The sequence below is a fragment of the Bombina bombina genome, chromosome 7 (genome assembly GCF_027579735.1).
Source record: "Bombina bombina isolate aBomBom1 chromosome 7, aBomBom1.pri, whole genome shotgun sequence".
In the NCBI taxonomy this organism is placed as follows: Eukaryota; Metazoa; Chordata; class Amphibia; order Anura; family Bombinatoridae; genus Bombina; species Bombina bombina.
This window is the reverse complement of record NC_069505.1, coordinates 517,126,720-517,329,331: the sequence shown is the minus strand read 5'-3', so window position 1 is coordinate 517,329,331 and position 202,612 is coordinate 517,126,720. Positions and strand designations below refer to the sequence as shown.

The 202,612-nt window shown below is 42.1% G+C and overlaps 1 protein-coding gene across 1 annotated transcript; it reads left to right on the top strand.

Annotated features, from left to right (window-relative positions):
- The first annotated feature begins 10,337 nt into the window (after positions 1–10,337).
- Positions 10,338–176,348, top strand: PLD3 (phospholipase D family member 3). The gene is made up of 12 exons (XM_053721761.1): positions 10,338–10,462; positions 18,139–18,228; positions 37,088–37,156; positions 38,332–38,486; positions 39,353–39,536; positions 81,600–81,714; positions 114,475–114,602; positions 125,462–125,662; positions 125,793–125,932; positions 156,724–156,889; positions 157,596–157,695; positions 175,439–176,348. The coding sequence occupies exons 2-12, from the start codon at positions 18,202–18,204 to the stop codon at positions 175,627–175,629; spliced, it is 1,476 nt and encodes a 491-aa protein (XP_053577736.1). The 5' UTR covers positions 10,338–10,462; positions 18,139–18,201; the 3' UTR covers positions 175,630–176,348.
- Positions 176,349–202,612: the final 26,264 nt, after the last annotated feature.

Genomic DNA, 202,612 nt, shown 5'->3' with positions numbered 1-202,612 from the left:
TTGATAATAGGAGCAAATTAGAAAGTTGCTTAAAATTCCATGCTTTATCTGAATCATGAAAGGAAAAAAATTGGGTTCATTGTCCCTTTAAAGGAACACTGTAGTCATAAATGAAATGCCAATTACACAGGAGTATACATATAAATCTATTTTTTTTTCTAATGTGTATTCTGTATTAAATATGTAGCGTTTTGAAAATATTTATGTTTTAAATAATTAATTTTTCCAAACCCACTTGTATATCAGCCGTTACGGATTCCCAATCCGTACTGACAACTGCAGTTGGAAAATGGAGTTATTTGGACGTATTGCGCATGCGCAAGTTAGCGCAACGTCACATGATACATCATCATCTTCAGTTCAATAAGACAAGGACAATCTATACATCGGCCTTTAGTGAATCGGTGATCCAAGAGGACCGCTAGCAGCATTGAAGTATGTTGTATGCGGTTGGCTGGAATACAGATAGAATCGATTAAAATTTCAAATGCGCATGCGTTTGTTTCTTCTGTTCCGCTATGATCTCGGCTTGATTGCCGCAATTTGCGCATGCAATAGGAGGTATATGCTATTGCGCATGCGTTTAATAGAGATCATTTATTTTAATAATATGCAAAAATCAGGGATACAATTGGCGGTTTGGTTATCCCATAGACGGCCCACATTTGTGGGCTGGATGACGTGATGTCATTGTAAAATAAAATATAATTTTATGTAACAAGGGGGCTTAGTTTAAAACATTAAAAAGGTAAATTAAATTGATATTATAGTTTATATTCCAAACGTTTATTGCATTTAACCTTATAAAATAAAAAGTTAGTAATCCTTTAAGCATCAAACCCAGACATAGCAAGAAGTAGTATAAGGTGCAAGAATTAGTGCAATTAGTAGTTACAAAAAGAAAAATGTCTAGAGTATATACATATATTGTAAAATGTGTAATATCGATGATTAAAGAACAAATGTATTGTAAATATTAATAAGTGAATAAAGTTTAAAGTGAAGGTAAAGTTTGGTCAATTATAATTATCAATGCATTCTTTATTCATACTATAAGCTAATTGCTAACTTTATTTTTTAACCCCTTAACGACCAAGGACGTACGCCACACGTCCTCAAAAAAAAATACAGTTAATGACCGAGGACGTGTGGCGTACGTCCTTGGTCTGGAAAGCAGCTGGAAGCGATCCTGCTCGCTTCCAGCTGCTTTCCGGTTATTGCAGTGATGCCTCGATATCGAGGCATCCTGCAATAACCCCCCTTGGCTATCCGATGCAGAGAGAGCCACTCTGTGGCCCTCTCTGCACCGGACATCGGTGGCCGGTATCGTTGGTGGGTGGGAGCAAGTCTGGGTGGCGGGTGGGCGGCCATCGATGTGCCGAGTGGAGTGGAGGGGGGCGGGATCGGGGGCGGGACAGACGGGGGCGCGCACGGGAGCGCGCACGTGCACGGGGGGGGGGGCGGGCGGGCGCGTGCACGGGGCAGGAGCGGGAGGGAACCGCTACACTGCAGAAAAAAAAGTTAATAAACGTTAAAAAAAAATATATATTTAAAATAAATAAATGATCATCTAAGGGTTCTGGAAGGGGTGGGGGGTTGGTCTTGGGGGGGGAAGGTACACTACAGAAAAGGGCAATAAAAAAAATAAAAAACATACTTTTTGTTACTAAACTGGGTACTGGCAGACAGCTGCCAGTACCCAAGATGGCGCCCATTAAGGCAGAGGGGGAGGGTTAGAAAGCTGTTTGGTGGGGGATCAGTGAGGTTGAGGGCTAAGGGGGGATCCTACACAGCAACATATGTAAATATGCTATATAAAAAAAAAGCCCAAATATAGCTTTTATTTTAGTACTGGCAGAGTTTCTGCCAGTACTTAAGATGGCGGGGACAATTGTGGGTTGGGGGAGGGAAGAGAGCTGTTTGGGAGGGATCAGGAGGTCTGATGTTTTAAGTGGGAGGCTGAGCTCTACACTAAAGCTAAAATTTACCCTGCAAGCTCCCTACAAGCTACATAATTAACCCCATCACTGCTAGCCATAATACACGTGTGATGCGCAGCGGCATTTGGCGGCCTTCTAATTACCACAAAGCAACGCCAAAGCCATATATGTCTGCTATTTCTGAACAAAGGGGATCCCAGAGAAGCATTTACAACCATTTGTGCCATAATTGCACAAGCTGTTTGTAAATGATTTCAGTGAGAAACCTAAAATTGTGAAAAATTGAACGTTTTTTTTAATTCGATCGCATTTGGCGGTGAAATGGTGGCATGAAATATACCAAAATTGGCCTAGATCAATACTTGGGGTTGTCTACTACACTACACTAAAGCTAAAATTACGCCTAAAAGCTCCCTACATGCTCCCTAATTAACCCCTTCACTGCTGGGCATAATACACGTGTAGTGCGCAGTGGCATTTAGCAGCCTTCTAATTACCAAAAAGCAACGCCAAAGCCATATATGTCTGCTATTTCTGAACAAAGGGGATCCCAGAGAAGCTGTTTGGAAATTATTTCAGTGAGAAACCTAAAATTGTGAAAAATTGAACGTTTTTTTAAATTTGATCGCATTTGGCGGTGAAATGGTGGCATGAAATATACCAAAATTGGCCTAGATCAATACTTACAACAATTTAAGCCATAATTGCACAAGCTGTTTGTAAATAATTTCAGTGAGAAACCAAAAGTTTGTGAAAAAATTAGTGAAAAAGTGAACAATTTTTTGTATTTAATCGCATTTGGCGGTGAAATGGTGGCATGAAATATACCAAAATGGGCCTAGATCAATACTTTGGGATGTCTACTAAAAAAAATATTCAGAAATTCCCGAAAGATATTAGTGTTCTAATGTAACTAGCGCTAATTTTGAAAAATAATGGTTTGGAAATAGCAAAGTGCTACTTGTATTTATGGCCCTATAACTTACAACTTACAAAAAAAGCAAAGAAGATGTAAACATTGGGTATTTCTAAACTCAGGACAAAATTTAGAAACTATTTAGCATGGGTGTTTTTTGGTGGTTGTAGATGTATAACAGATTTTGGGGGTCAAAGTTAGAAAAAGTGTGTTTTTTTCCATTTTTTCCTCATATTTTATAATTTTTTTATAGTAAATTATAAGATATGATGAACATAATGGTATTTTTAGAAAGTCCATTTAATGGCGAGAAAAACGGTATATAATATGTGTGGGTACAGTAAATGAGTAAGAGGAAAATTACAGCTAAACACAAACACAGCAGAAATGTAAAAATAGCCTTGGTCCCAAACGGACAGAAAATGGAAAAGTGTTGTGGTCATTAAGGGGTTAAATTTTATTTTTCTTGTTTTTATAGCTTTATATTTCCTTACCGTTTCAACGATAACTCCTACTAACCTCTATTTCCTGATGTTATGTCCTGTGACGTATAGAGCAGTCCCACCCGCTCTATACATAATCTCAGAAGCGTGTTCACGACAAACAGTGTAAATGCGCATGCACGAATCTGAGATTTCAATCACAACTGCACATGTGATAGTCAGCGAAAAACATTCTCCAATGTGCGAACGGGAATGTGCGTGTACTCAGAGAAAAATAATTAGATTGTCACGTATGCGCACGTCTGCCTAATGGCCAGATTTTCAACTGGCTGATCTAAAAACGTGACCAAGACATAAAAAACTCAAAACAAACGGGTTGAATTTGCCGAGCGGCAAAAAGGGAAATAAAACAGCGATTACTGGATTTAGAATAAAAATGTAAAAAAAATCATGAATGAAACTCCTACTGATGTCTAACAAAGAATTCGATTTGGGATCAGCGTCAAGGTAACTTTACCTTTACTTTAAAATGTGTTAGATATGTGCAATATAAGTGAGATGTGTGCAAAAGCAGTAGTCAACACAGTAGAAGTAGATTGTCATCATAGTGCAAAAGTGCAAATCGGTAGTGAGCAACAAGTCAATTTTATATAAGGAAATAGTATAAAGTGCAAAAATTAGTGCAATTAGAAGTTACAAAAATGAAGGGAAACTAGATGTATGTTCATACATTGTAAAATGTAATATCAATGATTGGAGAGCAGTGTATTGTAAATATGTATAGGGAACAGTGGCTTAAAAAAACATTAAATATATACAATATAAGTGTAGGTGTACAAGAGCAATAGTCCAGACAGTGTAAGTCCTTATGTGCTAACAGTAAATTGACAGCATAGTGCAAGTGTGCAAAGTGCAGATCAGATAGTGAGCAGCAAGTAGGATAAATAGTGCAAATTAAATAAGTGTAAATAATAAGCAAGCAATTATAATCCAAGGTAGTTTTAGGTATGAGATTAAATAGTGTATTGGGAGGGTTGAAGGTTAGCACTAAGAGTTTGTGTTCAGCAAGGTAACAGCTCTGGGAAAGAAGCTATTCCGTAGCCTGTTTTTCTTGCCATACAGACTCCTATACTGTAGGAGAGTAAACAATCTATGGCTGGAATGGGAAGTATCCCTGATGATACAGCGCGCCTTCCGAAGACATCGTTTGCGCTGGAGATCTTCAATGGGAGGTAGCTAAACACCAATGATGTACTGGGCGGTTTTCACTACCCGTTGCAAGGCCTTCTGGTCAAAGTTGGTACAGTTATCGTACCACACTGTGATACAGTTGGTGAGAATACTCTCAATGGTATAACTGTATAAATAGACCAGAATCTGAGGGGAAAGATGAATTTTCTTCAGCCTCTTCAGAAAGTAGAGTCGCTGTTGCGCCTTCTTCACTAGGGTAGAGGTGTTCAGTGTCCAGGACAGGTCTTCAGAGATGTGGATTCCCAGAAATTTAAAGCTGGTAACATGTTTTACCTCAGACCCATTTATATAAATGGGCATGTGTATGCAACATTTGGTCTTTCTGTAATCCACAATGATCTCTTTAGTCTTCTTGGTGTTGAGGGTCAAGTTGTTTTCGGCGCACCATGTCACCAGGTGCTTTACATCCTCTCTGTAGGCTGACTCATCATTATTACTGATCCGACCTACCACGGTGGTATCTGCAAACTTAATAATGGTGTTGGACACATGCACAGGCAGACAGTCATAAATAAATAAAGAGTGTAATAGTGGGCTCAATACGCAGTCTTGTGGGACACCAGTGTTCAGGGTCAGGGTCAGGGTGTGGCTGCCTAACCTCACTGATTGAGGTCTGTTGGTCAGAAAGTCCAGAATCCAATTGCAAAGCAAGTTGTTAATGCCCAGATCGTGGAGTTTGGTGACAAGCTTTGCAGGAATGACAGTATTGAATGCTGTACTGAAATCAATGAACAGCATCCTTACATAGGTGTTATTATTGTCCAAGTTGTTCAAGGCAGAGTGTAGTGCCATGGAAATGGCATCTTCCGTTGACCTATTCTGGTGGTTGGCATATTGGTGGGGATCCAGTGTGTATGATAAACAGTCTTTGAAGTGAACCATGACCTACCTCTCAAAACACTTCATAATTATCGGGGTAAGTGCAATACGGCGGTAGTCGTTCAGACTCACTGCAGCAGATTGTTTTGGCACCGGCACAATGGTTGGTATCTTAAAGCACACAGGGACAACTGCATGGGTTAGTGACAGATAGAAGATGTCAGTAAAGACCTCAGCCAGTTCTCCAGCACATGCCCTGAGCACATGGCCAGGGATGCCATCTGGGCCAGAAGTCTTGCTTGCATCCACCCTAGAGAGTGCATGGTACACCTCAGTGGTAGAAAGTATTAGGAGCTGTTCATCTGAATGGAGCACAGCTTCGATGGTTGGTTCCTTGTTGTCCCGGTTAAAACGAGCATAGAAATAGTTTAGTTCATCTGGGAAGGAGGCATCGTTAATTAGGGGGTTAATTAGGATAAATACTTGATGTGTAAAAACTAGAAATTTGTGATTTATTAGTAGGGTTGCCAGCTTTCTTGGAAAAAGACCCCAAAACATCAGCTATGCTAATTAGCACATGTTTTAATAAATAATTATATAGCGTAACGGAACTATAGCTGCTATGACTGTTTTAAAATGCTCATTTGTTTATAATTAGAATACAACAAAAATAAGTTTTGGATTTTAATCTAATCCAGGATTCACACACAGTTTTCAAAAGCTAATTTTGCTAAACTAAAAGAGTGCTTCACTCACGTTTCAAATTACACTTTTGGTTCTGTGTTGTTAACCTTTTAGCGCCATTATGACGTTCTATTTCTTCCTAACCATGCTGGGCTTTAGCGCCGTTAGGACAAAATAGAACGTTCTAACCATTTGGCTATCCTGAAGCCAACGGCCCTTCCAGGATGCGATCGAGGTCAGGAGGGTGTGCCTAGCGTAATAGGGACGCCCCCCTGACCCGATCCAATCATTGAAATCTCGCGATCGCGTGCATGATTGCATGATTTCAATTTGTTTACATCGGTACACAACTTAACTCTGTCATCAAAGGGTTAAACACAAGTTGCTGATCAAGACAACAAATGCAATGTAGTCCCTGAGCGATTTTGACCTCAGAGCCTTTCTTACACCTACATCCAACCCTTTGCCTTATTCCACCACGACATGACAAGTGTCAATGTCGGCTCTTAAAGGGACATTAAACCCCAAAAAAATTATTTCATGATTTAGATAGAGAATACAATTTGAAACAACATTCCAATTTACTTCTATTATCTAACTTGCTTTATTCTTTAGATATCCTTTGTTGAAGAAATAGCAAAGCACATGGGCGAGCCAATCACACGAGGCATCAATGTGCAGCCACCAATCAGCAGCTACTGAGCCTATCTAGATATGCTTTTCAGCAAAGTATATCAAGAGAAAAAAAAGCAAATTATATCATAGAAGTTAATCAGAAAGCTGTTTAAAATTACATGCTTTTTCTAAATCACGAAAGAAACAAATTGTGATTCATGTCCCTTTAAAGGAATACTGAACCAATTTTTTTTTTATGATTCAAATAAAGCATGCACATTTAAGCAACTTTCTAATTTACTCCTATTATCAAATTATCTTTGTTCTTTTGGAATCTTTATTTGAAAAAGCAGTAATGTAAACTAAAGAGCCGGCCCATCTGGTTCAGAACCTGGGTAGCATATGAACGATTGTCATATAAGTCCTAAATCACTAAAGCTGTGTGTTCAATTGATCAGGCACCATGTCTCAAATGTAAAGATTTGTAAAGATTTGCTGGATATACACAATTCTCCCATACGGTATCCTTGTTATCAATGCTTATGACACCCCAGTGTGACTTTTAAAAATGGTTTAATATGTTATGCTGGATGGAATAAAATACAATGTATGTCTTAAAGCTATAGTAGTTCTGTATTATGTCAGTAAGGGCTTGACACATAGAAGTTTTTTACTGGTCTACCATTTTTTATTACACTAAGAACCTTTTTTATTCCCTTTGAGGTACAAACAAGTGACTGAACCTTGACAGAAAATAGCTTCTGCTAATATTAAATGTGGATTTTTTTTGCAAATTCTGAAATTTCTAAAGAAAAGTTCCTTAGTGCACAATAATTTCACAACACATTGGTTTGATTGTAAAGTAAAATCTATAAAAAAGAGTGGACATTTGAAATGTCATTAAACCTCTTAAGGACATATGACGGAATTTTTCTGTCATAAAACAATTGAGCAAACTGAAAGCTGCGTCCTTAAAGGGTTAATTTAAAAGTCTGCTGAGTGGCAGCTGAAGTTTGAAGGCATCCTATGCTTCTGTTATTAAAGGGACATTACGGTGGAAAAATAACAGATCATGTAATTTTAACACTAGTGACCATGTAACTCTATGTGTTTAACCCCAGAAAATGGGTCAAACACATTGTTAAAGTATCATTCAGGAGACACAGAGAATTTATATGTGACTGATTGGGCCAACTGTAGCTTCTGCTTGGACAAAACAGTTCTCTGCTTCTGAGTGGTACTTTAATGGAACAGTAAAGTCAAAATAAAAATGTTATACATCAGATAGAGTATGCAGTGTTAAACAACTTACATTTTACTTCAATTATTTAAATTTGCTTCATTCGCTTGGTATCCTTTGCATACCTAGGTAGGCTCAGGAGCAGTAATACACTACTGGGAGCTAGCTGCTGATTTGTGGCTGTACATACACCGCCCAGCATTTTTGGCTATGTATTAGGGACTCAGGAGGTTGAGGCAGGCCATCACCGTTTTGCGGGTGGGTCTGTATCAAGAGGTGCGAGGTTGCAGGCGGATAGTGGGCGGGATTGTGAGGTGTCTGGATGGACATTGGGCTTGCCTGGTTGATCTGTGGGTGGGGCTAAGGAAAATTCAGCAAATAGGAACACTGGTTGTATCAGAGGAACTGAGCTCATAATTAAGCACTGTTCCTCTCAAATAGAGACAGTTGAAAGGTCTGCATATATGTCTCTTGTCTGCAAGGTGACTGATAAGGCCCACAGAATGCCAAAACAATTGTCTGGGGTTGCCATACTCCTCATTCAGAGGAAGATTGCTTGGTATTACAGAGCTGTACCAGCCTTTTTAAGCGAACGTTCTCCTCTGTGAAAGGTGCAATTGGGCAAAAGAGGCTGCTCCGATGTGGTGAACCCCCCACAGAACATTCTCAACCATTCCTGGTTGAGAGCTTTATATATATATATATATATATATATATATATATTTTAAATTTAGTTATATATGTGTCTTCTCCCCAGGACCTTTGCAGCCGGTGCACCACCCGGTTGATTTTACTGAGCATCCGGCTAAAATTTTAGCCAATATTAAGCTAAAATTAGCTAAAAGAAAAAATTGTCAATTTCTATTGCACACATTTTCATTAAATGTATTAAAGTTAAAAAAAATATACAATTAATTTGTACTTTGGATAGCAGAAAACGATATTAGAAAATATTGCACCACCCCCACTCGGCTACTTCATGATGCCACTGTGTGTGTATGTGTGTATATATATATATATATAATATATATATAGTCAATGCATCAAGTGTGACAGCAGCACAATACAGCAGCCTTGTTCAAAGGGGAAAAATGATTTCTTTTATTAGGATATAACAACCTTAAAAGCGACGTTTCGGACCTACATGGTCCTTAATCATGCATGTAGGTCCGAAACGTCGCTTTTAAGGTTGTTATATCCTAATAAAAGAGAGAATTTTTTACCTTTGAACAAGGCTGCTCTATTGTGGTGCTTTCACACTTGATGCATTGACTGTACTAATTTGGAGGTTTGCCGATACTCTACGGTGACGGGCACGCATTCCATAAAAATACCTCTGGGTATAGTGCTGGACTCTACTTTTCTATTTGTTTATATGTGTATATATATATATATGTGTATGTATATATATATATATATATATATACACACACATACATATATACCCACACTTATATATATATATATATATATATACACACACACATACATTTATTCCGTGCAGAATAAAGCACATTTGAACATTTCCAGCGAGTGCACGCCTGTCGTGGATTTTGTATACTTAATGGACTCTCTCTCAAATATATGTTCCAATTTCCTGTAATTTAACTCTGAAAATAGTTGTTTTTCTTAGTTCCTGTGGGTTTCTGTAATGAGTGCCTCAATGATGAAACCTAGGTTTTATGTGATCAATAAACATAGTCAATAAAAGAGAGGGTGTTAACAATGGCTGCATGGAAACACTGTTAGCCTGGTTTACACATTCAATTTTATTGACTGTTTTATATGTCACTAAATCTTATCTGCAGAAAAGATAGATAAGGGGAACTCTAGTTTTCAACAGGGTAGCTACATACATATGTGTCTTATTGGCTCATGAGGTGTACAGCTAGCTGCCATTAGTGCATTGCTGCTCTGGAGCTGACTTTAACTAGGTGTTTAACCTCTCCATTTATGAACTATTCTAACACATTACAGCATTTTTCTTTTACACTTCAATGTCCCTTTAATTCCTGACAAGATACAGGCCTCTATTTGCAATGAGTTGACACAGTGTTTAGATAAAAGGGAATGGGGCATGCCCAGCATATGTGCAAAGATTTTACAAGAAGCATTTTTCACAATACAAGTATTTTGCAAACACACCTGTTCAAAACTGAAATGCACAGTTCAATTTTGATAATGTCCTTTCAAATTAAACAAAAGAAAAAAGTTGACATGTTCCTTTAAATAATATACTTTTGCAATAGTTTTTCAGTAAAAAACAAACAAATCTATTCTCTACCATCTCTACTGAAAGATTACACCAGGTATATAGTTTATTTATAAACGCACACATTGTGCATCACGAGACAGCCTGTTAGGAGGCGTGCATATGTGTCAGCCTTTATGTGCAGGAAGCTGCTTACTGGACGGGTCTAGGCAAGACTGGCTGGGGAAAAACCCTCCCCCGTACAGACATTTAAATCCCTCCTCCTTTTTGTTTTGCTGTACGTTGTCTCCAGCGTTAGACGAGACTGACTGAGTGCTTTTGTTCTGCTGCAGGGCTTGGGGGGTATGTAGATGTCAGTTTTTGTTTAATTGATTTATTTTATATATTTTGTATTATATAAACTTATCTATTACTTGCAATTTGTAGTTTTAAAAACCACTTTACAACTTCATACTGGTCCTTTTCATGTGTCGGAGAGACTCCAAGTATGTAAATGACTATAATACAATATTAAATGAAATTTAAAATACCATTAGAGTGTATTATCAGTATGAATCTCCCCCACCAACATTCAATTCAGTGTGTGTTTTTTTCTTCTTCTTTTTATGAAAGTTTTGTTTTTATGCTGTTTATGCTTAAGAATGTGCACTTTGTTTCAGTTCCTGAGAGATTATATCGTAGCTCTCAAGATGCTTTAATTTAAAGGGACAGTGTACTGTAAATTGGTTTGTTTTAAAATCTATTTACAATTACTTGTTATACAAGCTTCAGAGTTAAAGGAACATGAAACCCCCAAAAAATCTTTCATGATTCAGATAGAGAATACAATTTTAAACAACTTTCCAATTGACTTATATTATTTAATTTGCTTCCTTCTCTTGTTACCCTTTGCTGAAAGGTTTATCTAGGCAAGCTCAGGAGCAGCAGAGAACCTAGGTTGTAGCTGTTGATTGGTGGCTGCGTATATATATATATATATATATATATATATATATTGATTGTGATTGGCTCACCCATGTGTTCAGTTAGAAACCATAAGTGCGTTGCTGCTCCGAATAGAAGTAAATGAGAACGTTGTTTAAAATTGTATTCTCTATCTGAATCATGAAAGAAAAATGGGTTTCATGTCCCTTTAAAGAAAAGATAATCTAAAGCTCTCTGCTCAGGTTAGATCACTTCTTTTCAAACCTGTCCTCCAGACCTCCGCAACAGTTCAGGTTTTCTGTATTACCTAGGATGCGAGCAGTTTAAAATAAGTGTTTACTAATTATTTCACCTGTACTCTAGTTTAGATATTTTCAAAATGTGGCCTGTTAGGGAGGCCTGAGAACAGGTTTGAAAACCGGTGGTGTAGATGATCCAAAACTCATCAGTACGACAAAGTCTCTATTTTAGAAACTCAGATTTTACCTTGAGAGATGCTTGTCTCAGTATGCAGGGTTTCTGTATGTGAAGAAGAGACGTCTACATTACATAACAAGGTCTAAAAGAAAAAATCCCAAAGGCTCTCTCGCTTTCTCTCTCGCTTTCTCTCTCGCTTTCTCTCTCGCTTTCTCTCTCGCTTTCTCTCTCGCTTTCTTTCTCTCTTTCTCTCTTTCTCTTTTTCTCTTTTTCTCTTTTTCTCTTTTTCTCTTTTTCTCTTTTTCTCTTTTTCTCTTTTTCTCTCTTTCTCTCGCTCGTTCGCGCTCTCTCTTGTTTTTGCCCTGTTGTTTTCGTTCTTGTTTTTGACTTCATTCGCTCGTACGTTTTCTCATTTTTACTTTCTTGCTCCCCCTTACTGTTTCTTTCTTGCCCCTGTATTTTGTCCGCTTCTCTAACCTCTTCGCCACCTCTAAGGTGGCGGAATTCAGTCTCCGCGGTCGACTCTGACCGAGGAGACTGATAGCTCCTGCCCGCGCCTAATTGGCTGTGCGCGGGCAGGGGGCGGGATTGCACGCGAGCGCAAAATTGCGCTCGTGTGCAATGGTGAATACCTGCGGGTAATTTCGCCCCGCCACAGGCTAGCTGAGGCGTACCCTGTACACCTCAGCTTTGATAAATCTAGCCCTTAGTCTGAAGTATTCACTTCCACTTTAGGCATTAATTGGAAAGCCCACAATTTTGGGGAATGAAAAAATACTGCAGTTATTTTGCTACATATAATTACTTTATATTGTTTATTGAATAATTTATTCTTGTCTTTAAAATAAATATTAAAACTACAATTCTTAACTCCTCCTTTTGTTCTTCATATCAGATTTTATCTTTCGTGAGTGGAGAAACTAGTTCTTCGCCATTACAACAGAGATATACAATTAGAACAGTCTGCCCAACCACCCATTGTAGGAATGCAAGTTGATTAGATAACTCCTTTTTTTCTTTGTTCCTATGAAAAATTATCCACTATGTAATAGATAATTATATGTGGATTAAAACCGTTTTAAAGGGACACTGAACCCATTTTTTTTCTTTCATGATTCAGATAGAGCATGACATTTTAAGCAACTAATTTACTCCTGTTATCAAATTTTTTTTCATTCTCTTGGTATCTTTATTTGAAATGCAAGAACGTAAGTTTAGATGCTGGCCCATTTTTGGTGAACAACCTAGGTTGTTCTTGCTGATTGGTGGATAAATTCATCCACCAATAAAAAAGTGCTTTCCAGAGTGCAGAACCAAAAAAAAGCTTAGATGCCTTCTTTATCAAATAAAGATAGCGAGAGAACGAAGAAAAATTTATAATAGGGATAAATTAGAAAGTTGCTTAAAATTGCATGCTCTATCTGAATCACAAAATAAAAAAAAATGGGTTCATTGTCCCTTTTTAATGTGCCACCATATTGTGTAGTGCTTAAAGGGACATCAAGCCCAAAACTCTTTAGTGATGCTGATGGCACAAACCATTTTAAACATCTTTCCAATTTACATCTATTATCTAATTTGCTTCATTCTTTTGGTATCCTTTGTTGAAGGAACAACAATTCATAGGCATATTAGTTGTCCCTATCAGTCAATAAAAAAAGGTTTAAAGGGACAGTCAACTCAAATTTGTTTGTTTAAAAAGATAGATAATCCCTTTATTACCCATTCCCCAGTTTTGCACAGAAAACTTTATATTAATACACTTTTTACCTCTGTGATTACCTTGTATCTAAGCCTCTTCTGACGGCCCCCTGATCACATGACTTTAAGCTTTTAATGCCGTTATGCAGTTCTATTCCGTCATAATTACACTGGGCTTTAGTGCCGTTATGACGAAATAGAACGTCATAACCGTTGGCTGTCCTAAAGTCAACAGCGCTTCAGATGATGTGATTGCGGTCTGGAGGGCGTGCCTAGCGTCACAGGGTTGCCTCTCTGACCCGATCCCATCATTAAAATCTTGCGATTGCGTGCACGATCACAGGATTTCAATATGTTTACATCGGAACGTTGTTCCGATGTAGACAAATTTACCCTGTCATCAAAGGGTTAAATTTATTATCTATTGCCTTGCAATTTAAGCCAATTAGTGCTGTGTTGTTAGAATCCACGAGCATCAGCACAATGTTATCTATATGACTCACATGAACTAGCGTCCCCTGTTTAGAAAAGCAAATACAAAAGCATGTGATCATGGGGCTGTCTTTAAGGACATAGAAACAGACAGAAATTTAGAGGTTTAAAGGTTCTAAAGTAGGTTAATATAACCATGTTGGTTGTGCAAAGCTGGAATGGATAGTAAAGGCATTATCTATCTTTCTAACTCCTTCACCCAAAGAGACGAGTGTGTATATACGTCTTGCAGTACTTTACCCATCATACTTCAGGAGGCTCCAGCACTCTCAGCTGTTAAGTTACAGCCGAGAGCTGGAGTTCCTGAAGCTCCAGGCATCTGCCGCATATGAAGCCAGAGCGTGATCGGTGCTCCTCCTTCATATGAGGGCAAGATGCCTCATGGTTACAGACAGTGACACTGTGTGTGTCACCGTCTGTAACAATCTTCTGCTGGTGCCGGCGGGAGGTGTGGGTCAGAAGCGGGAGGGCGGCTCAGCAGTGGAGGGGAGGGTGTGGGGGGGCCCTACGCTACATAAAAATGAAGGGATGGGGCATCTACTCTACAGAAAAGGGGACGTGGGGGGCCATTAACTAAGTATTGTGGAAGGTGGGGGGAGCACTACGCTACAGAAAATGAAATAAAAAAATTGTAATAAAAACCCCCCAAACGGTTTTACAGGTACTGGCAGACAGCTGCCAGTACGTAAGATGGTGGCTTATGGTTAGAGGGGGAAGGTTTAGACAGCTGGTTGGGGGTAAGCGGGGATACTACACTGCAAAAAAATAAATAAAAAATATATCTATATCTCTCAAACAAATAATAAAAAAAAAATCCTTAATTTTCATATTGCAGACTGTCTGCTAGTACGTAAGATGGGGGTGACGGGGGAGGGAAGAGAGCTGGTTGGGAAGTGTCAGGTGGGAGGGCAATCTCTACACTAAAGCTAAAATGAACCTTTTAAGCTACCTAATTAACCCCTTCACTGTCGTGGATAATAGAAGTGTGGTGCGCAGCTGCAATTAGCGGCCTTCTAATTAATAAAAAGCAATGGCAAAACCATGTATGTCTGCCATTTCTGAACAAAGGGGATCCCAGAGAAACATTTACAACCATTTGCGCCATAATTGCACAAGCAGTATGTAGATAATTTCAGTAAAAAAAAAACAGTTTTTTTTTTAATTGGATTGCATTTTGCTGTGAAATGGTGGCATGAAATATACCAAAATGGGCCTAGATCACTACCTTGGGTTGTCTTCTTAAAATTAATATATATAGTTTTGACAGGTAAATTAAAAAAAAAAAAAAAAGGCTCTATTTCTGTTTAAATGGAGCGATAACAAAAATGCTAAAAATTCTCCGCTCTGAGAGTCCCAGTAGTGAAGAGGTTAAACAATAACAATTTTTGCGTTGACTGTCCCTTTAAATAAAAAAAAATCTTCTCCATCTTCACCAGCATCTATGACATGTTAGCTATTTTATTAAACTATCATTAAATAAATACAGTAGAATTGTGTAATTGACAAATGCACAATAAAAAGACAATGCAATAGTACTTTCAATTTCAAAAGAGTAGTAGATTTTTTTTTTTCTTCTAGCCCCTTGTATCATGTGAAAGCCATCATCCAATCACAAAATGTATATACTGTGTGCCCTTGCTTTCTATATATTGTGTTTGAAATACTCTGGTAATATACAAAAACAAACCTTTAAAAATTGTCTGAGGGTGTCTCTGCCTGCTGCCCCGAGCTCTGTACAGTTTTATTTAAGCATTGGGCACTGTAGCCAACTGCATGGGCTACTGATAACGCTGCTGCAAATACTACAGCTGCTCTCCTTTCACTGTGTTTGTAGGGCCGAGAATTTAAACCACTTGCGAGTAACAAGCAGGCAGTAAAACTCATGAACAGGGTTTCCAGGTGTCAGTATTTAAAGTGAATGTAAATTTTGATGCTAAAGTGCCCGGTTTTTAAAACTTTGATTAAAAACAGGGGCACTTTAATTCATCAATATTTTCATTTCACTCCTGTTGTGAAAATAAACTTACTTTTTAATCTTCACAGCAGCTCCAGCTTCCTCCACCTGTTTCAAAGCCTCTTCCTGGGTCTAAAATGAGGTATCTGGCTTCCTCCAATCACAGCAGTGAATCAGACACTGAATCCCCCGGGGGGGGGAATCTGTGATTGGAGGATGACCTATCAATCATTTCTGACATCAGAAATGGCTTGTGAGACCGGAGGAAGCAGCAGCTGCTGTGAAGTTTAAAAGGTAAGTTTTTTTGTCACAACAGGAGTGAAATGTAAATTTTGATGAATTAAAGTGCCCCTGTTTTTAATCAAAGTTTTAAAAACCGGGCACTTAAGCATCAAAATTTACATTCACTTTAACTGGGCAGTTCACTATTTTAGCAGGCTGTCCTGCAAAATATTCCAAAAAATACTAGACACTTAAAGGGACAGTCTACTCCAGATCTTTAATTGTTTAAAAAGATAAATCCCTTTATTACCCATTCCCCAATTACGCATAACCAACACAGTTATATTAATGTACTTTTTACCTCTGTGATTATCTTGTATCTAAGCCTCTGCAGACTGCTCCTTATCTTAGGTCTTTTGACAGACTTGCATTTTAGCCAATCAGTGCTGACTCCTAGGTATCTCCATGGACAGGACCACACTGTTATCTATATGACACACATGAACTAGTGCAGTCTAGCTGTGAAAAACTGCTCATTAGCAAATGAGTCTACCTAGGTTTAGCTTTCAACAAAGAACTAGACTGTCCTTAAATGTCCAGTTTTTAAAAAAAAAAAATTTTTTTTAGTCCCTGTGTGTTGGCAAAATGTAAAAGACTTCCTATGCCTAAACACATTACAAATATGGAGCAGAAAGAAGCGAGAGGCAGTTAAGTTGGTCAAATCGCTTTTGTTTACATGAGTTACTGGCAGCCAAAGAAGTAAAATTATTAATTTGTATGTTACTGGCAGCCAAGTGGTAAAATGACTGTTCCGTTGTGAAAAATATACATGGTGGGGGTAGAGCTCTTTTTTTTTTTTTTTTTTTTTTTTTTTTTTTTTTTTTGGGGGGGGGGGGGATTGTGTGATCCCACCTACCTTTGTGCCCAGTCACAGAAAGATTATTCAGTATTTTTGTGGGGGACAGCTGCCAACCCTACTCAGGAACAAGCTTAGGAGTAGGTAAAGGAGGCAGGCGGCAGCCTTTTCGTGTGATGGACCTCTCGCTCATAACACTTTTTTATGTTCCTTTTTAAAATACATAAAATGCTCTAATATGCAAGCAATATTGCAGGAATAAAGTGATTTTTGTGTTTAATCTACACAAATGGGTTAAACAGATAGTTAAAGGGACAGTCTACTTGAAAATTGTTATTATTTAAAAAGAGATAATCCCTTTATTACCCATTCCCCAGTTTTGCATAAGCAACACAGTTATATTAATACACTTTTTACCTCTGTGATTACCTTGTACCTAAGCCTATGCAGACTTCCCCCTTATCTCAGTTCTTTTGACAGACTTGCATTTTAGCCAATCACTGCTGACTCAAAAATAACTCTACGTGAGTGAGCTCAATTTTATCTATATAGCACACAGGAACTTACAGTGCATAACTGTGAAAAACAGTCAAAATGCACTGAGACAAGTGGAGGCCTTCAACGTCTTAGAAATCAGTTTGAGCCTACCCAGGTTTGTCTTTCACAACAAAGAATACCAAGAAAACAAAACAAATTTGATGATAAAAGTAAATTGGAAAGTTGTTTTTAAAATTGCATGCTCTATCTGAATCGTGAAAGTTTAATTTTGACTAGACTGTCCCTTTTTTAAAGTCAGCTGCAGAGCAGCAATGGGTGCTAGCTGAACACATATGGTGAGCCAATGACAAGCCAGCAATCACCAGCTAGCTTTGAGTAGTGCACTGCTGCTATTGGGCATACATATACTGTATAGTCTTTTCCACAACAAAGTACATTAAATAAATTAATTTAAGTGTGTTAAAATGACATACTCTTACCTGTAACATGAAAGTATAATGTGACTGTCATATTCCTTTAATGTCCCAATATTTAGTATTTTTTTTCTAGTTTAGTGGTGAAACATATTTGTGATACTTTGTGGATATTATTATACTGATACATCACAAGTATATAAAGATTTCTTTTTTTTTTTTTTTATCTTGGTTTTTCTATAACAAATAAATTTCGCCCATTTCGCAATCTACTTGAATTTATTTGTATTGGCTAATCACAGAGTGGTTACGTAAGTTTGTCTAGATATACTTTTTTTTTTTTTTTTTTCTTCTTACACATGTACTTGTGAAAATGACACATCTTTTAGAAATGATGACACCAAACAATTTGCTGGTCATCTGAGTGTGTATTTGATAACATAAGCAGTTTCTCCTCATATGATCAACTACTGGAATGAATTGAGTAACTGACAACAATTTGCATTTCTGATTTGACTATTTTTTTTATTATTATTTTAAGGTACTTAATCATTTACCCTAAAACCAAGGAGATTTTGTTGAACTTGTTGAATTTACGGATCCAATGAAGCCGAAAGTTATTTACAAACAGGTGAATTTCTTATTATTGATCATACATTTGTAATAATAGTGTATTTTTATACAAATACACTTTCACATAAAGGGACTGTGAGAACTGTTCTGTTTATGCTATTTAACATGGTTTCCAATGATCCATTATACCTACTGGTTTGTAATCAAATTGTTTTTTTTTTTTTTATATAAATTGCTCCTTTACCTTTATTTTGACATTTCAAATAGCTGGAGCTGCTTGCTAAAACCCTCACTCATACTGAAAATATGAACATTGCTGTATTGTCTATAGAAAAACTATTTTAATCGGAGGCACCAGCTGTAATCATCCTCCCAGTGGGGTGTGGGAGGGATAAGTACTGTAATAAAGTGTTAACTTTTAATTGCTGTCTCTACGTATTGGTCTTTGTTTTTACAGAAAGAGAGAAGGTAAAGAGGACTTTCTTTTCATGCCTCTTAAATGCTATCCTTTAACCCCTACTGCTCATACTAATGGTTAAAATTTACATTGTTACAATACCAAATACTATTGTAAAATAACTGTATACAGAATAAATGTTTCTTTGTAAAATGGTGATGGTCCATAGGGTTTCATAACATGTGGGATATAATAGGAGTCCGAGAACCTACACAAGAGCATAAATTCCCTCCCTTCTCTCCTAAGTTTTGTTCTTGGTCTCCCGGAGAAGATTGAAAATAGAAGTGTTAAAGCTACTTGTTTGAGAGCTCAAGAGAAAAGAGAACACAGAGGCGCCAATATGGCCTAGTAACATCTGTACATAGAATAATCAATGTGGAAATAAGATGGGTACTCACAAAGGTGAAACACCCAATGGTGCTAATGGAGCAGACTGGAACTATAGCAGTGGTCCAGCTCACTTTTTGCCGGCAATTCTAGCACCTGGTGAGAAGGTGGATAAGCCATACCTTCATTCCTGTGAGTGAGAGAACAAAGCTACCATAGCCTAGCACAGAATGAACATACAAAATTGATACTTAATGGTTACACTTACAATGTGTAGCGCACCTCCAGGTGCAGTAGTAGCAATCTGGGACCTCTCAGCCGCCCAGTAGACTGTACTTGTACGGCATCAGGGTCCAAGCTCAACCATAGGATAAAAAGTTCCAAGCAGCAGCAAGTGTATCATAAAAACAAATTTTATTAAAAACAAAGCAACGCGTTTCTCAGCCTCTCAAGGGCTGTTTACACAGTGCTAATGAAGGTATCGCTTATCCACCTTCTGACCGGGTGCTAGATTTGCCAACACAAAGTGAGCTGGACCACTGCTCTAGTTCCTGTCTGCTCCATTAGAACCATTGGGTGCTTCACTTTTGTGAGTATCCATCTTATTTCCACATTGATTATTCTATGTACAGACGTTACTAGGCCATATTGGCGCCTCTGTGTTCTCTTTTCTCCAGATTATCTACCACCAGGGATTGACCATCCGTTTGACAGAGTGCTGCCTACTTTTTGGATACCAAGGACCTTTTTATAATAAATATATATATATATATATATATATATATATATATAGTATCTTTCCCATGTTTTCATCTTGTTTGAGAGCTCAGACCAACATGAGACCTTTATCCCAGGGACATATTCACATGAAGATAGAAGAGGTTTCCAGCAAGCTGAGTGATAGAGGGACATAGGAATACCCAGTTATGTGCGCAGTAGCTCCCTATGGGATTTCAGCCATAACTACCCTCAGGCACAGCAGGGACTTGTCCCTCAGCCTCACACTGTGGGAATAACGTTATTTCATTAGCTTTTCTCTGTTGTAAATGTACAAGCACTGGATGGGATCTCTACTGGATACTGCTGTAGTTTAGGCAACACTCGGGGGGGGGGCACTCTTAGACCTCTAACACCCCTTTTGGAACATTTGGCAGCCCTGGAACCTTCTTTTTAACATTCTTGAAAAATAGGTGTATGGCCCTTTAAGAAAACCGCTGATTGCTCTGTGTGATAAGCTGTTCCCTCCCTAAGCATCCTATTAGCTGATGCAGCATGTTAACAGGGTTTTGTGGCATATTTTTATGTATTTTGTACTAAAACTTTTTATTTTTCACACAGGAGCTTCCTGGGGGGGTCACTTGGGGCATGGGACATTACATTTATTATAGTGCAAATCTGTTCTAGTGTGCATGGGGTTAATCAAGTTTGCAATAGTTGTGCACCTCAATTTATGCATCAAAATCGGCCACATCCCTCTACTTCCTCTAAGGAATTATGTCCTCTTCCTAGATATATTTATCAGGGAGACTCTACTGACTTTACTGAGTTTAAAGTTACACAGTGCTATGGTAGAATATTTGGTGGCTATCCTCAAACCAAGTAAGAGTAAACGCAAATCTGTGGATTTTTCTCGCTCTCTTGATGTAAATAAATATGAAATCTCCTTCCCCTCACCTGCAAATTCCTGTCCTGCTTCAGAGCTCTGAATCTGAGGACTCCAAATCATCCAGTTCAGATAAGGGAAGTGCCTTCTGGTGAACAGGACCCTGTTCTTCATCCTGAATTTGACAATGCTTTCAGATTTAAAGGGACATTCCAGTAAAAATATAAATACACATAGTTGAATTACATCTCTGAATAGAAACATATTTACAATATACATGTACTGGCAAAAATGCTTCTAGAAAAAGTTATCACTGTTTTACTGTTCGCATTTTTCTCTGCACGTGCATGTGAAGATATTCTTAGTGCACCGTTATTTTAAATAGTGCAGTTGCTCAGAGCATTAGTGGGGCTTGTATCATGTCAGCAACTAACAAAGTCTTTTCCAGATGGTACAAGCGCCTTAGGCTCTCTTAGCAAGTGCTGTATTCAAAATGCTGGTGCACGGTGCATACTTAAATACACTGTTGAAACAGCTATAACTTTTGCTAGAAGCGTTTTTGCTAATACGTGTATATTACAAAAATGCTTCTATTCAAAACTGAAATGCATCAATTTTGGCTGGAATGCCCCTTTAAAGTAGAATACATTCGCACCTTGTTGCTGGAGGTACTGATTTACAGGCTTGTTTTCAGCAGGTTTTTCTTCAGAAGAAGTTGTACACACAAAGGGAGTGAACAGTGGCACTATTCGGGCTTTTCCCGTGATATACTAGATGAATTATCACTTGTGTATATATAATAATTGGTTATATATCGAGGGAAATGGTGCTTAAGCATAAAACTAAATGCAAAACTATAAGTGGGATGGCTGAAGGTAGCCTAGAAAACCCACCAAAAGTATGCTGAAATAGCACTCTGTGCCCTGACTATTGAGGGCAAAGAATTCCTCTTTTGGAGAGAATAATTAAAATATAGCTTTTATTAGATATAATAAAATTCACGTTAGACACACAAATTATAAAAAAATCCAGAGATACCTCTGTAGAAGACTTGATATCAGTACAGAGAGGAAATACTCAAATCAGGCCTCTTAATAATGCCGTTAATTCCTCTACTGTAACCTGGTATTTAAATAAATGTACCACTAATCTGGGTTATAAAAATTTATTTTTGTCTTATCCCCAATTGTGTACTAGTTAAGGTCCTTGCAGAACCTGCAGGCAGTGCTCTGAGTCAATCAAATATTTAGTGTATAACTCAGCAACAAGAATCTTCTGCTAAGTTGCATTACTACGGGTTACTTAACAACAGTTACGGTTGCGAGATTGAGGCATCAAGTACCCTGATCAACACAAACATATTATTTGAATAAGATTGATATGTGTTCTAGCTATACAAACATACTAATAATTTTTGAGCTACTAGCATAAACCCTTTATTTCAATGAAATTCAGCATTTCAATAGTTACAATACTCTAAACTATTATATGAGAATATTATCTCACTGTGAGAGTGATAGAGACGATCCATACTTTCAGAGATCAGTTCACATGTTGAATCATTACACACACTCACCGTGATTTTAGGTTTTAGATGAATAACTAAACTGCATTCATAAGCAGTTAATATCTCACGTAATCCAGCAGTAATGCAACTTAGCAGAAGATTCTTGTTGCTGAGTTATACACTAAATATTTGATTGACTCAGAGCACTGCCTGCAGGTTCTGCAAGGACCTTAACTAGTACACAATTGGGGATAAGACAAAAATTAATTTTTATAACCCAGATTAGTGGTGCATTTATTTAAATACCAGGTTACAGTAGAGGAATTAACGGCATTATTAAGAGGCCTGATTTGAGTATTTCCTCTCTGTACTGATATCAAGTTTTCTACAGAGGTATCTCTGGATTTTTTTATAATTTGTGTGTCTAACGTGAATTTTATTATATCTAATAAAAGCTATATTTTAATTATTCTCTCCAAAAGAGGAATTCTTTGCCCTCAATAGTCAGGGCACAGAGTGCTATTTCAGCATACTTTTGGTGGGTTTTCTAGGCTACCTTCAGCCATCCCACTTATAGTTTCGCATTTTCTTCAGAAGAAACCTGCTGAAAACAAGCATGTAAATAAATAAAATGTTTTCAGAGCTCCTCCCAAGATTTTAGAGTTATTTCAGGTTCCAGATTTTGTTTCTGACTATAAAGCCAAAGAAAAAAAAAAACTGGTATTCAATTTGCTGCTCCTTCCAGGTTTAAGAGAATGTAACTGGTTCCAGAGTAGATTGTGGAATTATGGGAAACCATACCCAAGGTTGATGGAGCTATTTCCACTCTTGTCAAACGCACACCTCTTTCAGGGATACAACAGACTGCAAAATATGTAGTCTTTCCTGAAAAAGCATTTACTTCAGAAAGGTCTTCTGCATACACCAGCAGTATCTCTCATCTGTGTGGCCACGGCTGGGGCCCTTTGGTGTGATTCTCTATCTAGAATGATTTCTAACATATCCTCGGCTGAGGATCTCTAGAATTGCATTAAAGCCCATAAAATAGCTCATGCCTTTTATATGTGACGCAGTAATTGACATCATTAAGAATTATGTCACAAACATGTCTATGGCAGTTATTGCAAGAATGGCCTAATGGTTAAAAACATGGTCAGCAGAAATGGTTTCAAAGACTAAGCTGATATCGCTTTTCTTCCAAGGGAAGATTCTATTAGGTTCTAACTCAATTATTAAGACTGTTACTAGGGGTAAAGTAGCTTTTTCTCCCTCAGGACAAGAAATCCACGGGAATGAACAGACCAAATAGGTTCTGTTCCTTTTGTTTCCCTGGAGATCAAAAGTCCTCCTCTTCTCAAAAGCCAGAAGCCTGGTTCTTTATGGGCTAAGAACAAGAAGTACAACACCTATACAAAATTTGCATGAAGGTGAGGCCCCCAGACCAGATTCTGTTCTTGTAGGAGGCAGACCCCTGTATCCCAGGGGTACAGGATAGGCTTTTGCTCCAGGCCCCAACAATTCTGCAAAGGCAACTGCCTTTATGCAATGTCTTCAGGATATGGGAGTGATTATCCCAGTACCTGTGTCTCAACATGGTCAAGGGTTTCGCTCCAGTCTGTTCAAATGTAAAATGAGTCTGAAAGGCCCTTCCTTCTTTGAGACAATGAACAACAAGTTTGTCAGGGTTCCCACTTTCAAGATTGAAACCATTTGTACAATGTTACTCTTAATCCAACAGGGTCAATTCATGTCTACTATAGACCTAAAGGATGCATACCTGCACATGCCTATCCACAAAGTTCACCATCAATCCCTAAGGTTTGCATCCCTAGACAAACATTACTAATTTATCACCCTTCCGTTTGGTCTGGCTACAGCTCCTCGCATCTTCACAAAGGTGCTAGGAACATTAATAAGAAGTGAGGTAGAATAAGGTCCGTTACACCAGTGTAAAATTTCTGTGTTCAGTCTTCAAATCTTCTTGAAAAAGCCCGGCCACAGACCGGGGGATACGCGCTGAAGGAAGTAAAGTATTAACAGCTGATTAGAGTACGAGCTGACTCCTGACCTGATCCACAATGGCTGTTCCAGTAGGGGATCCAGAATCCTTACAGTGACAGCTGTCAGTAAAGAGGGCTGTTGCCAACTACGCCCAATCATGGTCTTAAGGGAAATCGCCAATCCTTGTACTTTCTACATGCTCATGCTACATTTTAATCTAGTAAATGCAACATTGTACGTTGCATGCTTTATTGTATAATAAATCTTCACTTGAATTGCCTTCTCTTTTTTTCTTTTGAATATAACAATTTCTGTGTGTAGTACTCTGAGGGAAGCTTAAACCTGAACAGTATCCCCACATCTAGTCCAATACACATATAGTTACGTCCGTATCACCCATGTACAGTCTCCAGACGTTACCATGTTAATCCAGATAAGCCAAAACCAGCCACAAAACACAGTATATAGATCACTCACTGTGAGCAGTCCATAGAGATTCAATAGCGTTTGAGGTTCCTATGCTGCCAGTCACCACAGCCCTTGAGTGGTAGTCTTAACCTCCTATTCTCCATCTGGGGGGGTAAAGCCTCTTGCGCTCATTGGGGTCTATTTATTATTGTGCGGACGGACATGATACGATGTAGCGTATCATGTCCACCACACATCGATACATGCCGACAGCATACGCTGTCGGTATTTATCATTGCACCAGCAGTTCTCGTGAACTGCTGGTGTAATGCCGGCCCTGCAGATTCGCGGCCAATCAACCCCAATCAGGTTGAGAGCAGCGGTCTTTCGGCTCGCCGGAAACACAGGGCATCAATATCCATACAGAGCTTGATTGTCAGGGTTTTCTTTTGCAAGATGTACCGAGTCCACGTATTCATCCTTACTTGTGGGATATTATCCTTCCTAACAGGAAGTGGCAAAGAGAGCACCACAGCAGATCTGTCTTTATAGCTCCCCTCTTAACTCCACCCCCTAGTCATTCTCTTTGCCGGCTCTAAGCAGGAAGGGTAAAGTGAAAGAGGTGATAAACTGTTAGTTTTTATTTTATCTTCAAGCAAGAGTTTATTTTTAAATGGTACCGGTGTTGTACTATTTACTCTCAGGCAGGAGATAGATGAAGATTTCTGCCTGGAGGATGATCTTAGCATTTGTAACTAAGGTCCACTGCTGTTCCCACAGAAGCTGAGGAGTACAGGAAAACTTCAGTGTGAGGAACGGTTTCTTGCTATACAGCAATGAGGTATATTCAGTCATTTTTTCTGCAGAGACTGTGATAACTCAGAAAGGCTGACAGTATCTCCATAAGGGGAAGGGTAAGCAGTAATCCTAGTCTTAGAAGGGGCTTTACTAGCTTGCATAAAGGGCTTAACTTATGGGCACTCAGTTCGAATGATTTATAACAAACGTTTGTGTGTTCTGGGAGTAACGTTTTTATTATCTGAAGGGACAACTGTATGAGGGTATACTTGGCTTTTTTGGGGTTTTGATAACCCACATGGATGAAAAAACGTTTGGTAGATTTTTCTAAAGGCCTTAGTAACATCGAGTGCGGTGGGCGGGGCCTAATTTCACGCCTCAGTTGCGCAGTTGTTTTCCATAGACAAGCAGCAAACTTCAACAAGAGGGTCCTGGAGAACTTCTTGGGCCTAATTGAAGCTTTATCCCAACATTATCAATCCCTAAGGGCAGGTAGGCGCCACAGCAGAGCTGTGGCAAGGTGCTGACGGGTTTTTACCGGTTTTTGGCACTTTGTAAATCCGGTATTCTTATTTGGGGGTTAAATGTTAAATTGCTTGTGGTGCAATCTTACCATAGCTTAGCGTGTCTACTGCAAAAATTTCGGAAAATTTGAAGTAATTTTAAGCAGTTTTGCAGTTTGTGTATGTCTTTTTTTTTTTCTCTTAAAGGCACAGTACCGTTTTTGAAAATTGTTGTTTTTTCATTAAATAAGGTGTTTTCCAAGCTTGCTTGTCTCATTACTAGCCTGTTCAACATGTCTGACACTGAGGAAACTCATTGTTCAATTTGTTTAGAAGCCATTGTGGAACCCCCTCTTAGAATGTGTCCCACTTGTACTGATATGTCTATAAATTGCAAACAGCATATTTTGACTTATAAGAGTTTGGCACTGGATAATTCTCAGACAGAAGGAAATCAGGTTTTGCCATCTAGTTCTCCCCAAGTGTTACAACCATTAACGCCCGCACAAGTGACGCCAAGTACCTTTAGTGCGTCTAATTCTTTTACCTTGCAAGATATGGCCTCAGTTATGAATACTACCCTCATAGAGGTTTTATCTAAACTGCCTGGGTTGCAAGGGAAGAGCAGTAGCTCTGGGTTAAGAATGAATGCTGAGCCTTCTGACGCTTTAGTAGCCGTATCCGATATTCCCTCCCAATGTTCAGAGGTAGGGATGAGAGATTTACTCTCTGAGGGAGAGATTTCTGATTCAGGAAAAATGTTCCCTCAGACAGATTCAGATATGACGGCATTTCAATTTAAGCTAGAACACCTCCGTTTATTGCTCAGGGAGGTTTTAGCGACTCTGGATGATTGTGACCCTATTGTAGTTCCAGAGAAATTGTGTCAAATGGACAAATATTTAGAGGTTCCTGTTTACACTGATGTTCTTCCGGTCCCTAAGAGGATTTTGGACATTGTTACTAAGGAGTGGGATAGACCAGGTATTCCGTTCGCTCCCCCTCCTGTTTTTAAGAAGATGTTTCCCATATCTGACACCATGCGGGACTCCATGGCAGACGGTCCCTAAGGTGGAGGGAGCTATTTCTACTCTGGCTAAGCGTACAACTATACCTATTGAAGACAGTTGTGCTTTCATAGACCCTATGGATAAAAAAAATTAGGTCTCCTAAAGAAAATTTTTGTTCATCAGGGTTTTCTTCTTCAGCCTATAGCGTGCATTGTTCCTGTAACCACTGCAGCTGCCTTTTGGTTTGAGGCTCTTCAGGTGGAGACCCCACTAGATGATATTCTGGACAGAATTAGGGCTCTTAAGCTAGCTAATTCTTTTATTACAGACGCCGCTTTTCATCTCACTAAGTTAGCGGCAAAGAATTCAGGTTTTGCCATTTTAGCGCGTAGAACGTTATGGCTTAAGTCCTGGTCGGCTGATGTGTCTTCAAAATCTAAGCTTTTGACCAGCTTTTGCACTGAGAGAGATCATTTAAGACATCACTGGGGGGAAGGGTCATGCCCTCCCTCAAGATAAGTCAAATAAGTCAAGGACCAAACAAAATAATTTTCGTTCCTTTCGAAACTTCAAGGGTGGTCCCGCTTCCTCTTCCCCTGCTGCAAAGCAAGAGGGGAACTTTGCTCAATCCAAGCTGTCCTGGAGACCTAACCGGGCTTGGAACAAGGGTAAACAGGCCAAATAGCCTGCTGCTGCCACTAAGACAGAATGAAGGGGTAGCCCCCGATCCGGGACCGGATCTAGTAGGGGGCAGACTCTCTCTCTTTGCTCAGGCCTGGGCAAGACACGTTCAGGACTCCTGGGCCGTAGAAATTATAACCCAGGGGTATCTTCTAGATTTCAAAGATTCTCCTCCAAGGGGGAGATTCCATCTTTCTCAATTGTCTGTAAACCAGACAAAAAGAGAGGCGTTCTTATGCTGTGTAGAAGACCTTTTTACCATGGGAGTGATCTGCCCAGTTCCGAAAGCAGAACAGGGGCAAGGTTTCTACTCCAATCTGTTTGTGGTTCCCAAAAAAGAGGGAACCTTCAGACCAATTCTAGATCTCAAGATCCTAAACCAATTCCTAAGAGTTCCATCCTTCAAGATGGAGACCATTCGGACTATTTTACCAATGATCCAGGAGGGTCAATATATGACTACCGTGGATCTAAAGGATGCGTATCTACACATTCCTACCCACAAAGATCATCACGAGTTCCTCAGGTTTGCCTTTCTGGACAGGCATTACCAGTTTGTGGCTCTTCCCTTCGGGTTGGCCACGGCGCCAAGAATCTTCACAAAGGTGCTAGGGTCCCTTCTGGCGTAGCAGTGGCGCCTTATCTAGACGACATCTTAATTCAAGCGTCGACTTTCCAACTAGCCAAGTCTCACACGGACTTAGTGTTGGCCTTTCTAAGATCTCATGGGTGGAAGGTGAACAAGAAAAAGAGTTCTCTTATTCCTCTCACAAGAGTTCCATTCCTGGGAACTCTGATAGATTCGGTGGACATGAAAATTTTTCTGACGGAGATCAGGAAATCAAAGATTTTAACTACCTGCCGAGCTCTTCATTCCATTCCTCGGCCGTCAGTGGCTCAGTGTATGGAGGTAATCGGACTTATGGTAGCGGCAATGGACATAGTTCCGTTTTGCTCGCTTGCATCTCAGACCACTGCAACTATGCATGCTCAAACAGTGGAATGGGATTATGCAGATTTATCTCCTCAGATAAATTTGGATCAAGAGACCAGAGACTCTCTTCTTTGGTGGTTGTCACAGGATCACCTGTCCCGGGGAATGTGTTTCCGCAGGCCAGCGTGGGTTATAGTGACGACGGACGCCAGCCTACTGGGCTGGGGTGCAGTCTGGAATTCCCTGAAAGCACAGGGTTTGTGGACTCAGGAGGAGGCCCTCCTACCGATAAATATTCTGGAATTAAGAGTGATATTCAATGCTCTTCAGGCGTTGCCTCAGCTGGCTTCGGCCGGATTCATCAGATTTCAGTCGGACAACATCACGACTGTGGCTTATATCAATCATCAGGGGGGAACAAGGAGTTCCTTGGCGATTAATAGAAGTTTCCAGGATAATCCGATGGGCAGAGACTCACTCTTGCCATCTATCAGCGATCTATATCCCAGGGGTAGAGAACTGGGAGGCAGATTTTCTAATTCGTCAGACTTTTCATCCGGGGGAGTGGGAGCTCCATCCGGAGGTGTTTGCTCAACTGGTTCAGCTATGGGGCACACCAGAATTGGATCTGATGGCGTCTCGTCGGAATGCCAAACTTCCTTGTTACGGATCCAGGTCCAGGGATCCTGAGGCAGTACTGATAGATGCTCTAGCAGTACCCTGGTCGTTCAACCTGGCTTATGTGTTTCCACCTTTCCCTCTCCTTCCGCGTCTGATTGCCAGAATCAAACAGGAGAGAGCTTCAGTGATTTTGATAGCACCTGCGTGGCCACGCAGGACTTGGTATGCAGACCTGGTGGACATGTCATCTCTGCCACCATGGACTCTGCCAATGCGACAGGACCTTCTGATTCAAGGTCCGTTCAAGCATCCAAATCTAATTTCTCTGCAACTGACTGCTTGGAGATTGAACGCTTGATTTTATCAAAGCGGGGTTTCTCTGAGTCGGTCATAGATACCTTGATTCAGGCTCGAAAGCCTGTCACCAGGAAAGTCTATCATAAGATATGGCGTAAATATCTTTTTTGGTGCGAATCCAAAGGCTACTCATGGAGTAAGATCAGGATTCCTAGGATTTTGTCCTTTCTTCAAGAAGGATTGGAGAAAGGATTGTCAGCTATTTCCTTAAAAGGACAGATATCTGCATTGTCTATTCTATTGCACAAGCGTCTGACAGATGTCCCAGACGTTCGGGCTTTTTGTCAGGCTTTAGTTAGAATCAAGCCTGTGTTTAAACCTGTTGCTCCGCCATGGCGTTTGAATTTAGTTCTTAATCTTCTTCAGGGGGTTCCGTTTGAACCCATGCATTCCATAGATATTAAAATTCTATCTTGGAAAGTTCTGTTTCTAGTTGCTATCTCTTCAGCTCAAAGGGTTTATGAATTATCTGCATTACAATGTGACTCGCCTTATCTTGCTTTCCATGCTGATAAGGTGGTTTTGCATACCAAACCTGGGTTCCTCCCTAAGGTTGTTACTAACAGGAATATCAATCAGGAGATTGTTGTTCCTTCTCTGTGTCCTAATCCTTCTTCTAAGAAGGAATGTTTATTGCACAACTTGGACGGGGTTCGTGCTTTGAAGTTCTATTTGCAGGCAACCAAAGATTTTCGTCAATCATCTTCTTTGTTGTCTATTCTGGAAAACGTAGGGGTCAAAAGGCTACGGCTACCTCTCTTTCCTTTTGGCTGAAAAGCATCATCCGTTTGGCTTATGAGACTGCTGGACAGCAGGCTCCTGAGAGAATTACTGCTCACTCTACTAGAGCGGTGGCTTCCACATGGGCTTTTAAAAATGATGCTTCTGTTGAACAGATTTGTAAGGCTGCGACTTGGTCTTCGCTTCATACCTTTTCCAAATTTTATAAATTTGATACTTTTGCTTCTTCGGAGGCTATTTTTGGGAGAAAGGTTTTGCAAGCAGTGGTGCCTTCTGTTTAGGTATCTGTCTTGTCCCTCCCTTCAGCCGTGTCCTAAAGCTTTGGTATTGGTATCCCACAAGTAAGGATGAATCCGTGGACTCGGTACATCTTGCAAAAGAAAACAAAATTTATGCTTACCTGATAAATTTCTTTCTTTTCCGATGTACCGAGTCCACGGCCCGCCCTGTCTATTCAAGACAGATAGTATTTTTTTTTTTTTATTGAAAACTTCAGTCACCTCTGCACCTTTATAGTTTCTCCTTTTTCTTCCTTGGCCTTTGGTCGAATGACTGGGGGGTGGAGTTAAGGGGGAGCTATATAGACAGCTCTGCTGTGATGCTCTATTTGCCACTTCCTGTTAGGAAGGATAATATCCCACAAGTAAGGATGAATCCGTGGACTCGGTACATCGCAAAAGAGAGAAATTTATCAGGTAAGCATAAATTTTGTTTTTTCCCTGCTTTGTTTGGAATGTGCTGCTGGCAGCCATTTTACTCACCTCTCTTGCTGACTGGTGCATAGTGTGTGATGCTTCTCATTCCCTGCATGCCCTTTTATGGCCAGACTGGTGTACATCATCCATGTGAGACAGGTTGCAGTCTCAGAATTGTGATGTCATCACTTATTATTTAAAGGGCCTCTGTTCAGTATGCTTTGCCCTTGCGTTGTCTCAGACCTGTTTGTGAGAGTTCCTGTGTATTACCTGGCTGTCTGACGTCCCTCCTGGTTACTGATCCCTGGCTTGTTCCTGACTCTGCTGTTCTCCTCGTTCCGGATTCTGGCTCGTCTGACTACTCGCTTTGGCTCCTGACTCGGCTCGTCTGACTACCAGCTCTGGTTTTGACTCCTGGCTTGTTATTTGACTTGTGGACTTTTTTATTATTTTTTGCTATTAATAATGGTGTGATTATTTTTGCACTTCTCGTGTCAGTCTAATTCCTGGCACCCTGACATTGATAAATTGAACCCAGAGAGTCCTGGTATCCTCCACTACTGAGTTTCACTTCCGTAATCGTCAGACCAGTGCTAGGACCAATCCCCTGCAGGTAACTCCAATCAAACATGCTCACTTGCGGCCAGCAAAAGCAATCAACAAATTTTAAGGAGCACCGGAATAGGAGTTAAAATCAGCATTTTATTAGCAACACTTAGATACAAACTGGGTATAACACAGACCCTAGGGTTAAAAACAGGGAAGTATTGAGCAGGTACATAACAGGCTGACGCATTTTGGTTTACGCCATACTCCTAGCCCTCTATTAAAACCACTGATATTGCTAACTTTGAAAAGCACTACCTGCTCTCCCGTAGGTTAATTTCTAACACCATCTGTGAAATTAACTCTCCATATGTCACTTCTATTTATGCTACTAATATCCTTCTTTCCCTACTACGGACCTCCCATAAATCTAAATGTGCAATGTTACCTGTAATCACTCATGCTGAATATCATTATAATCCAATTCCCAGTGTCTAAGATCCCAATCAGAACATGTAGTTTAGTCTTTCTGATCTTAACATGCATGAAGAAAGTGATTACATTTTCTGAATGCATAGATTATATACATTTTATACACATAAATATATGCATGAATAGGACCTGTTCACAATAGTAACATTTATATTTCTATTAGTTTTCCTTTAAAGTAAAAAATGGACATTTGAATAGAGTTAAAACCTAATTTTTATTTTTGACTATAAATATAATTGTTACTATAGTGAACAGGTCCTATTCATGCTTATTTGCATGTCCCTTTCTGTTCATATATTTATGTGTAAAATGTATATAACCTATGCATTCACAAATTTTAATCACTTTCTTCATGCATGTTAAAGGGACATTAAACCCAACATTTTTTCTTTCATGATTCAGATAGAGAATACAATTTTGAAAAAGTTTCCAATTTACTAATATTTTCAAATGTATTTCATTCTCATGTTATTCTTTGTTCAAGAGATACGTAGGTAGCGTGCACATTCCTGAAGTCCTACATGTCAGGAAATAGTGCTGCCATCTTGTGCTCCAGCTAATGTATAACATTGTTGCAAAACTGCTGCTATATAGTGCTGCAGACACGTGCACTCTCCTGAGCTTACATTTCTGCTTTTCAATCAAGGATAACAATAAAATGAAGAAAATAATATTTTAAACAACTTTCTAATTTAATGTTCTATCTAAATCATGAAAGAAAAAAATTGGATTTTATGTCCCTTTAAGATCATAGAGACTAAACTACATGTTCTAAGTGGGATCTTAGATGCTGGGAATTGGGATTATAATGATATCTAGCATGAGTGATTACAGGTAACATTGCATATTTAGATTTATGGGAGGACGGTAGTAGGGAAAGAAGGAGATTGGTAGCATAACTAAGTGACACAGAGTTAATTTCACAGATGGTGTTAGAAATTAATTAACCTATGGGAGAGCAGGTAGTGCTTTTAAAAGTTAGCAATATCAGTGGTTTTGTCAGGATGCCAGGAATCAGACTGAAACGAGAAGTGCAAAAATAATCACACCTTTATTAATAAATCAACTTAACTTTGGACTGGTACAACCAACATCAATAATCACACCTTTATTAAAAGCAAAAAGTAATAAAAAGTCCACAAGTCAAATAACAAGCCAGGAAGCAAAACCAGAGCTGGTAGTCAGACGAGCCGAGTCAGGAGCCAAAGCGAGTAGTCAGACAAGCCGGAATCAAGAACAAGGAGAACAGCAGAGTCAGGAACAAGCCAGGGATCAGGAGGGACGTCAGACAGCCAGGTAATACACAGGAGCTCTCACAAACCGGTCTGAGACAACGCAAGGGCAAAGCATACTGAACAGAGGCCCTTTAAATAATAAGTGATGACATCACAATTCTGAGATTGCATCTTGTCTCACACGGATGATGTACACCAGTCTGGCCATAAAAGGGCATGCAGGAAATGAGCAGCATCACACAGTATGCACCAGAGTCAGCAAGAGAGGTGAGTAAAATGGCTGCCAGCAGCACATGGCAAACAAAACAGGGAAAAAACCCTGACAGGTTTTAATAGAGGGCTAGGAGTATGGCATTAACTGAAACGCAATAGCCTGTTATGTACCTGCTCAATACTTCATTGTTTTTAACCCTGGTGTCTGTGTTATACCCAGTTTGTAACTGTTACTAATAAAATGCTTATTTTTAACTCCTATTCTGGTGCTCCTTAAATTCTTTGATTGATTGCTAGGAACATTGTTGGTGCTGATCAGAGCTCAGGGAATCTCAATTGCCCCTTATCTGGACGATATCTTAGTGCAGTCTCCCTTCCCTGCCTCTAGCTATTGCTCATACTCAAAAGCTATTATCTTTTCTCCAAGACCACAGTTGGAGAATCAATGTTCAAAAGAGTTTTTTTTTAACTCCAGCTACAAGGGGGGGTTTCTTTCTTTCTTGGAGTTGTTATAGATTCCGTCCTAATGCATCTGTTCCTGACTAAATCACACAGAGTCAAACCTCTGAAGGTGTTTCTGTTCCTGCAGCATGCTTTGTTTTTATCAGTAGCTCAATACATGTAGATCTTATGGTTGCAGCTTCAAATGTAATTCTTTTTGCCAGCCTCCACTTGCGACAACTTCAACTATCTATGCTCAATCAATGGTCAAAGGATTATCTGCAATTGGAGCAACAAATTACTCTGCCTTTATCTGTCAGACACACACTCTCTCTTGGTGGATACAAGGTGCATCTTTGTCCATTGGAGTGTCCTTCCTTTGCCCAACATGGGCTATTGTGATAACAGACACCAGTTTTTCAAGATTTTGGTCTACTCTGGAGGTGAGGTTACCTATCAACATTCTGGAACTCGAGCTAAACTTTGCGCTGTTCAATCCTGGTCCCCTTTTTAAAAGAGGAAAAGTATATATCCTGTTTGTCGGACGATAATATGGCGAAGGCCTATATAAATCATCAAGGGGGTACCCGCAGTCCACTGGCTAGGCAGAAAATGACTCAGATTCTGTCTTGGTCAGATAGGTATCATTGCTCCCTATCAGCACTTCACATACCAGGAGTGAACAACTGGGAAGCGGATTATCTCATCTGTCAATCGGTCCATCCAGGAGAGTGGTCTATCCATCAGGATATCTTTGATCAAATGGGGTCTACTATACATCCCGCTTTAATCGCAAAATTCCAATGTATTGTGCAAGATCAAGAGATCCAAAGGCTCAAATGATAGATGCCTTGTTGTGTCCATAGAATTTTCATCTAGCATGCCTGTTTCCACCGTTTTGATTTGACCAATTACTCATGAAAGAAGAGCAAACAGGAGTCAGCTTCGGTAATCTTGATTGCTTCAGCATGGCCCCACAGAACATGCTGTTGTCTCAAGGACCTCTTTTTTCCATCAGTAAGTTTCTCTTGTTCAGATAGTAACACCCTGATTCAAGCCAGAAAACTTGTTACCCAAAAAATGTTTAACAACATTTTTGAGGGCATACTCTGAATGGTGCTCTTCTAGAGGTTTTTCTTGCTATTACTTTTAGGATTCCTAGAATTATTCAGTTTTTACAAGATGGCCTTGACAAGGGTTTGTCTACTAGCCCCTTAAAAGGTCAAATTTCTGATTTTTATCTGTTCTGTTTCATAGAAAGTTAGCTAAACTTCCTGATGTTCAGAATTAGACCTATTTCTCCACCCTAGAATTTGAATCTAGTTCTTTCTGTTCTGCAGTGTCCTACATTTGAACCAATTGCATTCTATTTGATATTAAAATTATCTTGGAAAGCCTTCTTTGGGGCCAATTTATCAAACGCTGTATGGAGCTTGATGTCCCTGTTTTCCACGCAAGCCTTCAGGCTTGCCGGAAACAGCAGTTATGAAATGCTCCATAACTGGTCCGTCTGCTCTGAGGCCACGTACAGAAATCAACGCGAACTGCTAGTGCAATGATAAATGCCGACAGCGTATGCTACATTGTATCATGTCCGCTCGCACTATGATAAATCTATTCCAAAGTGTCCAGATCCTGTTAATTCCAAGGGACAACTTTTACATAATCTTGATGTAGTTAGAGTATAGAAGTTTTATCTTCAAGCTACTGAGGAATTCAGCTACGGTAACTTTGGCCTCTTGGCTCAAACAGGTCATTCACAAGGCTTACTTGGTGGTGAGAAAGTTGCCTCTTAAGTGCATCACAGCTCATTCTACTAGATCAGTTGCAACTTTTTGCGGCTTTCATAAATGATGCGTCTTTGAAACAGAGCTGCAACACGGTCTCTGGATACTTTTTCAAAATTTTACAGATTTTGATGTTTTTGCTTCTTTGCAAGCATCTTTTTGCTGGAAAGTCCTTTATGCTGCAGTGTCTGATAAATAGGAACTCCCAGAATATTGTCCCACCTATTTCGTAACATGGACTATCTGCGTGGGTATTAATCCCACATGTTATGGAGCCCTATGAACCATTATTTTACAAGAAATTGCCAAGGAGCGCCTAAGTTAGTGTCTAGGCAAAGGTCGAAATTTAATATTACATTATACAATTATACAGAATGATAGTATTTCAATTAAAACATGGATCCATGTAACAAATTTTATTTAAAAAATACAATATTATAAAGGAATACGATAAAATCGTTAAGTCAGATACTTATGGTAATGTACATAGGGCGTAGCAATAAAAGATAACCATATGGTGTGATAGTTATTAGATCACATAAGAGTTCAAAATTATATGAGAAAGTTCATCATGTGAATAATCCTGTGAGAAAAAAAAAAGGGAAGTGGAAAAAATATTTGAGTGTGTGATCAAAAATTGGAGTGAAAAATGTTATTAAAAATAGAGTGATGTAAAATGTCCAAAAATATGTGTTAATCCAAAATAGTGTTAATCCAAACAAAGTTCAGTGAAAAAGAAAAAGTGTAACATTGATTGATTGCAGAAAAAAAATTCTTCAATTAGTTCCTCAGTGATAAAAAATATATAACAGAATGAATAAAAAGTTCATCAAATGCTGTATGGTATATTGGTATCAGGACTTACAAATAAAAAAAAAAAAAAAAAAAAAAAAAAAAAAAGCAAGAGAATTAAGAAAAATTGTTAATGGGAGTAAATTAGAAAGTTGCTTAAAATTGCATGCTCTATCTAAATCACAAAAGATTTTTAATTTTTTTGCTTCAGCGTCCCTTTAACACCGTCTGCAAACTGCAACTGCATCTAACAAGTGAACAGCTACATAATTTATAAAACAAAAAACTAGTGTTGGATATAAAACACTGAGCACTATATAGAAGCACTTTTGCAAAAAAGATTTAAGCAAAGTTATACATTGTGCATATATGGTGCTCAAAAGCATTCTTACAAAACAGCTTCTATATAAAGTGCTCCAGATACGTGCATGCTACCTAAGTATTCTCTTCAACAAATACAATGAGAGCAAAGTAAATTTGATAAAAGGAGTAAAAATTTGAACTTATGGCAGGCTCTATTGGAATTATGCAAAAAAATTATGTTGGGTTTCACGTCTTTCAATTTTGGAAGGCTGTATTGCTTAGGTGTCAGAGGATTAAGTCACTTCTGTGCATCTGGTACTTTTTCTGATGCATTTAGTGTTTACCATATCCTTTATTAAGACTCTTGCCAGTGTGCACCGCATCCATATTTTTATTTTAGTAATAAGTTATTAAAAACCTTTCTCATCTGATTACTCTGCAATTTTGACACATTTCTCTTTATAGTTAAAGCCCCCGGCAACAGAGAGAGAGGCTTATTTGGAGCATGTGAGTCAACAGGAGAATGCAAGAAAGGTAAAATCTTTTACTAAACATACACTCTATTTAACCAATAAGAAGCCCATTTTTAATTATTTATTGCATTTATTTGTGAAAATTTGATATTGCTGTGTTGAAAATTATTATATACATTGTTTTGTTATGTATTTTTGGTGTATGACCCAATAGAACTATTGGAGTTTTCTTTATCAGCCATTCTGTACCATATATCTTGTATTTACATATTTGCTTTTCTTGTTTATTTTTAAATCAAGTTAAACTGTTTTAACCCTTTGAGTGCTAAGCACTTTCCCACCTGGGTGCTAAGCTAAAATTGAGGGTTCTTTAATTTAAATTTTTTTTTTTCATATCCTCCTTATAAGGTTGGAAAGGTTAGGCGATTACCTTTTTCAACGGTGGGTCTTGGGGGTGTGTAGCTGCTTAGATGCCTGAGATACAGACTTCTAAGCAGCATGCCCCCTTTCCCTATACTGTCCTTTTTTTTTTTTTTTTTTTATTTAATATAAAGTTGAGCGGTGACATCAACACGTCATTGCGCGTGACGTCACCATGCAAAACATGAAGCCCCGGCAATGCAGGGCCCGATTGCCGGGGTAGGAGCGGGTGGGAGCCTCCAGATCTCCCTCAAGGTGGGAGAGTGCTAGCGACGGCTCTGAGCCGTCGTTAGCACCTGAGTGGGAAACTCTGCGACGGCTCACAGCTGTAGTTGGCACTCAAGGGGTTAAATGAACGTTTTTCATAACAAAAATATTAACAACATCAGTGCTTTTTCATGTTCTTGATGTACAGTTTTGAGTTTAATGGGACATTGTACTATACATGTCTGAGACTTTCTCAGTAATACATTTTTCTTGATAAAGTGTGTTAAATTGTTACAAATATCTCCTTTGCCTTTATTTTGCCATCTGAAATAGTTGCTTTTGCAAAAAAAATAATAATCAACACTGCAATAATGGTTATTTTAAAGTTAGGTGGGAGAGATAGAGACTAGCCCATTTGATAAAGTGTTCCTGCAGCAGTTTTGAATATAATAACCTCTTATCAGCTGCTTGCCCAATTACACTGTTATTTAATGTTGATTTAAATAAGAAACTAGACCTATAATAAAGAGTATGGGCAATCTTACAAATTGCTGAGCATTGTGTTGTATTGTACTGTGTTAGACATAACCTACACTTCTTCTCTTTTAGTACTACCGATGTGCGCTTATCTTTGCTGTGTTGATCACGCTCCTATGCTCCCTTTTGGCTTCTCAGTTGCTATTCTTCCCATTTTTCTTCAGCACCTCTCAACTGGAGACGGTGACATTTCTAAGCCAGGACAATAGATGTGATGATCAGTGCACGTGCGTATGGTTCTCTATAAAGATATCGCTGTCATTAGTGCACTTTGGCCCTAGCATGGACTAAAGCCTATAAACATGTCACTGTAATTAGTACTCTTTAGTCCTAGGAGGGACTGAGCCTATAAACATGTCACTGTCATTAGTACACTTTAGTCCTAGCAGGGACTGAGCCTATAAACATGTCACTGTCATTAGTACACTTTAGTCCTAGCAGGGACTGAGCCTATAAACATGTCACTGTCATTAGTACACTTTAGTCCTAGCAGGGACTGAGCACATAAACATGTCACTGTAATTAGTACTCTTTAGTCCTAGGAGGGACTGAGCCTATAAACATGCCACTGTCATTAGTGCACTTTAGTCCTAGCAGAGACTGAGCACATAAACCTGTCACTGTAATTAGTACTCTTTAGTCCTAGGAGGGACTGAGCCTATAAACATGTCACTGTCATTAGTACACTTTAGTCCTAGCAGGGACTGAGCCTATAAACATGTCACTGTCATTAGTACACTTTAGTCCTAGCAGGGACTGAGCACATAAACATGTCACTGTAATTAGTACTCTTTAGTCCTAGGAGGGACTGAGCCTATAAACATGCCACTGTCATTAGTGCACTTTAGTCCTAGCAGAGACTAAGCACATAAACCTGTCACTGTCATTAGTACACTCAGCACTAGCATGGACTGAGTACATAAACATGTCACTGTCATAAGTACACTTTGGACCTAGAAGATACTGAGCACATAAACATGTCACTGTCATTAGTGCACTTTAGTCCTAGCAGGGACTGAGTACATAAACATGTCACTGTCATTAGTGCACTTTGGACCTAGAAGATACTGAGCTGTTGATGATTCCTTTGCAGGTTTGTACTTGTGGAGAGCATACCAGAAGGTCTAGTTTACGATGACAATGTGACCATCAACCCCTCTGTCTTCCAGAGCTGGTCAGACCTTATTCATCAAGCTAAAAGCAGTGTGGATATTGCATCATTCTACTGGACTCTGACTAATAATGACACACACACTTATGCAGCCTCAGCCAATCAGGTAAGTCAACAGGACTATAGTAATTCATTGGCTGGGGAAAATTAAAACATTATGACATAGGAATTATATTGGGCGATGTAAAGGAAGATAACCGAACAACAAAATCCAACATGATGCTTGGTTGCACAAGAAGAGGTATTATTGGTAGAAAAAAATTGGGTACTTTTCTTTCCCATTGGCCCTAATAACTAGTGGGAATTCAACTCCTGGCCAGCAGAGCTGTTAAGTGTCACTCCCATTACCCATAATCCCCAGTCATTCTTTGCCTTCATCACGGGAGGATGTGCAAAGATTGATGTCTGAAGATATTTAATCCCTTGATGGGTACTTTTCCCTGCAAGCAAGGATTGGGGTCAAGCTGTGTCCATGCGAATCACTTTAGTAAGAGTATTGGTCTTTTAGCAGTTAGAAGGCGGCGAGGTGGTCTTTGCTTAAATTCTAACATCAGTGCTACCCCTCCATAGAAAACCAGAGTTGGTTACTCTGTTTTTTCTTTGTCTACAGGTCCCTGTCAGAAGTTGGTGAATCTGTCAAACCTAAGAAGCTGTTCCTGCCCTTCAGCTGGATCCACAGGTAAGTGCTCTTGCCTTCTAGGTTTGAAGGAAAGCACTTCAGGGGTAAAGACAAGAAGTGGATTGGTATTGGGACATTATAATCCCTTTATTCAGGCATAATATATGAGGGCAGCACGGCAGGCACTTTATCTGTGTGGAGGAGTTAAGGTTAAATTTATTTCCTTTTTATTTTGAGGCTGGCTTGATGGGACACATCTACAAATGGCTCATTATGATAATTCTGGTTTAACTGTCAGTTTATTCATAGGGCTGAAATGTCCTGCAACAGATTCAGAGGGCCGTGAGCAGTCTGGAGTTGTCTCTCCATAGCAGGGTGGCCAGGGTGTTTATATCAATCTATATGCCCGTATCTGCCTTGAGGGACTGAGAGTACCTTCCATCTAAAGCGGAGGAGAGTCCACGGCTTCATTCATTACTGTTTGGAATTAAGAACCTGGCCACCAGGATGAGGCAAAGACACCCCAGCCAAAGGCTTAAATACCTCCCTCATCCCCTAGTCGTTCTTTGCCTTTCGTCACAGGAGGACGACTGAGAAGTTCCGAAGATTGGAGTAGTCTCTTATGGAGGGTAGTACTCTTCGGAATGGGACTGGAGCTTTAAGTAGTCCTGTCAGCCTCTCAGTGAGAGCATGGGTGAAAGAATTTCGCTGCCTGCTTTTTACACTCAAGTCCATGTCAGGAGTGAGGCTACTAACCTGTCACACTTGAAGGGCCGTATCCCTGTTACATGGCGTAGTTTCTGGTAAGATCGTTTCATGTTTTATTGCACAATAACACGGAAGACAGGGTCACAGTGTGACGCCTTTTATCTTAATAAAGAATCAAGGGTTAATATTCCTGGAAAGGGGATTATTGAACAGGGGGGTTTATACATTATATTGTTTCATTGCTGCGTTATGTGCGAGATGAGGCTCTGGCAATGTGTGGACCTTTCAGGTGATTTAGGGAGTATGGCGTGGCCCTTTTTGGCGTGTTTTCTTCTTAGGCAGGGGCGGTTCCTGCCGGGCATTCCATGTGACCGGATTGGCTATCGATCTTCCTCTGTTGATCAGCGGCGCAGGAGACTAAACGGTTTCTGTAGTCCGGGTCATAGGAGGTGGTGAGTGCCCCGGGCATTGGAGGTTATGAAGGTGCCTATTTTATTGAGTTAATCTAGTCCTTAATAACAGCGCAAGCTATGGAGGACTCAGACGCGTTAGAGGGCTTGCCCTCTTTAACAAGGTCTCATTCCTGTGTTTATTGTGAGGAGGTTCTGGTAGATCAGCCTGCTCAACTATGTTCCACATGCCTTAATAAAGTTACGACCTCTAAGAGCAAACGAATGTCTAGTACTACTGAGCCGTCCACCTCTGAGGGGTCCCTGTCCGTGAGGTGCGTTCCCTGCATCCATCTCCTATTGCACATGCAGCACCCCAGGATCCAACCATTACTCAAGCGGGAGAGATTAGTTAGCCGTCAGATTTTGCGGATCAACTGCAAACGGCGGTATCGAAAGTGATCCATGCCTTACCACGTTCTGCTAAGCGCAAGCGTAGGGCATATCATGGCGGCCCGGCCCAGGGGTTGTCTACGCCTGTGGACATTTCTGAGGCGTTATACGATGACGAGGCCCACTCCGACTCTTCGAAGGAGGCCCCTTCTGGGTTGGAGTCCGTGTCATCTAAACCTCTGGCTGCGGAGGAGCCTGACTTTAGGTTTAGGATGGAAAATTTGCGCTTTTTACTGAGACAAGTGCTTGCTACTCTAGAAGTTCCGGAGCCGAAACTTCCAGAAGAACCTGCGATTCCTAAGCTTGATAAGGTATATGAAGACAGGGTGGTGCCTCAGGCCTTCCGGGTTCCTGTTAAGATGGCAAATATCATTAAGAATGAATGGGAGCGATTAGGTTCTTCCTTTTTCCCTCCTTCTACCTTTAAGAAACTGTTCCCCATTTCGGACTCTCAGCTGGAGCTGTGGGGTACTGTCACCTAAGGTGGATGGTGCTATCTCCACGCTCACAAAGCAGACAACTTTTCCCTTTGAGGATAGTTCTTCGTTTAAAGAGCCCATGGATAAAAACTTGAAAACATGTTAAGGAAAATGTTTCAACATACAGGGTTTTTCAACCAGCAGCGGCTGTAGCTGCGGTCGCTGGAACTGCAACATATTGGTGTGAATCCCTGTGTGAAATGGTCGAGGGGGAGACTTCCATTGGCGAGATACAGCACAAGATTAAGGCGCTGAAGATCGCCAATTCTTTCATATGTGATGCCAATATGCAAATTTATTCGCCTGAACGCTAAGGTGTCAGGTTTTTCCGTTTTTAACTCGCAGGGCTCTGTGGCTAAAGTCTTGGTCTGCGGACATGACCTCTAAGTTGAGGCTGTTGTCCCTGCCGTTTCAAAGAAAGATTCTGTTCGGTCCAGCATTGGATTCAATCATATCCACGGTTACGGGAGGCAAGGGGCCCTTCAGTCCTCCTCAAGCCCCTCGGTGGCTCAGTGTATGGAGGTGATCGGACTCATGGTTTCCAGCATAGACGTCATTCCATTCGCCTGGTTTCATCAGACCTCTTTAATTGTGCATGTTGAGACAGTGGAACGGCGATCATTCAGATCTATCACAGCAGATATCCATGGATGCTCGGACTCGGATCTCCCTCTTGTGGTGGATCCGTCTGGAGCAACTGTCAATGGGGACATCCTTCTTGAGACCGTCCTGGGAGATTGTGACCACGGACGCGAGTCTGGCAGGATTGGGAGCTGTTTGGGGTGCCAGGATGGCACAAGGAAAATGGTCCCGGGAGGAGTCTCTCCTTCCGATAAATATTCTGGAACTCCGAGCAATCTACAATGCTCTGAAGGCATGGCCTCCTCTGGGGTCGTTCAGATTCCAGACCGACAACATTACCTCAGTGGCTTACATCAACCACCATGGAGGTATGAGGAGCTATGAGGGAGGTGTCTCGGATCTTGGAGTGGACGGAGTCCCACAGCTGCTCGCTCTCATCGATTCACATTCCAGGTGTGGACAACTGGGAAGCAGACTTTTTCAGCAGGCAATCCTTCCATCCAGGGGAATGGTCTCTTAACCCCAAAGTGTTTGCAGACATTTGTCTCAGGTGGGGAACGCTGGAGATCAATATCATGGCGTCCAGACTCAATTGCAAGCTACCCCGATACGGATCGAGGTCCAGGGATCCTCAGGCAGAACTAATAGATGCCTTAGCTGTGCCTTGGGGGTTCAGCCTAGCTTCCATTTTTCCACCGTTACCACTTCTACCACTTGTTGTGGCACGAATCAAACAGGAGCAAGCTTCGGCCATTCTGATTGCTCCATCATGGCCGCAAAGAACGTGGTTTGCGGATCTGGTGGGGATGTCATCCTCTCCGCCATGGAAGTTACCCTGTCGCAGGGATCTGCTGGAACAGGGCCCCTTTCAACATCAAAATCTCGATTTTTCTGAGGCTGATTGCGTGGAGATTGAATGCCTAGTCTTGGCCAAGAGAGGCTTTTCGGAAAGTGTGATTGATACTCTCATTCAGGCAAGGAAGCCAGTCACTCGTCGCATCTACCATAAGGTGTGGGGAACTTACTTGTCCTGGCATAAGATGAAGGTATCCAGGATTCTATCCTTTCTCCAAGAAGGTTTGGAGAAGGGTCTTGCCGCTAGTTCCTTTTTAAAAGGACAGATTTCGGCATTGTCAGTCTTGTTGCATAGGAGACTCGCTGAGCTCCCTGACATCCAATCCTTTGTTCAGGCTCTGTCTAGAATCCGGCCTGTCTTTATAGTCTGCTCCCCCATGGAGCTTAAACTTGGTCCTTAGGGTTTTGCAGAGGGTTCTGTTTGAGCCTATGCATTCCATTGACATTAAAGGGACACTCAAGTCAAAATTAAACTATGATTCAGATACAGCATGCAATTTTTTTTTTTTTTTTTTTTTTTTTTTTTACTTTTTATTTGAGGTTTAATATAAGGTATACAGATACTCGTCGACTTACGACCGCGTTACGTTCTGACCTTCCGGTCGTAAGACGATTTGGACGTAAGTCGGACAAAATATATGGCATGTAAATAATATGGTCTATTGTGTGATGTGTTGGGCTGACATTTCATGATTAATAATAACAATAACACCAGAGTTGTTTTAAATTAAATTCCTTTACTAATACAGTATCATCACAGTATGAATAATAAAATAACCTTTACTGTACTGTACCTGTACTGTGCAAATAATAACATAACATTTACTGTGCAAATACTATTACTGTACTGACATTTACTGTACTGTACCTATACTGTACTGTAATAAAATAACATTTTTTTGTACTCTACCTGTAGTACTATGCAAATAATAACATAACATTTACTGTACCTGTACAGTAGTTTGCAGGAACTTTAACACTTATTTTACTTTAAACTTTTAAGAAAAGTAACTGAACTTAAATTTTTCTTTTACTGTACTTTTACAGTTATGTCATCAGAGTTACAGTATTATCATCTTGGTGAGTTGAGGCTGGAGGGGTTTCAGATGCAGTGTTCTTTTCAAAAAACATGCTGAGCTTTGTTTGATGCGTTTGTTTCTTTTTCTCCTCATAGATTTCACGATAGCCACGCACAGCATCCTGAATTTGACGGTCAACCTTGTTAAATCTTTCAACATTCTGGTCCATGTTTTCAAAACAGGAGACAGCTTTATTTAGCAATGTAAAGCCTTCAGCCAACCCCTTTGCAGTGAATTTCTTCTCTGGCTCTTCTTCTTCTTTGTCTTCTTCCTCTCTCCTATTTTCCTCTGCAACTCTCTCTGCTTCCAGTTCTATTAGATCTTCATTTGAAAGTTCTTTTGACTCATAATCTAACAGCTCTTCTACATCTTCCACTTCACATTCCAATTCAAGATTGTTTGCAAGTCTTACAATGTTTTCTCGAATTTCATCGAGCTCTTCCTCTGTTTCAAATCTCTCAAATCTGGTCACATATCGTTTTAGGCACTTCTTCCAAATTCCATTCATGCACTTTTCTGTTACATCCTCCCATGCTGCTGCAATATTTTTTATGCACTGAAGAATGTTATAACTTTTCCAAAAATCACGCAATGTTATGTCATCATCAGCATCTGTAGCAGCTATGGCTTGGGCGAATGTAGATCTGAGGTAGTATGCTTTAAACGTGGCAATTGCCCCTTGGTCCATAGGTTGAATGAGTGGTGTTGTGTTAGGTGGCATATAAACCACTTTTACATCAGGATTAAGGTCACCCAGGTGTGGTGGATGTCCAGGTGCGTTGTCTAAAATCATTAAAATTTTGAACTGGATTACTTTCCCTAAGCAATATTCACGAACTTGGGGAATGAAACAGTTAACAAACCAGTCTGTGAACAATGCCTGAGTCATCCACGATTTAGCATTTGACCGGTAATACACAGGCAGCGTGTGCTTATTAATGTTTTTAAATGCACGTGGGTTTTCTGAGCGATAGATAAGAAATGGCTTAAGCTTAAAACCAACAACGTTTCCTCCAAGTAACAAGCTTACCCGATCCTTGAATGCTTTAAATCCTGGCATGGTTTTTGATTCTTGGTGAATGTATGTGCGCTCAGGCATCCGTTTCCAGAACAGACCCGTTTCATCAACGTTGAATATTTGTTCAGGTAAATACCCTCCCTCTTGGATTAATTCATCCAAAGTGTCAATGAACTTTGCAGCGGCTTCTGAATCTGCACTTGCTGCTTCTCCTGAAACCCGCACATTATGCAGACTGAATCTTCTTCTAAAACGTTTAAACCATCCAGTGCTTGCCTGGAAATTCTCTTTGTAATCCTCACCAGCTTTCTCCTTTAAAGTCTCAAACAAACTTTTAGCCTTCATCTGAATTGTTAGAAGGCTTATGGGTGTACGTTTTTGTATTTGATCTTCTATCCACAACATTAATAATTTCTCCATTTCATGAATGGGCCCTTGACGTTGTTTTGTTATTATTGTTGATTTCATTGGTGCGGAACCTTTTACAGCTTCACGTATGCGTTCCTTGTCCTTAATGATTGTGGAAACTGTGGAATGCGACAGTTTCATATCACGGGCAATCGCATTCACTTTTTTACCTTCGTCATACTGCTTTATTACTTTCATTTTTAACTCCAAATCAAGAGCTTTCCTCTTCTTTGTTGCCTCTTTGCCACTACACGGTACCGGCCTTTTGGACTGCGACATGGTCAGACCCATACAAAGGCTGCTGCTTACAGTCACTTCTCATCACACACAAGCACCGCCTTTGCGCACACAAGCACTGTCTTGCCGATGGTCGTAAGTACCGCCTTTGCGACCGATGGTCGTAAGTACCGCCTTTGCGCACACAAGCACTGCCTTGCCCCTTTACGCACATACGCAAATAAGCATCACCCTCAGTGCGACCGATGGACGTAAGTACCGCCTTTGCGCACACAAGCACTGCCTTGCCCCTTTACGCACATACGCAAATAAGCATCACCCTCAGCGCGACCGATGGTCGTAAGTACCGCCTTTGCGACCGATGGTTGCAAGTACCGCCTTTGCGCACGTATCGCCTCTTCAGTGCGACCGATAGTCGTAAGTACGGATGGCCGTAAGTCGCATAGGTCGTAAGTCGACGAGTATCTGTACAAGAAATATACAGTACAAAGCCACCATGAAAACTGTTTGGAATGAAGACAACATAAGATATAACATTGTGATTGATTAGCTGCATTACATAAAAAGGCTTAGAGAAATAGACACAATACTCAGGCAGTATACCAAATCATTTGTAAACCTCCAAAATGTAAGATGAGGCCACTTTTGGACCTCCACTTTATGTGAAATAAGCATTGGAGGTAAAAAAAAAACAACTAGGGAGATCACTCTTGGATCTCAACTGAACCTCAATTTTCTATTTTTACAGCAGTGTGGATATAGTGAAATCGATTCTAGAATGCTGGTAAATAAACAAATTGGGATTGTTTTTTATGTAGACTAGATTGTGTAAACAGGGTAACATAGTATATACAAGGTATATTTTACATTGCAAATAAGACCACTTATGGGTCTGATTATAACCTCAAGTTTTGAAATTTAATGCTGTGATATAGTAGTTGGAGGTGTAAATATTGATAAAAGGTGTAAAATTTATAACTGATGTAGTAGTTGAAAGTGTATATATTGATTATGTCAGAACTGTGAGTATGAAATGCTAAGACATACAAATATTAGGCTCGAACATCTGCCCTTAAAACGAGGTGTAACTGCAATAAAAAAAAATTGTGAAAAAAGAAAACACCAACCAAACTAGGAGATCTCTCTAATCAAAAGAAAGAAGGGAGAAAGGTAGTCTAGCGTCCACTCAGAATACTGCACTTGCTCAGAGGACACCTAAAGGCCAGTTTAAGTATATAGTAGTGCATGGGATAGGGCTCATTTGGAATATTTGAGGTTAGAATACGGTATGCTCATTATATTTTATTTGAGGAGCCAGAAGTTTATTATACAATGCAGTGCCCTATGGAATAACATAGGCCATTCTAATAATGGGAGGTTAACTATATTCACTTAATAGTGCATATAAAGTCCCACTATGTGCTAATCGATCAAGCTAGGTGTACTGCTAGTAGGTAGGTTAAACTAAGCATGCTATTGATGTAGCCCATAAGTGTAAAACCCTCTGTAAGGTTGTTTAGCCCTGTTGGAATAGGTAACATACACCAGTAGTTTAGCAAGTAAAGCTAGTCAGTTTCTGTGATCTACCTCCATACTAACCTACTCAGGAGCAGGACCAGCCTGCATGAAAAATGGGGCATCCTAAATAGAGGTTCATTGTCACAGCACAGGTACATAAATAACCACAATACACAGTAAATTACATCAATACATTACAAGGTAAAAGTGGCTGTTCTTAGGCTTGAGGCATGCAACCTAATACTATCGGCATAGCTGTAACGCTTAGAGGAGAAGCATAATAAGCAGTGCACATTGTAAGGTAAATGTCCGTTTGCTTGCGCTCAGCTGCTGATGTCCATAGAGCGGAACAGTGCTTCCATAAAGGGAAGTGGCCGAGCATGCAGTCCGCTAACAAGAAAGTTACACAGCCCAGTCCCTGTTGTACCCCAACAGCTGACCTCTCTATATCTCTGGGGATCAGTGAAAAAAAAAAGGCCGATGCCATAATACTTGCCGTCAGGCAACCTCTCCGGCTCAAATGCCGGTTGTCACTGTTGATGTGTCCAAGGGTGGGGGACCGCCCGGGTCCCACTTAAGGAACTGCCAGGCTGGATGTATGGCCTCCAAGAGCCCCGATACCGCTTTCAGGGAGCTCACGGCTTCTATGTATCTATCTCTGCGGTTAGCTTTTCCTTCTGGGGGAGCTCGCATAGAATAAATTATAGACATCGGTTTCCCAAATGAGCCCTGCTTGCTTGTTGTAGGGGCCCAGTCAGTAGAGTGGAGAAAAGCTGTGTGGCTCTCCTCCTCCAATTGTGTATTCTGTCTCGGTTCCTCATCTCTGTGGAGCACAGCCTCCATAGCTCGGTGGGTCAGATTTTTTTCAGTGGTGCCAGTGCCGGGTAGTGAACGTCGGGGCCCCAAGACGTCACCACTCTCCGGTATTGCTCCGTGTAGTTTGATTAAGCTGGGCTGCTGGAAGGAACCGGCACCACCGCTTTGAAATGCCGTGACCAGTGTGTTCTCCAAAGCTTCATGGTGCGTGACAAGCAAGCGGCATATATCTTCAAAAAAATGCACTGGGAACTTCATCATTCGAGTTAGATGATAAACGTTAGGCAGATGTAGAGAGCATGTTTATGGTAGATAGAAGTGCTGTCTGCTCAAAGTATACTTGGCACTCCGTGCCACTTAACGACAAGGCCCTGGTGTGCCTCGCCGGGGGTATAATAAAAAAGGCCTAAACCTTCCAAGCTGCTCCGGGCGCTCAAAACTGCAGTTATCTTAACGATGTTAGGCTCATCAGAAGCAGGTTCTCAAGCTGTTTAAAGATCTGTATAGTTAGCTATTATTCGAGCTGTATAGAGGGTAATGTCGAGTAGAGAAAGATAGGATGCAGGAGCAGTGTGGAAAAAGCAGCCTATCATGACCGCCACCCGGAAGTTCCCCCCAGCATGCAATTTTAAACAGCTTTCCAATAAACTTCCATTAACAAAATGTGCACAGTCTTTTTATATTTATACTTTTTGAGTCACCAACTCTTACTGAGCATGTGCAAGAATTCAAAGCATATACGTATATATGCATTTGTGATTGGCTGACTGTCACATGATACAGGGGGAGTGGAAATAGACATAACTTTGCAATTTATTTAACAAAAATCTACTACTCATTTGAAGTTCAGACTAAGTGCTATTGCATTGTCTTCTTATCATGCATTTGTTGATTATGCAAATCTACAGTGTTGACTGGTCCTTTAAGATTCTGTCCTGGAAGGTTCTCTTCCTGTTGGCCATTGCATCGGCACGCAGAGTATCTGAACTGGCTGCCTTGCAATGTGAGCCACCTTATCTGGTTTTTCATGTAGATAAGGCTGTGCTTCGCTCTGGTTTGGGGTTTCTTCCCAAGGTGGTGTCTTACCGTAACATCAATCAGAAAATAGTGGTTCCTTCTTTGTGTCCTAACCCTTCCTCTTCTAAGGAGAGGTTACTTCATAATCTGGATGTAGTTCGTGCCCTGAAGTTCTATCTTCAGGCGACGAAGGATTTCAGGCAGTCTACATCTCTCTTTGTGGTGTATTCAGGGAAGCGCAAGGGGCGGGCAGAAAGCCTCTTCTACTTCTTTGTCCTTTTGGTTGAGGAGCTTTATTCCCTTGGCATATGAGACAGCTGGACATAAGCCTCCTCAGAGGATCACGGCTCATTCAACTAGAGCTGTGGCTTCTTCTTGGGTCTTCAAGAATGAGGCCTCTATGGAGCAGATTTGTAAGGCGGCTACCTGGTCCTCCTTACACACTTTTTTACTAAGTTTTACAAATTTGACGTTTTTGCTTCTGCGGAAGCTGTTTTTTTGAGAGAGGTTTCGCAGGCTGTGGTGCCCTCAGATTAGGGTCCACCTTTTCCCTCCCGGTTTCATTCAGTGTCCTCTAGAGCTTGGGTATATGTTCCCAACAGTAATGAATGAAGCCGTGGACTCTCCTCCCCTTTACATGGAAAACATAAATTATGCTTACCTGATAATTTCATTTCCATCAAGGGGAGGAGAGTCCACAGCTCCTGCCTGTATCTCCGATGGGCGGACCTAAATTTAATTTATCTTTTGGCACCATTTATACCCTGATATTTCTCCTACTGTTCCTTATTCCCTCCAGAATGACTGGGGGATGAGGGGGTGGGGGAGGTATTTAATTCTTTGGCTGGGGTGTCTTTGCCTCCTCCTGGTGGCCAGGTTCTTAATTCCCAACAGTAATGAATGAAGCCGTGGACTCCCCTTGATGGAAATTAAATTATCAAGTAAGCATAATTTATGTTGTTTTTTTAGTATGGTTTAGATGACCATATAGTATATTGGAGGCATCTATGTGTTGTGGGCTGTAAGGTGTAAATGTTTATTTAGTGATGCAGCGCCTGTCATGACCCAGCCTGGAATTGAACCTGGGACCTGTTTCTATGTCTGCTGCTGTTCTTTCCCAGACTGTTGTCTTGCCTCTCTGCCACCAGATGGCTTGATCACAGGCTAAGAATATTGGGTTTTTCTGTTTGCTGCAACTTTGGCTCTCTGGCTTCACCTGCTTACCAGCTGAAACAAATCAGATAGCAGCCTGCTATATCTGCGAGGTTTGCTGGCAGTTCTGGGCCTTGACATTGAGTTTTATACTCTGAAAGACCCTCTGGTCCTGTTTCCTGAATGAAATACAGATTTGTTGGATTTCCTGGTTCCTGATTTCTGCTTCATTTCCGGACTACTCTTCTGGATATTCCCTTGGCACTGTGTTTCGTTTTTGGACTGATTTCCTGGCAATTGATCTTGCCTAATTCTCTATTTCCTAAAGACTGACTCAGGTACTTTTGCTTGCTTGTTACCTGATGCTATAGAGTTCCAGTTTGCAGTCTATGCAAGTTTCCTGTTTGTTTTTACACAGTTCCAGTCTACAGCATATGCAAGTATCCTGTCTCTTATTACAAAGCCCTTCATTCCTGCCTGTTATAACAGTTCCAGTCTACAGCATATGCAAGTATCCTGCCTGTTATACAAAGCCCTGCATTCCCGCCTGTTACACAGTTCCAGTCTACAGCATATGCAAGTATCCTGTCTGTTATTACAAAGCTCTGCATTCCAGCCTAATACTAAAGCCTATAGACATTGTCTTATCTAATTGCATATCTCTGCATTGCTAATTATCCTATAAATAAAACCATCACCTTTTATTTCCTAAAACCTTGTACCTGTTTAATTATGCCAAAAATGAAAGACACATGCAGACAAAACTTTAACCCCAGAACCTGACACCTCTGCACAACAGCTCCCAACTCCTGAACCTGCTCCCTTGCAGAGTATGACAGCGCCATAGTTCCCTCTGGCTGAAAAAGTGCGTGAAACAAGCTGTGTAACCCGATGTATTCGGGAGTATTGTAGCCGGCGTTGGAAGGCGCACCTAAAGATAATTATCTGTTCTCATGTTTATTATTTTAAATTAAATATATATTTTATTGAACTATTATTAGGCTTCCTATGTCCATCTTGGGATATTGTGACCACGGACACCAGCCTTTTCGGGCTGGGGAGCAGTTTGGGTTCCTTAAGAGCTAAGGGTTTTGGATCAGGAGGAGTCTGCCCTCCTAATCAATATTGTAGAGTTGTGAACAATTCCTCAATGCTCTGTTAACTTGACCTCAACTGCGTTTTTGGTCAGGTTTATCAGATTCAATCGGACAACATTTCTTCGGTGGCGTATATCAACCACCAGGGAGGATCCTAGCTATGAAGGAGATGACTTGCATCTTCAATGCTGCAGAGTCTCACAATTGTCTCTTTCCATTTAAAGGGGAGGAGAGTCCACGGCTTCATTCATTACTTGTGGGAGTTAAGAGCCTGGCCACCAGGAGAAGGCAAAGACACCCCAGCCAAAGGCTTAAATACCTCCCCCACTCCACTCATCCCCCAGTCATTCTTTGCCTTTCGTCACAGGAGGTTGGCAGCGAAGTGTCAGAAGATTTGGAGTAGTCTCTTATGGAGGGTAGTACTCTTCGAGATGGGACTGAAGTTTTAAGAAGTCCTGTCAGCCTCTCAGTGAGAGCATGGGTGAGAGAGTCCGGAGATGCAGGGAGAGTCTTTCTGTGAAACTATCCCGACTCATATTAACAGCTCCAGAAGCATTCAGTGTTGACGAGTTTCGCTGCCCACTTTTCTGCACTCAAGTCCATGTCAGGAGCAATGCTACTACACTGTCACACAGGCCGTGTTCCTGTTCCATGTCATAGATTCTGGTAAGATTGTTTCATTTTTTTTTATGCATATAATAACGCAAGAAGACAGGGTTACAGTGTGACGCCTTTTTATCTTTATAGAATCAAGGGTTAATATCCCTGGAAGGGGGATATTGAACAGGGGGGGGGGGGTTGTACATAATGTTTATTGTGTCAGTGCTGCAACATGTGAGATGAGGCTCTGGCAATAGGTGGACTTACAGATTTTATTCTGGGAGTTATCTTACGTGGCCGATTTGGCGCGTTTTTCTCCCTAGTGCAGGGGTGGTCCTGCGAGGCACTCCATGTGACCGGGTGTGGCCTATTCAACTTCCTCTTGACCGGCGGTTGCAGGAGACAAAGCGGTTTTTTTTTGTGTAGTCCGGGTCATAGGAGGTGGTGAGTGCCCCAGCCATTGGAGGTATAAAGGTGCCATTTATATATTCTATCTAGTCCATAATAAAGGCGCAAGCTATGGAGGACTCTGAAGCGTTGGAGGGTACTCCCTCTTTAACCAAGTCTATTACCTGTGTTTATTGTGAGGAGGTTCTGGTAGATCCGCCTGCTCAACTATGTTTCACGTGCCTTGACAAAATTACTACATCTAGAAAGAATAAGATGTTTAGTACTACTGAGCCGTCCACCTCTGAGGGTTCTCCATCCCGTGAGGTGCGTTCCCTACATTCATCTCCGATTACATATGCGGCTCCCCAGGGCACGACTAATCCTCTTGAGGGAGAAGTCCGCTGGCCGTCAGATTTTGTGGATCAACTGCAAACGGTGGTGTCTGCGTTTAGTGCCTTACCACGTTCTACTAAGCGCAAGCACAGGGTAAAACATTGCAATTCGATATCCAATGGATATCTCGGAAAGATTATCTCCGATTCGTCAGAGGACGTTCCTTCTGGGTCGCAATCTGTCATTTAAACCTCCGGCTGCGGAGGATCCAGACTTTAGGTTTAGGATGGAAATATTTGTGCTTTTTACTGAAGCAAGTGCTTGCTACGCTGGAGGTTCCGGAACCGAAACTACCGGAGGAACCTTCGATTCCTAAACTTGATAAGGTGTATGAGGACAGGGTGGTGCCTCAGACCTTCCTGGTCCCTGTTAAGATGGCTAACATTATTAAGAATGAATGGGAGAGACTGGGTTCATCCTTTTCCCCTTCCTCTTCATTTAAGAAACTGTTCCCAGTTCCGGACTCTCATCTCGAGCTATGAGGGACTGTCCCTAAGGTGGATGGTGCTATCTCCACGCTCGCGAAACGTACAACGAATCCTTCTTTGCGTCTATTTCGTCGTTTAAGGAGGCCATGGAGAAAAAGTTAGAAAACATGTTGAGAAAGATGTTTCATCACACAGGGCTTTTTTATTTTTAGTCAGCAATGGCAGTAGCTGCAGCTGCAACATATTGGTGCGAATCCCTGTCTGAGATGGTCGAGAAGGAGACTTCCCTTGACGAGATTCAGGATAGAATTAAGGCCTTGAAGGTAGCTAATTTTTTTTTATTTTGTGACGCCAATATGCAGATTATTTGCCTGAATGCAAATATATCAGGTTTTTCCATCCTAGCCCGTAGGGCTCTGTGGCTGAAGTCGTGGTCTGCGGTCATGACTTCTAAATCTAGGCTTCAATCCCTTGTCAGGGTAAGATTCTCTTTGGTCCAGGACTGGACACGATCATATCAACGGTCATGGGAGGCAAGGGCGCCTTCCTGCCGCAGGATAAGAAGGCTAAACCTAAGGGATCTACTTGTCGTCCCATATGTTCGGACAAGGCCCAACGCCAGCAGCCTGCTGCGAAAGCGGAGCAGTCCAAGGGAACTTGGAAGCCAGCTCAGTCTTGGAATAAGTCCAAGCAGAACAAAGATGCCCGCCGAGACAAAATCGGCATGAAGGGGCGGGCTCCGACCGGTCAACGGACCGAGTAGGGGGCATATTATCTCTCTTTTCAGAGGCCTGGTTGCAGGATGTCCAGGATCCTTGGGTTCTGGAGGTCATTGCCCAGGGCTACAAAATAGGGTTCAGATCTCATCAGCCCAGGGGCAGATTTCTCCTGTCAAACCTGTCTTCAAGACCAGAGAAGAGAGACACCTTTCTAAAATGTGTGATGGATCTCTCTTCTCTGAGTAATTGTACCAGTACCTCCAGCAGAAAAAGGTCTAGGGTACTATTCAAATTTTTTCGTGGTCCCAAAGAAGGAGGGCACGTTCCGCCCGATTCTAGACCTAAAGTGTTTAAACAAGTTTCTGGCTGTTCCATCATTCAAAATGGAAACTATCAGATCTATTCTGCCCCTAGTTCAGGAGGGACAGTTCATGACGACAATAGACTTGAAGGATGCCTACCATCATATGCCGATTCACAGGGATCACTTCAGGTTCCTGAGATTTGTATTTCTGGACCAAGACTTCCAGTTTGTGGCCCTTCCCTTTGTTCTGGCGACGGGTTCAAGAGTCTTCACGAAGGTTCTGGGGGCGCTGCTTGCAGTGGCAAGATCCAGAGGGATTGTTGTGGCGCCATGTCTGGACGACATCCTAGTCCAGGCGCCGTCGTTCAGTCTCGCAGTGGAACTCTTGAGGGCCCTTCTCCAATCTCACAGATGGAAGATAAACTCAGGAAAGAGTGGAATTCCTGGGCACGATAATAAAATCTATATCCATCAAGATATTTCTCACAGATCAGCGATGCAGAAAGACTACGTCCACCTGTCTTGCCCTTCAGTCCTCCTCAAGACCCTCGGTGGCTCAGTGTATGGAGGTCATTGGGCTCATGGTATCCAGCATCAATGCTATTCCATTCACCAGGTTCAATCTCAGACCTCTTCAGCTGTGCATGTTGAGACAGTGGAACGGCGATCACTCAGACCTATCCAACAGATTTCTCTGGACAATCGGACGAGGAAATACCTTTCTTGGTGGATCCGTCCAGACCAAATGTCCCAAGGGACATCCTTCCTGAGACTGTCCTGGTAGATTGTGACCACGGGTGCGAGTCTGGCAGGATGGGGAGCTGTTTGTGGTGCTAGAATGGCACAAGGAAAGTGAACTCGAGAGGAGTCTCTCCTTCCGATCAATATTCTGGAACTTCGAGCGATCCACAATGCTCTGAAGGCTTGGCCTCTCCTGGGGTCGTTCAGCTTCATCAGATTCCAGACAGACAACATTACCTTTGTGGCCTACATCAACCGTCAGGGGGGAACGAGAAGCTCCCTAGCCATGATGGAGGTATCTCGGATATTGGAATGGGCAGAGACCCACAACTGCTTGCTGTCAGCAATCCACATCCTGGGTGTGGACAACTGGGAAGCGGATTTTCTCAGCAGACCTGCTGACCATCCGGGGGAATGGTCTCTCCACCCCGAGGTGTTTGCAGAGATCTGTTACAGATGGGGGACGTCGGAGATAGACCTCATGGTGTCCAGACTCAATTGCAAGCTATTCAATACGGGTCGCGATCCAGGGATCCACAGGCGGAGCTGATGGATGCCTTAGCGGTACATTGGGGTTCAACCAAGTTTACATTTTTCCACCGTTGGCACTTCTACCTCGTGTAGTGGCCTGTATCAAACAAGAGCAAGCTTTGGCTATACTGATAGTTCTGTTGTGGCCGCGGAGGACGTGGTTTGCGGATCTGGTGGGGATGTTATTGTCTCCTCCATGGAGGTTACCCTGTCACAGGTATCTGCTTGCACTGGGTCCCTTCCAACATCAAAATCTAGATTCTCTGAGTCTGACTGCGTGGAGATTGCACGCTTAGTCTTAGCCAAGAGAGGATTCTCTGAGAGAGTGATTGATACTCTCGTTCAGGCCAGGAAGCCGGTCACTCATCGCATGTATCATAAGGTGTGGAGGACTTATTTGTCCTGGTGTGAGAAACATGGATATCCTTGGCACAAGGTTAAGGTATCCAGGATTCTGTCCTTTCTCCAGGATGGATTGGAGAGGGGGCTTGCCGCCAGTTCCCTAAAGGGACAGATTTCGGCATTATCAGTTTTGTTGCCCAAGAAGCTTGCAGAGCTTCCTGATATTCAGTTCTTTCTTCAGGCTCTGTCTAGAATCAGGCCTGTCTTTAGATATTCCGCTCCTCCCTGGAGTTTGAACTTGGTTCTTAAGGTGTTGCAGAAGGTTTTGTTTGAGCCTATGCACTCTGTGCACCGATGCAATAGCCAACAGGAAGAGAACCTTCCAAGAAAGAATCTTAATGTCAACAGAGTCTCTGAGCTGGCGGCCTTGCAATGTGAGCCTCCTTATTTGGTGTTTCATGTTTATAAGGTTGTGTCTAACCGTAACATCAATCAGGAAATAGTTGTTCCTTCTTTGTATCCTAACTATTCTTCTTCTAAGGAGAGATTACTTCAAATTTGGATATGGTTCGAGCATTGAAGTTTTATCTATAGGCCACGAAGGATTTCAGACCTTCATCTCTTTTTGTGGTGTATTCAGGGAAGCGCAAGGGGCAGAGAGCCTCTTTAACTTCTTTGTCTTTTTGGTTGAGGAGCAGGATTCGCCTGGCCTACAAGACAGCGGGACATAAGCCTCCTCAGAGGATCACGGCTCATTCGACTAGAGCTGTGGCTTCTTCGTGGGCCTTCAAGAATGAGGCCTCTATGGAGCAGATTTGTAAGGCGGCTACCTGGTCCTCCTTACATACTTTTATAAAGTTTTACAAATTTGACGTTTTTGCTTCGGCGGAAGCAGTTTTTGGGAGAAAGGTTTTTGCAGACTGTGGTGCCATCCGAATAGGGTCCGCCTCCTTTGCCCTCCTGTTTTTCATTCCTCTAGAGCTTGGGTATTTCCCACAAGTAATGAATGAAGCCATGGACTCTCCTCCCCTTTAGATGGAAAACCTAAATTATGCTTCCCTGATTTCATTTCCATCGTGGGGAGTCCACGGCTCCTGTCCGTTTCTTTGGTGGGCTGACCTAAATTTTGTTTTGTTTTTTGTTCTTCTGGCACCATTTATACCCTGATATTTCTCCTACTGTTCCTTGTTCCCTCGGCAGAATGACTGGGGGATGAGGGGAGTGGGGAAGGTATTTAAGCCTTTGGCTGGGGTGTCTTTGCCTCCTCCTAGTGGCCAGGTTCTTAATTCCCACAAGTAATGAATGAAGTCGTGGACTCTCCTCCCCATAATGGAAATGAAATTATCAGGTAAGCATAATTTATGTTTTTCTGTCATCCTCATCCTTGGAGTGGGAGGCAGACTTTTCATCCAGGGCTTTTAATCTGGAAGTATCTCCATGATAACCTTCAGCTGGGTTGTTCCGGAGTTGGATCTGATGGCGTCTCTTCTAAACGCCCATCTTCCTAAGTACGGTTCCAGATCTAGGGATCTCCAAGCAGTTCTAAGTAGACGCTCTGGTGGTTCCATGGGACTTCAATCTAGTCTACCTGTTTTCCTCGTTTTGCCCTCCTTTCTTGGGTGATAGCCAGTATCAAACAGGAGCAGGCCTCTGTGATTCTAATTGTTTAAAATGTTTCTTTTAACAATTCAGAGAGAGCATACCATTTTAAGCAACTTTCTAATTTACTTTAATTACTATTACTTACTTATTACTATTAATTTTTCTTCTTTCTCTTGCTATCTTTATTTGTAAAAGAAGGCATCTAAGCTAAGGAGCCAGCTAATTTTTGGTTCAGAACGTTGGACAGCGCTTGTTTATTGGTGCTGTCCAATCAGCAAGGACAACCCAGGTTGTGAACCAAAAATGGGCTGGCTTCTAAACTTACATTCTTGCTTTTCAAATAAAGATAGCAAGAGAATGAAGAAAAAATGATAATAGGAGTAAATTAGAAAGTTGCTTAAAATTGCATGCTCTATCTGAATAATTAAAGAAAAAAAAATTGGGTTTAGTGTCCCTTTTTTAAGCTTGGCTTTGCAGAATTTTATTTGCGGACTTGGAAAAGATGTTGTCCCTTTCTTTGTGGAAGTTGCCCCTGAGGAAAGACCTTCTACTTCAGGGTCCTTTCCTTCTTCCAAACCTAGATTCTCTGAAGCTGACTGCTTTGGAGATCGAGCACCTCTATACCCTTGTGTCATCTTCTTTTTCCATTTTCCTTCAGCCGAATGACTGGGGATTATGGGTAATGGGAGTGACACTTAACAGCTCTGCTGGGGTGTTATTTGCCTCCTCCTGCTGACCAGGAGTTGAATTCCCACTAGTAATTAGAATGAAATGGTGGACTCTATGGCAAGGAAAGTAAATAATTTATCAGGTAAGCATACATTTTTGTTTTTTCACATCACTATTACATTTATGCACTTTTTGGGAGTGTGCACCTTTTTAAGAGTGTGTGCCTAAATTGGCGATTATCTTGTAAAAAGTTAAATTGAGCAATTTGGTCATTCTTTTGGTTGCTGAATATAAAAAGTTAGCTCTCTATTTAATTTGTTGCATTTATTTAATGTCCCTTTTAATATAAATACATTAAATAGAAAAAGTACAATAGGCACCAATTGTGTTTTTTGGTTTCTTTTATTAGACTTTTTAATTTTTGAGTGCAGCAACTTAGTCATACTTTGTGATGCAAAACTGCTGCCATGATCTGAAATAGGTCCTATAAGAAAGGACATGTTGAAATGTTTTTCTACTATATATTTATTTACACAGGGGAAAAAAAAAAAATATTGGCTAGATTAAGAGTTGTGCTTTAGGGTAAAAAAGTAGCGTTAAGAGGTCCTAACACTGCTTTCTTCTATAAAGGTAAGACGAGTCCACGGATTCATCCTTGTGGGATATTATCTTTCCTACAGGAAGTGGCAAAGAGCACCATAGCAGAGCTGTCTATATAGCTCCTCCCTTAGCTCCACCCCCCAGTCCTTCTCTTTGCCTACTCTAAGTACTAGGAAGGGTAAAGTGAAAGAGGTGATAAAATATTAGTTTTTAATTCTTCAAAAAAGAGTTTATTTTTAAATGGTACCGGTTTGTACTATTTACTCTCAGGCAGCAGATGGATGAAGACTGCTGCCTGGAGGATGATGATCTTAGCATTTGTAACTAAGGTCCATTACTGTTCCCACAGAGGCTGAGGAGTACAGGAAACTTCAGTGTGAGGAACGGTTTCATGCTATGCAGCAATGAGGTATGTTCAGTCATATTTTTTCTGGAGAGACTGTGTATTTCAGAAAGGCTGACATTATACCCAGGAGGGTAAGGGTAAGCAGTAATCCTAGAGCTATAAGAAGGGCATTACTTGGCTTGCTTATGGGGCCAATTACATATATGGTTGACACTGAATGTGAAATGTTTGTGAGCAAACGTTTTTTGGATGGGAGTGCTTTAACGTTTTTGATGGGCAACTTTATTAGGGCACACATGGCTTATCTTTAGGGTCTTGGAACCCACATGGCTAGATATAACCGCTCTGGTGCGGTTCTTTAGGCTCAGGAAACATCGAGTGAGATGGGCGGGGCCTATTTTCGCGCCTCAGATGTGCAGCTAGTTTGTCAGCAAGGTCTAACTCCTGAGGGCCCTGGTGTATGTTTTGGGTCAAATCGAAGCTTTTACCCCACACTTTCGATCCCTGAGGGCAGGTAGGGCCACAGCAGGGCTGTGGCAAGGTACTGAGGGGTCTTTTTCTGGATCTGGGCCTATTTTCGATCCGGTTTGGACATTAAGGGGTTAATTGTTAAAAAATGTTGTGGTGCAATCTTAACTACCTATAGTGGGTCTACATACAAAATTTTGAAAAATTTAGTGCATGTTTAGACTGTTTTGCAGAACGTGTATGCTTTTTTTCTCTTAAAGGCGCAGTACCGTTTTTTAAGATTGTTATTTTTTTCACTAAATAAAGTGTTTTCATGCTTGTTTGTAGTCATTACTAGCCTGTTCAACATGTCTGACATTGAGGAAAGTCAATGTTCAATATGTTTAGAAGCCATTGTGGAACCTCCACTTGAATGTGTCCCTCATGCACTGAAAGGTCAATAAATTGTAAAGAACATATTTTAGCTACTAAAAGTATGTCGCAGGATGATTCTCAGTCAGAAGAGAATCAGGTTTTACCATCTAATTCTCCCCAAGTGTCTCAACCATTAACGCCCGCACAAGCGACGCCAAGTACTTCTAGTGCGTCTAATTCTTTCACCCTGCAAGATATGGCTGCAGTTATGAATACTACCCTCACAGAGGTTTTATCTAAGCTGCCTGGGTTGCAGGGGAAGCGCAGTAGGTCTGGTGTGAGAACTAATGCTGAGCCCTCTGACGCTTTATTAGCCATATCCGATGTACCCTCACAATGTTCTGAAGTGAGGGATTTGCTGGCGGAGGGAGAGATTTCTGATTCAGGAAATATGTTTCCTCAGACAGATTCAGATATGACGGCTTTTAAGTTTAAACTAGAACACCTCCGCTTATTGCTCAGGGAGGTTTTAGCGACTCTGGATGATTGTGACCCTATTGTAGTTCCAGAGAAATTGTGTAAAATGGACAGATTCCTAGAGGTTCCTGCCTACACTGATGTTTTTCCGGTCCCTAAGAGGATTTTGTAAATTGTTATTAAGGAGTGGGATAGACCAGGTATTCCGTTCGCTCCCCCTCCTACTTTTAAGAAAATGTTTCCCATATCTGTTTCCCTAAGGTGGAGGGAGCTATTTTTACCCTGGCTAAGCGTACAACTATACCTATCGAGGACAGTTGTGCTTTCAAAGATCCTATGGATAAAAAATTAGAGGGTCTTCTGAAGAAAATATTTGTTCACCAAGGTTTTCTTCTCCAACCTATAGCGTGCATTGTTCCTGTAACTACTGCAGCGTCCTTTTGGTTCGAGGCTCTGGAAGAGGCTCTTCAGGTTGAGACCCCATTAGATGATATTCTGGATAGAATTAGGACTCTCAAGCTAGCTAATTCTTTCATTACCGATGCCGCTTTTCAATTGGCTTAATTAGCGGCGAAGAATTCAGGTTTGCCATTTTAGCGCGTAGAGAGTTATGGCTCAAGTCCTGGTCTGCTGATGTGTCATCAAAAGCTAAGCTTTTACCCATCCCTTTCAAGGGTAAGACCCTATTTGGGCCTGAACTGAAAGAGATAATTTCAGACATCACTGGAGGGAAAGGCCATGCCCTTCCTCAGGATAAGACCAATAAGATGAGGACCAAACAAAATAATTTTCATTCCTTTCGGAACTTCAAAGGTGGTCCCTCTACCTCTCGCAAAGCAAGAGGGGAATTTTGCTCAATCCAAGTCAGTCTGGAGACCTAACCAGACTTGGAGCAAGGGTAAACAAGCCAAGAAGCCAGCTGCTGCCACCAAGACAGCATGAAGGGGTAGCCCCCGATCCGGGACCGGATCTAGTAGGCGGCAGACTTTCTCTCTTCGCTCAGGCTTGGGCAAGAGACGTTCAGGACCTGGGCTTTAGAAATAGTAACCCAGGGGTATCTTCTAGAGTTAAAGGATTCTCCCCCAAGGGGGAGATTCCATCTTTCTTAATTGTCTGTAAACCAGACAAAAAGAGAGGCGTTCTTACGTTGTGTAGAAGACCTATATTCCATGGGAGTGATCTGCCCAGTTCCGGAAACAGAACAGGGGCAAGGGTTCTACTCCAATCTGTTTGTGGTTCCCAAAAAAGAGGGAACCTTCAGACGAATTTTGGATCTCAAGATCCTAAACAAATTCCTCAGTCCCATCCTTCAAGATGGAGACCATTCTGACTATTTTGCCAATGATCCAGGAGGGTCAATATATGACCACCGTGGACTTAAAGGATGCGTATCTACACATTCCTATCCACAAAGATCATCACCAGTTCCTCAGGTTTGCCTTTCTGGACAAGCATTACCAGTTTGTGGCTCTTCCCTTCGGGTTGGCCACAGCTCCCAGAATTTTCACAAAGGTGAACTCTGATAGAACTGGGAACTCTGATAGATTCGGTGGACATGAAGTTTTTTCTGACGGAGGTCAGGAAATAAAAGATTTTAACCACCTGCCAAGCTCTTCATTCCATTCCTCGGCCGTCAGTGGCTCAGTGTATGGAGGTAATCGGACTAATGGTAGCGGCAATGGACATAGTTCCGTTTGCTCGCTTGCATCTCAGACCACTGCAACTATGCATGCTCAATCAGTGGAATGGGGATTATGCAAATTTATCTCCTCAGATAAATCTGGATTAAGAGACCAGAGACTCTCTTCTTTGGTGGTTGTCACAGGATCATCTGTCCCAAGGAATGTGTTTCTGCAGGCCAGCGTGGGTCCTAGTGACGACGGACGCCAGCCTATTGGGCTGGAGTGCAGTCTGGAATTCCCTGAAAGCACAGGGTTTGTGGACTCAGGAGGAGGCTCTCCTCCCGATAAATATTCTAGAATTGAGAGCGATATTCAACGCGCTTCAGGCGTGGCCTCAGCTGGCTTCGGCCAGATTCATAAGATTCCATTCGGAAAATATCACAACTGTAGCATATATCAATCATCAAGGGGGAACAAAGAGTTCTCTAGCAATGAGAGAGGTTACCAAAATAATTCGATGGGCAGAGACTCACTCTTGCCATCTATCAGCAATTTATATCCCAGGAGTGGAGAACTGGGAAGCGGATTTTCTAAGTCGTCAGACTTTTCATTCGGGGGAGTAGGAACTACATCCGGAGGTGTTTGCACAATTGATTCAGCAATGGGGCACACCAGAATTGGATCTGATGGCGTCTCGTCAGAACGCCAAACTTCCTTGTTATGGGTCCAGGTCAAGGGATCCTCAGGCAGTACTGATAGATGCTCTAACAGTACCCTGGTCGTTCAACCTGGCTTATGTGTTTCCACCATTTCCTCTCCTTCCTCGTTTGATTGCCAGAATCAAACAGGAGAGAGCTTCAGTGATTTTGATAGCACCTGCGTGGCCACGCAGGACTTGGTATGCAGACCTGGTGGACATGTCATCTCTTCCACCATGGCCACTGAGACAGGACCTTCTGATTCAAGGTCCGTTCCAGCATCCAAATCTAGTTTCTCTACGACTGACTGACTGCTTGGAGATTGAACGCTTGATTTTATCCAAGCGGGGTTTCTCTGAGTCGGTCATAGATACCTTGATTCAGGCTCGAAAGCCTGTCACCAGGAAAATTTATCATAAGATATGGCGTAAATATCTTTATTGGTGCGAATCCAAAGGCTACTCATGGAGTAAGATCAGGATTCCTAGGATTTTGTCCTTTCTCCAAGAAGGATTGGAGAAGGGGCTATCAGCTAGTTCCTTAAAGGGACAGATATCTGCTTTATCAATTCTACTGCACAAGCGTCTGGCAGATGTTCCAGACGTTCAGTTGTTCTGTCAGGCTTTAGTTAGAATCAAGCCTGTGTTTAAACCTGTTGCTCCACCATGGAGTTTGAATTTAGTTCTTAAAGTTCTTCAAGGGGTTCCGTTTGAACCTATGCATTCCATAGATATTAAGCTTCTATCTTGGAAAGTTCTGTTTTTAGTTGCTATCTCTTCGAGCTCGAAGAGTTTCTGAATTATCTGCATTGCAATGCGACTCGCCTTATCTTGTTTTCCATGCTGATAAGGTGGTTTTGCGTACCAAACCTGGATTCCTTCCTAAGGTTGTTACTAATAGGAATATCAATCAGGAAATTGTTGTTCCTTCTGTGTCCTAATCCTTCCTCTAAGAAGGAGTGTCTGTTGCACAACTTGGACGTGGTTTGTGCTTTGAAGTTTTACTTGCAAGCGACCAAAGATTTCCGTCAAACATCTTCTTTGTTTGTTGTCTATTCTGGAAAACGTAGAGGTCAAAAAGCTATGGCTACCTCTCTTGCCTTTTGGCTGAAAAGCATCATCCATTTGGCATACGAGACTGCTGGACAGCAGCCTCCTGAAAGGATTACAGCGCACTCTACTAGAGCGGTGGCTTCCACATGGGTTTTTAAAAATGATGCTTCTGTTGAACAGATTTGTAAGGCTGCGACTTGGTCTTCGCTTCATACCTTTTCCAAATTTTACAAATTTGATACTTTTGCTTCTTCGGAGGCTATTTTTGGGAGAGAGGTTCTTCGAGCAGTGGTGCCTTCTGTTTAACCATCTGTCTTGTCCCTCCCGTTCATCCGTGTCCTGTAGCTTTGGTATTGTTTCCCACAAGTAAAGGATGAATCCGTGGACTCGTCTTACCTTTTATAGAAGAAAACCAAATTTATGCTTACCTGATAAATTGATTTCTTCTATGGTAAGACGAGTCCACGGCCCGCCCTGTCATTTTAAGACAGATTATATTTTTTTGAGTTAAACTCAGTCACCTCTGCACCTTGTAGTTTCTCCTTTTTCTTCTTGTACCTTAGGTCGAATGACTGGGGGGTGGAGCTAAGGAAGGAGCTATATAGACAGCTCTGCTGTGGTGCTCTGCCACTTCCTGTAGGGAAGGATAATATCCCACAAGTAAAGGATGAATCCATGGACTCGTCTTACCATAGAAGAAATCAATTAATCAGGTAAGCATAAATTTAGTTTTTTTACGCCCGCTGGTATTACGAGTCTTGCAGGTTTAGGTTGACCGTACACTTCTTTGGCCTTACCGCAAAACGACTTACGTAAACTTCGTAAAGTCTTTTTTCTATGGGACTTCCATAGCGCTGATATTACGAGTCTGTCCTGGGAGGCCACAAAGTGAGCGGTACACCCTACCCCGTCAAGATCCCTAACGCATTTAAAAGTCAGTAGTTATGAGTTTTACACTACAACGCTGTGGCATAAAACTCATAACTAAAGTGCTAAAAAGTACACTAACACCCATAAACTACCTATTAACCCCTAAACCGAGGCCCTCCCGCATTGCAAATACTAAAATAACATTTTTAACCCCTAATCTGCCGCCCCAACATCGCTGACACCTACATTATATTTATTAACCCCTAATCTGCGGCCCCAATGTCGCCGCCACCTACCTACACTTATTAACCCCTAATCTGCCGTCCCTAACATCGCCGCCACTATATTAAAGTTATTAACCCCTAAACCTAAGTCTAACCCGAAACCTAACACCCACTAACTTTAAATATAATTTTAATAAATCTAAATAAATATTCCTATCATTAACTAAATTATTCCTATTTAAAACTAAATACTTACCTGTAAAATAAACCCTAAGCTAGCTACAATATAACTAATAGTTACATTGTAGCTAGCTTAGGATTTATTTTTCTTTACAGGCAAGTTTGTATGTATTTTAACTAGGTAGAATAGTTACTAAATAGTTATTAACTATTTACTAACTACCTAGCTAAAATAAATACAAATTTACCTGTGAAATAAAACCTAACCTAAGTTACATTAACACCTAACACTACACTTTAATTAAATAAATTAACTAAATTAAATACAATTACCTAACTTAATTAGCTAAAGTACAAATAAACCCCCACTAAATTATAGAAAATAATAAACAAATTACAGAAATTTAAAATAATTACACCTAATATAATAGCTCTATTAAAATAAAAAAAGCCCCCCAAAATAAAAAAGAAACCCTAGCTTAAACTACCAATAGCAAGAGAAAACAAAAGAAGGCGCCACAATAGTGCAAAATCAATGATGTCAAAAAAGCCCCCACTCCAATCTGTTGTATTTACAGGATGTAAGGCACTTGATAAGTGCTACAAAGGCCTTCTAGGCTCTTAAACTACCAATAGCCCTCAAAAGGGCCTTTTAAGGGGCATTGCCCCAAAGTAATCAGCTCTTTTACCTGTAAAACAAAATACAAACAACCCCCCCAACAGTCAAACCCACCACCCACACAACCAACCCCCCAAATAAAATACTATCTAAAAAAAACTAAGCTCCCATTGCCCTGAAAAGGGCATTTGGATGGGCCTTAAAAGGGCAGTTAGCTATTTTGCTGCCCAAACCCTAATCTAAAAAATAAAACCCACCCAATACACCCTTAAAAAAAAAACTAACACTAACCCCCTGAACAGCGACTTACCGGGAGACGTCTTCATCCAAGCCGGGCGAAGTGGTCCTCCAGACGGGCAGAAGTCTTCATCCAAGCCGGGCAGAAGTGGTCCTCCAGACGGGCAGAAGTCTTCATCCAAGCCGGGCAGAAGTGGTCATCCAGACGACCTCTTCGATCTTCATCCATCCGGCAAGGAGCGGGTCCATCTTCAAGACATCCGACGCGGAGCATCCTCTTCTGGCGTTCTATCAGCCAATCAGAATCTAAGGGACACCATCTTGGATGACGTCACTTAAAGGTACCTTCATTCTGTGTTAGTCGTCGCCAAAAGAGGATGCTCCGCGTCGGATGTCTTGAAGATGGACCCGCTCCGCGCCGGATGGATGAAGATAGAAGATGCCTTCTGGATGAAGACTTCTGCCCGATTGGAGGGCCACTTCTCCCCGGCTTGGATGAAGACTACTTCCAGGCTTGGATTAGGACTTCTGCCCGTCTGGAGGACCACTTCGCCCGGCTTGGATAAAGACGTCTCCCGGTAAGTCGATCTTCAGGGGGTTAGTGTTAGCTAACTGCCCTTTTAAGGCCCATCCAAATGCCCTTTTCAGGGCAATGGGGAGCTTAGTTTTTTTTTAGATAGTATTTTATTTGTGGGGTTGGTTGTGTGGGTGGTGGGTTTTACTGTTGGCGGTTGTTTTTTGTTTTACAGGTAAAAGAGCTGATTTCTTTGGGGCAATGTCCCGCAAAAGGCCCTTTTAAGGGCTATTGGTAGTTTAGTTTAGGCTAGGGTTTTTTTTTATTTTGGGGGGGGGGCTTTTTTTATTTTAATAGGGCTATTAGATTAGGTGTAATTAGTTTAAATTTCTGTAATTTGTTTATTATTTTCTGTAATTTAGTGTTTTTGGTTTTTTTTTTGTATTTTAGCTCATTTTAATTTAATTTCGGTAATTGTATTTAATTTAGTTTAATTTATTTAATTATAGTGTGGTGTTAGTGTAACTTAGGTTAGGTTTTATTTTACAGGTACATTTGTATTTATTTTAGCTAGGTAGTTATTAAATAGTTAATAACTATTTAATAATTTTTCTTTCTAGTTAAAATAAATACAAACTTGCCTGTAAAATAAAAATAAACCCTAAAATAGCTACAATGTAACTATTAGTTATATTGTAGCTAGCTTAGGGTTTATTTTATAGGTATTTAGTTTTAAATAGGAATAATTTAGTTAATGATAGGAATATTTATTTAGATTTATTTAAATTATATTTAAGTAAGTGGGTGTTAGGTTTAGGGTTAGACTTAGGTTTAGGGGTTAATAACTTTAATATAGTGGCGCAACGTTGGAGCGGCAGATTAGGGGTTAATAAATGTAGGTAGGTGGCTGCGATGTTAGGGACGGCAGATTAAGGGTTAATAATATTTAATGTTTGCAAGGCGGGAGTGCGGCGGTTTAGGGGTTAATATGTTTATTATAGTGGTGGCGACATTGGGGACGGCAGATTAGGGGTTAATAAATATAATTTAGGTGTTGGCGATGTTGGGGGCAGCAGATTAGGGGTTCATAAGTATAATGTAGGTGGCGGCGGTTTCCGGAGCGGCAGATTAGTGGTTAATAAGTATAATATAGGTGTTGGCGATGTCGGGGGCGGAAGATTGGGGGTTAATAAGTGTAAGATTATGGGTGTTTAGACTCGGGGTTCATGTTAGGGTGTTAGGTGTAAACATAACTTTCTCTTGTTAAGTGTATCCAGTCCACGGATCATCCATTACTTATGGGATATTCTCCTTCCCAACAGGAAGTTGCAAGAGGATCACCCACAGCAGAGCTGCTATATAGCTCCTCCCCTAACTGTCATACCCAGTCATTCTCTTGCAAGCCTCAACCAAGATGGAGGTCGTAAGAGGAGTGTGGTGTTTTATACTTAGTTTATTCTTCAATCAAAAGTTTGTTATTTTTAAATGGTGCCGGAGTGTACTGTTTATCTCAGTCAGTATTTAGAAGAAGAATCTGCCTGCGTTTTCTATGATCTTAGCAGAAGTAACTAAGATCCATGGCTGTTCTCACATATTCTGAGGAGTGAGGTAACTTCAGAGAGGGAATGGCGTGCAGGTTTTCCTGCAATAAGGTATGTGCAGTTAATATTTTTCTAGGGATGGAATTTGCTAGAAAATGCTGCTGATACCGAACTAATGTAAGTAAAGCCTTAAATGCAGTTATAGCGACTGGTATCAGGCTTATTAATAGAGATGCATACTCTTATAAAAATGTAATATAAAACGTTTGCTGGCATGTTTAATCGTTTTTATATGTATTTGGTGATAAAACTTATTGGGGCCTAGTTTTTTTCCACATGGCTGGCTTGAATTTGGCCTAGAAACAGTTTCCTTAGGCTTTCCACTGTTGTAATATGAGTGGGAGGGGCCTATTTTGCTGTTTTTTTGCACAGCAAAAATTACAGACACAGACATCCAGCTTCTTACTGCATGATCCAGGACATCTCTGGAGGGCTCAAAAGGCTTCAAAGTCGTTTTTGAGGGAGGTAAAAAGCCACAGTAGAGCTGTGGCAGTTGTTGTGACTGTTTGAAAAGAAAAAAAAACGAAAAAAAAAAAGTTTTTGTCTTTTATTATTTTTTGGGTATTAAGGGGTTAATCATCCATTTGCAAGTGGGTGCAATGCTCTGCTAACTTGTTACATACACTGTAAAAATTTCGTTAGTGTAACTGCCTTTTTTCACTGTTATTTCAAATTTTGACAAAATGTGTGTTTCTTAAAGGTGCAGTAACGCTTTTTATATTGCTTGTAAACTTGTTTAAAGTGTTTTCCAAGCTTGCTAGTCTCATTGCTAGTCTGTTTAAACATGTCTGACACAGAGGAAACTACTTGTTCATTATGTTTGAAAGCCATGGTGGAGCCCCATAGGAGAATGTGTACTAAATGTATTGATTTCACCTTAAACAGTAAAGATCAGTCTTTAAATATAAAAGAAATATCACCAGAAGATTCTGACGAGGGGGAAGTTATGCCGACTAACTCTCCCCACGTGTCAGACCCTTCGCCTCCTGCTCAGGGGATGCACGCTAATATGGCGCCAATTACATCAGGGACGCCCATAGCGATTACCTTGCAGGACATGGCTGCAATCATGAATAATACCCTGTCAGAGGTATTATCCAGGTTGCCTGAATTAAGAGGCAAGCGCGATTGCTCTGGGGTTAGGAGAAATACAGAGCGCGCAGATGCTGTAAGGGCCATGTCTGATACTGCGTCACAATATGCAGATTATGAGGACGGAGAGCTTCAGTCTGTGGGTGACATCTCTGATTCGGGGAATCCTGATTCAGAGATTTCTAATTTTAAATTTAAGCTTGAGAACCTCCGTGTGTTGCTTGGGGCGGTATTAGCTGCTCTGAATGACTGTAACACAGTTGCAGTACCAGAGAAATTGTGTAGGCTGGATAAATACTATGCGGTACCGGTGTGTACTGATGTTTTTCCTATACCTAAAAGGCTTACAGAAATTATTAGCAAGGAGTGGGATAGACCGGGTGTGCCTTTTTCCCCACCTCCTATATTTAGAATTTTTTTTCCAATAGACGCCACTACACGGGACTTATGGCAGACGGTCCCTAAGGTGGAGGGAGCAGTTTCTACTTTAGCAAAGCGTACTACTATCCCGGTTGAGGACAGTTGTGCTTTTTCAGATCCAATGGATAAAAAATTGGAGGGTTACCTTAAGAAAATGTTTATTCAACAAGGTTTTATTTTACAGCCCCTTGCATGCATTGCGCCTGTCACGGCCGCAGCGGCATTCTGGTTTGAGGCCCTGGAAGAGGCCATCCATACAGCTCCATTGACTGAAATTATTGACAAGCTTAGAACACTTAAGCTAGCTAACTCATTTGTTTCTGATGCCATTGTTCATTTGACTAAACTAACGGCTAAGAATTCCGGATTCGCCATCCAAGCGCGTAGGGCGCTATGGCTTAAATCCTGGTCAGCTGATGTGACTTCGAAGTCTAAATTACTCAACATTCCTTTCAAGGGGCAGACCTTATTCGGGCCTGGTTTGAAGGAAATTATTGCTGACATTACTGGAGGTAAGGGTCACACCCTTCCTCAGGACAGGGCCAAAGCAAAGGCCAAACAGTCTAATTTTCGTGCCTTTCGAAATTTCAAGGCAGGTGCAGCATCAACTTCCTCCGCTTCAAAACAAGAGGGAACTTTTGCTCAATCTAAGCAGGCCTGGAAACCTAACCAGTCCTGGAACAAAGGCAAGCAGGCCAGAAAGCCTGCTGCTGCCTCTAAGACAGCATGAAGGAACGGCCCCCTATCCAGCGATGGATCTAATAGGGGGCAGACTTTCTCTCTTCGCCCAGGCGTGGGCAAGAGATGTTCAGGATCCCTGGGCGTTGGAGATCATATCTCAGGGATATCTTCTGGACTTCAAAGCTTCCCCTCCACAAGGGAGATTTCATCTTTCAAGGCTATCTGCAAATCAGATAAAGAAAGAGGCATTCCTACGCTGTGTGCAAAACCTCCTAGTTATGGGAGTGATCCATCCAGTTCCGCGGACGGAACAAGGACAGGGTTTTTATTCGAATCTGTTTGTGGTTCCCAAAAAAGAGGGAACCTTCAGACCAATTTTGGATCTAAAGATCTTAAACAAATTCCTCAGAGTTCCATCTTTCAAAATGGAAACTATTCGGACCATCCTACCCATGATCCAAGAAGGTCAGTACATGACCACAGTGGACTTAAAGGATGCCTACCTTCACATACCGATTCACAAAGATCATCATCGGTTTCTAAGGTTTGCCTTTCTAGACAGGCATTACCAATTTGTAGCTCTTCCCTTCGGGTTGGCTACAGCCCCGAGAATCTTTACAAAGGTTCTGGGCTCACTTCTGGCGGTTCTAAAACCGCGAGGCATAGCGGTGGCTCCGTGTCTAGACGACATCCTGATACAGGCGTCAAGCTATCAAGTTGCCAAGTCTCATACAGAGATAGTTCTGGAATTTCTGAGGTCGCACGGGTGGAAAGTGAACGAGGAAAAGAGTACTCTATCCCCACTCACAAGAGTCTCCTTCTTAGGGACTCTTATAGATTCTGTAGAAATGAAAATTTACCTGACGGAGTCCAGGTTATCAAAACTTCTAAATGCTTGCCGTGTTCTTCACTCCATTCCGCGCCCTTCGGTAGCTCAGTGTATGGAGGTAATCGGCTTAATGGTAGCGGCAATGGACATAGTGCCATTTGCGCGCCTTCATCTCAGACCGCTGCAATTATGCATGCTGAGTCAGTGGAATGGGGATTACACAGATTTGTCCCCTCTGCTAAATCTGGATCAAGAGACCAGAGATTCTCTTCTCTGGTGGTTGTCTCGGGTACACCTGTCCAAGGGTATGACCTTTCGCAGGCCAGATTGGACAATTGTAACAACAGATGCCAGCCTTCTAGGTTGGGGTGCAGTCTGGAATTCCCTGAAGGCACAGGGATCGTGGACTCAGGAGGAGAAACTCCTTCCAATAAATATTCTGGAGTTAAGAGAAATATTCAATGCTCTTCTGGCTTGGCCTCAGTTAGCAACACTGAGGTTCATCAGATTTCAGTCGGACAACATCACGACTATGGCTTACATCAACCATCAAGGGGGAACCAGGAGTTCCCTAGCGATGTTAGAAGTCTCAAATATAATTCGCTGGGCAGAGTACCACTCTTGCCACCTGTCAGCAATCCATATCCCAGGCGTGGAGAACTGGGAGGCGGATTTTCTAAGTCGTCAGACTTTCCATCCGGGGGAGTGGGAACTCCATCCGGAGGTGTTTGCTTAGTTGATTCATCGTTGGGGCAAACCAGAGTTGGATCTCATGACGTCTCGCCAGAACGCTAAGCTTCCTTGATACGGATCCAGGTCCAGGGACCCAGAAGCGACGCTGAAAGATGCTCTAGCAGCGCCTTGGTTCTTCAACCTGGCTTATGTGTTTCCACCGTTTCCTCTGCTCCCTCGACTGATTGCCAAAATCAAACAGGAGAGAGCATCTGTGATTCTGATAGCACCTGCGTGGCCACGCAGGACTTGGTATGCAGACCTAGTGGACATGTCATCCTTTCCACCATGGACTCTGCCTCTAAGACAGGACCTTCTGATACAAGGTCCTTTCAATCATCCAAATCTAATTTCTCTGAGACTGACTGCATGGAGATTGAACGCTTGATTCTATCAAAGCGTGGCTTCTCCGAGTCAGTCATTGATACCTTAATACAGGCACGAAAGCCTGTTACCAGGAAAATCTACCACAAGATATGGAGTAAATATCTTTATTGGTGTGAATCCAAGAATTACTCATGGAGTAAGGTTAGGATTCCTAGAATATTGTCTTTTCTCCAAGAGGGCTTGGACAAAGGATTATCAGCTAGTTCCTTAAAGGGACAGATTTCTGCTCTGTCTATTCTTTTGCACAAGCGTCTGGCAGAGGTTCCAGACGTCAAGGCATTTTGCCAGGCTTTGGTTAGAATTAAGCCTGTGTTTAAACCTGTTGCTCCCCCGTGGAGCTTAAACCTGGTTCTTAAAGTTCTTCAAGGAGTTCCGTTGGAACTCCTTCATTCCATTGATATTAAACTTTTATCTTGGAAAGTTCTGTTTTTGATGGCTATTTCCTCGGCTTGGAGAGTCTCTGAGCTATCTGCCTTACAATGTGATTCTCCTTATCTGATTTTTCATGCAGATAAGGTAGTCCTGCGTACCAAACCTGGGTTTTTACCTAAGGTGGTTTCTAACAAGAATATCAATCAAGAGATTGTTGTTCCATCATTGTGTCCTAATCCTTCTTCAAAGAAGGAATGTCTTTTACATAATCTGGACGTAGTCCGTGCCTTGAAGTTTTACTTACAAGCTACTAAAGATTTTCGTCAAACATCTACCCTTTTTGTCGTTTACTCTGGACAGAGGAGAGGTCAAAAAGCTTCGGCAACCTCTCTTTCCTTTTGGCTTCAGAGCATAATACGCCTAGCCTATGAGACTGCTGGACAGCAGCCCCCTGAAAGGATTACAGCTCATTCTACTAGAGCTCTGGCTTCCACCTGGGCCTTTAAAAATGAGGCCTCTGTTGAACAGATTTGCAAGGCTGCGACTTGGTCTTCGCTTCACACTTTTTCCAAATTTTACAAATTTGATACTTTTGCTTCTTCGGAGGCTGTTTTTGGGAGAAAGGTTCTTCAGGCAGTGGTTCCTTCCGCTTAATCCTGCCTTGTCCCTCCCATCATCCGTGTACTTTAGCTTTGGTATTGGTATCCCATAAGTAATGGATGATCCGTGGACTGGATACACTTAACAAGAGAAAACATAATTTATGCTTACCTGATAAATTTATTTCTCTTGTAGTGTATCCTGTCCACGGCCTGCCCTGTCCTTTTAAGGCAGGTCTAAATTTTAATTAAACTACAGTCACCACTGCACCCTATGGTTTCTCCTTTCTCTGTTTGTTTTCGGTCGAATGACTGGATATGACAGTTAGGGGAGGAGCTATATAGCAGCTCTGCTGTGGGTGATCCTCTTGCAACTTCCTGTTGGGAAGGAGAATATCCCATAAGTAATGGATGATCCGTGGACTGGATACACTACAAGAGAAATATCAGGTAAGCATAAATTATGTTTTTATTTATCCATAGGAATCAATGGGGCTGCGTTAGTGAGTTTTACACTGCTTTTTTGCAGGTGTTAGACTTTTTTTCAGCCGTCTCTCCCCATTGATTCCTATGGGGAAATCGTGCACAAGCAAGCATGTTACCCCAGCTCACCGCTGACTTAAAGGGACACTGAACCCAAATTTGTTCAGTTGTAATTCAGAAAGAGCATGCAATTTTAAGCAACTTTCTAATTTACTCCTATTATCAATTTTTCTTCTTTCTCTTGCTATCATTATTTGAAAAAGAAGGTATCTAAGCTTTTTTTGGTTTCAGTACTCTGGACAGCACTTTTTTATTGGTGGATGAATGTATCCACCGATCAGCAAGGACAACCCAGGTTGTTCACCAAAAATGGGCCGGCATCTAAACTTACATTCTTGCATTTCAAATAAAGATACCAAGAGAATGAAGAAAATTTGATAATAGGAGTAAATTCGAAATTTTATTAAAATTTCATGCTCAATCTGAATCACGAAATTACATTTTTGGGTACAGTGTCCCTTTAAGCAGCGCTGGTATTGGAGTGCGGTAATGAGCAAAATGTTGCTCAACGCTCACTTGTCTTTTAACGGTGGGTTTCTGAAAACTCGTAATACCAGTGCTGCATGTAAGTGAGCGGTGAGGGGAAAACTGCTCGTTAGCACCGCACAGCCTCTAAGGCAAAACTCGTAATCTAGGTGTATGTTTGTGAGAAAGAAAATGTTGAATTTTTTTTCGTATGCATGATAAGAATTTTTTTAAATAATGTCTGTCCCTTTTATAAAATGTATAGCTCAGGGTTTTAGACCAGAAAGGTTAAATAAAGTTCAGTAGAACAGATTATTTAAAACAAAAGGACATAAAATGTTCAATCCATTGATTACATCACAGTTGTAGTTTTTACAACATTTAGGGCCAGATTACAAGTGGAGCAGTATTTAACGCTCCTGCTCGAGCGCTAACTCGAAATAAGCTTTTTGCGCTCATCGAGTAGCGCTCGTATTACAAGTTAAAAGTAAACTGTTTTCAGTTGTGCACTAATCCAATGCGCGTAAAAAGCAGAAGTTAGAATCTCTCTTTCTCCTGTTAAGTGTGGTCAGTCCACGGGTCATCATTACTTCTGGGATATTAACTCCTCCCCAACAGGAAGTGCAAGAGGATTCACCCAGCAGAGCTGCTATATAGCTCCTCCCCTCTACGTCACACCCAGTCATTCTCTTGCACCCAACTAATAGATAGGATGTGTGAGAGGACTGTGGTGATTATACTTAGTTTTATACCTTCAATCAAAAGTTTGTTATTTTATAACAGCACCGGAGTGTGTTGTTCCTTCTCTGGTAGAGTTTGAAGAAGAATCTACCTGAGTTTTTTGTATGATTTTAGCCGGCGTAGTTAAGATCATATTGCTGTTCTCGGCCATCTGAGGAGAGGTAAACTTCAGATCAGGGGACAGCGGGCAGGTTAATCTGCAAAGAGGTATGTAGCAGCATATTATTTTCTGACAATGGAATTTGACTGAGAAAATTCTGCCATACCGATTTAATGTAATCTAACAGCCTTAAATGCAGTAGTAGCAACTGGTATCAGGCTGTCATGTATGTATATTTTACACTTCAGTATTCTGGGGAATGGCACTTCACTGGGATAATACTGTATGCATAAGACTTTAGCCTAATTTGCAGTGACTAGCAACAGGCTTTCTAATGTCATTTCATTTATTTGATGTTAAACGTTTTTGCTGGCATGTTAAATCGTTTAATTTTCTGAGGTACTGGGTGAAAAAAAAAAAAAAAAAATGTTTTGGGCACTGTTTTTTTCCACTTTGCAGTCGTTTTATTTTATTTAAGACAGTTTACTGATCTCCCTCACTGTTGTGTGTGAGGGGGAGGGGCTTATTTTGGCGCTTTTGCTACGCATCAAAAAATTCAGTCAGAAGTCTCTTGTCTTCCCTGCATGATCCGGTTCGTCTCTACAGAGCTCAGGGGTCTTCAAAACTTATTTTGAGGGAGGTAATCACTCACAGCAGAGCTGTGAGGTTGTAGCTGACTGTGATAAAAAACGTTTATTTCTGTACTTTTTTTCTGCTATCAGGGTTAGTTATCCATTGCTAATGGGGGCAATCCTTTGCTAAAATTGTGTATTTACCGTAAAAGATTGATGTTATAGTTTGTTCTCAACTGTCATAACCTTTTTTCTGTGCTTCTTAAAGGCACAGTACGTTTTCATATTATTGTAAATTACTTTGAAAAGTATTTCCAAGTTGCTAGTTTAATTGCTAGTGTGTTAAACATGTCTGACTCAGAGGAATATCTCTGTGCTATATGTGCTAAAGCCAAAGTGGAGCCCAATAGAAATTTATGTACTAATTGCATTGATGCTACTTTAAATAAAAGTCAATCTGTACAAATTGAACATATTTCACCAAACAACGAGGGGAGAGTTATGCCGACTAACTCGCCTCACGTGTCAGTACCTACATCTCCCGCTCGGGAGGTGCGTGATATTGTAGCGCCGAGTACATCAGGGCGGCCATTACAAATCACATTACAGGATATGGCTAATGTTATGACTTAAGTTTTGGCTAAATTACCAGAACTAAGAGGTAAGCGTGATCACTCTGGGGTGAGAACAGAGTGCGCTGTTGATAATAGGGCCATGTCTGATACTGCGTCACAGTATGCTGAACATGAGGACGGAGAGCTTCAATCAGCAGGTGACGGTTCTGATCCCAATAGAATGGATTCAGACATTTCTAATTTTAAGTTTAAACTCGAAAACCTCTGTGTACTGTTAGGGGAGGTTTTAGCAGCTCTAAATGATTGTAACACCGTTGCAATCCCAGAGAAGTTATGTAGGCTGGATAGATACTATGCGGTACCGGCGAGTACTGACGTATTTCCTATACCTAAGAGGCTTACAGAGATAATTGCTAAGGAGTGGGATAGGCCCGGTGTACCCTTTCCCCCCCCCCCCCTCCTGTGTTTAGAAAAATGTTTCCAATAGACGCCACCACACGGGACTTATGGCAGACGGTCCCTAAGGTGGAGGGAGCGGTTTCTACTCTGGCTAAGCGTACCACTATCCCGGTGGAGGATAGCTGTGCCTTTTCAGATCCAATGGATAAAAAATTAGAGGGTTACCTTAAGAAAATGTTTGTTCAACAAGGTTTTATATTGCAACCCCTTGCATGTATTGCGTCTGTCACGGCCGCGGCCGCTTTTTGGTCCGAGTCCCTGGAAGAGACTCTTGACTCAATAACTATAGATGAGATTTCAAACAAGCTTAAGACACTTAAGCTAGCTAATTCATTTATTTCGGATGCCGTAGTACATTTAACTAAACTTACGGCCAAGAATTCCGGATTCGCCATTCAGGCACGCAGAGCACTGTGGCTAAAATCCTGGTCAGCTGACGTTACTTCTAAATCTAAATTACTTAACATACCTTTCAAAGGGCAGACCTTATTCGGGCCCGGGTTGAAAGAAATTATCGCTGACATTACAGGAGGTAAGGGCCATGCCCTGCCTCAAGACAAAGCCAAACCTAAGGCTAGACAGTCTAATTTTCGTTCCTTTCGGAATTTCAAAGCAGGAGCAGCATCAACTTCCTCTGCACCAAAACAGGAAGGAGCTGTTGCTCGCTACAGGCAAGGCTGGAGACCTAACCAGTCCTGGAACAAGGGCAAGCAGGCCAGGAAACCTGCTGCTGCCCCTAAGACGGCATGAATTGAGGGCCCCCGATCCGGGAACGGATCTAGTGGGGGGCAGACTTTCTCTCTTCGCCCAGGCTTGGGCAAGAGATGTCCAGGATCCCTGGGCGTTAGAGATCATATCTCAGGGATACCTTCTGGACTTCAAATCCTCTCCCCCAAAAGGGAGATTTCATCTGTCAAGGTTGTCAACAAACCAAATAAAGAAAGAGGCGTTTCTACGCTGTGTACAAGATCTTTTACTTATGGGAGTGATCCATCCGGTTCCGCGGTCGGAACAAGGACAAGGGTTTTACTCAAATCTGTTTGTGGTTCCCAAAAAAGAGGGAACTTTCAGGCCAATCCTGGATTTAAAAATCCTAAACAAATTCCTAAGAGTTCCATCGTTCAAAATGGAAACTATTCGGACAATCTTACCCATGATCCAAAAGGGTCAGTACATGACCACAGTGGATTTAAGGATGCTTACCTTCACATACCGATTCACAAAGATCATTACCGGTATCTAAGGTTTGCCTTCCTAGACAGGCATTACCAGTTTGTAGCTCTTCCATTCGGATTGGCTACGGCTCCAAGAATCTTCACGAAGGTTCTGGGTGCTCTTCTGGCGGTACTAAGACCGCGAGGAATTTCGGTAGCTCCGTACCTAGACGACATTCTGATACAAGCTTCAAGCTTTCAAACTGCCAAGTCTCATACAGAGTTAGTACTGGCATTTCTAAGGTCGCATGGATGGAAGGTGAACGAAAAGAAGAGTTCTCTCTTTCCACTCACAAGAGTTCCCTTCTTGGGGACTCTTATAGATTCTGTAGAAATGAAGATTTACCTGACAGAAGACAGGTTAACAAAGCTTCAAAATGCATGCCGTGTCCTTCATTCCATTCAACACCCGTCAGTAGCTCAATGCATGGAGGTGATCGGCTTAATGGTAGCGGCAATGGACATAGTCCCATTTGCACGCCTACATCTCAGACCGCTGCAATTGTGCATGCTAAGTCAGTGGAATGGGGATTACTCAGACTTGTCCCCTACTCTGAATCTGGATCAAGAGACCAGAAATTCTCTTCTATTGTGGCTTTCTCGGCCACATCTGTCCAAGGGGATGCCATTCAGCAGGCCGGACTGGACAATTGTAACAACAGACGCCAGCCTACTAGGTTGGGGCGCTGTCTGGAATTCTCTGAAGGCTCAGGGACAATGGAATCAGGAGGAGAGTCTCCTACCAATAAAAATTCTGGAATTGAGAGCAGTTCTCAATGCCCTTCTGGCTTGGCCCCAGTTAACAACTCGGGGGTTCATCAGGTTTCAGTCGGACAACATCACGACTGTAGCTTACATCAACCATCAGGGAGGGACAAGAAGCTCCCTAGCAATGATGGAAGTATCAAAGATAATTCGCTGGGCAGAGTCTCACTCTTGCCACCTGTCAGCAATCCACATCCCGGGAGTGGAGAACTGGGAGGCGGATTTCCTAAGTCGTCAGACTTTTCATCCGGGGGAGTGGGAACTTCATCCGGAGGTCTTTGCCCAAATACTTCGACGTTGGGGCAAACCAGAGATAGATCTCATGGCGTCTCGACAGAACGCCAAGCTTCCTCGTTACGGGTCCAGATCCAGGGATCCGGGAGCGGTTCTGATAGATGCTTTGACAGCACCTTGGACCTTCGGGATGGCTTATGTGTTTCCACCCTTCCCGATGCTTCCTCGATTGATTGCCAGAATCAAACAGGAGAGAGCATCAGTGATTCTAATAGCGCCTGCATGGCCACGCAGGACTTGGTATGCAGATCTAGTGGACATGTCATCCTTTCCACCTTGGTCTCTACCTCTGAAACAGGACCTTCTGATCCAGGGTCCCTTCAAACATCAAAATCTAATTTCTCTGAAGCTGACTGCTTGGAAATTGAACGCTTGATTTTATCAAAACGTGGTTTTTCTGAGTCAGTTATTGATACCTTAATACAGGCTAGGAAGCCTGTCACCAGAAAGATTTACCATAAGATATGGCGCAAATACTTATATTGGTGCGAATCCAAGAGTTACTCATGGAGTAAGGTTAGGATTCCGAGGATATTGTCTTTTCTACAAGAAGGTTTAGAAAAGGGTTTATCCGCTAGTTCCTTAAAGGGACAGATTTCAGCTCTGTCCATTCTTTTACACAAACGTCTGTCAGAAGTTCCGGACGTTCAAGCTTTTTGTCAGGCTTTAGCTAGGATCAAGCCTGTGTTTAAAACTGTTGCTCCACCATGGAGTTTGAATTTAGTTCTTAATGTTTTACAGGGTGTTCCGTTTGAACCCCTTCATTCCATTGATATCAAGCTGTTATCTTGGAAAGTTCTGTTTTTAATGGCGATTTCCTCGGCTCGAAGAGTCTCTGAGTTATCTGCCTTACATTGTGATTCTCCTTATCTGATTTTTCATTCAGACAAGGTAGTTCTGCGTACTAAACCTGGGTTCCTACCTAAGGTGGTCACTAACAGGAATATAAATCAAGAGATTGTGGTTCCATCTTTGTGTCCTAATCCTTCTTCGAAGAAGGAACGTCTGCTACACAATCTAGATGTAGTCCGTGCCCTGAAATTTTATCTACAGGCAACTAAGGATTTTCGACAAACGTCTTCCCTGTTTGTCGTTTATTCTGGTCAGAGGAGAGGTCAAAAAGCTTCGACTACCTCTCTCTCTTTTTGGCTTCATAGCATAATACGTTTAGCCTATGAGACTGCTGGACAGCAGCCTCCTGAAAGAATTACAGCTCATTCTGCTTGAGCTGTGGCTTCCGCTTGGGCCTTTGGGGATGGGGCTTCTGTTGAACAGGTTTGCAGGGCTGCAACTTGGTCTTCTCTTCATACTTTTTCCAAATTTTACAAATTTGACACTTTTGCTTCTTCGGAGGCTGTTTTTGGGAGAAAGGTTCTTCAGGCAGTGGTTCCTTCCGTATAAAGAGCCTGCCTGTCCCTCCCGTCATCCGTGTACTTTAGCTTTGGTATTGGTATCCCAGAAGTAATGATGACCCGTGGACTGACCACACTTAACAGGAGAAAACAAAATTTATGCTTACCTGATAAATTCCTTTCTCCTGTAGTGTGGTCAGTCCACGGCCCGCCCTGTTTTTTATGGCAGGTCTATAAAAATTTTTAAATTATATTCCAGTCACCACTGCACCCTTTGGCTTCTCCTTTCTCGTTGGTTCTTGGTCGAATGACTGGGTGTGACGTAGAGGGGAGGAGCTATATAGCAGCTCTGCTGGGTGAATCCTCTTGCACTTCCTGTTGGGGAGGAGTTAATATCCCAGAAGTAATGATGACCCGTGGACTGACCACACTACAGGAGAAAGGAATTTATCAGGTAAGCATAAATTTTGTTTTTTTTTTTTCTCTCCTCTCTCTTTCTCTCCTCTCTCTTTTTTTCTCTCTTTTTTTCTCTCTTTTTCTCTCTCTTTTTCTCTCTCTCTTTTTTTTCTCTCTTTTTTTTTCTCTCTTTTTCTCTCTCTCTTTTTTTCTCTCTTTTTTTTTCTCTTTTTTTTTTCTCTTTTTTTTTCTCTCTTTTTTTCTCTTTTTTTTTTCTTTCTCTATTTTTTTTTTTTATCTTCTCTTTTTCTCTTTCTTTTTGTCCCCCTCCCCCATTGGAATGTGAAATATTTACGCCGTATAATACTTTATTAAATATGAATTTTGCATACATGTGTTTCTACGCGTTTTCATCTACATAACTGCAAAGGGGTAGCTCAATGTTTAAAGCCCTTTTGCACCATGATAAATAAAAATCCCCTTGCGCGTAACTGTCAATGTGCCACTCGTAATCTGGCCCTAAGTTTCCAGTTTGATTTATTTAAAGTACTAAATCTTCCTCTTTCTTCTAAGGGGGAAGAGATCCTCCAAGAACTTATGAAACTGAAACAAAAAGGTGTGTCACTAAGGATTGCCGTAGACCCATCGGGTTCTAAAAAAGAGGACATCACATTGCTACAGAATAGTGGTGAGTGCACAGTAGTGTGTGTGTGTATATATTATATTATATTATATTTTCCAATTACTAGTGGGATATTCAACTCCTGGCCAACAGGAGGAGGCAAAGAGCACCCCAGCAGAGCTGTTAACTGTCACTTCCCTTACCTATAATCCCCAGTCATTCTCTTTGTCTCTGTCAATGGAGGATGTTTGGCAGGCACTGGTATGTGAAACGTTAAGGGGTTAATTTTTTTTTTAACCCTTAATAATTATGAGTTGCTGGCTGAAGGGTTAATTAGGCTCTAGAAGGATATGCATTATTTATTCTGCAAGAACCGGCTTATAATACAGTGAGATGCAGAGTGCTTAACTTATCTCAGGTCGGTCAGAAACGCTGGCTTTTTTACTAGTGAACTTCAGTCCCGGTGTTAGACATGCTTTGGTTTGTAAAGCACTTTTATTGCTCTTGAGAAAGACGGCTGGGACCGTTGAAACGCTTTTGCGTTGAGCCAAATAAAGACAAACGTTTTTACTGAATCTGTGATATTGTCTTTTCATATTGGGAAGGAGCCGGTAACCTGCAATATACACTGTGAGTAGATATTCACCTTTGTATGGTGTATTGTCTGATATTTCAGCACCACTATTTTGCACCTAGACTTATACAACTGAGGAAGGAAAGGAAAGGAAGATACCAACGACTGATACAAGCTGAACCAGCGCCTCCAGCTAGCACACCTGATATATTCACACAGACCTTGGGAGAGACTGTGGGACGGCTGCGGTTCACCAGAAGGGGAAAGTATTAATACATATTATACACCTGTTTGCAGGTATAGAGGTGTCAGGATTTTTTTTTTTTTTAAGAGACTTTTTTCCTTCTTGCTGCAAAATGTGTTTGTGGCTGCTCTATATACCGTACTGGTAATATTAATAATACATTTTATATATTTGAAATTTTGGGAATCAGTTCTGTTATTATCGACTCAGACCAAAATACATCTATTTCCTTTGACAAATGTTTGCTTTGTCTGGAGGCTCAGGTTGTACCCCCTGTGCAATTTTGCGCCACATGCTTATCTAAGACCTTGAAATTTAAAGACAAATGACTCCCTTCTGAGCCATATGTCTCTCATTACAATGATGTTCATGATATCCCTCAGCTTTCTCCTCAGACGTCCCAAGCCCTGATGGTTTCACATGTGGTGCCTTGCGGTTCCTCTCAACCTCCTTGGGGTGTTTATTTGCCAGGAGATTTTGCTGCGCAGATAACTTCTGCGGTGTCTGCAGCTTTATCTGCTTTCCCTACTTGGGTAAGCATAAGAGGAAATCTAGACATACTTCTGCTAGTAATGTTTCTGACCCCTCTAAATCTGCGCTGGTCAACCTTTCCCAAATGTCTGATGAGGAGGATACTTCAGTAGCTTCTGATGGTGAGATCTCCGATTCTAACATGATGGGAGAAAATTCTACAGAATCTGAAGAAGTTAATTTCAGATTTAAGCTTTAACACCTCCAGTTACTTCTGAAGGAGGTTCTAGCTACTTTGACAGACTCCGAACCTTCTGTTGTCAACCCAAAAAAGTCAACTAAACTTAAAGGGATAGTAAACCCAATTTTTTTTTCTTTCATGATTCAGATAGAGCATGCAATTTTAAGCAACTTTCTAATTTACTCCTATTATCAAATTGTCTTTGTTCTCTTGCTTTCTTTATTTGAAGGTCCAGTCAGCCTTGGAATAAGGAGAAGCAAAACAAGAAGCCTTCCACTGATTCTAAATCAGCATGAAGGGTCCGCCCCAGATCCATTTTTGGATCAAGTGGGGGGCAGGCTTTCTCTTTTTCAGCAAGCTTGGATACGCGTTGTCCCAGATCCTTGGGCTGTGGGCATAGTATCCCAGGGTTACAGAATAGGATTCAAGTCTTGCCCTCTAAGGAGCAGATATCTCCTATCAAGACTATCCACAAATCCGGTAAAGAGGGAGGCCTTCTTAAAGGGACACAGTATACACTAATTTTCATATAACTGCATGTAATAGACACTACTATAAAGAACAAGATGCCCAGATACTGATATGAAAATCCAGTATAGAACTGTTTAAAGACTTACTTAGAAGCTTTCAATTTAGCTCTGTTGAAAAGGTAGTTGGAAAGCCCATTGCAAGTGGGAAATAAGACACTCCCCCCTTCTTTTGCATATGAAAAGACCCTTTACACAAACAGAAGCAAGCTGGAGAAGGTAGCTGACGGTATTCACATAAAACTTTGGGGCTTGGTTAGGAGTCTGAAAATCAGAGCAATGTTATTTAAAAATAAGCAAAACTATACATTGTTTTAAAAATAAAACTTTATGGGCTATATAAATAGATCATCTACAAAACATATATGCAAAGAAAAAAAATGAGTGTATAATGTCCCTTTAAACTGCATAGAGGACCTCTCCTCCCTGGGAGTAATTGTTCCTGTAGAGGAACAGGGTCAAGGATTCTATTTAAATCTCTTTGTGGTTCACAAAAAGGAGGGAACTTTTCGTTCCATCCTAGACCTAAAGTGCCTCAACAAATTCCTCAGGGTTCTGTCCTTCAAGATAGAAACTATTCGTTCCATTGGTTCAGGAAGGTCAGTTTATGACGGCCATAGATCTGAAGGACGCATATCTTCATGTTCCCATTCACAGGGATCATCATCAGTTTCTAAGGTTTGCCTGCCCGAACAGGCAATTCCAGTTTGTTGCCCTTTCTTTTGGTCTTGCTGCGGCCCCAGAATATTCATAAAGGTTCTGGGGGCTCTCCTGGCTGTGGTCAGATCTCGGCGGTGGCGCCTTACCTGGACGACATCTTAGTTCAGGCCGCAGGCGTCATCTTTTCAACTAGCAAGCTCTCATACAGACATGTTGTCTATTCTACGTTCCCACTGGTGGAAAGCGAATATGGAAAAGAGTTCCCTAGTACCAGACACAAAGGTTTTTTGTTTTTTTTTGGAAACGATTATAGATTCTATATCCATGAAAATTTTGCCTTCCTCTCTTCTGTTCGCCCATCAGAGGCTAAATGCATGGAAGTGAATTCCTTTTTTCTCGGTTCCATCTGAGACCTCTGCAGTTATGCATGCTCAGTCAATGGAACGGAGACCATCGGATCTCACAGTGGATAGATCTGAATCTTCTGACAAGAGACTTTCTTTCGTGGTGGATTTCACAGGACCATCTGTCTGGGGGCACATGCTTCCTGAGACCTTCCTGGGTGATTGTGATCACGGATGCCAGCCTGTTAGGCTGGGGAGCAGTTTGGGGCTCTTTAAAAGCGCAGGGCCTGTGGACTTGGGAGGAGTCTTCTCTTCCCATAAACATCTTAGAGTTGAGAGCAATCTTTAATGCCTTGACAACGTGGCCTCAATTATCTTTCGTCCAGTTTATCAGACAACATCACCTCAGTGGCTTCCATCAACCACCAGGGAGGAAGTTCCTTGGCTATGAAGGAGGTGACTCTCATTCAGCAGTGGGCGGCAGCTCACGATTGTCTCCTATCTGCTACAGCTATCCACATTCCAGGGGTGGACAACTGGGAGGCGGATTTTCTGAGCAGACAGACCTTTCATCCTGGGGAGCTGGCTCTCAATCCGGAGATGTTCTCAATGATAACCCTCAGGTAGGGGGGTTCTGGAGTTGTATCTGATGGTGTCTCGTCAAAACGCCAAACTTCCAAATTGCGGTTCAAGGTCAAGAGATCCTCACGTCGCTCTGATAGACGCTCTAGTGGTTCCTTTGATCTTCTCTCTCGCATACCCGTTTCCTCCGTTTGCTCTCCTTCCACAAGTCATTGCTGGTATCAAACAGGAGATGCATGGCCTTACCTTGGAGGTTACCTCTGAGGAAGGACCTTCTACTTCAGACAACGCAACCAGAGGAGGAATATCACTCAGATGTCGGACAACCGAATCCAGAGGTGCCGATACCTAAGGAACATCAATGGCAGGCTGTTCAGACTAATGAATCGGCATGGGTGGATTATACCTCGCAGAGTGAGCTACAGGACACCACAGTAACTCCACCTAACAAGATGAATCCGGCAGTGATGGGCCCTAGCTATCTGTCCTCACAAGCCGGACAGATAGCTCAGCATGCTACGGCACTGTGGCTGAGCTGTGTAGCAACCCAAGGGTTGCAGGTTTGATCCCCGACGAGGTCCACTCAGCCTTTCATCCTTCTGAGGTCGATAAAATGAGCAGCGCCTTGAGACCCTTACCGGTGATTAGCTGTGCTTTACAAGTACTACATACATACATACATACATACATACATCCGCAACTGCTAGTCTGGACGGCTCCTAATGTGGAGATATCTAAGCCCTTACTGATAACAGCGAGACCAGACGCCTTGACCCTTCTAAACCAAGAGTACTCCCAACTCATAATACACGGTGGGAAGCTTAAGGCTACATCAGAACGGACCAAGATTGGGATTAGATAGCCACCTTTAATAAACTGAGCAGCAAGATCAAGTACCTAAGTGGCGCTGCTCAATAAAATTACTTCTTCCAGATAACACCCTATCATTTGGTACAGTATATGTTAGAAATATCCTTTCTCAAACATCACATTTTTTTAATTATTATTTCTTTTACAAGATATGACGAGTCCACGGATTTCATCCCTATGGGATATCGCCTCCTGGTCAGCAGGAGGAGGCAAAGAGCACCACAGCAGAGCTGTATATATAGCTCCTCCCTTCCCTCCCACCCCAGTCATTCTCTTTGCCTGTGTTAGTGATAGGAAGAGGTAAAGTGAGGTGTGTGTTTAGATTCTTCAATCAAGAGTTTTTTATTTTAAAATGGTACCCAAGTGTCTTTTTTTACTACCGGGCAGCCTCTGGAAGTAAAACCAATTTTGCTACGGTAACTTGTGAGGTTTTAGTCTCACTACGCCTCCCATATTGGTGCTGACTGGATATGGACTTAGTGAATTTTCCTAAGACCTTTCTGTCTTCACAGGACCTCAGGAGGAAGAGTGGACCTCTTGACACGGAGTATTTTCATGCTGTTCCTCAGCATGGAGGTAAGTGCAGTATCTTTAATTCTGGGGCTCTGAAGCATATACTCAGAAATGACTGTACTATGCTCTTGGGGTTATGGGCTCTGATAAGGGTCTCCCTGTGCAAATATGTTGGTTGTCATTAGAGAAAGTATAAACGGATGACAACCAACACATTGTTAATTTTTCCAGACAGTCCAGCATTTCATTAACATTAGCCAGAAGTGCTGGGAGGTTTACTATAGTACTCAGAGGGGGTGCGGTAACGGGCATGACTTTGTTTAATTTTATTTTCTCATAGTGTTTGGCTGACGCTGGGGGTAGTGTTAGATGTAGAACTGTGGATGATTCCGGTACATGGTGATAAAATGCCTTTATTGTTTTACCGGGTACTGTGTTTGTTTCCGCCCACAAAGGGCAGGACTTGATTTTGCGCGCTTTCCTGCGCAGTAGCGTCTCAGTTGAGTTCCGGTGATAATTGGAGCAGTGTTCTCTTGCAGCCCCTAAGTCCGCTTGTCATGATAGTGCTACAAGCGGTCTTAGGCACGCTGTCCGGAAGGTAGCGGTGGTCACGTGGAGGCAGGTAGGAGCCTCAGCGGAGCTGTGGCGGGGTGACTGTGAGTTTTTTTTCTGGGACCAGTGTGGTTTTATAACAGGGCCCACGTGAGGAGTGTGGGTATAAATTAGACCGCACCTTACTGCTAGCTATTTATTTATTTATTTTAAATACTTTTGGGCCTTAATTACTGTTACTATGGAGGACATTGAACACAGTACATGTCCTATGTGTTTAGATGCCATTGTGGAACCCCCTGTTACGTTGTGCCCCCCATGTATTGAGAGGGCTTTACAATATAAGGAGCAGATTTTCTTTAATAAAGATATATCTAATGACTTTTCTCAGACTGATAAGATTCAGGGTATGCCGCAACTTTCTCCCCAAGCGTCACAGCCTTTAACGCCCGCACAAACGACGCCATGTTATTCAACGGCTTCTGCTTCTTTTACTTTGCAGGATATGGCTGCAGTTATGTCATCCACTCTTACAGAAGATTTATCTAAGTTGCCAGTGTTACAAGGCAAACACAGCAGGACAGAAACCCATGTGGTCCCTGCGACTTCTGATACTTTGATGGCTATCTCCGATGTACCCTCCCAGGGATCTGAATTGGGGGTAGGGAGACCCTGTCTGACTCAGGAAGTGCGTTGCCTCAGACAGATTCGGACGTCATGTCCTTCAGATTTAAACTTGAACACCTCCGTCTGTTACTGCAAGAGGTTTTGATGACTCTGGACGACTGTGACTCTATTGTGGTCCTACCAGAGAAATTGTGTAAGATGGATAAATACTTAGAGATCCCATCTTATTCTGATGTTTTTCCAGTTCCTACGAGAATTTCGGAAATTGTTGCAAGGGAATGGGGAAGACCAGGTATTCCGTTCTCTCCTTCCCCTATTTTTAAGAAGATGTACCCGATAGCTGACACCGTCCGGGACTCTTGGCAGACGGTCCCTAAGGTAGAGGGAGCAATCTCTACCCTGGCGAAGCGTACGAATATTCCTATCGAGGACAGTTGTGCTTTCAAAGACCCCATGCATAAGAAGTTGGAGGGTCTTCTCAAAAAACTCTATGTTCATCAGGGGTTTTTATTGCAACCAGCGTCTTGCATTGTAACAGTCACGACTGCGGCTGCCTTTTGGTTTGAAGCTCTAGAAGAGTCTCTTTAGGACTGAGACTTCTTTGGAGGAAATACTAGATAGAATTAAAGCCCTTAAGCTGGCTAATTCTTTTACTATGGATGCCGCCTTTCAGGTCACCAAATTGGCGGCTAAAATTGGCTCCATCCTAGCAAAAAGAGCCCTATGGTTAAAATCTTGGTCTGCGGATGTGTCCTCTAAATCCAAGCTTTTGGCTATTCCTTTCAAGTGAAAGACTCTATTCGGACCTGACTTGAAAGAAATAATTTCTGACATTACAGGAGGTAAGGGTCACCTCCTCCCTCAAGATAAGGCATGTAAGCTAAGGGGACGACAAAGTAATTTTCGTTCCTTTCGTAATTTCAAAGGAGTCCCCCTTTCCTCTTCAGCTAAACAGGTAGGGAATTATCCTCAAGCCAAGCTCACTTGGAGACCCAACCAGGCTTGGAACAAGGGTAAACAACCCAAGAAGCCCGTTGCTGCTCCCAAGACAGCATGAAGGGGCGGCCCCCGATCCGGGACCGGATCTAGTAGGGGGCAGACTTTCTCTCTTTGTCCAGGCTTGGATAAGAGACGTTCAGGATCCCTGGACACTAGAAATCGTGTCTCAAGGGTATCAGTTGGAGTTCAAAATTCCTTCCCAAGGGGAAGGTTTCTTCTTTCACGATTGTCTGTAGACCAGATAAAAAAAGAGGCGTTCTTACGTTGTATAGAAGACCTCTCCACCATGGGAGTAATTTGTCCCGTTCCAATACAGGAACAGGGGCAGGGGTTTTACTCAAATCTTTTTGTGGTTCCCAAAAAAGAGGGAACGTTCCGACCCATTTTAGATCTCAAGAGTCTAAACAAGTTTCTCAGAGTTCCATCCTTCAAGATGGAGACAATTCAGACAATTCTTCCATTGATCTAGGAGGGTCAATATATGACTACCGTGGCCTTAAAGGATGCATATCTTCATATCCCTATCCACAAAGATCATCACCAGTTCCTAAGGTTTGCCTTTCTTATCAACTGACAAAGTCACATACCGACATGGTTCTGTCCTTTTCTAAGGACTCACGGGTGGAAGGTGAATCTAGAAAAGAGTTCACTAATTCCACAGACAAGGTTTCCTTTCCTGGGAACTCTAATAGACTCTATATCCATGAAAATCTTCTTGACGGAAGTCAGAAAGTTAAAGATTCTGAATACATGCCGAGCCCTTCAGTCCAATCCTCGGCCATCAGTGGCTCAGTGCATGGAGGTAATTGGATTGATGGTGGCGGCGGCAATGGACATCATTCCATTTGCTCGTTTTCATCTCAGACCTCTACAACTGAGCATGCTCAGACAGTGGAATGGAGATTATGCAAATTTGTCTCCTCAGATCTGGATCAGGAGACAAGAGACTCTCTTCTTTGGTGGTTGTCGCAGGATCATCTGTCCCAAGGGACGTGCTTCCGCAGCCCCTCATGGGTGATAGTGACAACGGATGCAGTCTACTAGGATGGGGTGCAGTCTGGAATTCCCTGAGGGCTCAGGGTGTGTGGACTCGGTCAGAGTCTCTACTTCCAATCAATATTCTGGAATTGAGGGCAATATTCAATGCGCTTCAGGCTTGGCCTCAGTTGGCTTCGGCCAAAATTCATCCGATTTCAGTCAGACAACATCACGACTGTGGCTTACATCAATCATCAGGGAGGAACAAGGAGTTCCTTAGCGATGACAGAAGTATCCAAGATAATTTGGTGGGTAGAGACTCACTCTTGTTATCTGTCAGAGATCTACATCCCAGGAGTGGACAACTGGGAAGCAGATTTTCTGAGCAGACAGACGTTTCATCCGGAGGAATGGGAACTCCATCCGGAGGTCTTTGCCACCCTGATTCTCAGGTGGGGCAGGCCGGAGCTGGATCTTATGGCATCTCGTCAGAATGCCAAGCTCCCAAGATACGGATCCAGGTCCAGGGATACTCAGGTCAAACTAATAGATGCCTTGGTCGTTCAACCTAGCTTATGTGTTTCCACCGCTTGCTCTCCTTCCCCGGGTGATTGCTCGGATCAAACAGGAGAGGGCTTCAGTGATTCTCATCGCTCCTGCGTGGGCCTTGCAGTACCTGGTATGCCGATCTGGTGGACATGTCCTCTCTGCCACCGTGGAAGCTTCCATTGAGGCAGGACCTTCTCATTCAGGCACCCTTCCATCATCTGAATAATCATGGGACAGACGGGCAGGAAATCCGAGAAGGGTCCAATATGCTGGCGGAAGCGTGTGAAATCAGAGTACATGCGCTTGAGGCAACTTAAAAGATTCCGTAGAGCGGATGAAGTTAAGAGTATCTTTAATTCTAATCGCTTGGAGATCTAACTGCTTGGAGATTGAACTCTTGATTTTATCTAAGCGAGGGTTCTCTGATTCGGTCATTGATACTTTGATTAAGGCACGTAAGCCTGTTACTAGAAAGATTTACCATAAGATATGGTGTAAATATCTTTATTGGTGCAAATCCAGGGGCTACTCATGGAGTAGGGTTAGGATTCCCAGGATTTTATCTTTTTCTCCAAGAAGGATTGGAGAAAGGGTTGTCAGCAAGTTCCTTAAAGGGACAGGTTTCTGCTTTGTCTAGTTTGCTACACAAACATCTGGCAGATGTTCCAGATGTTCAATCTTTTTGTCAGGTTCTGACTAGGATCAGGCCCGTGTTTAGACCTATTACTCCTCCTTGGAGTTTGAATTTAGTTCTTAGGGTTCTTCAAGGGGTTCCGTTTGAACCTATGCATTCCATAGATATTAAGTTGTTTTCTTGGAAAGTTTTATTTTTGGTTGCTATTTCTTCTGCTCAGAGAGTTTCTTAGCTTTCGGCTCTACAATGTGAATCTCCTTACCTTATTTTTCATTCTGATAAGGTAGTGTTACGCACCAAACCTGGTTTTCTTCCTAAGGTGGTTTCCAACAAAAATATTAATCAGGAAATTATTGTTCCTTCCTTATGTCCTAATCCTTCTTCTAAGAAGGAGCGTCTGTTACATAACTTGGAAGTGGTCCGTGCCTTGAAGTTCTACTTGCAGGCGACTAAAGAATTTTGTCAATCATCTTCATTATTTGTTGTCTTTTCAGGGAAATGTAGGGGACAGAAAGCTAGGGCTGCCTCTTTCTTTTTGGCTGAAGAGTATCATCTGGTTTGCATATGAGACTGCTGGACAGCAGCCTCCTGAAGGAATTACGGCTCATTCTACTAGGGCTGTGGCTTCCTCATGGGCATTTAAAAATGATGCTTCTGTTGAACAGATTTGCAAGGCTGCAACTTGGTCGTCTCTTCACACTTTTTCCAAATTTGATACTTTTGCCTCATCCGAGGCTGTTTTTGGGAGAAAGGTTCTTCAAGCAGTGGTGCCTTCCGTTTAGGTTCCTGTCTTGTCCCTCCCTTTCATCCGTGTCCTATAGCTTTGGTATTGTATCCCATAAGTAAGGATGAAATCCGTGGACTCGTCATATCTTGTAAAAGAAAAGGAGATTTATGCTTACCTGATAAATGTATTTCTTTTACGATATGACGAGTCCACGGCCCACCCTGTCATTTTCTAAGACAGGTTTTTATTTTGTTAAACTTCAGTCACCTCTGCACCTTGGCTTTTCCTTTCTCTTCCTAACTTCGGTCGAATGACTGGAGGGGGAGGGAAGGGAGGAGCTATATATACAGCTCTGCTGTGGTGCTCCTTGCCTCCTCCTGCTGACCAGGAGGCTATATCCCATAAGTAAGGATGAAATCCGTGGACTCGTCATATCGTAAAAGAAATAAATTTATCAGGTAAGCATAAATTTCCTTTTTATAACACCATCTGTACAGGAGATCTGTATACGTGAATATGATATCTACATAAACTGTTTTCACACTACTAAAGATGAGCACTAATCGACTGGGGACTTTACTTATGAGTGAAACTGGATATGTCATTATGCCTTCCTGCACTTACATATGCTCATAGATATAATCTATTTTTGTTAACAATGTCACCACTGTTACCGACTGCATAGTAAATAGAGGAAATGTAAATTAATACTAAAACTACCCCTTGTGTCCCCACTTAAAATTTTGGGCATGTATATTAAAGCCGGAATAGGTTAAACATTGACTGAGTTTGACTTGATTCCTTGTTTGGCTGATGGACTCTGGGGTAATATGAAGCAACACCATTTAATTCTGTTAATTTATCTAGTTACTTTTTCTTACGTAAAGTAAACTGTATTTGCTTGTGTTGTTAAGCGGTATAGGTAATCTGCCTTCAGTTCGTATGTCAGATATTACCATGATCTCCCAGCTTAAATATTTTTATTATTATAAGCACACTCATTGCCACTTTAATTTAACTGACAGATAACTTACCAACTACAGTTTAGTTGCTAGTTATATTTTAGATTATCCTGTTAAGCCAGATATGTTAGGAAGTCACTGGTACCTTAGAATGTATATTACAGATAATAGTAGTGGAGTTACTACACTCAAAGGCCAGGTTTACATGAAATACCCTCTGTACTATTAAGCAGATGTAAATAGCATTATAAAGGTAGCTCTTAGCTCTGTTTAACATCTAATATATCTAGTATTACTACACCTTAGAGCAGCAACTACATCTCCCTAGATACAGAATCCTCCAGTTTTGTGACCCAACTCTAGTCAAAGCTCATTTTCATGTGACTGATTTCCATTATGGGACTCTTGGGACCACAGGTTGATCTTTCTAATCCTTATTTGTATACTTCAACCATAATTGTTCTCAAATATGTGAGCTTTGCAATTAGGCTTTAAGGCCAATTTCATGGTTAATTTTACACCTTTGGAAGCTGTTTTATATGTACTTACGCTAAAGAATCTTATGTATACTACTACAGAACTCAAGTCACTTCAAATGTTTACTGTATATGTTGGTCCTGTTTATAGGTGCTTAGGATAGCAGCACAAGGTTTGATCTGAAATTTATGTAGTTGGTGATCTTGTTTGACTGGGAGTCATGTTTTCCTTATGTAGGCTTTTAACTCCAGATATAGCACACATATCCTACAGAGCATAATAGCCCTTTGATATATTATTACCTGATGTTGGTATCAAACTATAAATGAATTTTATGCTTTCTAAAGAGGATATCTAAAGATACAGGAGTTTTTGCGCTATGAGCTGCATAAATAGGGCAATACAATATTAGGTGGTAACCTAATATTGTTTTGCCCTATTTATGCAGCTCATAGCTGGTCCTACTGTTAGCGGCCGAGACAGTGGGATGAGCCTTAGGATGTGAGGTTAATTACTTACTTCTGCATGGTGGTTAACTCATATGATTAAATAACTTGAGACCCCAATATTGGATCATTAAATAGATATCTCCATATTGATACTAGGGCAGGACATATAATTTTCTTCTTAAATGGAAAGAGTCAACAGCTGCATTCATTACTTTTGGGAAATAAGAACCTGGCCATCAGGAGGCAAAGACGCCCCAGCCAAAGGCTTAAATACTCCTCCCACTCCCCTCATCCCCCAGTCATTCTTTGTCTTTTGTCCCTGGAGGTTGGCAGAGACGTGTCAGAATTTTAAAATTTTAGTTTTTTTGTCTCTTATGGAGGGTAGTACTCTTCGGCATGGGACAGGAGTTTTAAGTAGTCATGTCAGTCTCTCAGTGAGGGCTTGGATGAAAGTTAGAGTCCGGAGATGCAGGGAGAGTCTTTCTGCGAAACCATCCCGACTCAGATTAACAGCTCCTCAAGCAATCAGCGTTGTCAAACTTCGCTCCGCTGCCTGCTTTCTTCTCTCAAGTCCATGACGGAGGTGATTCCACTATTCATCACACTTGAAAGGCTGTGTTCCTGTTCCACGGCGTAGATTCCGGTAAGATCCGTTCATTTTACTTTGTCAATGTACTGTAATGTGAATGTTTTCCCGAGAGGTTACCACATTTTTGTGGGTTTAACTATATGACATAAGGGTCTCGGTGAGTCTCTGTTAGTATCTTGGAATCAAGGGTTAATATCTCCTGAGGGGGGTTATTGAACAGGGGGGTTTATAATCCTGTTTGTTATGTAATTCAACCTGCTTATGTGTGATGTTTATGGTCTCGTGGTTGGAACTTTGAGGCCTTTGGAAGTGGCGCAGCCTTTTGGTTGGGCGCGCTTTTTTGGACTGTTCGGTTCACCTTGTGTTCGGGCACGGTTCCGTTCCCCATTTTCGCATTCCTGACCGTGTGGCGAAGGAGATATTCTAGTCCGCAGGGGTCTGGTCATAGGAGGTGGTGAGTGCCCCAGCCATTGTGGGTGTCAGGTGCCGTTTTTGTTTAAATACTTTAGTCCATATTGATATTTCTTCTATCCAGTTATGGAGGATTCTGATGCGGAGACTGTGCTAGTTTCAGATTCAGGATGATGCTGTTCAGGCAATGCCGCAGCTTTCTCCTCAAACGTTCCAAGCCTCTATGGAGTCGCATACAGTGCCTTGCAGTTCCTCTCAGCCTCCTGGAGGAGTTTATTTGCCTGCAGATTTTGCTGTACAGGTATCTTCTGCGGTATCTGCGGCATTATCTGCTTTTCCTATGCTGGGAAAACGCAAGAGGAAAATTAGATATTCAGATAGTAAGGTTTCTGTTCCACATACTGCTACACAGGTTGCCCTCCCTCATAAGTCTGAGGATACGCCAGTAGCCTCTGAGGGTGAAATCTCTGATTCGGACAGTATTATTCCTTCATCTGATACTGAAGAAGTAAATTAAAGATTTAAGCTTGAACACCTTTGTGTACTGTTAAAGGAGGTATTGGCTACTTTGGACGACTCCGATACTTCTGTCGTTGTCAACCCTAAGAAGTCTAGTAAACTTAATAAATACTATGATGTTCCTTCCTCTTGGGAAGTTTTTCCTGTCCCAGACCGTGTGAGAGAGATTATTTCACAGGAATGGGAGAAGCCAGGGATTCCTTTCTTCCCGTCTCCCGTATTTAAAAAGATTGTTGCGGACTCCATTAAAGATTCTTGGCACACAGTGCCTAAAGTAGAAGGGGGCTATTTATACTCTGGCTAAGAGAACTACAATCCCTGTGCAGTATAGGTGCTCCTTTAAGGATCCCTTGGACAAAAAGTTGGAAGTTTATTTGAAGAAGATGTATGTTCATCAAGGTCTTCAATGGCAACCTGCGGTTTGTATTGGCACAGTAGCAAGTGCGGCATCTTATTGGTGCGACGCCTTGTCTAAATCAATTTTAGTAGAGACTCCGTTGGAGGAGATCCAAAATAGGATTAAGGCTCTCAAACTAGCCAATTCCTTTATTTCTGATGCTAACATGCAAGTTATTAGACTTGGATCCAAGATGTCTGACTTCACTGTCCTAGGCCGCAAGGCATTGTGGCTAAAATCTTGGTCAGCTGATGTTACCTCTAAGTCCAAGCTTCTGGCGCTTTCTTACAAGGGGAAGACCTTGTTTGGACCTGGTCTGGCAGAAATAATTTCTGATATTACGGGTGGAAAAGGGTATTTTCTACCGCAAGACAAGAACAGACTCAAAGGACATCAAAGTAATTTTCGTTCCTTTCGTAAGGTCAAAAGTCTTCCTCTCCCTCTTCCAAGCAGGAGCAGTCCAAGTTTTCTTGGAAGCCCAATCAGTCTTGGAATAAGGGGAAGCAGTCAAAGAAACCCTCAGCTGAGTCTAAGTCAGCATGAAGGGCCGGTCCGGGTTTGGATCAAGTGGGGGGCAGACTTTCCCTGTTTTGTCAAGCGTGGAGACGAGATGTCCCAGATCCTTGGGCTGTGAACATTGTATCTAAAGGTTACAAAATAAAATTCAAAACTTTCCCTCCCAGGGGCAGATTCCACCTCTCAAGATTATCTGCAGAGCAGGTAAAAATAGAGTCATTCTTGAACTGCATTCAGGGCCTTTCCTCCTTGGGAGTGATTGTTCCAGTAAGGGAACAGGGTCTAGGATTCTATTAAAAAAAAATAGGGAACTTTTCGACCCATTTTAGACCTAAATTGCCTCTACAAGTTTCTCAGGGTACCGTCCTTCAAAATGGAAAGCATTCGTTCCATTCTTCCTTTGGTCCAAGAAGGTCAGTTCATGACGACTACAGACCTTAAGGACGCGTAATCTTAATGTTCCCATCCACAGGGATCATCACAAATTCCTTAGATTCGCCTTTCTAGACAAACACTTTTAGTTTGTGGCTCTTCCGTTTGGCCTTGCCACAGCTCCCAGAATTTTCTCAAAGGTTCTGGGGGCTCTCTTGGCAGTGATCAGGTCTTGGGGCATTGCAGTGGCACCATACCTGGACGATCTATTGGTTGAGGTGCCATCTTCAACAAGCAAACTCTCATACAGAGATCTTGTTGTCTTTTCTACGTTCCCATGGTTAGAAAGTGAATCTGGAAAAGAGTTCCCTTGTTCCATCTACAAGGGTGGTTTTCTTAAGGACCATAATACATTCCCGATTTATGAAAATTTTTCCGGCGGTGGTCAAAAAATCCAAAATTCTCTCTCTCCTCTTGCCTCTCTCTTCAGTCTACTGTTCGGCCATCAGTGGCTCAATGTATGGAGGTAATTTGTCTGATGGTCGCTTCCATGAACATCATTCCCTTTGCTCAATTCCATTTGAGAGCTCTGCAATTATTCATGCTCAGACAATGGAACGGAGACCCTTCGGATCTGTCTCAGAGGATAGACGTAGACCAGTCGACAAGAGACTCTCCTGTGGTGGCTTTCTCAGGACCATCTGTCTCAGGGCACATGCTTCCGGAGACCTTCCTGGGTGATTGTAACCACGGACGCCAGCCTGCTAGGCTTGGGAGCAGTGTGGGACTCGTTAAAGGCGCAGGGATTATGGACTTGGGAGGAGTCTGCTCTCCCCATAAACATCTTGGAGTTGAGAGCGATTTACAATGCTCTGATGGCTTGGCCTCAATTGTCCTTAGCCCGGTTTATCAGGTTTGTTGGACAACATCACCTCAGTGGCTTACATCAACCACCAGGGAGGAACTCTGAGTTCCTTAGCCATGAAGGAGGTGGCGCAGATTATTCAGTGGGCGGAAGCTCACAGTTGTTGTCTATCTGCCATCCACATTCCTGGAGTGGACAACTGGGAAGCAGATTTCCTAAGCAGACAGACATTTCATCCCGGGGAGTGGGCTCTCCATCCGGAGGTGTTCTCCAGGTTAACCCTCAAATTGGGGGTGCCGGAGTTGGATCTGATGGGGTCTCGGCAGAACGCCAAGCTTCCAAGGTACTGTTTTAAGGTCAAGAGATCTTCAGGTTGCTCTGATAGCTGCTCTGGCGGTTCCTTTGGCTTTCGGTCTAGAATTCTTGTTTCCTCCATTTGCGCTCCTTCCACAAGTTATTGCTCGTAACAAACAAGAGAGAGCATTGGTAATTCAAATAGCTCCTGCATGGTCTTGCAGGATCTGATATGCAGACCTAGTGAAGATGTCTTCTCTGCCACCTTGGAGGCTTCCTCTGAGGATGGACCTTCTAACTCAGGGTCCATTCCTCCATCCAAATCTCATTTCTCTGAAGCTGACTGCTTGGAGATTGAACGCTTAGTTCTGTCTAAGCGTGGATTTTCTGAGTTGGTCATTCAGACCATGATCCAGGCTCACAAGCCTGTTACTCGAAAAATTTACCATAAGGTATGGTGTAAATACCTTTTTATTGGTGTGAATCGAAGGGCTACTCTTGGAGTAGGGTCAAGATTCCTAGAATTTTGTCTTTTCTCCAGGAAGGTCTGAAGAAAGAATTGTCAGTCAGATCTCTGAAAGGTCAGATTTCTGCATTATCTATTTTGTTACACAAGCGTCTGGTGGATGTGCCAGATGTTCAATCTTTTTGTCAGGGCCTAGTCAGAATCAGGTCTGTGTTTAAACCTGTTGCTCCTCCTTGGAGCCTTAAGGCTGTGACACACTGCAAGCGGAGCGGTGCGCAGCGTGTAGATGCGGCTGTGCGCGCTCAGTGTGTCTTGCCTTTTCATCTCTGAGCACTCTGCTGCGTCAGGTCGCGTAGCTGAGCACTCAGAGATGAAATAATTGAACTTCAGAAGCGATGCGACGCGGTGCGAAGCAGCTGCATCGCCTCGCGCCGCATCGCTTGCAGTGTGTCACAGCCTTAAATCTTGTTCTTAAAGTTTTGCAGCAGGCTCCGTTTGAGCCAATGCATTCCATAGATATTAAGTTGCTATCTTGCAAGGTTTTGTTTCTTATTGCTATCTCTTCTTCGGAACTCTCGGCTTTGCAGTGTGATTCGCCTTGCCTTATCTTTCATGCGGATAAGGCCGTTCTTCGTACTAAATTGGGATTTCTTCCTAAAGTGGTTTCGGAAAGAAATATTAATCAGGAAAATGTTGTTCCTTCTCTCTGTCCCAATCCTTCTTCTCATAAAGAACGTCTGTTGCACAACTTGGATGTTGTGCATGCTCTAAAATTCTACATAAAGGCGACTAAGGATTTTTGCCAGTCTTCTGCCCTGTTTATTTGTTTCTCGGGAAAGCGTAAGGGTCTGAAGGCTACTTCTCTTTCCCTCTGGTTAAGAAGTATGATACATTTTGCTTATGAGACTGCTGGACAGCAGCCTCCTGAGAAAATTACAGCTCATTCCACTAGGGCTGTCTACTCTTCTTGGGCTTTCAAAGATGAAGCTTCTGTGGAACAGCTTTGCAAGGCTGCATCTTGGTCCTCTCTGTATACTTTTTCCAAATTTGATACTTTTGCTGAGGCCTCTTTTGGGAGAAAGGTTCTTCAAGCTGTGGTGCCTTCTGTTTAGGTCTGCCTGTCTTGTTCTCCCTCCCTGTTCATTCTGTGTCCTCTAGCTTGGGTATTGGTTCCCACTAGTAATTGAATGACGTTGTGGACTCTCCATATCTTAGGAAAGAAAACAAAATTTATGCTTTCCTGATAAATTTCTTTCTTTCTGGATATGGAAAATCCACGACCCTACCCTTTATGAAGACAGTTATTTTTTACTAAACTCCAGGCACCTCTACACCTTTGTGTTGTTCTTTTTCCATTTCCCTTTGGTCAAATTATGGGTAGGGGAGCAACACTTAACAGCTTTGCTGTGGTGCTCTTTGCCTCCTCCTGCTGGCCAGGAGTGATATTCTCACTAGTAATTGAATGACGTTGTGAACTCTCCATATCCGTAATGAAAGAAATTCATCAGTTGAGCATAAATTTAGTTTTTTTGTATCCTAGCTTGATTGTCTTCTGAGGTAGCCAAGAGGTTAAATGCAAAACAAAGCAGAGGGAGGAATATAAGGCCTGACCTCCTCGAGCTAAAAAAAGATAAATTGCTTATTCCCAGTTTTACTAGCAGGAGGAGAGAGACCCTGCACAGACAGAACATGTGCTTTAACAGACCAATGTAGGGACAGCTGGATCCCCCTCCCTTTCTGACCTACCAGATAGCCTGCAGGTCAAGAGGGCACACATCAGAAGTAGGATTTTCATGTTTTACTGCCACGCAATGCATACGAGTGGTATCCAGCGTTCCATCAGCCCTAGTGACCACATAGGCTGTGGAGGGGTTGGGTCCATCTGCTGTCATCTCACCACAGTGTTTTGCAGAGAGCCCAGGGGCTGTGCAGGAAAACAATTTAGTGTGATGCTTCCTGCAGCTCTGGCTGCCCTGCGTTCTCTGCCTGTCAGTTAACGCTGTCAGTTTTAAACAGATTCTTGTGGAGATGCTGTCTGTCATGTGACAGCAATGATTTTTTTAAAACCGTGCCTGCTGCTTGTAGAAAGATGTGCACGCCGGCGACCCAGTAATGGGTTGCAACCCGTGGTCTGAAGAACCCTGCTATAGAGGATAGTACTTCCTTCAGGGAGTCATTGGATAGAAAACTGGAAGGTTTTCTGAGAGTCCTTTTTTTACAAGGGGACTTTTGTTACAGCCTGCAGTGAGTATTGCTGCAGTTGCTGGAGCGGCAGCTGATTTAGTGTTGGCGGAAATCTTTGGCTGAAATCTTGGTTTGCAGATATGGTTTCTAAATCCAGACTACTATCATTAGCCTTTAACATAGTAACATAGTAGATGAGGTTGAAAAAAAGACTGAAGTCCATTGAGTTGTACCTATAAAAATCTTATGTACTTGCAAAAAAGCTCCAGTTGAGCTTAAATTAATACCATTAAAAGGTTACTCATTTAACACAAACAATCATATCCATGAATTCTGTTTCTAGCCAGAAATGTATCCAAACTCTTTCTTTCCAATGTCATGGAGAGTCCATGATTCCATTCATTACCTTTGGGAAATTTAACGCCTGGCCACCAGGAGGAGGCAAAGAGACACCAGCCAAACATTAAGATCTCCCACACTTCCCATACTCCTTCAGTCATTCTTTGCCTCTGTAATGTGGAGGAAGGAGAAGATGGTGCTCTGAAGAAAATCTGGAATTAAGTCATTTTAATGGGTAGCTTCCCTGCAAGACAGGACTAGGCTTAATGCTGTGTCTATGTAAACCTCTTAGAGTATTTGTAAGCTGTTAGCTGCTGGATGTCACAGGGATCTTCTCTGTCCTCTTCCAGTAATCTGTCCTAACACCCTCACTTGGCAACCAGTATTACCTTTCATTGCTTTCCTTTTTCTACTTTAGGTCCCTGTCAGAAGTCTGGCTGAAGCTGTCAGACCTGGTAGTGCTGTGGCTGACCCACAGCAGAGGATTCTAAAGTTAAGTGTCCTTTACTTCACAGAGTGAATGAGATATGGCACTATGAGGGGTTAATACACCTATTGCTTTTATTGGAGCCTGGGGACATTTTATATATTCCTTTTCTAAGGGTATATTATATTTGGGCAGTTGAAAAGAGCAGGGTTGCTGTGCAAAATTTTACTGATATCTAAATTAGAGATAGTATCGGTACTGAGACATGAGGCTGTCTGGGCTTGCATTAGAGAGCTCTGATTCTGAACTTTATTCAATAGCGGTGCCGGTTTTGTGTTTTAAGGGTTAACAAATGCCTGTACATTTTATTGGGACACTTTGTACTGTCTTAGAGAATTACAGTACATAAATGTAATTTTCTTCCAGCCTAAGAAGGCACCACAGGTTTTCGAGCCTCTCATCAGTTCTACGGACCTTCTGTAGTGTGGCGCACCACGTGACTGCCGCTCGCATCGCTGTTCCTTTGTTTCCTGTATAACACAGACTACGGAGGTGGCAAGCGGTGCGGTAGTCATATTCGGATGTTACTGATAATCTGACTAGCTCAGCGCCTGTATAGGAAGTAAAGTTATCCTGTAAGAGGGGAGGTGGTAGGTCACCCCAGACATCGTTGGGGTTCTAGTGGTGCCGCATCTCATTAGAGGAAGAAAGCTTTTGTTTTTTGTTTTAACCTGCCAAGTATTTGCATTTAAGAAAAGAAAAGGACAAAACTAAATAATAAAGAAATCTTTATTTTCTGACATTTTTATAGCAATTTTTTTCCTCTTACTGTGGGGTCAGTCTTTTTACCTTTTTAGAGAGACAGAATGGATCTGGGCAATGATAATATTCAATTACCTGTTGGCAACAAATGCCTGTATTCTGAAGAGGCCCATGTGATTCCCCCCTGTCAGTTGTGTTCCACGTGTTTAGCTGCTATGTTACAGTCTAAATCTCACAAATCTTCTGTTTCTCAGAAAATTCAATCCACAGAGCCCTCTATCTCTCAGGACTCTGCTGCCCTTGACATGCCTCCCTTCACATGCCTCAACTATCTTCTTAGTCCCTGTCCCAAGTTGTTGCACCGGCAATACCCTGTGACTCAGCTCAATCTCTTTCTGGGGGAGTCGTTCTTCCTGGAGACTTTGCAGCACAGCTTCAGTCAGCTGTCTCTGCTGTGCTGAGTGCCTTACCCGCTTCAGGCAAGAGGAAGAGAAAGATTAAGCATATTTCACCTGATGCTGGAATCTCTTTTCCTATTGAGACTGCTGTGGCCAGTCTATCCCAAGACTCTGAGGATGAACAGTCCTCTAGCCTCTGAAGGAGAGATTCAAATTAGAACACCCCCGTTTGTTGCTCAAGAAGGTTCTATCTACTCTGCATGTTCCTGAACCAAAACCATCTGAGGAACCTAAGATACCTAAACTTGACAGGATTTATGATGTTAAGCCCAGAGCTCCGGAGGTTTTTCCGGTTCCAGCCTGTATGATGGACATTATCTCTAAGGAGTGTGAAAAACCTGGAATCCCCTGTTCCCAACTCTATAACTTGGAGTTATGGAGCTCCACTCCCAGAGTGGATGGAGCAATTTCCACTTTGGTCAAGAGAACTACTATCCCTCTCAAGGATATTACCTCCTTTAAGGACCCTATGGACCGAAAGCTGGAGGACTACTTAAGGAAGATTTTTTTATCATCTTGGACTCCTCTGGCAACCAGCTGCGGGCATTGTTGCTGTGGCAGGTGCCGCCTCTTACTGGTGTGACTCCTTATCAATGATCTTGGAGGAGACTCCTTTAGAGGAGATTCAAGATAGGATCAAGGCTCTAAAAATAGCTAATTCCTTTATTTGCAATGCTAACATGCAGGTCATTTTGTTGAGAAGAGCTTTATGGTTGAAATCATGGTCTAGGGACATGGTTTCTAAATCTAGACTTCTCTCCTTGCCCTTTAAGGGGAAATCCTTATTTGGACCAGGCCTGGATTCTATCATCTCTACAGTTACAGGTGGGAAGGGTGCATTCCTTCCTCAAGACAAGAAGGCTAGATCCAAGGGTCGACAGTTGGGAAATCATTCCTTTCGTTCTTCCAAAAGACAGAGACCCTCGACCTCCTCCAAGTCGTATCAGCCTAAGAATTCCTGGAAACCTAATCAGACTAGGCACAGGAACAAGCAGTTCAAGAAGCCTGCCTCTGAAAATAAGTTGGCATGAAGGGGTGGCCCCCAATTAGGGACCCGATCACATAGGGGACAGAATATCTTTCTTTCAGGACGCTTGGTTTCGAGACGTTCCAGACCCGTGAGTTTTCGACATGGTTTCCCAGGGGTACAAGATAGGATTAAAGTCTTGCCAACCAAGAGACAGATTCCGTCTTGACTCTCTTTGAACCCTGTGAAGAGAGACACTTTTCTAAGATGTGTAAAGGACCTAGCTTCCCTGGGAGTGATTCTCCCGGTTCCTCCTCCTTTTTGTGGTTCCCAAGAAAGAGGGAATTTTCCGCCCAATCCTAGACTTAAAATGTCTCAACAAATTTCTCAGGGTTAGACCCTTCAAGATGGAGACTATCAAATCCATTCCCCTGTTGGTCCAAGTGGGTCAGTTCATGACCACTATGGAACTGAAGGATGCATACCTTCATGTGCCGATCCACAGGGATCATTTTTAGTTTTTGAGGTTTGCCTTTCAAGACAAACCTTTTCAATTTTATACTGGCCACTGCTCCCAGAATTTCTACGAAGGTTCTGGGAGCACTCTTGGCTGTGGCCAGGATGCTAGGGATTGCAGTGGCCCCTTACCTGGACGATATCTTGGTTCAGGCTCCATCTTTTTCTTTGGCAAGATCTCACACAGACTTTCTATTGTCTCTTCTTGTGACCCATGGGTGGAAGATAAATCTAGACAAGAGTTCCCAGCACCAGGGAACAATCATAGATTTGGTTTCCATGAAAATCTTTCTGACGGATCAGAGATGATCCAAGCTTCTCTCGTCTTGCTTCTCCCTACAATCAGCTGCACACCCCTCAGTGGCGCAATGCAATGAAGTAGTGGGTCTCATGGTGGCGGCAATGGACATTTATTAATTTTGCTCGCTTTCATCTGTGACCTCTACATGTATGTATGCTCAGACAATGGAACAGCAGTCGTTCAGACCTATCTCAGCAGATTGCCCTGGACAACCAGTCGAGAGAGTCTCTCTCTTGGCGGCTCTGTCAGGAGCACCTGTCTCAAGGCACGTGCTTTTTAAAACAATCTTGGGAAATTGTGACTACAGATGCCAGCCTTCTGAGGTGTAGTCTGGGGTTCCCTGAGAGCTCAGGGGACTTGGTCGCTGGAGGAATCTGTCCTCCCCATAAATATTCTAGAGTTGAGAGCCATCTTCAATGCTCTGCTAGCATGGCCACAACTTTGTTTATAAGATTTAAATCGGACAACATAACATCTGTGGCCTATATTAATCATCAGGGAGTATCAAAGAGTTCCTTAGCTTCTGTGGGCAGAGTCCCACAATTGTCAAATTTCAGCCATTCATATCCTGGGAGTCGACAATTGGGATGCGGACTACCTGAGCAGACAGACGTTCCACCCGGCGGAATGTGCCCTTCATCCAGAGGTGTTCTCTGAGATAACCCTCAGATGGGGTGTCCCAGAGATAGACCTGGTGGCTTCTCGTCTCAACCGCAAGCTGTCCAGATACGGGTCGAAGGACCCTCAAGCAGCTTTGTTAGACGTGTTAGCGGTTCCCTGGAGGTTCAAGCTCATTTACCTATTCCCTCCGTTTGCTCTTCTTCCCAGGGTGATAACCCGCATCAAACAGGAACGGGCTTTGGTAATTCTAATTGCTCCAGCTTGGCCTCGCAGGACTTGGTTCACAGATCTGGTGAAGATGTCATCCTCCACTCCGTGGAGGTTGCCTCTGAGACTGGATCTTCTTCTTCAGGGACCTTTCCTGTATCAAAATCTAGATTCTCTGAGGCTGACTACATGGAGATTGAACGCTTAGTCTTGTCAAAGAGAGCGTTTTCGGATAGTGTCATTGATACTCTGATTCAGGCTTGTAAGCCAGTGACTCATAGAATATATCACAAGGTATGGCGCACCTACCTATCCTGGTGCCAGAGTCAAGGTTTTCCTTGGCACAAGGTGAGTGTCTCGCATCCTTTTGTTTCTCCAGAAGGTTTTGGAGAAAGGTTTGTCAGATAGTTCCCGCAAGGGACAGATTTCTGCCCTTTCCATGTTATTACACAAAAAAATTAGCTAATCTTCCGGACGTTCAATCTTTTTTGTTCAGGCTCTGGTTAGAATCTGGCCTGGGTTTGTCTGTTGCTCCTCCTTGGAGCCTTACTCTGGTTCTTCAACAGATTCTCCTTGGACCTATGCATTCTGTAGATATAAAGCATTTATCTTGGAAAGTTTTGTTTTTGTTGGCTATTTCTTCTGCTCGCAGAGGGTCAGAATTATCTGCGTTGCAGTGTGATCCTCCTTATCTGATCTTTCATGCAGATAAGGCTGTTCTCAGAACCAAGTTGGAGTTTCTTTCTAAGGTGGACTCTGACCGCAATATAAACCAAGAGATTGTGGTACCTTCCTTTTGTCCTAATCCTTCTTCTCAGAAGGAATGTATGTTTGCACAATCTGGATGTGGTCCTTGCTTTAAAATTCTATCTTCATGCTACCAAAGATTTTAGACAATCTTCCTCCTTGTTTGTTGTTTATGCTGGTAAGCACAAGGGTCAAAAGGCCACAGTGACTACTATTTCCTTCTGGCTGAGGAGTGTCATTCACTTAGCTTATGAGGAAGCAGGTCAGCAGCCTCTTGTGAAGATTACGGCTCACTCTACTTGTGCCGTGTCATCCCTCCTTTGGTATTGAGTTTCACAATTTTATTGCACTTACAGTGAAAATAGTTTCCGCTGCAAGAGATTAAATCCTGGGGTACTATGCGTAAAGGTTTGTCTATAACAGTGTTAAATTCCCGTAAAACCCTTGGCTGTATTCCATCTGGACCTGGAGTTTTATTTACCTTAATAATAACCTTTTTTTCTCTGATATCCTCTAGACATAACCCAGTTAATTGTATGGGCTGGAATGTTCTAGTTTGTTCCAAAGTATCCTCCATTGGTTCCTCTCTTGTGTATACTGAAGAAAATAATTGGTTTAGTACTTCAGCCTTCTTCCTGTCACTCGGCTAGATTACGAGTTTTGCGGTAAGAGCTGCTTGGTACTAACTTGCAAGTTATTGTCACCGCTCACCTCCCTACAGCACTGGTAATACAGGTTTACAAAAACCCGGCGTTAGCAGGCAATATTGCAGCGTAAAGCAAAATTGTGCTCCATACCGCACTCCAATACCAGCGCTGCGGTGAGCTGGTTTTACGTGCTCGTGCACGATTTCCTCATAGACATCAATGCGGAGAGCCGGCTGAAAAAAAGCCTAACACCTGCAATAAAGCAGCGTAAAGCTCCGAAATGCTGCCCCATTGATTCCTATTGGGAAACTAATTTTATGTTTACACCTAACACCCTAACATAAACCCTGAGTCTAAACACCCCTAATCTGCCACCCCCGACGTTGCCGCCATCTACATTACTTATTAACCCCTAATCTGCCGCCCCCAATGTCGCCGCCACCTACATTACACTTATTAACCCCTAATCTGCCGCCCCCAATGTCGCTGCCACCCACCTACACTTATTAACCCCTAATCTGCCGTCCCTAACATCGCCCCCACCCACATTTATTAACCCCTAACCTTCCGCTCCCAACATCGCCGCCACTATACTAAAGTTATTAACCCTTAACCCTAACACCCACTAACTTTAATGTAATTAAAATAAATCTAAATAAAACCTACTATTAATAACTAATTCATATTCAAAACTAAATACTTACCTATAAAATAAACCCTAAGCTAGCTACAATATAACTAATAGTTACATTGTAGCTATCTTAGGTTTTATTTTTATTTCACAGATAAGTTTGTATTTAACTAGCTACCTAGCTAAAATAAATACAAATTTACTTGTAAAATAAAACCTAACCTGTCTTACACTAACACCTAACCTTACACTACAATTAAATAAATTACATTAATTAAATACAATTAACTAAATTACAAAAACAAAAATACACAAAATAAAAAATAAATTATCAAATATTTAAACTTAACTACACCTAATCTAATAGCCCTATCAAAATAAAAAAGCCCCCCCCCCAAAAAAAACTAAAAAAAACTAAACTGCCAATGGCCCTTAAAATGGCTTTTTGCGGGGCATTGCCCCAAAGAAATCAGCTCTTTTGCCTGTAGAAAAAATACAAACAACCCCCCAACAGTAAAACCCACCCCCCCCAAATAAAATCCTAAATAAAAAACCTAACCTCCCGATTGCCCTGAAAAGGGCATTTGGATGGACATTGCCCTTAAAAGGGCATTTAGCTCTTTTTTCCGCCCAAACCCTAAGCTAAAAATAAAACCCACCCAATAAACCCTTAAAAAAAACCTAAAACTAACCCCCGAAGATCCACTTACAGTTTTTGAAGACCGGACATCCATCCTCAACGAAGCCGGGAGAAGTCTTCATCCAAGAGGCAAGAAGTGGTCCTCCAGACGGGCAGAAGTCTTCATCCAGACAGCATCTTCTATCTTCATCAGTCCGGCGCGGAGAGGCTCCATCTTCAAGACATCCGGCGCGGAGCATTCTCTTTCCACGGCTCTTCTCAAATGAATTTTCCGTTAACTGACGTCATCCAAGATGGCGTCCCTTGAATTCTGATTGGCTGATAGAATTCTATCAGCCAATCGGAATTAAAGGGGAAAAAATCCTATTGGTTGATGCAATCAGCCAATAGGATTGAGCTCCCATTCTATTGGCTGATTGGAACAGCCGGATGGATGAAGACTTCTGCCCGTCTGGAGGACCACTTCTTGCCGCTTGGATGAAGACTTCTCTTGGCTTCGTTAAGGACTTCTTGCTGCTTGGATGAAGACTTCTCTCGGCTTCGTTGAGGATGGATGTCCGGTCTTCAAAAACTGTAAGTGGATCTTCGGGGGTTAGTGTTAGGTTTTTTTAAGGGTTTATTGGGTGGGTTTTATTTTTAGCTTAGGGTTTGGGCGGAAAAAGAGCTAAATGCCCTTTTAAGGGCAATGCCCATCCAAATGCCCTTTTCAGGGTAATGGGTAAGTTAGTTTTTTTTAGTTAGGATTTTATTTGGGCGGTTTGGTTGTGTGGATGGTGGGTTTTACTGTTTGGGGGGTTGTTTGTATTTTTTTTTACAGGTAAAAGAGCTGATTTCTTTGGGGCAATGCCCCACAAAAGGCCCTTTTAAGGGCCATTGGCAGTTTAGTTTAGGCTAGGGTTTTTTATTTTGGGGGGGCTTTTTATTTTGATAGGGCTATTAGATTAGGTGTAATTAGTGTAAATATTTGATATTTTTCTTATTTTGTGTAATTTAGTGTTTTTGTTGTTGTAATTTAGTTCATTGTATTTAATGTAATTTTATTTAATTGTAGTGTAAGGTTAGGTGTCAGTGTAAGACAGGTTAGGCTGTTATTTTACAGGTAAATTTGTATTTATTTTAGCTAGGTAGTTAGTAAATAGTTAATAACTATTTACTAACTATTCTACCTAGTTAAAATAAATACAAACTTACCTGTGAAATAAAAATAAAACCTAAGATAGATACAATGTAACTATTAGTTATATTGTAGCTAGCTTAGGGTTTATTTTACAGGTAAGTATTTAGTTTTAAATAGGAATTATTTAGTTATTAATAGTAGTTTTTATTTATATATATTTTAATTACATTAAAGTTAGTGGGGGTTAGGTTTAGGGGTTTATACCTTTTTAGTATAGTGGCGGCGACGTTGGGGCGGCAGATTAGGGGTTAATAAGTGTAGGTAGGTGGCGGCGATGTCGGGGGCGGCAGATTATGGGTTAATAACTGTAATGTGGGTGGCGGCGACATTGGGGACGGCAGATTAGGGGTTAATAAGTGTAGGTAAGTGGCGGCGACATTGGGGGCAGCAGATTAGGGGTTAATAACTGTAATGTAGGTCGTGGCGATGTTAGGGACAGCAGATTAGGGGTTAATAATATTTAACTAGTGTTTGCGATGCGGGAGTACGGCGGTTTAGGGTTTAATATGTTTATTATAGTGGCGGCGATGTCCAGAGCGGCAGATTAGGGGTTAATAGGTAGTTTATGGGTGTTAGTGTACTTTTTAGCACTTTAGGTATGACTTTTATGTTACGGCGTTGTAGCATAAAACTCATAACTACTGACTTTCAGTTTACGGTATGGATCTTGATAATATAGGGTGTACCGCTCACTTTTTGGCCTCCCAGGCAGACTCGTAATACCGGCGCTGTGGAAGTCCCATTGAAAAAGGACTTTTTGAAAGCTGCGGTACTTACGTTGCGTTACGGCCAAAAAAGTGTGCGGTGCAGCTAAACCTGCAAGACTTGTAATACCAGCGGTAGTGAAAAAGACCCTTAACGCTGCTTTTTCACTCATATCGCAAAACTCGTAATCTAGCCGACTGTTAATTATGCTATCTCCACGCATTTTAATGCACCTATATTGTCCTTAGATTTTTTGCTATTTATGTACTTAAAGAACCTTTTAGGGTTTGACTTAGAATCCTTTGCAATTAATCTTTCATTTTAAATTTTGGCTAATTTGATTGCTTTTTTTGCATGCTTTGTTACATTCCTTATAAATTTGCTATGTTGAGTCTGTACTATTTTCTTTGAATAATTTAAATGCCCTACGTTTTTTCCCCCCTAATTTCTCTTAACACATTTTTATTTAGCCACATTGGCTTGGATTTATTTATTTTACTTTTATAACCATATGGTATGTGTTGATATGTTTATTTATTTAACAAAATTTTATTAGAGAATGCTTTGTCCCAATTTATGTTATTTCATGATTTCCTTAAATCATTGAATTTTGCTTTCTTAAAATCAAAAGTCTTAGTTAAACCTTTAAGACGCTGCTTATGAAAAGTGATTTCAAAAGTGACCATATTATGATCACTGTTACCCAAATGTTCTTTGACTTCTATGTTTGATATTATAGCTGTATTGTTTGATAGCACTAAATCCAATATAGCTTTATTCCTAGTTGGCTCCTCTATTAATTGTGACAAGAAGTTATCAATTAGAAGATTTAAAAATCTATATCCCTTAGCTGTATTACTAGTTTCATTGGCCCGTAAGGGTAAGAATTCGTATGGCCCAGGGTTGGATTCAGTTATCTCTACTGTAACAGGTGGTAAAGGGGCTTTTATTTCCTCAGGATAAGAAGTCTAGACAAAACATTCCAAGAAGACCACTGCTGACTCAGTCAGCATGAAGGTACCACCCCCAATCTGATATCTTCTCCGGTAGGGGGCAGATTTAGCCTTTTTCAAAGCTTGGGCTCAGTCTATTCAAGACTCTTGGGTTCTGGGGATTTGTTTCCCAGTGTTACAGCATAGGCTTCAGAACTCTGCCTCGAAAAGGGAACTTTGTCTTTTCTTACATTTCAAAAATACCATAAAAGAGAGTGGCCTTTTTCACTGCGTTCAATATCTAGAAGACATGGGGGTAATTGTCCCTGTCCCATCTCAAAACAAGGGATGGGATTTTACTTGACCTTATTAATTGTTCAAAAGATGGAGGGGACATTTTGACTCATCCTGACTCTGAAGATGTTGAACAAATTTTTTGAGGGCCCCTTCAAGATGGAAACCATCAGATCCATTCTATCCCTAGTACTTGAGGGCCAATTTATGTCCACAGTGTACTTAAAGGATGCTAACTTACACATCCCGATCCATCAAGAGCATCATCAATTTCATGTGGTTTGCCTTTCAGGACAAGCACTATCAGTTCATAAAGCTACCGCTCCAAGGATCTTTCCAAAAGTTTTGGGGGCCCTTCTTTTGGTTATTCGAGCACAGGGAGTAGCGGTAGCTCCTTACCTGGACGATCTTGGTTCAAGCTCCATCTTTACATTTAGCAATTGCTCACACAGAGAAACTATTAGTTTCTGCACTCTCAAGGCTGGATAGTAAATTGTAGAGAAACGTTCTTACACCTCAAGCAATTGTGTGTGTTCTGTGAGTCCGGATTGACTTGGTGGCAATGATACTTTCTCACAGACCAATGCAAGCTCAAACTTTAGTCTGCTTGGGTAACATCAAGGTCAATTTATAATTTATTATTAATAATATATTCATCCATGTATAAGTTTTATCTACGAAATATAATGTTATAAAAATAACAAAGCGATTACATGTTGAGATTTAATTTCCCAAGAACCTCCGGGATTAACAGGAAGGGGCGGGCTAAATATTTTGGCACCAAAACAGCCTCAATTATTTCAGTCACCTATATAAGCTCCCAGGTACCACATTACAGTATAGTCTTGAGAAAGGCCTAACTAAGGCTGAAACGTGTTGACATACTGGTGATCTTATTTTCAACCTTAATCTACTGTGTACAAACAGTTTTGCACTATTGTTCTTTCTTGTTTTTTCACAGGTTCATTGTTTTTCATCATTGTTTTTTACATTTTGGATACATTTTGTTTTTTGATACTTGTTCATCACCAACTTTTTTATATTTTTGCATAATCACTGTTGCTTTTTTCACCTTTTGCATTGCCATTTTTTGCATTATTTTTATTTTTCACTTTTATCTTTATTTATTTATTTATATATATATATATATATATATATATATATATATATATATATATATATATATATATATATATATATATATATATATATATATATTATATATATATATATATTTATATATATTTATATATATATATATTATATATATATATATATATATATATACACATATATTTTTCCTCTTTTTAATTTTGGAACACTTACACATTTGGAGCATCATTTACTTTTAGCCAGCACATCTCCACGACAATTTGAAGGAGGATAAACTACACTCAAGTTCCACTAGACTTTTATTTTGGACTTTATTTTGGACTTGTATTTGTTTAGATATTGATTGTATACATCACTATTTCATTGTCACACCTCACATTGGCCACATTTTTTGTTACACCTCACATTGGTTACATCTGTTCAACGTTCTTTCATTAGCTTAATTTCTGGCTATTCACAGCCTTTTATTTTATTCATGGATCCATGCTATTTATAGTCATTGTATATTTTTAAAGTTTTTACTTGGTTACCTCATGTTCAATAAATTGTTATAAATTTAACATATTGTTTTAGCCATTTAGCCTTTTTAGCTATTTAGCGCATACTCTCTTACCCCCTCTTATAAGTATAAAATCAGTGTACAGAAAGTTCCCACTATGTATTAAAATCATGCAACTAGTTTCTCAGCTGGCACGCTGTTTCCTCAGGCATCTAAGAATTAACTGAGAGCTCTAACCTATAAACTAAACATAACCAATTAAAACACAATTGTATTGTTACACCCCTACACGCAGCTGTTAGCCTGATTGATTTTCTACTTAACCCTTCATATCTCCCATACACATTTCTTTAGAAAGGAAGACCATATAAAGTTCTTTGAAACGCTCTATACAATAATCAGGTTCACCATTCTCCAATGTGTGTAGCAAATTAGCCAATAGTGTATAAACCTTATTTGGTTATTCATGTATAATAGTTATATTAGGGGGAAGGGGCTATGAGAGGATGCTACAGCTGTATTAGGGGGAGGGAATATGTGAGTATGCTGCAGACACATGAGGGGCTATGTGAGGATGCTACAGATGTATTAGGGGGAGGGGATCTGTGAGGATGCTACAGATGCATTAGGGGGAGGGGATATGTGAGGATGCTGCAGACACATAAGGGGGAGGGGATATGGGAGTATGCTACAGACGCATTGGGGGAGGGGATATGGGAGTATGCTACAGACGCATTAGGGGGGGAGGGGGTATGGGAGTATGCTACAGACGCATAAGGGGGATGAGATATGTGAGGATGCTACAGACACATTAGGGAGAGGGGATATGTGAGGATGCTGCAAACACATAAGGGGGAGGGGATATGGGAGTATGCTACATATGCATTAGAGGGAGGGGCTATGTGAGGATGCTACAGATGCATTGGGGGAGGGGATATGTGAGTATGCTACAGACGCATTTGGGGGCGGGGCTATGTTAGGATGCTACATATGCATTAGGGGAAGGGGCTATGTGAGGATGCTACAGAAGCATCAGGGGGAGGGGCTATGTAAGGATGCTACAGACGCATTAGGGGGAGGGGATATGTGAGTGTGCTACAGGCGCATTAGGGGGAGGGGCTATGTGAGGATGCTGCAGACACATTAAGGGAGGAGGGGATAAGTGAGGATGCTACAGACGCATTAAGGGGAGGGGATATGTGATGATGCTACAGACGCAATGGGGAGGGGCTATGTGAGGATGCTACAGACGCAATGGGGGAGGGGCTATGTGAGGATGCTGCAGACACATTGGGGGGGAGGGGATATGTGAGTATGCTACAGACGAATTAAGGGGAGGGGATATGTGAGGATGCTACAGACGCAATGGGGGAGGGGCTATGTGAGGATGCTACAGACGCAATGGGGGAGGGGCTATGTGAGGATGCTGCAGACACATTGGGGTGGAGGAGATATGTGAGGATGCTGCAGACGCATTAGGGGAGGGGATATGTGGGTATGCTGTAGACGCATTAAGGGGGAGGGGATATGTGAGGATGCTGCAGACACATTAGGGGGAGAGGCTATGTGAGGATGCTGCAGACACATTAAGGGGGAGGGGATATGTGAGGATGCTGCGGACACAGGGGGAGGAGCTATGTGAGGATGCTGCAGCCACATTAGGGGGAGGGGCTATGTGAGGATACTGCAGGTGCATTGGGGGGAGGGGCTATGTGAGGATGCTGCAGACACATGGGGAGGGGCTATGTTAGCCTAATGATGAGTGTATGTATGTTATATCTGAGGCTAACTGATACACACATACAGAGATAACAGGGTGAATAAGAGAAATAAAAAATACATCATAGTTAAAAAGCTGCTAAATCAATGTTTTCATTTAACCCCTCTGGAAAAAGGCTACCAAACTTATAAATCCAATATGTTTCTCTTTGTCTCAAACAATTGAGACGATTGGTTCCCTGTTTGTGGGGTACCCTTTCCAGAGGGGTTACACGAAAGAAACAGTCCTTTCCCTGATGAAATTTTGTAAAACCTGATGACATTCCCACGTCACCACTCAAGGAGGCGCAATACAGACCAATATGACAATATGCATTGCATACAAGCAGAAGTGTATTTGGCAACAAGAGGTTGTGAATTTTGATTCAAAAGCTTGGAGCACACACCCCTCATGCCCACCTCTATAATAATCTGAAATAATGTAGATAGCAAAATAATTCTTATTTATATCATTCTTTCATTCTCACTCAGGAGCGGAGATACGTATTGTGAACTTACCAAACCTAACTGGTGGAATACTGCACACCAAATTTTGGGTTGTGGACAACAAGCACCTATATCTTGGTAGCGCCAACATGGACTGGCGCTCTTTAACACAGGTACTACAATTTTCTTTCATTACTCAGAGTATACCATTAAAAAAAATAATTAAAGTTATTTTTATTATCAAACCCCAAGGCAGAACATGCTGTCATCTAAGATGTCATTGCAGAAAATGCAACATGTCGGCAGAAAGAATTGACATGTGCGTGAATTATCGCTTTCGCTTTGCAGCGCTACTTCATATCTGACTGTTCTCTTGAAACAGTGCTGTGCTCTGGCTGCATTGTGTAAAGTTTTTCTTAACAGTCAGGGTGAAGCACTGTTTGAAAATAACAGTCAAATATGGAGCAGCGCTGCAAAGCTGCAGCACATTGATGGCTGGTTTTCAGGGATTTTCTTAACCCTGCCCACATGTTCTTCTGAGCAAATTTTTTTTTTTTTTTTATATAACCTCATTTTTACCTTTATAATTATGTGATGTTAGACTAAGAGCAAAGAAAACAAATTAACAATTTAATAAACATTTTTAAAAAAATTTAACTACTACAATATATTATAAAACTTTCAGAATGACTTTATTCTTCAGTTAATCAGCATATTGCAATTGATCTGGTGCTTTAGTGTAACTGCCTCTTGTACAATTGTATTTAATTTCAAAATGACCTGCTGAAAATGTTTTACTAAAAAAAAATCATTACAGGAAGTGAAAAACAGTTCTGTCTCTGGGTTATCATATTTGCGCTATTCTCTTGGTATGTCTTTTGTTTGTAGAAGCAGCAATGCACTACTGGGAGCTAGCTGAACACATCGGTGAGCTAATGTCAAGAGGCATATATGTGCAGCCACCAGTCAGCAGCTAGCACCCTGTGGTGCCTTGCTGTTCCTGAGCCTACGTAGGTATGCTCTTCAACAAAAGATACCAAGAAAACACAGCAAGTTATAAAATAGAATGTTGTTTAAAATTGCATGCTCTATCTGAATCATGAAAGCTTAATTTTGACTTTACAGTCCATTTAAAGACTATGTAGAATTTCCATATTATTATGTTATTAGAAAGTAAGTAAACCATTGATATGCTGTTTTGAAGATGTTGCCAAGGCTGGCACACAACTTTTATAGGGATATGGAAGCAAAAATGAAACTTTTACAAATCGGATATGCATTTATACATTTCAAAACCAGTTTTCCTTCCAAAGGTAGTGAGAGTCCACAACTTCATTCATAACTGTTGGGAATATTAACACCTGGCCACCAGGAGGAGGTAAAGACACCCCAGCCAAAGGCTATAAATATCCCTCCCACTTCCCCCACCCCCCTGTCATTCTTTGCCTTTCGTTACTAGAGGAGGATAGCAGAGAAGATGTTAGAAGAAAGAAGATAGTCCTTTAATGGGTATGTTCCCTGCAAGAGAGGACTGGGGTATTGGAGCAGTCATATAAAGCTCTCAGTGAGAGTAGTGGTGAAGGTTAGATCCTTATGCATCGGGGAACGTTCTCTGTAAGCATATGGACAATTAACTAAGTACCCCTAGGAAATCAATGTAGATGAGTTACACTGATTATCCTCTTTCCCACTCAGGTCCCTGTCAGAGGAGGAGAAGCCTGTCACATCTTGAGCAGCTGTGTGCGTGCTCCACAGCGTGATTCCTGAGGGTTAAGTCGCTTTATTTTATTAGGGGGATATGTTTTTTTTCTCCTAGGGACACCTGAAGAAAGCTTACAGTGTGGGTTTTTATTACTTTCCTCTGAGGGATCTGAGGATGAACTTCTGACATTGAGGCTTCTTTGTTAGAGCATTTGGGGACTTAGCTCCTTATAGTGGAGCACTTGTGAGGAGTTGAAGGTGGCTCTGGGGTCCTCTTAGGCAGATGGCAAACTGGGGCATTCATTTTTATTTATTGCTGCGCAATATGTTCTCTTTGCATGCTCAGACCAGTAGCGGGCTTAATTTGTGCCCCACGTGACAGGCTTCACTTCCTCTTGCCGGGTGTTTGCGGAGCTGTGGCGCATCTTAGAATAATCGTTACGATCTGTGGAGAGTCAAGTCGACTTCAGGTATCTAGCCTATGTTACTAGGAGAGGGTGAGCAACCCAGCCTACGGCAGGTTAGAGGTGCCATATTTTTTTCTAAGAGATTTATTTGACTGAAACAGTCCTTATTATTTTTAGGCATAACCATTAGTAGGAACTTCTGCCTAGTTATTGAGGACTTTGCAGCCAAAGAACCCTCAGAAGGGCTAACATCAATTAGTATCACTAATAACTGCCTCTATTATGGGAAGGCCATAGTATGCCCTCCTGCCCAGTTTTGTTCCATCTGTCTGTGGGTAGTTTTAAGATCTAAGAAGGGATCTAAAAATGCTATACCTTCTGATAAATTATCCCCTTCTGAGCTTTCTACCTCTCAGAAGTCTGTTCTCCAGGAGATGCCTTTCCTCTCCCCTCAACCCAGATTTAATTCTATCTTACAAGCAGTCCCTTGCGGTCAGCCCGTGCCTCCTACTGGGGGGTAACTTTCTTCCTGCAGATTTTTCCTCACAATTGCAATCTGCTGTAACGGCGAGCCTAAATGCCTTACCTATTGTCAGGGTGCCAGGAATCAGAATGACGAGAAGTGCAAAAATCACACCTTTATTAATAGCAAAAAATAATAAAAAGTCCACAAGACAAATAACAAGCCAGGAATCAAAACCAGAGCTAGTAGTCAGACGAGCCGAGTCAGGAGCCAAAGCGAATAGACAGATGAGCCGAGTCAGGAACAAGGAGAACAGCAGAGTCAGGAACAAGCCAGGGATCAGGAACCAGAGGGGACGTCAGACAGCCAGGTAATACACAGGAGCTCTCAAACAGATCCGAGACAACGCAAGGGCAAAGCATATTGAACAGAGGCCCTTTTAAATAAGTGATGACATCACAATTCTGAGACTGCATCCTGTCTCACACTGATGATGTACACCAGTCTGGTCATAAAAGGAAGTGCAGGAAATGAGCAGCATCACGCAGTATGCACCAGAGTCAGCAAGATAGGTGAGTAAAATGGCTGCCAGCAGCACATGGCAAGCAAAGCAGGGAAAAAACCCTGACAGTACCCTCCCCTCAACGACCCCTCCCCTGCGGGAGGACAAAAGGCTTATTGGGGAAAACGGGCATGGAAGGCACGGAGGAGCATGAACATCAGAGGAGGGAACCCATGAACGCTCCTCCGGACCGTAGCCCCTCCAGTGAACCAAATACTGTACGCAGCCCCTGGACATACAAGAGTCAATAATGCTGCTGACCTCATACTACTCATGGTTGTCAACAAAGATAGGACGGGGGCGAGGCAACACAGTGGTAAACCGATTACAAACCAATGGTTTCAAGAGGGAGACATGAAAAATTTTGGAGATGTGCATTGCAGGAGGAAGGTCAAGAGCGTAGGCCACAGGATTGACCCGTCGGGGGAATTCGAAAAAGACCAACATAATGGGGAGCCAGTTTATTGGAAGGCACACGAAGGTTCAAGTTGCGGGAGGACAGCCAAACTCTCACCAACCTGGTAGGAAGGCACAGGCAGATGCCTACGATCAGCCTGGAACTTTTGGCGCTGCATAGAACGATCCTGAATCTGCACCCACGTGGAACGGAGTTGCCGAAGATGCTCCTCCAAAGCCGGAATACCCTGAGACATGAATGAATCGGGCAACAAGGATGGTTGAAACCCATAATTCGCCATGAACGGTGATAACTTGGAGGAAGCATTAATAGCACTATTACGAGCAAACTCTGCCCAAGGTAACCGTTCAGACCAATTATTGTGGTGATCTGAGACATAGCAACGGAGAAACTGTTCCAGAGCTTGATTAGACCGTTCCGCAACCCCATTGGATTGAGGGTGATATGCCGAGGAGAAGGAAAGCTGGATCCCCATTTGAGCACAAAAGGAACGCCAAAATCTGGAGACAAACTGGCTACCCCGGTCCGACGCTATCTCCTTGGGTAACCCGTGTAAACGGAAGACCTCCCGGGCAAAAATTGAAGCAAGCTCCTGAGCGGTAGGCAGCTTAATCAAGGGAATGCAATGTGACATTTTAGAAAAATGTCAACCACCATAAGGATAACAGTATTGCCATTGGAAACAGCTCGACAATGAAGTCCATGGAAAGATGTGTCCAAGGACGCTCACCATTAGCAATAGGTTGAAGAAGACCCACAGGAAGACGTCGAGGAGTCTTATTCTGTGCACAAACTGAGCAGGAGGCAACATACGCAGCAACATCAGAACGAAGACCTGGCCACCAGAATTGTCGCGTGACAGACCAAATTTGGTTCTTGCCTGGGTGACCTGCGGCTTTAGTATAGTGGTAAGTGTGCAAAAGTTTAGTTTGAAGATTCTCGGGAACAAAACACTTACCACTAGGTTTCTTAGGAGGTGCATTGGTTTGTGCAGCCAGGATCTCATCCCCCAAGGGAGAAGTCAAATTAGTACGTATAGTAGCAAAAATATGGTCAGGAGGTATTACTGGAGTAGGTACAGACTCCTCCTTGGACAAAGGGGAAAATTGTCGAGAGAGGGCATCAGCCCTAAGATTCTTACTACCAGGCAGGTAGGAGACCACATAATTAAACGGAGACAAAAGGAACGCCCATCGGCGACAAACGTTTTGCTTCAGATAGATAAGTTAAATTCTTGTGGTCAGTAAGAATGAGCACTGGCATGCTAGTACCCTTGAGAAGATGTCTCCATTCCTTGAGTGCCAAAATTATGGCCAGTAATTCCCTGTCGCCAATTTCATAATTGCACTCCACTGGAGACAATTTCTTAGAGAAGTAACCACACGGATGCAAGGAACTGTCAGGCGTAGAAAAGTTTTTAATAAACGTTCTATAGTAATTGGCGAACCCCAAAAAATGTTGAATAGACCGAAGACCAACTGGGCGAGGCCACTGCATATTACTTGTCAGGATCCATGGAGAACCCTGCAACATAACCTAGGAAGGTTGAGTCTGATGGAACTCACATTTCTCGAGTTTACAAAACAGGCCGTTCTCACGTAGTCTCTGAAGAACCCGTGTAACATCAGAACGATGAGCCTCAAGTGTGGGTGAGTGTATGAGGATGTCGTCCAAGTACACCACAACACACTGTTGCAACATATCTCGTAGGACATCATTAATAAATTCCTGGAAAACAGCAGAAGCATTACATAGGCCAAAGGGCATTACGAGATACTCATAATGCCCGCTCCTGGTGTTAAATGCTGTTTTCCATTCGTGGCCCTCCTTGATCCTAACGAGACTGTACGCTCCTCTCAAGTCAAGTTTAGTAAAGACCGTAGCTCCCTTGAGGCGGTCAAAGAGTTCCTTAATGAGCGGAATAGGGTAAGCATTCTTAATGGTAAGACGATTAAGACCCCTATAATCGATGCATGGTCTTTAGATATTACATTCAACACACCTTTTCACAATCGAGTGGTCACATGACCCTTTTGCTATTACTTTTTCTACTGTAATAACCTCCATATTAAGGGTTTTATTTTTCATGATTTGAATGTTCTGATTGGTTGCAAACTCACTAATTTTAAACTGCAACTAATATTTATGAAGCAGCAGTTTAAACTACTGCCTCCTAAAGATTTAGATTTGGCAGCCAATCTCCTATTTAGCAAAACCAATATGGCACCCATTTTTGCACCAATAAACTCTCCGCACTTTCCGGTTGTTCTGGGTTATCCCTGGCTCCAAAAGCACAATCCCAGTCTCGACTGGCGCAGGTCCGAAATTTTGTCGTGGTCTCCGCAATGTATTTCCACTTGTCTTCAGATAGTAAGGTTGCTGTTCCACCTTCTGGTATGTAGCTTGCCCTCCCTCATAAGTCCAATGAAGGATACGTCGGTAGCCTCTGAGGGCGAAATCTCAGATTCGGACAGTATAATTCTTTCATCTGATACTAAAGAAGTAAGCTTCAGATTTAAGTTTAAACACCTTTTTGTACTGTTAAAGGAGGTATTGGCTACTTTGGACGACTCCGGTACTTCTGTTGTTGTCAACCCTAAGAAATCTAGTAAACGTAATAAATACTATGATGTTCCTTCCTCTGTGGAAGTGTTTCCTGTTCCAGAACGTGTGACAGAGATTATTTAACAGGAATGGGAGAAGCCAGGGATACCTTTCTCCCCGTCTTTAAAAAGATGTTTCCTGTTGCTGACTCCATTTAAGATTCATGGCGCAGGGTGCCTAAAGTAGAAGGGGCTATTTCTACTCTGGCTAAGAGAACTACAATCCCTATAGAGGATATCTGTTCCTTTAAGGATCCCATGGATAAGAAGCTGGAGGCTTATTTGAAAAAGATGTATGTTCATCAGGGTCTGCAATGGCAACCTGCAGTTTGTATTGCTACAGTAGCTAGCACAGCATCTTATTAGTGCAATGCCTTGTCTGAATCAATTTTAGAAGAGACTCCATAGCAGGAGATCCAAGATAGGATTAAGGCTCTCAAACTAGCCAATTCCTTTATTTCTGATGCTAACATGCAAGTTATTAGACTGGGAGCCAAGATGTCTGGCTTCACTGTCCTAGCCCGCAGGGCTTTGTGGCTAAAATCTTGGTCAGCGGATGTTGCCTTAAAGTCCATGCTTCTGGTGCTTCCTTACAAGGGTAAAACCTTGTTTGGACCTGGTCTGGCAGAAATTATTTCTGATATTACGGGTGGAAAAGGGTCTTTTCTACCACAAGAAAAGAACAGACCTAAAGGACGTCAAAGTAATTTTCGTTCCTTTCATAACTTCAAAGGTCAAAAGTCTTCCTCTCCCTCTTCCAAGCAGGAGCATTCCAAGACTTCTTGGATGCCCAATCAGTCTTGGAACAAGGGGAAAAAATCAAAGAAGCCCTCAGCTGAGTCTAAGTCAGCATGTAGGGTCAGCCCCTGGTCAGGGATCGGATCAAGTGGGGTGCAGACTTTCCCTGTTTTATCTGTTTTATCAAGTGTGGATATGTGATGTCCCAGATCCTTGGCCTGTGGACATAGTAGCTCAGGGTTACAAAATAGAATTAAAAACTTTTCCTTCCAGGGGCAGATTCCACCTCTCAAGATTATCTGCAGACCAGGTAAAAAGAGAGGCATTCTTGAACTGCGTTCAGGACCTTTCCTCCCTGGGAGTGATTGTTCCAGTTCCAGTAAGGGAACAGGGTCTAGGATTCTATTCAAATCTGTTTGTAGTTCGCAAAAAAGAGGGAACTTTTCGACCCATTTTAGACTTTAAAGTGCCTAAACAATTTTCTCAGGGTACCATCCTTCAGAATGGAAACCATTCGTTCCATTCTTCCTTTGGTCCAAGAGGGTCAGTTCATGACGGCCATAGACCTGAAGGATGTGTATCTTCATTTTGCCAGCCACAGGGATCATCACAAGTTTGAGATTCGCCTTTCTAGACAAACACTTTCAGTTTGTGGCTCTTCGGTTTTGACCTTGCCACAGCTCCCAGAATTTTCTCAAAGGTTCTGGGGGCTCTCTTGGCAGTGATCAGGTCCCGGTGAATTGCAGTGGCGCCCTACCTGGACCACATAGTGGTTCATGCACCATCTTTTCAACAAACAAAATCTCATACAGAGATCTTGTCTTTTCTACGTTCCCAGGGATGAAAAGTGAATCTGGAGAAGAGTTCCCTTATTCCAGCTACAAAGGTGGTTTTCTTAGGGACCAAAATAGATTCCGTATCTATGAAAATTTTTCCGACAGAAGTCAGAAAATCCAAAATTCTGACTCTCTACAGTCTACTGTTCAGCCATCAGTGGCTCAATATATGGAGGTAATTGGTCTGATGGTTGCTTCCATGGACATCATTCCCTTTGCTCGATTCTATTTGAGGGCTCTGCAGTTATGCATGCTCAGACAATGGAATGGAGACCATTCGGATCTGTTTCAGAGGATAGATCTAGACCAGTCGACAAGAGACTCTCCTGTGGTGGCTAACTCAGAAGCATCGGTCTCAGGGCACATGCTACCGGAGACCTTCCTGGGTCATCGTGACCACGGACGCCAGCCTGCTAGGCTGGGGAGCAGTCTGGGACTCGTTAAAGGCACAGGGACTATGGACTCGGGAGGAGTCTGCTCTCCCCATAAACATTTTGGAGTTGAGAGCGATTTTACAATGCTCTGATGGCTTGGCCTCAGTTTTCCTTAGCACAGTTTATCAAGTTCCAATCAGACAATATCTCCTCAGTGGCTTACATCAATCACCAGGGAGGAACTCGGAGTTCCTTAGCCATGAAGGAGGTGGCTCGGATTATTCAGTGTGCGGATGCTCACAATTTTTGTCTCTTCTATCCACATTCCAGGAGTGGACAACTGTGAGGCGGATTTCCTGAGCGGACAGACATTTCATTCCGGGGAGTGAGCTCTCCATCCGGAGGTGTTCTCCAGGTTAACCCTCAAGTGGGGTGTGCCGGAGTTGGATCTGATGGCATCTCGGCAGAACGCCAAGCTTCCAAGGTACGGTTAAAGGTCAAGAGATTCGCAGGCAGCTCTGATAGATGCTCTGGCGGTTCCTTGGGTTTTCGGTCTAGCATACCCATTTCCTCTGTTTGCGCTCCTTCCACGAGTCATTGCTCGTATCAAACAGGAGAGATCGTCAGTAATTCTAATAGCTCCTGCATGGCCTCACAGGATCTCGTATGCAGACCTAGTGAAGATGTCATCTCGGCCACCTTGGAGGATGCCTCTGAGGAAGGACCTTCTAACTCAAGGTCCATTCCTTCATCCAAATCTCGTTTTTCTGAAGCAGACTGCTTGGAGATTGAATGATTAGTTCTGGCTAACCGTGGGTTTTCTGAGTCGGTCATTGAGACCATGATCCAGGCTCGCAAGCCTTTTACTCGTAAAATTTACCATAAGGTATGTCATAAATACCTTTTTATTGGTGTGAATCAAAGGGCTACTCTTGGAGTAGGGTCAAGATTCCTAGAATCTTGTCCTTTCTTCAGGAAGGTCTGGAGAAAGGGTTGTCAGTCAGTTCTCTAAAAAGGTCAGATTTCTGCATTATCTATTATTTTACTTAAGCATCTGGCGGAGGTGCCAGATGTTCAATCATTTTGTCAGGTCCTGGTCAGAATCGGGGATGTGTTTAAACTTGTTGCTCCTCCTTGGAGCCTTAATCTTAAAGTTTTGCAGCAGGCTCCGTTTGAGCCAATGCATTCCATAAATATTAAGTTATCTTGGAAGGTTTTGTTTTTTGTTGCTATCTCTTCTGCTCTGAGAGTTTTGGAACTCTCGCCTTTGCAGTGTGTTTCGCCTTACCTTATCTTTCATAAGGCCGTTCTTCGTACTAAATTGGGGTTTCTCCCTGAAATGGTTTAGGATAGAAATATTAATCAGGACATTGTTGTTACTTCTCTCTGTTCCAATCCTTCTCATAAGGAACGTCTGTTGCACAACTTGGAAGATTCTACCTTCAGGCGACCAAGGATTTTCGCCAGTCTTCTGCCCCGTTTATTTGTTATTTAGGAAAGAGTAAGGATCAGAAGGCTACTGCTACTTTCCATCTGGTTGAGAAGTATAATTGTTTTGCTTATGAGACTGCTGGTCAGCAGCCTCCTGAGAGAATTACAGCTCATTCCACTAGGGCTGTCTCTTCTTCTTGGACTTTCAAAAATGAAGCTTCTGTGGAACAGATTTGCAAGGCTGCAAGGCCTCTTCTGGGAGAGAGGTTCTGCAAGCAGCGGTGCCTTCTATTTAGGTCTGCCTGTCTTGTTCTCCCTCCCTTTTCATTCCGTGTCCTCTAGCTTGGGTATTGGTTCCCACTAGTAATTGGAATGACGTAGTGGACTCTCCATATCTTAGGAAAGAAACAATATTTATGCTTACCTGATGCATTTCTTTCTTTACGGCTGGAGAGTCCACGACCCCATCCTTAATTAAGACAGTTATTTTTGAATAAACCTCAGGCACCTCTACACCATTGTGTTATTCTTTTTTCCATTTCCCTTAGGTCGAATGGGGATTATGGGTAGGGGAGTGACATTTAACAGCTTTGATGTGGTGCTCTTTGCCTCCTCCCGCTGGCAAGGAGTGATATTCCCACTAGTAATTGGAATGACGTTGTGGACTCTCCATATCCGGAAAGAAATTTATCAGGTAAGCATAAATTTTGTTTTTTTCTCAAATGTTTCTGCACATTTTTCATGTGCAGCCACCAAACGTCAAATAGCAACCATGTAATGCTCCTACCTAGCTATGCTTTTCAACAAAGGATAACCATCTAAATCATTAAGCAAATTAGATAACACATGTAAATGGAAAAGTTGTTTCAAATTGTATACTCCATCTGAATCATGAAATAAAAAAAATGTTTCCTGTCCCTTTAACCCCTTAAGGACTGGTCTTTCTATGGGGTTTGTGTTACAAATAGCGCGGTCTCGCTGACCAGAAGGGAGGAGTGAGGGTATAATAGTGATGTCCCACCACTACTCTAAACAAGAAGACCCTTGGGTTAAAGGAACATAAAACCCCAAAAAAATATTTTGTGATTCAGATAGAACATACAATTTTAAACAACTTTTCAATTTACTTCTATTGTCACATTTTATTCTTCTTGTTATCCTTTGTTGAAAAGCAGGAAGGTTAGTTTAGGAGTGTGCACATTTTTGCAGCACTAAGTGGCAGCAGTTTTACAACCGTGTTATACATTAGCAAGAGCACTAGATAGAAACACTATCTCCCATTATGTAGTGCTCCAGAAATGTGCACACTACCTATGTAGATATCTCTCCAACAAAAAAATAACTACACAATTTTGATAATAGAAGTAAATTGGAAACTTTTTTTTTAAATTGTGTTTTCTATCTGAATCATGAAAGAAAAACTGTGGGTTTCATGTCCCTTTACGCAGACAGCAATTTTATAGTACAGTGTCACTTTAACTATAATTACTTCATTGTAGGTGAAGGAACTTGGGGCAACAGTCTATAACTGCAGCTGCTTGGCACAAGACTTGGGGAAAATATTTGAAGTCTACTGGTCCCTAGGTGTGTCCAATACTACCATTCCTTCTCCTTGGCCAGCCAATTATTCAACTTCGTACAATGAAACATCGCCATTAGAAGTCACTTTGAACAACACAGCATCTCAGGTCTATATCTCGGTGAGTAAAAGAATAGAAAAACCAGGAATGCTAGAGATGAAAGTCCATCACTTAAAAAAGATACTTTATTCAGTATCATACAGGTGTCTTCTGTCTTTGCAATTGATGGCTCTTTCTCTGTCTCTTCCAGAGTTCACCACCACCCCTTTCGCCAACTGGCAGAACAGATGACATCAGATCTATTCTTAGTATTATAGATGACGCCAAAAAATTTATATATATCTCCGTTATGGATTACACCCCAACCGAGGAATATTCTCATCCGAAGAGGTAGACCATATCAGATTCCTCTAGACAAAAGCCATTAGAAATGATATACTCTATACCATGGCTTGACAAATCTAGGTGCCAGGGAGCACCCCCACTGGCCTCCATCAGCCATACCTAAATTAAGATTTAGCTTGGTGCAGCTGTATCCTTTTTCTTCCTAAACAGGGAGAGGCCACAGCTGCATTTATTACTTTTGGGAAATACAGAACCTGGCCACCAGAAGGAGGCAAAGACACCCCAACCAAAGGCTTAAATACCTCCCCCACTTCCCTCATCCCCCCCAGTCATTATTTGCCTTTCGTCACAGGTGGTTGGCAGAGAAGTGTCAGATTTCGGAGTACTCTATTATGGAGGGTAGTACTCTTCGAGATGGGACTGGAGTTTTTTTTAGTCCTGTCAGCTTCTCAGTGAGTGAGAGCATGGATGAAAGTTATAGTCCAGAGATGCAGGGAGAGTCTTTCTGCGAAACCATTCAGACTCATATTAACAGCTCTATAAGCAATCAGCATTTACAAGTTTCGCTGCCTGCTTTCTTCACTCAAGTCCATATCAGAAGCGATGCTACTATCTGTCATACTTGAAGGGCCGTGTTACTGTTCCACTGCATAGATTCTGGTAAGATTGTTTCAATTTTTATACATGTATCATAACGCAAGAAGACAGGGTCACAGTGTGACTCCTTTTATCTGTATAGAATCAAGGGTTAATATCTCCTGAGGGGGATTATTGAATAGTGGGGAATAATCTTTATATGTTTTATTAGATTTTTCTCTTGTAAGGTGTATCCAGTCCACGGATCATCCATTACTTGTGGGATATTCTCATTCCCAAGAGGACACCCACAGCAGAGCTGTCTATATAGCTCCTCCCCTCACTGCCATATCCAGTCATTCTCTTGCAACTCTCAACAAGCATGGAGGTAGTAAGAGATAAGTGGTGAAATGTAGCTGTTATTTTGCTTCAATCAAGAGTTTATTATTTTTAAATAGTACCGGAGTTGTGCTATTTTGTTCCAGGCAGGAAAAAAGAAGAATCTGCCTGGGATTGCTATGATCTTAGCAGGTTGTAACTAAGATCCATTGCTGTTCTCACACATGTCTGAAGAGAGAGATAACTTCAGCGGGGGAATGGCGTGCAGGTTATCCTGCTATGAGGTATGTGCAGTTAATATTTTTCTAGAAGATGTGAAGGCTAGAAAATGCTGCTGATACCAAATTTATGTAAGGTAAGCCTGAATACAGTGATTTAATAGCGACTGGTATCATGCTTACTTTCTGAGGTAATACTCTTATATTTACAATATAAAACGTTTGCTGGCATGTTTAAACGTTTTTATATATACTTTGGTGATAAAACTTTATTGGGGCCTAGTTTTTTTTCCACATGGCTGGCTTAAATTTGCCTAGAAACAGTTTCCTGAGGCTTTCCACTGTGTTACTATGAGTGGGAGGGGCCTAGTTTAGTGCTTTTTTGTGCATTAACTATTACAGACTGAGACATCCAGGAGTTCCCTGAATGCTACAGGACATCTCTAAAGGGCTCTTAGGCTTCCAAAATCGTTTGTTGGGGAAGGTAGGCCCACAGCAAGGCTGTGGCAGTTTGGTGTGACTGTTAAAAAAACGTCTATCGTTTTTTTGATCCGGTTTTTTAACTAAGGGGTTAATCATCCATTTGCAAGTGGGTGCAATGCTCTGTTAGATTATTATACACACTGTAAAAATTTCGTTTGCTTTACTGCCTTTTTTCACTTTTTCAAATTCTGACAAAATTTGTTTCTCTTAAAGGCACAGTACCGTTTTTTATATTTGCTTGTTAACTTGATTTAAAGTGTTTTCCAAGCTGGCTAGTCTCATTGCTAGTCTGTATAAACATGTCTGACATAGAGGAAACTCCTTGTTCATTATGTTTAAAAGCCATGGTGGAACCCCCTCTTAGAATGTGTACCAAATGTACTGATTTCACTTTAAGCAATAAAGATCATATTCTGTCTTTAAAAAAATTATCACCAGAGGAATCTGACGAGGGGGAAGTTATGACGACTAACTCTCCCCACATGTCAGATCCTTTGACTCCCGCTCAAGGGACAAACGCTCAAATGGCGCCAAGTACATCTAGGACGCCCATAGCATTTACTTTACAAGACATGGCGGCAGTCATGGATAATACACTGTCAGCGGTATTAGCCAGACTACCTGTATTTAGAGGAAAGCGAGATAGCTCTGGAGTTAGAAGAAATACAGAGCATACTGACGCTTTAAGAACTATGTCTGATACTGCCTCACAATATGCAGAAGCTGAAGAAGGAGAGCTTCTTTCTGTGGGTGATATTTCTGACTCAGGGAAGATGATGCAACCTGATTCTGATATTTCTACATTTAAATTTAAGCTTGAACATCTCCGCGTGTTACTCAGGGAGGTTTTAGCTGCTCTGAATGACTGTGATACAATTGCAGTGCCAGAGAAATTGTGTAGACTGGATAAATGCTATGCAGTGCCAGTGTGTACTGATGTTTTTCCAATACCTAAAAGGTTTACAGAAATTATTACTAAGGAATGGGATAGACCAGGTGTGCCGTTCTCTCCCCCTCCTGTTTTTAGAAAAATGTTTCCAATAGACGCCACCACACGGGACTTATGGCAGACAGTTCCTAAGGTGGAGGGAGCAGTTTCTACTCTAGCAAAGCGTACAACTATCCCTGTCGAGGACAGTTGTGCTTTCTTAGATCCAATGGATAAAAAGTTAGAGGGTTACCTTAAGAAAATGTTTATTCAACAAGGTTTTATCCTACAGCCCCTTGCACGCATTGCGCCTGTCACTGCTGCTGCGGCGTTCTGGTTTGAGTCTCTGGAAGAGGCTTTACAGGTAGCGACTCCATTGGATGAAATACTTGACAAGCTTAGAGCACTTAAGCTAGCCAATTCTTTTGTTTCTGATGCCATTGTTCATTTGACTAAACTAACGGCTAAGAATTCTGGTTTTGCTATCCAGGCGCGCAGAGCGCTATGGCTTAAATCATGGTCAGCTGACGTTACTTCAAAGCTGCTTAACATTCCCTTCAAGGGGCAGCCCCTATTCTGGCCTGGTTTAAAGGAGATTATTGCTGATATCACTGGAGGAAAAGGTCATGCCCTTCCTCAGGATAGGTCCAAACCAAGGGCCAAACAGTCTAATTTTCGTGCCTTTCGAAACTTCAAGGCAAGTGCGGCATCAACTTCCTCTAATGCAAAACAAGAGGGAACTTTTGCTCAGTCCAAGACGGTCTGGAGACCTAACCAGACCTGGAACAAGGGTAAGCAGGCCAAAAAGCCTGCTGCCTCTAAGACAGCATGAAGGAACGGCCCCCTATCCAGTAACGGATCTAGTAGGGGGCAGACTTTCGCTCTTCGCCCAGGCATGGGCAAGAGATGTCCAGGATCCCTGGGCGTTGGAAATTATATCCCAGGGATATCTTCTGGACTTCAAGGCTTCCCCCCCAAAAGGGAGATTTCACCTTTCACAATTATCTGCAAACCAGATAAAGAGAGAGGCATTCTTACACTGTGTACAAGACCTCCTAGTTATGGGAGTGATCCTTCCAGTCCCAAAGGAGGAACAGGGACAGGGATTTTACTCAAATCTGTTTGTGGTTCCCAAAAAAGAGGGAACCTTCAGACCAATTTTGGATCTAAAGATCTTAAACAAATTCCTCAGAGTTCCATCATTCAAGATGGAGACTATTCGTACCATCCTACCTATGATCCAGGAGGGTCAATACATGACTACAGTGGATTTAAAGGATGCTTATCTGCACATTCCGATACACAAAGATAATCATCGGTTTCTCAGGTTTGCCTTCCTAGACAGGCACTACCAGTTTGTAGCTCTTCCCTTTGGGTTAGCTACAGCCCCAAGAATTTTTACGAAGGTTCTGGGGTCGCTTCTGGCGGTCCTAAGGCCACGGGGCATAGCAGTAGCCCCTTATTTAGATGACATCCTGATTCAGGCGTCAAACTTCCAAATTGCCAAGTCTCATACGGACATAGTGTTGGCATTTCTGAGGTCGCATGGGTGGAAGGTGAACGAGGAATAGAGTTCTCTATTCCCCCTCACAAGAGTTTCCTTCCTAGGGACTCTGATAGATTCTGTAGAAATGAAAATTTACCTGACGGAGTCCAGGTTATCGAAACTTCTAAATTCCTGCCGTGTTCTTTATTCCATTCCTCGCCCTTCGGTGGCTCAGTGCATGGAAGTAATCGGCTTAATGGTAGCGGCAATGGACATAGTGCTGTTTGCACGCCTACATCTCAGACCGCTGCAACTATGCATGCTCAGTCAGTGGAATGGGGATTACACAGATTTGTTCCCTTTACTGAATCTGGACCAAGAGACCAGGGATTCTCTTCTCTGGTGGCTATCTCGGGTCCATCTGTCCAAAGGTATGACCTTTCGCAGGCCAGATTGGACAATTGTAACGACAGATGCCAGCCTTCTAGGTTGGGGTGCAGTCTGGAACTCCCTGAAGGCTCAGGGATCGTGGACTCAGGAGGAGTCACTCTTTCCAATAAACATTCTGGAACTAAGAGCGATATTCAATGCTCTTCAGGCTTGGCCTCATCTAGCGACAATGAGGTTCATCAGATTTCAGTCGGACAACATCACGACTGTGGCTTACATCAACCATCAAGGGGGAACAAGGAGTTCCCTAGCGATGTTAGAAGTCTCAAAGATAATTCGCTGGGCAGAGATTCACTCTTGCCACCTATCAGCTATCCATATCCCAGGTGTAGATAACTGGGAGACGGATTTTCTAAGTCGACAGACTTTTCATCCGGGGGAGTGGGAACTCCATCCGGAGGTGTTTGCACAATTGGTTCTTCGTTGGGGCGAACCAGAACTGGATCTCATGGCGTCTCGCCAGAACGCCAAGCTTCCTTGTTACGGATCCAGGTCCAGGGACCCCAAGGCAACGCTGATAGATGCTCTAGCAGCGCCTTGGTCCTTCAACCTGTCTTATGTGTATCCACCGTTTCCTCTGCTCCCTCGTCTGATTGCCAAAATCAAGCAGGAGAGAGCATCGGTGATCTTGATAGCGCCTGCGTGGCCACGCAGGACTTGGTATGCAGATCTGGTGGACATGTTATCCTTTCCACCATGGAATCTGCCGCTGAGACAGGACCTTCTACTTCAAGGTCCTTTCAACCATCCAAATCTAATTTCTCTGAGGCTGACTGCCTGGAGATTGAACGCTTGATTTTATCAAAGCGTGGTTTCTCTGAGTCAGTCATTGATACCTTAATTCAGGCACGGAAGCCTGTCACCAGGAAAATCTATCATAAAATATGGCGTAAATATCTTTATTGGTGTGAATCTAAGGGCTACTCATGGAGTAAGGTCAGGATTCCCAGGATATTATCTTTTCTCCAAGAAGGATTGGAGAAAGGATTGTCAGCTAGTTCCTTAAAGGGACAGATTTCTACGCTATCTATTCTTTTGCACAAGCGTCTGGCGGATGTCCCAGACGTTCAGGCATTTTGTCAGGCTTTAGTTAGAATCAAGCCTGTGTTTAAACCTGTTGCTCCACCTTGGAGCTTAAATTTGGTTCTTAAAGTTCTTCAGGGGGTTCCGTTTGAACCTCTTCATTCCATAGATATCAAACTTTTATCTTGGAAAGTTCTTTTTTTGGTAGCTATTTCCTCGGCTCGTAGAGTTTCCGAGTTATCTGCCTTACAATGTGATTCTCCTTATCTGATCTTCCATGCAGATAAGGTAGTTCTGCGTACCAAACCTGGGTTTTTACCTAAGGTGGTATCTAATAAGAATATCAATCGAGATTGTTGTTCCGTCTTTGTTTCCTAATCTTCTTCAAAGAAGGAGCGTCTATTACACAATCTGGACGTAGTTCGTGTTTTAAAGTTTTACTTACAAGCTACTAAAGATTTTTGTCAAACATCTGCTTTGTTTGTTGTCTACTCTGGACAGAGGAGAGGTCAAAAGGCTTCGGCAACCTCTCTTTCTTTTTGGCTAAGAAGCATAATCCCCTTAGCCTATGAGACTGCTGGCCAGCAGCCTCCAGAAAGGATTACAGCTCATTCTACTAGAGCTGTGGCTTCCACATGGGCCTTTAAAAATGAGGCTTCTGTTGAACAGATTTGCAAGGCGGCGACTTGGTCTTCGCTTCATACTTTTTCAAAATTCTACAAATTTGATACTTTTGCTTCTTCGGAGGCTGTTTTTGGGAGAAAGGTTTTACAGGCAGTGGTACCTTCCGTTTAAGTACCTGCCTTTTCCCTCCCTTCATCCGTGTACTTTAGCTTTGGTATTGGTATCCCACAAGTAATGGATGATCCGTGGACTGGATACACCTTACAAGAGAAAACATAATTTATGCTTACCTGATAAATTTATTTCTCTTGTGGTGTATCCAGTCCATGGCCCGCCCTGTCATTTTAAGGCAGGTATTTTTTAATTTTAAACTACAGTCACCACTGCACCCTGTGGTTTCTCCTTTCTCTGCTTGTTTTCGGTCGAATGACTGGATATGGCATTGAGGGGAGGAGCTATATAGACAGCTCTGCTGTGGGTGTCCTCTTGCAACTTCCTGTTGGGAATGAGAATATCCCACAAGTAATGGATGATCCGTGGACTGGATACACCACAAGAGAAATAAATTTATTAGGTAAGCATAAATTATGGTTTTCTCTTGTTAAGTGTAGTCAGTCCACGGGTCATCCATTACTTATGGAATATATCTCTTCCTAACAGGAAGCTGCAAGAGGATCACCCAAGCAGAGCTGCTATATAGCTCCTCCCCTCACATGTCATATTCAGTCATTCTCTTGCAGCCTAACTAAAGATAGGTCGCTGTGAGAGGTCTGTGGTGTTTTTTAACTTAGTTTATTCTACAATCAAAAGTTTATTTTAAATGGCACCGGAGTGTGCTGTTTATTCTCAGGCAGCATTAGAAGAAGAATCTGCCTGTGTTTTCTATGATCTTAGCAGACGTAACTAAGATCCACTGGCTGTTCTCATCTGAGGAGTGAGGTAACTTCAGAGAAGGGGAATAGCATGCAGGGCCCCCCTGCAAATGAGGTATGTGCAGTAAATTATTTTTCTGAGGAATGGAATTGACTGAGAAAATACTGCTGATACCATTGTAAAGTAAGTTCAGCCTTAAATGCAGTGATAGCGACTGGTATTAGGCTGATGAGTGTGTGTACACTGAATGTATTTTTCTAAGGAATGGAATTGACTCTGAAAATACTGTTAATACTGAAATAATGTATGAGCCTTCACTGCAGTAAAAGCGACTTGTAGCAGGCTTATTAATAACAATTCATAACTTTTGAAATGTATGTTTAAAACGTTTACTGGCATGTTAATCGTTTTTTGTGAGGTACTTGGTGATAAAACTTATTGGGGCATGATTTTTACCACATGGTCATCTTTGTTTTCTGCATAGAAACAGTTATCTGAGCTTCCCCACTGTTGTAATATGAGTGGGAGGGGCCTATTTTAGCGCTTTTTTGCGCAGTAAAAATTCAGTCACAATCTGTCTACTTCATCCTCCATGATCCAGATCGTCTCTAGAGAGCTCAGGGGTCTTCAAAATTCATTTTGAGGGAGGTAATCAGTCACAGCAGACCTGTGACAGTGTGTTTTGACTGTGAGAAAAACGTTAATTATTAAATTGTTATCCGTTTTTGGGTATTAAGGGGTTAATCATCCATTTGCTGGTGGGTGCAATCCTTTGCTAACTTAATACATTTACTGTGAAAAATTGGTTGCTATAACTATTTTGGTTCATTGTTATTTCAACTGTGACAGCTTTTTGTGCTTCTTAAAGGCACAGTAGCGTTTTTTATATTGCTTGTAAATTTATTTAGAAAAGTATTTCCAAGCTTGCTAATTTCATTGCTAGTCTGTTTAAACATGTCTGACACAGATGAATATCTTTGTTCACTATGTTTAAAGGCCAATGTGGAGCCCAATAGAAATTTGTGTACTAATTGCATTGATGCTACTTTAAATAAAAGTCAATCTTTACATGTAAAGAAATTATCACCAGACAACGAGGGGGAAGTTATGCCGACTAACTCTCCTCATGTGTCAGTACCTTCGCCTCCCGCTCAGGAGGTGCGTGATTTTGTGGCGCCAAGTACATCAGGGAGGCCCTTACAAATCACTTTGCAAGACATGGCTACTGTTATGACAGAAGTATTATCTAAATTGCCAGAATTAAGAGGCAAGCGCGATATCTCTGGGTTAAGGACAGAGCGCGCGGATGAGGTGAGAGCCATGTCAGATACTGCGTCACAGTTTGCAGAACGTGAAGACGGAGAGCTTCATTCTGTGGGTGACGGATCTGATCCAGGGAGACTGGATTCAGAGATTTCTAATTTTAAATTTAAGCTTGAGAACCTCCGCATATTGCTAGGGGAGGTATTAGCGGCTCTGAATGATTGTAACACGGTTGCAATTCCATGGAAGGTGAACGTCCAAACTTACGGCTAAGAACTCCAGATTCGCCATCCAAGCGCGCAGAGCGCTATGGCTTAAATCCTGGTCAGCTGACGTGACTTCTAAATCTAAATTGCTTAATATTCCTTTCAAAGGGCAGACCTTATTCGGGCCCGGCTTGAAAGAAATTATAGCTGACATTACGGGAGGTAAGGGCCATGCTCTACCTCAGGACAGGGCCAAATCAAAGGCCAAACAGTCTAATTTTCGTGCCTTTCGTAACTTCAAGGCAGGAGCAGCATCAACTTCCTCCGCTCCAAAACAGGAAGGAGCTGTTGCTCGTTACAGGCAGGGCTGGAAAGTTAACCAGTCCTGGAACAAGGGCAAGCAGGCCAAGAAACCTGCTGCTGCCCCCAAGACAGCATGAAGAGAGGCCCCCCTATCCGGAAACGGATCTAGTGGGGGGCAGACTTTCTCTCTTCGCCCAGGCTTGGGCAAGAGATGTCCAGGATCCCTGGGCGTTGGAGATCATATCTCAGGGATATCTCCTGGACTTCAAAACTTCTCCTCCACGAGGGAGATTTCATCTTTCAAGGTTATCAGCAAACCAAATAAAGAAAGAGGCGTTTCTACGCTGTGTACAAGACCTCTTACTAATGGGGGTGATCCACCCAGTTCCGCGGACGGAACACGGGCAGGGATTCTATTCAAATCTATTTGTGGTTCCCAAGAAAGAGGGAACCTTCAGACCAATCTTGGACTTAAAAATCCTAAACAAATTTCTAAGAGTTCCATCATTCAAAATGGAAACTATTCGAACCATCCTTCCCATGATCCAAGAGGGTCAGTACATGACCACAGTGGACTTAAAGGATGCCTACCTTCACATACCGATTCACAAGGATCATTATCGGTACCTAAGATTTGCTTTCCTAGACAGGCATTACCAGTTTGTAGCTCTTCCCTTCGGATTAGCTACGGCTCCAAGAATCTTTACAAAAGTTCTGGGCTCACTTCTGGCGGTACTAAGACCGCGAGGCATAGCGGTGACTCCGTACCTAGACGACATTCTGATACAAGCGTCAAGTTTTCAAACTGCCAAGTCTCATACAGAGATAGTTCTGGCATTTCTGAGGTCGCATGGGTGGAAGGTGAACGTGGAAAAGAGTTCTCTATTACCACTTACAAGAGTTCCCTTTCTAGGGACTCTTATAGATTCTGTAGAGATGAAAATTTACCTGACAGAGGCCAGGTTATCAAAACTTCTAAATGCTTGCCGTTTCCTTCATTCCATTCCACACCCGTCAGTAGCTCAGTGCATGGAAGTAATCGGCTTAATGGTAGCAGCAATGGACATAGTACCATTTGCGCGCCTGCATCTCAGACCGCTGCAATTGTGCATGCTAAGTCAGTGGAACGGGGATTACTCAGATTTGTCCCCCCTACTAAATCTGGATCAAGAGACCAGAGATTCTCTTCTATGGTGGCTTTCTCGGCCACATCTGTCCAAGGGGATGACCTTTCGCAGGCCAGATTGGACGATTGTAACAACAGACGCCAGCCTTCTAGGCTGGGGCGCAGTCTGGAACTCCCTGAAAGCTCAGGGATTATGGACTCAGGAGGAGAAACTCCTCCCAATAAATATTCTGGAATTAAGAGCAATATTCAATGCTCTCCTAGCTTGGCCTCAGTTAGCAACTCTGAGGTTCATCAGATTTCAGTCGGACAACATCACGACTGTGGCTTACATCAACCATCAAGGGGGAACCAGAAGTTCCCTAGCGATGTTGGAAGTCTCAAAGATAATTCGCTGGGCAGAGTCTCACTCTTGCCACCTGTCAGCGATTTACATCCCAGGCGTGGAGAACTGGGAGGCGGATTTTCTAAGTCGCCAGACTTTTCATCCGGGGGAGTGGGAACTTCATCCGGAGGTCTTTGCTCAACTGATTCATCGTTGGGGCAAACCAGATCTGGATCTCATGGTGTCTCGCCAGAACGCCAATTTTCCTTGTTACGGATCCAGGTCCAGGGACCCGGGAGCGGTGCTGATAGATGCTCTGACAGCCCCTTGGGTCTTCAACATGGCTTATGTGTTTCCACCATTCCCGATGCTTCCTCGTTTGATTGCCAAGATCAAACAGGAGAGAGCTTCGGTGATTCTGATAGTGCCTGCGTGGCCACGCAGGACCTGGTATGCAGACCTAGTGGACATGTCGTCCTGTCCACCGTGGTCTCTGCCTCTGAGACAGGACCTTCTAATTCAGGGTCCTTTCAACCATCCAAATCTAATTTCTCTGAGGCTGACTGCATGGAGATTGAACGCTTGATTCTATCAAAGCGTGGCTTCTCGGAGTCGGTTATTGATACCTTAATAGAGGCTAGGAAGCCTGTTACCAGAAAAATTTACCATAAGATATGGCGTAAATATTTATATTGGTGCGAATCCATGAGTTACTCATGGAGTAAGGTTAGGATTCCTAGGATATTGTCCTTTCTACAAGAGGGTTTAGAAAAGGGCTTATCTGCTAGTTCGTTAAAGGGACAGATTTCTGCTCTGTCTATTCTTCTACACAAACGTCTGGCTGAAGTTCCAGACGTTCAGGCTTTCTGTCAGGCTTTAACTAGGATTAAGCCTGTGTTTAAGACTGTTGCTCCGCCGTGGAGCTTAAACTTAGTTCTTAATGTTCTTCAAGGCGTTCCATTTGAACCCCTTCATTCCATTGATATCAAGCTGTTATCCTGGAAGGTTTTGTTTTTGATGGCTATTTCCTCGGCTCGAAGAGTCTCTGAGTTATCTGCCTTACATTGTGATTCTCCTTATCTGATTTTTCATTCAGACAAGGTAGTTCTGCGTACTAAACCTGGGTTCTTACCTAAGGTAGTTACTAAAAGGAATATCAATCAAGAGATTGTTGTCCCATCACTGTGTCCTAACCCTTCTTCAAAGAAGGAACGACTTTTGCATAATCTGGACGTAGTCCGTGCCCTGAAGTTCTATTTGCAGGCAACTAAAGATTTTCGTCAAACTTCTTCCCTGTTTGTCGTTTACTCTGGACAGAGAAGAGGTCAAAAGGCTTCGGCTACCTCTCTCTCTTTTTGGCTTCGTAGCATAATACGTTTGGCCTATGAGACTGCTGGACAGCAGCCTCCTGAAAGGATTACAGCTAATTCTACTAGAGCTGTGGCTTCCACCTGGGCCTTTAAAAATGAGGCCTCTGTTGAACAGATTTGCAAGGCTGCGACTTGGTCTTCGCTTCACACCTTTTCAAAATTTTACAAATTTGACACTTTTGCTTCTTCGGAGGCTATTTTTGGGAGAAAGGTACTTCAGGCAGTGGTTCCTTCTGTTTAATGTTCCTGCCTTGTCCCTCCCTTCATCCGTGTACTTTAGCTTTGGTATTGGTATTCCATAAGTAATGGATGACCCGTGGACTGACTACACTTAACAAGAGAAAACATAATTTATGCTTACCTGATAAATTTATTTCTCTTGTAGTGTAGTCAGTCCACGGCCCACCCTGTCTTTTAAGGCAGATCTAAATTTTAATTAAACTCCAGTCACCACTGCACCCTATGGTTTCTCCTTTCTCGTCTGCTTTGGTCGAATGACTGAATATGACATGTGAGGGGAAGAGCTATATAGCAGCTCTGCTTGGGTGATCCTCTTGCAGCTTCCTGTTAGGAAGAGATATATTCCATAAGTAATGGATGACCCGTGGACTGACTACACTACAAGAGAAATAAATTTATCAGGTAAGCATAAATTATGTTTTTTGCTGTTTTTTTTTGTGTGAGATGTTATGGGCTCATAGGCTGTTACGGAATATACAGGTTTCACTTTCACTTTTAGAGCCATGCAGCTTACAAGCTTTGCATGCTTTTTCTCATAACAGGGACGCTCCTGCATTGTGCACAATGTGATTCTTTCCCTCTTCCTGACCGGGTGTCTATCAGAGAGGAGTCCTAAATCTCTGTACTGTCTGGGTCATGGGAGGTGGTGAGTGCCCCAGCCATTGGGATATATTAAGGTGCAATTTTTTTTAATAAAATAAGATGTTTTATTTCTATAGTTCTCCGGTTATTGCACTAGCGATGGAGGATTCTGTTACTTAGAGGCCACTTCCTCTATTCCTAAAGAGTTATTCCTGTTTATATTGTTAGGAGGCCTTAGTTCCGCCCCCTCAATTATGTTCCATATGCCTTGATAATGTGATAATTTCAAACATGTTTGTTACCACTGAGCTGTCCGCCTCTGAGGAGATTTCGTCCAGTGAGGTGTGTACCCTACATTCTTATCTATCTACATATGCAGTTTCCTGTAGCATTGCTGATTTTCCATATGGAGGGGGACATTTTTTCACTAGACGTTACTGCGTTGTTCAGACGGCGGTGTCTGCGGCCTTTAATGCTTTACCTCGCCCTGCTAAGCACAAGCGAAAGGTTACATATTGCACTCCTTCCCAGAGTATGTCAGATAATTTATTGGATTTTACTGATAGGGTTATCTGAAGATGAAGTTTTTTTTTCTTTCTGAGACTTCAGAGTATGAACATTCTGGGTCAGAGTCTGCTGCCTCTAAACCTCCGGCTGCGGAGGAACCAGACTTTAGTTTTAGGAATTTGCGCTTTCTTCTAAAGGAAGTTTGTGGCGAATTCAGAGGTTCCAGAGGCCAAATTGCCTGATGAACCTTTGATTCCTAAATTGGAGTTTGAGGACAGGGTGGTACCTTATCCTTCCCTGCTCCTGTTAGATGGCGAACATTTATTAAGAATGAATGGGACAGGACTGGATTCCTTGTTCCCCTCTTCTCCCTTTAACAAATTGTTCCCGGTCCTGGACTCTCAATGGAGTTGTCAGGTTCCGTCCCTAAAAGGGTTGGCACTATCTTCACACTTTCTATACGTATTACTATCCCGCTTGAGGATAGCTCTTCGTTTAAAGAGCCCATGGATAAAGGATGGAAACTATGTTAAGAAAGATGTTTCAACCAGAGGCGGCTGTTGCCGCGGTTGCTGGAGAAACTACCTTATAGGACTTGATCAGGGTGGCGGGTCCCCTCGACTTTACTTGGGAAAGATTTACGACCTTGAGGGATGCTAATTCTTTTATCTGTGATGCTATTAGGCAGATTATTCGCCTGAATGCTAAGGCTTCAGCTTTTTCTGTTCAGGCCCGTCGGGCTGTGCCTGAAGTTATGGTCTGTGGATATGACTTCTAAGTCTAGACTTCTTTCCCTCCCCTTTAAAGGAATGATTTTGTTTGGTCCGGGCCTGGACTCGATTATCTCCAAGGTCATAGGGGGCAAGGGTGCCCTCCTACCGCAAGAGAATATGAACTAGTCTAAGGGACAATTTTCGTCCTTTTCGTTCTGATAAAGCCCATGTCAGCAGTCCTCCGCTAAGCCTGAGCAAACCTAGAGCTCTTGAAAGCCGGCTCAGTCCTGGAATTAACCCAAGCAGAGCAAGAAGCCTGCCAAGTCTGTCGACATGAATGGGCGGTCCCCTGTCCTCTTCTGGATCGTGTAGGTTGCAGACTGTCACCCTTTTCAGTCTCTTGGTTCAGGGAAGTGCAGGATCCATGGGTCCTGGAGGTCATAGCTCAGGGTTACAAGATAGGTTTCATGTCTCAGCCACCCAAGGGCAGATTCCTCCTCTCTCTCATGTCTCAAGCCTTTCTGGGGTGCGTACGGGATTCTTAGGAGTTATTGTTCCGGTGCCTATTGCAGTGAGAGGTTTGGGATACTATTCAAACCTTTTCGTGGTCCCAAAGAAGGAGGGAACTTCTGTCCGATTTGTACCTAAAGTGCTTAAACAGGTTTTTAAATGTCCCCTCGTTCAAGAGGGAGACAATAGGTCCATTCTTTCCCTCGTTTGAGAAGGGCAGTTCATGACCACGATAGATCTGAAGGATGCTCCCTTCACGTACCAATCCTCAAGGACCACTTCCAGTTCCTAAGGTTTGCGTTCCTGGACCAGCACTTCCAGTTTATTGATCTTCCGTTTGGTCTAGCTACTACTCCAAGAAATTTTTCGAAGAGTGGACCATTCGGAATCTCTCCTCCGTCGTCTTCGATCCCATGGATGGAAGATAAATCTAGAGAGTTCTCTTGTATCAAGTACCAGGGTAGATTTCTCGGGTACTATAATAGACTCCATAGACATGAGAATATTTCTAACAGACCAGAGACGTTGCGAGCTAGCTTCAACATGCCCTTGCCCTCCGGACCTCCTTAAGGCCATCTGTGGCTCGGTGTATGGAGGTGATTGGTCTCATGGTGTCCAGCTTGGACATAATTTCCTTTGCCAGGTTTCACCTTAGACTGTTGCAACTGTGCATGCTGAAGCAGTGGAAAAGCGATCATTTGGATCTGTCTCAACCGATCGAGAGAATCGCTCTCTTGGTGTTTTTGTCCGGATCACTTGTCCCAAGGGACGTCCGTCTCAAGACCATCCTGGGTGTTTGTTACTACGGTTGCGAGTCTGTCAGGATGGGGAGCTGTTTGGGGTGCCAGGAAGGCACAGGGCCTATGGACTCAGGAGGAAAAGCTCCTTCCCGATTGCATTTTCGATCTTCAGGCAATATACAATGCTCTGAAGGCTTGGCCTCTGCTGGGTTCATCCCAGTTTATCAGATTCTAATCAGACAATATATCCTTGGTGACTTACATCAACCATCGGGGGGGGGAGGGGAGAAGCTCCCTAGCTATGAGGTAAGTATCCTGGATTCTGGAGTGGGCGGAGACCCACATTTGTTCGCTGTCAGCAATCCACATTTTGGGTGTGAACAACTAGGAAGCGGATTTCCTCAGCAGACAATACTTTAATCCTGGGGATTGGTGTCTCCATCCCGAGTATTTGCAGAAATTTGCAAGAGGAAGATCTTATGACGTCTCATTACCAAGTTACCCAGATATGGGTCGAGGTACAGGAATCCTCATTCGAAGTTAACAGATGCATTAGCGGGGCCTTGGAGGTTTAATCTAATTTATCTTTTCAGGCCGTTACCACTACTTCCTAGTGTAGTGTCTCGAATCAAGCAGGCATCAGTGATACTGATTGCTCCATCTTGGCCGCAAAGGATATGGTTTGCAGATTAATGGGGATGTTATCTCCTCCGTGGAAGTTACTTTGTTGCAGGGATCTGCTGACCAAGGTCTCTTTGTTCATCTATGTCTAGATCTCTGAGGCTGACTGCGTGGAGATTGAACGCTTAGTCCTAGCCAAGAGAGGTTTTTTTTAGAGTGTTATTTTTACTCTCATTCACGCTCGTAGCTGGTTGCTCGTCGCATCCATCATAAGGTGTGGAGGACCTACTTATTCTGTTCTCCAGGATGAACTAGAGGAGGGCTTTCTGCAAGTCCCCTGAGGGGACAGATTTCTTCCCTGTCTGTGTTACTGCACAAGAGGTTCGCTGAGCTTCCTGATGCGCAGTCACTTGTTAAGGCTCTGCTAGGATCAGACCTGTGTTTAGATCTATTGCTTCTCCTTGGAGTTTAAATCTTGTTCTTTAGGTTTTGCATGGGCTCCGTTGGAGTCTATGCATGAAGTAGACATTAAATTATTGTCTTGGAAGGTTCCTTTTCTGCGCGCAGAGTATCTGTGATTGCTGCCTTGCAATGCGTCCCTCCTTATCTGGATTTCCATGCTGATGAGGCTGTTCTACGAACCAAGTTAGGTTTTCTTACTAAGGTTGTGTCAATTCGCAACATCAATCAAGAGATTGTGGTTCCTTTCTTATGTCCTCTTTCGTCGAAGGAACGTTTTCAACGTATTTCTGGATGTGGTTTGTGCCTTGAAGTCCTATCTTTCGACAAACTTCTTTCTCTGTTTGTTTCCGGGAGGGCTTCTTCGACTTACTTTTCTTTTTTGGCTGAGGAGTGTCCTCCGTTTAGCATTGAGACAGTGGGACATAAGCCTCCTCTGAGGATTACGGCTCATCTAAGGGAGCAGTGGTTTCCTCTTGGGCCTTCAAGACTGAGGCCTCTATGGATCAGATTTGTAAGGCGGCTACCTGTTCCTTCTTACATACTGTTTTCTAGACTTCACAAGTTTAATGTTTTTTGCTTCTGAAGCAGCCTTCAGGAGAAAGGTTTTGCAGGCTGTGGTGCCTTCAGATTAGGGTCCGCCTCTCTTTTTTCCCTTCCGTTTTGCATTGTGTCCTCTATAGCTTGGGTATTGTTTTGCCAAAAGTAACGAATGCAGCTGTGGCCTTTCCCTGTTTAAGAAGAAAAACTTAAATTATGCTTACCAGATAATTTTCTTTTCTTCTGACGGGAAGAGGCCACAGCTCCCAGCCCGTTTTCATTCTATGGGGCGGCCTTATATTTTATTTGTTCTTCTGGCACCTTTTTCACCCTAATATTTCTCCTACTGTTCCTTGTTCCCTCGGCAGAATGACTGGGGGATGAGGGAAGTAGGGGAGGTATTTAAGCCTTTGGCTGGGGTGTCTTTGCCGCCTCCTGGTTCTGTATTTCCCAAAAGTAATGAATGCAGCTGTGGCCTCTCCCGTCAGAAGAAAAGAAAATTATCCGGTAAGAATGATTTAAGTTTTTAGGCCTTTCATCTGTGAAATTCAACTTTATGTTGTGTTATAATATAGTGTTATAATATAGTGTGTGTGTGTGTGTATGTGTATAATAAATGATACACACAGTAGAAAAAGCCAAAAGTTTCTGGCTCCTAGATTTCTCCAACATAGGTGTGTCCGGTCCACGGCGTCATCCTTACTTGTGGGATATTCTCTTCCCCAACAGGAAATGGCAAAGAGCCCAGCAAAGCTGGTCACATGATCCCTCCTAGGCTCCGCCTACCCCAGTCATTCTCTTTGCCGTTGTACAGGCAACATCTCCACGGAGATGGCTTAGAGTTTTTTAGTGTTTAACTGTAGTTTTTCATTATTCAATCAAGAGTTTGTTATTTTCAAATAGTGCTGGTACGTACTATTTACTCAGAAACAGAAAAGAGATGAAGAATTCTGTTTGTATGAGGAAAATGATTTTAGCAACCGTAACTAAAATCCATGGCTGTTCCACACAGGACTGTTGAGAGCAATTAACTTCAGTTGGGGGAACAGTTTGCAGTCCCTTGCTGCTTGAGGTATGACACATTCTAACAAGACGATGTAATGCTGGAAGCTGTCATTTTCCCTATGGGATCCGGTAAGCCATGTTTATTACGATTGTAAATAAGGGCTTCACAAGGGCTTATTTAAACTGTAGACTTTTTCTGGGCTAAATCGATTGATTATTAACACATATTTAGCCTTGAGGAATCATTTTATCTGGGTATTTTGATATAATAATATCGGCAGGCACTGTTTTAGACACCTTATTCTTTAGGGGCTTTCCCAAAGCATAGGCAGAGTCTCATTTTCGCGCCGGTATGGCGCACTTGTTTTTGAGGACAGCATGGCATGCAGCTGCATGTGTGTGGAGCTCTGATACATAGAAAGGTCTTTCTGAAGGCATCATTTGGTATCGTATTCCCCTTTGGGCTTGGTTGGGTCTCAGCAAAGCAGATTCCAGGGACTGTAAAGGGGTTAAATATAAAAACGGCTCCGGTTCCGTTATTTTAAGGGTTAAAGCTTCCAAATTTGGTGTGCAATACTTTTAAGGCTTTAAGACACTGTGGTGAAATTTTGGTGAATTTTGAACAATTCCTTCATACTTTTTCGCAATTGCAGTAATAAAGTGTGTTTAGTTTAAAATTTAAAGTGACAGTAACGGTTTTATTTTAAAACGTTTTTTGTGCTTTGTTATCAAGTTTATGCCTGTTTAACATGTCTGAACTACCAGATAGATTGTGTTCTGACTGTGGGGAAACCAAGGTTCCTTCTCATTTAACTATATGTATTTTATGTCATAAAAAAATTTAGTAAAAATGATGCCCAAGATGATTCCTCAAGTGAGGGGAGTAAGCATGGTACTGCATCATCCCCTCCTTCGTCTACACCAGTCTTGCCCATACAGGAGGCCCCTAGTACATCTAGTGCGCCAATACTCCTTACTATGCAACATTTAACGGCTGTAATGGATAATTCTATCAAAAACATTTTAGCCAATATGCCCACTTATCAGTGAAAGCGCGACTGCTCTGTTTTAGAAAATTCTGTAGAGCATGAGAGCGCTGATGATATGGTTTCTGAAGGGCCCCTACACCAGTCTGAGGGGGCCAGGGAGGTTTTGTCTGAGGGAGAAATTTCAGATTCAGGAAACATTTCTCAACAAGCTGAACCTGATGTGATTACTTTTAAATTTAAGTTGGAACATCTCCGCGCTCTGCTTAAGGAGGTGTTATCCAATTTGGATGATTGTGATTATCTGGTCATTCCAGAACCACTATGTAAAATGGAAAAGTTCTTAGAGGCCCCGGGGCCCCCCGAAGCTTTTCCTATATCCAAGCGGGTGGCGTACATTGTTAGTACAGAATGGGACAGGCCCGGTATACCTTTAGTACCTCCCCCCATATTTATAAAATTGTTTTCCTATAGTCGACACCAGAAAGGACTGATGGCAGACAGTCCCCAAGGTCGAGGGGGCGGTTTCTACTCTACACAAGCGCGCCACTATACCCATAGAAGATAGTTGTGCTTTCCAAGATCCTATGGATAAAAAATTAGAAGGTCTGCTAAAGATGTTTGTTCAGCAAGGTTCCCTTCTACAACCAATTGCATGCATTGTCCCTGTCACTGCAGCCGCGTGTTTCTAGTTTGAGCTAGGAAAGGCGATTATTAGTAATTCTTCTTCTTATGAGGAGATTATGGACAGAATTCGTGCTCTTAAATTGGCTAATTCTTTCACCCTAGACGCCACCTTGCAATTGGCTAGGTTAGCGGCGAAAAAATTCTGGGTTTGCTATTGTGGCGCAGAGCGCTTTGGTTAAAATCTTGGGCAGCGGATGCGTCTTCCAAGAACAAATTGCTTGACATTCCTTTCAAGGGGAAAACACTCTTTGGCCCTGACTTGAAAGAGATTATCTCTGATATCACTGGGGGCAAGGGCCACGCCCTTCCTCAGGATAGGTCTTTTCAAGACCAAAAATAAACCTAAGTTTCGTCCCTTTCGCAGAAACGGATCAGCCCCAAGGGCTACGTCCTCTAAGCAGGAAGGTAATACTTCTCAAGCCAATCCAGCCTGGAGACCTATGCAAGGCTGGAACAAAGGAAAGCAGGCCAGGAAACCTGCCACTGCTACCAAGACAGCATGAAATGCGGGCCCCCGATCCGGGACCGGATCTGGTGGGGGGCAGACTCTCTCTCTTCGCTCAGGCTGGGGCAAGAGATGTTCTGGACCCTTGGGCGCTAGAAATAGTCTCCCAAGGTTATTCTCTGGAGTTCAAGGGGCTTCCTCCAAGGGGGAGGTTCCACAGGTCTCAGTTGTCTTCAGACCACATAAGAAGACAGGCATTCTTACATTGGGTAGAAGACCTGCTAAAAATGGGAGTGATTCATCCTGTTCCATTAGGAGAACAAGGGATGGGGTTCTACTCCAATCTGTTCATAGTTCCCAAAAAAGAGGGAACGTTCAGACCAATCTTAGATCTCAAGATCTTGAACAAGTTTCTCAAGGTTCCATCGTTCAAGATGGAAACCATTCGAACACTTCTTCCTTCCATCCAGGAAGGTCAATTCATGACCAAGGTGGATTTCAAGGATGCGTATCTACATATTCCTATCCACAAGGAACATCATCGGTTCCTAAGGTTTGAATTCCTGGACAAGCATTTCCAGTTCGTGGCGTTTTCTTTCGGATTAGCCACTGCTCCTAGGATTTTCTCATAGGTACTAGGGTCCCTTCTGGCGGTGCTAAGACCAAGGGGCATTGCTGTAGTACCTTACTTGGACGACATTCTGATTCGTGCGTCGTCCCTTCCTCAAGTAAAGGCTCACACGGACATTGTCCTGGCCTTTCTCAGATCTCACGGATGGAAAGTGAACGTGGAAAAGAGTTCTCTATCTCCGTCAACGAGGGTTCCCTTCTTGGGAACTATAATAGACTCCTTAGAAATGAGGATTTTTCTGACAGAAGCCAGAAAAACAAAACTTCTAGACTCTTGTCGGATACTTCATTCCGTTCCTCTTCCTTCCATAGCGCAGTGCATGGAAGTGATAGGTTTGATGGTAGCGGCAATGGACATAGTTCCTTTTGTGCGCATTCATCTAAGACCATTACAACTGTTCCTGCTCAGTCAGTGGAATGGGGATTATTCAGACTTATCTCCGAAGATACAAGTAAATCAGAGGACCAGAGACTCATTCCGTTGGTGGCTGTCCCTGGACAACCTGTCACAAGGGATGACCTTCCGCAGACCAGAGTGGGTCATTGTCACGACCGACGCCAGTCTGATGGGCTGGGGCGCGGTCTGGGGATCCCTGAAAGCTCAGGGTCTTTTGTCTCGGGTAGAATCTCTTCTACCGATAAATATTCTGGAACTGAGAGCGATATTCAATGCTCTCAAAGCTTGGCCTCAGCTAGCGAGGGCCAAGTTCATACATCAACCATCAGGGGGGAACAAGGAGTTCCCTAGCGATGGACGAAGTGACCAAAATCATTCTATGGGCGGAGTCTCACTCCTGCCACCTGTCTGCTATCCACATCCCAGGAGTGGAAAATTGGGAAGCGGATTTTCTGAGTCGTCAGACATTGCATCCGGGGGAGTGGGAACTCCATCCGGAAATCTTTGCCCAAGTCACTCAACCGTGGGGCATTCCAGACATGGATCTGATGGCCTCTCGTCAGAACTTCAGAGTTCCTTACTACGGGTACAGATCCAGGGATCCCAAGGCGGCTCTAGTGGATGCACTAGTAGCACCTTGGACCTTCAAACTAGCTTATGTGTTCCCGCCGTTTCCTCTCATCCCCAGGCTGGTAGCCAGGATCAATCAGGAGAGGGCGTCGGTGATTTTGATAGCTCCTGCGTGGCCACGCAGGACTTGGTATACAGATCTGGTGAATATGTCATCGGCTCCACCATGGAAGCTACCTTTGAGACGAGACCTTCTTGTTCTAGGTCCGTTCGACCCACTCCAGCTGACTGCTTGGAGATTGAACGCTTGATCTTATCAAAGCGAGGGTTCTCAGATTCTGTTATTAATACTCTTGTTCAGGCCTGAAAGCCTGTAACCAGAAAATTACCACATAATTTGGTATATCTGTTGGTGTGAATCTGCAGGATTCCCTTGGGACAAGGTTAAGATTCCTAAGAGTCTATCCTTCCTTCGAGAAGGATTGGAAAAAGGATTATCTGCAAGTTCCTTGATGGGACAGATTTCTGCCTTGTCTGTGTTACTTCACAAAAAGCTGGCAGCTGTGCCAGATGTTCTAGCCTTTGTTCGGGCTCTGGTTAGAATCAAGCCTGTTTACAAAATTTTGACTCCTCCTTGGAGTCTCAACCTAGTTCTTTCAGTTCTTCAGGGGGTTCCGTTTGAACCCTTACATTCCGTTGATATTAAGTTATTATCTTGGAAAGTTTTGTTTTTGGTTGCAATTTCTTCTGCTAGAAGAGTTTCAGAATTATCTGCTCTGCAGTGTTCTTCTCCTTATCTGGTGTTCCATGCAGATAAGGTGGTTTTGCGTACTAAACCTGGTTTTCTTCCAAGAGTTGTTTCTAACAAAGACATTAACCAGGAGATAGTTGTGCCTTCTTTGTGTCCTAATCCAGTTTCAAAGAAGGAACGTTTGTTGCACAACTTGGATGTAGTTCGTGCTCTCAAATTTTACTTAGCAGCTACTAAGGTTTTCAGACAAACTTTGGCTTTGTTTGTTGTTTATTCTGGTAAACGGAGAGGTCAAAAAGCAACTTCTACCTCTCTCTCCTTCTGGATTAAAAGCATTATCCGATTGGCTTATGAGACTGCCGGACGGCAGCCTCCTGTAAGAATCACAGCTCACTCCACTAGGGCTGTGGCTTCCACATGGGCCTTCAAGAACGAGGCTTCTGTTGATCAGATATGTAAGGCAGCGACTTGGTCTTCACTGCACACTTTTTCTAAATTTTACAAATTTGATACTTTTGCTTCTTCTGAGGCTATTTTTGGGAGAAAGGTTTTGCAAGCCGTGGTGCCTTCCATTTAGGTGACCTGATTTGCTCCCTCCCTTCATCCGTGTCCTAAAGCTTTGGTATTGGTTCCCACAAGTAAGGATGACGCCGTGGACCGGACACACCTATGTTGGAGAAAACAGAATTTATGTTTACCTGATAAATTACTTTCTCCAACGGTGTGTCCGGTCCACGGCCCGCCCTGGTTTTTTTAATCAGGTCTGATAATTTATTTTCTTTAACTACAGTCACCACGGTAACATATGGTTTCTCCTATGCAAATATTCCTCCTTTACGTCGGTCGAATGACTGGGGTAGGCGGAGCCTAGGAGGGATCATGTGACCAGCTTTGCTGGGCTCTTTGCCATTTCCTGTTGGGGAAGAGAATATCCCACAAGTAAGGATGACGCCGTGGACCGGACACACCGTTGGAGAAAGTAATTTATCAGGTAAACATAAATTCTGTTTTTGAACACATGTGACGGCTCGTCTAGATTGCCCTTTAAGATTTTAGATGCTTAATGGGATAGAAAGGTCAAAATTTAAATGTGCATAAATACATTTCCATTTGGAATAATAGCATTTTTTCAATATACTTCTAGTAAAAGTTATTTTATTTTTGTATTAAACCTTAGTGAAGTGAAGATGGTGTGTATTGTTTATGTGAAGAAGTAATTTGTGTCATACATGCCACCACTGACTCTCTGAGAAAGTGTGGTGTTTGAATACTGGTGCACGGGCCCTCACAGGATATGTGCGTATGACGCAAAAAAAACAGTAATACATTTTACTAGAAGCATTTTTGCTACTGGAAGTATATTGCAAAAATGTTTCTATTTTACATTGAAATGCACCCATGCACATTTCAGTTTTGACCTTTCTATCCCTTTAAAGGGCTACAGAAGGTTTTGTTTGTTTTTTGTTTTTATTTGTTCCATCCAAATATAAATAGATCCCTTTTTGTTTTTTAAATATATGTTCCTGTACTGAGGATTTTTTAAGCTTGTAAGACATGTCACAATCTCTATTAACAAAAAAACAAACAAAACAAAAAGAGAATTATTCATATTAGTCAGTCAGTGAGCAATCTACACAGCCATGCACGTTTTAAAGAGATAGTCTAGTCAAAATTAGAACTTTCATAATTCTAATAGAGCAGCAATTTTAAGCAACTTTCTAATTTACTCCTATTTTCATTTTTTCTTTGTTCTCTTTATTTGAAAAAGCAAGAATGTAAGCTTAGAAGCCGGCCCATTTGCTGGCTCCTAAGCTTACATTCTTGCTTTTTCAAATAAAGATACCAAGAGAACGACATTTTTTTTATAATAGAAGTAAATTAGAAAGTTGCTTAAAATTGCATGCTCTATCTGAATCATGAAAGTTTAATTTTGACTAGACTGTCCCTTTAAGCTCACTTCAAAAAAAGGTTTATACAGGTACACACATCCCCAAATCTGGAATTCCAAAATCCAAACTTATTCTGAAATCTTAACTATTTTTTCATATTTTTTAAAAAAATGTAATGATCAAAAATGACTTTCTTTCCTATAATGATGATAGTCCATAGAATCCATAACATGTGGGATATAATTCCCGCCACTAGTAGGCCAAGAGCCCACACAAGATTAAATTCCCTCCCACCTTGTTTGCTCAGATCAATGTGAGATCCTTTTTCCCTGGGACACAAAGAAGACAGAGACTTCCAGCAAGCTGAATGTTACAGGGAAATAGTATTAGCCGGTTATGTGCAAACTATCTCCCTAGGGATTTCAGCCATAACTACCCTCAGGCTTTGCGGGGAGATGTCCCTCAGCCTCCTCCTATGAGATAACGGTATTTCCTCAGATATCCTCTGCCGTATTTGTATAAGCACTGGATGGTCTCTTCACTGGATACTGCTGTATTTTGGTGACTGGTAAGCTGGTGGAGGGGTGCAACTTGTAAGCCCCTTACCACAGCACAGACACAGCCCACGGGCTATTAGAAGGTACTCTGACACAAGTACAGCATAGCCAGGGGTCTTAGCCTGACACACTTGTTTTCCCTAAATTGGCAAATTAATTGCCCTTGAATTGAATTCAGCTACGTGCACCTTGATTGTGCATTCACAAAGTTGGTTTTAAAAAACTATACTGAACTATGTACCTGCATTATCTATATCTGTTAAAGGGACAGTATACTATAACATTTTTACCTTAATGCGTTTCCAATAACTTTTTTTATCAGATGAAATTTGCTTTTTAAAGGCTTATTTGTGTATATGAATTAGCTGATGTGTTTTGAAGCCACAACCTAATAACATGGGTTAAGCTTGTAGGTATAATCAGATCTCATTACTTTATCACATTGTGTACATATAAATGCTTCTTTAAACAGATCAGTACTTGGAGAGAACATGGAAAATTAACATTGTATTACCTTATCTCTTCTATAACCTACTGGGAGTGTAATTTCTTCTACTGGCTTTGTTTACACAGCTTGGCCTCAAGGCCAAAAATCTTCAAGATGGATGGGGATACCACAGGCTAAATAAACTATTTCAAATGCCAATATAATGGTAAAGGAAATACTTGTAAACGATTTAATACACTCCAGCAGGTAAAGTGGATCATTGGGAACAAATTATAGGGGAGAATTGTTTTTGAGTAAACTCTCCCTTTAAGCTATTTAAAGGGAGTATACATTTTTTCTTTCCTCAAAAGCTTTCTTAAGGGTGTTTTTTTAGTGCTTATAGCTTTGCTTATGCTATAAGGAGCAGAAAAATCTGTCCCTAAACTTACCCTAGAAACTGAGTCTCCTGAACACTTGTCTACCATTATTTAAGTGTGCTTATTATAAATCAACTAAAGTACTTTCTTCAGCTCATTTATGTGACTCATGTTTAGATTTGTTAAATGTATACTGACCAATATAATATTTCTTTGGGTACTAATACACCTCTATTTATTACAGGTTGATGCAAAACGAGTGTATAAAGTCAGTTAATTTTTTTCCCTTCTAAGTGATATGTACCCTGATCCAAGGGATACTGTGGTATCTTCAAGGATCCCTCATCTGCTGTAGTAACCTGATACATTATTCTAGTTTATTTTAATTTGAACACATTGTTCTTTTTTTAAAGAGTTCTTAGTCACTTTAGGGGTTAAAAGAATCCTAAGTATTCTAATGCTAAACTGTTGTTAATCTCCCTGAGATTTTCCCTGTACCTAAATGCTGTCTGACTTGATTGCTAAGGAATAATTGAAACCAGGTGTGTCTGTTTAATCCTTTTGCAAGGTTTAAAAGGTGTATCCTTTTTTTCTACATACTGGTTAAATTCCTAGACCAACTATTTATATTACTGATGTAGCTACTGCTTCTAATTTCCAGTTGTCCAGTCTATTAGAACAGTTTTTTCTGATAACGCTGTTAGTTATAACTATTAAGCTCGCTTCAGAATATACAAATTCTTTTATTTGTGATGCTGTATTTGATACGATAAAAATCTATGTCAAAGCATGTCTGTAGCTATTCTTACCAGGAGAGCCCTGTGGCTTACATCCTGGAATGCTTATATGGTGTCTAAAGTCTAGATTATTGTCTTTCCCAAAAAAACAAAACAAACAAAAAAATACAACGGACTCCTCCGTTCACAGCAAGGTTCCTATGGTTTACTCTGGGGACCTAATGCTCATTGGAACATGTCCAAACAGGATAAGAAGTTGGTTCCCACCTCCAAAACTACTATTTCAGTAGCATACACACATATGCTCCAATACCTTGTGTTCCTTTAGTGACCAGACCATTTTTTCATTTTTTTTTACCGTTAAGAGCCAGGGCTATTTTTACATTTTCTGCGGTGTTTGTGTTTAGCTGTAATTTTCCTCTTACTCATTTACTGTACCCACACATATTATATACAGTTTTTCTCGCCATTAAATGGACTTTCTAAAGATACCGTTATTTTCATTATATCATCTAATTTACTATAACATTTTTAATAAAATATGATGAAAAGATTTTAAAAAAATATTTTTTTCTAACTTTAATCCCCAAAATCTACAACCACCAAAAAACACCCATGCTGAATAGTTTCTAAATTTTGTCCTGAGTTTAGAAACACCCAATGTTTACCCCCTTAAAGTGCTGGGCATTTCAGACTAAAACTTCCCCAAAAGACCAGAGTATTTTTAGCATTTTTGCTATCACTTCATTTAAACAGAAATAGAGCCTTTTTTATATTTACCTATTAAAACTATATACAGTGTATGTATATATATTTAGTAGACAACCCAAAGGGGACGATTTATTAACTGTCTGGTGGACATGATCCACTGCAGTGGATCATGTCTGCCCAACATCGCTAAATGGTGAAATGCTTTTGCAATGCCGCCTACCTGGACTGTGATCACAACAGATGCACGTCTCACAGGTTGGGAGCTGTCTGAGGGTCTCTGACAGCACAAGGGGTTTATAATCCTCGAGAGGTGAGGTTACCAATCAATATCTTAGAACTCTGTGCTATTTTCAGAGCTCTTCAGGCTTTGCCTCTATTAAAGATAGAACCATATATTTGTTTTCAAACCGACAATGTCACAACAGTGGCATATGTCAATCATCAAGGGGGACTCGCAGTGCCCTAGCAATGAAGGAAGTATCTCTAATACTTTCTTGTGTGGAATCCAACTCTTGTCTAATCACTGAGATTCATATCCCAGGTGTAGACAATTGAGAAGCGGATTTTCTCATCCTTCAATCTCTACATCCGGGGGAGTGGTCTCTCCATCCAGATGTATTCTATCAGATTGTGCAGATGTGGGGTCTTCCAGACATAGATCTGATGGCCTCTCGTCTAAACAAGAAACTTTCCAGATACCTCTCCAGGTCCAGAGATCCTCAGGCGGAAAGGATGAATGCTCTAGCAGTACCCTGGTTTTATCAACCTGCTTACATTTTTCCACCTCTAGTTCTTCTTCCAAGAGTGATCTTAAAGATCATAATGGAACAATCATATGTGTTAGCAGCAGCATGGCCTCACAGGTTCTGGTATGCGGTCCTTGTCCGAATGTCCAGTTGCCAACCTTGGTCACTTCTTCTAAGACCTGACCTTCTGTCTCAAGGTCTGTTTTTCCATCCGGATCTCAAATCTCTAAATTTGAAGGCATGGAAATTAAACGCTTAATCACTGAGTCAGAGAAACCTCTATGACTAAGGACTAACACTATGATACAGCTTGTAAGCCTGTTTCAAGGAAAATGTATATCAAGGTTTGGAAACCTATATCTCTTGGTGTTCCACTCATGATTATCCCTGGCATTATTTTAGAATTCCTAGGATTCTTCAGTTTCTTCAGGATGGTTTGGATAGAGGTTTGTCTTCCAATACTTTGAAAGGACAAATCTCTGCTCTTTCTGTTTTATTTCACAGAAAGATTGCTAATCTTCCTGATATTGACTGTTTCGTTCAGGCTTTGACTCCTATCAACCTGTTATTAAATCTATTTCTCCTCCTTGGAGTCTAAATTTGGTATTAAAGACTTTGCAGGGTCCTCCTTTTGAGCCTATGCATTCTTTGGACATTAAACTACTTTCTTGGCTATCTCTTCTGCTAAAAATGTTTCTGAATTGTCTGCTCTCCCTTGCGAGTCTCCTCATCTGATTTTTCATCAAGATAAAGCTGTTTTGAGGACTTTGTTTAAATTTTTGCCTAAAGTTGTGAATTCTAACAACATTAATAGGGAAATTATTGTTCCTTCCTTGTGTCCTAATCCTAAGAATACTCTTGAAAGATATTTACATTCTTTGGATGTGGTAAGAGCTTTGAAATATTATGTTGAAGCTACTAAAGATTTCAGAAAGACTTCTAGTCTAGTTGACATTTTTTCTGGTTCTAGATAAGGCCAGAAAGCCTCTATTTCTTTGGCATCTTGGTTGAAACTTCTGATTCACAAAGCTTATTTGGAGGCGGTCCAGTCTCTGCCTCAGAGAATAGCAGCCCATTCTACAAGATCAGTTGCCACATCTTGGGCTTTCAAGAATGAAGCTTCAGTTGATCAAATCTGCAAAGCAACCACTTGGTCTTCTTTGCATACCTTTTACAAAATGTTACCATTTTTATGTTTTTGCTTCTTCGTAAGCAGCTTTTGGTAGAAAGGTTCTTCATGCAGCTGTCTCGGTTTGATTATAGTGCCTATTATTTAAGTAGCGTTTTTTATTTTTAAGAAAAATAATTATTTTTAATTTCTCAGCGGAAATAGACGTTTTTATTGTATCCCTCCCTCTATTGTTACTCCATTATATCCCATCAGCTTGTGTACTCTAGCCACCTATATGAAAGAAAGCATAATTTATGTAAGAATTTACCTGATAAATTAATTTCTTTCATGGTGGCGAGAGTCCACAAGACCCACCCATTTTTTGGGGGTTATGATTTTTTTTTTGTGTGAAGCACATTATTTATCCTGTTCCTCTTTTTTATGCTTTTACTCCTTATACACCTCACTAACTTGTCTATACATTAAACTGAGGTATGAGTGAGGTGCAAGGTGTATTTATAGGCATTTGAGGTTTGAGAAACTTTGCCCCCTCCTGGTAGGAATGTATATCCCATCAGTAACTAGCTTGTGGACTCTTGCCACCATGAAAGAAATGAATTTATAAGTTAAGTTCTTATATAAATTATGTTTTTAACCTGCTTATCTGTTTTCTCCTCTGGTTCCTTTATCCTGAGTGATTTTCAAGTTAAGACTAGAAAAGTCATTTGTAATCCTGATTGCCCTTGCGGGGCATTACAGGATTTGGCATGCGAATCTGGTTCAAATGTACAGTTATCTGCCTTGACCTCTTCCTCTGTGGTCAGACCTTTTGTCACAAGGTCCTTTGTTTACAATTGGATCTTTAGTCTCTAAAACTTTATGGCATGGCAATTGAACGCTTAGCTCTGAGACTTAAAGGTTTCTCAGAAAACTTGTCTTTAGGAAAAGTTGTCACAATTTTTTTTGAAAAATTACAATGATATATGAGATCATAATTTTCCTGAAATTTTTTAGAATCCCTCGGATTCTTCCATTTTTACAGGATGGCTTAAATAAGGATTTATCTGCCAATGCTTCTGAAAGATATTTGCATTTTTTTTTAATGTTTTTAGAGCATTGAAATATTAGGTTAATACTACTAAGGTTTTCAGACAAACTTCTAGTCTGTTCCTTTTTCTGGCCCTAGGAAATGTCAGAAGACCCCTGTTGTTATTTTTAGCTTCTTGATTGAAATTTTTGATTAACAAGTTTTTTTTTGGAGGCGGGTAAACCTCTGCCAAAGCCGATTATGGCTTATTCTACTAGGTCAGTTGCCACTTCTTGGGTTTTCAAGATTGAGGCTTCACATTTGCAAAGCAGCCACATTGACTTCTTTGCATACCTTTACAAAATTTTACAATTTTTATGTTTTTGCTTCCTCTGAAGTAACATTTGGTAGAAAGGTCCTTCAGGCAGCTAGTCAGTTTTTAGTGATTTATGCCTTTTTTTTTTTTTCTTTTCCAGTTTATTATAACAGATTTTCTTCTTTTAGGTTGTGGATTTAATTTTAATTTAGGCTCCATTTCCATTTTCCATTTCGGCTCTTATTACTTTTGAACCTCACTACTTGGATATACATTAGACAAAGGTAATCTGTGAGGTGGGAGGGGGCTACTAAAAACAGAAAAAAGAGGAGCTCAAACTGGGATCAGATGGTGCTTAATAGCCCACCCTATGAGATGGTCCCTACCCAGGGTGCAGCCTCTTTCTGCTCAATCTGTGCTTTCCACAGAAGAATAATTTTCCTGTAGCATATCAGTTTGACCCCATCCCAAAGGACAGTCCAGCCCCGAAATACCAGGCAATTCTTATCTTAACAAAGGATTTGAATGGCTAACCCCAGACGTATGTTTTGGCCTATATTGGCCTCATCAGCGGTGGTGCAACTATATCCCTCTAGGCACAGTGAGCAAGTGGTCCACATCTGGTTGCCCCATTACACTTAGGGAGACTAAAAACAGAAAAGAGAGGTGCTCAACATGGAAAGGATGGTGCTTAATAACATTTGTCCAATTTCCTTCTATCATCTAATTTAATTCTATTTGAAACCTTTGTCTAAGATCACAAAAAAATATTGTATACATTTTTTTTCTGACTGAAATGCCCTGATAATATATAAACATTTTAATTCTTTTAAAATTTAAGTTCTATATTATTTTAACTTATTAAACATTTTTAAATAAAAAAAAATACATCAACATATTTATTTATATTTATAAATATATTATAATGTGCGTGTGTATGTGTATTTTGTTTTTTTCAATAGATTCTGGCCTGAAATTGATGATCATCTACGTAAAGCTGTCTACGAAAAGCGGATAAATGTCAGACTTCTGATTAGCTGCTGGAAAAACTCCAACCCTGCGATGTTCCCATTCCTCACATCTCTGGCCGCTCTCAACAGCACTAAGAGTCACTACAACATCGAAGTGGTAAAATCCTTGTCTAAAATAAACTGGTTATATTTTGTTATTGTGTTTAGCAAATCTAATGTCCTCACAATTATTTATTTTACCTTGTCCAATCTCACAATATGAGTGTTGCACAACAACGTTCTCCACAGAAAATGTTGCCAATCAGGTGGCATGAAGTAGCTGTGTAAGGGCACTGTAATACTTTGCAATCTTATAACATTATCTGTTATTTATAAATGTAACTCAAATAAAACTATTGCTAAATCTAATCCTCACAGGTGTAATAGTTTTTAATGTTTTCTTAAAATCACCTTATGTTTTTTTCTGGTGCCCAAGGCATTTTTTTTTTTTTTTTTTAATTTATTTGCTTAGATCTCTTGGTATACGACGCCTACTGTAGGTAGTCTCAGGAGCAGCAATGAACTACTGGGAGCTAATGATTGGTAACTGCACATATATGCCTCTTGTAATTGGCTTACCAGGTGTGTTCAGCTAGCCAGTAGTGCATTGCTGTTCTTTCAACAAAAGATCTCAATAGAATTAAGCAAATTTGATAACAGAAGTAAATTGGAAAATTGTTTTTGACAATTGAAGTAAAGTTGCTAAACTGAAGCACCCAATTTTTAGTTTTTTGATTTTAATGTTAATTTAAGTTTAATTGCAGAAAACTTGAAGGGTTTTGTAATGTGTGGCCTAAGACTTTTTTTTTTTTTTTTTTTTCTAGAAAATATTTGTAGTCCCAGCAACACCTGAACAAAAAAAGATCCCGTTTGCTAGGGTGAACCACAACAAGTATATGGTGACTGACCGGGTGGCATATATAGGTAAGATGTGCGACAAAATGATGTCCTTTCCTCACCCTTCATGATTTGTAACTGCACAAATGAATGTACAGAAAGAAGGGAGTGTGTGTGTGTGTATATGTATGTGTGTGTGCGTATGTATGTATATGTGTGTGTGTGTATGTATGTATGTGTATATATATATATATATATATGTGTGTATGTGTGTGTATGTATATATATATATATATATATATATATATATCTATATATATATATATATATATATCATTAATTGTGAAGTCGGTTTTCAAGTGATTGTGTGCATGCCCAAAAAGTCTTATAGTTTCTTTCTAATGACACGGTGAGTCCACGGATCATCAATTACTGTTGGGAATATCACTCCTGGCCAGTCGGAGGAGGCAAAGAGTACCACAGTGACACTGTTAAGTATCTCTCCTTACCCACAACCCCCAGTTTGCTCTGATCTTTTTCTGGGGTCTAGCCGTAGTCCATGTCAGTCTCTTCAGTAGGGCAGTGGTGGCTTTTGAGCACTTGGGAACTTGTGAGGTACAATCCTCACTGCGCTTTCTCAAGAATGTGCTGCCCTATTCAGAAAGCCTGAGTAAGCTTACTCAGATTCTTTGTTTTTCCGCAGGTCCATGTGAGGTATGGGAGCCTCTCAAACCAGGTAAGCTGACCTGCTGCCGGTCAGATGCTTTAAGATAAATGCCATATTTATTTTCTTGAAGGGAATATTGGCACTTCTGCAGCTAAATGTTGCTTATGAAAATGAAGGGACATTTAATTTTACCCTGTGATTAAAGGGTTAATATTATCAGGCAGTTTGACAGGGCACTGTGAACTGTGCTGGGGAGAAACTTTTTGTGGCTCAATAAGTGCAAGCTCCGGTTAGGATGCGGGCTGTGTTTTTCATACAGATGGAGCCGATTCCAACACTAATTTCTCCAACATTGGTGTGTCCGGTCCACAGCGTCATCCTTACTTGTGGGATATTCTCTTCCCCAACAGGAAATGGCAGAGAGTCCCAGCAAAGCTGGTCACATGATCCCTCCTAGGCTCCGCCCACCCCAGTCATTCTCTTTGCCGTTGCACAGGCAACATCTCCACGGAGATGGTTAAGAGTTTTTTTGGTGTTTAAATGTAGTTTTTATTCTTCTATCAAGTGTTTGTTATTTTAAAAATAGTGCTGGTATGTACTATTTACTCTGAAACAGAAAAGGATGAAGATTTCTGTTTGTAAGAGGAAGATGATTTTAGCAGACCGTAACTAAAATTGGTTGCTGTTTCCACATAGGACTGTTGAGATGAAGTAACTTCAGTTGGGGGAAACAGTTAGCAGACTTTTCTGCTTAAGGTATGACTAGCCATATTTCTAACAAGACTGTGTAATGCTGGAAGGCTGTCATTTCCCCTCATGGGGACCGGTAAGCCATTTTCTTAGTCAAAAACAAACAGAATAAAGGGCTTATTATGGGCTAAATAGATTGCTTTATTTGTGCATATTATTCAAATTTAGGCTAACAATTGACATTTATAATCTTGGGGAACGTTTATAAAACGGCAGGCACTGTATTGGTCACCTTTTTCAGTCAGGGGGCTTTTCTAGTCATAGACTGAGCCTCATTTTCGCGCCATTAATGCGCAGTTGTTTTTTGAGAACAGGGCATGCAGATGCATGTGTGTGGATCTAAGAATCTCTGAAAAAGCTTTTAGAAGGCGTCATTTGGTATCGTATTCCCCTCAGGGCTTGGTTGGGTCTTAGCAAAGACTGTATCTGGGACTGTATAGGGGTTAAATTGAAAAACGTCTCCGGTTCCGTTATTTTAAGGGTTAAAGCTCTGAAATTTGGTGTGCAATACTTTTAAGGCTTTAAGACACTGTGGTGAAACTTTGGTAATTTTTGAACAATTCCTTCATACTTTTTCACATATTCAGTAATAAAGTGTTTTCTGTTTGAAATTTAAAGTGACAGTAACGGTTTTATTTTAAAACGTTTTTTGTGCATTGTTGACAAGTTTAAGCCTGTTTAACATGTCTATACCTTCAGATAAGCTATGTTTTATATGTATGAAAGCCAATGTGTCTCCTCATTTAAATTTATGTGATAATTGTGCCATAGCGTCCAAACAAAGTAAGGACAGTACTGCCACAAATAATGATATTGCCCAAGATGATTCCTCAAATGAGGGGAGTAAACATGATACTACATCATCTCCTACATTGTGTACACCAGTTTTGCCCATGCAGGAGGCCCCTAGTACATCTAGTGCGCCAATACTTATTACCATGCAACAATTAACGGCTGTAATGGATAACTCCATAGCAAATCTTTTATCCAAAATGCCTACTTATCAGAGAAAGCGCGATTGCTCTGTTTTAAACACTGAAGAGCAAGAGGACGCTGATGATAATTGTTCTGTCATACCCTCACACCAATCTGAAGGGGCCATGAGGGAGGTTTTGTCTGAGGGAGAAATTTCAGATTCAGGAAAAATTTCTCATCAAGCTGAACCTGATGTTGTGACATTTAAATTTAAATTAGAACATCTCCGCGCACTGCTTAAGGAGGTGTTATCTACTCTGGATGATTGTGACAATTTGGTCATCCAGAGAAATTATGCAAGATGGACAGGTTCCTAGAGGTTCCGGTGCCCCCCAACGCTTTTCCTATACCAAGCGGGTGGCGGACATAGTAAATAAAGAGTGGGAAAAGCCCGGCATACCTTTTGTTCCTCCCCCCTATATTTAAGAAATTATTTCCTATGGTCGACCCCAGAAAGGACTTATGGCAGACAGTCCCCAAGGTCGAGGGGGCAGTTTCTACTCTAAACAAACGCACTACTATTCCTATCGAAGATAGTTGTGCTTTCAAAGATCCTATGGATAAAAAATTGGAAGGTTTTGCTTAAAAAGATTTTTGTACAGCAAGGCTACCTTCTACAGCCAATTTCATGCATTGTTCCTGTCACTACGGCAGCGTGGTTCTGGTTCGAGGAACTAGAAAAGTCGCTCAGTAGAGAAACTCCATATGAGGAGGTTATGGACAGAGTTCACGCACTTAAATTGGCTAACTCTTTTATTTTAGATGCCGCTTTGCAATTAGCAAAATTAGCGGCGAAAAATTCAGGGTTTGCTATTGTGGCGCGCAGAGCGCTTTGGCTAAAGTCTTGGTCAGCGGATGTTGTCATCCAAGACAAAATTACTTAACATTCCTTTCAAAGGTAAAACTTTATTTGGACCTGATTTGAAAGAGATTATTTCAGACATCACTGGGGGAAAGGGCCACGCCCTTCCACAGGATAGGTCTTTTAAGGCTAAAAATAAGCCTAATTTTCGTCCCTTTCGCAGAAATGGACCAGCCTCTAATTCTGCATCCTCTAAGCAAGAAGGTAATGCCTCACAACCCAAACTAGCCTGGAAACCAATGCAAGGCTGGAACAAAGCTAAGCAGGCCAAGAAGCCTGCCACTGCTAACAAGACAGCATGAAGGAGTAGCCCCCGATCCGGGGACCAGGATCTGGTGGGGGGCAGACTCTCTCTCTTTGCTCAGGCTTGGGCAAGAGATGTTCAGGATCCTTGGGCGCTAGAAATAGTTTCTCAAGGTTATCTCTGGAATTCAAGGAACTACCCCCAAGGGGAAGGTTCCACAAGTCTCACTTATCCTCAAACCAAATAAAGAGACAGGCATTCTTACATTGTGTAGAAGACCTGTTAAAGATGGGAGTGATACACCCAGTTCCAATAAAGGAACAAGGAATGGGATTTTATTCCAATCTGTTCGTAGTTCCCAAAAAAGAGGGAACGTTCAGACCAATTTTGGATTTGAAGATCCTAAACAAATTTCTCAGGGTACCATCGTTCAAAATGGAAACTATTCGAACGATTCTACCCACCATCCAGGAAAGTCAATTTATGACTACCGTGGATCTAAAGGATGCGTACCTACATATCCCTATCCACAAGGAACATCATCAGTTCCTAAGGTTCGCTTTTCTGGACAAACATTACCAGTTTGTGGCTCTTCCATTCGGATTAGCCACTGCTCCAAGGATTTTCACAAAGGTGCTAGGGTCCCTTCTAGCGGTTCTAAGACCAAGGGGCATTGCAGTAGTACCCTTACTTGGACGACATTCTAATACAAGCGTCGTCCCTGTCAAAGGCAAAGGCTCATACGGACATCGTTCTAGCCTTTCTCACATCTCACGGATGGAAGGTGAACAAAGAAAGAGTTCTCTGTCCCCGTCAACAAGAGTTCCCTTCTTGGGAACAATAATAGATTCCTTAGAAATGAGGATTTTCTGACAGAGGTCAGAAAATCAAAACTTCTAAGCTCTTGTCAAGTGCTTCATTCTGTTCCTCGTCCTTCCATAGCGCAGTGCATGGAAGTAATAGGATTGATGGTTGCAACAATGGACATAGTTCCTTTTGCACGAATTCATCTAAGACCATTACAACTGTGCATGCTCAAACAGTGGAATGGGGATTATACAGACTTGTCTCCAATGATTCAAGTAGATCAAAAGACCAGAGATTCACTCCGTTGGTGGCTGACCCTGGACCATCTGTCCCAGGGAATGAGCTTCCGCAGGCCAGAGTGGGTCATTGTCACGACCGACCGCCAGTCTAGTGGGCTGGGGTGCGGTCTGGGAATCCCTGAAAGCTCAGGGTCTATGGTCTCGGGAAGAGTCTCTTCTCCCGATAAACATCTGGAACTGAGAGCGATATTCAATGCTCTCAGAGCTTGGCCTCAACTAGCAAAGGCCAAATTCATAGGTTCCAATCAGACAACCATGACGACTGTTGCCTATATCAATCATCAAGGGGGAACAAAGAGTTCCCTGGCGATGAAAGAAGTGACCAAAATAATTCAATGGGCGGAGGATCACTCCTGCCACTTGTCTGCGATCCACATCCCAGGAGTGGAAAATTGGGAAGCGGATTTTCTGAGTCGTCAGACATTTCATCCGGGGGAGTGGGAACTCCATCCGGAAATCTTTGCCCAAATAACTCAATTATGGGGCATTCCAGACATGGATCTGATGGCGTCTCGTCAGAACTTCAAGGTTCCTTGCTACGGGTCCAGATCCAGGGATCCCAAGGGGACTCTAGTAGATGCACTAGTAGCACCTTGGACTTTCAACCTAGCTTACGTATTCCCACCGTTTCCTCTCATTCCCAGGCTGGTAGCCAGGATCAATCAGGAGAGGGCCTCGGTGATCTTGATAGCTCCTGCGTGGCCACGCAGGACTTGGTATGCAGACCTGGTGAATATGTCATCGGCTCCACCATGGATGCTACCTTTGAGACCAGGACCTTCTTGTTCAAGGTCCATTCGAACACCCAAATCTGGTCTCCCTCCAATTGACGGCTTGGAGATTGAACGCTTGATTCTATCAAAGCGTGGGTTTTCAGATTCGGTGATAGATACTCTGGTTCAGGCCAGAAAACCTGTAACTAGAAAAATTTACCATAAAATATGGAAAAAATATATCTGTTGGTGTGAAGCCAAAGGATTCCCATGGAATAAGATAAAAATTCCTAAGATTCTCTCCTTTCTTCAAGAAGGTTTGGAGAAAGGATTATCTGCAAGTTCCCTAAAGGGACAGATCTCTGCTTATCTGTCTTACTACACAAAAAAAGACTGGCAGCTGTGCCAGATGTTCAAGCATTTGTTCAGGCTCTGGTTAGGATCAAGCCTGTTTGCAGACCTTTGACTCCTCCCTGGAGTCTAAATCTAGTTCTTTCAGTTCTTCAAGGGGTTCCGTTTTGAACCCTTACATTCCATAGATATTAAGTTACTATCTTGGAAAGTTTTGTTTTTGGTTGCAATTTCTTCTGCTAGAAGAGTTGCAGAGTTATCTGCTCTGCAGTGTTCTCCTCCTTATCTGGTGTTCCATGCAGATAAGGTGGTTTTGCGTACTAAGGCCTGGTTTTCTTCCTAAAGTTGTTTCTAACAAAAATATTAACCAGGAGATAGTTGTACCTTCTTTGTGTCCGAATCCAGTTTCAAAGAAGGAACGTTTGTTACACAATTTGGACGTTGTCCGTGCTCTAAAGTTCTATTTAGAGGCTACTAAAGATTTCAGACAAACATCTTCCTTGTTTGTTGTTTATTCTGGTAAAAGGAGAGGTCAAAAAGCGACTTCTACCTCTCTTTCCTTTTGGCTTAAAAGCATCATCCGATTGGCTTATGAGACTGCCGGACGGCAGCCTCCTGAAAGAATCACAAGCTCACTCCACTAGGGCTGTGGCTTCCACATGGGCCTTCAAGAACGAGGCTTCTGTTGACCAGATATGTAAGGCAGCGACTTGGTCTTCACTGCACACTTTTGCCAAATTTTACAAATTTGATACTTTTGCTTCTTCGGAGGCTATTTTTGGGAGAAAGGTTTTGCAAGCTGTGGTTCCTTCCGTTTAGGGTGACCTGATTTGCTCCCTCCCTTCATCCGTGTCCTAAAGCTTTGGTATTGGTTCCCACAAGTAAGGATGACGCCGTGGGACCGGGCCCACCAAAGTTTGGGAGAAAACAGATTTATGCTTACCTGATAAATTACTTTCTCCAACGGTGTGTGTCCGGGTCCACGGCCCGCGCCCTGGTTTTTTAATCAGGTCTGATGAATTATTTTCTCTAACTTCAGTCACCACGGTATCATAAGGTTTCTCCTATATATATTTCCTCCTGTCCTCGGTCGAATGACTGGGGGTGGGGGAAGCCTAGGAGGGATCATGTGACCAGCTTTGCTGGGGACTCTTTGGCCATTTCCTGTTGGGGGAAGAGAATATCCCACAATTAAGGATGGACGCTGTGGAGCCGGACACACGTTGGAGAAGTAATTTATCAGGGTAAGCATAAATTCTTGTTTTCCCCTGTTATGCCGACGGATCCGCTCGTTACTAAAAGGGGAGGATCCCTTTTAGGAGGTGGGGTATTGCGCTTTCCAGGGCTCTGTTGGCTGTTGAGAGTGACGCACTTGTCAGCTCCGTTGTCAGTGCGGCCCTTGCGAGTCCGGCTCGGATTGTTGGCTATATCTCTTCAGGCTACAGGACAGGTAGGCACCTCAGTTGTCAGTGCCTGGGGAATAAATTGAGGGCTAATTTCTGTTAAATAAAGGCCATAATAGTTAAAGGCGCAGTATAAATTTTGTTCTTTAAGTGCAAAGGAATAAAAATTTTATTTTTCACTTGTCGTTTTTTTTTATTAAAATGGACCAAGAAGACTTAGTCTGTTACATGTCAACTTTGTTTATGATTCTCAGGTGGAACCTCCAGTTCCTTTTTGTTCCTCTTGTATAGAGAGAACGTTAAGTTATAGAGAAATTTTGTTTGAGTTTGAGCCACCATTAGCTAAGGCGGTTGCTGTCCAGATATCTTCTGAAGTAGTTATGCCGCAGCTTTCTCCTCAGGCGTCCCAATCTGTTCAATCTCCACAGGCAGTGCTCTGCATTTCCTCTCACAATCTGGCAGGATTTTTCTTTGCAGGACATTGATACTCGGGTATCCTCTGTGGTATCTGACGCATTATCTGCTTTTCCCATGTTACAAAAGGGGCGTAAAAGGAAACTTAAGGAATCAGTAAATAAGGTTTCTGATCTGGTTGTGGCTACCCAGGGTATTTTGTCTCAGAAGTCTGAGGACAAAGATACTTCGGTAGTGTCTGAGGGTGAGATTTCAGATAGTATAAGTCCATCCTCTGATGCTGAAGTGGTATCCTTTAGATTTAAGCTAGAACACCTCCGTATGCTTCTTAAGGAGGTTTTGGCTACCTTGGACATGAACGGGTCGTGGTCATTCCTAAGAAGTCCAGTAAGCTGAACAAATACTTTTGACGTTCCCTCTGCGGTGGAGGTTATCCCTGTTTCTAGACCGTGCAACAGAGATTATTGCACAAGAGTGGGAGAGACCTGGTATCCCTTTCTCCTACATTGGTGTATCCGGTCCACGGCTTCATCCTTACTTGGGGGATATCTCATTCCATACAGGAAGTGGCTAAGAGAGTCACACAGCAGAGCTGTCCATATAGCTCCCCCTCTGGCTCCGCCCCCCAGTCATTCTCTTTGCCGCTCTGAACAAGTAGCATCTCCACGGGGGTGGTAAAGAGTATGTGGTGTTAGTTGTAGATTTTTATTTCTTCTATCAAGAGTTTGTTATTTTAAAATTAGTGCCGGTTTGTACTATTTACTCTACAACAGAAAGTGAAGATGAATTTCTGTTAAAATGAGGAGTATGATTTTAGCACCAGTAACTAAAATCCATTGCTGTCCCACGCAGGACTGTTGAAACCAGAGAACATCAGTTGGGGGGAACAGTTTGCAGGCTTAACTGCATCAGGTATGATCAGTCATATTTCTAACAAGACCATGTAATGCTAGAAGACTGTCAGAAATTCCCTCTGGGATAGGGAAGCCATTTTTTCTTAGACTCTGTATAAAATGATGGCTTATATTTAGGGCTCTATGCTGGTTGACACTATTGTGGGTTTTAAAATCGATTGCTTTTTAGCATGTTTTTCTCTATAAATAAGGTGTTTTTTCAGAGTTTAAAACACTTTTGGGGTTTAATTTCGGCCTGGCACTTATTTAGACACCTAAATTTAGTCAGAAAGGCCCCTCCACTCTGGAATGAAGAGGGAGGAGGCCTCATTTTCAGGCCTAAATTGTGCAGTTGTTTTTGCCTAGGCAATCCATGCAGCTTCATGTGGGGCATCACAAAAGACTCCAGAGAGGCTTATTTCCTACCAAAATAATCCCTAAGGAAGGTAAATGGCTACAGGAGAAGCTGTGGCTAGTACTGTAGTGTGTTAACTGGTTAATAACTGTTATTAGCTCTGTTTGGGCATTAAGGGGTTAATTGGTCTGAAAATTTGTGTGCAATCTTTTTTCAAAGCATTAAGGCTCTGTGGTGGGAAAATTTCATTAAAATCGGATGTTTCTTTCATGGTTTTTGATGTTTCAATAATAATGTGTGCACTTTTATTATTTAAGAGACAGTAACGTTTTTGTCAAAAATAATTTTTATTGCATTGTAGTTCTGTTTAAGTCTGTCAAACATGTCTGAATCTTCAGATAGCCTATGTTCTGTATGTCCAAAGGCCAAGGTGGTTCCCCCATTAAATTTATGTGTGAAGTGTGCCATAGCGTCCAAACAGCTTAAGGACAGTACAATCACACTTAAAAATATAGCCCAAGATGATTCTTTAGCTGAAGGTAGTGAAGATAGCTTGCTTTCGTCTCCTTCTGTGTCAACACCAGCTATGCCCGCGCAGGCGATGCCCAGTATATCTAGCGCACCAATTGCGATTACTATGCAACAATTAGCATTTTTTATCCAAACTGCCAGCTTTTCCTAGGAAGCGTGATTGCTCAGTTTTAAACACAGACAATGAGCAAGCAGACGCAGAGGATAATTTATCTGTAGTGCCCTCACATCAATCTGACTTGGCGGTGAGGGAGGGGCCTGTCTGAGGGAGAAATTTCTGACAGGAAAAGTTCTCAGCAGGCAGAGCCTGATACTATAACATTTAAATTTAAGCTAGAACACCTCCGCGCCCTACTTAAGGAAGTTCTAGCTGCACTTGATGATTGTGGATCCTTGGGGGATCTCAGAAAAATTGTGTAAAATGGACAAGTTCCTAGAGGTCCCAGTAAGCACTGATGCGTTTCAGATACCTAAGATGGCGGATATTGTGTCTAAGGAGTGGGAGAAGCCAGGTGTACCTTTTGTTCCCCCTCCTATATTTTAGAAAATGTTCCCAATTGTTGACCCTAGAAGGACGCGTGGCAGACGGTCCCCAAGGTAGAGGGATGCAGTTTCAACGCTACTAAGCGCACGACTATACCATTAGAAGACAGTTGCGCTTTCAAAAAATTAGAAGTTTACTAAGGGGAATATTTGTTCTACAAGGTTTCCTTCTTCGACCAATTTCCTGCATTATTCCTGTAACTACTGCAGCGGCTTTTAGTTTGAGGAACTGGAAAACTCGCTCCAGAAGGAGACTGCTTATGTCAAAGTCATGGATAGAATTCACGCCCTAAAGCTGGCTAATTCTTTCATCACAGATGCCGCTTTGCAAGTAGCTAAAACTAGCGGCGAAAAATTCTGGTTTTGCCATCGTGGCGCGCAGAGCACTTTGGCTATAATCATAGTCGGCTTATGTGTCGTCCAAAACGAAATTGCTTAATATTCCTTTCAAGGGTTAAGACCCTATTCGGGCCAGAGTTGAAAGAGATTATTTCAGATATCACTGGGAAAGGGCCATGCCCTTCCACAAGGTAGAGCTTCAAGGCTAAAAAACAAGGCCAATTTTCGTTCCTTTCGCAACTTCAGGAACGGACCTGCTTCAACCTCTACAGCTACTAAGCAATGAGGGTAAAGCTTACCAGCCCAAGCCAACATGGAAACCTTTGCAGGACTGGAACAAGGGTAAACAGGCCAAGAAGCCTGCTGCTGCTGCCAAGACAAGCATGAAAGGGTAGCCCCCGATCCGGGACCGGATCTAGTAGTGGGGCAGACTTTCTCTCTTTGCTCAGGCTTGGGCAAGAGATGTTCCGGACCCCTTGGCACTAGAAATGTCTCTCAGGGGTACCTTCTAGAGTTCAAAGACCTTTCCCCAAGGGGAAGGTTCCACATGGCTCACTTATCTTTAGACATGTAAGGAGACAGCCGCTCTATCGCTTTGCGTACAGGACCTTTTAAAAATGGGAGTGATACACCCAGTTCCGACAGCAGAGCGAGGACTGGGTTTTTACTCAAACCTGTTTGTAGTTCCCAAAAAAAGAAGGAACTTTCAGGCCAATTCTGGACTTAAAATTTTTTAGAAAAATTAAAAATGGAACCATTCGAACAATTTTAAGAATGTTCCAGGAGGGTCAATATATGACTACCGTGGACTTAAAGGATGCGTATCTGCATGTTCCGATCCACAAAGATCACCTTCAGTTCCTGAGGTTCGCCTCTCTGGACAAGCATTATCAGTTCGTGGCTCTTCCTTTCGGATTGGCCACTGCTCCAGAATTTTCACAAGGGTGCTAGGGTCCCTTCTAGCGTTGCTAAGGCCAAGGGCATTGCAGTAGCACCTTACCTAGACGACATGTTTAATACAAGCGTCGTCCTTTCACAAAGTGAAGACTCATTCAGACATTGTCCTAAGTCCTTTCTAAGGTCTCACGGGTGGAAGGTGAAACATAGAAAAAAGTTCTCTGTCCCCGTTCACAAGGGTTCCCTTCCTGGGAACAATAATAGACTCAGTAGAAATGAAGATCTTTCTGACAGAGGTCAGGAAGTTTAAAACTTCTGAACACTTGTCGAGTTCTTCAATCCATTCCTCAACCCTCCATAGCTCAATGCATGGAGCTAATAGACTCATGGTCGCAGCAATGGACGTGGTTCCATTTGCTCGAAATCATTTAAGACCATTGCAACTGTGCATGCTCAAACAGTGGAATGGGGATTATGCAGATTTGTCTCCCCAGATTCAAATGGACCAGAAAACCAGAGACTCACTCCTCTGGTGGTTGTCTCTGGATCACCTGTCTCAGGGAATGAGTTTCCGCAGACCGGAGTGGATCATTGTCACGACAGACGCCAGCCTCCTAGGCTGGGGCGCGGTCTGGGAGTCCCTGAAGGCTCAGGGTCTATGGTCTCGGGAAGAATCTCTTCTCCCCGATAAACCTTTTGGAATTGAGAGCGATATTCAATGCGCTCCAGGCATGGCCTCACTAGCGGAGACCAATTCATCAGATTTCAGTCGGACAACATGACGACTGTAGCTTACATCAATCATCAGGGGGGGACAAAGAGTTCCCCTGGCAATGAGGGAGGTATCCAAATTCATCAAATGGGCAGAGGGATCATTCCTGCCATCTATCAGCAATTCACATCCCAGGAGTGGACAACTGGGAAGCGAATTATCTGAGTCGTCAGACTTTCCATCCGGGGTGAGTGGGAACTCCACCCGGAGGTTTTTGCCCAGTTAGCATTCCAGATCTGGATCTGATGGCGTCACGTCAGAACTCCAAAGTTCCACGTTACGGGTCCAGATCCAGGATCCCAAGGCGACATTGGTAGATTGCCTTAGTAGCGCCTTGGTCGTTCAACCTAGTTATGTCTTTTCCACCGTTTCCCCTTCTCCCCCGGCTAGTAATCGAACAGGAGAAGGCTTCGGTAATTCTGATAGCTCCTGCGTGACAAGCAGGACTTGGTATGCAGACATGGTGAATATGTCATCGGTTCCGCCATGGAAGCTATCTTGAGGATAGGACCTTCTAATTCAAGTCCATTCGAACAGGGTTTTCGGATTCAGTATAGATACCCTGATCCATGGTTAGAAAGCCTGTCCACCAGGAAAAATTTACCATAAGATATGGCGGAAATAGTTTTGTTGGTGCGAATCCAAGGGTTACTCATGGAATAAGATTAGGATTCCAAGGATATTGTCTTTTCTCCAAGAAGGATTGAGAAAGGTTTGTCATCTAAGCTAGTTCCTTAAAAGGATAGATATCTGCTCTGTCTATCCTGTTACACAAGCGTCTGGCAGAAGTACCAGACGTTCAAGCGTTTGCACAGGCTTTAGTCAGAATCAAGCCTGTCTATAGACCTGTGGCTCCTCCATGGAGTCCTCAATTTAGTTCTTTCAGTTCTTCAAGGGGTTCCGTTTGAACCTTTACATTCAATAGATATTAAGTTATTATCTTGGAAAGTTTTGTTTTTTGGTAGCTATATCTTCTGCTCAAAGAGTTTCTGAGTTTGTCTGCTTTGCAGTGTAATTCACCCTATCTGGTGTTCCATACAGATAGGTTGTTTTGCGTACCAAACCTGGTTTCCTTCCCAAAAGTGGTTTCCAATAAGAATATTAACCAGGGGAAATAGTTGTTACTTCTCTGTGTCCTAACCCAGTTTCTAAGAAGGAACCGGCTGGTACACAATCTTGATGTGGTTCGTGCTTTAAAATTCTATTTAAAAGCAACTAAGATTTCAGACAAACATCGTCCTTGTTTTTTGTCTATTCTGGTAAGAGAGGAAGGTCAGAAAGCGACTGCTACCTCTTTCCTTCTGGCTAAAAGCATCATCCGATTGGCAGTATGTGACTGCTGGACAGCAGCCTCCTGAATGAATTACAGCTCATTCCACTAGAGCTGTGGCTTCCACATGGGCTTTTCAAGAATGAAGCTTCTATTGACAGATTTGTAAAGGCAGCGACTTGGTCTTCACTGCATACATTTGCCAAATTTTACAAATTCCGATACTTTTGCTTCTTCGGAGGCTATTTTTGGGAGAAAGGTTTTGCAAGCAGTGGTGCCTTCCCTTTAGGTTACCTGACTTGTTCCCATCCCTTCATCCTGTGTCCTAAAGCTTTGGTATTGGTTCCCACAAGTATGTGAGTGAAGCCGTGGACCGGATACACCAATGTAGGAGAAAACAGAATTTATGTTTACCTGATTAAATTTCTTTCTCCTACGGTGTATCCGGTCCACGGCCCGCCCTGGCATTTTGTCAGGTTTAAATTTTTATTTTTGTACACCACTGCACCCTTATGGTTCTCCTTTTTCTCCTAACTGTCGGTCGAATGACTGGGGGCGGAGCCAGAGGGGGAGCTATATGGTACAGCTCTGCTGTGTGCTCTCTTTGCCACTTCCTGTAGGGAATGAGAATATCCCACAAGTAAGGATGAAGCCGGGACCGGATACACCGTAGGAGAAAGAAATTTATCAGGTAAACATAAATTCTGTTTTTACTCCATCTCCTATTTTCAGAAGATGTTTCCAATAGCTGAGTCCATCAAGGACTCGTGGCAGACGGTTCCTGAAGGTAGGAGCGATTTCCACCTTGGCTTAGAGGACTACTATTCCCATAGAGGATAGTATGTTCCTTTAAGGATCCAATGGATAAGAAGTTGGAGGCCTTATTAAAGAAAATGTATGTTCACCAGGGTCTCCAATGGCAGCCTGCGGTATATATTGCCACCGTCACCAGCGCTGCAGCTTACTGGGTTTGATGGCATTGTCTGATTCTATTGCGACAGATACTCCTCTTGAGGAGATTCAGGACAGGATTATGGCTCTTAAGTTAGCCAATTCCTTTATTACTGGATGCTTCCTTGCAAGTTATTAAGTTGGGAGCAAAAATATCTGGTTTTGCTGTTCTAGCTCGCAGGGCTCTATGTTGAAGCCATGGTCTGCGGACGGTTTCATCTAATCTAAGCTTTTGGCGATTCCCTACAAGGGTAAGACCTTGTTTTGGCCTGGGTTTAGCTGAATTATTTCAGATGATATAGGAGGGAAAAGGACATTTTCTCCCTCAGGATAAGAGAAATAAACAGAATGGCATCAGAGTCATTTTTGTTCCTTTCTAAGTTTTCAGAAGTTACCCCCCCCCCCCTTCCAAGCAGGAACAGTCCAAACCTTCCTGGAAGACCAGGTCAGTCCTGCGAACAAGGGAAAGCAATCTAAGAAGCCTGCAAATGACTCAAAGTCAGCATGAAGGGCCTGCCCCCGATCCGGGAACGGATCATGTAGGGGGCAGACTTTTATACGCTCAGGCTTGGATTCGGGATGTGTTCCGGATCCTTGGGCGTTGTAAGATCATATCCCAGGGATACAAACTAGAGTTCAAGACCTTTCCCCCCCCAGAGGCAGGTTCCTTCTCTCAAGATTAGCTGTAGACCATATAAAAGGAGAGGCGTTCTTAAATTGTGTCGAGGATTTGTCCCGCCCTGGGATTAATAGTTCCAGTTCCAATACTGGAACAGGGTAGGGATTCTACTCTAATCTGTTTGTGGTCCAAAGAACAGAGGGAACCTTCAGACCAATTTTAGACCTAAAATGGTCTAAACAAGTTTCTCCTTCAAGATGGAAACTATACATTCCATTCTTCCTTTGGCTCGGGAGGGTCAGTTTATGACAACCATAGATCTAAAGGATGCCTACCTGCATGTTTCCATCCACAAGGACCATCACAAGTTTCTGAGATTTGCTTTTCTGGACAAACACTTCCAGTTTGTGGCTCTTCCGTTCGGCCTTGCCACAGCTCCCAGAATTTGTTTTCAAAGGGCTCTGTTGGTGGTTATCAGGGTCACAGGGCGTTGCAGTGGCGCCATATCTGGACGACATTCTGGTTCAGGGCGCCGTCTTTTCAACAAGCAAACTCTCACATGGAGATCTTGTTGTCTTTTCATCGCTCCCACGGTTGGAAGGTGAATCTGGGAAAAAGTTCCTTGATTCCGGCTACAAGGGTAATATTCTTGGGGGACCATAATAGACTCCCTATCAATAAAGATATTCCTGACAGAAAGTCAGAAAGAGAAAGATTTGCGGATCTTGTCTTGCCCTTCAGTCCTCTCTTCGGCGGTCAGTGGCTCAATGTATGGAGATAATTGGTCTGATGGTAGCTGCCATGGACATCATTCAGGTTTTGCTCGGTTCCACCTCAAACCTCTGCAGTTATGCATGCTCAGGCAATGAACAAGGGACTATGCAGATCTGTCTCCGCGAATAGATCTAGATCAGACGACAAGAGTAATCGCTTCCGTGGGGTTGTCTCAGGATCACCTTTCCCAGGGAACTTGCTTTCGAAGACCTTCCTGGGTAATTGTTGACCACGGATGCCAGCCTGCTGGGTTGGGGAGCAGTCTGGGGGCTCGGTCGAAAGCTCAGGGTCTCTGGACTCGGGAGGAATCAGATCTCCCCATAAACATACTAGAGCTGAGAGCGATCTTCAATGTTCTACTGGCCTCAGTTAGCTTCAGACTGGTTTATCAGTTTTCAGTTGGACAACATAACATCGGTGGCTTACATCCAGCCACCAGGGAGGAACTCGGAGTTCCTTGGCCATTGGAAAGAGTTGGCCAGAATTATTCAGTGGGCGGAGACCCACAGCTGCGTTTCTATCTGCTATCCACATTCCAGGGAGTGGACAATTGGGGAAGCGGATTTTTCTGAGCCGACAGACTTTTCATCCCGGGGAGTGGGAACTCCATCCGAAAGTGTTTTCCAGCTTGACCCTCAAATGGGGGCAGCCAGAGCTGGATCTCATGGCATCTCAACAGAATGCCAAGCTTCCGAGGGTACAGGTCAAGGATATCCGCAGGCTGTACTGATAGATGCTCTGGTGGTTCCTGTGGAAGTTCAGGTCTAGCATACCTGTTTCCTCCGTGTGCTCTCCTTTCACTGGGTCATTGCTCAAATCAAACAGGAGAGGGCATTGGTGATTCTCATTGCACAGGCGTGGGCCTCGAAGGATCTGGTATGCAGACCTAGTGGAAATGTCATCTCTTCCACCTTGGATACTTCCTCTGAGAAGGACCTTCTACTTTAAGGGCCCTTCTTTCATCCAAATCTCGTTTCTCTGAAGCTGACTGATTGGAGATTGAACGCTTAATTTTATCTAAGCGTGAGTTTCTGGAGGCGGTCATCGAGACATTAATGCGTAAATATTTGTATTGGTGTGAATCAAAGGGTTACTCTTGGAGTAGAGTCAGGACTCCAGGATTCTGTCTTTTCTCCAGGATGGTCTGGAGAAGGGTTTATCGGCCAGTACCCTGAAGGGTCAGATTTTGGCTTTGTCTATTTTGCTGCATAAGCGTTTGGCAATGTGCCAGACGTGCAATCGTTTTGTCAGGCCTTGGCAGAATTCAGTCTGTGTTTAAGTCAGTTACTCCGCCTTGTAGTCTTAATCTTGTTCTTAAGGTGTTACAACAGGCTCCGTTTAAGTTGTTATCTTGGAAAGTTTTGTTTTCTTGTTGCAATTTCTTCGTGTCGAAGAGTTCTGAACTCTCGGCACTCCAGTGCGAATCTCCATATCTTATTTTTCATTCTGATAAGGTGGGTTCTACTGTACGAAGTTTGGTTTCCTGCCTAAAGTGGTCTCAGTTAAAAATATTAATCAGGTAAATTGTTCATTCTTTGTGCCCTAATTCTTCTTCTCATAAGAACGTTTATTGCATAATCTAGATGTTGTGCAAGCTCTAAAGTTCTATCTTCAGGCGACTAAAGACTTTTGTCAGTCGTCTGCATTGTTTGTTTTTCTGGGAAGCGCAAGGGTCCAGAAGGCTACGGCTACTTGGCTTCCTTTTTGGCTGAAGAGTGTTATTCGTTTGGCATATGGACTGCTGGACAGCAACCTCCTGAGAAAATCACAGCTCATTCCGCGACAGCTGTCTCTTCTTTCTGGGCTTTGAAAAATTAAGCTTCTGTGGAACAGATTTGCAAGACTGCAACTTGGCCATCTTTTCACAGTTTTTCAAAATTGTATAAATTCGATACTTTTGCCTCGGCTGAGGCTTCTTTTGAGAGAAAGGTTCTTGAAGCAGTGGTGCCTTCGTTTAGGTTTCCTGTCTTGGTCCCTCCCTTATCTTCTGTTCCTCTAGATTGGGTATTGATTCCCAACAGTAATTGAGGATGATCCGTGGACTCACCGTGGTCATTAAAAAGAAACCAAATTTATGCTTACCTGATCAATTTTCTTTATTTCTTGACAAGTGAGTCCATGGCCCGCCCTGTAATTTTCAGACAGTTTTATTTTTTTATATTAACCTCAGGCACCTCTGCACCTTGTGTTTCTTCCTTTCTCTCCTTTCCTTTGGTCGAATAACTGTGGGTTGTGGGTAGGGAAGATATACTTAACCGTTTTACTGTGGTGCTCTTTGCCTCCTCCTGCTGGCCAGGAGTGATATTCCCAACAGTAATTGATGATGATCCGTGGACTCACCGTGTCAAGAAATAAATTTATCACGTAAGCATACATTTTTTTTTTTTTTTTTTTTTTCCAGGTACATCCAACTGGGCTGGGGATTATTTTATCCGCACAGCTGGTGCCGCCATTGTGGTAAATCAGACCAGTTCCACCAATACCTCGGACAACATTCAAAATCAACTGCGAGCTGTGTTTGATAGAGACTGGAACTCTAATTACAGCCGACCACTTCACACCCTAAAATCATGGAAACAATGCAACTTTTAGATTGCTTATAACCACAAGAGATATTACTTGATATTATGGTTCAATCTGGTCACCACACAGATGCACCTATCCGGGATTAAAAACAAATCACATTGGCTGCTATTTAAGATTTAAAATTGTTATGGTGGGAATTCAGTCTGATCAGCATTAATATACCTAACCCAGTTGCATTGAATCCCTGTTCTGTTAAATTTACAAACCATGACTTTGAATATTTAGGTCATTTTTTGCACTATAATGGTACAATACACCACTAGGTTTTTGGGGTTTTTTACTAATAAATAATGACTATCTGGTTAATCCCTTTCAAGTTTCCATTTTGACTTTTGCCCAGCAAAATTGTAGAAGCTAACACTTTAAATTTTATTTGCTGCGGCAAACCTGAAAATAAAGCCTTTTTTTTCATGGATTATTACGTAGTGAAATGTGCAGTGCGCTGAGCTAGCTAAGTCAATGCACAGTGCGATCCCCTAACTGTTCATGCAATCACACAAAATGATAATTCACTTCAGTAGAGCTGTACAACGTTCATATTTATGGGGAGCAGAGTTAAAGGGACAATAAAATTATAGTTTTATCTCCATACAATGTTTGTTTATGCATAGTGAAAACCATGCATGCGTTATTTATTTTCCTGCTTTTCTTTTACATCTAAGGGACAGTAAACACCGTTATTTATTATTGTATGTAAAACAACTTTGCAATATACTATTTATTTTGCTCCCTTTTAGTGTCATTTTGCTCTGAAAATTATGACATTTTCTAATGATGAGAAACTGGAAATGCACCCTACTGAATTCTCCAAGGCTTACCCCCCTTGCCTATGGTTTGTTTCTCCAATTGGCTTAAGCAATAACAACTTGCATTTTATACTAACCTTATGACTGTGGCTAGTATTGTCTGCTGCAGACTCATGCCTGAATTGCCTCATCCTATTAAGGCGAATGGTGGGAGGAGGTTTAGCTATTGAAACCCATTATACCAAAACAAGATGTTAAAGGGACATAAAACCCAATTTTTTTCTTCCATGATTTAGATAGAACATCAAATTTTAAACAACTTTCTAATTTTACTTCTATTATCAAATTTTCTTTGTTTTCTTGTTATCCTTGTTTCAAAAGCAGAAATGCAAGCTCAAGAGTGTGCACGTGTCTGCAGCATTATATAGCAGCAGTTTTGCAACAAGTTTTTTATATTAGCAGTAGCACTAGATGGCAGTACTATTTCCTTGTCATGTAAGTGCTTTAAGCATGTACACACTACCTACCTAGGTATCTCTTCAACAAAGAATAACATAATTAAAAAAAAACTTGATAATATAAGTTAATTGGGAAAACTTTTTAAAAATTGTATTCTCTATCTGAATAATGAAATACATTTTTTGGGTTTAATGTCCCTTTAATCGTTTTTTTTAAATATGTTTATACTTGGCGGGATATGTTATTCCATAGCAACACAGCTGGAAATGTCCTGTATTTCCAAGGGTGTTTACTGTCCGCTTTGTAACTCTTTAAAAAAAAAATCTGTTTTTCCCCCTTCCCTCGTAAAGACTGGAGAGCATTCTGTAGCATTCGGAACTCTGACATTCCTACATGCCGTCATTTTTGTACAGGAGTTTATAATATCTGTATCTAACTGGCTACAGTTAATGAGAGAAGATCTATACCACTCAAGATGTTTTTCCAAGGTGGTATCTCCCCGGACTGTTTGAAGATCTTTGGTAAAGCAGTGCACTCACAGCTTATGTGCAATATATGAAAAAACGGCAATAACGTTTACATTTGTACATTTCAATTTTAAACCTTTCTATCCTTTTAAAGGTATGTTAGTATTTTTTATTTCCTTCCTATGATAGGGAGAGTCCACGGCTTCATTCCTTACTGTTGGGAAATAAAACACCTGGCCACCCAGGAGGAGGCTTAAATATCCCTCCCACTTCCTCATTACCCCAGTTATTCTTTGCCTTTTGTCATGTTAGGAGGTGGCAGAGAACTGTCAGAAGATTCTGAGAGTCCTGAAAAAAGGGTATCTGCCCTTCGAGATAGGACTGGAGTTTTAAGTACTCATGTCAACCTCTCAGTGAGAGTATTGATGAAAGTTAGAGATGCAGGGAAAGTTTTTCTGCAACACCATCCAGACTACTGCTAACTGCACCTAAGCAGTTAGTGTTGACTAGTTTCACTGCCTGCTTTCTCTCACTTAAGTCCATGTCAGGAGTGCTGCTATAAGACTGTCACACTTGAGAGGCTGTGTTCTGTTCCACAGCATGGATCCTGGAGGTACGATCGTTTATATTTTTACACATAAAACGCATATAACAGGGTGGCTTCTTTATACCTTGATAGGATCCAGGGTTAATATCCTCTGAAGGGGGTTTATTAAACAGTTGGGGTTAATTAATCAGTGTATTAATTATTTACATGCTGCTTTGTGTGATTTTTTTCCTGGGCTGATAGACTGTGTGTTTTTGGCTGGAACAAACAGGTTTCACATTTAAGTTTCACTTTCATTTTTGAAAGTGTTGCACAGCTCCTATTACTTGCTGTACTTGTAGTAACAGGTGTGGTCTATGTTAATTTTCTCCATTCTGGCTGAGACTTGAACCTGAGGAGGGCGTTTCCTCTGTTAACTGTCTGGGTCTAGGAGGTGGTGAGTGCCCCAGCCATTGGAAGCATAAAGGTGCAGTTTTCTATAATAAAAAATGTTTTTATTTGTGTCCTTCTGTGGGTATAACCTGAGCTATGGAGGACTCTGACATGTTAGAAGGTAATCCTTCGGTACTAAATCATACCTGTCTACATATTGTGAGGAGGCCGTGGTTTTCCCGCCCACTCAATTATGTACTACATGCCTAAACACTGTTATAAAGTCTAAGAAGGGAGACAAGCCTGCTAAGGTTTTTAGTCCCTCTGAGCCATCTACCTCTCAGGACTCTGTGTCCTGTGAGATTATTACCCTTGCTACATTATCCACTCCACATGCAGTTCCCCATAATCCTCCATCTGGAAAGGGGCCTTCTTCCTGCGGACTTTGCCGCTCAGTTACAAACGGCGGTGTTTCTTTTGCCCTCAGTGCATTACATCGCTCTAACAAACGCAAGAGAAAGGTTAAAAATAGCTCTCCTGACCCGGAGTCATCTAAATATTTATCGGATTTAGCAATTATGTCAGAGTTATCTGAGGATGAGTTAACCTCTGGGTCGGAGTCCTTAGCATCTAAGCCTTCTGGTGTGGAGGAACCGTCCTTGAGATTTAAAATTGAGCACTTGCGTTTTTTATTAAAGGAGGTTCTGTCTAAGTTAGAGGTTCCAGAGGCCGTGCTGCGTGAAGAACCTATGATACCTAAATTAGACAGAGTTTACGAAGACTGGAAAGTTCCTTTGACTTTTTCTGTGCCGGTTAAGATGGCAAACATTATTAAGAACGAATGGGAAAGAATTGGTTCTTCCTTTTCGTCTACTTTTAAAAAGTTGTTCCCGGTCCCGGACTCTCAACTGGATTTGTGGGGCTCCATTCCTAAGGTGGATGGGTGCTATCTACGCTTGCTAAACGTACTACAATACCTCTTGAGGTTAGTTCTTCATTCAGAGAGCCAATGGATAAGAAAATGGAAACCTTTCGGAGAAAGATGTTTCAACATGCAGGATTTTTGTTTCAACCGGCTACCTACTGGTACGACTCTTTGTCGGAACTTATTGAGGTGGAGTCTCCCCTCGAGGATATTCAAGACAGAATTAAAGCTCTGAGAATTGCTAATTCTTTTATCTGTGATGCGAACATGCAAATTATTCGCCTAAATGCAAAGGCCTCTGATTTTGCGGTCCTAGCCTGCCGGGCGCTCTGGTTAAAGTCTTGGTCTGCGGATATGATTTCTAAGTCCAGACTCCTTTCTCTTCCCTTCAAGGGAAAGATTTTATTTGGTCCAGGCCTGGACTCCATTATTTGTATGGTTACCAGAGGCAAGGGTGCCTTCCTACCGCAAGATAAGAAGAACAAATCTAAGGGACGACCATCTTCTAATTTTCGTTCTGACAAATCCCAACGACAACAATCCTCCAAGCCCGAGCAGCCCAAGAGTACTTAGAAGCCGGCTCAGTCCTGGAATAAAGCGGCCCCTGATCCGGGATCGGATCCTGTAGGGGGCAGACTTTTTTTTTTTTTTTTTTTCAGACGTCTGGTTTAAGGACGTACAGGATCTGTGGGTCCTGGAGGTGGTATCTCAGAGATACAAGAGGCTTCAAATCTCATCTGCCAAGGGGCAGATTCCTTCTCTCGAGTCTGTTTACCAGACTAGAAAAGAGGGATGCCTTTCTAGGGTGCGTTCGGGATCTATCCTCCTCCTTAGGAGTTGTTGTCCCGGTGCCTATTGAAAAAAGAGGTTTGGGGTTTTATTCAAACCTTTTCATGGTCCCAAAGAACGATGGAACTTTCTGCCCAATTCTGGATCTAAAGTGCTTAAACACATTTCTCAGTGTCCCTTCCTTCAAGATGGAGATGATAGGGTCCATCCTTCCTTTAATTCAGGAAGGCCAGTTTATGACCACTGTAGATCTGAAGGACGCTAACCTTCATGTGCCAATCCACAGGGAACACTTTCAGTTCCTGAGGTTTGCATTCCTGGACCAGCACTTACAGTTCATTGCCCTTCCGTTTGGCCTAGCTACTGCTCCAAGAATCTTTACAAAGGTTCTGGGGGCTCTTCTAGCCGTTGCCAGAACTCGGGGTATTGCAGTAGCCCCATACTTCAACGATATTCTGGTGCAAGCATCATCTTTTCGTCTTGCAGAAGATTTCTCGCAGTCTCTTCTCATTCTTCTTTGATCACATTGATGGAAGATAAACTTGGAAAAGAGTTCTCTTATCCCAAGTACCAGGGTGGAATTCCGGGGTACTATAATAGACTCCATATACATGAGGATATTTCTAACAGACCAGAGACGTTGAAAGCTAACTTAAGCATCTCTTGCCCTTTGGACCTCCTTGAGTTCCTCTATGGCTCAGTGTATGGAGGTGATTGGTCTCATGGTGTCCTGCATGGACATAATTCATTTTGCCAGGTTCTGTCTCAGACCTTTACAACTGTGCATGCTGAGGCAGTGGAACAGCGATCATTCAGATCTGTCTCTACAGATTGTATTAGACAGTCGGTCGAGAGAATTGCTCTCTTGGTGGCTCTGTCCAGATCTGTCCCGAGGGACATGCTTCATAAGACCATCTTGAGAGATTGTGACTACGGACACAAGCCTATCCGGATGGGGAGCTGTTTGCGGTGCCAGGAAGGGGTTGTGGACTCAAGAGGAGTCCTCCCGATCAATATTTTGGAACTACGGGCAATCTTCAAGGCCTTGAAGGTTTTGCCTCTTCTGAGTTTGTCCCAGTTTATCAGATTACAATCAGACAATATAACCTTGGTGGCTTACATCAACCATCAGGGGGGAACGAGAAGTTCCTTGGCGATGAAGGAAGTATCTCAGATTCTGGAGTGGCTTACATCAACCATCAGGGGGGAACGAGAAGTTCTTGGCGATAAAGGAAGTATCTCAGATTCTGGAGTGGACGGAGGCCCACAGCTGTTTGCTGTCAGCGATCCACATTCCGGGTGTGGACAACTGGGAGGCGGATTTTCTCAGCAGGCAATCCTTCCATCCAGGGGAATGGTCTCTCCTTCCTGAGGTGTTTGCAGAGATATGCCGCAAGTGGGGGACGCCGGAGATAGATCTCATGGCGTCCCGTCTCAATACCAAGCTACCCAGGTAGGGGTCGAGAGATAACCAAATGGATCTAATACATGCACTAGCAGTGCCCTGGAGGTTAAAACTCATATCTTTTTCCTACATTACCGCTTCTTCCTCGAGTGGTGGCCCGCATCAAGCAGGAGCGGGTATCAGTAATCCTGACCCATCGTGACCGCTAAGGACATGGTTCGCAGATCTTAGTGGGGATGTCGTCATCTCCTCCGTGGAAGTTACCTTGTCGCAGAGACCTGCTGATACAAGGTCCATTTGTTCATCAAAATCTAGATTCTCGGAGGCTGACTGCGTGCAGATTGAATGCTTAGTCTTAGCCAAGCGAGGTTTCTCTGAGAGTGTCATTGATACTCTTATTCAAGCTCGTAAAACAGTTACTCGGCGTATCTACCACAAGGTGTGGAGGACCTACTTATTCTGGTGTGAAGAGCGTGGTTTTTCCTGGCTCAGAGTTAAGGTTGCCAGGATCTTATCTTTTCTCCAGTATGGGCTGGAGAAGGGCCATTCTGCTAGTTCCCTGAGGGGACAGATTTCGGCCTGGTCGGTTTTATTGCACAAGAGACTGGCTAAAATTCCAGACGTGCAGTCCTTTGCTAAGGCTCTGATTAGGATCAGACCTGTGTTTAAATCTGGGGCTCCTCCTTGGAGCCTAAATCTTGTTCTTCGGGTTTTGTAACAGGTTCCGTTTGAGCCTCTGCATTCTGTTGACATTAAATTGTTTTCTTGGAAGGATCTCTTTTTATTGGCTATTGCCTCTGCGCGCACAGTTTCTGAGATCTCTGCTTTGCAATGTGAGCCCTCTTATCTGATTATTCCATGCAGATAAGGCAGTTTTACAATCCTAAATTAGGTTTTTCTTTCTAAGGTTGTGTCAGATCGCAACATCAATCAGGAGATTATGGTTCCTTACCTTGTGTCCTAATCTTCTTTATCAAAGAAAACGTTTACTTCACAATTTGGATGTGGTTCGCACCTTGAAGTTCTATCTTCAGGCTTACGAAGGAGTTTAGACAATCTTCCTCTTTGTTTTGTTCTATCTGGAAGCGTAAGGGGCAGAACGCTACTATTGACTTCCCTATCTTTTTTGGTTAGTGTAATCTGCTTACCTTACGAGACAGTGGGATATCGTCGTCCTGAGAGGATAACGGCTCATTCCACTAGATTCAGTACCCTTCCTCTTGGGCCTTTTAGAACGAGGCCTCTATGGATCATGATTTGTAAAGGCAGCTACCGGGAGAAAATGTTTTGCAGGCTGTGGTGCCCTCTTCCTTTTTGTTCCCATCCCGTTAATTCATTCAGTGTCCCTCTGGAGCGGAGCTTTGGTATAGTTTTCCCAACAGTAAGGAATGAAACAGTGGACTCTCCTGATCCTTAGAAATGATAACATTTATTTAATTACCTGATAAATTCCTTTCCTTCCGGATTGGGAGAGTCCACGGCCCCCGCCAGTTTCTTGTTTATGGGCGTTCCCCCTATTGATTTTTTCTTTCTGGCACCATTATATTCCCTAATGTTTCTCATACTTTTTTTTGTTCCCTTGGCAGAATGATCTGAGGAAGTAGGAGGGATATTTAAGCCTTTGGCTGGGGTGTCTTTGCCTCCTCTGGTGGCCAGGTGTTGTATTTCCCAAACAGTAAGGAATGAAGCCGTGGACCTCTCCCTATCTGGAAAGAAAGGAGTTTATATTGTAAGCATCAAATATCGTTTCTTTATTTATGTATTTAGAAATGTAATGCATAAATAAAAATACTATCATCCCTTTAAAAATGTAAATGTACAAATGGTTTTTTGCAGTATATGCATATATACTGTGAGTGCCTGTGCATCAGCATTTAAACACCACACCTTCACTAACCCATTAGATATCACCACCAGCTCACTGAGCAGACATGGTGTTTGAATCCTGATCCTCTAGTCACATGTAGCATATGTGCATATGCCACTAAAATAGTAATAACTTCTACTAGAAGCATTTATGCAAATGGAAGCATATTTAAAAAAAATAGTCTGTTAAAAGTAAAATGCACATTTGTTCATTCAAATGCAATAAAAACTTTTTATTTCCTATGGCATGGAGAGTCCACAACGTCATTCCAATTACTAGTGGGAGCACCCCAGCAAAGCTGTTAAAGGGACAGTCTAGTCAAAATTAAACTTTCAGGATTCAGATAGGGCATGCAATTTTAAACGACTTTTCAATAGACTTTTATCATTAAATTTGCTTTGTTCCCTTGGTGGTATTTTTGAAAAGCTAAACCTTAGTCAGGCACAAACTGATTTCTAAACCGTTGAAAACCGCCTCCTCGCTCAGAGCATTTTGAAAGTTTTTCACAGTTAGACAGTACTACTTCATGTGTGTCATATAGATAACATTGTGCTCACTCCCATGGAGTTATTTAGGAGTCTGCACTGATTGGCTAAACTACATGTCTGTCAAAAGCACTAAGATAAGGGGGCAAGTCTGCAGAGGCTTAGATACAAAGGTCATAAAGAAGTAAAACAAATATTAATATAACCTGTGTGGTTATGCAAACTGGGGGAATGGGTATTAAAGGGATTATCTACTTTTTAAACAATAAAAATTCTGGTGTAGGGACTTCCGGTGGGTCGGGAGCATGGGCTGGCAGCAAACGAAAGGAGCTCCGCATATCCAGCTCCCTAAAACGGCCCGAAAGTTTGCTGCCAGTCTAAAATCCACACAAGATAGCCTTGCTGGGACACTCTGGTAACCTACACACCTCAGCTGGCGACACCGTGTGAAGGGCTATTACACCGCCCTTGCCCCCAGCAAACCTTAGGTGGTGCGCATCGGAGCGCAAAGTTCAGGCGCCATCTTGGCCCCGCGGCCCTCCTACTCCGTCAGCTGCTACGCCTGGACATGACAATGCCCATCGGAGGATCTACCCGGCACTACGAGGTAGCGGTAAGGTGTGAGGTGGCCGCAAGAGTATACATAGGCCCATCTATAAGGGCAACGCTCAATCTACTCAAAAGAGCATTACAGGGGGGAGATATGAGACTGAGATATAAGGAGGGGAGCAGGCTTGTGCAGCTAGGGGCACACTGAAGTGCAACGCAGCTTGCATCTTACATCGCTTTTGACCTAGTCAGAAATCATAAGTGGGAAACAACTAGTTCCCTAGCCCTGCACATAAGAGCTACCACGTGGGAACAGCTACTACCTATCTCTCTGTGCTAACACATCATTGCCATCCCTGCAGAGCCTTTTCTGAACACTCTCACCCTATAAACCCCTGCACAGCCTTTGGGACATATATTCTTTAATGTAGGGCTGTGGTGATACAATAGTGCAGCACCATGCTGCTGCTCTGATCTGCTTACTAGCCTCCTGTGAACCTTTCACCTTGCTGAGGGGATTGTGGAGCTACAGAATAGGAGATTACTGCTTGTGCTTATGTTATGAACTCTTACACCAGCTCAACAATCTACACTGCTTAATGCTTTAATTGTTTTTGCTCTCTCATTATCTTCTTGGATTGGTATTTACCGTTTACAACACCTTTGGGTGAAATCTTTCTATCTACACAACTCAATTGTGAGGTTCTGGTGAATAACCTCTGCCACTCTTCTCTGGGACTATCCCTGCAATCAAAATTTGCTGTCCTGCACCGCCACCTAGAGGCCATATACAGTTTTAACAAGCATTTACCATCTGAACTTTGTAACTATCAGCATATTGTTTGTATGAAGCTTGATCATTATTTCGCGCCTATTACCAGCAAGGCTGCGGAAATAATGACTTCCAGAGGCAAGCATACAGAGAAGAAGCGGCCAGCAACAGATTTACACTCGGATCCCCCGCCCTCCCCTAGGGCCTCACAGGTCATCACGACAGACCTCGTCGGCACTACTTCAGGAACTTAAATCCTTCTTCCTCCCCAAAATGGAGACTCTCCAGGCTGGTGTTGACACACCTCACTAGCCGAAGTGCGCCAATTCTCAACTAGGCTCACGCACGCTGAGGCAACGCATCTCTGATGTGGAGGATATGCAGGCGTCTACATCTACTTCAGTAAGGACAACTTCAGCGACAGAATCGAGCACTGCAGGAGAAAGTAGACGACCTTGAAAATAGAAGTCGCAGGAACAATCTGCGAGTAGTAGGGGTCCCGGAAACGATAAAAAGCAAAGATCTATTGGAATTCACTGCCTTAACCCTGCCCAAGCTTCTAAAGATGAATGCTGACCACCTACCCTTGGACGTAGAGCGTGCACACCCGCCTGGGCCCGGACAAGGGACTTGAAACTCTGAACTCCGCCCCACGTCAGGTAATTTTTCCAATGCCTGAATTACCCAGGAAAAAATTGTCTCTCTTGAGAGCATACCGGGCCCACACTGGACAATTACAATTGTGATAGGAAAACACACTCCTGATTTTTCAAAGGACTTCTCTGCAGAAGTGTCCAAGATGCGAAGAGACTTTGCCCCACTCTGCTCTAGGCTACACAAGGAAGGGGGGAAGCAAGCTACACTATTGTATCCGGCTAAGCTAAGGGCTACAGACACCTACTGGGCCTAATACTTTAATAATCCAAAGGAACTGCAAACATTGGCAAACTCCTAGTCGCTACTTTAGCGACCACAAAACCGACTGTCTCCTAAGAATTTCCTAGTCGCTCCTTGCGGACCGCCAAGTTCCTCAACAAAGGTAACCCAGTCGCTACCAGCGATCCGCAAAGGACCATCTTAATTATCCTAAAAGATCCGCGAGTCGTTTACTCAACGACCACCTCATCCTAAACCAAAGAATTCCTTAGTCCGCTACTTGCGACCCGCCAAGTACTTCAACAAAGGATAAACCAGTCGCTACCAGGCGACCGCAAAGACCAACCTACACTTCTTAAAAAGATCCTCAAGTCGTTACTAACGACCACCTTATCTTCAACGGAAGGATCTCCTAGTTGCTGTTTGCGACCCCGCCAAGTCCTTCAACAAAGGAATCAACTAGTCGCTACTAGCGACCCGCAAAGACCCATTTCTAAATTTCAAGATCCTGCTAGTCTTTCCTCACGACAACAAAGCTATCATCTTCGTGAACTCGCAAAGATTAATCTTTAGATCCCCCAGGATTTCCTTACAGATTTAGGGAATATGGGTTGCCACGGCAACATCCACCTACCATTTTAAAACGTGAACGTCACGTCACCTTTACACAAAAAGGCGCCCTTTTTCTCTCATCCAGTAACGCCAACCACCATATACAGGCAATTTAAGCCTACAACTGACAGTTACTTTCTTGTCACTTGGCAAGTCAATATCTTGGGATATCAGTACATTTTTCGCTAAAGCGCAAGTACTTTTCTTATTGTTCTTTTATGCTTATTTTATGTATCTATACATTTATTAAGGGAGACGTCCCTTTGGTTTTACATTGTATCATTTTGTATCATTTTAGACATCTTGACACCTCTGTTTTTATAAATTGCCTTTGGAAATTTTCCATTTGAACGATATTTACGCCTCTGTCTCTGTTCTGGTACATATATATATATTCCTTTCTATATATTATTACATATAAATACTTTGATGAATATATTTTTTCGTTGATTACATACTGGACACTGGTCCCTTTATTTTAATACACATCTCTTAGATATACCCCGTGCTTTGAGCGCTTAACTTCACTTTTTCACATTGCTTTTGCCACATTGTATTCTTGGAGGGGAATTCACTAGTTAAGCTGGGTACTGTCCTTTTAGCGCCTATAATTTCCTTTTTTCTATGTACTGCAAACATTCCTAGACAAGGACATGCAAGATGAAGTGCACTGACTTTGGCGCCTAGATTTCTTGCACCTTCTTTCCTCTTCCTCTGTCTTCATATGAGAATTCAAGGCAGTGGGATATTTTTCACTCTTGGGAAAAACTCTAGAGATGGACCAAGTGAGAGAATGCTCTTCCTCAGAGGATGTTGATCTATTGGCTACTGTACCAAGCAATTGCAGCAGCATACCCCTGCTGCAGTCTTTCTAGGCTGCTTGGTCTAGGTGGCGATCCCTGCTGAGACTGTATTTGCAATATTAATGGTTGAGATCTTTTATGTTAACTGTTTATTAATGTTCTTGAAGGTTAAAAAAACTGTTATTGTTTCTTTTGTTCCATTGCCTATATCTCTAATTTTGTAGTCTGGGGCCCTAAATATAGCACATATCCTCCCCCCTACGTAGGTACAACTAAAACTGATGGAGGCCTACCACACTTTGCTCCCGATAAAGGCTCCCCTCCTAAAACCAGCTATCTCACATATCTCGCATAGTCCGGCCCCGGCCGACCTGTACTTTGCTGCCTGGGGACCTTCCTACCACTTATTGTTAACGTTATTTATTTGGCCCTTTTCCTTACCTGGAAACCCTATGCATGTGTGTACCCTCGCACTCGCAGCTTAACCATACGTTTGCCAGGACACCCTTGCCTGTTTTGGGCGTATTTCTTCTTAGTTTAAAAAAAGTATCCCTGATCGGCTCTCAACTATCATATTAACTCCCAGTGCACAAGAGCCTCCCGGGACTGTACTTGAAAGCCCCCTATGCCCTGTACTCCATCCAGCCCATGCCTAGCTATAGTCCATGATAAACGGCAAACACCCCTAAACTATGATGCTTTGAAATGTCGGGTCTGGATATTACTTTTCATATACCTGTATATCATTAACCACATTTTTATGCTGTATTGTCCACCATTCCCCCGGTGTGCTCTCCACTCATAAGCAATCACGCGAGAGATGCTTTGATCTCTCCTTCCCGCATGGGCAAAGTGACTGACAGCACCGGCGGAATGGGATGGGGGATCTGGGGGAGGTTTAGGAGATGTGGTTTTGTGCCCTTTTGATGTTTTCCCCTCTGCTGGACTTCCATCAGAATTTTTTGCCTCCACTCCGGGGGGTCACCAACTGAGGAGAATATTGGAGCCTCGGTGGTCTCGTGAGCTGTTGCCCTGGTTTCTCCCCGCCTTCCTGTTTTTATGTAAGTACTGCAACCCTGGCACACATTACTAGACTTCCCCGGTATACTTCCCCACTATCTTGGCAGCCTGGAGAGAGACAGACCGCCTCCCTGCCTACCTTCTCCCTCAGACACCCCACCATGCCCAAGCCAACCTCTCCTCACTACATACTTTATGGCAGTACGATAGTAACATAGTCTCATGGAACGTGGGGGGGCATTACATCCCCCGGCTAAACGCAGTAAAATACTGCACTTCTTAAACTCCATACATGCTGACATAGCTCTCCTACCGGAGACCGACTAACTCAGAGGAACATGACAAGCTCAAAACCAGATGGGTGGGGACAGGTTGTTAGCACGCCCACGCGGAAGGGACGGAAGAGAGGAGTAGCAATTTTGATTAGAAAAGGACTCCCCTGTCACCCTCAAAGACATACAATTAGATGCTAGGGGACGCTACATAATTACCACCCTCTGTATCGCTTCAAAATCATATCTACTCTGTAACGTATATGGCCCGAATACCCTTTCGCCTCATTTTTTGGCAACACTTACAACTTTGCTTAGCGAGAAGGGAGTGAGCTCCCAATAATCGCAGGGGGGCGACTTTAACATGACGCAACTCTTGCCACTTGACAGATTTGTAGAAGTCTTGACGGGACCGCCCCTACGAATTGCTTCACGCAGACAGAAAGCTGAGGTAAAACTTACTGATAGATTCAAAACTGACTTAGGATTGGTGGACTTGTGGAGATTGCGCAACCCAACAGACAAAGACTATACCTGTATTTCTAAAACGCATCATACTATGTCTAGGATTGACTATTTCCTGACAGCTCCCGTCCTCACACCATATATCCCTCTCACTAGGATCTTTCCTGTGACCATCTCAGACCACGCACCTATTCTGCTCCTTTTAGACTTCACTCCACCATCTAACCTACAGAAAACTTGGCGATTCCCCTCTTTCCTTTACAATAATGCAGACTTTCGGCAGCAATTACGTTCTTTCTGGATAGACTACAATGCAGACAATGCACAACACAGGGACAGTTCAGACCTCTTTTGGCATGCCTCAAAGGCTGTTATGAGAGGGGAGAATTACAGCAATATACTTCACACCACAACCGCAAGAGCAAAAAGATCACAGACGCGATGTTGACAAATCTTGCAACAGCGTATAACAGCTATCTCTCCCATCCCACACCTAAAATTAGACAGCAGTACTACGACCTTAAAAAGGAGAGAGACACACATATTCAAATGATAGATAACGCGTATGCTATCCACAGGCAAGGGAAGTTTTATAGGTAAGGAAACAAGGCTGGTAGGAACCATGGCCTCCATGGTCAGAGTGGTTAAACCTAAAACTTATATCCCAGCGCTGGCTGTTGGGGGAAAGCTATGCACTGACACCCCGGCAATTATGCGAGAATTTGTCTCTTACTATACCAACCTGTACTCTAAGCAAGAGATCTCAGAACCTGACAAATGCTCATTCTGGAATGATGTAGGTGTCCCTACCTTGACGCAGGATCAACTGTCCTCTCTCAATGCCCCCCATTCAGCCGGCGGGAGGTAATAGACACCATTAAGCGCATTAAACTTGGCAAAGCGGCGGGACCTGACGGTCTCCCCGCAGAGTACTACAAAATTTTAGCTCCTGACATAGCCCCTACTTTGGCGACCCTTTTCTCTGAGTATCTCTCTGGGGCTTCTGTCCCCGACTCCAGATTTTCTGATGCGAACATCTGTGTCATACTTAAGCCTGATAGAGACCCCACGGTGCCCTCCTCTTACAGGTAGATCTCCCTACTAAATGGAGACTATAAATTACTAACTAAAATTCTGGCTAATAGGTTGGCAGAAGTCCTCCACTTTCTGGTGCACCCCGATCAAACAGGCTTCGTCAAGCATCGTTCCTCGGTACTCAATTTGAGGAAAACGCTTGCGGTCATTGATCACTATCACAGAGCCCAGGCATCCTCCATAGATACCCCACTGCCTGATGCTTGCCTTCTTGCAGTAGACGCTGAAAAGGCGTTTGACAGGGTGGAATGGGACCATCTCTATACAGCGATGGCAAAATTTGGAATAACAGGGCATTTCCTCGAGGTCATACAAAGGCTGTACGACTCTCCCTCGGGATCCATAGTCATAAATAGTGGTTTGTCTCCTTCCTTCGAGCTGGGTAGGGGAACTAGGCAAGGTTGCCCACTGTCCCCGCTCCTATTTGATCTGGCAATTGAGCCTTTAGCCTGTTACATACGCCAACATTGTGCTGGCCTCCAGATCCACTCACAACTCCTACACTTGTCTCTCTTTGCAGATGACTTGCTACTATATGTAAGCGATCCTGTCATAAACATACCTAAACTGCTGGACATCCTGTCAACCTTCGGTAGATTCACGGGCTATAAAATAAATATTGACAAATCGGAAGTGACATGGCTCCAAAATAATAAAAATAACACACTCAGCGACACGAATGTACATGTCACAACTGGGTCCTTTAAATATTTAGGCATCCTGCTCCATGTCGACCCTATGCGCCTCTACAACCTCAACATTCCCAAAGTCATAGCTAGTACCCAGGGCTCTTATCAAGGGTTGGAGGGTGGCTCCCATTAACTTTACATGGTAGAATTCACCTCCTTAAAATGATCATCCTCCCAAAAATTCTATACCCCTTGCAGATGCTCCCTCTCCTGCTCCACAACAAAGACATTCAAAGCATTTCTGCTACATTTGCTTCATTTGTTTGGGAACCAGAAGAAACATAGGATTAGTAAAACTAAACTATCTATGTCAATGCGGGGGGCCTCAAGTTTCCCAATATCCAATGGTACAATTGGGCGACGTTGGCTAAACTGACCATAGGGTGGCTTGCCAGATCTACCTACTTCAGCCCCGCTGTAGAACTCTATTTAATTGCACCCCTCAATGCGGCTTATCTGCCACATGCTAGGCTGTCGTCCCTCCCCTCCCACATCTCTCAAAACGTACTCTTTCGGGACCCCCTCAGAGCGTGGCACAGAATGTGCAGATTCTGGAAAATTGATCATGAGACCACCAAGTATTTACCTCTCCAAGGGAACCCCAAATTCATCCCGGGATATACTACAAGGGCCTTCCAAATATGGGAGACCCTTGGTCTGACATCTATCGCGCAACTTCTTAACCCCACTACACTTCAAATTCTACCCTTCCAGGCCCTGAGAGAGACACAACATTCCACCGGGCACTATGTTTGCCTATTTTCAATGTAGACACTATGTTAAGGCCCTCATTACTACTAACCAGCTCACAAATACTAGTTCCTGCATAGATAGGCTATATCGCATTACGCTACGAGGCTCACACTCCATTACCAATATATACAACGAGATAGTGACCCATTTGGAGCAACAGGCCCTACAGACAATACATGACAAATGGCAGGGAACAAGGACAATTTCTATCACTATGCCTGACCTAACTGATAGCTTCTCCAAGGTTCACACGGCCACTCTCTCAGCGTATTCAAGGGAAGCCCACACTAAACTTCTCCACCAGGCATACATCCTCCCGAAGCTTTGCGCTAAGATGATACCACAGGCAGTTGACAGCTGTAGTAAGTGCTCTTTCCCGTCCCCTGACATTATACATCTCCTTTGGGACTGTCCCAGACTTGTTGGACTGTGGGGTAAACTTAGCTACTGGTTACAAAGGGTTTTAGGCGATAGGGTAGCCTTGACGTCTACCAACATCATATTCTTACATGACTTCGAGGTTACATTGAAACACAGAAAATTCCTCTACTCTGTTATCCTCCTTGCTAGGAGACTAATTTTGCAATTCTAGGTATCTAGCAGGCCCCCTCCCCCTTTAGAAAGCTCCTACACGCCATACATAACCAAGTGCGTATAGAACAATCAGATGTACAGGGGGATTTAGAGAAAAGAATTAAAGTCTTTATACATAAATGGGAACCCTACCTCTTACATGTACCCCCGCAGGTGCGAAATAGGATAATCTACCCCTTCCGCAACTCTTTGTTCATGTTGGAAGAAAATCTCCATGGCAGATGGTGCCTCCCTCCCTCACCCTCCACATCCTGAGAGCTATGCCTTATCTCCCTCTTGTGCCTAGACCTCATCCGACCCTATCACACTTGCCTTTTCTTCACCTGTGTGCCGGGGTGCGAGTTGGGGTAGTTAGTAACAGGCATAGAAAAAATTTACTTACAGTGGCCCTTTAACTAGGTAGAATAGTTATTAAATATTTATTAACTATTTAATAACTACCTAGCTAAAATAAGTACAAAATTACCTGTAAAATAAATCCTAACCTAAGTTACAATTACACCTAGCACTACACTATCATTAAACTAATTACCTAAACTACCTACAATTAAATGAAATAAACTAAATTACGGGAAAACAAACACTAAATTACAGAAAATAAAAAAGAATTACAAGAATTTTAAACTAATTACATCTAATCTAATCCCCCTAATAAAATAAAAAAGCCCCCCAAAATAATAAAATTTCCCTACCCTATACTAAATTAACAAATAGCCCTTAAAAAGGGCCTTTTGCGGGGCATTGCCCCAAAGTAATCAGCTCTTTCACCTGTAAAAAAAAAAAAGAATACAATACCCCCCCAACATTACAACCCACCACCCACACACCCCTACTCTAAAACCCACCCAATCTCCCCTTAAAAAAACCTAACACTAACCCCCTGAAGATCACCCTACCTTGAGCCGTCTTCACCCAGCCGGGCACAAGTGGTCCACCAGAGGGTCCGAAGTCTTCATCCGATAGGGGCAGAAGAGGTCCTCCAGATGGCAGAAGGCTTCATCCAGGCGGCATCTTGTATCTTCATCCTTCCGGAGCGGAGCGGGTCCATCTTCAATCCAGCCGACGCTAAGCCATTCTCTTCAAACGAAGTCCTAACGAAGAATGAAGGTTCCTTTAAATGACGTCATCAAAGATGGCGTCCCTTGAATTCCGATTGGCTGATAGAATCCTATCAGCCAATCGGAATTAGGGTAGGAAAAATCCTATTGGCTGATGCAATCAGCCAATAGGATTGAAGTTCAATCCAATTGGCTGATGCAATCAGCCAATAGGATTGGCCTCACATTCTATTGGCTGTTCCAATAGAATTCTATCAGCCAATCGGAATTCAAGGGACGCCATCTTAGATGACGTCACTTAAAGGACCGGGCCGTCGGAATGAAGAGGATGCTCCACGTTGGATGTCTTGAAGATGGACCCGCTCTGCTCCGGAAGGATGAAGATAGAAGATGCCGCTTGGATGAAGACTTCTGCAGGTCTGGAGGTCCTCTTCTGGCCGGATAGGATGAAAAATTTGGACCCTCTGGAGGACCACTTGTGCCCGGCTGGGTGAAGACGGCTCAAGGTAGGGTGATCTTCAAGGGGTTATAGTGTTAGGTTTTATTAAGGGGGGATTGGGTGGATTTTAGAGTAGGGTTGGGTTTGTGGGTGGTGGGTTTTAATGTTGGGGGGTATTGTATTTTTTTTTTACAGGTGAAAGAGCTGATTACTTTGGGGCAATGCCCCGCAAAAGGCCCTTTTAAGGGCTATTTGTAATTTAGTGTAGGGTAGGGAATTTTATTATTTTGGGGGGCTATTTTATTTGGGGGATTAGATTATGTGTAATTTAGGTAATTAATTTAATTATAGTGTAGTGTTATGTGTAATTGTAATTTAGGTTAGGATTTATTTTACAGGTAAATTTGTAATTATTTTAAGTAGGAAGTTATTAAATAGTTAAAAACTATTTAATAACTATTGTACCTAGTTAAAATAAATACAAAGTTGCCTGTAAAATAAATATAAATCCTTAGGCCTAGATTTAGAGTTCTGCGGCCAAAGGGGGTGCGTTAGCTACGCGTGCTTTTTTCCCCCCGCACCTTTTAAATACCGCTGGTATTTAGAGTTCACAGAATGGCTGCGTTAGGTTCCAAAAAAGGGAGCATAGAGCATATTTACCGCCACTGCAACTCTAAATTCCAGCGATGCTTACGGACGCGGCCAGCTTCAAAAACGTGCTCGTGCACGATTCCCCCATAGAAAACAATGGGGCCATTTGAGCTGAAAAAAAAACCTAACACCTGCAAAAAAGCAGCGTTCAGCTCCTAACGCAGCCCCATTGTTTTCTATGGGGAAAACACTTCCTAAGTCTGCACCTAACACTCTAACATGTACCCCGAGTCTAAACACCCCTAACCTTACACTTATTAACCCCTAATCTGCAGACCCCGCTATCGTTGACACCTGCATATTTTTTTAACCCCTAATCTGCCGCTCCGTACACCGCCGCTACCTACATTATACCTATGTACCCCTAATCTGCTGCCCCTAACACCGCAGATCCCTGTATTATATTTATTAACCCCTAATCTGCCCCCCACAACGTCGCCTCCACCTACCTACAATAATTAACCCCTAATCTGCCGACCGAACCACACCGCTACTATAATAAATGTATTAACCCCCTAATCCGCCTCACTCCCGCCTCAATAACCCTATAATAAATAGTATTAACCCCTAATCTGCCCTCCCTAACATCGCCGACACCTAACTTCAAGTATTAACCCCTAATCTGCCGACCGGAGCTCACCGCTATTCTAATAAATTTTTTAACCCCTAAAGCTAAGTCTAACACTAACACCCCCCCTAAGTTAAATATAATTTTTATCTAACGAAATAAATTAACTCTTATTAAATAAATTAATCCTATTTAAAACTAAATACTTACCTGTAAAATAAACCCTAATATAGCTACAATATAAATTATAATCATATTGTAGCTATTTTAGGATTAATATTTATTTTACAGGCAACTTTGTATTTATTTTAACCAGGTACAATAGCTATTAAATAGTTAATAACTATTTAATAGTTACCTAGTTAAAATAATTACAAAATTACCTGTAAAATAAATCCTAACCTAAGTTACAATTAAACCTAACACTACACTATCAATAAATTAATTAAATACAATACCTACAAATAAATACAATTAAATAAACTAACTAAAGTACAAAAAATAAAAAAGAACTAAGTTACAAAAAATAAAAAAATATTTACAAACATTAGAAAAATATTAAAACAATTTTAAACTAATTACACCTACTCTAAGCCCCCTAATAAAATAACAAAGACCCCCAAAATAAAAAAATGCCCTACCCTATTCTAAATTAAAAAAGTTCAAAGCTCTTTTACCTTACCAGCCCTGAAAAGGGGCATGCCCAAAATAATTCCGCTCTTTTGCCTGTAAAAAAAAAACATACAATACCCCCCCCAACATTACAACCCACCACCCACATACCCCTAATCTAACCTAAACCCCCCTTAAATAAACCTAACACTAAGCCCCTGAAGATCTTCCTACCTTATCTTCACCATGCCAGGTTCACCGATCGCTCCAGGCTCCGAAATCTTCATCCAAGCCCAAGCGGGGGCTGGAGATCCATAATCCGGCTGAAATCTTCTATCATGCGGCGGCTGAAGAGGTCCAGAAGAGGCTCCAAAGTCTTTATCCTATCCGGGAAGAAGAGGAGATCCGGACCGGCAACCATCTTGATCCAAGCGGCATCTTCTATCTTCATCTGATAACGAACAGCTCCATCTTGAAGACCTCCAGCGCGGATCAATCTTCTTCCGACGTCCAACTGAAGAATGAAGGTTCCTTTAAGGGACGTCATCCAAGATGGCGTCCCTCGAATTCCGATTGGCTGATAGGATTCTATCAGCCAATCGGAATTAAGGTAGGAAAATTCTGATTGGCTGATGTAATCAGCCAATCAGAATCAAGTTCAATCCGATTGGCTGATACAATCAGCCAATCAGATTGAGCTCGCATTCTATTGGCTGATCGGAACAGCCAATAGAATGCGAGCTCAATCTGATTGGCTGATTGGATCAGCCAATCGGATTGAACTTGATTCTGATTGGCTGACTCCATCAGCCAATCAGAATTTTCCTACCTTAATTCCGATTGGCTGATAGAATCCTATCAGCCAATCAGAATTTGAGGGACGCCATCTTGGATGACGTCCCTTAAAGGAACCTTCATTCTTCAGTTGGACGTCGGAAGAAGAAGATTGATCCGCGCTGGAGGTCTTCAAGATGGAGCCGTTCGTCATCGGATCTCCTCTTCTTCCCGGATAGGATGAAGACTTTGGAGCCTCTTCTCGACCTCTTCAGCCGCCGCTTGATAGAAGATTTCAGCCTGTTTATGGATCGCCAGCCCCCGCTTGGGCTTGGATGAAGATTTCGGAGCCTGGAGCGATCGGTGAACCTGGCATGGTGAAGATAAGGTAGGAAGATCTTCAGGGGCTTAGTGTTAGGTTTATTTAAGGGGGGTTTGGTTTAGATTAGGGGTATGTGGGTGGTGGGTTGTAATGTTGGGGGGGGTATTGTATGTTTTTTTTTACAGGCAAAAGAGCTGAATTATTTGGGGCATGCCCCGCAAATGGCCCTTTTCAGGGCTGGTAAGGTAAAAGAGCTTTGAACTTTTTTAATTTAGAATAGGGTAGGGCATTTTTTTTATTTTGGGGGTCTTTGTTATTTTATTAGGGGGCTTAGAGTAGGTGTAATTAGTTTAAAATTGTTGTAATATTTTTCTAATGTTTGTAAATATTTTTTTATTTTTTGTACTTTAGTTAGTTTATTTAATTGTAGTTATTTGTAGGTATTGTATTTAATTTATTGATAGTGTAGTGTTAGGTTTAATTGTAGATAATTGTAGGTATTTTATTTAATTTATTGATAGTGTAGTGTTAGGTTTAATTGTAACTTAGGTTAGGATTTATTTTACAGGTAATTTTGTAATTATTTTAACTAGGTAACTATTAAATAGTTATTAACTATTTAATAGCTATTGTACCTGGTTAAAATAAATACAAAGTTGCCTGTAAAATAAATATTAATCCTAAAATAGCTACAATATGATTATAATTTATATTGTAGCTATATTAGGGTTTATTTTACAGGTAAGTATTTATTTTTAAATAGGATTTAATTTATTTAATAAGAGTTCATTTATTTCGTTAGATAAAAATTATATTTAATTTAGGGGGGGTGTTAGGGTTAGACTTAGCTTTAGGGGTTAAAAAATTTATTAGAATAGCGGTGAGCTCCGGTCGGCAGATTAGGGGTTAATGTTTGAAGTTAGGTGTCGGCGATGTTAGGGAGGGCAGATTAGGGGTTAATACTATTTATTATAGGGTTATTGAGGCGGGAGTGAGGCGGATTAGGGGTTAATACATTTATTATAGTAGCGGTGCGGTTTGGTCGGCAGATTAGGGGTTAATAAGTGTAGGTGGCGGCGACGTTGGGGGCGGCAGATTAGGGGTTAATAAATATTATGTAGGTGTCGGCGGTATTTAGGGGCAGCAGATTAGGGGTACATAGGGATAATGTAGGTGGCGGCGGTGTACGGAGCGGCAGATTAGGGGTTAAAAAAATTTAATAGAGTGGCGGCGGTGTGGGGGGGGGCCTCGGTTTAGGGGTACATATGTAGTTTATGGGTGTTAGTGTACTTTAGAGCACAGTAGTTAAGAGCTTTATAAACCGGCGTTAGCCCAGAAAGCTCTTAACTACTGACTTTTTTCTGCGGCTGGAGTTTTGTCGTTAGATTTCTAACGCTCACTTCAGCCAAGACTCTAAATACCGGCGTTAGAAAGATCCCATTGAAAAGATAGGATACGCAAATGGCGTAGGGGGATCTGCGGTATGGAAAAGTCGCGGCTGCAAAGTGAGCGTTAGACCCTTTCCTGACTGACTTCAAATACCAGAGGGCGGTAAAAACCAGCGTTAGGAGCCTCTAACGCTGGTTTTCACGGCTACCGCCCAACTCTAAATCTAGCCGTAAGATAGCTACAATGTAATTATTTGTTATATTGTAGCTATCTTAAGGTTTATTTTATAGTTAAGTATTTAGTTTTCAATAGGATTAATTTATTTAATAGTAGTAAATTTATTTAGTTTTATTTAAATTATATTTAAGTTGGGGGGGTAGGATTAGACTTAGGTTTAGGGGTTAATAAATTTAATACAGTAGCGGTGACGTTGTGGTCGGCAGATTAGGGGTTAATAAATGTAGGTAGGTGTCAGCGATGTTAGGGACGGCAGATTAGGGGGTTAATAAAATTTAACTAGTGTTTGCGAGGCGGGAGTGTGGCGGTTTAGGGGTTAATAAATTTATTAAAGTGGCGGTGATGTCCGGTCGGCAGATTAGGGGTTAAATAATTTTATTATAGTGTTTGCGATGTGGGGGGGTTAATAGGTAGTTTATGGGTGTTAGTGTACGTTGTAGCACTTTAGTTTAGAGCTTTATGTTACGGCGTTAGCCCATAAAACTCTTAACTACTGACTTTTAAATGCGGTAGGAGTCTGGACAGCAGAGGGTCTACCGCTCACTTTTTAAGGCGATCATAATACTGGCGTTAGGCTAATCCCATTAAGAAGATAGGATACGCAATTGACGTAAGGGGATTTGCGGTAAGCTAAAATCGCGGAAAAAAAGTGAGCAGTACACCCTTTCCTGCCTGACTCGTAATACCAGCGGGTGTTAAAAAGCAGCGTTAGGACCCCTTAACGCTGCTTTTTAAGGCTAACGCAAGACTCGTAATCTAGCCGATAGTATTTCTTAAAATGAGACTTACATGGTTTAGAGCAGTGATGGCCAGATGTTGCCCTCTGCATTTGTTTTTGTGGTGCCTGGGGAAAATTGAACTAATGTGTGCTTTGAGTTGTGGCTCCCTTGTTTAACTTTTCCATAAATCCCCAAAGAAAAGAAAGAAGCAAGCTGTTTGGAGGAGAAAGCCACATACAGAGAGTATTGTGCAACCTTTCCTAAATCTAAATCTGTGCCTCTAGACTAGACTATTTTTAGGAAATATATTATTTGTGTTTTTTTAATAGCCATAATTTTATAGGCAGCCCTTAAAAGGACACTAAACACCTTGAGATTTGTATACAATATATGTTCATTATTTATTGTGCCCCTTTTTCATTCAATTTAGCTTTGAAAATTGAGACATTTCTAATTCTCAGAATTTGAACAACTGCAAAATAAATCCCTTTATACTAACATTATGACAGTGGTCTTGTTGCCCAGATTGGCCCCTCCAAGTAAGGCAGGTTGTAAATGGAGTTTGGCTATTGAAAAATAATTGTAAAAAAATTGATTTGTATTTGTTTTAAAAACATAAAGGGAAAGTCTACTTAAGAATTGTTATTGTTTAAAAAGATAGATAATCCCTTTATTACCCATTCGACTTTAATATAAATTTCTTTCTTATGGTAGTGAGAGTCTTTACTTACACTACGGCATTACATCACCTGACCACTAGAAGGAGGCAAAGACACCCTACCAGAGCTTTCATATATCCCTCCTACTTCCCCTTCCCTCCCAGTAGTAGGTTTTTTTTTTGCCTCATGAAGAGAAAAGAAACAGAGGCATCACCATGGCCCAGTATCACCAAAACAAGTAGCAATATAAATAAGAGACAAATGGTTACTCACAAAGTATGAAGCACCCAATGGTGCTAATGAGTCATGCTGGAACTTCACAGTAGTCCAGCTCACTGGATGAAAACAAACTGAAATCCTCAGAAAGATGATTCCCAAACGACTCCCACTCAATATCTGTATAGGGATATAAAGCAAACCACCATTGCCCGTCAGTTAAAGGTAAGTAGTAAGAAATTATTTGCACTTACAAGATGGAAAGCACCTCCAGGTGCAATACATACAGGCTGGAACTTCTCAGTCACCCAGCAGACTGAACTCCACTGCCAAACAGGTAATACTCCAAATCTCAGAGTATGAGGTGATAAAATCCAAAAGCAGCAAGTGTATAATAAAATCAAATTCTTTATTAAAAGCAATGCGTTTCTCAGCCTCTATAGGGCTGTTTCCTCAGGATAACATAAAATATTAAACAATGCACTTACTATTTGAAGGGAAACACCCCTCCTGATAGGTTAATTGATTAATGTAGACCTGTGTGTGTAACCTCATTCTCCTTAGTTACTATAGTGACGAAACAATCAACAACACAATTGTTTGCTATGTACAAAAAGATAAACAAAAATGGGGACATTTAGAACAATAGCAAACAAGTGGTCGCAAAAAAGCAATCCATGTAACAATATGTACAAAGAGGATATATCTCTAGCTGGATCACAACAATATTCATGAAATACAGATCATACCAACATATACACAAGTGTAAAAGCTCAATAGCTGATATACATATGCCTAAGTTGTCACACATCACTATATGTTTAAAGCTTACACACACACATATATATGTGGGTAGTAATCATCATTTGATATTTAGATATATTCTAGCTCCATTGTACATAAATAGGGAAATAATATGTTTGTTAACTTATTACATGTAAATTGTTACATGTACATCAAAATTTCCTAAGTAATATTTCCCAAAGAGTGCTTTAACTATATAGCCCAAAATTACATTTTTTTTGAAGAACGTACTTTAAACAACCATACGATCGGTTTAGTCCTCAGCAATGACACCTCCATTACAGAAAAGTGCTTTCTAGTTCCCCTCAATGGGTGTGTTACCAAGTAGCCAATTACGCGCTGAGGGGCAAAGTTACACAATGGAGACGTGATCGCCGTGTGACAGAACAATGTATCCGCTTACATGACGTCACTATTATCACCCATATTGTCAATGACCGATCGAGCGTGTATAATGTATTACCTGGACAAGCGCCCAATGGGTATAGTTTGTTTTTTTATATATCACTTGGATCTAGTAATTTAGTAAGTGCTCTCATATCTGTTAGGTAATTATATTAAAAAACTCAAAATATAAACCAATAATATGTATGAATATAAATAGATATTTACAATATGATCCTAACATGTCATCATCTAATTCAGTGATAATAAATGTACTTCTCATTAATAATAATATACATCACCAAACAATATATAATAAAATAAATAATAATAATAAATCATGGGTCCTGTGCTGATATGAAATATGTCAGTTTGTTTCTTGTGATGGAACTTGATTTGTGATTCAGGGAGTGAAATAAATACATTTTATCATTTTAACTGTGTCTGTACATAAAAAATATTAACTAGATAGATGCATACAAATACGTGTATGGACAAATCACTTCCATATTAGAAAATAATCCTATATATAGTTAAGTGTATCACTTAAAGGGCCATAATACCCAAATGTTTAAACACTTGAAAGTGATGCAGTATATCACCTGAATATCTCTATGTAAAAAAGAAAGATATTTTACCTCAGAAGTTTCTCAGTAGCCACATCCCATTGTAAAGGACTTCTAAGCAGCATATCAGTATGTCTGTCCCGGGACAGCAGAAGGAGCGAGCTTACGTGCACACTCATCTTATTTCCCTATTCAGTGTAAGGAAGTTTACAATGAAATCTCATGAAAGTTAAAGGGACACTGAACCCAAATGTTTTCTTTTGTGATTCAGATAGAGCATGCAATTTTAACCACCTTTCTAATTTACTCCTATTATCAATTTTTCTTCGTTAACTTGCTATCTTTATTTGAAAAAGGCATCTAAGCTTCTTTTTTGTTTCAGGACTCTGGACAGCACTTTTTTATTGGTGGATTAATTTATCCACCAATCAGCAAGAATAACCCAGGTTATTCACAAAAAATGGGCCGGCATCTAAACTTACATTCTTGCATTTCAAATAAAGATACCAAGAGAAGGAAGAAAATTTGATAATAGGAGTAAATTAGAAAGTTGCTTAAAATTGCATGCTCTATCTGAATAAAGAAAGAAAAAAATTGGGTTTAGTATCCCTTTAAGTGAAATCTCATGAGATCACAGTAAAAGAGTTCATGACCTCAGCACTGTTGATGCTGATTGGCTGCTGTTCATTTCTTCATTTTTTATTTTTTTTTATCTGCAGCTGGGCAGCAGCTGAGTATAACTTTTTACACAGAACTTACTCTGCTGAGCTGAGGAAATTGTGAGGTAAAATATCTTCCTTTTTTACATAGAGATGCTCAGGTGATATTTTCCTGTCAGCTTTTTACAGTTATACTGCATCAGTTTCAAGTGATTTAGCATATGAGTATTATGTCCCTTTAATAACTAATATCCCGGTGCTATCAGTGAAAAATATGGTAACATTTTAGTTTTGTAATCTAACAATAATGTCATTAATCTAAGGGAGCACTCTGATAGTACATCGTGTATTAGCTGCCTCGCGCCACCCT

Bases quoted from the DNA above. Each gene is read 5' to 3' on its own strand.
- PLD3 (XM_053721761.1), top strand. From the start codon at position 18,202: ATGAAGCCGAAAGTTATTTACAAACAG. The intron at 81,715-114,474 runs GTGAGTGCACAG...ATTCTCACTCAG, and splicing joins CACATTGCTACAGAATAGTG to GAGCGGAGATACGTATTGTG. The intron at 125,663-125,792 runs GTGAGTAAAAGA...TGTCTCTTCCAG, and splicing joins CATCTCAGGTCTATATCTCG to AGTTCACCACCACCCCTTTC.